This window comes from Bombus pascuorum, chromosome 10 (assembly GCF_905332965.1).
Source record: "Bombus pascuorum chromosome 10, iyBomPasc1.1, whole genome shotgun sequence".
NCBI lineage: Eukaryota > Metazoa > Arthropoda > Insecta > Hymenoptera > Apidae > Bombus > Bombus pascuorum.
This window is the reverse complement of record NC_083497.1, coordinates 6,610,786-6,899,143: the sequence shown is the minus strand read 5'-3', so window position 1 is coordinate 6,899,143 and position 288,358 is coordinate 6,610,786. Positions and strand designations below refer to the sequence as shown.

Here is a 288,358-nt window from a genome sequence, read left to right as displayed (position 1 = left end):
TCTTGTCGAATTTTAAGAATGATATTTCCGAACAGTTTGTATATTGAAGATAGAGAACGGAAGAATATTGTAATAAAGGAATGAAATTGGCATTTAGTAGATATAGTATTATAATGTAATGTCTAGAGGAGTCTATAAAAGACATTTCGTATAGCGTCAATAGGTGACTGTATTTTTAAACTTGCCTTTTATGTAAATCACATAAAAATTAGAAACGTGAGGGGTTATTTTACTAATCCATGGGGACACGTCTGGGTGGAAAATAGAACAGAGTTTTCCGGAAGACAGGAAACATGCGGCGCTCGTTCCATTTCGTTGTCCTTGGAGGACCTATCCTCCTGCTATTTCTGAATTTCGATGAACTACGTGCTCGACGTCGGTGCCTTAAAGCGTCGTCGAAGGCAAACAACGTGTGTTGATGTTTTGTCGAAATTACCCGATTCGTCGCTAAAAGTTGAGGGAGGATCGTGACATCCTTACGAGGCCATTCGTAAAAGGGTGTCGATGGTTTCCCAAAAATAATTTCGAACATTCCAAATGTCACGAAAGTCGTTCTTCATCAATGACAGTCATAACGTGATCTTACGGAAAGAAATGCGCTGAGTAAAAATACGGTGCAGTATATTTTTTTCGAGAACATATTGGAAAAATAAATGAGACATGTGAAAAATATCAAACTGAGTTCAACGGAATAGAAATGTGATTCGCTTAAGTGCACTTTGGGAAGCCACTGCTGGGGTGAAAGAAGCCTCCCTTAATCAACGACCGAATGAGTCAACTTCGCCGGAACCCATGCGTTAAAAAACAGTTCTCGAAATTACCAGAAGAATCCAACTAATTTTTCATTCAACCTCCATTTCTTTACCATTCTCAACCTGACCCTCTCAAATCCTCCGCATCAGTCACCAACAGGAAGTGCCCTCACCCTCTACGTCACTCTTCTATGAACCAGCTGTATCACGCTTCCACGCATCGACTGCATTCTGCGAGACGAAAGAATCACGAGTTAAAAAAGAAGCTCGATGAAAAGGAGGTTGTAACTTCATCCAAACGATATTCGCACCGCCCATAATTCTTGACACACGTTTTACTGCGTCGCACAGTGATCGCGATGGCGTGATTGTTCGTCGAGGTCGACGAAGAAGAAGAAGAAGAGGAGAAGGAGGAGGAAGGGTGAGCAGACTGACGGGAGGAGAGGGTGTTTAGAATTTCATTTCCGGGCATTCGGAGGAGAAACGACGTCTCCAGGTTCACGAGAGACGGCCAGCAACTACAACCACGCATCTGTCCGCAGATGCGAAGCAGATGCACGCGCGCGCGCGATCAACGAGCTCGAGCAATGCGCGTGCGGTCTAATTGCAACCCTTCCACCAAAGGGTGAATTCGCATTGTCGCGAAACTTCATTCATGGCTTCGTTGTTGAACGAGTCAGGGGTTGACGGTCGAAGACCTTGCTCCCTCCGGAAGTGGCTGCCCCGTGGACGGAAGCAACAAGTAAAGAATCGGAGGAATGCGTGCCCCCTTCCTTAGGCCACTTTGAATCAGGCGTGCATTAATTATGCAGCTTGAATTCTTTTGTGAGAGAGTGTCTTTATGGAGCGTAGTTTCAGAAAGATTTTTAATTACAGAAATTTTCTGCTAGTTATATAGAAAAATTAGACTTCGATGATATGTAGGTCATTGATAGAAATCAAAGATGACGCTTCTACTATGGAAAGAAAAATATCTTTTAAAAATTATTATCTGAAAATAGACCAAAGTGTCATAGCGAATAGGTTCAAAATTTTATTCTACTTTCACGCAAGTGTCATAAATTTATATTTGTTTCTATTTTAATACAATTAAATACTTTACTAGGAGTTCTTGACTTCATTTCCAATTTCCGTTAGTAATTTTCCTTCCATGTGGAACATTTAAAAAAAAATATTCCCCAGACTTTGATATATTACGTTTGAGGATAAGATAATCCAGTACAAATGAAAGATTCATATAATCTACATGATATCACCGTTTAAAATATTTCTAACAAATTTCCAAAAAATTTCTTTCGGTTCTCGTACTATTCTAGCATGAACTACAGGGTCTGAAGAATCCAATACCCCAAGAATGAAACTCTCTGATGCAAGAGATCGCAAGAAGACGAGATTTTTCCAGTCGACGGGATCGATATTGCGGTTTTCCTTTCATTGTGGTGTTAGGCATCCCGTCAGAAGTAGGGAGAGGGAGAAAGCAAGATTGGTAGGAGCACGAAGGGGAGGATTCCTCTCGGGCACGCTTCTCGGAAACTAGGTCCTAAGATCAACCTACCGACAGATGCAAAAATTCATAAGAGAATCAATGCGCGGCTGCCTCACCTGTCCACACACTTCTTCTTCTTCTTCGTCGTCATCCTCTGGTTGCATGGACGAAAAAGAAGCTCAGGGACGCATTCTGCAGGTTCAAGATGCTGGATCAGTAACTTTACATGATCCACATCGGATCTGGAGATTGTGTGGTTCCTTTGGGATTCCAATCCGTACCTGTGTCACCTCGACTGCTAGACCCTCTGACAAAAGAAGTCCCGGACTCCTTTGTCGGTTCCTTTGCCCGGTTCTTTGTGAATTCCTCTCTATTCAAGGCCGTGGGCCATTCATGGTACGCGCGCCGTCTAAGAAGGAAACGCGGCAAGTGCGTTGTTGGCTTGCGTAAACGGTGCACAAGTGTAGAGAAAAGGACCAGCTACTGGCGAAAAGGACTTTTAAAGTCCTGCCATTCTGTCGGACTTTAAACTCAACTTATTTCGGCTAACCGTATTATTTCGTAATAATCGTAATAATCATAACGAATATAATCTTCCTAAACCGTAACTTTATTGTCTGGAAATTTGGTATTAACCGTTTTACGTTTCGATGAAGGTTCTTTCGATAAAAATAATTATGACATTTACATATTGGTATTATTCTGCTGATGAGAGTCGTAATCTCCAATTTGGCAATTTTTTGGAATTTATTAAACATTAATACTTGTTTACTTCTTAATCTCCAATTGTGCAATTTTCTAGAGTTCATTAAAATTTACTTATTATTTACATAACTCTGTATATAATAGATTAACGAAGTTCTTACGTTAATCTATTATTGTGTTTAATTAGAATATTGTAAAAATGTATATTGTAATTAAATATATGGAAATAATGCACGACGCGGAGGAAAGGTTTAAGAGGTATTTACATTTGGAGCACCCATTCGACAAGCACGAAAGATACTTCCTACTCGATGTTTAGAGACAGACCCTTCGCTTAGATGGGACCTAATTTCATTGGGCCCTTAAAAGAAAATACTACTCCCCCCTGCGTGGCGAGAAGGGGCTAGGAACGCAAGGGGCAAGCGAGGGCCACGTGTCTCAGCGCGTGCCGGAAGTGACCAACCGGATGCAGATATTCTGAAACGGTCCTTCTCGTTCCGTCCAATCGAGTACACGCCTTCAGCCAGCTTTGTTCTTCCATGGATTATGCTGATCTCCCTTTCACAACGAGTCTCTTGCGTCTCGAAAAAGAAGGGTTGCTAAATGCCAGATCTGCCTCTTGATAAAGAAACATCTGTTTTTTTGCATTGTCACAGGAAAAGAACAATTAGAAGCGGAGGAATTGTCGAAGGACTTAACAAACGACAGTTTAATAAACTATAATTTCTATTTTATTGATCAAATTAAATATAAAGTTGGGATAATTTAGTTTTTGAGAGTTGGAAAAAATGGATATATTTCGTACACTTGTGCGAGGGAAATTCGGCTGAAGAGGCGAATGCCGAGTCACGTCACGTGCAACCTGAACGAATCTTGAGAAAAGGCAGAAAGGAAGAAACAAGGTTGTTTAAAAAGGCGAGAGTGGCGCTCTTCAACTTTTCAACGGAGATGTAACACGATCCTGGCCTCCGCTGCTTCGCTTTCGGCGAACGCTTATTAGCAAAGTGCTCGAGGGCGGCTGCACTTGACCGCAGGAAGCGGCCATTTTTTGTTTTTCTTCTCTGGACAAACAAGTCTGCACCGTCTGCGATCTTGATTGCCAAAGAAACCTCAAAAAATCTCCAAAGACAGTGAGAAATAAGAACAACATACGAATCCTTCTAAAAAGAATCATTAATTAAATTATCTCAATTATCGAGAATTAATTATGAAATTTTTATTTTGATTGAAATAACAAAATAGAACTATTTCACAAACATTTCCATATTTGGAATTCGATACTTTAAGAAGGGCTTTAATCCAAAGATTAATTTAACACCAGCAGTCGACAATTAAAGCGTCAAGGGAAGCTGAATAAATGTGAGAACGAGCCAGAAGCAAAGATAACAATGAGCCCTTTGAACTCCGACGCAAGCTGCCCGCCGAAGAAGCGAAACCTTTCACAGCTCGACTATTTTCGTCTGAATTCAACCCTTGTGCATATCGTTGCCCCTCGGTGTTTCGCTCGGTCCAGCCGACTTTCACCGATGGCACGCGTCCGTTTTCAAACCCTGGCTGAAAGGGGGTGAACGCACACGCCCCGCGGAAATGCACAAACGTCTCTTACCCTTATTATTGTCACGCACATGCTCCCATCCCTCTTCTGTTGCACGGTGACCGTTGAGCTTCTCCGATTCGCGACGTCCCACCAGGAAATCGATGTTTATCACCATTGTACTCGTGTGCTCTTGAAGACCATCGGTTTCTCCCTATTTTCTCCCTTGTTCTTTAACGAACTTTTCTGTAGCTTCTCATTTCAAAGAATGACGCCCACGTGACGCAAGCTGAAAGAAAATTGATATCATTTAGCTTTCTACGAGGAGTTTATCGATTCACGTTTTATAATCTGGCAGACCTACTTCCGAAAGTATAAGAAGAAATTTTTCAATGGTTCTGATGGAAACATCGTCACCCTTCGTTTCTAATATACTCCTTTGGTTGTGTCTTTTAGAAACCACGTCTACGTGGTATTGAGTAAAAGAAACATGATATCCAACATCCTTCAGAATTACAAATAGATATCAAAGATAAACTCTTCGACGTTTATTCTTCACCCTCGAGAGTAAGAAGTCTCTCCAACGGTTTTCAAGTCACGACAGCTTTGATTCGCAAAGAAACTCGATTCCCTTCACCCTCCTTCAAAGAAACAATCTACCTTCTCTATCTTCAACTGTCACCGCCAGAAGTAAGAAGTCTCTCCAACGGTTCTGTCTTCGACACCTTTGATTCTATTCGCCCAGAAACAACGCCCACAGTTCATAAAAATAGAAGAAACTCGATCTGCACGAACTTCCTCCCAATCGAAAAGGATATATCACCAACGATCTTCTGTCTCCGAAACGATCAACCCCCGAGAAGCAAGAAGTCTACGACGTGCTCATTCATAGTCGGTAATCGGACGCAAGTCCCGCACGTGACCTTAACCGAAGGTTTTCCGGTGTGCGCATGAACGAGGGGTCGTGCTCGTGCACAGCGAGGCTGCGCGTCTCAAGACGTTCTCCTTGGCGGAGGAAATAATGGAACGCGCGAAGGGAGGATGGTCTCGAGTCGAGGGAGAGAGAAAGAAGTACCCCGCCCCCGCTCGTGTGGGGCACGCGCCCGCTACGAATTGAGGGGAGTGCACACCTGCCCCTGCGACTCATTGTGCGCCAGAAAAGCCGGCAGCCAACCCCTCCTAGACGAAACTAGACCCCCGTGTAGGGGCTGCGAGCCAGCCATCCAGCATCTGCTGGAATCTGCGACGAGGGATGCGACGAGGGCGATAGGTTATTATTGGCATTGTGCCTCGCGTGTATACGTGCACAAAGCAGACACGCATTGGGGGTTGACGTGTGTGCACACACGTCCGCAGAAACGCGCGTTACGTACGTGTACCTGGAAGCACATGTGTCGCAGGCTGCCGATGGACCCGGCAGACTAAAAGGTGCACATGCATCTGTCCGCATTTTGCGCGCATCGGCACCCAGCGGACCTCCCCTCCATCGTCGTGTAAAAGCCACCCTCTTCGCACGGGTGTCCGTCGATGAGTTCTCTGCGTCGTGTGTATCGGCTTTTAACGGTCCCGTTCCTGAGCTTTTAGGGATGTTTGGGTTGGAAGGTGGATGCGTAGGGGCTGGATTTTTTCAACGGTACGCGTTGACAAATCGTGGAATCTGTTGGGATGCTTTTTTTGTTTCGTTCCAGGGGATTAGGAAGCTGTGAATTTCTTGGAAGTAGATTTTACTTGCATCAATGATTCGAGTATAGTTGGACCTTTCATCTGCCAAGGTATTTTTCGAGCCTTCCCTTACCCTTGAAATGCAGTTGATCCTTTGAGTGTTAAGTTCAGGATACGTATTGCGAGTTCGTTTTCTCTTTAGATTGCTTCTAAATATTTCATGAGAATTCCATTTAAACTTTCCACTTTTTTTATCCTGTAATTACTTCAAAGTGCTATTCAAGCGTCATATATATGAGCCGAGTGGAAGGAAGGAAGAACGATGAGAAAAAACGGTTATGAGTTCGAAACTATCGAATAATGAGCTACCCCTACAGCGATCTCGAGTCGCGTAATTCAATTCTACGATTCGATTCTCACGGTTGGAAGAGGCTGGAGTAGCCCCGCTCGTGAAACTCTTTCATCCCTTGCCACGGTGTAACGACGACAGGTAACGCGTATACGAAACTATCAAGAAGAAGAAAGAAGAGAAGAAAAAAGGAACTCTTATTAGACGACGGACGATGATTGGCGTGAGTGAGCACTCGACGAACGATTCTTCCGCCAGAAGGAGACCTCCGCCTCATCTCGCTTCTCGTAGAATTGAAATTATTGCCCTCTTCTTCTTTGCATGACGAGAGAAGAAATAATAAAATAAAAAAGAGGTACACATACGGCCCGTATGTGTATATAAACCGCGCCGGAACTCTAAAGTATCTAGATCATCGCCCGGTAACGTGGACTCGCCATTATTCAACGTGCACCTGGACACTCGAGAGCACCATAAAGATTTGCAATCACCTCCGTTTACACTGGTGCCACCTTTTGTGACTACCCTTCCTTCGAGGTCAGCAAAGGAATCGAGATTTCCGTTGCGGACTCGCTAATCTTCCGATCCCTTTCGCATTGTTTCACCTGACTGACGGAAGAACGGACGTGGAAGCTGTCAGCTTCTGACCGTTTCTTCTCAAATTAAGAAAGTGGCCGAAATCAAGCTTGAAATATTTCAGCACTCAGATCTCTTGTTTGAGGATTTGAGTGTTTCGTGGTGACTTTGGTATTTCAATCGATCTGTCGAGAGGTTGTATTTCTCTGCTTTTAGAGATACTCCAAGGTAAGTATTTCAAAGTAAAGATAGTTGTTTAATATTTTCTTAAGATTGACTATTTCAATTTTTCTGTTTTATCAGAAGAATAATATTTCAAAATATTTTTGTTCAGATTTCATTCGCAGTTCTTTGGTTCGTTGAATTTATATATTTTAGTCTAGTTCTAATATCAATTTCTTCATATGAAAACTTACAGTTGGTTTCAGGGAAGATTCTAAAACATATGACAAACTAATGCATTCGAATCATCCTAAATTCTTCCACCATGAAATGTTTAAACGTTCCACGACTTTCTTATCCGGACTATCGCTTTTCTTATCCGGACTGCGTACAGATACTTGATTTCGCGTTATGCAACTAGCGAACGTGCTCCCGTTTCGTAGGTGTGCGTGCGCATGATTGATAGCCGCAAAGCGTATTAGGTCAGCCCACGTGTCGCGTCCGGGAACTTTCTTCCCAGAATGTCGCACAGCGTTCTGTCCGTGTTCAGAGCATCGGCGAAACGCCGTTAACTGCGACACCGGGATAATTAAGTACCGGCCACGGGATAATCATTTTTACACGTTGTTATCGTGCGTACAACGCCAGTCGACTGGTCCACCGCCAGTCTTCTAACCGTCGCCTCGATTGAATTGTTCCTCTTATCCAGATCTACGCCGCCGAATGTATAACCATGCTTTGTCGACGTTATGCAAGAAACTCGTGGTCGTCGGTACTCTAACGCGTATGATTGATAGCCGGGAAGCGTATTAGGTCAACACGAGCTACCACAGTAGCCCTTTCGTGAACAGTCGGCAAGAATCACCAGCGCTACAAGAGAAAGCAAATATCCGCGAATCTGGGACCAGTTACTTTGTTTCACGTTGACGCGTTGATTACCACGACGGTCATCGGTCACCTCTGTTACTAAATTATTTTACAATGATTGAAGGTAAGAGAAATTTATTTCATGGACTAACGAATTTCCAACAATTTGAATGACATTATTAGGATAAACAAATACAGCATAAAATATTTAGATAATATCAAATATAATATTAAATATAGCATACGAAACAGCTGTACATACAATATAACATTGTGCAAAAATTGAATATTATGGTCTCATATGTATCAATCGATTGCAGCTGCTGAAATATATAAAATTCGGATGGCAGTTACCGCGCATACGTGTTCGATTCTATCGAATGATTGGCCTCTTAGACCGTACAACAGTGGACAGTATCACAGAGTAGGAAGAAAGCAACGCTGATGTTGTTAGCATTGGTACATGAGTAGTTGGTCCGTGTAACCGCTGCTGTTAGCCAGATATGCGTTTCCACCAAGTTTAGCACGGCCCCAGTAGACTGGTGGATTTATAACGTCATTGGTGTTTAGATCGCAGATAGATCGTTTTGATCGTTCTCGGACCAGGAGGTTCGTACGAGGTTTGCGGTTTACTGAATCTCGATGTGGAAAGTAATTTGTTCGCCACATGTTGACATGGGCCGAGGTGAACTGGTTGTGGGAGGCAGTTCCAACGCTCGTGCCGGTGATTTTCGTTACATCTGAACGGAAGCAGCAATTTTGCTACGGTAGTTAAGTTATTAAAAGTCCTAGTATAGGATTTAAAAATCTATTGAAGTATTTCTATCAATTTTCTTCGTCAATGCCTATCTAACGAAAAAGTCCTGAATAAATTACGATATACAAAAACGATAATTAAATGCTGTACAAATTTCTGATGGAGATATTCACTTGAAACGAACAGAACTCTTGAAGCACATGATCATCTTCTGCATTCGTGAAAAAATATTTTCGAAACAGCGATTAAATGCGTACTAGCCTTTTCTAAACGTGCATCCAAAGATTCTGATGTTTCAATTTTAAACGATTTCTCGCCAAAGCACAAATCAAGTTCTATAATAAAAAATTAGAAGAAATTTTCCCTCGTCAATAATTCTCATCATAATCAGAGAACCAGACTTTTTTGATCGCTTAGAGTACTGAAATCTATTTGCATCGGTTCTTTCTAAAAATAGACTCAAAGATCCTGACCACTCGTCTCAGAACACACGCGACCACTGCACGAAGCATCATAACTAGTCTCTCTATTCTACTTCGAACAGCAGAACATGTATACATCCATCCAGACATCCTAAGTCATCCGTCACCAGAGCAGAGGTAAAAATCCTCGCGTTCAACCTCCAACGATTCTCACCGTGTTCCCAACACCTAACCTGCCAAAGAAACAGCACTGGTCGATCGCGAAAACACCGCGAATCTGTGCTACCTGCACGTAAATGTGTTCGTAGCTGTACGCAGGGAGATGCACGGAGTTTAGTTGTGCGCTTCCATTTATGGGGGAACCTTAAGGCGGTTTGTCAGCTAGACGTAGGTATGCGATCGTAGAACAGGCTGCTAGGTCGGTGAGGAACGAGCTCGGGCCCACGCCGCAACAGCAAGCCGCGAAGCAATTGTCCTTAGCGGCTGGCTGACTGCCTGTCTGGCTATTACGCCGGCGCTGATAGGAGGATTGTCTTACCCGGTGTTGTCTAGGTGTTTAAGACCGCGCTATTATGTTTCTCGCGAACGAGAAACGGCCAGACCGAGAGCGGAGGAAGGTGGAGAAGCTGGAGGGAGACAGTGGAGTGCGTGATAGAGGAACAGAATCGCACAGGGAGAAAGGTGGACGGATAGAGGCGAAGCAAAGAGAGCAGAGAACGGGACACCATGGGCGGCGTGGTAAGGGTATAGTGAGTTACGAGCGCAGCGGGAAGAAGAAAGACAACAGCCTTCGTTAATGAGGAGTCAGCTAACTTGGACTGAGAATTCTTCCGCTGCACCGGAAACCGCAGCGTTCTACACCTAATTCGATGTTTTATCAGGATATCGAATTGTTTGGAATGTTTGTTGCATTTTTGATAATAGATACTTTTCTATTAATTGGGTATTTTATGAGGTCAGTACTTTGTAAAGTAAATAAAATAAAATAAATAATAATTGAATTTAAATATTAAATTAACGGAAATTAAAGGAAAGGTTAAAGGTCTGGAATTGGTCAATAGATGAGAAGTTGATAAATTCAAAGAGATAAATAAGTTGGACTATAAAATATTTATAAAAAACAAATGAAAATTTCTGGACTTTAGGTAGAATGTCCAGTTTTTTATATAATACAATTCTATGATTCATACTATAACTTGTGATTCATTGACTCAGGTTTCACAAAAGATCTCGTTAATTAACAAGACTATTTTAGAAACTTGTAAAAATTACCTGAACTCATTACCTATATTTATAGCTTCAAATTTTAATATGACGACATTAAACCAGAAAAATCAAAATACTATTTATCTTAATTTATTTTAAGCAGCAGAAATGAACGAATTTGAAAGCTATTTTATCAGCAACCCTTTGTCTTAGAATTCCTACATTATAACGCAGCATTACAACAAAGGCTCCATAAATCTCACAAGATATTATCACAGGAATGCTTGCACAGGAATTTAGATTCGCATAGACCAGGCTTTAATTAACCATAAAAACATCATCTATAATCAAAATTAACAGATCAAATCATCATTCATCAACTTCCTCTTCAAACAAAAAAAATCCAATGTTACAAAAATTTGGAATTTCACAAAATCAATTGCAATCAACATTGTCATATCAAATCATTTTCTTCCAGCTTCCTCTTGAAACGAAAATAGAGAAGACGCTTCTATAGAGCGAGAGAAACTTCCTGTTCCGTGAAAAGTTCGACATCTACGGTATTATCTAAAGAATGAAGCTAAAATCGGAGCAGGTAGACTGGAAGACTTTCCAGTCTCGGACGACCGCAAGAACCGGAACCGCGTCGCGAAGTGGTCGAAGCGGCTGAGCATAAGCTCACGCGAGAAGAACGTAATCTCATTGGCCACGCCAGGATGGCGGTCTCAGTGATCCGCGCGTTGATCGCGGCGCTTCCGACTCGGGTCTTATTGTCCACGAGCGCAGATTTACTGCGTTTTTTCGGATTTATGATTTTCGTCCTGCGTACGAAGGATCGTAACTCGTCGCCACCCCCGTGTCCTTTTTCTTGTTTCTTTTTCATATTCAAGCGACTCTCTAGAGCTTTCGTTTCACCATGTTTAATTCGTGTTCCGCTCCGGATACGAGAAACTGGGATTTATCGTGGGTAGAACAGGCGACACGCTTTGAAACAGGGTCACGTGGAACAATCGAATATTTATGGTCGAACAGAAGAGAAGAGCCAAGACGATGGTTCGATTGTAAAATTAGATGTTCTGCTTTGATGAAGGTGCAGTTGAAGGGCGATCAGTCTGATGTGGTTTAAGGTTATGTTGGAAGGAGGTTTTGTGAGTTTTTGTTTGGATGTTCGGTTTTTGGAAGGCACTGTTACTGACCGGAACCGTTGTATGCGGTTTCATTGTACCCGCGCGCCTCCTCCGCTTCAGCTGCGGTCCAGCGGTGACTGCTGATGGCACGTGCTCTCTGCACAGCTATCGATACCAAGTGGGGGAAGTACTTTTGCACACTGCAGAACGTGGTGCAATGGTGCAATACTGGGATATGCCGCGAGTTCGTGGTGGTTCTCAATCTACTGTGCACGCTTTGTAGTTTAAAACCTACAACCGGTAGTTGCGTATCGATAAAAGAAATTCTACTTCCAACTTTCGAGAAACCTCGGCTCTTTCTATGTGCTTCGTACTTTACGAAGAAACGTTATGCTCAGTCTTAGAATACTTCGAACTTGGCAAAATCTTTTATTTTTTTAGCTAGAAAATTCCTCAAACGTATCATCGATATTTTGTTGCAGCTTCGCAAAGACAGAAATGTATAGAGAACTTGTCTCGCTAACTCCAATTTTCAAGTTTCATCTGCCTCTATACTCCTTTAAATTTTGAAACAATTTTCAGTAGAATTCATCCCTATTTCATAAAACGAGGTTAAAAAGGCGAATCCACGGGCAAGAAATATTTCTAAATCCTCTGTTTGTGTAAATTAGAATAAATTCGACCCTAATGAAAATTCAAACACCTCGAAGACACTCAGTTTCTCAGTTACCCTTGATTTTTATCGACTGTAATACTCGTAAATCTCGATCCTCGCGATGAGAACCGCGGCGAAGAGTCGCGTGGTGCGGACCGTTCTCATCACCTGCCTTTTCCGCGTACAATAGAGCGAGAGTACACTCGTTGGACTAGGTGAGCCGAGGTACGGCATCCCTATTGCCATCCCGAGAGGCCAGCACCCCTCTTTTGCCATATACATCCTCATTATGTGTTAGCTGCACCCTCTGAAGCCCCGTGGCTCTTTCGCTATGTATGTGACACATACACATAAGCATTTGTCGCTGTCGACAGCCAGGAACCCTTCGTCGGGACACGGAAACACGATCACACACGCAGCCAGGCAAGCAGCCACGAGGTACAGAAAGGCAGAGATTGACAATGCAGGGGGCCCACCTGCCCCCTACCCCAATCTAGACACGCGCCCCGCGCTAGCACCTGGTTCTTCTCGTAGGGATCCTGTGCTACCGGGGATATCCGTTTTCGCCGATACCTCTGTTTCTTCACCGATTTCCCGCTATTTCATTCACATTTCACGGGCATGAAGCATCTATAGACAGAAGAATTTGTTGGATATTTTGGGATTTTTGCTTAATAGGAATGCCATTTTTGTAGAACAATTCTTTAATTTTATTAAATTCTAATTAAATCCACCACGTATTTTACCCAAAACATAGTTTATTCATTAATATATTCGCTCCCATGCTGATTTTAAATACCTTGCCCTGGAAGCCGCACTAAGTTCAATTATATTGTACCACATCATGATATTTAATTTTTGAAAAATACTATGTTTGCATTCGCGCGCTTTATTCCGACAATGTTATGAAATAGACACATTCCGTTTCTGTTTTATCGCTGTACTCAATTTCATTGTTAGATTGCTCGTTCTTTATCATTTATGAGGAATCTGAAACTGCATAAATGCATAGAACGCACATAATATGCAAAGATGAATAAAATATCTAAAACAGAGTACTTGTTCTAATGCTTAGAGGGCGAAATTTTCTGCTTAAGTTCGAATTTGAAATTCATGAAAATATGATTTTATACAAAAATCCGCATTCTATTAATGAGATTGGCTAAAGTAATAAAATGGAGGAGTCTATTTGTATGTTTTATAGCGTTGTCAGAAAAAATTGCGCAAATATAATATCATACTTTGTAGAATCCAGATGTTATGCTATTGTACGTTTCAACCTATCGCGGCTTCGTTATACTTACATATCAATTGGATGAGGTCAATCTCCGCTAGACTGCAAGCAAGTACAAGAGAATCAACGTCGAACGCATCTTCGCGTGCTCTCGTGGCGCTGTTCCATGATCGTTCGTAAAACCGCACCGGTATCAGGTTGCCGAGGCCGACACACGGGCGGCCTTCTCTTCTTCTCGGTCGTCTTCTTCCTGTTCGCTCTTTGCATGAACGTCAGCTCGCGACAGGAGCGGCGAGCGCCATGACGCTAATACTATCGTGATGTCCATCAGGATTATCAATCTGCAGCAACGAAGACGAAGAACCTCTAGACGGGACGTTGCCACGAGGCAAGGAACGAGAAAGAAAATCGATGCGCCGCAAGCGATACTTCTTCTCTTTTTCACGTCGATCGATCCGAGTCATTGTTCGTCGTCGACGATAAACGCGATCGAGAATAGGCACGATTGATCCGGTCCTGTTTCCGAGAAGAACGCGCCTTCTTCAGGTATGCAAATTAATTTGTAACACGGTGCAAACATCTGCAGGTAGTCATTGCTAATATATTCGATATTAAGATAATTGGTTATTGAGAAATTTTGTGGAAAAAGATTAATCGATTGATTGAGTGATTGAATTAGTAATTTTTGGAATAATTTTGTGATGAATATTGGTTTTTTTTTGGGGGGGGGGGACAGATATGATTGGATAATAGAAATAGTTTCGTGTTAAGTATACGGCTGGATAATTTTATATCATCAATTCTGAGAATTAATTACCAGTGAATTTAAAATATTAAATACAATTAAGGGTTTGGTTCAGAATTTTGACTACAGAATAGAAAACAATTAATTTAATATCGTCGATGATCTAACGCTATTTTAACTTTTTATAACCATACTTTTATATTTTCAAATGGCGATAAACTCTGATCCAAAAAGCATGTTTTCAATCTGCAGTTGCAATCTTCAATCTCCCTAAATATTCAACCCTTTCTTTACAAATGCTTATCTCGTGCTTCTAAAACTTTTACATAAATTTTAATTAGCTAAGCAGTATATCTTTCTCCTATCCATGTAGATTTCAATATTCCACGACATATTCACTGTGACAACTTTGTTAAGCAATAATGTAACTTAAATTTATAGGAAAATTATACCACGAAGAATCAATAATCAGGAGGTTCATAAAAATCATGCTCGTTTACGATCGTTGCCTGTCAATCCAATCGTGTGTGCTCCAATTGCATAACTGTGAAAATGCGTTAGCGATCAGCGAGCGACGCATTCCTTTCTGGACCACCTTGATCTTTGTCATGGGACGAGAAGGGAGGAGGTTCAGGGTCGACCTGCATTCTTCACGTCGGTTACTCCCATTATGCGGAGATCGCGACCTCGCACCGATATCAGCCGTCATCGTTCGTGTACAGGTACACGTGTCGGATAATTACGATTCTTCCTGCACGACGTACTTACTGCATGACCTCGCTGCCTCCCCTGCAAACCTTAGGATTTAACGGGCTTTCTTCGTACATATACTCGAGCGTAAATTCCCCTTTGTTCACCTTCTTTCTGATTCATCATTGATGAGTACCTGTATTTAGCTGCAAGTCTTGCAAGTAATTTTAGTGGCAAGACTTTTATTATATGGATTCGCGTTCTCAGAGAAAAATGCCTGTAATTCCACCGTGGTCTTTGAATTTTTATTCGCAAAGTTTATTCATTCTCATTTCAGCAGAAGAATGTTTAATACCTTCGCAAAATGTCTAGTATTGATAAAGTTGAGAAGAGAAATCATAATAATAACAGTTCGTTCATAATTTCGTGTAGAATTTTCCTTAATAAATGTTTACCGATTGCAAAAGAAAATAACATTTTCGAGTGAAAAGTGACACAAAGTACGTAAAGTTTAGTAAAACCTCCTCAAAATGTCAATCTCATTTATTATAAGTTATATAATGAGCGAATCTTCACTATACTATACTTACTTATATACTATACTTCACATAGTTAGGCAATTACGTACAACTTTGCTTCGATGCCAATTAATAGCAGAAAGACAAACAGAGTAGCAAAGTGAAGTTTCTAGAAATTGAAATTAAGAAATTCACCAATACCGAAACTTCTACAAATTTCTCTTGGAAACAAAAGTTTCATTTCGAACAAAGCTTTCAAAACAAAGAATAACAGTACATTTAATCCTACAAGTTTCTCTACCACGACGCATCAGGTTCGTTTGCCCATCAGGTTTTCCTAGGTATAAACGACATCGTATCTATCAGGGTATGAAGTTCATTGAATACGGGTCCGATGTACCGTTTCTGGATCCTCATTTTATTGCATGCCCCAAGGTGCGACCTTTGGGGGATGGAGGATGAAGCCCCCGTGTTCCATGTTCGAACCAGCTGTTCGCAGCAGAAAAAAGATGGCAAAACTTAAGAGAGAAAGAGAAAGATAGAAACGAGATCCAGTGTTTGTTCAGATTTGGTTAATGTCGGCACATACGACGTTTTACCTTCGTCATCGGGGCCATGGTAGCGAGACTTATTATGGGCTGCGCCTCACGTGTACGTACGAGTTTCCGGCTAGGTCGATCCTTCACCCCTTTTTTCTATCGCGTGCCCTGCACCATTGACTCCAGTCGGAACCCAAAGGGATTAGGCGGTTACGTATGGCTGTGGCGCGAGGACCGTTCTTCTTTCATCCGTTCTCGCCACGCCACTTTTCAAACCGTTTGGAAAGTGTTTGATGTGCGGGAAAGTTTGATTTACGCTGCTTTGAAAGGTGGTTCGAGTAATTGATAACAGTTGAGGAAGAATTATGTTTGCGTGTTTCACAATTTTCTTCCGCGCGTCGCAAGGCAATTTTCTGTACAGTTTGTTATTGACGTTTTAAATTCATGTAGAAATTAGGTAAGAGGAGAGACGTTGAGAATTAACAAATAAAAGTAAAAGATTATGTAGTTAATATACTAATCTCGTTTTCATCTCGCGAAATAAAAAAGATATATATCTTTTAATGTATTAAAACAACTTTGTTTATGACAACGAATCTTCCATATTTTCTTCCAAGTTAAAGAATTCTTCGGTTCAAACATAACCCAAAATTAGGAGAAGATTTTATCAACAAATTTATATATTGTTAAATATTCTTCAAACTTGTAGAATCATTCTCAAATACTTATGCATATCAGAAACATTTTCGATGACATAAATGAGTCAAGTATCGACAATTAACGAGAAATAAATTCCGCAAGGTTCGACAGTTATCCGATTTCCGGAGAAGTTTTAAAACGGCCGGATACCTGGCTATGTCGCGAGCGAAATCATTCGGGACCGTGTCAGAGCCGGATAAATGACAAAATTCGCCAAGGTGCATGGGTAAGGAGAAAAATCAAAAGTCTTCTTGCGCAGGTGTCCACAGGCTGAAAGGTATATACACGAACGGCAGGTACCTTTCGGCTCGGCTGGCTTCATTGTGCTTGCGGCACACAAAGTGCCTACACGAGGAACGATCCTGAATGGATCGAGTTAAGGCCCACGAGGTTGCGTCTTTGCGTTTTCCTATGCCCCGTAGCTACCCCGAAGGAACACGAACATCCATACGCAAGCGTACCGGCTGCTTTTAAAGTTTGAGAGGAACGAGACGACCGTTCCCGCCGAGATTTTCATCGCATCCACGACAGTTGACTGTTTTTCTTGTCCATGAAAGCGATGTACCTGAGTTGAGATCGGTTCTGATGAAATTGCGGTGTACTTTATTCGTCTTGCATACTGGTATAGATCCAGAATAGTATAGTTTTAGAAGTTTGATGAAAACTAAGTCAATTTTGAGTTATGCTTTATGGTTTGTCTTTGTGGTTTATTTCTAGATTATATTTACGTATTATTATTTTATCAAACTATATTATTCGGCGCTTAGTTTTATCTTTATCTTTATAATATAAGTTTCTATTCGATGCTGATAATCTGCAATAGAGATGAACAAGTTTTGTCGTTGTTTTAATTGTGTCGAAAGAAGAAGCAGAATGATTTATTTCCATCTTTAAAGTGCTATTATTCTAGATTATGATATTAAATTTACAATACATATTCTTCGACAGAAGGTTAATTAACATTTATTTTAGAGTTTTATTATTTACCTTGACTACTTGGTATCTGACATGAAATAAAAATTAAATTTTAAAAATCTAGCAGAATATTATTAATCGAGAAATATTCATGATTGAAAGAAACAAAATTAATTTCTTCAAGGAGAAGGGAACTTTTACATAGTTTAATTTAGTGATGGTTGTACGTGGTTCTATACATTGGGAAAAATTCTTGATTCTGTGTCCTTGGACGATCGCGAGCGAATCTCGATTCAGGTGCAGGAATCACATGTCGCGTTACGTTTATCCTACCTCGTAGGATCGCAACACAAAGGGCTTGACACATAAAGACCTCCCTTCCGATCCCTGAGAGCTGGTTGCTCTGGAAAGCGTGCCATTCCCCGTCAGCTGCTACCCTCCAATCACGGGATACGTTGAAAACAACGTTCCCGGAAGCAGGTATATCGACGTGTATCGAATGCCAAATGAATGTCCCCAAGTCGAGAGTCAAGAATCTAAAGGATGCACGTTTTAACGTTCGTTGAGTATCGATTTTCGTATAAAAAACGATCTAAAACTGTCATTATATCAGCGGAGAAACTTTAGATTCTATTAAAATTCGACGCAACACCTTGCGTATGAAATTGTTTTTTTTTAAAAAGCACATGTGCGTTGTGATATAACATTTTTTTCATTTCTGATCCCCCGAATTTTGAAATTTTTAAAGTTTCCAAATTTTAAAATTTCCGAGTTTCAAAGTTTCATAGTTTCAAACATTCAAAGCTACAAAGTTCCAAAGCTTGAGAGTCTTAAAAAATAAAATGTCCAAATCTTCGAAGTTTCCAAACTACAAAAGTTCAAATTTTCAATATACTGTATTTCTACTTTGGCGCAATGATGTCCCTCGCGACCAAATACTGTTTTTCTTCAATCACATAGACCGTGTCCACACGCAAGACAATTCTTAAGTTATAGCTACTTGATTTCTCGTAACTCGAGCATCGGAATGTTACTAAAAAGAATCGTTGCTGAAGGCAAGACGGTTGACACAGATGAGAGAGAAGATCTTGAACCGCGTAGAATCGCAGCGTTTTTACGATCATGCTCCCCTATATGAAAGCTCCATCGGAGACATCGCGGAGACATTGGGGTGAATTTATAGCGGGACTTTTACGAGCGACCTATTTCAACCGCGTGCTACGGACCCGTTCCACCGAATATGAAACCAACGGACGGAAACATTGTGCCGCATTTTGTATCTCATACGACTCCATTGTCAGTCGCATCTCTTTGCTATGCATCCTGAGCCAGATCGTAAAATTTTGTATTAATGTTTCTGTCCTTCGAACACGGATTACTCGCTCTAGCTACCTTGAGAATTAAACTTGCCAGTCAGTCTCCTCTGTTGAATGTGGCGAATATATATACTGGGTGTACCGAAAGGAGTGTGTAAAACTTTTAAGTCAAATTGCATTCGCGTCATTTATATCAAAGCAAGGATATTTAGGCGTCTTCTTTTCTTTCAACCTTTAACACAGAAAATATTCCCATAATCATTCAAAAATAATGAAAAGTTGCATCTATTGCAGCAACCATAATAACAATGCTTTTATTATTATGTTAATGTTAAAATATAATGTTATGGTAAAATAAAATATAGTGTTATGATAATGGTAAAATATTAATAGTTATTGCACCTAGCAACCAACATAAATATCCTTACACTTCACCTGTGATCAAAATACACAACTACTTTTTAAACTTAACTACTTACGTCTATTTTGCTCGTCTCACAGCCAAGCCAGAAGCACAGCTTCTCTCCAATTCATAGGAAATATACTCAGGAACTTGCGAAACTAATCAAGAACTTCAGTATACGATGCAATAAAATGTACCAGCCGTCAGCAGCCTGTCCTATTCGACGTGTATGTGAATCATTTCTCAAAATGGCAGTCAATTAATTTCCTGTAGCATCGTGGCTCGATGGAGTACGATCGGGTATCCTTCCACGCGAACACGTAGACGCGTCAGGCCGCATTCTCCGCGAAGGGAAGTGCGGACGCGGACGTATTAGAAGCATCTATAAATCGCGGCGATCCGAACGAAGCCAGGAGAGTGTCAGCGCCGGTATCGTGGCATTAGAATAATTCGAAGGCGAGAGTCAGGAGTAGCAGCACGCGCGAGGCCCCCGGCACCTCGGTAGCCTCCATTAATACCGTTCCGTTGAGAGCCACGGGAAAATAATTGACTTGGGTGGACGGTGCCGAGACCCAGCTGGAAATCGGATTGTTGTTTGGCCATGTAAACGCGCAACGGTGCCCTGTAACCACCGATAAGATCTGTAATCCGCGCCACCAAATGGTCCTCCCCTTCCTCTTTTAACTTTCGACGCTCCCTTCGCGCCGAGATTTCGGTGGCCCAATATAGTAGACATCCAGTTTCAAGCTTCTACGCTACCTTGCAGCCACCAAACGATTATCAGATTACACTGTAGAACTGGGAACCTTCCGTTGGTTGATTGGTTTTAGTTAACAAGTTCTGTCTAGTGCCTCTTGTTTTCATTTCTTAAGATACTTTTCACTTTTTAAAATATAGTCACGAAAGTATTCCAACACTTGTAGATAACATTTTACAGGAATTATTGTTAAATCTTAAATTTTATCGTCATTACGTTGGTAAATGTTGAAAGAAGTTTGAAAATGTATGTAGAAACTACAGGATGCTTAACGTAGGTACGTCGAAACATTTGAAGTACTCCGTGATTTTTATTTTTTTAAGTAGAGTTAGAAAGCCTAGACTGTACACTATACTAACCCCTTACACAGTTTATCTAATGGCTAATATAGTAATAAAATAATAACAGTGGTATGGCAGCCAAGATAATACTAACGTAACATACAGAGTGTTTCTAATAAAACGAAAACATTTTCCTTCGTAGAATAACACGTTATTCTATTTATAGACCTCTGTACCTACGAATTACCATCAAGATGTTGACTGAGAAAAATACAGAATAGCAATTTAGCGGTACGATGTTGTACGATGTTACGTTGAACGTTACCAAAAAAGCAAAAACTCTTTTTGCATACGTAATATGTGCCTCGTATCTGACCGGAAATAGCGGAAATAGGTGTCGAGGGGTTAATCGGCCTGCCTCCCCTTCCTCCAGATCGCAATCACCGACGAAGAAGTTCGCTCATTTATCATAATTTATGTAGAACACTTTGGATTCTCCTCAACAGATAGGATCGGCAGCGTCACTCTTAATTAACCGCTTATTTTCATGCTGCATTACGGACAGTAATCATAAGTGCGGCTAAAATAGATTGCCAGACAAAATTAAAATTCCGTTAGTCGACGGAGCTGATAATACTCGGTGAACGGGGCAACCAGTTCCACTCTGATACGATCGAATAAAATCTTCCTTCGTTCCCTTTCTTTTCGTCTCTGTGTAACAATTAATTGATACGTCATGGACATTCGTTCGTTTTTTCGATCCAAGATCGATCAGAATCAAGGATGTTTGGAATTTCGAGTTCTACTCGAGACACTCGGCTGAACGCGTGAAACTAGCTCGGCCGCGCCGGTGTGAAAAATAAGAGGAAAAAGAGGAGATTCGAGCGTCGACGAAAACACCGGGGCCAGGATCTCCCGGCAGTGGAGATGAACGCGCCGATTATCGGCCGGTAATGTTCTCGGAAGCATGAAGCGGCGATGCTTCTGGGCCTGTTCAGTGTCGCCTTAGGCGTTCCTCACACAAGCCTAATCATTCTTACGTGAACGATGGAGAATCCGGCAATATCGTCGCCAATGTCCACAGCTTGATTATCGATTAATCAGACGCTCGACCAACGATTAATCAGCGTCGGTGGATAAAAAAAAAACATTTTTGTGTCTTGAACGTGGTACGAGGATGATTGGAACTGGCTAGTAGGATCTTTATCGAGATTTTTGGACTGGAAGATGCAGTGTCACAGGAAATTAATTATAAAGCCATTTGTGAAAAATGGCGCGAGGATTTTAGCGTAAATTCTTGACATTGCATGAAAATACTATAAGAAAAACCGTAGAAAATTAGAGATTTTCGATTCTAAAAAATCCTAAAATTAGTTCTCGATAGATCTGTCTAAATATTCACAGAGAAACTAAAAACTCAGTAGAAATCAATTCGCGTTCGTCAAATAAATATTCCCAGTAACTCTTCGTTATACCTGCAACGTTTAATGCAATACAATTTGCATACGCTTCCATGCAACGTGCAATTTTCTTCTTCTTCGTCAACTTTCCGTATCTGAATACACGTTGAAGAATCACACCACGTTATTACGGAGCAATTCGTATGGACATAGTCTCGACGGTCATTTAACTAAATGGATACGAGGCATCGAAGAAACGATCGAGCCACTTATTCTAACGATCGTCGAAGATGGTTTTCGGTGTGAAGCCGGGTTAACGGTGCTCAGCATTCGCCGAGTCGGGTTAAGTCCGGTCCAGGTGCCGCCTGCTATGCCAGCCGGTGAGATGTTGCTCCTGGTGGACCTGATCGAGCTCGCTCGTGCCATTGACCGCCATTGACTCCCCCACATACGACACATTGCTCGACGTGTCCGCCATGCCGGCGTGTTCCTCGAGTCACTTCTACCCGTATGGATTCGACGAGGAAAGTGAGCATTTTCGAGAGGATCTACGCTGAATCAATTCGATCGATTGAACGAGCTTCGATCGCCTGGCTAAAATCTATTGCACCGTTGTTATGGGGTTGAACTCAAGAACCGAAGTCATTGAAAATCTATAGAGTTACATACGAGTATAATTTGGAATTTTAAGAGATGATAATGAGTTGCTCAAGTTCATCGTTCTTTGCGTACGTAAAGGAATTCCTTAAATTCTTTATTTGCTATAGAATTTTTACTCGGGCGGAAGATTTACAGATCTATGGAGGTTTGTAAAATGGCCGATGTCAAGCTTTCGAATTTAATTAATGCTTAGATTCGAATACTTGAAATTTTTAGAATTTCTCTGATTTAGATACTTCAACGTCTCGGATATCGTTTCACAATTTCTAATTTTTCTGTTAATTGTTCAAACGTCGAATGACATCTGCGTAAGTTTACCATATAAGTTAAAATAGTAGTTTAATCAAATGCTTAGGTTTCAATATTAAGAATCATTCGAATACATTAATTTAGATAGTTCAACGTCTATATTGTCACAATCTCTAATTTTTCCCTTAATTCTTCGAGCATTATAATTCCCAACTATTAAGCATATATATCTAAAAGCCTTGTCGATAGATTATTTATTTTTCTGTAATAAATTCGCGAATAATACAACATAGACAATACTTATGTGCTGAGTATAGAAAATGGTAACGCGGAACGGCCACGAATAACGGAGATGGTAAACGAAATTAATGAATCTATGGTGCACGCGGATGGAATTATGGACTCTTAATAACTCCGGGAGACCCCATTACGGACACCTCGAGATCGACGGATCATTCGTCATTGCTCAATCGTCCGATCGATCCAATTACGGTCTGTGTAGCGCCCGATGATCCCGCCGATTCGATCCGTTGATCTATGACGATCATATATTGTAATCGACTAATCGAGAGACGCGCACGATGACGTCCGCGAATGATGAGAGCGAGAGAGAAAGACAGGAAAAGAAAAAAGGAGGATCAGTGAGTATTTTTCTTCACGAATGATCACGCACAATGCTTAGTTTAAGCGATTACGTATGTAGATCCTCTACGCGCATCATTTCGAGACACGAAAACGGTGTCGAGTTAAACCTTCGTTACGTGAATTGTCTTGCAACAATGCGTTAATTATCGCCAGTGAAAGAATCGCTTCACTTCCTCCTTTCGATGATTTTTGTCTTTCTGCCGAATCTTCTTCTTTTTTGACGTATATCGAAGCGTGTTATAGAAAGTCTAATTCATCCTTTTTAACGAGCAGTGGTTTTAAGATTCCAGATGACCGATTTTAATGAAACTTTTTGGGACAGGTATTTATGCGTACGAGTTCTTTCTTGAGTGACGTCTTCCTTCCACGAGTGAAACTTTAGGAGCTTGGAAGTTTAGAACGTTCGATATTGCGATTACTCGAAGTTTCAAATTTTCGAGTTTCCCAACGTTCAAATGTTCAAGTATTGAAGTTTGTATATTTTCAGATTTCTACATTCCTGTATTGTCAAATATTCAAATGTTGTATATATCGAAATCATTGAATTCTTCTATACGCGTGTCTTCTAAATTCGAATTTCCAAATTTCCAAATATTCAGGTATTGAAATATTCAAATTTCTAGATTCTTTCCGAAGTGCATTTAAAATTCAGTAAATTTAAATCGCCAATCTTGATTGCTAATACAGCGCTACAGTTTCCGTTATGAAACACTTATTAAGAACAAAATTATATTTCTGTACTTTTATAATTTAACTTAGACAAAACGTTTGATACTATATCGTACATTTCCAAGTGTACGAATGACAAAAGAATCATCTTTGAAGTCAAAGCAGTCTAAAGATTGCGTACGAATCTGAAAACAGAAGTATGATTTCGTGGATCCGGAAACGATGAAAGATTCCGCGCAAAGTTTCGGCTATTTTGCTAGGAAACATGACACTTCCGGAAACCGAGACGGTCGACGAAGTCGTCTTTCACGGCGTTGGTTCGCCGCGTGGGCGTACCGAAAGTTCAGTACGACCATATCGCAAGGGACGCCTTAAATATATGTTGCCGCATAAACCGTAAACCTGCTCGGCCGTGCCGGTAAGCCGAATCCACCAAAACAAAACAGAACCTGCTCTTTCTTCGACGCTCTCCCGGAAACTGGCTTCGACTCGTATTGCTGGCGCGAACTCAACTCGCAGAATCGCGATCGGTGGGCGTCGAAAGTGAAACGCGGACCCGATTCTCCGCGAATCCTCGCCATTTCAATTTTCCCGGTGATAAATTGTTTTCAAGTAGCCATAGATTTTCTTCCAGTGTTCTTTTAAAAACCATAGAATCGTGGATGCTGATTTACATTGGCATGACTGGAAAGTTGAACTTTTGCTTTTTTTATTCCTTTAAATAACGAAATTTTCATGGATTGAGTATTGAGTGGATCGTATATAAGTTGAATTACGCGAAGATTGAAACTAACAAGTTTCAAAGAATTCTCTACTTTTGTTGTATTATGTTTTACATATACGTTTGAAATTAAACGACTATCAAGGAGCAATTAAATAGAAATGGAGCATATTAAGGAGGAATTAAACAAAAATAATTTTCTTTAAAAGAATATTCCACTTATAAAAATGTCCGAAATCTTTTATAACTCATCGTCAAACAAATTGAACGAAACACCGAATCACGTTCAGTCTTCTTACTCACCAATTCTTCTTCCCTATTTACTATAGTTTGCAAGCTACATAATTTATGCTACCATAAACTCGGCAATTCAAAGAGTTCGCCGAGCGGAAGACGATTTTATTTGAAACGCATAAGTGCTGAATGTACAGCTTTATTAAAGGAAAGCGGAAAGGTCTAAAGGAGACTTCCCATGCGCAATCGCGGTGCGGCACGATTGGCCGTGGTTCGCCGTCGTCCAAATTTGGAGGATTTCTATCGTTCGAAACGAGGCTGCACGCGGCCGCCTCCACTGCTGATTTATCGGTAATTTACCCGGGGCACCACAAGGCAAACATAAATCCTGTATCAGCGGTTTACATCGGTTGGCGCGCGACGCGTGTCGCAAGAGAACGTTTTCTTCGGTGGCGCTGGATATGGAGCAGGTTCTAGGCCGACCTCGACGATGGCATCTCGCGATTTCGTCCAATAATATCACAGTGTTTTCGACGTTCACGCCGCTAAATTGACTTTCTAGGGAGACTTAACCTGGCGGCTGTAAAGGAAAGCCATCGTAGCTAATTGGCGGGATGGAGAAGAAAAAGAAGGGAAGAGAAAAAGATTGGATATGATCTCACGACCTGAACCGATCGAACCCCGGTGAAAAGAGAGCGGAAAGGTGGCTGGTAATGAGATTTTCTAACCGTGGAAACCGTACGGTAACGACGACCACGAGAGAGGACGAAGAAGAGGGCGTGTGCACGAGCGGTTTTATTAAGGTCCCCATGGTCACGAGGCGACCGATCCCCTCCCGCTCGCTACCAGTAGATCGGATCGACGACTTTCGGGCCCGATGGCTTGCCTACCGCACCACCGCGCGCCGTGCTGAGCTCATTAATTCAAATAAATCGTTTTATGCATCGCCGCGATCTCGAAAGACCCGGAGAAAAGAAACCAACAGTTCCCGGCGCTCAGCCTGACCAAGACGAATGGAATAGCTCTCGCGTGGTTCCTTCTTATCTCCGATGCATTCCTCTCGAACCTTGCCCTCACGGTTACCGCCTTCCGCGCGAGGTATCGGCCGCGTTATTCTTTCCACGTTCGACGATCGGCTGAGTTGAGAAAGTTGATGAGACGATTGCTTGATCACTTTCCAATTGGCTCGTTTAGGTCATGATTAATATCAGTATTGGAAGTTGAATAATTTCTTTATATATTTGACGTATTTCCACATGTATTTACAATAATCTCCCATTATCTATCTTTAGTTATTCCCAGTTATCCTGCAACAACTGGGAACTAAACAAATTCACGTACACCTGTTAAGCTTTGAAACTCGATTTTGTGAAAAATGAGGTTCCTATGCAGTTTTGATATTGCCGATTTTCGTGTTACTTTGAGCCATAAAATCTTCCTTAGCTCTGATTCCATTTGTACCACGAATTACGGATTACCGTGTGTATAGTTTCGTAGAAATAAAAAATTTTCGAATTAATGTTTTTGTAAGAAAAATAGTCTTTTAAAGTTTATTTATTTATCACAATTTATTTTTAAATATGTTGGTATTCATTTTAAAGATTCACGTTTTATGGGGATATCCTTAATTTCGATTTCTAATTTTTCAACGACTCACCTTCTAAATTCGTGATAGTTGGTTTTCCACGTATCCGAACGACAGATCGTGCAGCACATAAATTTTATTAACGACCGTTTCGCGGCTGCTTCTGCTAACTAACGAGCGTAATCGAGTCGGTGGACTGGAGCTAGCAGCAATAAGACGAAATCTTTCGGTTGCATGTGAGCAAAGTCGGCCTGCAATCTGGCATCTCGAGTCTGCGGGGGCGTGTGCGGCGCAACCGCGTGCGCGTGTACGCACGATACACATCTTGTGCAGCATTTCGAGACGCGGTGAAGCGTCTTCCAAGCCGCTTCACTTTCAATGAAAACGTCCGCCAGATCTTCTATTCGATAGACGTAGAAGAGAGAGTCTTCGATCGAATGAAGAAAACGAACAACACCAACGTTGAATAGAAAAGAAAATCGTGGAAATCTTGTAGCATTTCATTCTTTTTCTTCGGTCAGTGCGTGCTTTGTGAACAGTGAAGCTTTTTCAATTCTTCGTGGACGAGTGAAATGTTTCTCTTCAGTTTCTTCTTCCCTGAATTCTTACTTTTATTGAAAAAAGTTTCAAGTGTTCGACTTAATGGACAACTGTATGATATAATTGGTACATTGATATGTATCTTAATATTTCCGCAAATTTTTTGGAAGTCCAGAATACCAAAGAAATATGTTCAAACATAAAGAACACAATCAGTATATAAGGATTGATATCGAAGATGAGATTAAAAAAAAACGTTCTGAACGATGTTATTATCTTAAAGTAGCACTGGATAATTTCCATTCTGTAGCTTTGCTTACGAGCTTTAAAATCCCTCAAAAGTATATCCAGTATCCAGGTGTTCTCGAATCCACAAAGCAATATCAATTAACAAGAATCTCTCTCTTACAATCATTTTTTCTCCATCCATGTTGCAGGAGTCTCATTAAAACCTCCCTACCATTCCAGTGCGAGGTATACATAAATCCTTCGTCTTTTCCTTCTCTCTCGTTTTCATTTCTTCGGCCTGAGGGCGGTGTGCGCTCGCGCGCGTTCAGCAGCCGCCTGTAACCGACTCTATTCCGCAAGGACATCGCTCGCGGGGTGGCTCGCGACTTATTTAAATAACATCTCCGTTATGGTAATGGAGCATGGTAATAATGGTAATAACCGAGTTGTAACAGCCACGAAAATGGGCCACTGTGGCTGCCTCGTCGTTTCACGACACGGTATCCTCTTTATCGTGAGCTGTGCCGCTCTCTGCTCGTACCGCGAAACCAGCCTGTAATACGTGTCTCGAACCGCTCGTGCGCGCTTACACGCCTCGTACACGGACCCACTATTCATCGGGGCTGGACGTTGGCCAGCTTGTAAAAGCACTCGCAGCCTTGTCGCGAACGTTTGTCAAAGAGATCTCGAGGAAAACGTGCCTAATTGCGGGTGGATTCTTCTAGGGGTTGAATTTCTGCGTTTGTAGATTTTCGATTGTCAAAAGCGTATTATATGTATAAAGTATACAGAGGTTCGTCCCATTGGTATTATCTTCTTTATGACAAGAATATGAATGTGTCTTTCACTGTTTCGGTAAAAAATTGAGAATTTTTATAATTTATTGAATCATACTGGTAAAAGGGATGATACGTTGTACCTTTGTCGAGGAGCCTATTTATTTCAAGGCGAGAACATATAATATCGATAGCTTAAAAATATTTAGTAAATTAAATAAATTATCAAGAGTGGTTTCATTGGTGAATTTCTTATTAAATTATGCCAAATATGACCCGGAGAAACGTGATTTTAAGTAGTCTTACATTTATTGATGTCTGTTAGAAATAATAAAATTCTCATAGAGATTACAGAGACATTCGCGAATATTCTGTCTAATCTATTCAATGACAGATTATATTGTGAAGTTTTTCGACATATTTACTGAATCGTGTACCAATTTTTAAGAGATTATGGAGCTGATAAGGATTAAAAAGTGAAATTACTAGCTGTGGAATTTTTGTTATTCAGAACATTCGATCAGAAAAATCATTTGCTCCACTCAAGTTGCAGAGAGTTTAATGAATGAAACGATCTGTTCTTCGGATGACTAACGGCCACGGGTATTCGATTACGAGGGATCTGTGCTAGACACAGTCTAATAGAAACTTGCGAAACGCAATGAACGTTGACACATAGCTTCGTCTGCGACCTGCTCACGCCTATGCACTCGCTAGTGCATAGATGCAATGCACGGGTAGCGTACATTGTTGCCCACTCGCGAGCCAACATTCTCAAAGTTTTACAATATCCTCAGCAAAGTTGCTCCAACGATCTAACGAACCAGCAAGATATTTAGAAGTATAAAAGTCACTAATAATTTCAACATTCGAAATATCCTCGTGATTACCTAATCGCGATAAGTTGCGAATTACAACCTTAAATCATTCAATTTTTTAAAATTCCATGTATGTAACGTGTTTCACTCGTTATGTAATCGCACAAGAAACTTCTCATCCTTTCGTTTACCCTGAAATTACCGGCACACTTGCACCTCCCATGCCCGTTAGAAGCAGTGAACATTGGCGGACAAACCCGCTCACTATAGTGAAACCTAGTACGCTGAAACAACGTTACCGGTAACGCTGTCAGCGGTACGGGGCCGTTCAGCAGACAGGAAACAAAGTGGGCGCATCTTAATGGATTACACTTGTAGGCATCGCCTACTGCGTGTCCGCGGGCCCCTTATATCGCCAATTATAGTGTACGTTCGATGTATAAACACGCTATTTTATTAGCGGGGCCAACGAGCTTCGACGCGTATACACGCGCTCATTTATGCGTACGCGAATTCTTTAACCTTCTCCAGAGCAGCAAAAACGAAATTCCTGTCTGATCTCGTGGCCGATAAAAATTATGTTTACGAAAAATCGCGTTTATATCGGCCGATGTTATTGTGTTTAACCATTCGTAACCATCGCCAGTATTGCAGATAGTTTAAGAGTGGTCGTTTCTTATTAATTTGATCCTTAGCGTATAACGCTTCCAAGTGCTTTTAACGCTGAATTCTTTTTAACTTGTCGGAGAAAAAATATTAATCTGTGCTGGAAATTCGTAGCAAGAGTAACAACTTTTAGAGATGGGCTTTTATTTAACTTTTTATCTAAGCTTTTTTAAAGGCCACGATCAATGAGACGTTTGTAATAGTTTAGATGATTCGAATAACCTCGCGTTACTATACGCCAATGGGTTAAAAATCTTTTTACGGATGGAGTGGCGCAAATAAATTGAAGACGGTCAGATTAACCCAAGGTGATCCGGTTAATACGTTACCGCGTGTTTTACGCGTCCGAATGGTGGCATATCGATAGAAAAAAGGCGGCGAGAGCAGCCGGGAGCGGTTTCCAGGCGACTTGAACGCCTGCACAAGCGCTATCGGCGCCCGGCGACGCGCGGCTCGTTCTCAATGGCCCATTGTGTCGTCCGATCGGCGCGAATTTTTCACCGATCCCGTGGCGGACTCGCGTGGCCGCCCTCGATAGGCAGCTACGGGAATAAATTAACGTGGCAGTTAAACGTATCCGCGCGACGACCGTGCGTATAATCGCGCGCGTGTCGTAACGCGTCCATTGTGCGCGAGAACCGGCTTCGAGACTTCGAGCGCGTCCCGCGACCGGCCAATCGAGTACCGCCTCGTATTTTTGTCCAGTCTGTCGATGCTCTGTCCTTTTTCTTTTTCGATGAACATCGATTTTCAGTCTCCGAGGAAGATACTGTTAAGCGATTACGTGCACGTTTTCGACGTTGTTGTTTGGGGAACCCGATAACCGGATGGAGACTTGGAAAGTATGCAAATAGAAATTATGTTTGGGATATGAGTATTTCTTCTTGTGATGTAGTTTATCAATAATACATATATGTGATTTAAATCCATAAGTAAAAGGTTAGGTAATAAAGAATTGCATTAGAATGATTAAATTGTACCAATGGAGTGAATCTGACGTGCATTGGAATGAATTTGAAGTAATTTTCATAGTATTCAGGATCTTGTGAACAGGTAATAGAATACCAAATTGCACAAGATGATTGTGTTATACACATAGAAGCAGAGATAACATAGCTACTTATAAATAAGCCGTTTAAACGCCAGAATGATCAACTTCATAAATTGCAAGGCAGAGAACAATGAGATTACAAAGTCTGTTTTTTAAAATTGTCTTAAAATTTTCCATTATTTATGCCTTGTGTATTACATTTACTTGTGTATTATTTTGCAATAAACGAACTTATCGAAACATGTACATCATTTGTTCCTAGAACATCTTAATATTAATTGACGAGAAGTCGGATCGATGAGGTATCTAATGGATTATGTGACTTCTTGATACTTCGTAGTAGGAAGGTTCACAGTTTTTAGTATTTAAAAAAGTCAACGAACTGTCAAACAAAATATCTCGAACTGACCGAAGATACAACTAGCATTTAGTTTCAAGGACCAACGAATGAAAATCATCCAAAAATCCCAAAGTCCAACTCGAACGCATAACAACGCGTGTACCTATCTGGAACATGCTCCTTGTGACTTAATTCCCTAAAATCGCACCTACCATCTCCCATCCGACCAGTCAATTAATAAACCAGCCGTGATATCGATCCGGTTCTCTCGAAACTGGCGACCAATAACTTTTTTCCTGCGGACACGCCTTGCACGCGCGACGGCGCGTACGAATCTCGTATCTGAGGAGGCCTCGTATCGCAAATCTCGCTCGGAGAAGGAGCCCTGGCAGGCGGGCGGTAGTCGCGGTAGAATGGAAGTGGCGAGATAGAAGACGGAAACGCTATCGTTGCGTTCGGGTGACTAAGGGTGCCCCTGACTCCCCCTCGTTCCCCAACGATCGTTCGAATCTCGAATCTCGATACGCGGCGCGAGTATGTCCCGGCTGCTGGCGGCGCGGTTTCGCGCCCGATAAGTTATTCGCCACGGTTTGCTGGCCGGTGATAGGCGGGCGCCAAGACCACCGACCGTCTGGGAATGTGTCCCCCATGAAATCGGGCCTCCGCGGCGCGATTTAAGCGGCACTGCATTATCGAACAATGCGTTCGAGACGGCCGCCGCGCGATAGACCGCGAACTCTGTTGTCCGGATCGAACTCTCTCTGCCTCGCCCGGGAAAAGGATCTTTGTCGGTAGGCTGACAATTCGATCGCTATTTTCCAGTTTGTATTTATAGATCGGACGTCCTCGATTTTCACAGGTGGAAGTGAGATGGGGATTGAGAGAAAACGAGGGTAGAAACGTTCTATTCTTGAGGATGGAACAGATTTTCTTTATTCCGTAGGAATGTTGCATTGCAGGCAGAAGTAGAATCGAAGGATGGATATTGCGATATTTGTATCTTTTTAATGGGATGGAGCAGATTTTGCGAACTTTTTGTTTATTTCATAGAAATATTAGATTGTAGGCGGAAGTAGATTTCGGGTTGTTTCTTGTAAACTTTGGATGATCACGCACTCTTCGATCACATGATAACCCGAAGCATTCGATTCTAACACTCTTCTAATATCTGTTATTTCGATCCAGATTCTTGATTCATCCCACGTACGTAAAGTAGATACTGCGATAACTAGGCAAATTGTAATTAGTTGTAATTGGAGTTTATTAATCATCAAGTTGGGAAAAATTGTAATTGGATGTAATTGGAGATTATTAATCGTTGAGTTTGGAGGATATATAACCCACGCCTTCCTTTACGTTACATTAATATTCATGTGATCAGGAATACAAATTATAATGCAATCATGTGGTCTATTCATATATTTTGCAGAAATTAAATAGGAGCTGTTTTACTCGTAGACTCGTAGAAACACCTATTACTTGTTCTAAGCTCATGTAAATCGAACGAAAGTACATGCAAATGAACTCATAATCTTCCACTACTGTGCAACAGATTTCTACGAAATCCAATAAATCTGCACCTTATAAAACAGTAATGAGCATGCTAATCCTAATTTACTAACGAACAACTTCCACCGTAGCAATAACTTCATCTTTATAGAATACAAATTGGTCTGACCAATCTTAATCTCCTGGAATCGACGACGCTTATTTTCAAGTGTCTTCCAATTTAATTATATTCCATCCAGATATGATATCTCCTTAACAACATGTTAAACCTATCGTTTAATACGTTCACTGTCACGGCGGTTATCCATGACCTACGTTTCATTAAATTCTTTTTGGAATTTTAGAATTCTAGTATCACGGACTAAATAAGTTTCACCACTGTGAAAAATTTACATAACATCGTCAAAAAATAGCGTCGTATATTTCGATCTATTATGTGCCAAGCAACGCGTTAAAAGAGCAGTTCAACGTTTCTCGTATGTAAAATCTCTGATCTATCGTGTGATCGTTGGTCGTGTGGTAATTCGGTTTTTAATTACATGATGGAACAGGAAAGCGGAGCGAAACGGGACGATAAGACGGTTGTAGAGGCCACGAGGCTGGCGGTGCTCGCAGCATTTTTCAACGTAGCAGGCTTACACACCGGGTCAGCGAAGAAGTGGCTTTTTAAGGAGCGTTTTATTTTCGTAACTGGACGCGACCACCGTTAATCCCGACCTTCTTGCCACGCCGATGATCCGTCCGATAAATTCCGCGGAGTCTCGCGCCCAAACGACCGGTACCGTCCTTTTCTCGACCATTATACCGACCTGTCGGGCATTTATTTTCACCGATAACAACAACGTAACGCAGTATCTACTTGCGGGCCAGAGAACGCGGTCGATCGAAAGTCCACAAACGTTTGTAACCTGGAGAACTGGAAGCTCGTGATCCGAAACGAAACTGCTGAATTGAAACATATATCGTGAACCAGTGTACGTACCACTTCGATGTCGAAGGCGAAATTGGAAAGAATTGGAAAGATGTAGAACAAAGCTTTTTATGTAAAGAGGTATACGTATGTTGAAACGTGTAATGAGTTTTATACGATTGTGTTCGATCGTTAGGATTAGAAACGGATGGTGGGAAAGAGTGTGATTGCCGAGTGCGAACTACAGAGAACACGAGCAATAGCATTAGGGGGGTTAAACATAATTGCTACGGATTTTTATATCGATCTACTTTGCCACGCTGTTGCGTCGAGATTGAGTGCTCGTGTGATTGAAAGCCCGAGAGATAAATGAAGGCAGAAATTAGATAGCTGTGGCTGGTGTGTGTGAGAGCTAATTGAAGGATTCCATTTTTTCTGTCATTTGCATGAGAAATGCGATGGAAACAAGTCGGATCATTTAGCAAGCCAGATCTTTAGAAAATTATGATCACCATTAAGATGTGAAAAATAAAGCGTGATATTATTTTCTACGTATTTGGTGTGAGATTGAATTATCGGCCGATTGAAAGACTATTAAATAAATGAATACATTGCGTTGCATGTATAACGTAATATTATTACGTCATTATATGCGTCCGTAAGAAATACACGCAAGGTAAATGCGTGAATGAGTATTGTATTTTTTGTGAATCATCTTCTCGGTACAATCTAGGTGAAGAATGTGAAGCATTCAGATAGACAGTATAACACAATCTGCTGGAAGCAGTTTCATCGTTAACTCTAGAACTGCAGACTTCTAAAGTATAAAACTTGTTTCAGAGAAATCAAAAATATGAAAAAATACATGTAGCGAGGAAATAAAAAATCGCTGTATCTACATACTTTAACAAAATTTATTGAAATTCTCAAAGATTCACTTTTACAAATCTATATATTTATATGAAAAATTATAAATAAATTAATAATTATAAAATATTTGTTAAAAAATTATAAAAATAAAATATAAATTATTTTGTCCACTGTAGTAGTTCTGGTAGTAAATATAGGAAAAAGACGCATAAGAAAAATCGGAAGAAAAGTTGTGTCACATATTTTCTACGTGTCTGACTTTTATACGACTGAAAAAAAGAAGTGACAAAGAAGGATGTGATCCAAGTGAAAAATATTAGGTATAAATGAATTAGAAAGTTGTATTTAAATGATTTTCAAGGCTCCTGGCAGCGAGTACCGGCAGGCTCGTGCTCTGAGAGGTAAAAAGTATCAGGATAATCGACACCGTGGCCGGCTCGTTCGGCTTATAATCGACGCGGCTTCGTTAAACGGTGCGCGACGTGCATGGTAATTAAGCGGCGTGGCGTAATCCGCTTTAAAATCACGATAAATCCAGCCCCACCCCCTCGTGTCAACGCTCCTTAAGAACCGTACAATCACTCGCAACAATTATTTCGTATCGGTCGAAAATAACGGCGACTCGATGTCGCTAAATGTCCGTTCGAGTCGAGCAGTTTCAGAATATTTTTTCAGAGATAAACGCTTCCAAATCGAATCGAATCGAAATGCGTGGAAATCGCGAACCAGTTGCTAATTCTATGCACTCGACCGCGTTCCTCATATTTTTAAGTGCGATGTCGGTGATATTTTTGCTTCGATGCGATAGGAAGAATTTGTGGATCTCGTTCGAGATATATAGGCTGAAATTAATGCGTTAAGTTTGTGCATAAAATACTATGTAATGCACTGAACTTCATAAGTGTCGACTAAGGTTTCTATCAATATTCCTGCATTATTAAACGATAAAATACAAAACATCCCTAATGCGCTACGAACCAACATTGCATTGCTGCAACATTACATTTGCAATTTTTGTTAACCAATTTAGATCATTCAATTCTATTTTTCAAAGGATGCAAATATTAAAAAAGATTCCAAGGATTTGCCGAATATTTCTTTCGTCCCTATCTTTTTTCACATAGATCTTACAACTTTATAAAGCTTGAAGAAGCCGAAGTAATGTAATATGTAGCATGGTGATAAAGTAATTATTCTGTGTACCTAATGGCCTTCTGTAAAATATTATTCAAAAAAATGATTATGCTTTTTGATAATTCCATTTGATCGTTAATAGGTTGATCTTTATCCCTAAATCATAACATTATTAAATAGCAAAAGAAAACCATAAAAATTTATTAAGCTTCCAAGTCATACTTAAACAGTCTTACTTCGATTAAAAAAGTTCTCTTTTAATTCACTTTTAATTCTTTCGCTAATTACATAAGTTTACGGACGATGCAGCCAATATTTTAGCGAGGGTTCGCGAAGAACAATAGCCTCCGCATCGATCGATGCATCCCGATTTCCTAGTTCGTTCTAAGGATCACACCGTGTAACGGTTCCTATCGCGGCAGATTCTATTTCATCGGCGTGTATCGCTTCTGGTCGATCGGTCGCCTCCGGTGCTTCGACAGCAGCGTTAAAGATCGACGAACACGATATCTGCCATACAAGGAGCTCATAATCCGGCTAACCAGAGTCGAACAGAGCCACAAAGAACCGTCACAGTCGTCGTATCCGCGTGTCTCTGCCCTTGATTCTTGCAATTTATCAATTATTCAATTTTTCAATGATTAATCGTCGCCTCGGTGATCTGTGCTAAGAGACGATGTCGATTTAAATCGAGAATCTCGACTCAGAGAGGCAAAAGATGGATAGAAAGACGTCGAAAGACGTGGTCTGACGGCTACATTCGTTCTACAGTCAGTCGCGCGCGTTGGATGTTGAGCGACGAGCGGATATCCACGATCGGACGTAAGTATGTGCGATCTATTCCCGTGCTTCGACATCCGGCACGATGGTTTCGCCGTGGAAACGAATAACGCGCCGCGATTAAATCTATGGGCCTGCCCGTCCACGACTTCCTCTCGATGTTCTCTAGACTTTGGTTTCTTTCTGCAAGATCGACTCAAGAAAATGCGAAACGGAAGAGTTAAATGGACCAAGTGATAAGTGATAGAGTAATCTACATATGTAGATTCTTTTATTCCGAAACGCGATCGTTTGGAAGATATGTTTTGCCAGAGAATATGGAATTTGGAATGTGGCAATAAAGACTTTTATAGCAAATTTCTGTAACAGTTTATTTATTGATGCTTGAGATGAATATTTGGTAGCTTATTGTGATTACCTAACGGATATTTATTAATAATTCTTTTTAATGAAAAATAGTTCGTTCATTTTTCTTACGAATATAATATAAATATGTATATATAAATAGCAATGTTTTAATGGTTAGAAGAATATTTAGAATAGAAACTTCTCTGCTAGAATTTAATTCTATCTACAGTTTCCACGGTTTAAAAATTCTGCTATTCCTACCATTTTATCTCTGAATACTTCAATTACTTTTCTTCTTCAACCGAATGGTGAGTAATTAATCAGCGATACCTGCTTAATAGAATTCCATCGGAGTTATAAAAACAACTGTATCGAGAGTGACACCAAATTTCTTATGAATCCAAAGATAACGAATCCTAGGACTGAAAGCATAATCGATCAACAGATAAAATTGCTATTAGAAAAGAGAAAGCGATTTTAGAGGAATGTTAGGTGTCCCGAATATGCGGTGCACTTACTTATCGATTTCACGTTTTCACAATCGCCATAAACTATCCTAAACCAAACCTATGCCGGTGATAATAACAGGCTGTCGGATAAGTTTGTACGAAAGATGATGGACAGAGGATAGATTTGCAAGTTCCTCCAGATTTATACGCAACGTTTTATAGTTAGAAAGTATCAATTTGGTCCGTGTAGTTCGAAGTAAACGTTTAAACTCTTGACTTTCTCTCCCGTGGATCTAATGAGCGCCATGTGACGAGTTCATTTCGAGTTACACGTTTGTTCTCTCGGGAAGTCGAGATCTTAATGCGGACAAACGGAGACAGAAAATGCGAAAGAGAGAGAAATTGAGGAAAGGAGACTGATCAATTTCAAGGACTAGCGAAAACGAATAATGTATCGGTCGTTTAACACAAGATCTGATACAGGCCGTGTTCGAAGGTGGTATATGAACCTGCCACGCTCTCCTGATACCAAGACTTTCGGATTATGTAAATTATTTCGCACCGTTACAGCCCCTCGTGCTTGGAAACGAAACGCGCTTAAAAATTCGGCAGATTTTTATCATTTGGATCATGCGTACGACAGATTTACCTGCAACCTGAAGATCATGTTAGTAGACTGAGAAAACAGATTGCAAAAATAGATTGTAAAATATGCACTTCGGTGGTATCTGGGTTGCCGGTAACATTTTTAGTCGACGATTTAGAAAAATCTTCGAGTTCTACGAATTCGTAGTTCCGTGCATTCCATGTGCTCGAAGCAATTGCTTAATTATCGCTTTCACGAAGAAACACGTTCAGGGCGAACTAATTCTAGCGACCGCAGATGACAAGATAGCGTATGTTATATTTACGTAAATAGAAATTTTCCTTATAATTTGATATAATGCTATAACACAGTCACATGCTACCATCAGAGAATCGATGAAACTTGGTTTGAACTGAGAAAACCACCGATTGGTTTCGTCCAAATACGCATATCAAATCTTTCATCATGAAAAATGCTTCAACTTCTTACAAAAAAAGTTACATTAACCAGAAATATCGTATGGAAAAGATAATTTAAATCAGTTCGTATAGACACTAAATGGAAGTAAATTAGAATCCAATCAGGAAGCTGTGTAGACAATCATTAAAATATCGAGAGACTTATCTGATTGAACTATCATAAAAAATCATAGTACCAATTTATTTTCAGCAAACTTTCAAATTTCCTCCGCCGAATAATAAATTTATAATCTTAGAAATAATGAAAACAATTATCCCAGCATAATCGAACACGTCATTGATTAAATCGCAGCTCGATGCAACATCACACATGCACGCGGAAATGAGGAATACGTGTGTTCGGTTGAGTTGAGTGCTAGAGCACTGGAGGCAGCGTGTTCCACTGAAATTATTATAGCACCACGGCCACGATATCTCGACGTAGACGATACATACGTGGCAATACGCCACGATTCCTCGGCGTTGCGTGTGGGTGACCGGAGCGGGCACGAGCGAGCCACGCACACGCGCGACCTGCCGCAGTCTGCGTGAGCGTTAACGCGCCGAGAGGGCACACCCGCGCCCGAGGCACGCGCGCTCCGTGTACACGCAATCCACGCTGCACGACAGCGATCGAGGAAACCGTATGGTTGCTCTTGAGATCCGGCGGAAAAGATCAGGTGGTTGATGAGTAACTGAAGCAACGTATAAAAGGATTCTACAGTTTTTAAGCGGAAAATTGTTTCGTATTTTATTTCTGTAGATACTCGAAAGAGAAAATTTCTATTACTACGAAATTTCGATTCACTATATATACACATAGAAAAACACATAGAAATGGTGACAAACATCTGTTTGGAAATTTCAAAATTTCACACAGTTTCCAAGAATCGTGAAATATTCCCGTTGCTAATAAGACTAGAATAAAGCCTCATTCGAGTCACAGATAAATGTGGAGATTGTAAAGAATCGTGCAATATTTCTGTTATTAATAAAATTTACATAAAATTAATATAAAATCACCGTCATATCATACATGTAATTTTTACTATGACAAAGGGGGTTGACAATCCTCGATTTACTATATTTACAGATAAAAATCTACTAGAGGCAAAAATTCGTGTACACTTTAAAATCAGAAATCACCAGATTTCCAAGAATCGTATTTTTGTCGTAGCCGAAAACGCGGACACGACAGAGCCAGCTCGTGGTCACGGATTATCGGAGCGCGAAACCTTTCCGGAGCCACTTCCCCGGCTGGCGGCAAGCATTTCGCGGTGCTCGCACGAGGTCGCTCGCGCGCTCACAATGCACGCGCGAGCGCGTAATTTATACCGTACGATTTCTATGATTTAGTGCGGCAGCTCGGGCCTTTCTTAAGTACCTTGTGCCTGACGTGTAACCATTTGTTACGTTCCTAAAAGTGCCTGTAGAGCGTTGCACCGCGTCGTTGCGCGTATTTATTAAAATAGCAGGTAGACGCAGGTAGAAGCGTGGATGGAAGAACAACAAAGAAACCATAGGCAACCGGATAGAAGCGGGAGCAGGATGGAAATTGAAAGGAAAAGGGGGGGACGGCGAATAGACGAGGGTGGGAAAAGAGGAAGGGAAGTAAAGGAGAAAGAAAGGTGGAAGATACGGCGTAGAGTAAAGTTTCTTCCTGCTCTCTGTCTGTCTCTCCCTCGATGCTGAGTTTATACTGGTAGTACTAGTCCCATTAGTCGGTCCAGGGATCTGCTGGCGCTCATAAGTTAGCAACGAGCTGCCGCTGTTGACTTGCTCTTTGAGTAAGTACTACTCGACTACTCCCCCGCGAGATAGCGGGCCTCGTGTTCTTCCAGCCTGTCGTTCCCTCTTCTCCCCACGATCGTTTCGTCTCCCTTTCACTACTGTTCGATATCCAGGTTTCCATCTCGTTTTCAGTATCCACCGGTGGCTAGATGTCCTTCGTCTCGTCGCGAGGATATCGCTGGAATAGGATAGGGGGCTCTTTTATTTTTATCCACTCTTTTCTTCTTCCTTTTTTTCTTCTTTCTTTTTAATGCTTTAGCTATGTTACTCTGTCGTGGTTGGTTGTTCGTGTTCGATATTTTGTTTTTCGGTAATTCTGAGGTAGCATCTCTTTGGTGTGTGTACATGTATGTGTGTAGGATCGAAGGAACGTGCATTAACGTCTTACCAAGGAATTTATTAGATTCCTCCGATATTCCAGCACGGTGATTTCTAAATATAGGTGCGCGGGCGAAAAGCACCGCTCGAGGAGATCCTGATCGCCGAGGACGACCGGCTATGCTGACGATAACGAGGACGATCGGGCTAGTTTGTTGTCACTTGTTTCCTCGTTACGACGCGACGGCTGGATTGCCGGTGAATTGGCCTTAAGTGGATTAGATCGCGTTTCTGACACGATCGATTAAGCTGACGTGAGGTCTGATCAGTATGCAGGTGTTCGATCCATGGAAATTATTTTTAAGTAGGTAAAAGTACCAGTGGAGCATCTATCGGCTGACGTCTCGATATGTTAGAGCTTAAAGTACAGTAGTTCGGATTAAATTCTATTATTTCTTAAATCCAAGATATTTTTTAAAGATTGCAAATTTTTTAAAGCTTCAATTTTAAAAATTCTAAAAATTGGAGGCTCCAAATTCTGCATAAAAGAAGATAAGTGTTCTATGTTTTTCTTTTTAATAATAACAGTAATTCTTCAGCATTTGTTCTTTAAGGTATAACAAAGCAGTATACTTAATACAAATAGCGAGGAAAAGAAGCCAATATTAATATATATCGCATCTATTAATATCATTTAGCAAAGGCGAAGATATTTTGTACGTCACTTCCAATATTTCTTTTATCCTTTTTTTTAAAAAGCAACGCATGAAGTCCATTTAATTCCCAATTTATTATACATTAATATGGCAAGTTGGAGCGTTAAAACGCATCCTTTCCTCTCGTGACTATCGGTAGATCGATAAATCATGAGGCAGGCCACTTGACACACGTTTCTCCGGCCCCCTCGTTCGGGATCGGCCGATCGATCGTTCGCGTTCGGTAATTACATCGATTACATTCCAATTACGTGGTTGGTCGGGCGCCACCGATCGCGCGAAGAAAAACCTCGCCACTCCCGTGACCACAACTTAGGACGTGTTAATCTTCGAAGCTCCCACGTGTTCGAACGTTATACGATTATTATTTGTTCAGAGAAAAGAAAAAGAATTGACGTCTTGTTTAAAGTCGAAAGCGAGCCGTTCGCGAGAGAATATTTCTAATTGAATGTCAAGTGGTTACGCATCAAGCGTACAATGAAGCATTGTAACTGCGTAGAGAATTGTGAAACTTTTGACTTGCATGACACGAGTTGTACGCTGAACGATTTACGAGATACTAGGCAACGAATATCGTGTTTTCTATGCTTATTCGTGAAATATTCGCGCCTCGGTAACGCAAAGATATTAGCACGTCAGTCATAAAATGTTAATAGCTCCATTTCTTCTTGTTATTCGATTCTATTGAAATACGACTACGGCCCTTTCTAATATTATTTTTATCTGAAAGTTCTCTACTTTAATAATAGAAATATGTATTTTGATACGTTTCTTGTTCCTTTAATTTGCTTCTTCGTTTAATTTCTTCTTTGGTTTTATTACCCCAAACGCACAAAGTCGAAAAAACGATACTTAGAATTTGATGCGCCAGATTTCGTCGGTAGCGGTGAATGTATATAACTATTTCACGCATAATCAGCGAGTTCACACTTCTTCTCGTACCATACGTTCTTTCCTCTCAAACAGCTTTTTCTCCCCATTTAATTTCCGACTTACATTCAATCAACTTATTTGAAAGCGAGCATTTCTCTCATTAGTCTCATCTTGCCTACGAAAGATTATCCCGGAACCACGCCTACTAATAAGTATCTCTTTTAAACGTTACTTAACGCATCAACGAGACACCATTACACACGTACGATGAAACAAAATCGATATATTATTTTTGCCTGTTGACTGGTTCAATTAAATGCAATAGCGACGACATGGCGCTGGATTCATTTCCAACTGGATAAACCGAATAGAAAAATCTCATTGACACCTGTAATTATCGCGCAAGCAATTATCCGCGGTGATATGGGCGTTTCACGTAAGATCAGAGAGGAACGGGTTCATGCCGATTCTTATCGATGATCTTCGTACCTTATCGGCCAACTCATTTTCTTAGATACGCCAACGCTGACTGTATTTAATTACCAACCAATGAGTCGGTGGCTTATTACCCCCGCGGCCGTTGCATAGTGTTAGAATTGAAATCAATCTTGCTGGAGATCGATTAAACGCGATCGCGGGTTGGTCACGGGTGTCCGGCGGAATCGATTTTGTTTTTCGATTTGGCCGCGGCGGGGAAACTGGCTGGTACGATTATTAGGTTCTCCGATAAAAATATTAAGCGGGAAATTATCGACTGCATAAAATGTGCGTGATTAAAACAGGGTGGGGGATCACCAGTGGGGTGAAATCGAGATCGTATCGAGCCATCGATAATTAAACCGCTGATTTATGCGATCGTATCCGACGTTGTCTTGGTCCAAGTTTGAATTCACAGTAAAACGTACTTTTGTACGAATCGTGTATAAAGAGAGAAGGATGTTGAATCTGAAATACGATATTCCAGGGAGGAAAGTAACGTTGCAGTGAATTGAAGCGAAGTGTTAGAAAAATTAATCCTCAATGTATGTATCACAATTTCTTATTCTGATTTGAAAACGAAGAACCAATAATTGCAGTACACAGATTACTCTATCTAAAGTTCATTTTAAAATATATGAATAGGATATCTATAATCGAAGTTATAAAGTGTTAGTTTTAAGACTATCGCGTATCTTAGTTGTTTGAAGATGTTAAAATCCTTTAGAATTCTTCTTGAGGCGTAACGCGTAGAAAAGAATTTTTTCATCGAAAATCGGAATACAATTTCCAAAACATCGATAATAAATAGATTATATGTAACTTGTATTTCTTCTATAACTAGCTTACGAACGATAATATTACATATTTCTATGAGTTCCTTGTAATATATAATGTATTTTCTTGATTGCCTTCTAAACCATACCTGCACGATTGCTTTATAATTTATGACGTATTTATAGCCTTTTATTAGATTTTTATACAAGCTGTACATAATTACATCGCAGCATTTTTTTCATATTACGAATCACGCTTATTCAGAATCGTTCCGCGTACGGGTTTCTGGAAACACCTTCTACAGTAATGAACGATTGGCGAGTTAACAGTGTCGATAAACCGACGATCTTAATGTTCGATCGCTCTCCGAACACCAAACGTCGCAGTGAACGCTTTCAGCGGATAAAGTGGTTCAATTAATAGCGCAATAAATCCAAAGATCGACTGGTTTCGCGAACGGAGGAGTCTCATAACCATACAGGTACCCATATTAAATACTCTAGTGGATATAAACATGGAACAAAGCATGGCTCGAGTGAACTCAAAGACACGAGAGTACCTGCACGCGCCACAATTCACAATGGAAAACGCGGTATCTCGAACGAGGCTAAATGGTATTCGTGGCACCGATGCTAATAGATAGATATCTGAAATAATATAAGGGCGCAGGCGTTGCCAATCAATGAATTTAGAAATATGAAATAATATAAATTATATCATAAGATTATATTAATCGATTCTTTGCGATAATGCTATATAGAAATTCTAAAAATCATTATTCCTTTGCAGTTCCGGTTACCTACACTAATCTTTTCTAGAGGATGGGATATTAACACTAGAACTACCACACCAGTCAAATTGACTAGTCTTACAATTTTATTTTAATATTCCCACTTCATGTTATATTTTTTCCACAATGATGTAATGACTTTTGCAACGATAACTAAAAGAATAATATAATGAATTTTATTTTGTTTTTTATGTATTCAAACTCTAAATAATTTTGTATCAAGGCTACTTATACCAACACCAGTCAAAATGGATGGTACTTCTCAAAATGTAAAAGGGTCTTGCAATCTGTTTATCAAACCCCAATTAATTTTCTACATCTTATCACACGTTTTTACAATTTTTACTGCGTATCATTCAATATGATGATATCAGATATCAGGAAAATTCCGATCGATCGATAGACCGTTAGATGCTAACGTTAGAAATAGCATACCAGTCAAAACGACTGTTCCTACAATTTTATAAATTTGTCAAGCCTCGTTTAGGGATCATGGTCCCAGATGGATTAATAACACCAAAAATGTACTACATAACATGAAATTCGTTCTGTAAGAAAGTAATAAATCAATAAATATAAAAATATTCTATTATTATTACGTATTTTTTAAAGACCAGTCATTTTGGTAGAAATAGCTTCGTGTTAAAATCTCATTCAGTTGCAACATATTATAAACAGCCTAGTGCGTTCGCGTTACAGTTTGATATCAATTAATTATGAAAATGTACAAACACGACTAAGATATGGGCTTTCAACAGTATCCAATCGAATAAACCAGCAGAAGTAGGACGAATCGTACAGGAACGTAAAAATTGGAACTAGTTAAATTAGTAGTATCTAACATCTTTGAAATATTATCAAAAAATATCAAATGGATAGTCTCTCTGCACAGTAAACATTTGCAACCCTCTTAACGGGACGCCATTAAAATCTGCGCGTCAATCTACAAGGTCCATTAAAATATCGGCAGAATCGCCGATCGAATACGGAAAACTCGTACGCTCTATCAGCATATATAAGTACAAGGGTGTGCATATCGTGGCGCGGAAGGTAGCGTCGAGCGTCATCAGGCAGGCAAGCAGGCAAGGCGAGCTCAAAGAGGCTCGTGCTATCAATGAGAAGTGTTTTACAATGTAGAACCAGTAATGGCGCGTCGAGCAGGGCACCGCACTGCGGGCGATATGCAACAAAACAATTACTAAATCCGCTTCGTTAGCCACCGCCGACTCTCTGGTTGCCTGGCGTTTCTCCGTTGCACGCCACCATAAGTTAACCGGCGACGGGGACTCTCGCGGCCGGCTCGCTCTAACGTTCTCTGTTGCGTTGTTACTTTGTTACCGGTATCGAAGCTGCTCCAGGACTCGCGGAGCTAATAGGCTGCCTGTAATTTTAATTAGATCAACACCCGACACTGTATCCCCTTTCGAACCGTGTACGAAGATTTTTGTCGGACCAACAATTTTTATTCTTCGATCTTGAACGTGTTCATGGCTATCCTTCTATTTATACCGAGGCTGGATCGCTTGGAAATTAACGATACACTCCGTGGATGAGTATTGTACAAGTTTGCAATGTTATATGATATAACGTGAAGGATAAACTAGCGAGAAAGAATAGCGATGGAGTTTACGGAGATTTCAACGTAACGCCCGCATAGGAAAGATGTTGAAAGTTGGAATGTAGGATAGTTTACTTAGCAAAATATGTACAATCTTTTAACAAAATGAGATGTGTTAACTCGAATTGTCAATTTCTTGGACATGATAATTCCTTTATTTCAGTCATTTCATCTCTCTTGAAGATAAATCACATACGTATTTATATTTGTATTTGTGACAGGCTAAAACCTAACTAATAGAAATTGATCTATACTTACCAACTTTAAGTTCCGCGGTTACCAAAATTCCTGCCTAAGGGATGATCCGAATAATAAGTCAACGAACGTGAAAAAAGATATTCGCGAAGAAGAAGAAGAGCGTCAGTTTCGATCTTCCTTTTGTTTCAACCAAGAAAAGGAGTTAATATTGCAAGCAACTATTCAGCATAGCATTGATCCGAGTAACTAAAAAAATATTGTAACGATAGAGAGATACGATTGGGTCAAAAATCGTTAAAGGAGCGCAACAGGGTTAACCTGAATTTTCTTCGAAAGCAGGAAATCAAGACTGCTTACACAACCAGAGAGTGTTAACCTGTAGAAATCGCCTTAATTACCCAATTCCTACCAAACAGTCGTTAACACCGTCAATGTTATCATAGCGGTGTATCTCTAAATCATTGCCCGCTCCAATTCATCCGTCAGAGGAACGTTTCATTTAGCGGGGAGCCGCTTGCATCGGCGTTTCCGTGTACGAATAAACGTACGACGATTTATTTCCATAGAATGGCGGAGAGTTTGAGAGGCTGATTGGCGCGAAATCACGGCCGGCCGCAGAGAGCGCGCGGCGCACACGTGGACATGGGAAGAAAATCGCAGTGGCTGGAACACTTGGGGGGAGAAGCAGGCCGCGTATGGGGTTTTGTGCGGACCGCCGATTACCGATACCGCGTAATTTATTGCTCCTTATTCGCGAAACGTGACGCCGGGCTCTCCGTCTCGTAAAGTGCTTCCAGTTCTGAGTCACGGGGCCCGGCTTCGGATTTTTGTCCAATCGGGAATGTCGATAGCTCTGTGGCGCGCGCGGCCGCCGCGGCACCGTTCAACTCGAACGAGCTACGGCCACAGCACCACCGATCTGTAAACGCGTCTATATACGAATACAGACACGCGTACCAGCCTAACACGGCCGATCGTCAAAGATAAAGACACAATAACTTTCTAATATTCGCCTAGGAACACTCTGATTCTCAAGCGATCTCTACTATTTCCATCGTTGTTCCGATGTTTTTGATCGAATGGCGGTGGAGCGGTTGAAAAATAGAGATAATTGTCTCGTAGTTAGATATATGCACTTGGGGATTTAGGAACACGGAATTTATGAAAGGCAATTTCTATTCATTCGCCGCTTTAGAATCGAAAACGAAACGAAAATTTCACGAGGTACGACTGTCGTTAATGAGCGGCAATGTCTATTGTGTTGATAATGATGTTGAATTTAACTTTATCTTTTTCTTCGCCTTTAGAGAAAATGCTTTATGCGAATTTTCCCGGATTTACAGGGTTAAAGCGAGCATGGGCTCTTCGTTGTCATAAAAATTCATGCGTTAGGGAACAAATAATTCATGTAACTATTTATGATAATGATGATGACGAGTTGGAATAAGTGGAACCAACAGTACTGTATTTAATCGGATACTAACTATATAAATGGAGTTCTACTAATGTCGAAAACTTCATCCTCTCAAACCGCGCAATCTTAAACCCTCTCACCTCAAAATTTCAAAAAAAAAAAAATTCATATTTCCAGTCAATCGAAATTTCAGTACTTACACTTAAACCAAACTCTTGATCGTTACATTTAAACGCTTTATCCAATAAATGAATTACCCAAAATAACCCGCCTCTTCCTTTGCAAAAAAGCTACTTCTAAAGCGTATTTCCTCCATACCATAAACTGATCGACGCGCAGGTTTTACGTAAGCAGTAGATCGCGGAATACGTACATCCACGGCACGTCGATGAGAGAGGAATAAGGCAGCAACACGTGACTGCCAAGAAGCGGCATGCGAAATCCCCTCCTTGGAAGCGTGTACGTGTACGCGAGAGGGACGGTAGACGATCGGTAGGCATTGCTATTTGTCGAGATAGTATCTGGATGGGTGTAGCGAGTTATTACAGTCAGAAGAGCGGTCTCTGGCCGTCGATGGAAGACCCTGAACCCCGTAAAACCTCTTCTTCTTCCTCCTTCACCTTCTCATCTCTACTTCTCCTCGTCTTTATCCGCTCGCTTGGTCGACGCGCAAGAAACGGGAAAGCAAAGTTATCGATGGCGAAAGCTCGACGAAATCCGTCGCGCGGCTATCGATTATCGATCCTACTGGCACGCACGAGACCCCCCACGCCATAAACTTATACTTCGTCATGCTGGTCTGCATACTACTTCGTATAGTTTCTCCTGTTCTTTCTTGATCCGCAAACTTCTTGCCCGCGACAGGTCGACCGTGATTCACTGACTTTAGATAGAACGATTCCTGATCGAGTTGTAACATGTGTCGCAAGTCTACAACTATGCTCGATCTCGATTTGCTATTGGTCATTGTTGATAGATTGATTTGTGGATCTTTCGTGAGGAATCGCGGGCTGTTCGTTAGAATTCTTGTGACAGCAGGATTTAAATAGTTTATGGGGCAAGTTTCGTGCTACAAAGTGCAGTAGTAATTGCGTTATACTCTAATAGAACTGCTATATATAATTTTAGGGTCCGTGTTCGAATTGCAACTGTCAAGCTTCCCTTTGATAAAGTACCATGCTCTAAATCATTATGATTTTTAATTCCATATAAAACGTTAAATGTTAATGGAGCACTGCGTTCGTCGTTCAGTTTTCTTTTAGTTGTTTCTAAGTAATACAGTTTTGCCATTTATCCTTGAGGACGGTTATGACAATAAAATTTTAACAATAAATGTTACCCGATCATCTAAATTCTATTTCACTAATTTGTCAGTTTCTCAATAGTACTAATTGGAAATTCCCTTGAAGCCCTGTATCGAATCGTTTGCAAACTTTGTCGTTCGAGGAACTTACAGGCTCACTACAAAATTCTGTAATACATTCTCCATCAAACGCTTCTATAAAAACATCTCAACAGGATTAGTAAAAGGCGTCTTTTCCAACTCATGGAATCATTCCACGCAGCTAAATAATCTCCAATCAATGTTGCGCGAAGAATTCTCAATTCTACTTTCTACGCGCGGCCACAATTCTGCTTGAAACAGCGTCGGGCGTATTGTCAGGATAAAAGGCAATACATACTTTGTGAGTTATCGCGGCTGAAAGGGGCCAGGGAAATGGCGCCTATGCGTTTACGCAGCCACGTGTGGGCCCTCGCTGTTGGCGCCACGTTGACCATCGATCCACCGCAAAACCAATAATTTACTGTTGCGTGAGAATAATAATATAGACAATAATATCGCGTCGTAATGTTCGCATATCATGGTGAACCCATTGTGAGGGCCCGTGGCAAACTCCAGTCTCTCGATCCATGACGGTTATCGATAAACGTTGCTGCTAACCTCGAGCACGACGCTCGATGTCGAACGAGAAACGCGTCGAGACGCCTGACAGCCACTGTGGAAAGTGAGTTTATGCTGATTTATCAGCTCGTACGTCGTCGAGAAACACCGCAGGGAGATTGAAAAGCTTCCGTTTCGATCTCGCTCAGGCAAATGACGGTAAAACTATTCTCCAATGGCCGATATTTGTCAACGTTTGATAGCGGTTCGTTGGTAAAACTTACTTTACTGATCCTACACGTGGGTGCTTTACGATGTTTGCTGATTTAGTAAACGGATTTCAATGATTCAAGACTTTTGCTCGTTAGGGGGTGAACTTTAGAATAGTGTTATTTTCATTTATTGGCATTTATTGATCTACCTGTCGTCTATTCTAGCTTCTATAGTATCGTTGATACTATACGTGTCAGCTGACGATTATGGCATACCGAGTATGCTTTCTTGGTAGAAATTTAAATTGTAAGACTTTCGATACTTATCCTTTGTTCTAATTTTGTTTCACTACTTTAACGTTTTCTGGTATATATATTTATTAATTGTTTATTACATTAGACAATTCTTTGCTAAATTGAGCGTTTGAAATTTTTTTCATTAAGAATAAAAAATTTCAAATAACAAATTTAGGAATGAAATTTCGCTAGAATCGTGGATACTTCTATTTACTTATGGAGGATTAATAGCAACAAATTGAAATCTACACGTTTTTATTTGAATCGGGTAAAGAACAGGATTCACATCCGCGTTTGCTTCTCGAGATTTCTGTATTTCTTGAAGAAAGTAAGGGCAACCGAGGGAAGAAATACAAGGCAAGAGGCTTGATTTAGTGACTTTGTCGAGTGACTCGTGTAACGAGGCACAGAAATGATTAATTTCATGGTAATTACCGGTTAGTTGGTTAAAATTACTCGGCCGGCTCGGAAACCTTCCGCTCTCCGTCCGAGATTTGTGCGTCTGCACGATGCGACGTATAATTCAACGGTCCCGGAGCTAGGTCGTTTCTAACGTCCAGGCGGAGACAGACGAAAAAAATTACAGATCGTCTCGTTAATAACCCGACAAACTCTCGGTGTATTCTATTTTCAGCAAATTACGATGACCATTCGTTAATTAAATGACGTCAGACTGTGTCATCTCTACTTTGAGCAAGAAATCTACGACAAAATAGATCTAAAACCTATGGTGTATAGAACGGAAAAATAATCTTGAAATTTCATCTTGTTCGTTTCTATCCAAAGCACAAAACTCTGCTCTAGAATCAATCGTCTTACAAGTTTCGACGAATTACATTTGTCTCTGTAAGAGTCTCAAAAGAGAAATTTCTAACGTGTAACGCTCCAAACTAAACTTCGTAACCTCGTTTTATCCACTTAATTTAATATATCAAATTTTTAGTAGAGGAGGGAAGAGGAGAAAATAAGAAGAAAACTCTACCTATATCAATAACAATTGCAAATAGAAAAACAACCAACATCCGAAGAAATCTTAAAAATTCATCAAAAAAGATTCGTCTAACGTAGCTCGAAATTCTACTATCACAGCGATCAGTCTCAATCTTCCTGATTTTAAGGTACGTAATCGCAAACTAGGAAGAAAAACGAGGAAAACCGCAAACTTGACCAAGTGGGTAGCGCGAAGTTGTGGACAGAGGTTGGCAAGAGTGGGCAGCCCAAGTATCAGACGAGTGGGTGCGATTCATCACGAGACCGCAAACACGGTAACGCGTTATAAGTCTCTCTTCGCAATGACATCCATCACGAGGAGCCACTCTGTCTGTTCATTTTTCATCCTCCCGCTCCTACCTGTTATTTATGCAAATGAGGCGAAGAAAATGAGCGCGTAGAGAGATGATCACAGCGTCGTCGCCGATTGTTCTGTAGAATTTTTCACGCCTCGAGTCAACTCTCTACGTCATCACCATGAAACATTCTCGACACGTAGTAAGGCAGGTGTGTGTTCTCTCCATGATCGAACGATCGTCGTGGGAGTCCTGCATCTTGGAAACGTTCACGATTCATTCAGCTTGGGGATTTTCCAAGTTCCACGCTTTATTGTTCAACGAGACATCGCGAAAATCGACGGTGACCTTTCCCACAATGTACTAGGAATCTGGACAAGAGTTCAGTATTTCCCACAGGTGAGTCTACGTGAATCGTCCCCACGTTCGCTCCCCCATGGATCAACAACATATGCTACCCTCGAAACCAAACTTCACCCCTCTGATTCTCACAAATGGAAAATCGACTTTTCATCGGTTTTATCGTGTTCTCGATGCGTATGCTGGTATTTGTTCATCGAAACTTGAAGTATATGCCCATTACCAGATTCAATTTTTCTGGGTGCAATGGGGCACGTATAATTTTCCTCCTCTCGAAGACACGTGATGGAGCAATTTGCGGGCAGGTAGTGCGCTCCATAAGACCATGGATAGATACGAATCTTTCGCGCGATAACGTGTCATTACATTTTGTTACAACTCACACGTTGTAATAAATAACGCGCATTTTATTGAATTCAGAACAATATAATTATGCAGCTCGATTACGGGCTCGAGTAGGATAGAAGGTATGTTTAACGGGTTTTAAGCTGAGTTTCGTAATCACCTAAGACGAGCGCGAGAAGGCGAATATATTGTCTTTGCGCGTTTGCTTGGCGAGAGATAATTGAATATGAGTTAACGATGCACGTAATATGTTATTAAGCGTACTTTATTATCACGCTCGTATAGAGTGAGATGTTTTGAATATGTTACAAATAATTCTTATGAAATATCACGAGCTTTATTTCATGAGAATTTGGTTTGGTAACTATTGCCAGGTCAAAGGAAATATTTTATTTCGCCCGATTCTTTTCAGATTTAATACGTACCATTTATCTACTCTCTTCCATGTTGTAATCTAATTTGATAGAAATATGTAAATGTCGAGATAGTCTTCTATTCTCATAGAATTCAGACACTTCACGGTTATACTCTTATGAAGTAGCTTTCGTCTTTTAAATATATAGTTGCACCGACTAACGAGAATCCAGAGAAGCGTCCGAAGAGACAATCAAGGAGCTCTCGCTGATCTCATGGCGGCCGATTGGCGCTGATTTGCAGACAATAGTTGTGGAAAAGGGTATGACTGGTCTCGTGCCGCGACAATAGACACGTGGCTATCGCGTGCTGCGGATGGCAGTTGACTCCACGTGACACGTGACAGGACAAACGAGGATCGAGCAGCGCGGAGCTTTCTCGAACGCAAATTATATCTATGGAAACGTCAGAAACAGCAACGTTTGCGAGGATGTATCGCTTGCACGATCGTAGAAAAGAGATTTCTGTTTGCGATACTTATGCGATTGTGAGATTTATGCAACCTACAATTGAAAGAATGGTCGTACTGACCATTAGAATATGAGAATAGATCGAACTATCGAAAAAGCTGTCAACTTCTAATGATTTTATTCGTTCAAAAATTGGAAATGTAAAATAATTTCACGCACAACAACCTTACTAATTACCATAAAAACGCGGAACATTTCTCTAATGCTATCGCAAATCTCTTCAAATTTATTTTCCGACGTCCTCCGTTGCGCTCGATGCAGCACAACGAGCTCAGATTGTATCTATCTCGTGCAACAAGCGTGACTTTCGAATTTTCCCGTAAATAGCCTAATTTGATTTACGACGCTATAAAGATCTGCCGGATCGTTACTATAAATTATCGGAGAGCAAACGCGCGGCGCCATAACGGTTTCGCTTCCGATGGAAAGAGTGGCACCGATTGATCCTCGGCGCGAAAAACCTTCTCTGCATCTTATCGCGAGGAATCGTCGTACGGAGGAGGAACACGGCTGGTGTCAGCCATTAAGATGTCGTTTTACAACGTGTCCCTCGAGCGTTCCAACACGTCGCCTGGCGTTTTTAATTAATACGGCTTCATTAGCGCCTCGACGATATACCGGTGACACTAGCGCCACGTTGTCTTACAACGCGTTGCACCGGTTAATGGTATCACCGCGAGATTTCACGATCGAATATCGATACTCCATTAGCCGGTCGTTATGAGATCGCTCGCGTAACCGGCTTTAATTAATCCCGAGATATGACCTAGTTCCTGTGGGCGCACAATCGAGCTCGACCACTCGTACTGTTACGCTCAGAGATCGTGGGCTCTTTGTGCGGACACCTTGTTTAATTTAATTGAAAATTCTGAGTTAAGTGTTTCTGTGATTTATTTGTAGGATAATTTTGAGCAGGTTGAAGCAACTTGTAACAACAAAGACACTTGTGAAATTAAAAAAATTTTTTAAATAATTTTTTTATTATTCAGAAGTGAGATTTAAAACATGGTGGAATTGTGCAATGTGAAAATAGAATGGAAGAATTGAAAATTCTTTTAAATTTACAGAAAATTTAAAAATCTAAGAATTTGAAATTTAAATAACCAGGCCACAGTTGCTTATCAAATATTTGAAACACCAGGTCTATTTCAGTTATGCCACATATCGAAAAAATAAAAATATTTGTAAAAATCGGCAAAGAACATAAAAGTTATGGGTCTATGCGCGAGTACGTTAATCTACTTATTCCTACTGTTTTATGAAATTGTATTTGATGGTGTTGTAATTTATGAACAAAATACCAGACAGAAATGAGCGTAAAAAACTTGAAAAACCTTGTTTTACATATTACCGTAATGTTATCTCGCACTTAGCCGTAATTTTTACACGATTATATTGCTATGCAACAATGTTTCAATTTTTCTTCATTCAGGTTTTCTAATTAACTCGACTTGATCGACACACAAGTACCAGGGTCGCATTCTATGCTCTCCGATCAACGCTGTCTGCCGGCGAACTTTCCGATCGCGTATCAATACGTGTTGCACGGCGATCGTTCTAAGATCGATCGTAGCGCACACGTAATCCGGGCTAATTAACCCGATAATATGACCCAGTTAGTTACCGGCCCTTTTCCAACATGTTGTGCGGCGCCTCGGCCAACGCGTTCACTCTACTGCATAAAACCGCGTCTACACTTACGAACTCGTGTACAAATTTGCATACGATTGATAACCAAATTTTTCCTCCAAATGATCTCTTTCTATCATTTCTTCTGCAATAAAAAATTTTGTATTTTATTACTGTCGTATTATTATTATTGTTGTTGTTGTTGTTGTTATTGTTGTTGTTCCTAGCATTATATTGTATTATTATTGCGTTATTTTAATTTCATTGGAATGTTGATTGTAGAAAATTTTCTGCTTTGATGAAAATTAATGACGCCATGAAAGATAAGATGTAATTATTGGTATTTATTAATTAGAATTCCTCGTATATCTAATTTATCGTTTAGTAATATATTCATTTATTATGTAGCTGTATGTTCAAGAAAAAATTCTTGATTCATAAATTGTTATATATATTGTAGTATGTAAAATACGCTCGAACGTTGAATGATAAAATTGAGGTAATTTGATGGAACTATAATGTAAGCGTATATGGGGCTTTATATGTGCACCGAGAGCCTGGATCGTTTCGTAGAGGTCCATCAACGATGGTAACGCGCACATAGAAACTGGCAGTGAAGCCGGACAGCCACTAACGAGCTGAATTAATTTATATTCATTGAATTCTCTTCTGGCAGAACCGCTTTTCGAGTAGTCATAATAAGAGCACCGCGGGGCATTTCGATTATTTAATGTCTGCTTCGCGTCTCCTTCTCTTGTCTTTTTCCTTCATTTGTTTTCGCCTCTTGTACGCCAATCGATAGTAGAGAAGAAAGGCTTCGATCCGAAGCTCTAGAATTCCAAACATTCTGCGAAAATACGTGGGCACCGTAGCGTAAATGATACCAAAAATAAAATTTAGCCAATGTAGATGATACTAAATCTCATGACGTCTTTTTTCTTAAAACTTAAAAGCGAATACAGAAAAATACAAAGGTACTACTTGTAAGGAAACAAAAACTCTGAAGTTTCCAAAAACATTTCGAAAACCAATTACACGCGCCCTAAATTTCAAGAAACAACCTTTACTAACCTCTTTAACAAATATTTTTCCACGATTCAAAAATTGTTGTTCTGCGCCTACATCTAAAAATTTCAATTTCCGAGGAAAGGGCGCCCCAAGTTCCACTTTCCCACTTTCGATACCACTTAATAAAAACATGTGTCAATTCGATTCGTGTCAAGGATGGTAGTAGCATCGAGCCCATCGGGACACTTCGGTTCCCACAGGTCCGTTCGCATAAATTGTCTGTCTATAGAACGCGAAGCATATTGCCGTTGTTGACAAAGGCCATAGGGGGTCCGATGGGCCCGTATCATCCCCACGCTAAAGAGCAATCACCCACCGACAGCATCATCGGGTGCATTCCCGTCGTCCACCTTCGCAGGCTGGGAAACCGTGACCACCATCTCATTACCGGTTCCCATGGGTACGCGTGCGTGCATGGGGTAGCGTGTGCCACAGGTCCTCGATGCTCCAAGGGTGCATCGAATTATGTAATTGTGACGTGGCTACGTTGCCTGGTGACCGAGCAGAGAGCACAGCTTCTGATTCTTGCGTGTGAACGATTTTCGATGGTCTCTTGTTTCAGGGGTGTCTCGTAATTGGGATTCGAAGGAAAGATGTGGTAATGAGCAGTTAGACTCGTTGTTCTCGATTGAAAGGTAATTCTCAAGCATTGTTATGGCACACGAAATTCATGCTTTATGATCTGTGCAGTGTGGTGTGAGTCATGAAGTTGCCAGTTTTTAGGCGAGATTTTAAAACTTTGAAGATTCTGGAAATTACTTAATTGTGTATGAAGAGGTAATTTCTTTCACGTGATGAAATTTCTTATGTAGAATTTTCGTTGATGTAGGGACATAAAAGTACAGATATTATATAAGGAAGAATGTCCGATTTGTATTTTATTACGGAAAAGATGAAAATATGATTTCAAAAGCTGTTAAGAAAGGCGAAAGTAGGGGGAAAAATATTTAAAAATCCGATATATTAAAAAATAAAAAAATACTAACGCATTCGGCGGAAGATTGGAAAAAAGTAGAAAAATTTTACAAAAATTAATAAAACGTTTCTCCCTGACGAATAAATATTCCTGTCTCAAATTGAATGAACAATCTGTACTGCACAAGCGTAGAAAATGAAGAGCGTACGCATCACTGGGGGTGTTGCACGCGTTTCGTTTCGTTCAGCTTCCTCGATTCGACAAAGGGTGTTTCTTATCTTTATCCCATTGTTTGCTGCTAGATCATAGGCTAGTAGGAACCACGCGCACGTCGGCACGTGGCAAGAAGTGGCTGGATTCGCTATAATTCAATTCTGACCGCGCATCACGTGAACACAAGTAGAAAGAATGCAGGCAAATGAGAAGATCCCTCTGAGAACCATATTTCGACGTTATTGTTTGCCTTTATCGCGCCGGAACGTGGCTTGGAGAAAAATCACGGAAACGACCCGTACATCCGCTATCGAAAGACACGCGACCATTCTGCACGTGCATCCGTGCGATGCATCCGGCCATTTTTGCGAATATCATTCTGAAGCGCATATCGTACCATTCAGAAAGATTTATGTCACAAGCTCTCTGCTATTTGTGGTCAACTTAATTCTATCAAGAGAGTTAAAGATTGATGAAACGTACTCTTTTTAAGATAAATGATTTGAAGGCCTCAAATAGAAAAAACATTGTTCTTCTATTAAAATTTCACTTCACTTCCAGCTTTCTCAAATTGAAGATTTTGTCACTGTCTGAGTACTTCTCTCCTGAACCTCTTGTTTAAAAATAGATATTTTCCAAGAAATCCAAGAATGTATTGATCAATAATTATAACAAGACGCATTTCTTTATATTTATTCTTTGTAACAAAATACTACTTCTAATTTAATTGTCTTCTTACAAAAAGCTTTTTAGCAGCCAGTATATTGAAATACTCGATGTTACGCCACCAAAGTTTCTCAAAAACACAAATCACCTATACATCAGCATCAAAAAACCCTCCCCTATTTCCAAACTGGTTAAAGATTCTCTCGGTCAACAGATTACCGCAGTCCAAACTGTATCAAAGCATCGCCTCGCTATTCCTCGCATTACAATAATAAACAGACTCCTCTTGAAACCAGTTTCTTGACTTCTGTCGGTGCGTTCGCACCCAGAATGAATTATACCCGGCCGCCGATCTTCGAGGTTCATCGTGTACACAGAAGGACCGCCACGTCCGCCATGAAATTTCGATTCTCCGGAGCAAGGGGATAGGGAACAGGTTCCCTTGACTCATCTCCGTAGGAGCCACCACGATGAGATCCCTCGATCAGCCGTGAGCTATTTGAGGAAGACGAGAACCGTGATGCGGTTGCAACTCCCCCGTAACACGAGCTATCCTCTGGCTAATAAAGTTTGACAGTCGGTCAAACTAACGCCCCACGGGAACACCGTGTATACCTTTCCCACACGCGACCACGGTTTTCCGCGCTCATTATTGCTTTTAAGGTTCACAATGAGTACAACCGACCGCATATGCCGCGCGACACTCTCCTCTCTGCAAACTGCCCCTGAAATCGAATCCAAACCAGGCCCTTGGGGGACGTTCTTTTAATCTCTAGGCTGCTGTTCCTACGATAACGACCGATGTTCCTAGTAAAAAAAAGGTGGTCGCCATCGACACGCGCTCTAATTGAACGTTCCTACGTCTCGTAGAAGGCAATTTGATATTCCGTAGCTGATATTTGATGATTTCAGTTGTGAGTAGTTCTCGGGGCTCGTTCCCAATGGGCTTAATTGTGGAAGAAGCTGGGAGGTTCATGTGTAATGTTGGCTGAAATTTAAGAATGCGTTCAGAGGTGTATCATGTGGTAAGATCAATTGGATACCATAGGCTGATTTCTGCTTTGCGGGAGAAACAATTTGATAAAAAGTGGATAACTCCTTAGTTGGAATCGTTCTTAGTTTGGAATTTTTAATATACAGTGCCTCGTGACTAATAGAATTACAATGTGATAATTGAAATATAATTTTTGCGGAAGTGTGATGAAGTAATCTTGTGGTTTACGAAAGACACGAAAAAAGGGTAATTTTTATAAATTTGTTTTAGGGATCATGGATGGAGTAACTGAAGGAAATCTTCCATGCAATGATACGATTTTTAGAAAGTAGATTGAGATTTTATCTTAGAGAGACGATAAACAAAAAGTACGTATCTAAATAAATATTCCATAAGATATTGTTATATGGATTAACTGATTTCTCACATAGAGATGAACAACTTACAACCTAAATTCCTGCGAAAATATAAAGTCGACCTAGTTCAATACACACTGGCAGCCGTATTGAAACGAATCAATTGCACAACACCTAAAATCGATTCGTTCATCATCCTACACATCCTTTCTCTAGTACAAAAATCAAAACGGTGTCTGGCAAATGAGGCGGGATAAATTCTCGTAGGAAAAGGGCGAGGCTGTCGTGGAACAGGCACTTAGTTCAATCGTCTAGAAATCCTCTATGACGCACATCCGCCGGTGAATCAGATGACAGCGTGCCTCTCATACGAATCTACGCGAATCTTTCTCTCTGTTTCTCTTTGATCGAACGTGAGAGAGAACCAGAGGCCGTAAAAGAAGAAGAGAGCCAGCCACTCGTACCAATCGGAAGCTGGTTGTTCTGCGCCTCACCCCCGGCTCTCCCTTTCCCTCCAGGCTCAGTCTGGACTGCAGGGTGGCTGATAGATTAACTGCGATTCACTTTGCAGGCTCGCACGTACGCGCGTACGGCTCGCGATCACACGCCGGAAGTCGATATTGGTGAGGTCGTTTCATTCAATTCCTTTGATGCGATGGACCTTTCCCGGTAGCCACCCACTGGGCTGCTTAATAAACGTTTTGTTGCATACCTTTTGTACGATACGCGGCTACGAGTGGCACTCACAGTTATAAATTATTGTACGATTGCGTTACGTCGAACGGGCCGTACAGTTTTTTCTTCGGAGGATGCAACCGGGTTCAGTCGGTTCGATGTTTCGTAGAAAGTACGCTTGGTCGATAAAATATTTAGAGGTATTTAAGGTGGTAAAAATTTAGATAAGACGGTTAAAATTTCCAACAAGTTACATGAAATGCAATTAATGTAACTGAAATTTTTTTTGTAGTTCTCCGTATTTTATGAAAATATTAATTATAAGTATACATAGGAATTTATTAAGGATTCATAATAATAAGTAAAGATATTAGTTAGTCAAAAATACTAATAGAAATTGAATGATCAAATTCCAGAATAAAATTATAGTCCCTGGTTAGAGTACTCAGAATAAAATACATCGATCAGAGTTTCGAAGAAGTTGCACAAAAGCACTTTCGTAGCTTTTCATTTTTACTACTGTTGAATGTTAGAAGAGTGTTAGGCCTTAACGAAAATTCCATTATTAACAAACAATAACAGCTAACAATTATCTAACAAAAGAATATAAGACGGTCAAATTTCTAAAGAAGATACTCAAAATAAAATAAATAACAATTGAGATTGCAATAAAACTTGAATAAGTATTGAATCCACAAACGAAATTTTAATAAATCTTATTACTACGATCGACGATTAACGTTTCCCAAGAGCCAGCATTAAAAATGTTTTTGCCAGTCGTAGAAACAAACGCGTACAATGGCGAATAACTGGGGAGATCTAAACGGCGGTGTTCTATTATGTCATCAGTCGAACAAAGCGGCATTAGAACCGGTTGCAAATAGGGGTGCAATAAATCTCGCCGAATGAAGGGGTGACTGGTGGTGCAAAGAGGGATGCTGGAGTCGGTGGAAACGGTTTTTCGTAAAATCACACGGACTGGTGCACGATGCAGGTCCCTGAAAGTGGCACGTGACCTTACGAGCGTGGGACTAGTGCATCATCGTGCATGGTCGTTAAGGTCCACCGTGAGAGGGAGGCGACCGATAATATTGGCACGAGGCATATTGCACAAGATCTCCCCCTTTTTTTGCCCCCGTTGATGTTTCCACCCTGATGGCGACGGGGAGGGTGGTAGGTTTTCACCAAAACCGGTCCACAAGTATTATCGAGTCGCGTTTTACTCGGCATTCGCATGGGAAAGATCGAGGGGTCAAACGCTCGTGAATATTTTTCGAAAACACTCATCCATCTTCGTGTGACGTGATCGTTGAGTTGTTTGGAGAGATGCCTCGAATGGCCGGTAAAATATGTCTATATTATTTTCTATAGACAGATTTTCTGTCATGATTCTCAATATTCGTACATTATATCCATAGAAAAATTAATGAAAATTTACAACCTTAAAATAATGGATAAATCAGAAACGATTATGCATTTATGGGAAATTTAAAAATATAAACATATTAATATAATAATTAAAATAATTCAAATATATATACATATATAAAATGTTCAGAATACTCGTTACAATGTTTGACAGGTGAGACAAATCTCTATTTAATTACTTCTATAAATTTGCATAAACATAGATCGATATTCTTCTGCTTCTTTCAGTAAATCTCTAGTTAAAATGCATAAAAATCTGTTCACGGTATCTTCGAATAAGGTGAAGATTAATCTTCAGAATAGACGAAATGAGGTTTAAAAAATACCTTACAAGACTACCTGCATATTTACCTGAGCTTAGCATCGGTAAACGAGTTAATTCGCTCTCGAGTTCATGTGAATGGAAATGGCCCGCATACGTCCAGGTGTGATCCACAGACGCGGTTTAAGTCGATATTGAACGACAGATTAGAAGATAACGATCGATGTAGACCCGTATCGTTTGATTGGATGAAATTGACCGAAACGCTTCACTAATATAGGTGAATGAAGTGGGCGAGCAATTATGTGGGAGATAAGGTAGCTTCCAGGAACGCAACTAACCGCAATTGATATTAATGGGCAATCGAGGAATTTTAAGTTCTTTCTTTGGCGGGACACCGTTTGAATTTCATGGAATTTAAGAACCAGCCACGTTTTTGTCCCATTAGAATGTCTGACCATTCCGTTTTCAGATCTTACATTGGATATCTCGAAGATTCCATAAAACGTAGATTACGTTGAAAATATGTTGATTATAGTAATTAAAGAATTTCATGTTCTAATGATTGTATTAATCAAAGGTACCCGCTTTGGTATTCAAGAATCAACTGTTTCAGAGAGATTTATATCTTCATATAAATTTCTGAATGCAACAAAGACAGTACTTCTCACTAGTAGAATTTTTTCTAGTTAAACGCACCTATATCGATAATCAATCAGGATTGAAATTACATTTGTTTTTCAATATTTGCCTCGCGAAAATTCATTAGAATACGACTTAAGGCCATTCGAAACGGCGATTCATGTAACAAGGAAAAAGTTCTTTGTGTAATGAACCCGGTTGATGAGAGTAAAAATGTGCACGATGGTATCTTGACGTACGACAATTAATTAGAACGAACAGCCGCGGTGCACTAATGACGCGTGAATGATTCGGACCAATCAGTAGTTCAGAATCGCATCCGCGATGGTCGATGATTAATAGTTCGCGATGCGGAAATCGTGGCTCGAGGAGTTTGCGAAAGAATCCCATCTGCGAAACAGTATAGTTTATATCCTGGCGTTTCATCACTTCCTTCGGCATGGTGAGTGAAACGCTATGTAACAAGGTAATCGAAGGAATTAGTTGACCAGGATCATTTCGAGGATCATCTCTTCCGAAGTTAAACGCGAGATGAAGCCAGAGGTATTAAAAATGATCGGAGATCATCTAGAGGTCAGAGATCAGAGATCTCCATCTCTGGAAAATGTCCATCGAATCGAGCTTGCCTACTAATTACTGCTATTGTCGTTTAGATCACCTGTAGATCTATTTTTTGCATATTTAAAAATGAAGTAGAATTAGAAATTAAATAGATGCCAATTATTTTGAATAGATCAGATATTTGTTAGTTACTTAATCTAATCTGGTAACCAGGTCAGCTTTTAATTAGAAACTTTTGTGGAATTGGAAGTCAATAAAGAAAGATTAATTTTAATTAGATCGATTTTAGTCCCTGTAAATGTAAATATGATATAATTTATTCGTAGCAAAAATGTATCAACATATTTGAAACTAGATGCATACTGTAAAAAATTGGAAATTTGAGAACTCACAGGACGAATTAATTTGAATTTTCCTCTTAACAAATTAATAAAGGAATGGAAGGATTGCAAACCAATAAATACCATTCTTTAACTATCTGAGATTTAAAGATAAGTACTACCCACGCACAGGATCATCCTGGAAATCTTATGTTTAAAAAAATCGAATAAAGATTGATAGATCCATCCTTCTTCGGTAGAACGTTCGAAAGTGACAGCCAGTATGAATACAGCTTCACTCTCTTCTTCTTTGATCTTGCGTCAGCGGCTGCTAATGCGAATAAGCTCTTTTAAATTCGATTAAACAAGTCGGAGCCCCGACGTTAAAGAAACGAACGATCGGCCGAGAAAAATCGCCGTAACGAGGAGCCATTTATCCCATTCATCAGGACACCTTTTGACTTTCATTAAGCTCTACCCCTTTAGAAAATAAACGCGCAATTGAACAAAAATTAACAACAATTAATTGCGGCCGCGTTTAGCGCAGCTGTTTCATGCCGATTGTTGTCGACGGTTTAATTTAGTGGTTCGTAACATTCCCGAGTAAATTTCCTCTGACATCGCACTCTGTAATTTATTGCAGCTTTTATTCATTCCGTTTCAAAGAATTTAATCGATAAACGCAGCACATCCCACCCGTATGTTAATCGTGGAATTTTCCACCTGACGACGTTACTACGATGACTCGTGTTATCTTGCAATCGTGTGAAAAAAAGAAAAGAAAAAAAAAGATGAACCGTAACGTGTATCCAGGATGCACGCAGTATTTTCTAATGTAACACTCCCACGCACGAAACGCGTGCATCTCGAGCGGGGTGCATTCGATTCATCATTGTCGGTAGCAGACGAGCGTTTCACATCGTTCCTGCTCCAGGCTTCTCTAAACGCGATGACGCCGCGACGAATTCGTTCGAAACGGTTCATTCGACATCACGGTGTAGTTACGCCGTTGCTCGATTGTCAAACCAGGAAAGAGTTCACCTTATATACATACGTAAGATAGGGAAGAACGTGCAGCGATTATTTTGACGTTTGATGGAGATGTTTGATGGCTGCGGTTTGGGCTTGATTAATTGGACGCTTGATGGAGATGAATCTTATCTTGTATGAAGATTTTTATTCAGACTGGTATTTTATTTTTTCTGAAGCTTTTAGCGCACTATGAGCTTATTGTATCCTCCGTTTCGTACCACTTTTATATTGCTTTGTGAAAAACTTTTTATTAAGTTTCGATGGCTTTCATCATATACATCCAAAGTGTCTTTTTTTTGTGATTTTAGTAAAGAATGGGATGAATCAAAATATTCTCTCCTTGCTATATATATTAAAATGTTCTCTTGCGCTCGCAATTCGCCACAGTTAAGCTTCAACATTCTGAACGCCTTATCGTAATTGTTTTCATGAATTTCAAGAGATAATCGTTGATTCACTTTGTAAGGTAGAAAGTTAGATTCACTGCACTAGTCTACGATAGAAAAAGCTATATGTATTCCGCGGAGAAGCTGGCAATTTTTCTGTCGCAATATTAACGTGGTGAACGCGTGGCTATTGTATCATCGCGTATGTATGTACTAGCACGATGCACAATAGCGTCCAGAGTACCCTAATAAGTTGGCGGCGCAGACCGCGCGACTGGCAGGCCACCATATTCGCGCGAGTTCTTAATTACGTGTTTCAACACCGGCCTATGGCCGGTTGATATACGGCCGCGGCGTCGTGCACAGTAATATCGGAAGAAAAATATCGTTGGAAGCGGCGGTAAAACATGTAGGTACGACCGCCGGTTCACCTGAAATACTTAATTGCAACGATAATTATTGGGACCGGTAGAACGTTACCAACGTGTTCATGAACGAACGAAGATTGGACCAGACGAAGGGAAAAAAATACATCACTTAAGAGGACAGTGGAAGACACGTGTATTATTAAAGATAAAATTCTTTTGTCATCGATTTAACGATTGTCAGATGTAACGGTACAATCGTACAATACGACCAGCTAATAATAACGACGATATTGTCTTTATTATTGCTCGTGAGCATATGAAAGAACGGCAAGAATAAAATGTGTCTCGGTATCAATCATGATCTGTAATTATTTTTTAACGAAGGACGACCCAGTATACATGTGCAGAATTCTTTGTAACCATGTGTCCCCTTCCTCTTTTTCTTCGTATTCTTCTTTCATTTTGTCTTATTTGGTGCCGGTTGAAAGAACCATAAGGGATCGATTGTTTTCTGATCGAGTCGATACACATGTAGCGTAAAAAGAATGATTGTTTGAATCTTACAAGCCGTGCAAGAGTTATGTATGTTCCAAGCTTTCGTAGATCAGCTACTCGTAATGAATACAGTTCATTATGTATTATTATCGACATTAATGTCGTTAATTGATAATATTTATGGAGATAAGAGGATGTCTTAAGAATTTTAATCTGCTCTTTCTTATTTGAAAGTTAAATAATTGATCAAGGATCATTGAAATGATCAAAGTCCGTCATATAAGTCACCGACTATCTGTACGTGGAGCTTCCTCTCCATAAATTTCAAACCTAACCACGAATATAATTAATAATCGGCATACTTCGTTCTTCGATACAGTGACAGTAGATTAATTCTGGGATTAGAAATGCCGTAAAAAGATTTTTATCTTCGTCCGTGTCTCACTGTAGAAAGCTACGAAAAGGAAATCGAAGATTACATGGAATTCATTGTTAAATTCCAGGATGTGAAATGGAAACATTGGAAGAACAATTCTACCGTAATTCCAAGCAATCTTAACCTACATCACGAAACTTCTATGTAAGTCACGTACTTCTACGTTCTAATCGAAGTTGCGGAGGTGTGGAATGAAATTTATCGTCCGATTCTAGGACGTAAAATAAAAACATAGGAAAAATATTTTTACTATGATTCCAAGCAATCTTAACCTAAATCACGAAATTTCTATGTAAAGCAACTTGTCGTTGAATTCCAAGATATAAAACGAAACCATTAAAAAGTAATTCTATTACGATTCTAAGCAGTCTTCGTTTAGATCAGGAAATTTATATACAATTAAACTAGAAGCTATGAAATGGAATTTAGAATTAACGATACGAAACGAGAACATTACAGAAATTTTCCAATTTTTAATACAATCTGGGATTCTATGGAAGATGTGCCAGAAATGCCAAGATGGTAGGCGCTTTAACATACAAAGTGCATGTGACCTACATAGACGTTCGATAGTACGCTCAATTTTCTATCGAACACAACGAGCACAGGTGGAACAAAGGAATAATAGCCGCATTCTCAAGGCCAAGTACGATTATCTTTCGATATGGGTATCGATTTCAGATGACTACCGAGCTGTGTCCGAGCTAGTCCTCCTTTAATAGGATTAACGGTACTTACGGTGTCACTTGTCGGCTCCCCATAAACGAGTTCGCTGTACGTTCAGAAGATATACGATGGCTATTCGTTACGAGGGGACTGAGCGTCAAAATTAACGATTTGAAAAGTCAAGCTTAGCGCCGCTTCTGTTGCAATTCCATAACTCATGCGCGGCGGTCGTATGCGCGCCCGTCAAACAAAGCTTTCAGCGTTTGTCAGCCACATCTCGATAAATTAATGACAAGACATTGATAATCGCCAGCGTTGGTCACGACAACGAGCGACGAAGATGCTTGCAAAATGGAAATTTTCACGAGAAAGTAGTAAGACTCGACGTAGACTGTGTTCAGTAGAAATGGATGCGGTGGTCGGACATACGCAAACGCGACTATAACGATGAAAGGTACTGAAATTTTTAGGGTCTTCGATGATTAAGAATTTGAAAGACAATAATAATAAAATGACAGAGGATGTAAATACTACTTTTATCGTGATTTTTATCCTGACTTTGAAAAATTGAGATCTCCAGAGTGCAAAGGTGATAAATGGCAAAATTGAGTGCCACCTTTTCTTAGATGAAGAAACAGATCTTCGTTTACAGATAAGAGACTGAGATTTATAGGAATGGGTTTCCTCTTCTCCAACATTTGAGCAGATTACAAAATAAAAGTATTTGAAAGGATAGAAGGATTGTAAGATTATCTTCATTTACAGTGGCTTCTATAAAAAGTACTGGTACATTGTGTTTATTCTACTGCAAGTATATTAAATTTCATATCATTTAACAGTAAAATCTGATCAAAAAATGCTTCGTTGTAAAATAACGATATGTGCCAATATTTTCCGTAGCCAGTGTAGAATAAGCAGTAAATAAGAATTTATCTCATAATAGACTAATAAAATCCAAATCTCCTGATTGAAGTGTCAAAAATTTGATACTCTGGTCTACATTTGAAGCAGATAAGAAACCTCGTTCATTTGTCACTTGCAAGAATTAGTATCTGCTTCCATTGACAAAATTTCTAGAGTCAGTATGTCACAGTAGCACGATCGTTATTCTTCTCACGCGAAATAGGTTTGTTGGTTCGTTATCTGGTTGAGATAAGTGGCCAGTACTTAGCAAGTAACGATCTTTATTATCGGCTCTGTTGGAGAGGCAGGCACGAAATTAGAGGACAGTTCGACAGGCCTGTTGGTGGTACTTAATTAACGGCGTGGTAATCGGCTGCACGGCTTAATTGATTTACAAACGTCGTCGGCACCGTGCCGTCACGATCACGATCTCGATCGCTCGGCCGACGGGATCGTGCGCCGACAATTTGTCTTGCTCCTCTCATGACCGGAATCCCTTAACAACGATAGGCGCCTCGTATGCAAAACAAATGCTTGCCAAAGGTTCATCATAAACCAGATCGACAGTGCTTCAACTATTAGAATCTAAATTTCTAGTAAAGCAAATTAAAATCTAAATTTCCATAATTTTCTAAACATCGATAATCCAGTCTTTACTCCGAGATCTTTTTCGGAATTTCGATATTTGGATTTATTAAGAGTTCATGAATTCTTCGTCAAAATTCCCACTTCCTTTCGATTCAATTCAACGAGCCAATTTTATTCGTTAATTATCATCGATTAATTTAAAACGGAAAAGATTTTGTTCGAGTGCAAGTCGACTACACGCCTGCTATCTGACGAATACTCAATCTCGATTTTCTCGAAAACGGAGCTTAGTAGAAACTTTGTTTTCTATTTTTGAGTTATTTGTGCATGAGCAATCGCCTCCTCTTCTTTTTTACCACGGTTTTGGAAACACGTTCAGGGAATATTGAATGTGGGATGTTAGTAGTTATTATAAGAGCGTAACATATAAGGAAGAACGGCTAAGTGCATTTCTATCAGCGCTCATTACTTTCTCAGAGGAGTGTCAGATCGCGAGTTGAGTACGATAAGCGAGCAATGCATGTCCTATCCTTTTCCTTTCCTCGCGTGGCTTCGAATCGGTACACCAATCTTGCCGACACACGCAGGTTGTCTCGGTCCTCGTTCCACGCGACGATCGTCGGTGATCCTTTGTCGCTCTCGTTGGCCTCCGATCGGCGACGTGTAAACGGCGCCACGGTTAAGGGTCGGTTACACAAGGAGTACTAGAGTTACACTTGGAAATCGAGCGTCTAGCGGCACGCTCGCGCCGCGCGCGTGGGCGTGGATCGCGCGATCTTTGCGCTAGAAAGTCGCGTTTCTTGAGAAGTCTTCGCGTGCGGGGGTGTAGAGCGTTTCTTTGAAGGAAATCGTGGTGGTAGAAATTCTCGAAAATTGCCTGTTACAGGTTTTAGGGTAAATTGGAATTTTTAAAGCGATCGTTAGAAATTATTCTTTTATAGGGTCAATGAGAATAAAATTTGTTATTTGTAGGAAAGAAATTATTAAATTCTTTTTTACGACACTGCAATTTCTAAATTGTGTGTTGGATAGAAATTTTCCAAGCAGTCCTTTGAAATCGGATTGATTTTTTTTTGCGATGTTCGTTGAAACTTTGCACTTTTCTGATAGGAATCGTCGAAACTCTTCGACTGTACGAAAGAATTCCACAAAAAGGGAAAGTTAAAAATTTGGCACAGTTAATCGCTAAACTTAAAGGATGCAAAGGATTCCTTTTACCTTGAAACACGTAGCATCGGAGCAATCGGTTAACTTACCACTCGTAGAAGCATCAACGTCGAGACGCTCGTCGGTGAATGGTCCCTCTCTTTCTCTCTAGAGAAACAGAGTAGAATAGAGGAGGTAATAAGTTAATGGGCAAGTTTCACAGGGTGTATCTTGAGGTGAATGAGGAGGAAATTAGCGGCTCGCCTCGAACGAGTCAAAATGACTTATAAGACGTTCGTGGAATAGACAACGCGCGCGCCTAACGTTGCACCGGGTCCCATTTAGGTTGAAAAGAGATGGAAAGAAGCGATGCCACGAGTGCATCGACGACACGTGGTGGGCGTCGAGAAGATTCAGTGCCGGACGAACGCGCCAAGCCCAAACGGCATTTCATTCGATTCCTACCGCCGCCGGCGGACATTAAACTCAACCTGTTTCAGTTCGATCTTAGCCATGTTACAACCAAGATACTTCCTCTCTTATACGCGGTCTTTACCAAGAAAAAGATTGTCGATCTCTCAATTACTTCGTTATTCAAAGTATTATATATTAAATGTAGCATGATATGTGAGCAACAATAGAAGTATTATATGTTAAACGCATGACTTTTCGTGTGTTGAAGCTTCGAGAATCTTGTAATATGGAAATTTTGTAACCTTTGGAATGAATGGTGGAGGGGTCTAAAGAAAGTCATGATTATATTTGTTCGTCCATTTCACGTTAAATGGTGCATTAAATGGCATTAAAGGTAATTCAATGACTGTCATAGTTTAAAATGGCAAGAGTGTACCGGGGTTTTGTTTGTTGAAGTTTTGAATGTAATAGATATTGCATAGAATAAATGTTACGGGATCGAAGAAAGTCCTGATTGTATTTCATCGCGCAAACCATTCTCGTCGATTACGCTGGCGATGGCTTAATGGCTTAAAATTGCGAAACTTTATTTTCATTTGTTAAAGTCCTCTCTATATATAAATATAATATTATATTATATAAGTTTGTAGAATCCTTTGGAATAAATATAGGAAGATTAAAGAAAGTGGTGATTATGTTTGTTCGCTGGTACCATGCTAAATGCTCGATTAAGGATGATTCAATGGCTGCTACGATTTAAAACAGCATAACTATGGAGACTTCGTTTACTGAAATTATACAATCTTATAAATTATAATCTTATAGATTGCAATCTTATAAGACGCAAAGTAGGATTATAGGCTTTCGAATAAATGTTGGGAGATTAGGAAAAATTGATTATTCTGTTTGTTCATCCATTCCATGTACAATGGTCGATCCAACGACTACTTTGGTTTAGAATGACACGATTCTATCGAGACTTCGTCTATTGGAGTTTCGAACGTAATCTTATGTTAAATGGCTGATTCAAAAGCTACGCTGGTTTAGTATAACAGGATTTTATCGAGACTTAGATTGTTGAAATTTCAAACGTAATCTTATTGGATTGAAATTTACAGAAATGTAAATTTGTACCTTCGAGGTAGATACATATAAAAGGATCAACGGAGGTTGTGATTCTCTTTGTTTCCTTACTGCAAGAATGCGATAAAAAGTAAGAAAATTTGCACTTGAATAGAGTCAGAACGTACGGAAGCCGTAAAATGTCACTGTAGCGTGCGAAACAAGAGAACTTTGCAGTTTAACGTTGCTACTGCACTAAATTTTGTTCGATCCTATCTCGTCCCTGTATCTTCCACTTACAACAACTAACAACTTCACAACCTGATTGAAATTCTCATCGTCTTCTTCGAATTAAATCGAATACATGTTCATAGGTAGTTACTTTCTTGCTGTATAAAAATTTGCAAAATTTAGAAAAATCCACATTCTAACAAAACACACTATTTTTATTCAGGGACCTCAGTTTATTTGATTGTATAGTTCTATAGTAGTCGATAATCGGAATAAAAATTTCTTGTCGTATCTGTGCGAAACATTCAAAATTTAGAACTGTCTATAATTCAACAAATCACTTTGCTCGTGAACGTCAATTATAAATACAAAATGACTCACGACGTCAAATTTTTAATAACGTACAGCCATAGAAAAAATGCAGAAACGAGTGATTTCATTGGCGCAACAATGGGTAAAGGGCCTCGTGTAAACAGAAAAGGTTTCCCCACAACGCTGGATATCATTAGCCGTATCCGCGAGCGCGGCAATTTATTCGATAGCCGATCGACTTTTCAGATAGTCGATACTACCGAGCGAACGTGATTTACACGTGATAGAAATAAGAGCGTTACCTGGCGTACTCACACCCAACCATATACAAACACACGTACAGATACTCAATTTGACACAATCTGTTAAGCGGTACGCTAAAGAATTGTGATTTGCTGTTAGCCGTTGTTGTTTAACGGGTGCACGAGCAGAAAGTTTATCCATCTAGCTATTTCGGAATTTTACCACGATGTCCGAATGAGCAATTATTTACGTAGAATTCTGTACCACACTGTAGAGGATTATGAGAACTGTGACACGGGTTTATAAGTTACGAGTGAATATGTTGCTCAACGATCATTCGTGGAAAATTATCCTGCATTGTGGAAAGGGCACGTTGCTTGCAGACTGTACACGTTTCTTGCGTGATATTTTAATTATTTATTATGTAAGCTAACGCATTGGCAGTATCGCATATTAATTCTATTCGATTAGCTTCTCTAAATTGGATGATATAAAACTGTAAATTAATCACGATTATATCTACGTAAGCATATTAATGAGGATATTAAGGCAGATATAACAGGATTCCTACAATTAGAATTAGAGTGGAAAAATAATGGTTTCCAGAAGTTTCTAATCAATTTATTGTATTGTCAAAATATAAAAAAAGAAAATAAAGGCACAGTTTGATCGGAAATTTTTGACAGCCACCATGTGAAGATTAGATATTATTCCTTAGGAAAAATAGATTTAGAAGAAATACCCAAAGTACAGGGTATTTCAAAATTACTTTAATAGACAGCTAATTATTTATCCATTATCGACGCACAATAGAAATTGATCAGAGATAGCATCAAAGGCTCTAAGTAAAATATTTCTCCACCTGTATGTAAGTGTTATTATTACAGGTAATTGCCAAAACAATTTAAAGTTTATTTCCAAAGTAGTTTCTTTCCGCTACTGACAGTGCATCAGGCGTATGAAGATTTGAAACACTTTCATACCAACACTTTCCCTCGACATCACCCTTCTCAAACTTCAATCTAAAATATCCGAGCATACTTGAATCGCAAATTTCACGCACCACGTGATATTATCCTACGATCGTCATCTACGAGGTACAAGAGCACATAGTATATTTCTAGCGGCACGTAAGCAACGTTAAAAAAGGAAGAAAAGAAGAAGAAAAAATGATCGAACGCCTGTGGCGCGTGCATTGTACGTTAGCAGGCCGACGATGGTTTTTTAATTCGAACGATCAAGGTTCGGTCCGAGGGGCTCGATCATTTTTCGAATTCACTTACCGTGAAACACGGCATTACTGTTCCGCTCTCGGGCCTCGCTGCGCGCAACGTATTACCGGTGTTCTCCCCTGGCGAAGATAAATCAGTCGCAATTCCCTCCGTAACTATCGCGCCGCGCGGCTTGATTGTTTCATAATATTTTTCATCGAGGACACGCGGCCCTCTCCGGCCGTCTATTCTAACGGGTATATACAGAGAACACGTGTAGACGATCGAGCATAAAACACTTTGTTCCGTTACCATTTTCCTCCCTGTTTCTCCCCCCGATCAAATTAATTTATTCTACTCGCGGCTACTCGCGTGTCCATTAAAGCTTCACGTTCACGATACTACCAATCGATCGTCGATAAATCGTCGTCTGTTATCTTTGTTTACATCTGCTTTATACGAGCCTTTCGCGGAAGCTGACTGGATCCCGGAGGATCGATGATCGACCGAGCTGGATCGATCGATTCTATTCAGAAACGATCGCTTTTATCGTTCCGCTGCTTGCGATAAGAGACGCAACGATGCGTTCATGGGGACTATCCACGCCTACGAGCTGCCACGAGGCAATTCGTCATGCGCGAGTAACGGCGATCTTTCGAACGCTGAAATTATCTTGATAAGGAAGAGGGTGGTGGTTTGCGTGGCCATTGGGGACGTAAAATGTCGAGAAAGACGTTGAGAGATTTTGTTTAGATGGTTTAAGCTATTATAGGAATTAATAATTATCTTTGGATGAAATCTTATTTCTTAGAGTGGAGGATAGGTATAATTGTATTAATATAATATAATTTCAGGCAAATCGGGAGATCTATTTTAAAGAGACTAAGATTTCATAGAAGATATTTGAGAGAAATTTTCTCCTTACGATACAGAATATACAATAATACACTAATATGCGTATAATATAAATAGAGAGTTTAAGGAGCCTGAGATTTGTTAGAGAAAAAGCAGAGACAAATATTCTTGAGAAAAGTTTTATCCTTCGGATTAAGCAGAGATTATAGGGAATATTAGACACGAAAGTGAATTTTATACAAAAACGTGCAACTTGTATCGGATAAAATGTGAAATTGCATATTGAAAATTCTCTTCTTAAAATGTTTTCGCTAACAAATTAGAAATTCCTCTTATTATATGAGCTGGAAGAAGATTCACATTTCAAGTTACATTCCCTAAATTTCTTTCAATCAAGAATAATTATATATTCACCAATCTCTCTAGACACACCGATCCCAACATCGTATACCCAAAATTCGCTATTAAAAACACTTTGCACAAAGTTCTTCGGAACCGTTAAGTATAAATCCCTCGCGTCGTATGATTCGTCAAAGTCACGTCGATGAAAAATCAGGGGACGTAGGAAGCAAGCACGCGGTCGATTGTCCACGAACAGCCACGCTTCAACATCGATACGATATAAATTTAATTACCGGACCCGTTCATGCTCGAGGGAGCAGACCCCGGTGGCCCGAGCCAAACAATCACTTTACGTGAAAGTATGAAAATAATTCCAGGACGGAGGAAGCGGACCGGTAGGCGGTATCCCCGGCGTGTGTGCACGTATACGATTTCTCTCTTTCTCTCTCTTTCTCTTTCCCCGTGTGTTTCACCGGCGGCGATCCAACGTGCACGCGTGCCTATTGCAAAGATCGTGGAACGATCCTCCTCTCTCGAGACTCAGGTGTCTCTTTCACCTGTTCCAAATTCCAGCGATGCAATTTCACGGCGATCGTGCACGCCATTGTGCCGCTCGTATCCGCCATTGACCATTACGTGCTTACGTGTCGCGGATATTTCTATTATTAAATTAATTACACGATCCAGCCGCGGAGTCAAGGATAACGTGGTTGCCCCGCGAACGTGTCTACCGCGGAAGAAATCGTTCCTACGATTACAACGCGCGAATTTTCGATAATGTAAATTCTGTATCTGCCGATCTCATTGGTAAAATACTATTTTTTAGGGGAATAAGTACACGATTTAGAATCAGCAATGGAATAACGTGTTACGAAGAACGTTAATAGGTATTAAGCGTACTAGAAAAGATTTTCCATGATTTAACACTAGAACTACCGATAGTTGGCACGCTATTTCTACCAAAACCAGTCAAAATGTCTGGTCTTTAAAAAATACGTGATGATAGAACATTTTTATATTTATTTATTTATTACTTTCTTACAGAAGCAATTCCATGTTATGTAGTACATTTTTGGTATTATTAATCCATCTGGAACCATTATTCCTAAACGAGAGTTAACACATTTATAAAATTGTCAAAACAGTCGTTTTGACTGGTACGGTATTTCTAGTGTTGACATCTAGCGATCTAGAGATCGATCCGGAATTTTTCTGATATCTGATATCATCATATCGAATGATACGCAATAAAAATTGTAAAAAAGTGTGGGAAGTTGTAGAAAACGAGGAAACTGGTTAATCGGGGTTCGATAAACAGATTGCAAGACCCTTTTACGTTTTGAGAAGTACCATCCATTTTGACTGGTGTTGGTATAAGTAGCCTTGATACAAAAAATTATTTAGAGTTTGAATACATAAAAAACAAAATAAAATTCATTACATTATTCTTCTAGTTATTATTGCGAAAGACATTACATCATTGCGGGGAAAAAACTATAACATGAAGTAGGAATTTGAAAATAAAATTATAAGACCAGTCAATTTGGCTGGTAGTTCTAGTGTTAAAAGAACGATTATTTATCATAGTACTATAATTATTTCAAGTTCTTTAAACTTTACTAAATAATTGGATTTGGAGAAAATAATGACGATAAAGGTATTAAACTAATCCTTGGAATTCCCTATTATACCAAAAATGATGGAAAAAGATTCAATAAAATAAATTAATTGGAAAATGATTATTAAAAGAATGTTACGATAACGACTATTAATGAATTAAATTAGAAATCTATTTATAAAATTCGTGTGAAAGAGTGCTTCGAAAAATTTTAATAATTAGCACGGGCGCGAAAGGGTTAATGAAACTGTTATCCAATGGCCCTTAATGAGGCGCTGGAACGAGCAGCTCGATAAAAAAAAAATCGTCTCCAATTTCGTCCACATAATATTGAACCGATACACGAATATCGCCAGCTCATTAAGAATCGGCCAGCCGATATCCCGCAATGATTTACCGGCCAGTACGATGGTAGTATTTCACGCGTTAAATTGATAATCCTCGCACGGGCCGAAGATTACCGGTATCCACCGGCATACTAATTAATTGCGGTTCAATCATTATACCCGGCACTTAATTTTACACGTGGCTCACTCGAATCGAATGCCTGCACTCGATAAACACTCAGGATCGTAAAATATATTACAAATAAAAAATAGAAAAATAAAAGAAGCAATGAAAAGGAAATAGTACGATGTAAATAGAATTTTCTGCTTTTTCCTTTAGCTCGAAGCGGGTTTAGCGGTGGTGGATTTGAATTTACAGGCCAGATATATGCGAGCTACTCTTCCTGGATTTTCCTGGCAACGTTAGGCAAGCGTTAAGGTTTATAGAGGATTCTTGGCTTAGCGCTATCTCATTGGTTAATTGCGACTGTCAACCGGGCTTCGTGATTTACGAGACCGTGAGCAACGATATCGTTTCGTCCTTCTCCGGCCACGGCCATCCTAGATTATCGATTCTTCTCGTAGAACCAGTTGGTTAACATGGCCACGAACGCTCCAGCACCGCGATCCCCGTGTCGGGGCTATTTCGCCAACGTAACAAATGTGTAATAATGATTCATATTCGTAGCTCTTGGAAGTCGTGTCACATTATTTCTACTTACTATTATGCGTCGCGGATTTTTGGCGTGCTATGGTCAGCTTAAAGGTTAGAGAAAATGACATTCTATGAATAGGACAGGTAGTAGAAGAGGTAAGAATCAGAAGACAGATATCGTGGATGTGTGAAATAAAAGTAAAATTTTATTCGCGTTCAAAGAAAAAATACGTGAATTCTAATTCGATTATCCGTTCTCTAAATTAATAATATCTCCCTTGAATCTTCGAAACTTGTGTCAATTAGTCTCCGACCGTAAATGGTATCATTGATATTGAGAAAAAGAAGAAAGAATTATAACTCGATATAAATGGAAAATGTTTGACACGAGGAAGGCTTATGACAAATAGCTACGACTTTCCAATAGAAGGTACTAATATCTCCATTTATTTTAAATTTTAAATTGTCCCTTCTCATTGACGGTGAACATCCTTAGCTTAGCTACAAGTGTCTAAGGATTATACTACGTTTAAAATTCCGTCAGTGGATGAGCTTTGAAACGACTGTCCAATAAAATACACGAAATTAATTAATGGAAATACGTATGAAATGGAAGAATTATGCAAATGGAAGTAGTATAATCGGGAATTACGAGGCGGTCTAATATTTCTCAAGGACGATTGTCCGGGCCAAACGAAACTCTTTCGTTTCGTGTTCCGAGACACGAAATAACATAATGGACGTAATATCTCGTGGTGATTGTACGCGTCTGCGGCTCGTACGTCCGTTAAGATGATCGCGTATTACCGGTGAACCCCCGTGGAGTGAAATGGGTCCATTCAAGGGGCATTCTGGAACGGCGATACTGGCAAGGGACTTTCGAGTATCAAAGAGCGCTGTGTTCTTGCATAGTATTCTCATCGGGGTGCATAGACGCTACATAACGAGCCTGTTCAACGAATCCAATGCCTGCCTTTCGACGTATCCCGCTAAACAAATGTTCCACATCGTCGTAATAAAATCGTTTATGCGCCCGCTATTGATCGCGCCGTTTGCCAACGTGTTACGAATCGTGTTCGCGGTTTAACTTCTTTTATTATCTACGTTTTATCGATTCTGTACTTGTAGGATATTGACTCCTTTAATTTAAAAGATAATGGAAAATTAAATTAACGGAAAATTAATTAATAAAGGGAACACTGAGAATTTTTTATCTTATTTGCTGAACTAATTCTCAATAAAGATGCAATACGTTTCACTACGAAACTGCGATTATAGGAATTATTACATAATAGGTGTTACATCTCCAAAATTTATTCGATTTATCTGATGCGTTGTACAGTGACATTTATCACCATCTATGAATATCGTCGCAATTTCCTACACGCTTAAGATTCTTTAACATTTTACTTAGAAATTAAAAATTCTTCGCAGTATCTACAGATCAATTAAAAAGTAAAAGTTCTATGTTAGCTCGTCTACACATCGAGGAGCAAGGACAGGATAATTGGAGCGTCTATGACTACTACGTGCGGTCAGAACGTAACGCAACAGAATTTGCACGTTTCATTGGGAGGGGGGGGGCGGCGGCGGCGGCACTTAAACCGCGGGTGGGCCCATGTTTCTCATTGTCCGCATGTCGTTCGTAAGAGGCAGAATAATGGGCGCTATCTGCAGCAGCAGTACACCGGCGTTGCAGCATAGTAAAAAAATATAAGGTCCCGGGCCAGATACCACACACTGAGCACTGTCAAACTTTTTTCTCTTATTTTCGCCGCCCCCGCCCCCTCCACTCACTCGTTCCCCTCTCTTTACCCTCGTTTTTGCCCCCTCGTTGTAGCGAAAGAACGTATTACCGGATACCGATCGGAGTAAGATATTGCAGGACAATCGCGGATTGCTTCTTTCATTCGTCCTCCTCCGGGCAATATTTCTCTCGAAATGAAATTTAATAAAGGGCCAGATCAGGCTGGACGATCTGCTACGCGTACCAACGGACGCTCTTTCTCGTTTATTCCTCTCTTTTTCTCATTTATTCCTCTCTTTTTCTCGTTTATTCCTCTCTTCCTCTGCATTGCTCCGGCCAGTTGCTTCCCTTCGACCGGCAGAATATGTTTTTGGCTGTTCCTTGACTCATCTCCTTTAGCCGGTTGCTACAGGCGACAGCCGTTTGGGATGTTACACTTAAGAGGATGGAATATCCGTCAACGTACTTGGATAACTTAATTTCTCAGGAACTGGAGTTATTCCAGAAGCAAGTCTTGAAATCTCGATTGGCAATCAAGTAGATTTGTAGATTAGAAATTTAAGAAAAATCTATAGACACTTCCTCAAGGATGAAGAATTCTCTAAAGATGATTAAGCAGAGAATTTCAAAAAACTGTTCAATTTATTTTTTGAATAATTGTATTAATCATGATTTTACGTATTGATCAATGTGCCTTCTGAATCTTTCTCCTCCTCGTTTTTTCCCTTATTCACATAAACGGTAACAAAACAATCTTTTATTAGCCACGTCTATTAGCAAGAAATTCTAAGTGTTTGGAAAATCTCGTCCCAATGAAATTCTTCTCTTCGTTCATCATTCTTCACGTATCAAACACTTTCTGATCAAGTTATCCTTATTTGTCTCTATTTCTAATTCACAACGAACACACTAGCTACTTCTAACAAAACACAAACTCATCAAGTTCTCTTCTAAGAAGACTATTTCCTCCTCCCTCTCCGCATGCCATCTTTTCTTTTAACTCTTCTTAACCGGCAAACATAAGTATCAGAGGAAACGGTTTTGCCACGTAATCCGCGTATCGTGTCGTAACGGATAGAGAATAATGGTCCCTATCTGCCGGCAGTGAGTGTACTTTAATATGACGAGAAAATATAAGCTTGCCGGTCTCGATATGATACCGCACGCTGAGTAAGACCAGCGCTTTTTTCACCGTGCACCCATACATCTCGGTTCCTGTCCATGGTGCACCCGTATTGTGGCCCGACAAAAATCCCTGATTACCCTCTTTGTAGTCCGGGCGAAATTAACAGAGATAAGCTTACAGGGTTTATTTATCGTTATTGTATCACTATTTTACTTTCACACTTCGGTGGCGAGCCGCCGCCGTCGCAACTGTGACCAGTGGATACCGATTAACCCAGATACCCACATAAGAAAATATTTCCTCCTCGAGAGTGGTCCAAGTTTCTTTTTGAAGTATTATTCCTTTATTCCTACTGTTCTAGCTCGCCGCTGATATTGATACCGCTTTGATCGTTTGTTGCCAATTGTCGGAAAATTGTAAGAGGCTTTGCGAATCGACACGGAGGGTTTTGAATGCACAGAAACGTAATTTTGTAATTTCCAGAGTATCGTGAAGGATCGTAAAGAAAATTAAAAGACACGATTATGTTTGAAAAATACTATGGAATATTGTACAATATCGTTATAGTAGAACATCTTAGAATTCTAAATTCGTTCTAATTTCACAACTTTTATTAGCCTCTATACGATACAGAGAAAGTGGGATTTCATTAAGTGCAATTTCTTTTCTCAGAGTTTCTGTTCTCATCGGAAAACGATGTAAGAATCTGATTAAACGAACGATTGTATAATGCAACAGAGACGTTGACAAGTGTCCGAAAATTATAAATTTCAGAAGAATGTTTTAGAATATTTTAGAAGCCTAGAGTAATAAGAAAAGGTTGCACTTAAGCGTAAACGACTCATTTAATCAATGAATTGTGAAGAAATATGTTTGTGCCAAATGATTAAGCAAGAATTTTGTAAAAGTCGAGAGAATCGAATAAAGTTCCTATGATTGAAGATGAAAGCTGTAATCGGAGTAACTTACGGTATGCAAAACAGAAACCTCGACAACAAATTATAGCTGCAGGTGCATTCACGCATCACACCAAAGAACTCAACCGCCTCGAGGTATCGCACATCGATTACGAAGGCTTTTCCGCCTGCAGCTCTTAAAAGTTGCCTTCTCGATACCTCCCTCTCACCTCGGATATTAACTTTCCAACTTAGTATTTTTATCGCCACCTGTTTAGCATATAAGTGGCAAGTGGTGTCTATTATCATCGACTAGGCCAGGATTGGCATCTTAACGGTGCCAGAAAATCACTGGTAACGCGGCGCACAGCAGAAAATTCCTCTGTTTTACTATGTTACGACGATAAGTCGCGCCGATAGAGACATTAGGTAGATTACAATGCGAAATCCGTGGCTGGTTCGGTCGATTATTTTTCTCGGGTTCAACAGTCCGCCCAGGGTATCTTTCAGCGATATCTCGCACGCACGAGGTGTCGCAAGAGATGAATAATAACGATCATAATATTGAGAGCGGGTCGTTGGATTTCGACTATGCCTCTAGCATACGCCATATAAGAGATCGGGAATGGGGTAATTCATTACGAGTCGTATTAATTGGAAAAGCTTTGAACTGGTCTAATAAAAGAGACCATGTTCAGATTTTATTTCCTTTCAGGTTTATCTGTAGATAATTTTATTAAAATTATTTGACAGACATATTGTATCTGCAGCTTTAGGGAGTGATTTGCTATTAGAGGTTAACGAAATGAGAATAAGTAGGGCTATTTTGCTTAAGAATTAATTAGGCAGAGTGACGTTGTAACTTAAAAATTGGCTATTTATAATTGATACTATTTAGAATCTCAAATCGAAAAATAATTTCGACATAAAACAGTGTCGAATGCAGTGCATTGCAGCGAAGAAAATTTCCAAGTCATATATATTAAAATTTTCTATTAAACTGTATTTACAGCTACTTTATTACACAAATGAGCACACAAGAGAGCAAAACCTCCGCCGATTAAACTGAAACTTTGAACGCTGTTAGATTTCGTCGTTCTATTATTATATAGGATCAAATACGTAAAGTTTTCCTGACAATAATGACAGCAATGATTATAAGAATCTGAGACACTGATCGCCTCATTAATTTAGAGAAGATTAAAAATTTTCTAAATTGTAACTACAGACTGTCAATGACATGTAATTTGCGACTTGTAAATTTTCACTTGCAATATTAAAATTATTATATCAATTATGCGACGGAACACAGGAAAGAAAAATTATAACAACTCTTGTGAAATAGTGTCGCGTCAATCCCAAAAGCGTTGAAACATCGATCTTGAAAATCGCTCGCGATATTATTATTATATTTTGATATCGCTTATCTTTGACGACTTTGATATAATATCAACTTTGATCGATTTCCCAGCAAGCAGTCTAGTTCGATAGTGCGTCTGTTCGACTGGCTGGCATTTCAACCGCATTTTTTTTTTGTTTCCCCCCTCCTTGGAAAGGTCTCTCACGGTACGACCACGCGTTCGTCTCGCGATTCTTGGAATATCGGACGTCGATTAACCGGGCCGAGCTTGGCGAGTCTCATAAATCGTGGTACGCACGACGCAATGCGTTTACGCAAGAAAGCGCAACGCGCGCGCCATGGCACACGCAGAAAACGTGCACTACGCGTCGGCGTTGCAACTGCGGGCATTGAAACGGGCCAGCTCGACAAATCGGCCGATAATACGATTAGACCGATAATTAATCTGATCGCGATTTTCGATCGATATCGAAAACCGCCCACGCTCGGCCTCGGGGCAAAATCGAGTCGCGTGACGAAACGCCGATGATGCGATAATCATTGTAATCCGCCCAGTTATCTTCGTCATCGGGAAATTATGTCAGGCGCCGATATTAACTGTGACGCGATCTTGATTATTCCGTTAAATGTTGTTTGCACAAGGAACTAAAGTACTACGAAATACGATACCTTTTGTTCAAAGACACCTTGAAGAATATGTTAGAATCGAAATTTGAAAATTACTTCGTCTGTTGCAATTATAAGTGATGTAAAATGTGGTTGTAAGTTTGAAAGGCAGAATATAAGTCATACAATCCGACAATGTTCTTTGTTTTATTTCCATAGAGCTGGTTTAATAAGGAATTTAAGAAAATTGATCACCACTCAACATAAAATCTTAACTTTATGAAACAGATATCGGAGCATATTTTCATGTATAGATACTATTTTCTTGAAAGATGTAATTTCTAAATTTAAGCTTTCAACAACTGGCGTTTAAAATCTCGTATACCTGTAAAAATAATAAATTTATAATGTAAGAACCTTATGTAAATCTAATTTAAATCTATATATCTCTTTACGAGGAGCTTTCTCTAGATTGTAAAGCAAAATTTCTATCCTCTTTTATATTCCACAAAAGATACAAATCAACGAATCTTTCCTCTAGCCGATGTAAATGTTATCTTTCGTTGCAATTTAGCTGCGCACGTCAAATAAATTTTGCAAAGGTTACCGGCAATAGAAAAGAAACACTTAAAATACGCCGCCCGTTAAATGTCTTCATCAAAGACCCCTTCGCAGACAGGTTTAGCGAGAAATTCCACGCACGCGGAACAATCTCGCTTGGAAATCCAACGACAGTGGAACAAACGTTAAGTAGCAATGACATTCGAACAACTCGTGAGCTGCATCGAGTCTGATTCGACGGTTGGGCCGACTTTCTATGTCTGCCAGCTCTGTTATAATTGATTTGTCACGGGTCGCTCGTCTATTGGTTAAAAGTTAATCGACAACGAAAAGTCGAGGTGCGTTTGATACCCGGCGTTTCGATTATTTTCGAAACGATACCGAGAGAGTTAGTACACGCAACGGATGTGTATACCACGACCAGAGTCCAGTGCAGCGTGGACGTTATTATTGCTCGTGTTTCGCAAAAGATCGATCTGCGTGCACGCGTGCGTGTGTGGGTTAATCTGAGGAACCCGTTTCGCCAGAAGGCGATATTTTCCGCCTCCGCATGGCGCCTCCCTCTCTGTCTCTGTCTGTCTCTGTTGCTTTTCTGTTCGCTCGCGTGTATACCATTCCTGCCGCCTGTCCCCGTGGAAAACCGATCGCTGTACACAGTTACCGCGATCCTAGAAAATTAATTAAACCCCGCTAGAGATAATCAACCGTTCCCCTCTGCGCTGATAATCGATCAACATTCTGCAAATCTGTGGCTACGCGTCGTAGAACACGCGGCGGTCACGTGTTGTTATTTGCATGGGTCATAAACGATCCGTTTTTCGACCGGAGTCGGCAAAATTTCGTATGAAAATTACAGGACGCCGGGACGGTTATTAAGTAGGGAGAGTGGAGAGATCGATGGCGGCGATTAGAAGGTGAATTAGCCCTTAATTGCCGGCAACGGTCTTCTGGGTCACGTAGTTGATTTTTGTGTTCTCGTTACGATTTCTCAGAAATCACGTTTTAGTGGGGAAAGTGGAACCTTGTAAATGATCTTGTTAATTCGAAAATTTGCCGGTTTTATCGGCGGATAAATTGTCGATAAGAGAAGGATTCAGAATAAAAATTACAATCTATATAATAGTTATTAGTAAGGTTAGAAATTATGATATCATAGCAGGAAATTTAGAAAAGTAACTCTTTTTAATCGACGAATGTTTTTTAGGAAAACAATTTTAATAATAGCAACACACTTTTCAGATTTTTCTATTAGAATACATCGAAACTAGAACCAGACACTTTTTCCTAAAATAAATACAGTGTTTGTCGTTTAATTCGTTGGTAGCTTGTTGAAACAGGTACATATAATGTTACATGTACGCCGAGCATGAAAGGATTATAAAATAAAGAAATCAGACTACAATTACGCAACGTAATCTCCGGTTATCTATTTCAGTCCGTAATAATCAGTTGCAAATTATTATTACACTGCGAAAATATCTCGAGTAAATTACCCGAACAATCACTATTACTAACAAATGCGAACAATTCACCTGTCTCAGAAACTGAACGGCATTCCACCGATTATCCCATAAAATACAATACGTGTTGGTATTCAATTTTTAAGTTCCCATGATACCCTTCGATCAAAATCAACGCGATCACAATCATGAGTGTGTCTATTTCAGATTCCATCATTTCGTTGGCTATTATCATTGGATTGCAAATAAGCAAATTGACTTAGACTTAGAACCGATATTAGATCCACTTAGCAATAGAGATCGTATCGGTCGAAGGGGTGGCGAAATTTCTTGGCCGCGAAATCAAACGAATCGTAGCTGTACATTCCTGTGAGATAGAATTTTTATATCTTATTTTACTATTCGATTGTAAATCTCATTTATCGAAAAGTCAATCAAAGCATCTAATCTACTTCGAAGTTTCTTATGAATTTTTACATACCGAAGCAATTCAATTTTTCAATCGATAGAACCAAGTATTACATTTTTCCATTTCTAATGTGCCTACAGAAAAAATAGATTTAGGTTAATCTAGTTTTCGTAAGTGCAGAATTACACTGCATAGCTAATTATTATAAAAAGATATATCTTTAATTATTCACATTTTCTTTCAACTAGCTAACTTAAAGTTGGGTAATATTTTTTAGAACAACCTAGTAATTATACAAGAAACAGAAGGAAAATTATATCTAAAATATTTCTAACACGACTTAACAGCAATTACAAAAAGAAGGCAAAGAAGATTCTAAAATATACTATCAAAATAACAAAATAGAAATAGAAAGAAGTTAACAAAATTGTATCGAAACAATGGCGAAAAGGCTATGATTTAGCAAAGAATTTCACTGCTATTAAATCCAATCCCATAGTCTTTATTATTATTGCGGAACGATCGGGGCACACACCGTCACGCGCTTTTCACGCCACATAAAGGCGATCGTTACACGCGCACCGCGTACCTAACGAACAGGCCGGCTGCCAATGATAAAAGTAATCCCCGATCTAGATTACGAGCACAATGGAGACCTCCGGGCGTCTTTCCACGCCGTACGCGTTCGAGCGTGCGCGACCACCGCTTCGTATTGTAACCACAGCGAAGAAACGCGATGGAGACGAGCACGAGCAAATGAAACCAGCGAAAGAGTAGTTGAATCATTTCTAAAGAGATTTCGAAGCTTCCTATGTCGAGATTTCTACGATTAAACGAGAAGAACCGATTTCGTAGCGACCGAAGGGCTGCATCAAAAATAGAAATTTCAACGCCTCAAGGCCTGCGCAAACGGTGTTCTCTCACGTTGCGTAAGGTTCTACTATGCACAACATCGGAAAACAAAGTGATGGAAAGTTGGTGATAATGAATTACATGTTCGATAAAATTTAATTTATGCAAGTAGGATGTTGAATTTTTATTTAAACGGGTCTTTAAAAGTGTGTAGCGCAAAACAAGGTGTAATTTATTTAGGAATCCTTTGTTCATATTTCATACTGATCTATTTGTTTCGTATATGAGCTGCTCAGAAGCTGATAATTTATCAGTGTTTTTATAAATTGACGAATGGATAGAAAGTGACGATGTTTAAGTTTATTTTGAAATTTATAATTATTTAGACATATCGTCATTTTGTTATGAACAAACTTATACAAATAAGTTAGTTGTCTTTGAAAAGTTGAACACTAATCACGTACTCGAATGATAAAATTGAAAAATTTACAAGATATGGAGCAGATCAGCTCTTTTTCAGAGAATTTATCTCGAAATCTATAATTATTTATTTTATCTCCTTGCAACGATCAAACTTGTGCTGTGTAAGTTATTTGTCTTAGAAGTTGAACATTAATCACATACTCGAATGATAAAATTGAAAAATTTGCAAGATGTGGAGCAGATCAGCCTGACTTCCGAGAAATTCACCTGCTGACAAAATAAACATATTTTAATTCACTTACAGGAAACAAACTGATAAGATACGCTTCGAATGATTAATAAACATTAAGAAACTCCTCTCTGCTTTCACACAAAGTAACAAGAATCCGTCTCTACCAAGGAAACGAATAATAATTTTTTGCAACAATTCTTCTACGAATCCATCATAACGCATATAATTAACGACATCACGCATTGCAGAACTAGATATCCTTTTCAACGTATACGTACATTCATGATCGCGTTATCGCGGCTGGAAATCGACTGGCTGCAACTTGTCCATCCGATTGCCGGTTATATCGTTTCGGTGCATCGATCGTTAGTCGAACTTTTTGCCATTCGAGCAGCGGACTGTCGTCGATTTCCGTGGTCCGGTTGAAGTGCAGCGTGTTTACTTCCTACGTGCGCGCACCGGCTACCTTTTTCCCGGCACAACAGGATCGTGTACAGGTCGCTCGTGCGGAACGACGCTGAAACACCATCGTGGAACACGGGATTACGAACGTAGGAGTTTCCAACAACGCTCGATCCACCGTTGTCGCCGCTACGGGAGAATTAGAAATCCAGGGGGATCTGCTCGGTGCACCGTGTTGAATCGATGATGTATTGATATCTCGTTATCCGTGCAGCGTCGATTTCTTTTTTTTTTTTTTTCCTCTTCTCCGCGAACGGTGAAGCGTGGATTTCGTGGCCGGACGCCTGGACGCGATTCTGAAATGGCCATTGTGCGACTCTTCACGGTTTTTCACGGAACGACTAGAGTGACGAACGGTTTCACGAATCGTTTGTTCGAGCGAAGGTGGCAGTGTTCTCAAAGTCGATTCCTTTGCTGCACGTTTCTTGATTGGGCTGTCTATCGAGGTGGATTCGTCAGGCTCATTGTACGATATTGAAGAAGAAGGGTACTTTTGTACAGCGTAATGGCATCGGTGTTTCAAACGTTTCGATCGATACCTATTTTCATGGAAACCTTATAAATTTAGCGCCAAAGATTGAGCACCGTAAATTACGATTCGTGAAATATTAGCTCTGTTAGACCTTGTCTGATTTATTTTTTGTTAGACATATGAATCGTAGGGAGAATGATATACTCTGTATAAGATAAGATCCAACCGGATGTTTTGATTGAAACCTGTTCTTTAATTAAATTTAGCGTCGAAGCTTGAGCATTGCAAATTGTAGTTCGCAAGATATTGATTTTCTTCTTGTTGAGATTATGAGTCATAGAGAATAAGATCGGAGGTCTCTTCAAGGTAGTTAGAAATCAATCTCCATTTTTTTCAGTAGTCACTGTGTAATGATTAGCCCCTGACCCTTTAATTATTGCGTGGGTGGTTCGTTTGTTACGCTTCAGTGGAAATTGGTCCACGTTTCTTTCCTCAAGTTGCGATTGTTTTCCTTTCGAGAAGAACTCCTGTCTATTCGAGAGTACCAGAAGCGGGTTAAGCAAACGTTGCTCGGAACATAATGGAAACCTAATGACTTGATAAGCACTCTCGGACAGCCCATTGCAATAATCGTGCAGAAAGTTAAGCTTCACTGTCTCTTAAAAATACTCTAACATATTGTAGGATCTTTACTACAATTAGTTTATTTACAATAAATGAATTAAACAGATGTTGATTAAACAGGAAACGATGGTTGTTTAATGTGAACTAATCACAATAACGTGTTATAATTAAGACAACTAGATGGTTAATTTGCAACTCTCGTCACTATGGGTCCAACGCTCTCTCTCACGCAGACCACACTTTCTCGACAACGCAATTCGCACTCCCTGACTTCTCGATTTACACTCTCTGACTTCTCAACTAACACTAACTGTTAATTCGTTTATCGTCCCTTAGCAAACCCTTGTCTTTTGTCTTAGCCTCACGTCTTTTGTCTTAGCACCACCACGCACATGTTCCGCAACCGCTTGTTTATAATTCGCCCGACACCCACCAGGCCCCTCGTCCACGATACTGCAATATTGTATTCGAAGAGGGATCTTTCTTACAAATTGTTGAGGTTATTAGAGGTATGTGAATACAAAGGAACGCGTGGATAAATTGTAAGGTAGAAAATATATATTTTAAATACTGAAGTGTAAATACAAAGTTCGGAACATAATATGAGCGATCCACATCCGCACGCTAGCAGTGTTACCCTATGACTGACAACCCTGAAGGCAACGTCGCCTATCTACTGTTTATGGTTTGCCTTCGACGCAGTTTTTTGTCTATACGCTGTCGATGGCTTCAGTGCTTGAGAAAACTAAAGACCAGATGTAGACTTTTCTTAAAAGTGATGACCACTTCAACACAAATTAAAGTCGAAATCCAAAATTAAGCAGCGATCAATGTGCATAACCAATTAAAAAAAAATTTTAGAAATAATAAGCAGAAAGGAATCAATCTATGTACTTTCAAATAGAAGAAGGAAAAAAGTGTATAATATTAATGTGAGGCCATTAAAATTGAAATAACTCACAAATTGAGACGTAGCCAGGATTGCACAAGAAAAGGAAAGGAACAAGTAGAACACCGAAATATCGGCCACAAGCGAGTGGCTTGACTCCACTTGCTGGATCGTGGCTATTGCTTCTATATGATTAACTAATTCAATAAACACCGTAACAGTGACAGCGGTGCTTGTACGCAACCGCTCAACCTGTCATTACACGGACGATTATGTCGTTAGGGCATGGAAGATTTTAAACGTGCAATTAGCGAATATCACCCGGACGACATCGTAAGGCCAGCTTCAAAGACAGTAATAAAAATGTCGCTTGAAGGGTTAGTGATTATCGGGCGAACATCTACTCGAAAGATAAATTCTCGGATAACTTCGTAAAGATTGAAATTTTTCTTTCATCTCTCTGTGATTTTATAAATTTTTGCAACACTGTATCTTGTAAAATTTTATCAGAGAACAATATCTGCTCAAAGCATAAACTCTTAGGACAAACTTCATGGAAGTGGACAATTTTCTCTCCTTTCTCTATTATTTCATAAATCAACTACATTGTATGTAAAATGTTTTCGAAAAACCCGTTTCAAGTAAATAAAAATTGGATATCTTTGTGAAGTTCGATTTTATTAATTGCAGGGTTGAATAGCCAGAGAGTGAGAACCGTAAAATAAAGTTCTTTGCGAAGTTTCATCCCACTTGACAGGAGGATTGAGTTATATCAGTTGAAGGAAAATTACAAGGTAGAGAATCGCTCATGTGAACTGATGCCAGGTGGCAAAAATGCGACTGCACTTTAGAGACCAATTAGGAAGCCGCATCTACGCCCGAAGCTTCAACTTCTTTTTAGACTCGTCTTCTATAGTGTTAAGTGTTAATTAGTGCTAACTTCTTAACCTATGTTACATCCTTTTTTCTGTCTTTCGTGCTGTCTTTAACGTTACAATTTTATCTTCTCTTTTTCATTGTTGACGCTTAAATTAAACTCGTGGACGTAGTGTTCGTCGAAACGAGGCCTCATTAAATATAGGCTGAAAAATCGGCCGTTGCAAAATTACAAGGTGTTCACACGTCGCTGCAGGCATCGAGTGTTATTTCTAGAATACTCGTTCACGCTCCACGAACTAAAGAAGTAGCGATCAGGAAAGTCCTGTCGACAAATGAAGCTCTAAAGCGGCCTTCTAGATAACAGCTCGTAAAAATAACAAGATCACTCTACGTCTACCCTACATTCCTTATATGTACTCCTTATGTATGTACAAACGCACACTCATATAAAACCAATAAAACGCTCTTTCCATGTACAATGACAAAGCAACGTAAAAGTATCTGAACTCTGAATCGGTTTCCTTTTATAGCATCGTATCTATTTTCATGAATTTATTTATCCCAAGGAGGTGATATAAAAAATCTCAGAAAGTAATATTTTTAATCGCCGTTTTTCTCTGCATTTCAATTTTTTTTTTTTTTTGGAGTCGAACAGAAGGACCTCTGAGAGGCTCGTAAATTGCTAGTAACAAACATGTTAAAATATCAAGATTTCTGTAAGCAACGGCATAATCGTCATGCTTTTAGCGTGATACAGTTTCATTTGTGCCCTGAACAAGCGAACTATAATGTCTACGTTGACGCGGAAGTGCAGCTCATCGCACGATTTCCCGAAAAACTAAACGCGTGACGTTCATCGATCATCATGACAGCTTAACATCTAAAATAACGCAATTAGGTCATTTTCATCTTAGAAGCTTTATTGAAACCCGCCAATTCCATCGAACTTTCCAACAATTAATATTAATAAAAATATTTATTCGGCCTTTTATCAGAATTCCTTTCATTTTCAACACCTGTGCTCACATCGTCCATCATCGTCGGAAGGTCCGCAAAGTCCGACGCGGTAAAAGCGGAATCCCGAAGCGGTGATTTATCTGCGGCGAGTGAAATCGTTCCAGCGGGGTTTCGTCACTTTCGCGGCGCAAAGTGAAACGGTACCGGCCGCGTCCCGGGCAAAACAAATTGAAAGGCACGGCCGGCAAATAATAATTAATACTTTCGTCGTCGATGGTTATCGGCGAGGGCCGCGTTCCGGCCATGGCCGACCGCTGATCGACAGTTCGACCGCGGAATGGATCGTCCATAGATCCTCCTCGCGCCGCGATCCAGTGATTTATCGCGCCACCGCCCGCCATCTATCATGCCTGATAGAGCACCGATAACAGACCTCTAGCCAGACCTTGTAAAGCTAGGACTTTTCCCATCGGCGCCGACTGCTAGGGACTCTGCCCTTTATTGTTTTAATAAAACGGAATGGAAGCGAACATTTGAAAATTTATGATAAAGAAAATAGACAGAAAGTTCTTAACTCTAATTCTCAGGTATTCTCTTCTTTGTCGCTTTGGTAAAATAGAAAATTTGATAGAATGGAAATTCTGTAAATTGGAAAATTTATGACAGAGTAAGATACGTAGGAAAGTGCTAATCCAATTTTTGGGGGTTTGCCTCTTATTGTCTTAGCAAGGCGTACTGGAAACCTGTAAATTTACAATAAAATAAAATAGAAACGTATTAGGTCTATTCCTTGTTGATTAGAAGAGACGGTTTTTGTTCGAAGAAGTTCAAAATTGATTTAACAATGAAGATTTTTGATATTACTGGAGTGGTAGACATTGTGAGAACAAAAGTATGTTTGAGATGCTGTGAAAATACTTATCTCAAGTTCAATTTACTGTTTTTGGTAGATGAATTGGAAGATTAAGAAAGTTGTGTTTTTACACGAAGAAATTATATTGCCGCCTATGTATGATAGAAGCACAATGCTGGTGTGCTCTTATTACCACTCATGCCGATAATCGCAAGCCCATAACGCGCCAAGGTTAAGGACTCTAGGGCATTGCGGTACTGCAGAGATACATGATCGCGATACGTAACTTATTATCTTTTATACGATGTGTCCTCTTTCTATACAGACATTCGCTGGCTATGCGCAAGCACGAAGAAAAATATGTTGAATTAAATCTCTGTCTCCGATTAAACTATAAAAATGTCCATGTCACTTGAGATATAAAGAGTTTCTTCTAACATTTAAATTCTCAAGTATCGAAAGTTTTCACTGCCCAAATTCTTCGTTAGATCTTTGCATCTTCAAATCTTCGTATCCTTAATTCTAAATCTAAGATATCGTACAAACTATCCGCTTATTCGACTTTGGCCAATTATTTAAGAATATCTCGCTATATACTCTACAATCAACTTCTCAGCAACAAAGCATCGAAATTAAGTCACCACCAACGGTAAACGACTGGGCAGACCCAACAATCGTCCCACGCGTTCTGTTCATTCAGAGAGACGATATCTACGATAGAGAAACACAGAGAATACATCGTGTCTCTTGATCGCCGGTATTCTTTTTAAAAGGCATCTCGTGGTGTCTGGGCGGTCAACTTTTGCGCCGGCATATATTATCATCGTTCGCGAGTTACCTTTCCAAAGCGCCATAGCTTCGTGACCCCAGGTGTCTCCTCGTGTGCAACACACACTCGCAACAACGTAGCATGCTACAATGTAGTATATCCGAGGTGGAATTACCGTGCGTGAAACGTGCGTGTTCACCGTTTTACTCCCACCTATTACCGCGATGCATGTAACGTGGCGCCAGAGAATTGAACTTTTCCACGAGATGCCTATCGAACCGATCGATGACTTTCTCGATCACACCTGCGACCTGAGCGAAGCGAGGGAATGCTGTGCAAATAAATCTGCGAAACGATCGCCGTTTTGACCTGCCAACTATCCCGATGATTGGATAATGTGATAATTAATAGGGAATTCTACGCGCGTTATTCGCGATTATTATCATCGTTCGAAGTTCTTGAATGAAATCGATAACTATAATAGAAAGTGCAATTATCTATCTCATCTATTTGAACGTTTAAGCAGTTCTTGTTTTTATTATTCTGATATTTAGAATTTAGAAGCTTCCAGCTCTAATAACATTTCCTTTTTTTTTCAATTATCCTTGAACACCTTTGGGTAGTTGATTTTCGAATATTCGAAACTTTTAACATTCTTCTGAAATCGATAATCATCTTGTTTCATTAAATACATCACGGATTCTGTCTTTGTATGTCTGGCGAAGTTATTTGGAAGATGATTGATCTTCAAAATTTCTCTGGAATGAACTCGATTATATAAGTTTAATTATTTTAGTCGTCCAACGCTCTGTGTTCATAAGATATGCCATAACGGATACAAACTCGTCGCAAAATAAATTCATTGGGCTATCTAATAATTTACAAAAATCATGTTTGCAAAGATCTGTTCAGATGATTTGTTTCTTGATCTGTTAACTGTAGACGACACAACTCGTCGCTTAGACTGTCAATTTCTTCAGCATAAACATTTCTTTATTGGAATATCGTTCGTCGTTTTATTTCTTTTAAAAATGAGTCGCATCACGTTTGCAAAGACCGACAGTGATTTAACTGAAATTGATACGTCTCTATGAACCTTTAATTCCGTGATAGAAATTTCTACTTAAGAAGACACTTAGCGTACATAATGCGTGGTTAATACGATGTGCAACCCTCTATCAGTTTACCCTGTTGTTTATTTTAATTGTATATGACTAGGCAAAATAACTGACAGCACGCAATTGACTTCCATCGTAGACTTTACGAGGCAGAACGAACAGATAGAGGCGTTACGGAGTGAACGGTGTACGAAACGCTTTTCCTCGCTTCGCGGCAAACGCTTAAGCCAGCGATTTGCCGGTAATTTATTCGCCGGTGCGAAAGGTGAAGCTTTCAAAACGCGTGCATGGTGTTCCACCAGTGGGGAACAAAGCGAAATATCAGCAGTGTCCCAGGAATCTTCGTTTCTTTCGATAGACGACCCCTTGTGGCGGAACGAACTGGACGTTGGCTTATTAAAAAGAAGGTAATCATAGGATTTTCCACACTGTAACTTGCTGAATAGATTGCGAAAGGTGTATATTCAGCGTCGTTTCCGGTTATTAAGATTATATGAGGTATATACAATCATATTTGAAAGAATAACGAAACTTCTAAGAACATTGTTCAATTCAAACTATGTTCGATTTGAATCTGAAGTCGTTCTGAGCTAAGTTTCTATTTACCAAAATTAAAATTTATTGGTTTTGTAAAATAATCCTAGTTAATACAATCCTAACTTATTTACTTTTAAAGTATTGTCTAAGCTCTTTAATTTATAAAAACTAGTATATGGCTTTAAAAAATGATTCTAACTTATTTGCAAAATAGTCCCAGCTAATTTAATTCTAACTTAATTCCAAAGTACTTTCTAGATATTATCCTACGAATCTAAAGCTATTCCGTTTTCTCTTCGAAATACCCTTAGGCCTCAGAATCTTGAACGAACAGCTTTGCATTCATACGGTTCATTCAGTGAAATTTCATTCTTGTTTTCCTCCACTCTCTTTGGCGAGAAGAGACGAGAGAGGAAAAGAACTATCGCGAACGATCGATCTACGAGCATCCGAGGTATCGACTAGCAACACGGTGCAAAAGATCATGGGTGTTGCACCATGCACGCAGCAAGGTCCACCATAACTTAATCCACGTAAGTCGCCTACACGCCGATGTTGGCGATGCCTGACCCGCGGATCGTTTATTTCGCATATCCACGAGCACGATGGTGCAGCGTGTATTACGAGGCTGTCTCGTTTATTCAAACTCGCTTTCTGCCTCGATTTATCGAACCACGACAGATAAGCCCTGGCTCTGGAAACGCATCAGACGATGCCTTGCGCTGCGATTTACCTTGCTCCAGATCAATGAATCTCAAAAATTAAATAATAAAATCCTAATGGAATATTTGTAGCATTTCTGGTTTTTTTCATTTTCACATAGCGTTCCTTATATTAGACTATATTTTAAAACTTGGTTCTTATTAAAATACATATACACGTGTATGATTGATTTTGTACAAAACTTGGTAGATTTATCATCAATCGTTACATTTTATATAGATTTTATTATATTCTATTACATATTCTTTTATATAAGTTCGCATCAACCATAATTGATATGAAAATTAGAAAATCAACAGATATGGACTTATCATATTTCAGTATTCCCTTCTGTGGTATTAAATTGCCTTACATTCTAATATATCCAATAAGACAAATTTCAATTTTTCAAGGATTAAGATTGACTGAAATTTACACAACTCCATCTCCAATCTATCATATTCCAATTTTCTACCTTCCACCTTAATTTACCACCTTCCTTCCCGAACTTCTTCCCAATTCCAAGTACTTGTGAAAACAAGTCTCATATTAACACTTCGTTGTATATTGAAATCGCGTTTGTATTAAATTGCTCAAGGGGACACCGTTATCAAAGAAAAGGTGAACCGGAAGGAAGGCGGTAGTTTCGAAACGAGAGTCACGTGACGTTGTAAGAGCTACGAGTCCCGTATTATGCGACATCGCATCGCAGATAGTTTTAGCCCACGCGGTGATCGCGCGACATAGCTGCGAGTGTGAGGTCCTCTCGTGAGCATGGTAATGACGTGACATACACGCACGCGACGAGAAGAAAATGCGTACGTATTAAACGCAGGCACGTTGAGAGGGCACCGCGATGTCACCTGTACATTATGCAATAACTATGGTTGACCCGATCGGGGGCCGGATTAAATGTCGCTCTGCTAAATGCATGCCGCGAATAACTGTACGTGGGACGTTCATTTCGTAAGAGGAAATCACCCACATTCGTGATTCACGGTGTATCGTAAGGACGAAAGTATAACGAACAAGTTGAATTTCTATCGAAGTCTGAGAGTCTGTGATTCTTGGAAAACGGAACTACGATTGAAATCTCTTTCTGTAATTGTGAGAAGATGAAGCTTCTTTTGAAATCTCTTTAATGGAACAGAACGCGGATCATCTGTTTGTTGAAGAACTTGAATGCGTTAAAAGTTTCAGAAATGGCAGTTGAAGTATTCTGAATTGAGATGAGAAATGTTCAATTTTTAAATAGAAGCAAGAGTTTGTATTGGAACATTCATTAGTATTTTTAAATTTTTATCTGGAAGTCTGTAAGAAGATCCAAGTATAATACGTATGTTGCACACCTGACACAGGGATGGTTGATGTTGGACTAGTACTAAACACTCCTGACTTGAAATTGATATAGTTGTGTTACAATAATTACACAAACGTAAAATACTTGTTTTCAACGTCTTCAAAAGTAAAACCATCTCTAAGGGACAAAAACGAACCACAGAGCAAGACACGATCGCGCAACATCTAAAGCACGTTCAATTCCCGGTGCGACTTTAATTAACTGAAAGCCCACAAACGACTGAAAAATGAAAGAGCCGCAAAAATTTTATTAGCCTTTAGTCGGGGGCGCGGGAAACTTTAAAGTCTTGGCCCGGCACGATGGCGGAAGAGACGAACGATCGCTTTTTCTTGGCTGCGTGCGATCAGGCAACGAGATTTCGTTCGGTCGATCCCGTAATGCGGTAGCTGGATTCATGGCGCTCCGTGCCGGCGTAATTGCGTGTTTGCCGAGAGGCAAGCGGCGTGCCGGTGTTATTAGTTTCACCTTTGCGGCGCACGCAATCCTCCGGTTCTTTGCCAGGGCCTCTGTGACCACGGCCATGCCAGGAAGATCCTCCCGTGAAACAATAAGGAAACGAAGGGAAGGTGGAGCTGACAGGGAACCGAGATACCAATCCGCTTACCGGTAGGTGTAACGGCTCTTCGACTTTTTATCGATTTCGTACGGACCGAACGGGTCTTTTACAGTGAACCGTTCGAACGTACCTACCGTCGCGACTCATCGCCAAGGTTCATGAGTTGAATTAGGCTTGCTGTTGTTGATCCAGGAATTTGTGATACGGTGTTTGGATTACGAAAGATAAATTTAGAATAATTTAAAGAATATCGAAGAAGATAGTTAGTATGTATTATAAGTGAAACATTGTCAAGTTTTTTTACAGTGACGATGAAATTACCTATGTAAATTGAAAACATTCTAAAATCGTGGAGTAAATGTTATGATCCAAGTACTATCAAAGTACGAAGTTTGTGATATGACGTTAAATTGGAAGTGGCACATCTAATTTTACGGTGATATAAATGTTAGAAAACACGTATTTTAAACATCTAGGATTTTCTGAGATACAATGATGAAAAATAGATTCGATATATGAAATATTCGGTGTATACAAAATATATCACAAAATCACACACAATGTATATATCGAGCAAAATACAGATCTGTTAAACTAATTTAACATCTTTTCCATATTTGTTGAGAAGATCTGCCACGATAATTCCGTACAACAACCCACGAACACAGCCTTTCGCGATGATATTAATCACGTGTCTAACGACACGATGATGAACGGTTGAATTAACATGCAAATCATTTCGCTGTTAGAACGTGAAAGAAATCCTGGAACCGACGATTTCCTCCGGTTGTCGTCGTGAAAAAATCCAACAAAGAACGGCCGATCGAAGATGCACCTGCGCGAGTCCCACGCAACATCGGCGGGCGACGAGTCATCGCGGAAAAATCCGCTTCACCGCACGTGCACACGTGTGCACGCGGTGGTTATCCCGGAGAAAGGTAAAACGCAGGCGTAACGATCCCACAGTTTTAATTACGCCAACGTGGCCCAGGGACGCGCCCCTGTGGTTCGACACGAAAGCATCCGTCGAATATTTTCCAATTATTTCGCGGCTTAATTAAATATCATTCCTAATGATGCACGTGTCGCGGACCCAGAAAACTAATGGACTCCGCTCGGCGAGCGGCTAATGAAGACGTGGGTCGAACAGACGAAGGTGTTGCGCTTATTAATGACGGTGGCTATCCTTTTTCCTGCCTCGAGATTTTGTCGTCGATTCGCTGCAGAAGGGGGAAAGATAAGAATAATAGACGAGGAAGTCGTAAAGCTTTACTGTTTGCGATTAAATATTGGATAGAAAGTTCTGCCTAAGGTGTGATTATTCTATCTGTACAATTAAGTGGAGATTATATCACCGAAAGTGATTAATAACTGTATTTGTCTAATATCTTTTGAGCTGAGAGAATTTATTGAATGTATTAGTATCGTTTACTTCTAGAGATCCTTTGTTTGTTTCTCAAATTTATTTGTTTATATTCTGAGTTCATTTTGTCTATGTTTCGCGTTTGTTTGTTTACGCTTCGAGCTTCTTTACCTATTTTCTGAATTTTTCTCGCAATACATAAACTTGTAATGAAGACTTGACTGAAGATAAGGAAATAATAGGGTTCTTGATGGCAAACCTCATCTAACTTAAACACCTAGTGCTTAAAAACAGCTAAATTTCTACATACTGCACTCTGAAATCAATTACGATCACGTGTACTATTTGAAAAATTACTCTGTACATCGCTATATACTTACATCTTCGGTAAAAAGTTTCATAGAACGAAAAGAAAAGAAAAGAAAAAACGTAAGATTGAACTGCTCGATAATGAAAACGTTCGAACCTTCCTCGACGGTTGAGACATACACGTACACTACGAGGCTATTTCCTTCGACAGACGCGTCTTAACCACCGTTCTCTTAAGTCTTAACCATCGTTAATAATTATCGGTGTCGGATGCAACGTGGCCTTCTTCTCGAAGATCCAAATTCGAAAGGGGTTGGCGGCGCGAAGCCGCGTTCGAGTTATCGGCGCATCTGTCCCGTAAATGGGCTCAGAATTTATGGTCTGGCCTACACGCGCCCGAAATCATTACCTCGACTCGGGCCAGGATATTTATATGTACGACCTTGCCAGCTCTCCACACCCTGTCATTACCTACGCATGTTCAAAAGTTGCCGAGATGCACGCGTTAGTTTTCGTGGTTCTGTTCTGTCTCGGACTTGTCTTTTTAAGAATTTTTTTAGATAAATCTCTTAAAAACAGAAATAGTCGACAGATTGTTTAGTAACAGCAAATGTGCATATTTTCAAAGTAAATTTGATTATCATTCATTAAGATATGATATTGATCTTCAATCTTGATTTTATTGAGGTTTTTCATTTAAACGCATTTCATGTTATTTTATCATAATACACTTTTGTTCCATCTCTCTTTTTAAATCTCGGTTTCGATGATTATGAATATAATTAAATGGATGTTAAAAATTTGTATTGGATTTTAAATATAATAAAACGAAAAATGAAAAGGAATCGTGAGAGAATTAATAAGCTAACGAATGAGCGGATGAATATAAAATTCCACTATTTCTTGTAGCCAACAGGTTACACGCGTGTCATTGATTGAATGAATGAATAAAGGAACAACATAATGCTACATCACATCCCAATGAAAGACGTAGTAGTTATTGTTCTCGGGAAACAATGAATATCAATAGTTTATTACTGCAACGAGGAAATTAATTTTGTAATACATACTCACAATATACCGTTTTTCGTCTCGATGTCAATTTTCTGAAATATTCCTCAACCATCCTGAACCATTGAAAACCATACTCAAATTAATACTCTAGTCCTCCCAGAAGTGTTTCAAATTCCGCAGATACCACGAATTCGCGTGTACATTCTGTGGTAGACGGTGAGACGTTTTGTTGGTTAAATTAATAACGAAATGAGTTGATTTCGTTAACTATAGTTGCTCGCTAGACTGATTCGTTATCGCTCGACTGATGATCTCGATGATTCGATACTGATATTGATTGCGCGACTGACTATGTCTGGAGAACATGGTCGTCTATTTATACGACGAGGTCGAGGGGAGGGGGTTAACCGGAAGGTTTGAACTTGTCGCCGGTTGTTGGTTACACGTAGCAGCGAAATTGCTTTGTCCAGAGTTTGTTTATTACATTATGTGCGTCGTATAGTGTTAATCCTCTGTGGCAAAACAACTACGCGAGGTATTTTCGAATCTAAACGTTCTAAGGCGCATATGCCGCTACAATTCTAATCCAATCCTGCTCCTACTTTATTATTTCTCCTTTCGGAATAGAGAAGCGAGAATATCGAAGATGTATCCGGGTAGACAACCCCTTAGGATGAATAATAGCCGCCATAATGCGGCGTGCGATCTTGGACAAAGCGCGGCCAACAAGTGTAACGCGTCTTCTGAATACCCCATAAGGTCCGTCTGTCCATCTTTCTCGTGCCTGGCTCTGCTAGAAGCAGCCGTACAGTGACTGTTCGAAAAAAAGTAGTCGCAGTTCTCTGAACAGCGTATAATAGTCGGTTAATGATCATCGTTGAATACACATGCCGTGAATCGCCGTGTGATCATCGTCTCTCGCGAAAGAGAAGGAACGATTTCACTCCTTTTCTCCACGTTACGCTCCAAGAATCTCTCTCTCTCTCTTTCTCTCTCGTTCTTTCTCCTCTTTGCTCCGCGTAACCTGATCATCGCGTTTCTTCCTTGTCCGTGTTCTGCAGGCCTCCTACGGTTCTCCAGTTCTTTTTTTTTTCTTCTCCTTTTTTACCTGGTCTTCTGCTTTAAAAACCGTGTGATTTATTATCGGGCGCCAGACAGGTGGACCGTTCCTATCCGGTCGCGTAAGCACGCGCATAATGGACACCTTGAAGAGGATGAAACGCGAGAGATTCCACTCATCTTAGAGCCGCTAATCGGTCGACAATCAGCTCACCACGGAAGACCACTCGACCGTGCGAATAATCGGCTAGTGTAATCGATGTTCCTTCCATTGGATCATCGCGTAATCTCCGGACAGAGAGGAGAGTTTGATAGACCCGAGGATGTAGATCTGTCTGGAGGAGCGATTTAAAAGGAAAAGAACGGCTTGTTTCGTGAAATTAATAGTAGCTTACTCATTGGACAAATCACCTGGCGTGGCTCGATGTCTTTGTACTCTCGCATGTTCCGATCATTTTTCAAGCTTTCTTAAGGATTAAGGATTTTTTGTGTTATTTGTAACTTTGATTGTGTTAAGTATGCGATCGCATTATTCAAATTTCGAATGTTTAACAAATGGCAATTAAAATATAAAGCAGTGGAATTTTAATTACATATAAGTGGAAGTGGCATTGGAATTTTAATTATAATTATATTCATTTCATTCGTATGAAATAGGGTTATAATTAAAATATAAACCATGTGCATATGTTTGTTTAAAATATAAAAATAACTAGGATGAACATTTTGTCTTCCATGTTCTTTATTTTAAATATATTTCCAATGGATACGAATGGGTATGTACGGAGCGTTTGTCATTTGTGAAACAAGAGATATTAAAATTCCTGAGAAAGATCGGTCGACGTCGACGCCAGACCAATGTCTCAATCATCAAAACCAGTCGTACCGACGTTCCTTCCTCTTTTTCTCTCGCCGATCCTCCGCGTTTTCTTCAACTTTGTAATAATTACAACCTGTGTCGGGCACGATGATGTCGTGAGCGGCACGAACAAAGAGGCCTCGCGGCCGACACGTAAGAAATGCCTCTCATTACGGAGAACCACCGACCCTACGCGTCGTTCCATTAAATAGCACGCGTGCACGTGCTCGTAATTAACTCGTTACTAGCGCCACGGAACCGCTAAACTTTAGAATTACCATCGAATTAGCATAGCCACATAGCTCACAATAGAATTGAATAGAATGACAAAATTGATAATTGAAAGATAAGCACATCAGAATGATAAAATAATTTACTAAATGCTTTACGTAAACAGAAATTATAAATTGTATACGGGGTTGATTAAAAAGAAAAGAAAGAAAAATTAGTAAATTTCCTATTTTTAAAAAGTTCAATAGACGTAAAAATCTATTATAATTGTTCCCTTCTATGTTAAGAAATTTTTCTTAAAATTCTATAGTTAGAAGAAATCATACGTTTCAATATCTTCACATGCCAAATACCCACATTGCATGCAGTTACGATAATTAATTTCCACCCTCAAAAATGAAGTATTATAATCCCGAATCTTTCCTAAATAATTTTAGAATTTGGATGCAATAATTTTTAATTTCAGATAATATTAAAAAGTTGCGATTTCGAATGATACTATTTTTACTAAAGATCACAGACGCTTTGAGAGAGAATTTTTATTCGAGCGCGAGATCTCCCGAGGGCGATTTTATTGAAAATCATTGGTACCCTTCTCTTATCCTATGGGGTCATCGGTCGGCGCGAATCCCTTGGCAGTTAATTCACGATTTACGCAATCCGCTTTCGTAACGGTGCCCCGTACATCTGCCACCCACACGCCTTGGGACAGAAATTATCCTAATGACGGTCGAGGGCTGTTTATAACCGCGTAAATTGATTCCAGCGCCTTGTGGTTTCGGCCCGCTTACACCTTCGAGCAGTCAATCACTATGTCGACTTCCCTTGAAAATCCCACCTCCCAGTTACCGCAAAACACCGACCAGTACCATAACTCCCTTCGGATACACCTCTAGTCGCGGCTAGGAAGGGTAAACGAATTGCAATTCCGACTAGTAGAATTTCCGCTACTGCCTCTTCAGCTTTACTTTTATAGCAATCACCTCCAGGTGGTTGAAGCATGATAGAATATTTAAAAAATATTCCAATAAAAATCTATGTCTATTTCTACAACACTTGATCATGGAATTAAAATCATATGTAAAAATTTCGTTCCTGTAATTACAATACTATTAATACTATGTCAGATGAATGAATTGTTATTAAATACGTAGGCAGACATACATATGTAGAAATTATTTAATTGAAAAATATTCCCATGGTCAAGAAACTCTATGCCTTAAAAGATACCTGCAGCTGGATCATATCATCTGATCATATCCATTCTCGATCGCTACTTATAAGACTTGTAGAACTTATTAACAAGAAAAATGCTTAATAGCGAGAATCAAATTACAGAGATGCTAGAAAACTACTTTTCTAGCAAAATGCAATCACAAATAATAATGCATATTAACCAGTAACAACAATTTCAGTTGAAGCGATTCATTTCTTTCTTCGCAAGCGACGAGAACAACACATCTTTCCCTTACATCTTTCTCTATTTGAATTTCTATAAAAACCTAAGCCGAAAAATTCAAATCCAGCAACAGTAATATCAGGAAATTTGAAAGATCGGGATCGATATCACGCGAAGGAATATTAAACGGTTCAACTGACAGAACAATAGGTCGGACAGCGAAACAGATCCGGCTTCAAAACCAGAAACCTTTTCTCCGTTATAACGCAACATTGTTTCATAATTAAGACGCCAAGCCGGTATCTCCAAATCCGTGTACCCCCAGGTACCCCCCGGTTTCTTACGCTGGAAAATTTCGCAACGCGGTGTGTTACGATCGCGAGGCGATCGACTTTCCATGAAACCCGCGGAAAAGAAAATCGAACGGGGAACAACTGTGACCTTTTTGGTGGTAGCACGTCGACAAGCAAGGCTGGATAATTAAATCGCGTACACCAATGTGCGAGACGGTATCGGGCACCGGTATCTCCAATGCCAATACGCTCGGGTTAAGTGGACCGTTCAACGTGGCAACAATTGCCGCGAGACACGCGCGTTGCCTCGGCCTGTGCGTTTCAATCGTTGCTCTCGATCGTTCGGTAGATCCGTTGGCGATCGATACCCGGCGAGACCACGATCGATCAACTTCACCGGTGGCGATTGAAAATTCAAACACATACAACGTGTGTGTTCAACCCTGTACGGTTCGACTAAATCGATCCGAGCATCGATTAACCCTCCGCAGATTTATCGCGGGTAGGGAGAAGTTAGAAAGTGTTTAGAATGTTTCATTAACGTCGATGGTAATAATTTCGTATTCCATGGCAAGCGCTGATTTCTTTTGCGGGTTTTACGATTTTTATCTTTTGCGGAAAAGATATGTTTGTTTATGTTTTTGTAGGCAAATTAAGTAGTTCTTTTTACCATTTTCTGTTCTTAGAAATTTTTGGCGATAGAAAGACAGGTAGCTTCTTGTCGTGTAATTTCATCTTCTTATTACATCAATTTGAGAATCAGAAAGTGTGGTTGCAAATTTATTTTTATTAATATGCAGTCTTGGTAACAGTTATAATATCATAGAAAGTTAAATAAAAATTGGCACGCGTGCTCGCACATAGATCCGGGCTAAATGGAGCGTTCAGAGAGCTGCCTCTCTCGAGTCTCGACTCGGTGGCTAAGCGAACTCGTGCGCGAGATGTCGAATGATCGATCAATTCTATGGCGCCGTACCTGTTTCTGCCGTACAAAGAAAAGCCGGCTTATCGCCACGACACGACACAATGACCCGGTGACAGCGGCCGATTTTAGCTGAACACTATTTATACTGTAGTACTGTATCTGATATCATTTCCCTTTCTTCCTAGTCTTCGTCAAACGAATATAGCAACCTTCTCTTTATAGACCGTTGTGTGTTTCCATCTTTTTGCTAGGACGTTTCAGTGAGAAATTATCTTATTGTGTGTACAGTAAATTGAGGTGAAATCCAAATTTCTGGAATAAATGGCCATGCGTGATATATAAGACTTGAAATTTTAGTTGATGAATATTTTATACATTAGAATTTTGTTCGGTGGAATATTTCGCAAATTTGAAATTTATTCGTTGGGATGTTATGCAAAGTTTTAATTTTATTTCATAGAATATTTTGTTAAATTGCAATTTTGTTGACATATATTTTTCTTTGGTAGGATGTTTTGCAAAGTAACAAGTTTCCTCCTTTACGAATACAACTTGCAAACTTACTCTTTACAATAATTAATTTCATACAACGATCCAAAAATGATTAATTATCCTTCTTAATTTATTTCTCGGGAAAACAACGCTTCCAATAAAAGGACCCTTGAAAACGACAAAACCAACACGACGATATTATTATCGTGTCGTTTGCTCACCATACGAATTACTTGCCGGAGCATTCACGGTACAGCATAAAACACGCGACTCGCATAAACGCTTCCACTCGGTCCACGTCGTATCGATACGCAGAGATATCGAAAAAGATATTCGAATATGTGTATGATATATTGCACGGTTGTCGCGGCTGTACACGGGCCTTGTATTCAGATAAATAAGACACGTTTAACCGGCTGAGACGAGTTGACTCGTGTTTCGCGCGTGTGATGTCTGTAGTTTCGCCAGACTGCTGTTTCAACGAGCCGTCGTTGATGGGTTCATTTGCAATTCTCCGACTTTTTCGACCCAGATCAGGGTGGTGCTGTTTTATCCCGTGGACACGGGTACAACTTGTGTACGACTTTACGAAGTATTTTACTTTTATGTTAAGACGTTTCTTTTTCTGCTTTCGGACTGGTTCAGACTAGCGAAAGACCATTGCTGCTTATGCAGAACTGTGTTACGACTGTTATCGATTTAACATGACCCATGGAGTTCGACGCGGCAGTAACAGATAATAAGGTTAAAGTAACTATTTTATATGGCACAATATATTATGTGTTAAGTATTAGATCTGATTTGGGCAACATATTACATTTGGAGCTTAAGGAAAAAGTAGTATTGTGCAAGTAACAGTCTCTAATTTAAGGAAACAAGGTTGTACGATTTCGAACATTGAATAATGTTACTACATACAATCAATAAAATGATTGAAAATTCGTTAAAAAAATTGTATTTTCTAATCAGTTCGCTTTTGGACAAAAATGCACGTGTAGCACTTTTCCACCCATCCCGTTATTTAACTTTGCTGCGACCGAATTTTTCTATCCCAATCTCATTCTTATTTTGATAAACCACTTCTACTGTTCGAAAAAAATCTTTCAGCTCAACATTTGTATTAAAGTTAGTACACATTGAAATGCAAAATCATTCATATTAGCAAGGATTCTTCCACATTTCTCTTCAACTTAAGAAACTTTTAATTATAGAAAAACACGAATATTTCGAAAATAATCCAAACAATATTATTCGCTGTCTAATTTCTTTATTATTCACTTGCTTGAAGAAGTCTCTATGGAAATTTATAGCGCGTTTATCCTGACCTAGTTTTTCTATTTTTCTCCAAGACAGGAAGCCCATCATCCCGTAAGGAGTACCGCTAAGGAGCACATCCGGCCTGCAAAAAGATCCTACGTTTAGTTTGTATTCCGTAAAACTTGGTCAAATTCAAGGTACGTTATACGAGGGGAAGAAATATTAATAAAAATGGTGTGGGACGAGCTTCCTGGGTGCTTAAATGCAGGATATCGACAGTTATGGGTGGAGCGAACCGTTAACCATCGATGTCAATAATTGACATCTAAGATTTGATCGCCCTTTATGGTATTATACGCTTCCACAAAAAGGTGGCCTTATTCCTTTCGAGCATACGTTAGATTCTCATCTCGTATCCGGTTTAATATTTACAAATCTCTGAAAAACCTCTGTCTTCCATGCACAAACGTATTACAAAAATTTCAAGCAATTAGAACTACTGAATTGTTCGGATAGTTCATGACGCTTTTTTTTTCTTATTAACGATTAATGTATTCGAATTGAAAGAAATTAATTTTACTATCGATTTCAATTTCAAACATTATAAATTTCATCAAAAGTATTAGCCAAGTATCAACAAATTTTATTGTTAATTAGGTAATTAGGCTAAAGAAAATTCAGAAGAATCTTTTGGAATTGTAGTGCAACGATATAATTCCAAAGGATTAATGGAATAATATTTCTGTAACTTTTGATTGTAGAGACAATTTCGTTCGAAAGCTTCTAAATACGATCTTTAAAATATTACGAAAACAGGGGCGATAGATATAATTTTCTTTTGATTATTTTCTACTCCGAATTCCAACACGATCAATCGTATAACAAATCCACCCACGACCAGCCGATTCCAGATTTCAATATCCATGCAGCTATAAATACCAACATTTCCATCGACATTTTGCCAAACTCTTAACCATCAAACGAAACAAAATTTCTACGGCCATTTCAACGTTTTAGTACCCCAATATTAACGCACGTAAGAATACTTATCATAGTGTCTGAAGGAAGTTTGAATAAAAACAATTTGAATATACAATCCGCCGAATATACAAACGACGTTGCAAGATTACGATCCCGTTGTTACTGCGCAGCTCGTTGAATACATCATGGATTATTATGCGCGATATACAACCGCTCATGTTATGCACCTTGTGCAATGACGCTCGACGATAACGGTTCGAGCAACATTTCTAAAATCACCGTATGAATCAGCAAGGAGGACGACTTCCCTTGAAATCTCCTCGTTATACACTTGCTATTGTGTTTGTATTTTTCTTTTTTACTTCACGTTACTTTAAAATAATGTAAATTTTGAAGGAAATGCTCTTGTTTTATGACGGAATTTCGCTGAGAAGTTTTAATAATTGGCTGAATAAATTGTCCTGGCCGGTCGGTTTATCCCGTTTCATGCAACGCTATAGTAAGATTCCACGAATTTCATGGTTTCGTTGACACTTGCAGAGGACTCTTTTATCTCTTCAATTTTGCCATTATGGAAAATTCAGATAAATTTAGATACATGGATATGAAATTCTATCAGCAATTAATGCGTTAATAATTAACAACCATCTTGATATAATTTCATAATTCACTCTTCAACATTTCCATTGCTTAATCGATATTAATTCTCCTTCGCCAACCAAGAATTCAGAAACTTACCACATATCATGCTATCAAAATTATCCCATACACGAACCGACCATTAAATATGTTTGCACTTATTCATCGCAATTATCGCAAAACTCAAATGAACCTTACTTTATTTATTACTTTACGTTACAAGGTGCACACGATACGAATGAATTAACAGATCTATAACAGGATAATTAAAAAATAAAAGCAATAGGAAGCAATTAATCGAAGTTTAACATCAACCAAGTGTCCAAACACTTATGGCCACCAGTGTAGATATATCTGCAGATAACCTAAGTTAACAAAGCCATCGAGAAAGCTGGTGCAAAACCAACTTGTTCTCAGCACGCAGGGCACGCCAATTACTCCGAAACGAAAACTACTTATCTCGTACGACTGCCCCATGGACACCATTCTAACCAGGCAATGATCTATCGAGCGAGGCATTTCGTTTTCCCTTCGTCGAGATTCCTCGGGTGTACGGTTTCTCGGTAGCCAGCCACTCGCCGCGCCGGGTCCTGGCGACGTTATAAATCGATAAAGTTCAGATCGGTGCGACGTATCTCGACCGGTTCGAGCCATTGGAGCGCCTCGATTGGTCGGCGCGAAATCCCGCAGACCGGATAGCCGTCCGGGGACAGGTTTCACGCGATGGGTGACACACCGGGCTAATTTATCGCACCTGGATAATTATCTCGCTGTCTACCGGCTCTGGTGCACCCTGGCTAACCAATCAGCAACCGAGCAAGCACCGTTCGCTCCTCCCAGCTGTCGCGGGTCACCAGAGAGCCCGACCGACAAGAATGTGCACCGACGAAGACTCTCGTCTCGCGATTGCGACACCTTACCCAACCCCGTAAATCGCTCGCCCCCGTGTGGTTACGTTTCAAATTGATGTATCGATCCAACGCTACGGGATTAAGCGATTCGTGACGATTAATCGATCGAGATCCCCGCGGATCTACCGCTGGCACGCAAGTCACCAACGCGTGCCGCGGCGATTTCGCAGGTGAACCGGAGGACAGCGTGATGTGGATTGGATCGGCGAGGTGAAAGGGAATTTGGTGACCTTCGAGCGGGTGTTTTGAATTTTTTCTTAATTTTTTGCTCTCTTTGTGGTCTTATTGGTTTACAGTTGGAATTGACGAGGTTTGAGAACTTTTCTATGGTGCACCTAGGCTACAATTAGAGCTAGTAAGGTATCATTAGATTTTTTTAGAATCTCGTGAATCATTTGATAGATTTCAAAAGAACGTTTGAGGAATTCCTTAAAAATCTTTCTTAGTAATGGAAAATTATTGTTTAACTAGTAATTTGCTGTTTTTGCAATTACGATTAAATTTCAGCAGTATTAAATATCATTATATTAACAACATTCCAACACTTATATAGAGTAAACAAAACATAGCTAGTAATTTAAAAACGTTATCACAAAACTTTAGGTAAAATCGATAATAAATTTTCGAAATTTATTTAGGCCACTATATTACATACGAAAAAGAGCAAACTTCTATTGTTTCTTCTTATTCTCATAAATTCGCCTCTTACAAAAGAATTTACCTATTTAACTTCTATCGCGTAAGCGTTAATTCTCATTTACTGTTAAGTCCATTAAGAATTAGTAATAAAATTCTATCGTAATATTCTGTTCAGACAAGAAGATACTTTTGCAAACGTGAAAATTCCTCCTATGCAAATTACATTGTATTATCTCAATAGATGAATAATTCACGATAAAAGCATCGGATATAAATTCTTGTTCGCGGATCGACCGGATCGACGATAAAAATATCGACGTTCCTCCTGAACGTTTATCTGCATGGTGAAATTAACTCGATTCTCCTGTTAACCAGAGGAGCATTATAATGCATTATACTGCAATGAGGTCCTATCTGGTCGCGGACAGGGAACGTCGATGGTTTAATGTCACAATAGGAATTTCGAGTCACCGGCTTATGCCTCAGACGTCGCCAGCTATGACATAACCAGTACTTTTCTATTAACATCTAAACGAGCTATTCACACGAGCGAACTTCGAGATTCTCGCGACAGAGGAATCGGTTTTATGTTCAGGACAAGATTACGAGGGAGAATTCTCGCTGCTCAGGGCCGGTTTCATCGTCTTTCACGTTTCTTCAAACTCTTCTTACCGTATCTTATTAGATTATTTACGAAATCACAGAAAACTAAATTTTTAATATTCCTAACATGAATATTACATTTTAATCTTCTTAGTTTAACGATTTTTGATTGTCAGATTTAATTCGAACGCTATTTTTAATATCAAAATGATGGTCGTTGTTATTAAGAGAAAATAGAATTCTTTCCACTGTCAAAAATACGATGTACATTCTCGTCAAATTAGAATTTCTCCAAAATTCTGTCTAGGATGTACGTCTACATTATCGAAATCTTTCCCCAATTTTACCTTATTACCAAATCTTCAACTGTAACTTTATCATTTCTTCAAAACTAATACCAATAGACGGAAATACCAATAGACGTTTTCTTTGCTTTGACAGATCTTTGACTAAAGACTTCCCCAAGATATCAGAGTTCCAAATACACTGTTTCTGAAAACTCATAGATTCTACAAAACACATAGCGATTCCAAATCCTAAACTAGACCATCGGCGGCATATCTCCTTATCCTTATCAACCCGAGACCTAAACCAACTAACTTAACAAAGCATCGCAAACATTCGCTGCCAAACATAAGCTACATTTACCCTAAGAAACAGCCATTCCAAGAGCCACATGTTAACAATAAACAGCCACGAAATTTACTCTAGGAAGATACTCGAAAACTCGTAGATTCCCCAAGGAAGATTGGAGGACCGTCCCTGTTCCCTATCCCTGTGCTCGTAGCGCTCGTTCTCGATAGCGAATCTAGTATGTAAATATCCGCGAGGCTCGGCTTTTCGCCTGCTCGTGTCGTCCGATCGACCGGCCGAATGGTAAATGTTAGGCTACACGTAAACTCGGGTTGGCTTGTGCGCGAGACCGCACGAGAGCGTTCATATGGCGCGGATCTATGCAAATAACGACACGTGGGCGGGCGGCGTACGAGCTTGAATGAACCCTTGCGCCACGCGGAGTGAATGGATTTGCGTGGCGTTTAACGACCGCGACGAGTTTCGCTTGTATCGTTTGCCGCCACTACCGGAAGTCTTCCGTCTCTCCGCGTGTACAGGTGTGGCTGTCGGTCGTTAAGTGACGGACGAGGGTGGCCTGTGTGTGTCGCCGGTGAGAACGTTCGTAGCGAACTCGGTAGGAACCTCGACCTGTGTTTCTTATTAGCCATAGCATGGCTTTACGACCGTATCTGTGAAATTGAATCGGCCCAAGCAATTTTCAGTCATGAGTACATAGAATCTTCTCGGTTTAGAGAAGATGACTTAACGGCGATGGATTTTGGAAGAAGAGCTGGCAAGAGATTACGAGGGATACTTGGAAAAATTAATTTTTTTCTTGATTTTACATCGGTGCGAATTTTCTTTCAGTATTATTAACCCTTAATGGTGTCATAATTTTATTTAGGGATTCTGGGGATTTATGAATATTCACATGTTTTGTGGAGAAATTGAATTGAAATGGATAAATAGATATCAGTCGTTAAAGAGAAGATTCATGTATTATGCATTATTAAATGATGCATTTACTTCCACCTACCTGATTACAGAATTTGTTAAAGACGCGTTACAGACTGAAGAGCTGGAATACAACGAGAAAACACTTAGGAATAATTTAAACTGAAAATTCAAAGTATAAGAGGATACTAGAGGGAAACATTTTCAAACGCAAATTTGATTGAACTACAAAAGAATTGCACAAATTTAAATTGAATACATATCGCGCTAATAATTTCCGATATCTCTTCGTTCTACAAAATAGGAAGCTAATAACATAAGAAGCTGCATCATCCGTCTAATCCGACCTATTCACTACCAATTGACCATACCAAATAACCCAACCGATTTAAAAAAAGAAAACTACCCTCTTGCCTCTTCCTCTCAGATCACACTCATCACGGTGAATTAATCCGACGCTAAAGAGACGAGCAGCGGTCAAAATATGCCCCACGAAACAGGTAGCCCTGAAGGCTTTCACGCGTCGCGACTTCATTCTTGACGCGATAGCGGCGAGGATTAAAAGTATAAGGCCGGCCAATCGGTTCGGTTCACCGGTTTCGAACCGGTGCTAATCAGTGTCCCTTCACCAACCAAAGGGATATATACCTGCTGCCGTGGTATTCACCGATCGTGACTTTGAACATTTTTCACCTATGCTCGTCTTGGTCACTGGCACCTGCCACGTCGACTCGAGGAGGATCGTCTCGTTGCACGCGATCGGGATTGAAAGAGGATGATCGAGGCTCGAGCGAGTACAATGGCAACGGTGAATCGACGGATCGATCCTCGATCGTACCTTGGAAAGGACAAGGATGTAAAGAGCGCGAAGAGATAGAAGAGAAACGAGGAGATCCGCGGAGGGAGGAGAGACGCGTGGGCGACGGCTTTTGTAACGGTAAATTACCGCACGAAAAGGTGGTAAAAAGAGGACGTATAGTGGCGGGAAGGAAAGGACAGGGTGGAGGAGGCGCTGATTTGAATATCGACGTTGAAGAACAGTGAAGGATCACGAGGCGTGGGCAAGCACGCTGCGCTATATGGCTGCACCTTACGATCTGTCTTCCTTCTCCTACCCTCCTTGTACAGACTCCATGGGCTCGCGCGACCGCGAGATTTAATGCAGTCACACGTGCTTTCGTAACGGTAAATCCCAGCGCACGCCGCCTGGAAAACGATACCGGAGCCGGAGAATGTCCGTCCGCGCTGTCGGCGGACAAGAAAAAGCCGGATAATACGGGAGGTAATTTGCGATGAGGGAACACGGTGGACAATATTAAAACCGCGCGGTGAAACGGCCTTTCTACGGGGCCGTAAAACCTGTATACACGTTACTTCTCCCTCGCTCTAAACGCGAGAGGCTCCCGGTTTAATTAATTGATCAATAATTTCATTATTTATCGCTGGCTCCGAGCTTCCGCCGTTCGAGGAAATTGCTTCATTCACCGTATCCCAAGGGCTGTATAGTAACCTCCTCGATGGCTACTTGCCGCTTTACTTCAAGCTTCACAAAAACACGAGTAAACTAATGGTTTATCACGGGAAATAAGGTGCTTCCGCGAACTGTGATTGCCTCGCTGCAGTTTCTATGCGGGAAATCAATTTCTAATCGTTATCTACGTCCCCCTTGTTCAACGGTCGTGATAACTTTAGATAAGGATATTAATACGATGTTCCGGGCTTAAATTGCTTGTTGCGAGTATATTACGAAGTAATAATTTTCCCTGCATACTAGAAAAATCCACTAATTCTCGGTTTCAATTAACGGTATCAAATCAATTAATAGCATCAGAGTATCAGCATGAATCATAAGGGAATTTTTCAAGAATCTAACAGAAACAGCATGACTGAAAATACAACTATTAAAACCAAATTCAGAAAAATTTGACTCAATCCTCGATCCTCGAATTAAACAACAATTAATAACAATAGTAAGTAACTTTTCCTTAAAAACTTCCGGATATTTACATAAATATTTCCGTTCGTAGAAAAATTTGGGAACGATTCGGCAAACGAAACATGTGGCATCGCGATAAATTCAATAGCCAGCTGATTGTCGTTCGATCAGGTGTTAACAGCGCTTACTTATGAGTATGGAATCCACGATATCCAACGTTTACATACTGGAGAGTGTAGGATTCGCCTGCGACGGAACCAGCCACGCGAGATATTCCGCGCGCACCGCGTGCTCGCATCTGAATGCAAGCAACCAGTAAGCGCGCATACATTAGAAGGCGCGTTGGTAGGCAGAGAAAGAGGAACAGAGAGACACACGAAGAGTGACTAACAACGTTGGTGTTTCCTACGACGGTAATCTAATCTATATATTACGAATTGACCACGATGCTCTCCGCCTTCGAAACGTAGGTATTACTCATAAAACAGCGTAAAAGATGAAAACGAAGCGCGTCGAAAGTTCGAGATTAGGAGATCCCTTTTTGAAACAATGCCTTTGAACAATAGCGTGTAAAATTCTCTACATAACTGCAACAACACTTACCGCTTTATTGTTTGATAATAATTATTATACTGATCGATAAGCACGAATTTGGCTGGAGAGAGTCGTTACACAGATTTATATAAAGTCGTACTATGATGATGAACATGTTATAAGAAAAGCTTTTAGAGTTTTTTTATAGCATGAACGTAGATGTTCTCTTCTCGGCAGAAGAATCTTAGATTTGAAAAGGTGCTAGCTTGATTCAAAATTTAATATATCCAAAGTTTCTTATCTGGATTAATTATCAGTGACCAAAATCACTTAATCTTCCCACTTCTCGGCAGATATCCACATTCTACATCGATTCCAAAATTTGTTAGAAGCCACGTTTTAAATCTGTAGTCGTCCTAACAACGAGTAACAATTATCGAACCTACGAAATAAACTAAAAATACACCTCAACACGTAACAAAGAATATTTCAGCCGCAAACGTTAAGAGAAATTAAAGGAACTTGGAGAATCCGATCGGTACATGAATCACTAAAAATCACCGTATCCATGCATCGACATATCCATGGGTTTATCCGAATTTCACGCGGCACGTAGCGACGGAATACGAATGAACAAGGGAGAAAGCTGATCAACGCATAGATCAGCATAAATTCGAATGATAATGCGCGCTTCCACCGATACACAGGGTAGATAAGCTGGTGGTGTGCATACGTGTTAAATGCGCGATGGCTACGGGTCCAGGTCCAGGTCCAGGTGTCATTCGAGCCGGTATTCGTCGGTGTCCGCGGGACCATCCTCTCTCTCACCTTCCTCTCTCCGCCATCTGCCTTTTTTCTCTTTCTACTGCACTGTGTTTACAACGGCGACGACACCTCTGGTTTGCGCCTTGGTGCATCGTCTCGGGTTACGTTCGCGCGTGCTCCAGCCCGCGAAATATTCGCGACACGTGCAGATTATCGCCACCTTCCTGGCACCGTTTTTCCCTCCAGCGGGAATGTATCCGACGAGGCATTGAAGATTGGATCGAATGTCCTCGACGAAGCATTCTCGGTACGCGCGATTCCCGCTCCTCTTATCTGGAGCTCTTTCTACCTGCAGTCCAGGGCTGGATCGGTGCATTTCAGATGCATTTATGCGCGCATGCACCGCGTCCACCGATCCACCCGCCACTCTGACAGGACTAGATCGTTATATCGGATCAATTACAATGTACACCGTTCGAGAACATGCATCGCTATTCGTTCGATGCGTGTATCCTATCCGGGCAGCTTTGGTTCAATTATCTCTCGGAAGGAAAAGCATAATGGACGTGGGACTCGAACGAAGAACGGGGCTGAACGGTCGCGTGTCTGTCGCACGGTGCAAGATTTTGAAACTAGATCGTTAGATGCGGGATATTTGAGATAAAGTTGAGACAACGTTCCTTTAGATGTTGCATGCTACACGATGGTTATCTCACGACAGGGATAGAATTAAGGCAACGTTGTAGGAAGTCTCAGTTCGAATATCGTTACGGTGCTTGAGATTCGATCCAAATCAACTTTAAGGAAGTACGAAGTATTTGACGAACGTTTGAACTTCATTGGGATAGGTTCATTGTTAGTGAAATTTGAGCTGCGTTTGAACCAAATTATGATACCAGTTTGAATCAAGGCGCGAGCCAAGTTTCCTTAAGTCTGAATCAGGATATTAGTTTGAACCAGAATATGAACCAGGATTCTACAAATGGCACGTTTTGTATCAAGTTTGGAATTGATTTAAAATTATGAGCCGAATATCGTTATAAAGTACGAACGGAGATACTTATTCTGCTCGTTCAGAATAATATTCTAAATGTTACTACTATGTATCCTTCTAATCTATCTTTCGCATTCCTCTTTCTTTTTGCATCTTACCTTAACGAAATGAGACGGATACTACGATGCAATCACGAGAATATGCAACCAGCTCTGCGTGCAACTTTGCAAGTTTGCATATCGTCGAGACGGCGACGATGACGTCGAGAACGCCGTGAAATCGAGAAGGGATCGCCCGAGCACGTACTTACGCATATCAGCAGATTAAATTCCTCGGGAATCTTCAACGTTGCTGGACATCAGTTTCAGGGGATCGTTCCAGTGACGTTCTTCGTCTCTGACTAATATCCTGATAGACTGTTGGCTTACGACAAACAACACGTATCGTTCATCATTCACCTGCACAGTCCGAATAGCCTAATCGATCATCCGATACTTGACATAAGTCTCAAGCGATCCTTAATCATAATCGTACAAAGTAGAAACTTCTAAGCTTCGTAATTTTAAACAAAATATAAGATTCAGATCAATTCTTATTTTATGAAAGATTTTGAGCAAAACTTGAAGAAGATAAATAAATATGTCAAACTATGGATCCAAACTTCTCAAATATACCTAATTGTCTTTGAAATCTGAAATAAGGGAGAAACTGAATAAATAATTTAGTCTATGAACCTTAGAAAATCAGAAGCCAGAAAGCTCGCCAATCGAGATGGTCTTACGAAACCACAGCTGATAACGATCCTATGCAGCGAATTATATACGATAATATCATAATAGGAAACGGTATCGGTAACACGGCGATCGCTACTCGTTACCGGCTGTTTTTACGAACAAATTTACGACACCGGTAAAAAGAAGAATTTCGAAAGTTCCGAGCCGGGTGACCGGGTTCGACAACGCATTTAAATCGGCTCACAGCCGAAGAAAAGACCGGCGCGTGAAGCATAAATCGCACTCTTCATTGCGCCTTAGTTTATTAGAAATTCAATTTCATCCAGGTTGAATTGGTCGATCGTGTAAAACGATCGGTCGACACATGGGCGCGCGTATCAACCGCGTTTATATAGCTTCTGGAACCACACTCAACGCCTGATTTCTATGCAACGATCGATAGATAACAAAACGATGTAATAACAGCCATATTGTCGGGATCGTTCGACCGTATCCTTCGCATTCTTTTCTCTGTTGCGACCGCGTGTGTAACTACGTAGCACGTGGAAAATTATGATCGATCTCTTCAAAGCTGTTTCAAAGCAATATTATCGTCGTCCAATCGAAAACAATAGTATAGTTACGACAATGGTGACGGCGCGTTTAAAACGCGTTGCTCCCTTTAAAAAGATACGGTGGAATCGGGTCTGGGTCAACGGTGCTTCAATCCCTTCCTGTTTTCGTGCCTTATCGGACCGGAGTCAAGGCTGACACGCTACCCGGAAACCCGAACCCGAACCGCACACGATCGGCAAGATATCGCGGTCGTCGTATTTCGTATTATTGGTGCGACGGGCACTACCTGCAGGACAAGGTCCTCTGCTCCAAAAATAGCGTTTCACTTATGTACTGACTCCAAAATTTTTAATCAGGTCCTTTTGGAAGGTTCTTCTTAAAATTTTTAATTTCAATTATTAGGTGCAGAGAACTTTTGCTCTAATATTGATTGAAAAATTTGACGATTTGTTTGCTACCATTTTGAAAAGTATTCTTTCTCCTTTTTCTTTCTTTTCTTGCGGATATAATTGAGAAAAATTACGGCGATCTCATAAGTTATTAGATTGTACGAAACACAATTTTCTTACGTAAAATTTTAGTTACATTTAATTTCTTTGAAATATCACATGATATTTATCACGTATCTAGCTAAAATAATCTTTACATGAACATGTGTAGATTGTTTCCACATAAAATTAACTAACTTCGTTATCTTCAAGTTTATAGAAATATTTACTTTTAAAATTCAAGGATTCACGATCTCCTAAGTTATTAGATTGTATGAAACACAATTTTCTTACGTAAAATTTTAGTTACATTTAATTTCTTTGAAATATCACATGATACTTATCACGTATCTAGCTAAAATAATCTTTACATGAACACGTGTAGATTGTTTCCACATAAAATTAACTAACTTCGTTATCTTCAAGTTTATAGAAATATTTACTTTTAAAATTCAAGGATTCACGATCTCCTAAGTTATTAGATTGTATGAAACACAATTTTCTTACGTAAAATTTTAGTTACATTTAATTTCTTTGAAATATCACATGATATTTATCACGTATCTAGCTAAAATAATCTTTACATGAACACGTGTAGATTGTTTCCAAATAAAATTAACTAACTTCGTTATCTTCAAGTTTATAGAAATATTTACTTTTAAAATTCAAGGATTCACGATCTCATAAGTTATTAGATTGTATGAAACACAATTTTCTTGCATAAAATTTTAGTTACATTTAATTTCTTTGAAATATCACATGATATTTATCACGTATCTAGCTAAAATAATCTTTACATGAACACGTGTAAATTGTTTTCACATAAAATTAACTAACTTCGTTATCTTCAAGTTTATAGAAATATTTACTTTGAAAATTCAAAGATTCAAATTCCACAGAAACAAAATTTCATATGCATCAATCTGATAGTTTCTTGAGAATTTTCTCAAATGTGAAAATTTATAAAGAAGAGGTACAGTGTTCTATCAAGGATCTACGCTTGGAGACCTTGGACAGGCTCGAACGCAATGCTGCGACTCTGTTATTATTATCACACAATTGTTGCGTCTGAACAAAAGCTAACTAGCGATTGTGAAACAAGTTTGCAAGTCGAGGGTCGAGACATAAAGGTTGCTCTATCATCTCGACGAGGAACTTGAATTTCACGTAAAAACGAACCTTGAAATCGGTTATCCTTTGCAACAGGATGAGAAGATCGGTCCTTGACAGAAGGATTTCACGCATGTCTCGTCGGTCCTGCGGGATAACCTACCACATCTTCGAGATCATGAAACAGGAAGGAAATGAATGCGCAGTTCACGCGTGACTCGTCGAAATTATCAATTTCCAGCTTCTAAACCCTGTCGTGTAACAAATTAGTTGGAGCAACAAGCAAAAACAATGCTGCAGCCATGAGCTAACAAGATTTCTTGCTGGCGATGATTCTCCTTCTTAATTTCTTTGGAGAAAGAAATTAAGAAGTTTATAAAACATCAATGGCGTTCAGAGAAAAAATCTTTATTGCAATAAGATTCCTTTCAAGATACTTCTATACATTCTTCTTCAGAAAGTTTCTTCGTGATCCTTGAATTTAGTTTAGTATCTAAATCTTACATCATTGAATTAACAAGATTTTTTATTACTAATAATTTCTCTCTAGAGTTCTCCAACTTTCTTTAATTTTTCTTTAAAAAAGCTACACAAATTTAATCTTTGGTACAGAAAATTTAAAATTCTTATAAAATATGACATTGGAAAGAAAATTCTTTTTTCTTTGAAGAGACATATCTTCTTCTTCAGATATTCTTTATAGTCTTCCAATTTAACGTTAGTATTTAAAAAATAGATTTAAGAAGTCAAAAGTAAATATTTAGTGATATCATCATCACCATCATCATCATCATGGAGGCCTTCTCCAGTAGTCAAAGAGCAGCTAGACAGTCGCTAGCCTCTTTGTATATAAAATCGGTGTTGTGTTCAACGAATGAATGCATCATGGCGCATAATGGGCGAGGCTCGCGTGCTATTGCCATAAACCATGATCGTCCTACACGTCCCCACCTGTCGAGGAGACCCAGTGCCGAGGGCGATCGAAGATCAGTTGCAAAATAGCCGGCCCTGAAGTCCGACAAAAATTGAAAACGAAAGGCGAGCGAGGCAAGGCTTTCTTCTACGGATACCAGCGCGCCACGTTCTAAGGTTTCTTCGTTACACCTGAATCATTTGCCTTTTTTCCATCGTTCTCGCGCTCTAGCATAACGGATACGAGTACAGTTAAGAGCGAAAAGTCAACGAGCTCGTTAATTTAATTTACTTCGACGTTTGACTATTCCATCACCGTTCTAAATTGGAATAATTTACACGTCTTATAGTTATTTTATTGCAGCTGTTAATGCTTGTGCGAGTTTCGAAAGAGCGCTGCTTAAGACCGATTAGCTTTTTCATGGGAGAATTTTTACATAATTGAAATTTGATTGCTAGAAACGATTTGAGTCGCTTCTAAGAAAATCTTTAATCGTGACATCCACTTCACTAGCATCACTGCAATAATATTGGTAGCGTGAAAATTGTTTCTTGTATCGTTTTCACAAATAAAAATGGGAAAGGGGGTTACTATTCAATTATAAATATTCATTAAAATTTTCAGAATTTATCTGCGAAAGAATTTAAAGAAATAATTAAAGTTTACTTTCAGAGGAGCCTTTAAAAATAATTAAAACATCAATTGAACATGCAAAACACTAAGAATCCTGAAAGGTGGTCCTGTCAGAGTGACAATTCGAAACCCACGGCCAATCATTCTGACCTTATAAAACGCCGTGAGGAAGCTTTACACCTCTGTCACATTTTCCACCATACGACCATAAATCTGTGGTCCAGGTTCTTGAAATTCTAATGGACCGGCGAATTTTTGCCACTCGCTGCGCCTCGAAGAAGCCCATTAGTCTTTCAATTATTTTCACTGCCCACTTCCACCGAAGCAACGTTATGCAATTTAATTCGAATTCTTTCTCTCTCTCTGCCTCTCCTCTCTCGTTCTTCGCACATACGTTGAACCACCGACTATCGACGAGCGCACACGTTCCATCAACATATTCAATGGTCTATTAGCTGCGCGCGAAAGACAGACGAACCGAGGTCACGGTTCGAGTATAGAGGCCAAAGAAGACGGGGCACCCACACTCCATTATCGATATATCGATAAGCGTATAACCTGCAGAGACGACGGGGCGCCGGAGCCGGTCGACTCGCAAAAACAATAGCCCTGGAAATCGGCCGCAAAGTCATCTTCCGAAATTGGCAGGTGCCTCCAAGCGTCTTCTCTCTTCAGGATCCCGCTGTTACCCTTCCCCTCTTCGCTTCCCCTTGGATTCCACTGTTCTAGCTAAAATCAATATTTAATCGGGCTTCCAGCCAGCTCATACCTGTCAGCCAGGTGCGAAAATCACCGAGCATTGTTTTAACCGATACGATGGATATAATGATCCTCCGCCATGGGGTATCTTACTCTTCTTTTGTTCCGTCTTTTTACGTTGGATATTCTTAGGATCGAGTTGGATAACGATCACGTTGGAAGAACGTGGAAACAGGTAATTGGCTGTGTATCTTCCGGGGATCTAGAACACGTTGACTTCCTGAAATTCAGCGCCTCCCTTTTTTCGCACCCTTAAGATACTCTCCCGTAATTAAGGTGGATCTTTGGGAGTTGATAGAATTTTTATGCGCAGAATCTAGAAAGATTATTGTCACACTATAGCCTTTTTGACGTATTATTCGCTGTATATTTTTATCTTTAAACGAACGCACAGGGAATGGTTAAAACACTGAATTTAGGCTAGTCTTAACTTTGGAGATTTAACACTTTTTCCGAGATGTTATTGTAAATGGGACATATTCGAATGTTCTTCTAACGTTCTTCAAAATAATCCATTGATTTTCTAAAAGATGATCATCTTTCCAAGATGATATCGGAACATTATAGAAGTATTTGAAAACATTAGAGGCATATTTAGGTAACTTAAATCATCATCCAATATAAATTCCATGAACAAACAACAATAAATAGATAACTTATTGATCCATCGCTGCAAGTTTCTATTCAAGAATTCCAATTTCAAATTATCATAATCCAACTTACCAACATCTTCGAATTCTCTACTCAAATTTCTCATCTGCGACATCGGCTTCCGTGCTACCCTCTCGAGCCAATCAGCATAACAAAAGTATCTTCATACCGTTAGACACGTCTCACAGAACGTAATTAGAAGTCGCGTCTCGCGTACGTGTCCCATAAATATGTTAATCATTCATTAAACAAAGTTGATGAATTCTTGCTTTGGTCGGTGGCCATGCAATTTCGTTCGACTCGATATTGCGTCCCCAAAAGGATCTCTGCTTTAATTGGTCAACGAAGAGGCGCCGCTCTTAACCAGAAATCGTGTTGGCGAAAATTAATAAAAAAAAAGACTGAGGGTGCCACGGTAGCCGTACGCGGTATTGCAGCGGCGTACACTTAGCTGCACATTAGTCAAACAATTAAGAGTTTATAATGACACGTCACATAAATAACGCGGTGCAACGGAGCTAGGGAGGCGAGGGATGCGTTTGGATCGCGTTAATGGAATACACGCGTACTCCGTGCCCATACATATATGTATGTACACGAATTCGCAATGTAGCACGCGTTCATGGAGTTCAATTCACGGGGCGACCGTGCTAATATCGCGTGGGCGTTCCCATTTCCGTCCACCAGGACGCTTTCCAATCACACCGACCGTGACAGTGGCTCACAGTAATCGTCCTGCGTGTCCGTTCTTCCTTTTCGTTCGAAAATTTAACGTAGAGTAAGGTTCTAGCAGATTTAGTGCAGGCTTATTCGAGTCAGTAGAATATCTAAGTCAAAGTAACATACGTAATTTGTTTCATAATTCGCTAAAATCGATTATGGATAATTTTCCAGATATATTTGAAAACAAATTAATTAACTCGATATTAGTGAGAAACAGTGAAATATATCGTACATCGACACCTTCATGGTTATATTTCTCCACGAGAATATAACTTCTACTTGTCAAAAGAAAAGAAATTCTTTAATTAACGTGCAATATTCTCAATTGCAAATATCGTAAATTAACAACGCTTGTATATTACTCAAATTCTACAAGTTATTCTATTAGTCGAAATATATACAATCCTAAGAATTTGTATGTACATATATCGGATTGCTTTCTCGAGTTTGACAGAACACGCAATCACCGTAACTTAAAAATTCTTCACAGAATAAGCTACTTCAAATCAACACCTACCTCTAAGTTTGACTTCCTAAAGAAAATTCCCAGAATAAACCACAGGTTTCTGCAGAATGAGCTACACGCCCAATCAAACAACACGCAACACTCAAACGTCTCGCGTGAAATCTACGATACACGTTTCAGATAAAAAGAACCATAGCATACCTCGTCTGTGAATCAGTCGAATACCGGGAACGCTCAGCAGTCGTTGTTAAAACAATTTCGAGATAAACGGTGTCCGAAAAGAGCAATTGGTGGCGGGAGAGAAGTAGGAAGTCTCGTTGGCTGGATTCCATCCGCGTTGGCTCGCGGGCCCCATTTCATCAGGGTTCGTTGACCCTCGGTGCGCGCTTGCCTTCCAAAAAACCGGTAATCACAGAGATTATAGGGGCTCTCGTTTCATCCCGTGATCGTGATCGATGAATTACGATTTTCGATGATTCCCAGTAATCCGTGCACGGGTTCGTCATCATCCTTTCGGAATTTTAACCCGGAATTCTTTCAGACGGGGGAAGCAACCTTTTCTTTCGACGATCACGAGACAACCCCTCTCGAATAATTATGTACGTCGGCTAGTGTGTGTAACAACGACAATTATCACGCGCGCGTTCCAATCGTGTGTCCACGATATAAATTGTCAGCGGGAGTAATTAGTGTCCGGGCCTGTTGCGCCCTTGAGTAATTAGCAATTAAGCGGCGCGTAATTGCCTAATTCCTGCCCGTCATCCGACCACGGGCCCGTCGTCGATAAGATCGCCGACCAGCCTCCTCCGGGCAATCGTTAAATGTGTATATGTATATCTGGCTGGTCGATTTCACCGCCCCCCTCCCCTCTGTGGGGCTACTACCTACTTCAGCAGGTAGCTGAGTTTTATTTTTTGAAACACCACCGACCGAGTGATGGTTGGTCGATATCGTCCCTCATGCTGTTTATTGGTCTTTGAAGAAGATTAGTTTTTGAGATATATTTATCTTGTTCTTCAGGAACAATATACGTACATGTAAGCATCTCAGATGATAAACCGATTAACTTTATTCTTATGGATTTTGCAATTTTTGTTACGCGGAAATGTCACAGTTCAACTTCATGATTATAGAATTTTCTGATCAGAGAATGATCCGGTTAACAGGCTGATGAAATTCTACATGAAATTTATCAAAGATACTTATTTGTTTTTAATTATTAAGAAATACAGGAGATTTTAGAGTAGTAGTGTTAAACGAATCTTCTTATTATTTTTCCCAGATAAAATTTAACATTATATTAGCTTAGTCTTCGTATAAAAAAGGTAGTATATAAGAAACAACATGTGAGATTAGTTGACACATTTGTTGTATTCATCGATCTGATAAATTTTCCTGTCTCCTCTTGATGACTTTATGTAGTCTATTTATTTATAGCGACGTTCATTAGCGGACAGGATAGGTTATAATTCTTACCATACAACTGTTCCTCGCATAATGACCAGTACAGGTTATTTATCGAATTATGCAGATCTCGGCGTCATTCGCGATAGAAAATCACAGCTACACAAATAGAGACTTTATAATCAAGAATAGTAAGAAAATGCCCTATCATACATACTTAAGCCTACTCCACTTGTCTCAAGCATTTTTTTCCAATATCATTCCTTTTCATCCGCGACTCAATTATTACCTACCACTCGATCATGTCAATATCTAATCAATCAGCAAGCACACCTGATAGTCCCTTAACCACTAGTACAAACGCTATCATTAGTATTCCCGCTAATAGCAACGCAACACACCTAACACTGTCATTACTATCGCCACTAATATACGGTACACTCGATAACGCTTTAATCGTGGCGATTTACAAGGAACAGCTATCGTGAAAAACAGTCGAGAGTGGGATTAGGTAAACAGGGAATCACGAACGAAACCATACACACCCCCATGTATAATCCATGTGTAACAAGCCCGGCACGGAGAGTCTCGGAACACCGTCGCGGATAATTAGCTCGCGATCGTTCGCGAACCGTGCGTGACAATGAGCCATGAATCAATTTGGTCACGTCACATCAAAGTTGCTCGACCGCTTTGGTGCCGTAGATATCGACCGGTTGGCATTTCGCCTGCCACGATACCGTGGTTGTCGCTTGCAGCGATCGACTATCACGATTAAGGAGTCGTCGAACGCGTTCGCCGGGGAATCGAACGGATTTAATAACCGATAATCGCGTCGATAAGTCGTAGGGTCCAAACGAATAGCCAATATCGAATTTGTATTCGCATATGGGATAAGAAGAAATAACTTTGGAATTGAATAACGAAAAGATCGACCAGCCGGTGAAATATTTGAACACGACGAAATTTATTGAGAGAATTATTAACAAGCTTCGATGTAGGTACGCCGAGGTGGATTAATGAGCGACAACGGAGGCGTACTGTTAAAGTGTGTGCAAATTAATCAACGATCCTCGCCAGGATCGCTGGCCATACGTACACTGTCGCTCGTAAGTATGTAGACAATTTGGTCGATTTGTATTAACACGAATGTTAGTAAAATATATGAATTGGTAATAAAGCGATGATTAAAAGTACTATTCATATCAGTCTCTCAGAAAAGGAAATCAACAAATCCATATACATATTATACGAAATTTAAATTGTTTATTTAGAATCTTTTCAGGGGTATATCAAAATAAACGATTCGTCGAAGCATTAACTAGTTTTAAATATTATTACTAGGATTAATCACGAATTATTTCTCAATCGATTTAAAGGAACCTCTACGCTATATCGTAATTGGTAACATTCATACTAAAAATTTGTACCATCCTGGTTGACACTCGACTATCCTGTGCCATGTATTATATTTATTCGTTGTTCTTACTAGAAATAAATCCATTTTGTAAAGTTATCATATCTTTTCATGCTTCTTATTTTATAAACTTTCTTCTATCCACCACTGTAGCTTGAGAACGAAACAAGCTGCGAATCAGTGTCTTTAAATAATAAAATGATTTCACAACGCTTGACATTTATAAATATCTTTTTATCGCATAATAACTTTTAAAAATAAATTTTATCTTGGCTCAATATTGTACGGCAGCTATAATGAAAAATAAAGTCGCCCTGGGTCTTTCTAAATTACATTCTGTCAAAAATAAGCAAGTGTGCGTATTCTTTCGAAGAGTAGCGTAAATACGCGTGCACGCGACTGAGCTCAGGACCTCATTGTATGGTGCGTAGGCACGTTGAAACAGACGCACTCCATTCACTTGGCGCCACATTCATTCATGGCTAGAGCAACCGTGGATATCGTTCGACGAACTGGCCGCGACATTACGTCGTCGACGTAATGATCGTCGATTGACAATGCGTATGTATGTATATGTCACGATCGCTACCGGAATTGCGGGCTTTATTCTTGTCTCTGATAGCTGATTGCGTAGCAGCGGTGAGTACTTGCCGCGATTCAACGCCTGGCTAATGCAACATGCTCTCCCACTTAGTTGGAACAGGGACACTTAATCATAACACTGTGCAAGTATTTAATTATCTAACATCGCAGCTTGTAGAAATTTGTGTCGTTAAAATGTAGCGACAAGGTGTTAAGTAAGGGTAAGTAAATGTTAGAGATATGAGATACTATTAATATTATTAGTATCGTACCCAAGGTAACATTGCAATACATATTTGATAATTTGTACAATTGCTAACTTTATTCTACAACATTATACTATAATATAATTTATAAGTTTACTAATTGTTTCCTTGGATACTATCCTTTTTTCTGTTTATAGAGGTATGCAGATGAAAAAGTATGTTGCAAGTCCATTTATCCAAATTCATCGAGAAACAAACAGTTCATAGAACTATCAGGAGTTCTATTGATTATAACTTTTCGTCTACATAAGGGAATTTTACGTCCAAATAAATGAATTCGATCGGGAATTACAATTTTCCAATAAAATGAAATTCCGATAAATGGAATTCTAGTGTAGGGTTATCGTATCGAGCACTTCTATTTATACAATTGTCATTTTATGTACTGTATAGTGTTTTTATATTATAACATCCTGCTTTATAATACTATATATCATTATCTTTTTCTTCTACTTCCGAGCTACTTAGCTCAGTCTCTAAAAAAAAGCGTGTAAAGTCAAGAGAAAAAGACCAACGTGAGTCACTTTATCCTACAATCCGCGGCTTGATATCGTCCGTATAATTCCATTAAACTCCTCCGTCTCGCGTAACTCGTACATCAAGCTTAGAGGTCTATTTCAATAGCCTTATCCGGCTGGCATTATCAATTAACCGAGCCGGGAGCTCGCATAATGCTTGAAATGCTTCAGGTATGACCAGTCTAATTCCTTATCACGCAGAAGTTGACGCCTGTAAAACGGAGCCTGCTGAACGCGTTACCCAGCGCCGTCTCCCTTTCCCTGTCGGTGAATTAAGCAAATTATGTCACCTCGATTTATATGCATCCTTGCACCCCGGTGCAGCGCGACGATCCGGTTGCTCGTGTGTATTATTACACGTTTACCCGGGCCACGGTCGCATGAAACGCAAGTGGGTGTCAACCGTCTCCGTTTCTTTCTGCGTCACTTTCTCCTCTCTTTTCCACTAACGTCCTTAGAGGCGACATATCCCTGTTTTCCTCGCAGTTTTATCCTCCTTTTCTACTGGATCAGTGCTCGCAAGGGAATTCAGAACGCCAGTGCGCCCGATCCATGGCACGGATAACCTCGCGCACCCGGACACTAACGGCTATCGACGACCTTTCCTTTCGAGATCCTTATTATTTGAACGCAGGTGCTTTGTTCGCCGGATGGTACCGCGGTGATAGGAATATTCCGCAGTACAATGAGGCCCAAGGGCAAGTTCCCTCTAACGAATCGAATTCGAGATTTCGTTCGATTAGTCCCGGGGTTTTCAGCAAATTGGTCGTGTCTTGTTAACCGAGATTTGGTTGCAGATTAAGAAGCTTTGGGTAATTGATTGCGCTTTAATGCTCCTCTGTATACGAGATGTTGTTAACCACGTACTACTTTTCGAACGATGTGCTTGATAATAATTTCGGATGACGCAGCATGCATTTTAAAGTTTAAGGAAAAGAACAGCAAATATTTTCAATTTGCAGCTCTTTAAGCGATTGCAACAAAAACTACATGAACCTCAAAGAAAAAAAAAAAAAAGAAACTATCTTCACTAAAAAATTTTAAATTTACCCTCACAGTCCAACAGAAATTGAAATATTCAGCCTCTCAAATTAATCACGATAAAAACTACGCAAATATCCAAAAACCTACATTTACCCTCATCACGTTTCAAATTATTCTCAATAATTCTAACGTGGTGAAAAAAAAAAGCAAATCCAGTCGTCAAAACGAAGAACCATAGTTTAATTAAGCACTTCGCCTATTCGATCGTCAGTCGCCAGTCAGTTAAACGCAGCACTCATTAATTAATTACCAGGATGTCGTCGAGCGTGAATCGAACCAGCCCACTTGTTGCGTTCGGCGCCGAGGGACAAAACGCGTGGAATAAATCGCGGCTGGCTCACGCATCGATGCCGTTGCGTGTCACCTACGTGGATACCTATAATTTAACGTTATAATAACTAGTTGCCGGGGCGCCGCGTGATGCACGTGCATTGTGCACCGCGACGGAGAGGCGAGGGCAAAGCGGCCAGGTAGGTGAGCCACGGAGAAAGACGGAATAGAAGAGAGAAACTCTCGTGGCCGAGCCAACCGATGATTCACACTTCTCCAGTCGAGGAAGGTGTCACTGCTTGTATGCATAAGCGCGATTCATTATTGCGGCCTCACCGTGGCCCACGTGCCACCTCGAACGCAAAATGCAAATCGAGAAAGTCGAGAGCGTCTTTTTCTGCCTTGTGCTTCTCCACTTTGCCCTTATCGACCTCGAAATCGTCGGAAACGACGAAGGGGGTCAAATGTCTTGTCGAGAAACGAGAAATGCAGTTCTGTAAATTTATTTCTAGTGAGTAGATTGTTTGGGGTATTCTATTTGCAGAGTTTAGGAACTCCTCTTGAAATTTTGATTAGTGATTCGGAGAATAGTCATTTGATAGTAAATGATTCTTTTCAATTTTCATGTTTGGGTAAATACATGTAACTTTGATGGAAAATAATTTCTAGAAATGAATTCAACTCAACTCTTTCAGATGCAGAGTAAATGTTCGACGACAATAGATACTTTACTCAAGAACAATTTCCATGAATAAAATTTTGTAAAGATAAATTTTGAAGTGTATTAGTTTCGTTTTAGGAGGTGTTATGAAAATGTACAAATGATTGGATGCCATCGTTGATGATTGGACGAAAAGCACATGCCCATAACCAACATACGTGGTTCCAAGTCGAATCAGATGATTTGATATAGTTTTGTTCTATCGACAATTTTGGCATAGTTTTTTTGAATTTCAAAATAATCATAGCGAACAATTCAAACAGAAAATCTTCACCTTTTCTCAATATAAAGTAGACTGTTTGAAATTTAGTCAAGTGAACGAAAGAAACAGAAATACTATCGAATAAATCTATCATGAAATCGCTAATATAATCGTCATGGTATGTCATGGATCGGCGTGTAAATCGGTCGGAGATCGGTAGAAATTCATGACTCGACTGGCTCGAGATTTGCGAAGGTGGCGGGAGTCACACCGTAAACCGTACTCCGTAAACTACTCATCATAGTTACTCTGTGTAGGTTGTTGAGCCATTGTCATTATGAAAATGACGGCGTGGTCCGGAGTCAAAGAGTGGTAGTCCCGCACGAACACCTTACCAGATATACTTCAGCGTACAGCCATAGAATCAACGTGCCAACGATCTCACACGAATTTTCCTGAACAATGATCCGTGAAGAGATCACGACTCAACGTCTAATTCTGTATAATTAAAAATGATTCACTCTGACGTTGATATAATTTTTCTAACAGAGTTCTCGATATAACGAAGATTAGTAAGAAAAGAAACTTAGCAATGCATTAAGAAATTCCCTCGTTCATTGGTCACAAAAACTAAATTTGATTTCGAAGGCAAAAGTTTCGTGGTTCTTAAAAATTAGAATTACCCAATTTTCAAAGACTAAATTATATTGTCAATTATCTCTTGATATACACGTATGTATATACTATCATTGTAAAGCTGAATAGAAAAATCGAAGTTAAACGAAACAAAGCTAAATTAAACAAAATTTCTTTCTTTCAACCTTTCAAGAGAAATTGCTAAAACGAAAACCTGATTCAATTCGCGAATAAATCAGATACAAACTAAATATAATCTACTGAACCTTTGAGAAGAATCCACAAAAAATTGATCGAAGATGAAAAAAAGCGACTTCTACGATCCTATGATCAGACAGTGGTTAATGAGAATGACATTTCGAGATTATCGTCGTAAAGATCACCGAATTACAACGTCTAGCAGAGCATACACGTGGGAAATGTCAGACGTCAATGTTACTCATCAACATTAAAGTCTATTCGCCGGATTGTATATATTAATAAGGAGTTATGGCCAAGCCGCCGTGGAGCACAATTGCGGATCGTGATTCGATACTAGACATATACTTATCACTATTGTTATCCCCCATGGAGGATGTCATCAGGGTCTATCTACGGTATCACGATCGGTAGCTATACGTGTATCGCGAATAAACGATTACGATAACTCGGGATCGATAACGATCTCGTTTATGAGCGACTCCCGGACAGGATCGGCTTATGCGATCCGATCGAGCTTATACAATCGAGGCAAAAGTCGTGGATCCCCGTGGAAATAAAGGTATTTCACGATCGTGAACCGCCTGGATCGGCGAGCTCGCAATCTAATCTCTTCGAACTAACGGCGGGGACAATCGTTTCGCGTTCTCGAATCGTTCCGCGGGACACTTGTCGCGATCGATGCTCATGAAGATCGGTAATCTTAATGGGAACACCCACGTTCGTGTATACGAAGGACCAAGGATCCTGTCTTCGCGAAGAAATTTAGAATGTATATACCATACGATCCGATAGGGCAGGATCGGATTCGCTAATTGCAAATTTACGACTGACTTCGCCAAATTCAATGGTAAAACTGGCACGTTATCAGAGATAAGCTGTGCTTTATTCGTCTCTGGTACGCTATTTCACGAGTTTTCTTTGAGCCGCTCTGCTCGTCCGGCTCTCGGTTTATCGTTTATTTTAATCTTTTTGAATTTGTAATTCACGGAGAAGTAAGTCTTGTGACTTGTCTTTACAGGAATATTAGCACCGTATTATTGTATTTTTTTTTTATTATTATTTGAATATACGGTAGGAATATCATTCTTGAATATTTTCTTGAAATTTTAGTTGATGATTCGAACGAAGGATAGTTATTTCACATGAATTCCAGCTTCGTTAGACAAATAAAGATATAATTACTGTAAATATACATATATGTGCGTAATACATTTGTGTGACGTTTACTGCACTGCATTTATTAAATCGATTTGCAAATAAATATATTTAAAACGTTTAAGATTATTTCCATTCGTGCTTTCTCTTTATTTTCTGTTCCCTTTGTCCATTTTTCTTTTCCCATCTTGATTAGATCGAAAGGAAGATCAGTGTAAATCACCCAGAATGCGATCTCCATTGGATCGAAGAAACTGTCAGCGATCTAAGACAACGCGATCAATAATAACGTGTAAGTAGTAAGTACTTAGAATGCCGGTATAAAAGGAGAGGTGGCAATGTCGACAGTGTGGCGTATGTCTACCACCGCGGAGGTGGTTTCAAACGTGAAATAATCACGCGTGGTCGAGCAAGAGAAGTCGAATGAGTCACGCCTTGCAATACTGTAAGCGAGTCGCGCGCGCATTTTGTCATCGTGAGGACTGTTAACAGGGAAAAGAACGGTTGATTGCGGAGGAAAAGCAAAATTAATCGATCAAACGAGATACGACAGTATCGTAAGCTATATGGTATGCCATTATCGTGACGTTTGAATCGTTGATTAACATTTTTAGTATCACGACATCGTCGTGTCCGCATACATAATTTAATACGAAAAGCGATATCCTCCGTGACATACAATATATCTCAATTTTAAGTTCTTTCGCTAATAATTTTGGTCACAATTCTTCCTAAAATGTAATAAAATGTGATATTTCCTAAAATTTAGATTTTCGTTTGTTAAGAAGCAAAAAGAGAAATTACTGATAGGATAGAAAAAGAGAAATTCTACTTTAACATATGGGAAAATTCTCATCTATAAAAGGATTATGCTGATGATCCAATTAAAGAAACCAGAGACAATTTCCATTGTCGATAATAGTTACGGGCAACTGAAAAGCTTTTATCCGTTTGTAATGGTTACTCCTGATCAAAATTATTTAAATCAATTTATTAATTCTCATACTGTCACTTTTTTTAATTTGCTCTTCATCTCTGGGATCATCTAGACGCAAAATACCAAAGAAATCAGTTTCAAGCTGTAAGACTTCTCACAATCTAATTAAAGAGATAAAACATCTTCTTAAAAATATCCATTCGCAACGCGAGTTCATCTGCCAGAAAACGTTCGTTGAGTGATGATGGATGCCCCATTTAGGAACAACAGAGCTATCACGTAGAATTGAATCGTTCACCTAGGAATTCGTAAATCAAGAAGCAAAACATAGAAAAGTCCGGTTTTACTGCTTCCTGGCGCCTCAGTTAGTCCAGACAATGCGTCACACACTTGCAACTGCTGAACAAACGTCGAACAATGCTCCGCGCGTTAAAACAATGCGTCGTTAATGCTTCCCTTGTGTTCGTGACAAGATTTTTCGCTGGTATCTACCGGTAAAACCGGGATTCAAACGAAGACGATGGCGAACCCGAGTTTCTAGGCCGCTGCTTGTCTCGATCTTCTGTGGAAAGGAAAAATCTCGAGATTCTTTGCACAGGAGGAGCACTTCCGTAATTGTGTCGTATAATTAGGAAGCTTAATGAGCTACTTGCCTCTTCGTGAACTTGTCGAGCGATTGATAGACATTTACACGCGGTAAAACGAAGTGTTTCGTCGATCAGTGATTTGCAGTTTGAAAGAAAACTTATGCTAATGGTAAAGAATTTCAAGAGGATTAAGAAATTTTTTATTTTAAAAGCTTGAAATCACGCTGAAAATATAAAAATTAGAATACAAGATGCGATTCTCATTATTTATTTCCTGAATAGAAATCATTTTTAACAAAATCGACCACTTACACATATCTGTTGTGACTTAATCTGTATATTCGATGTTTTATTTAAATTGATCTAGCGTATTGTTCGAACTGGACTATGTTGTAATCCATACAAAAATAGGAGAAGTCACCACTTTGCTAGTTTCGAAATAAAAGTTGCCAGTCTTTGCTGATCTACCTACAAACCTTGTAATCTACACCTTCCTCTGAAATATTTGATTAGAGTTGCAAACCACGAATTCACAACCAATCTCAGGTTTCAGAATCTCCGTTTTGACTACGAATCAAAATTTTCTTGCCAGTTGTTCAACATCAGCAATGTATGAAATTGAACGCTACTTTGAAGTCGCACGAAAACGAGATATTCTCAAAGAAAAATTTTCAATAAATCACGCCGATAATCCAACCAATTGCAACCTTGTCCCAGCGATAAAAGTCTTTCAATTATTTCAGGATATATTCATCGCGTCGAAAACTACCCCTTTGTTGCCAGTTCAGTCAACGACCACGACATGACAGAAAAAACGAAAACTAAAATTCGAAGACGTAGTGTCGCATAAAAATTCGCGTGTACGTTGCTGTCGATCGATTGCAGCGATGGAGCATAGGTCTGGAGAGGAAGAGAGAATTATTCGTCGCTCCTGGATACGAGATTTCTCGATATCCCGAAGAAGCACAGACTTCTTGCCTCCATGATTTCACCTCTCCTCCCTCTACTTCCCTTTTCCCTTCAGTTGTTTCTTCCCTTGGTTGGCTCCTCATGGCGTGCCACAATACACGGAGAGGGTAACCAGGAGAACAGCCATAAAGCAAACGATAGAGAGACAATATTCTCTGCTGTGCAAACAATGGCTAACTTACGGCGATCGTAAACAATCCCCTTATCCGCAGGTCGTTAACGCTGCACAATAATTTTCACCAACTCCCACCGTGTCACTAAACATTATTTCGCGAGGGATCAATCGGGAACAACGATCGACATACTCGCTCGACAATCGTTAAAATCTAATCGTCCAATTTGATTACATTGTGATGAGTGAAGTGATAATAGCTACATCGCTTTTCATATTCTGTCTAAGGGTTCTTCTTGTTAGAATCGGGATTTTTATTAATTTTTAATAAATTTCTTATACGTGCTGAGCCTTTTGACTGAACTCTACACTAATATTATTAATGAAACGCTAGGAATAATGGATAACAAATTGCCAATAAATGAATACTTCTAAATTTTCTCACATGTACATTAGAATTTCTAGGATAAGAAAATCGTAACCATAATTGAAATAAAATTTTGAATTCAAGATATAAAGCGTTAGATTAGCTTTCTACGTTTACCTCGGTTTGATTTCGCAACAGAGTAACAGATAAATCTCAGTGTCTCGACAAATTATCTATCCTGTGCAGAATTAATAACTCGTAATCGTACTCTAATAACCAATTCGCTTCGTTTCATTCCATAAGCACGGACAATTATATCGATCGAATCGTATCAATGCTCGTTGCGATTTAATTGGAGCAGTTTGCTCGGGCTCCGATACGTCAAGGATAACGTCAGGCTCTCGAGCCATTGAAATTCATCGAGCGGACGAGCGACGAATAAGTTAATTAGTCTGTTTTATTAGCAAATCCTTCACTCGGTATAATAACTCGTTCGTGCGTGTGGCAAATGATTGTTCGATCGAAACGAACCGAAAAATAGAACGAAACGAGAAAAACGACTGACAAGACAACGTTTCCACAGGATATCTATAATGAGATCGGTGGCATTGATTCGAGACAAAGTTGAAAATCACTTTGGCCAAACGTTCGAGTCGGAAGGTACGCCTACAGGCTTAGAACAGGCGCGAGTGATCTATTTACGATCAGGTGTGATCTATCGGCGATCGACGGCCGTGGGTGGCGGACATTCGATCCACGGTACTGGATCTCGACGCCGCGCCACGCCGGTGAGAGGTCATTCTGACTCATTTGAGCCACCAACGTGACGTATTGTCCTGCGACAACGTTAACGTTGCACTCGAGATTATGTAAGCGTACATCGTAACGATATGAACATGGATATAAGAAAGTAACGTGTATATGGCAGAAGAATATTGAAAAGTTTGGATTTGAATGGAACGAAGGTAGGAAAGTAGATACATTCGTTTAAGATGAAACATTTTCCGAAGGAAAGAATTACGATAGGAGGTAATTTTAATCCTGCAACATCTTTCGAGTAATTTCCTATTTAACTATGTTTCTTCATCGTACGAGGTTTTGTTAATTTTGTGGCAAGCATATTCGATTTCTTGTTTTTCAACGTTTCTTAAAATATTCAGTTTCTTTGAAGTTCAGAATCTTTCGATATTCGAGAACCAAAAATAAAATGAACAGAAATAGAAAGTAGAGCAGAACTGTTCTAAATCTAAATTATCGTAATAGAACGTCTGCTATAAAAAAAAATGACATTCACGTTTAAAATATTTGTTGCAATTGTAATTGCATTTGATATTTGATGCTGCACGTCTCGCTATGTTTCGCTGACTGTGTTTCGTCAAGAACCACTACTCCCAGAACGGATAGTCAGCAACATACATCGTCGTCTCGCATATCAAAATATAAACATGTAACCATTTATGAAACTAATGATCTGTTTCTTGATTCAACAAATTCACACGGTACGCGATAAATAATAATCATCGTTGTCGATACTCATTACGTATTTTACGACATTTCACAGTAAATCGACTAGCAAAATAAACGTCACAACAGAAACGTTTCGACACGTGTGATTTACGAGTGAAACCACTAAAACTAAAAGGTCCGTGCAGTTAATACAAGACATAGTGCAAAATCGAAACTCGTTCCTTGCATTGTTTAATGAATCATTTAGCAACGTTCATCGAGTTCACCTACGTGGACCTTTTATCCGTTGTTTTAATAAGCTTCGTGTATAATGTATCCACGTGGTTTGGGTACAGAGGAAAAGAAGAACGAAAGAAAAGGATTTGCACGAGTGTATGCGTGTACGTGTGTACTGGCCGTGTGGCACAAAAGGAGCCTGCAGCGATACATGGCTCGACGTGGAGCAATATATATCGATCGGGAGACCGATTGCGTAATTGCAATTAAAGCGATCTTGTAATCGTAAGCCGGGTATAATTAATGAACTGAATCGTGCTGACGCTCCGAGTGTTGTCTATCGCGGCGCACGATCGTGCTGCGGGGCCGTGAGTAAGCGCAATTTGCCATATTGTCTCTAATAATCCTGGCTAATTAGTTTTGTCTCCCGTTTATATCGGTCGCCACGACGGCGCACCGTGCACACCCGTGAGCCTCTTCTGCCGAGAGCGTTCTACAAACGGAAGAGAAAGCATCGACGCCCACGCGTCCACACGATCACAACGCTGAAAAATTTGGAAAAATTCCCAGGATGAAAGCAAGTGGGGAGGGGGGGAGGCGCTCTGCACGTTCGTTCTTCTTCCTTTTCATGCAGCGACAATCGTGAGTGGTTAAACGGACACTTGGCTGTTTTGAGGGATTGAGCAACGCGAAACTTTTATCAGCGTTCGTTGCACTTGTGGAATAATTAAATTAGAAGCGCGGAGAAATATTTATTAAGACGAACCGTTTGACAAGTATAGAGCATTCGGTGAAATAAATACGTACGAGGATGAGATATTTTATTTACGACATAGATAGATTAAAGCGATAGATTAAAAGTTTCTCAAAATATTTAGCAATATGAAAAAAATATCGTTGATCGTATAAATTGTTGTATTTATCTGTTTATGCGAATATTTCTGGAAGAATTTGCAAAGAACCGTACATTGTTGAAATCCATTTTATCAGTTTATACGTAATAACTATAGGAGAAAATCATGTTTCACCTTTAGAACGAATTATAACACATTTATGAACATACTTAACTAGATATTAAGCAGGTAGATTACATTGTTTGCCAAATAGTCGAATAATAAATACACGCTAATAAATTGTTAATGATAATTTCAACTTCATAAAAAACACGATATTATGACAATTACATAATCGATGCTGAAAGTAAAAAATTCGATGTTGGATTACTTGAAGAATTTACGAAACCCTGTTTCTTAGTTTCCTAATCGGAGATATCGAACGAGAGCATAGACGAAGAAGCTAAATTGAAACGTAAAGGCGAACTAGGAAATAATCAAGGGATCTTCTATCTATGCGCTTCTTCTACAAACAGGGCATAAAACCCGGCCGGTCATAAATCCGCGACCTCCGGTCGCTCGCCTTGCTCTCTTTGCTCTTCGTTCACCTCGTCTCTTTACGTTGCATTATCTTTGCCTTACGTGCAGAACTAATTCCACATCTTCTAATAGACCGTGTCTGTTCCTCTATTTTCCCTCACTCTGCCTCCTTTCTTTTCCTTCCAACGCGAACATTCGCAAGGAGATAAAGATAATTCGAAGAAACTAGAAAATTGGAAATTACGCGTGGAGAATTTTGAGGGCGCGTTATTCGCTCCCAACGATTCTTGAATTCGTCACGACTACGTTAAATCGAACACGATGTTTTATTTAATTTCGTCTGTCCCAATTTTTATACAATGCCTATATCTTTTTTATACTAAGAGTATATTTGAATATAAGAGAATATAGGCGAATTAAAAGTATTTTCAGAAATAGTTGACGAGAAGGAAATAAAAAGAAATAAAAGGAAAGGCTGGAGAAAACCCGAACCCTGATTATGAAAGAAAACACGTTTAAGATCGCTGATAACAAAGTCATTTATTCGATTGTACCTTACAACCCGTTGATACCGATATTGCAATCATAATTCCTCCAACAAAGGCCATGCACCGAAATCAACAATTCACTGACACGGTTCTGAGTGAAAGATCCTTTTATGCGAAGGCTGTAATAAAGTACGACGTTGGTTTAATTACACATACCGTGGTGGTCACTATGTACGTTTCTGTCGCAACATGAGCCAATAAAGCCTGGGGAAATCTTTGTTAAGGGATCGCCGCGAACCAAATAAATCTCAATACAAAGTCAATTATAGGTGGCAGCTATGGTCACGAGCGTGGGCGTGAATAGGTCGCGCGACGCGTTTACCTCACACGCACCAGACACTTCGTGTTGATTTACAAATTCTAGGGAAGCAAGGTTGGGAAATCTCCATCGTTGACTAACGCGTCCACTGGCAGACACAATCGCGTCGTTTTCCCTTCCCTAACTGCGAGATAAACAAAATTTATTCGGCATAAACAGCTCGAAAACGGACGAATGAATTTCATTGAGCTGAAATTACGAGGCTCTCGTTGCCAGATTCCAAAATTTTTGCGAAACGAAAAACACAGCTGCATTAGCAAGATGCATTTTCAGCTAATGGACACGTCCTGACTAGACAATTCGAGAATATTTATCGTTCATAAAGCCGACAGATCTACGAGCCGGTTCCTAGTTTCGTTGCAACTGGACCTGACTCAAACGTGCGATGGCAGGCGTTGGCAAAAACAGATTATTCGTCAGAATAATATATTACGCGAATGAAATTCGTTACGTGAGTTCCAATCTCCGGAATCATATGTTGCTACGCGATAACGTGAAATTTTCATGTATGAAGAATCATTTTCATGGATCTTTATGTGCAGGAGTTTGTATATTTTAGTCTTTAACACACCTAGGTGAAGTCACATAATAAGCCTCATTAATTAGAGATAACTCTCACAATTCTTACGTTTATGACAAAAATAAGATAATACAAATTGAAAGAAAACACAACAATATAAATATAATACAAAATAAATAGAAACAAATAGTTTTGTATCCTTCGAAGAAAATGCTCGCATTATTTACAAGTGACAAAATGTCTGTTTGCCACGAAAACACGTACCTGAATATTAACCAATGAATAAATTAAACGGGATTAAACTAAATAGTTGTACCAATATTTCTGTCAGAGTGGCATTAAAGAATATTTGTATTCTACCACGAAGAAGCGTCTTTTGTAAAATCCATCTTTCAAACTTACAACGCGACAAATTAATTATTTAAACAATAAAATTCGGTAAAATATTCGTATGCAGATGTAGAAACAAACAAATGACAAACAGGTCGATTTATTCGTTGGAAATTCGTCGTAAAGACATGCCAAATCCGAGTTGGCACTTGGAACGCAGCACGCAAACAGATCGCGAGGTATTCGAGACGGTGCGGCGCGAGAAGATTTATAACGTGGCGCAAGTGCAAGAACCGCCGCGACTTTCTGTTATTAATTTTATATGTTGCGCAATGCGAACTTCGACTACGGAGGCGTCGCGTTCGCGTGACGATATTAAATAGCTTGACTTTTAGCCGGGATAATTAACTCGAGACGAACGTGGAATGTTGGGGCCTTCGTTTTATGAAGATACGAGTGAAACGGTCGACGATACACAGTGAAAAGAAAATGGAGAGAAAAAAGGTTTCGTGGCACCCCTTTTGCGCAATTACAGAGATTCCTCCTCCTGATTGTTTCTTTTCGTTTCCTCTTCTTTTTCTTTTTTTCCTTCTTTCACTCCCTTCCATGTCACGTCGTAATGACGGTCGCATAACTCTCGTGAAACGACTTCTGACCAGGTCCACCAAGACAATCAGATAACTGCGAACACCCGTGTGATCTTATGTAACCGTGCACGCGTTACAACGTGCGTGTGACTCGCTACGAATTGTGATTGTGTGGGTATTACACGTTTTTGATTCCGCTGCCGAGGTTTTGAGTTTCTCTTTGACAGCTTTGAAGACCGCGATAGAGAGACGATGAACGCAGAATATAAAAAACATAAAAGAATATGATGTAGAGTATATGGATTTTCTCTTTTTATTTCTTTAATATTCTATTATTATTCTATTCTTGTATTTATTTATCGTTATTCTTCTCTTTATTCTATCCTATTATTATTTTATATCTCATGTATTTTATTCTTTTTACGCGTGCATATTCTAAAAGTTCAGACGAATGCAGAATATAAAAAATATTTTGAGAATTTCTCTGAATTTCACAGGATCCTACAAGTAATTCATAGCAACGTAGACGTTTCGTATATCTGAGAAATAAAAAATTAATTCTTAGGATACTTCCTCTCCCGAAATTTCGGCAAACTATAGAATATAAAAAACCCTCAATAAATATGTAATAATTTCGAATGTCTACAATCTTTCAACTAAAACCAAAATACAAAAGAAATAAGAAAACCTTTGTTTTAACATTGAAAAGGTACAAAAGTTTTTGCCAATTTTAACGGAATAAAATTTCAAATAAACGATTATCACGGCTTAAGGCCCATTGAATTTCGCAGTGACAAAATGTCATCGGATTAAGAGATTATCACGACGTGACAATCGAGAACGCGGGGGTAATTGCCGCTTGGTCGTGACACAATGATCACGAGCGATAATGGCATGCTTAGGCCTTGCTAGACACTGGACGACAACGTGTGTCGCGATCGACTTGCGTCACGCACGCACGTTGAATAATTAATGATATCCACCGCATTGAAAGAAATAAATGTCGGCCCTCGCGGAATCGGGTAAACATACAGTGTGGAATTAATTTTGGCGTGTCGCGGCACCGAGAACCTGCTTAATCGATCGTGGAACACGCCCCTTCAAATGTAATTATTCGAGCAATGTAAACCTTCGGCGATAGGGAAAGCGCAACTCTCGCACAGAGCACGATATTATCTCATCGAATAACTACAGGTATGAAGATAATTTAACGTGCATGTATCGCCGAGTTACCACGTCCGATATCTTCCTTTCCTCGGTGTTTGATTACCAAAGTATCGATGTTTGGTTTAATCGAGTGACACTTGCAAGGGAATTCTAAGAGTGCACGCGGTGCAAGGTGTTTAGATAATACACAGTAAGAGAAGATTAATTAAAAGCACTTACATCACCGACTTGCAGCGTGAATACCAATGTAATCTTGGTTAAGAGATAATTACTTCCAATCAGTTTCGTATTAAACGCTACACATAATCAGGAATTCTTGCGAGAACGTAACGCTTATCACCCAAGATTATAGCCTCTATCCGTCAGAAACTCGCAATAATTGCTACTTGAATATGTTAAACTACCGCTTTACCTAACCAAATTAAGAGCAAAGATATCAAACTGAAAGCGACCAATTCTTCAAACCTACCTAACACGTCAAGAAACTTACGAAACAAATCGATAATCGAACGAGGGAGCACGTTGTGCAAGAAACGCGCGCGTGGAGAAGTGTCCACGCTGGACAACGAGCCTCCGTTCGAATAAAACATTGGAGTGATCGAAGAGAAAAAGAAAAAAGATAGAATTTCTGCTCCACTTATAGACAGAACTGTATCTGGCAGCTGCTACGAGCATCGATCGCTCGATCCTCTCCCGAATCGTTTAACATTATAATGACGAGAGGCCCCCGAGAACACTCGTAACAGGTAGGAACATACCACGAGACCTGTTGCGAGAGAACGGACCCCCCGCAGCTTGCGTTCGCCGACATCAGATGTTATCTTCATCTATCCGGGACCTAGAGAAGCGGGCCGCTAGATCGACTTTTCTTCTCCTCCTGTTCGTGGTCGGGCGAAAATATCGCGAGCCGACTGCGCCGCTTTTATCGCCACGATCTTTGGAGGCATCGTGGCCACGGCGAAAAAGGAAACCCGCATGTGCGTCCTTGTATCCAGCGTTTTTTGGAGAAATTAATGGCCCCTCTGCTGGTGGACATTCTGTTTTTTTGCTTCTCTTACACGGACACTCTGGAATTCTTGTACCTTATGCAATTTTGCGGTACCTTTAAGACACTTTTTTCCCTTTTTCCTTCGTTTTCGGTTTACTTTGGATTTCTAGATGGGGGAGAGGCTATTTGATGAATTAAGACGATGGTTTTCGGTCCGTTTGTTGTATATCGAACCGTCAGTATAGCGCGCAGTGCACTCAGATCTGAGCGCTAACAGTGGACGTTTCATTTAATTTCGATGGTCCTGTGGGGATTTTATTGTGGAAATTCTATGGAAAGAGTTTAAGGATTACAGCGAATTCAAAGAAATTTTGTTTAGTGTGAGGAAATAGGAAGATCTTATGATTTGTCCAACTATCTTTTAATTATATTGATGGCTGATGATGGAATCGAATCGATGACTGAAGGAATCAAAATAATCGTCGGAGGATATTGTACGGGGGAAATATTTTCCATTAACTTTAAAAAAAAGTGTTATTTCTAAATGAAAGTAACGTTTTTCATAGTGTTGGTTCCATGATTGATTATTTATTAGTTTTATTGAACGATTCATAGAAATGTCTTAGTGGCGCGACCTACCGGAAACTGTATGAACTAACATCATGAAACTTTACATGGCGTCCTGTAATACCGACGACCTCGACAAAATCGAAGTGTTTCCCACGCCCTCTATGATTAACATCGACGGCGAACATAAGAATTGCATTCAAGCAACATCTTTCAATGGGCAACAGGAATAACTTTACAATACCTGATCCTAGAATTAAACAGAATTAAATGTAGAATTTAATATGTATAATACAAAATTACCGAAAGTGAGAAACATTTAACATAAAAGGTAGTGATTAAAGCAGAATATAACGAAAATTAATTTAACACGTTGGTCACCCAGCGTACCTCGGCTACGTCTTCCACGGGGCCCAAATCCGATCGTCGGTAACTTTCCGGCCAGAGTATTCCGAGGGATCTCATGGCAGATATCCCAGAGATCTTTCATTTAGTCGAGACGCATACTACTTCTTGTGAGACGCACATCAATGATTTTTTCATCCCCAAAATGTTCAGTAGACAGCGTGAAAATATTTGAAAGTGAGGTGAGTAGTATACAATAATAAAAAAACTGGTATCGACAGAAGTGACCGGATGGTGGAAATTCGCACTACATTTACTCTTAGAAACAACTATAGTAAATGCTCATATTGGGCACCAAACAGCCTCAAACAAAAAACACAGATAAGAACATTTCGGAAAATTTTCGTTTCCGAATAGTCCGATGTGTCCTCAGAAAATATTGTACTCGACAACCATCGGAAGAAAACGAAGGAAGTGACCCGCCATTTGGAGGTTCGTAAGAATCAGCAGGGTAAGCCTATGAGAAGGATGTGCACCCTACGTTACGAGAAGAAGAGGCAAATTGTCGCACGCCAAGAAGCGAGAGACAACGTAAAAAAAAAACAAAAACATATTGTTCGAAATGTCCAAAATCACCCCAAATGTGTTTGGAATGTTTTAACAAATACCATGCGACATAGCATAATGTGTTTTTAGTACTTTTATGTTGTATATCCTATATATAATATTCTATATTTAATGAACTCGAACAAAAAGAGCGTCATCCATATTTGGTACACATCCGAACCAGCTGGCAACGGAAACGAACACAACAAAGATCACAAGAAGACTAAAAAGGAAACACCCAATAGATCTCATAAAAGATATAACCTAGCAAACACGAAGATGGTACCCCGCTGGGGGTAGCCACGCACATGCTATATTTTATTTTTATTTTTTTTTTATTCTTTATTCACTAAGATATAATAATTTACCAAATGTCCTTCTAGACAAATTGTAAAAATCAAATAAATAAACTAGAAAAAAAAAAACTGACGTTTTGACTATTATAACGACGAAGACGAAGTGATTTAAGGGTAGAACCCGTTACAGACTTGTTGACTGTTCTAACGACGAAGACGAAGTGATTTAAGGATAGAACTCGTTACAGACTTGTTAAATGTTCTAACGGCGAAGACGAAGTGATTTAAGGGTAGAACCCGTTATAGACTTGTTGACTGTTCTAACGACGAAGACGAAGTGATTTAAGGATAGAACTCGTTACAGACTTGTTAAATGTTCTAACGACGAAAACGAACTGCCATGAAAGTCACGATGCTGTGTCGGAGGAGAGCTAGAGAAGGGTGTGTCTAGCGCACGGGACCATCGTTTGATGCTCCGATTCAGCATGCTCGTTGCTGTTCGAATGGTAGCCGTCCGTATGATGCCGTCTGCGTTAGGTTGAACCTTGATGACTCTGCCCAATGGCCGTTGCATTGGGGGAACGTTGTCTTCTCTGAGAACGACGATGCTACCTTCTCGTATGCCGTGATTGCCCTTGCTCCATTTGTTTCGGATGTTTAACTCGTTTAAATACTCTGGATGCCAGCGGCGCCAGAAATGCTGCTTGATCTTTTGAATATGTTGCCAGCTGGAGAGACGGTTGAATGGAGTATCTCTGAAATCTCGTAAACCTGTTAGTGAGTCTCCGATGAGGAAATGACCAGGGGTAAGGACAAGGAGATCGTTTGGATCTGTAGATATCGGCGTCAGAGGACGGGAATTGAGGGTCGATTCGATTTCGATAATGAGCGTATTTAGATTTTCGAATGTCAGAATCTCATTACCTGCGACACGTCTGAGATGTCGTTTGAAGGACTTGTATTACAAGTCGGTAATGTTCCTCGCGTTGTCTTTCCGCCTCTGAAATGTATGAAGTGGACGGTCCTTCGTCGATTTCCCAAAAACGGGCGAGGTCCGCCTGTAGAGTCGTTGTGGAGGCGTGAAATGTGTGAGCTGATGATTGCGAGGTTGGGCTCCTCTCCGAATCGCGTTTTTTGCAGGCGCAAGTCGGGCCCGTTTGAGTGACTGATATCAAGTTAATCAACGCAGAGTGATGCTAGTGTTGGTCCAGCGCTTAATAGGATATCGATCGGAACAGGTATATGAAATCTAGGATTTCTTGAAATTTTTTAATGAAAGATTTTTGGATGAAATCGTGGCTAGTTGGAGATTCCTAGGTAACTATATCGTTGAGCGATCTACGGGTTGATCTGGGACCCAAGTCGATATGGTTGGTATTATTAGGAACGTCAGTGTATGTTCGTATATGCCGCTGTCACGTCGGAGACACAAAAGATCGCCGGTGATCTCCTCGCGTTGCGGTTCGAACGAAATGATTCTTTCAAGAATAGGGTGAAGAAAATATAACTTCGTATGCGACAATGAGATTTATTGCAGAAATCTGACAGTAACGGTTACAAGAGCGTGGTTCGGAATGTTAGGACAGACTGACTTGAAATGCTACAACGGACTGTTTTAGCGCTGGTTTAGGAAGGTCTTTCTACCGGGGGTCTAGTCGCTTTGGAGGGGCCTTTTTAGTTATTGTTTCAACAGATGTGGCATGCAGGGTGTTCAGTCTATCTGGTTACTGAGCGGATAGTTTCCTTGAATGTGTGACACCGTCGATCGAGGTAATCGTAGCCGTGATATAACGTTTCAATGTCGTCGATAACGTGTTGAGGGCTCCGATTGGGACCGAACATTTCCGTTGGTTGAGCTTCAGTGCGTTGACGAGTTTTTCGGTGACAAGGTTCATACTAGAGCCGGTGTTTAGTAGAGCTCTACAACGGAATGGTTGAGTTTTATTGTTCAAGATGTTAACCTGCGCTGTCACTAACAGATCGTGGTGCAATGGTTCAGGCGGAAGCGAGGTCAGTGAATCCGTTTTTTGTGCGTCGAGCCCCATTAGAGTCGTCTGCGGCAGTTATTGTTTTCCTTGTTTAGGACTATGCGAAAAAAGTCTATTTGGTTACCTTTGGTTGTGATGACCGAGATTCACGTTTAGGAGTCGATCGGGTATGGTCGGATCGTCTCGAACGATGTGACGGACGAAGTGTCGGTGAACTTGTTGGTGATCGTCCGTTATACGATCGGTCGCTCGACGATTGTTCGCTTGAAGATCGGTCGGTCGACGATTGTTCTCGATGTAAATACGTGTGGTGTCGTTGTTTGCATATACGACATGAACCGGCATGGCACTGAGTAAAGGAGTGTCCTTTTCTCAAACAATTGATACAGAGCGAAGCCCCTTTGACGATTTCGAAGCGCCTTTTGACCGACTTTGCCTTGAAGACATCGCAATTCCATATATTGTGTCGTCCCTGGCAGGTTGGACACACCAACGTTTGGCTTCGCGGCGCGGCTTGTCGCTGACGGTTACGTTGGTCAGACGTCCTTTTTACCACGGTTGATGTGGAGCTAATGCTGTCGCCGTTCGTCCGTGTTTTTAGGAAGTCCATCAAATGCATGTATAACGGCATTTGTTTGTTCGGTAACGTGCATTGCCATTCACAAATTGTGTCTGGCGGTAACTTCGAGGTTAATAGATTGATAAGCACGACGTTTGAAGTGACCGGTTCACCTAGTTTTTCTAAAGCATGTAGATTTAGCTTCACCGTATCGAGGAGATCATCTACAGCTTCGGGGGTCTCCGTGGTTATTTTTGGATAGTTGACAAGAAGCTCCCAGTGGCGCATACAAATTTGACGATGACAGTCGAATTTGTCCTTAAGCATGTCTATAGCGATTGAATAATTAGAAGCGATCACGTCTAATGATTGAATGCTTCTCGCGGCCTGTCCAGTCAGGCATGATCGAAGGTAGTGGAACTTCCGTATCGTTGTTAATTGCTCATCCCGATCTATTATAAACGAGAAGGTGTCGTAAAAGTGATGCCAATTCTCGAAAGAGCCATCAAAAATAGGCAAATGAATCGTTAGTAATGTATCTGGGGTCGGCTTGCAAGTAATAGTTGGTTCGCCGGTTGTCGGCATCGACGGCGAAGTTAGTTGTGCGCCTTTTAGGACCTGTTTTATCCGTCGACTTATATCAAAATTCCGTTCCAACATCTTGACGCCGCGTTCGTATTCCTCTTTGCTTGGCACCTCTGCCAGCTCCTGTTCGATGGCGCATAAATCATCTTCGTATTTATACAACTGTTTCTTGAAGAATACTAATTCGGACTCATCATGACGACCGGATTGTTCGTACTCATCCATATAGCGTTCCACTTGTTTTGATATGAATGTGATTTTGCGGTCATAATGGTTTAGTTTCCGATTAAAGTAGTTAGCGATTGCCATTGTTATAGCGGATAGCGAATCGGCAATGCAATGAATAAGCTTATCCTATCGCTATAAATATCGTTACTGACTTGACGATTGCCTAGCTGCGGCGTGAGACTGCGTAGTTACGTCCTTCAACCACCGGGTTTTGCCTCTTCAATTGATAGTCCCTAGCGATACCGACTTCGCTGGAGTGACAACGCTTTTGCTGCTGGTTATGTTAGCTTCACGTGGCACTGTATGGTAGTGGGTATCACTGATGTACACTTTTCATTTGCCACTGAATCTGGCTCGAAGGACCAAAATGTTGCGACAGTTGGTGGAGAGACGCAATCGCAAGGAGGCACGTTAACAGGAGTCGTAAATTCCCGTTACGATTAAACAATCGACGCCACGAACTGATCGACCCCTTGTTTCTATTACGATAATAGGGGTGGTTAGGTTGAGTTCATACTGTGTTAATATGTATATAATATCGTTTATTCCAGCAGCCTTGAAAAGATGACTAGTTACACTGATGCGTCGGTGCGCCTTTACATGAGTAAGAAATCCGTCACAGACGTTTTGACTATTATAACGACAAAGACGAAGTGATTTAAGGGTAGAACCCGTTCCAGACTTGTTGACTGTTCTAGCGACGAAGACGAACTGCCACGAAAGTGACGATGCTGTGTCGGAGGAGAGCTAGAGAAGGGTGTGTCTAGCGCACGGGACCATCGGATTTGTTAATGACATTTTCTGGGCGGGAAAGTGAGGGTAATAGACATTGTTTCTGATTGGTTATTAAGACTGTTGGTGGACTAGGAAGGGTCTCCGCCCTCGATAGAAAGTTGGTAGTAGAAAGCATTGTATGTGTGAAAAACTAATTTTCCCGTATTTTCCCCGAAACAAACCATAAATCTTAGAAAACCCCTTCGTAAAAGGATCTTTGTTCGATCTGGAAAACTTTAGCTAAAATTTTCTGAGATTTATGGTTGGTCCTTGAGAATCTTAAGGGTACGCAATAAGGATGTGCGGATATCTGGCTGCCATCCTGCCCGCGGTATGTAGCCTGATCTAGGTAGAGGTCATACCATGAAGGACGACGTACTGACGGTCTCACGCGACTTAACAAAGACTTTAACACTTTATTTATTTTAGTAGAAAAATAACCTTAGAAGAGTCTAACCATCCAAAATTTCAATCAAACAAAAAAAAAAAAAAAAAAAAAAAATAGTTCAAAGAAAAATATACAGAATAGACATAATTGAAGTACGATATGTAAAGATACTTACATTCTTGGTTTCTGAGCCACTGTTAAAACATTCCCAAAGAAGATGAAGAAGCTGAAAAAGTGATATGTCTATAATAAAACAAACATAACAACCAATAGCAATAATAAAGACCGAAATTCTAATAAACTCTAGTAAGTATGTAAATTTAAACTCTAATATAAAAGTTTGAAATCAAATCATCAGTGATTTTTTATATGCATCAGAAAGCCTTATTGTAATTGAATTTTAACACTTTCAAACTTTATATTAATTAAAAAAGACATTTATAGCTTTCTAAATTATCAACCATTTTTATTTCATGATTAACAATAATTTAAACAAAATACAAAAAATTGAACAAATTGAAATACAATATATAAAAGTACTTACATTCTTCAGCTCTTGGAGAGACTTTATCCTCTTGAGAGATACACTGGCTTGTTGAACCATTCGCGGGAAGACGCGATTGCCAAGAAGCCCGCCAACGAGAATCGTAAATTCCCGTTACGATTTCATAATCGATGCCACGAATTGGTCAATCTCCTATATCAGTTAAAATAATAGAGATGGTTAAACTGATTATAGCACTGAAGTAACAGGTTATAATATACACTTCATTCTAACAACTTTATAGTAACAAGTTAAATTGATGACTGGTCAATGAACAGAAAATCAGTCAAGAAGTGGTGACTAATCCAAGGATGAAAAACCAGTGAAATTTGGTGATGTCGCAGAAGAAAGCTCTTGGGTGCGTCTAGCGTTGGTGAGTAAGAACAGGTGCTGATTGCCCCCAATCAAAGATCATCCATGGGTGGCATTGTACATGGGAAAACTGCTTTCCGGCGTTTCCTCGAAAGGGACAATAAATCTAAAAAATAATTCAATTCAATTAAAAAGATACCTATTAGGTCTGAACGAAATTAACTATGAAAATGCTAGGATTTATGGCGGGTCATGGAGATTATTCAGGGTCTGCAATAAGGATATGTAAACATCTGGCAGCCATCTTGCCCAAGGTATGGAGTCCGGTTTGTGTAGGGAGTCACCTGACGTAACAGACTCTAATACCCAAACTCAATGTTCGAAAAATATATTTATATATATATAAAAAGAAAAATAAAAGACTACGTTACCGTGACCGCTTAAATTATGATCGGCGAACAAGAACTCTAATATCGCGTACAAACTTGTTTGATAAAATTTGATTATTTTCGCGTGTAATTATTTAATTGAATTTGATCAAAACTATCGTGATTTGAAAATATCGAAAAAGGCACTAAAGCGTAGTTAACACTGACTCACAAACTAACTGAGAAACCTCGCATTGCGCGTAGTCACAAATATTCTCTGGAAATAAAGTTCTGTAATGGCGGGCGGAGGGGAAAGAAAAAGAAAGAAAGGAAATATCGTTTCGATATTTTTCTTGTTTCCTATCGAACGTTTATTTAGAAGATACAGCTAGTTTTTTACACTTAAAAGATTATTATTAAGAAATTGGAATAAGTATAAAAAATATTAGTTGAAAATTATGTTGCGACCGTTCGCGGAGAGACGCGGTCGCGAGGAAACGCGTCAGCGAGAGTCGTAAATTCTCGCTACGATTCGGCTAATCGACGCCGCGAAATGGTCGCTCCCCGCGTTTCGTTTAGGATAACCGGGGTGATTTACTGAATGCAACTTATTCTACGATTGTAGAATAAATATATATTTGTATCACAATAACACTTACAGTTTATATAAGGTGTCGGTTTAAATAGTATCGGAAGTTACCACTAGAATGTTCGAGTTATATCTTATACAATGTGACTGATTTGGACGCGACCGTACAGAGAGTTTTCGACTGCGACTGATCGGTTAGAATGTTAGATTGCGACTTTACGATGCTTCTCAGTAAGTTCGTTGGACTGAACGATCGTGGTAGACGTGTTGATTGAATTTACGACGAAGACGAACTGACTTGATAGTGACGATGCTGTGTCGGAGGTGAGCTAAGGATGGGTGTGTCTAACGCACGGAATCATCTGATTTGTTGATGACAGTTTTTGGTTGGAGAAGTGAGGGTAATAGAAATTGTTTCTATTGGTTAGTAAGACTATCGATGGACTAGGAAGGGTATTAGCCACCCTCGATGGAAAGTTGGGAGTAGGAGGCATCGCACGTGTGAACACTTAGCGCTCACGTGTTTTCCAGACGCTAACCAGAAACCTTAGAAAACGCTTTCGTGGAAAAGCCCTTGTTTGCAATGAATGACTTTCGCCAGAGTTTTCTGAGATTTATAGTCAGGCTGTGAGTGTTTTCAAGAGTACGCGATAAGGATGTGCGGACATCTGGCTGCCATCCGTCCGCGATGTGAGGTCCGGCTCAGGTAGAGAGTCGGCCGACGTAACAAATTATAAAAAATTTCTCGATATCGAACAAATGCTTATGAATACTGTGAATGCAATGCAATCATTCGCAAGAATTATATTGTGAATGTTCGTTATTAAAATACGAAATATACACTCCACTATTACGCTATATTCGCGTGTTATAGATATTCGAAAATATTTGCAAGAATTCAAAAATTCACAACTAAATATCCTTAGAGAGTACTACATAAACGCGCGCGAAACGTTCCTTTGAAGTATTTGGATCTAACTGCGCGCCATCTCTGTGAGAAACGTACAAGTTACAAAATTGCAAGTATACGACGTTAACTGTAGCAAATTCACATAATATAGCAAAAAAATTTGAATTTGATAAGTGAATGTTACGATAGCTATCGAAATTAGTTCAAGCTATTAAGATTTCTATTATTGTTGTTTTTTATTATTGTTTACTATTTATTTATACTATTATACTATTATTATTATTGTTTACTATTATACTATTATAGTATTATTATTATTATACTATTATTATTTACTATTATTATTTACTATTATTATTTCTATTATTGTTATTAAGATTTCTAAGTTTCAAACTCTGTCTACACGAAGCTATCGTTAAATTATCAAGAATTATTATCTATATCGCGAATTACCTTGAAACGATAATTCGTTAAAAATTCGTTTGAAATAAGAGAATGATTTCCTATATATTGAAATATTTCATAAATATAAATTGTATGTCAAATATTACCCATGCTCGAATAGGAAGACAATAGAATTGTTCATACATAGCTATCTTAGTTAAAATATTATTATTAAAATGAAACATTACCTAATTTCCATGAAGATTCATCGGATTGATGACTAATTAATTGTCGTTGCGTCCATATATTAATATTCCTTTTCTATATTATCCCTGCTATCGATCAATAACTGCGCAAAAAATAACGAAGTTAAAACAAGTGTATAAAATAATTAAATGAAAATACAATCAAACTTAAATTTTATTACAAAAACTTACGATAGAAACTACCGGTAACAGTATCATTTGGTAAATAGACGCTGTAGAAAAATTGAAATAAGAAATTTCAGGAAACCACTTAATTTCATTACCTTAATGTTAGATGAATCGTTACATAAACGCGTATTAATTAAACGGTATTAATAACGAGATATAAACGATACCAAAAAGGTAATGAAGAAACGATACCACCGAAAACACACCACCAATAGGTTAGAAACATTACACAAGTGACTCAACAAAAACCACGTTATCGGCATAAAATAAGACAACTGAATGACTCCTCGCACCTTAGTCTTGCTGCGTAACTTGCAAAATGGTGGGGGGTCACACAAGCCGATACGGAAAGCGATCTACAAAAAAAAAACTTAAACATTACCTACGCAGTAAACAAAACATTCGTCATTCACGCAACGCTTACACGAATGTTTCCAAATTTTAAACAAAGCATATGTACATCGCGCAATATTTATATATTACAGAATGATTTTTGAATAAACATCGATTTTTATAAACATCGTACAATAATTCGTAGCCCTACTGGCAGCATTGAGTATTAAAAACACATTTGTCTAACTTGGAACGAGAGAAAGAAAATAAAGCTATTGACACTGTATATACAATTTCGTCTCTTGCAAAAGGGACATACGAGACGTACTAAACTGTTCATTCTATTTTCGCAACACTAAATTTTAAAAACATCATAAAATTATAAATTCTAACATGAATGCAATAGGCTTTCCTTAAAAATGGGTTAATAAAGGAAATCTCGATCAATCAAACCATGAAAGAAAAATCGTGGCACACCCGGAACGAACAAGATCACGATCTCTCGCAGAACTAACAAACCTACACGACACACCCCGTGCACGAGATAACCTTAAATTTCAGCGGAAAGCCCAAGGATTGACCGTCACTCGATTCCTGTTTCACCGTTCGAATTGCAGCTACTTAGCTCTTATTTGCCATTATTATGTTATAATTATATTACTAATTATACCAGTTATAAGATTAATTGCTTTGCTGTATACTGGGCTGCCGCCTATGTGTCGTTCGATTTGAGGATCACGATACGCTTCGTTGCATAGGATGAGCCTCTTTCGCTTTTGTAAGGAAGGTTGCTTGCGTGCAGGGATATTTTGGACGACTTTTAATTGTCAATAACTAAAAAACAAAGCCGAAAAGGCAATTTTTTATTCTTGATTTTCATCTTATTTCGTCTTCACGAATCACCCCTTAAATTTTCTGACATAGCCGAACACCCTGTATATTATTCAATGTTTATTTAACGATTCATTGAACATTAAGATAACGAAACTAAGTAATTCTTCGAAATTTTTTCTGTCACTTTTTCTTCGAACGTATATTTTACTGCTAGTATTACCGACAGCAATTACGTTCTTGTATAGAACGTATAATTAGAAGATTTGTTAGGACATTAGCTAAATTTTCACTCTTGAAATATCTTATCTGAGAGAGAGAGGGTGGAGAGAGAGGATCGAAATAACACGAAAGAAATAAACACCAAAATAGAGAATCGAATTGATTTCGCTGATCGAATCTCAGGGATTTTACGAATTGTTTTAGGACGCTCAGGAATATATAGGTAAGAAAATAGAAATTGTAAAATCATTTTCTATATAATTTAATTCAAGAAGGCATAATAAATATTTTCTCAAGGAATAACAGCATCTGTACAGAATAGTACTTTCATCATTTGCAACAAATATAAAATTACGACTATACAATTCGAGAATAAATAACATCGTGATAATTTTATTATAGTAAACAATTTCTCTTGTGTAAAGCTATTTAGGAAGGATTGCACTTTCCAAACCCGAGGCACTTGCTTCGTGTATACGGACTGAAAAGTTTGCAGTTTCTATTTTGTTCTTCTACTATGCTCTATGACGTAGAACAAAAGCCCTGCAACTTCCGTCAAAACGAGCGTTCCGTTATAATAATTATATAATCGTCTAATCTATGCCCGATATAAAAAAAGAGAAAAGAATAGAAGAGAAATTTATCACCACTAAGTACTATGATAAGCGTGTTCGACGTGATGTAACGATGTAATATGCAACGTGATTGATTCTTTTTTCCTTTTTCCGTCAACGTTTTGACACAGGCAAAAACTGGATATACGAACGAATAATCGATAATTTCGTGCGTAGTATAATCTTATGGCTCGATAAAATGGACGATACGAAGCAGCTAAAAATTGGAATTAGAGTGAAAGATTAAAAATACTTTGTGTGTTGATTTCTTCAGTCATTTCTGGTAACAGAATTCAACTTGATAATATAGTAATGATTTATAACATTTATGTACTATCGCATGATGTCTGGATTTTAGTCGAATTTAAGCGTTAGGAACATATTCTTTGGATATGTAAGAAAGCAAAAATGCTGTTAAAAAGTGGTCGATATCAAAACTAAAAATTATAGTATGATCCTTCGACTAATCGAAGAACGAATATGATGACGAACTTTCTAATAAATACAAAAATAAATATAATATTTCGTTAATAAAGAAATATCCTACACACCGTGGTGTAACAACGTGTAACAAAGGATAATATCATTTTTGGTCGCACTTTATTAAAATTCAAGCAACCTGTATACGTCTGTGCACGTTAGGATGATCAATAAGATATTTTTAAGAATATTCGATTAAAATTTCTCTTGAAAATTGCGACGAAGTTTTAGAGAATTCTTATGACATCTCAGTGTCAATTGTTTTACGTTTTTGTTAAAACTTTCGTCTTTCATTTGTCAACCATACGCGTAATCGATCGTATCAATATAATATTAACATATATTTCTAACAACTTGTTTCTACAAGACGTTTAATGTTATTGCATCTAAATAACAGGAAATTTCACCCGTCTCGAGCTACGTTATCTTATAACGCTAATCGCGTTAAACACTAAAATAAATTGCTTCGACAAGATGAAGCACGCGGTCAGAGGAATTCAATATATGTATATATGAAATACATTTTACAAAAAATGAAGTCTCGATCAAAGTATCTTGGCTTAAATCAATAAATAGTTTTACTAATTGTAATACCATATAGAATAATAGTAACTATTTCACTTGCTTTCCTAGCGAGGATCGAGTGTTATTCATAGCATCGAGTAATTATACTGCAGTCACTTTTCTCGACTCAAATCGACAAATATATTGCATAAAAGATAGGTCAAAAAATATATATGTATACATGGAACGCAAAGGGAAATACCGGACCCTTTCCCTCGTTTTCTTCTTTTAATTTCATATTATTCTTTTTACGAACTTCTGTCTTCTCGAACGTGTTCGCATAAAGAAGAAAAAATACGTTTTTCTTTTTATATAAATGTCATGGTTGCATGCGTGAACGCTTAATGTTCCATCGTGTAAAATATTGCTCTGTTTTTCTTCGGTTTTGTCCTCCAAAAATGCGCCAACTTCACCACGAAGTATTTAAACGTCGACACGATTGCTTGGAAAGATATGCAGTCTGTTTCGAAGGAAATCGTACAAAGTCCTACATACTTCGAGTATCGAGAATGTTTGGACAGGGAAATGCTGCTTGCGAAACACTTTACGTAAATACGACACTGTATCCGTTTATCAGTCGTTCTCCTTTCGATTATTATTAAATACAACGTATCTAACCGAAGCAGCCTTTTGCTTTTTTCGTTTATTTCTTACTCGGCGCGAAAACAATGGAAATTTCTACTACCAATAATGAAATACTCCGCTCGATATTATATTCGATTATTAAAATATCTTTAATATGGAAGCAAATAGAGATAATCTAGGAGTTTACTTTCAATTTTGTACGAATCTATGTGCGAATGTTTCGTTCTTTTCAGAAATCTTCGGGATTGTCACGTTAACTGTTCGGTAACTTAATTTTTCTATTACATCAGTCTCAAATGTAGATTGAGCGAAAATAGTTGTCCACCAAAGGATCATACCGTTATTTTCGCTCGCTGCAACTGATCGTTTCTCGTCTTCGTAACTGGAACCTACGGTAGATTTCATACATCATAACTAAATCGGCAGGATTTTAATCTCCAGTGAATCAAACGACCTATACAATTGCGCATCTCTCCAACTCTAAAATAAGGTTCGAATAAACCACACATTTACCATCGCGAAAACCATACTATTCGTTCGGAAGCACACGCCTGTTTCGATTCAAACAATAATGGCTACGAACCGATTTACACACTCGTTTTCCTATACGATATTTTCGCATATTTTCCGAGTACGCCTTCGGCGCGTCTATAGAAGTGCATCATCGATTTCTGTCGTGAAATCGCGTGCTTCTTTTCCTGTCAAAGAATCGACACGTGCTCTGATTTCCTATTCTCTGACAGCATAGCTATCCTCTCCTCCGTTTGAATATTGCCGCCGTTTTTATGATCGAGACTGTTCGACATTCCTGGCTGAATGTTGACGTACCTGTGCGCCAGTTCGTCCTTTCGTTTGAAATTTTGTAAAACCATCGGCGGACCCGACGAACACTCGTCGGAATTCGACAACAGAGGCCTGCTACTCTCTACATCAGAGAGTCCAGTGCCTAATAACGAGTCTTGAGTTTGTTTGTCGTCGTGACCATTGATGTCCAACAAAGGAGGACTGGATATAGCCACGGGAGTGGATGTCGACGTGGATGATCGAGTCGTCAAGTTTTCAGGTGACCAGGATAACGAAAACTTTCTGATGTTCTCGTTTAATTGTATCTCCAGTTGTCCAGTGTGCTCAATTTGCACGCTGGCCAAAGGAACGTCTAAACACGGTGATAGAATTCGAGGATTCGTTGCTAGAAAGTCAACGATCTCTGGAGCTGTTGGCCTCTTTGTGTGGTCCGTTCTCCAGCAAGAGTACATCAAATTTTCTCTGTGAAATAGAAAAATAGTTTGAGTGTTTAATTATTAAAATTCGATAAAAGCTGAGTATGGCGCGGCTAAAGGATGAATAGATTGATCTTACAATTGTAATTTGACTCCTTTCGGAACTCTCAATGAGTTCCCCTTCTTGATGTGAGTAAGTACCTCGTTGTTGCTCATCCCTTGGAAGGGGAAGCTACCAAACGTGATGATTTCGTAAAGGAGGACGCCATAGGACCAAACGTCCGAAGATGGGGTGAAGATTCCAAGGCCCAGGGATTCTGGTGCCATCCATCTTACTGGCAGCATGCCTAAAACGAGAATCGTTCGTTTGTTAATCAGCATTCGCGAAATTTAAACCAGTGAATTTTTCTGGTAGATCATAATAAAATCGATATAGTTATACCTCTTCGATTAAATTTGTAATAGTCGTTCTCGTACATAGGTCTCGTCATGCCGAAATCACCAAGTTTGACGATGCGTTGAGCATTTACCAGACAATTACGAGAGGCAATGTCTCTGAAAAAATAAAATTAACCTGTGACATCAAGGCAAGGATAATTATCGTATCATTATATTTTATTTTCAGTAGGTATGCGTGCGTTGTGAATATAAAATCATTAGTTGTTAGTAGCGCGAATGTGAAAAAGATATGCGTTTATATAAGTGAATATTAAAAAAGATAGAATCATATATGAAAGAAATAATTCTGAAATTTAAAATGATACATCTACAGAGATAAAAATGTTTATCGAAAAGAGAGATTTAGAAAATTGATACAACAAAGTCGACCATTTTATATATTATCCAGTTATTAAGACTGTTTACAGTTTTTAGTAGATGATATTTTGCTTATTTTAATCGTTTATCTTAGAAAGTTAAAGTTTTCAACGTACCTGTGAACATACTTCAATTGAGCCAAATAACTGAGAGCCCTACCCACGTCCAATGCCATCGCAGTTAGTTTTTTGTTAGAAATCTCATCCGAGTCTTCGTAATTCTGATCGTTCACGAGGTGTCTTCTAGCGAGAAGATACGTCTTTAGATCGCCATAAAGCATGAACTCCATAACGGTTAAAACTGGCTCACTCTTAATGCATACGCCCAACAGTTTGATTATGTTCTTATGTTCGAATCTTTTCATTACTTCCACCTCGCTGAGGAAGTCTAACTTCTCTTCAGTAGAGCTTCCGATTTTTAGAGTTTTCACAGCCACAGCCAGCCAACCTTTCTCTGGGAATAACGCCTCACCACCATAAACCATTCCAAACGCACCCTCGCCCAATTTTCGATTGATAACCACCCTGTCCCGAGGTATCTCCCATTTATCTAAATCGGACGTGTCCGCGTGAGCAAAGTCTAAACCTAGAGATTGGATGTATTTTTCGTGCAGACGCACTTTCTCTTCGTACCTGTTAAAAAGGAGATTAGGATAAATGGATGCATAAAAATTCACAGTCTAGATTACGTATATTATAATATGTGAAATTTGTTGATTGCTTACTTTCTCTTGATGAAAATGAAACCAATGATCACCAGTATCCCCAGTAAACCAAATCCAAAGAAATTGACGATCACAAACGCGACTTCGCACGATACGTTGACGAAATCTGCAAGGCCCGCGATAACGCATCGTTGAGGTGGTTCCGAGCCATCATCTGGCATACTATTTGATAACCAAACCAGAGCTGAGACGTTTAAGTCCAATGTACCACCCACGACTTCGTGCTTTGTCTCCGATACGTTAGGGTAGAAGTTACCAACTAGATTAGTTTTATTATTGACGAACTGAACGATATTGATGACAGAATATCTCGAAGGACCACCGAAGAATTTGATTCTTCCAGACACCTAAACGGTAATTTAATGGTAAACTAATGGTAATTAATTTTCTGATATAATATATGAAGAAAATAATATTTTCGTAATTGAAATATTGACAGGACATTCTTGAATAGTTATTATTAGTGGAATTCTCGGAAGATATGGATTATCGGCATCTTTTGCATAATAGTAACTGAATTAGTAATACAAAAAAAGACATAATGCAAGGCAATTTTGCAAATTACGGGCCAGTTTATTTCCCTGTTTTGCGTAAAAGGAAATACTATAAAATTACGACTTATCAATTTGTTAACATTATTACTCGGTAAATATTTTATTTTCTTTCATTTTCCCTTTAAATCCCTGCTCTTGCAAAATATTACCTTAGCGTCGCAACGGAAACCTGATAAAGTCGAAAATTAATTTCAGCTGATCCGATTTTAAATGAGACGACGCATGAAAAAGTAGCTACTTCCTAAATGCCGATACTGTTATATTTGAAAGATTAGCAATACGATCGATGTACTCTCTCTCAACTGTTACAATTATTTTCTACGTACTCCATAGAAATCCGTTTCACCGATGATATCCGTCATCCGATTAATAGTCTGCTCGCTGTGGAGGTCAAAGACGTAACTTTGATTTTCGCGGAGAAGTCGATCCATTGCGTAAGCATACGTCCACATGGCATCGTACGCGAAACCAGCGTAATTCGATGGTGGTTGTTGTTGATTAAAACAAGACTTCTCGTAATTATCGCGCCATTGACGCACCGTTATTCCTTCCTGCATAATTTCATTGTCAGGGGCAAAATATGCATGAGAGAGACCAAGATAGCCGTTTATCGCTTTAAACATTTGTGCCGAGGTACAAGGCACTTGTTCTTCGTTCTCGTTATTGAATCGGTCCGTATCGTACCATTCTGGTCGAAGCCACAGAGGCAGAAACCACACGTAACCCTTCAATCCCAAAATATCGAGTTAGAATTATGGAATTGATATTTTTTTGATGATTCGATCATTTTCATAGACACTCATCAGAAGGTAAGATATTATAGCCTTTGAATATTTTATAAAGTGAAACGAGTTGATTTCGATGGATTGTTTCCGATTTCGATGGATTGTTTCTTATTTCGAATGTGCCGTAGCTTGCCATAATTTAGACTGTATATTTAGATTGAAAAATTTCTAGAAATTTCATATGATTTGATCATATCTCTTTCATTCGGAACGAGAATAGGAATGGAATTTGGAAATTTTACAAAATGACACGTGTCACGGTCACACAAGTAAAGTAAAAGGTAAAGTTTGTGACTGATAGAAAAGAGCTTAAGGAGAGATATAACGCGTCAATTTATTGAAATTGTCGTTTTCTATAATCGTCTCTAACGGTAAAATCGTTGTCGTTTCACGATTTACGTTGCAATATTTCATGATAATACAAATTGTTCAATAGGTTGAGCTTGAAATCTGTCTATTTGCTATGCATAGAGATTGACGAGAAACCAATTATAGATACGAAATACGTGTATGTGTTTAGAACGGCTATTTTTTGTGATTAATTATTAACATGAAAAAACTGTCGAATTTGTGTGTATGTGATTTTGATAAAATTCTTGCATTAACTTTATGCTACTATTATCAAAACGCTGTTTCAATAAACAAAGTCAGATAGAAGGAACAAAAATACATATCTACAAAACTAACGATAAATATACCACGAACTACAAACTACCTTACAGCATAAAGTGTATACGAAACTGATGGAATATATGACAAATATTTTAAAATTATGTTAAACAATTTTTAGTTACGACTTTTCATAAAATTACCTGGACAGCTGTCATCTCTAATCTGTACGCTTCGCACATTACTTGTCTGGCCACTTGATCATAAACATCGGCGATGATGATCTTTGCCTTCTTCTGCTTCAGATCTTGCAAATACTGCGAAATGATAACATTCTTAATAACTCTATCAAACTTAATTTATTGCCTATCATATAAACAGTATACTAATTAATGATTTTTATCTTAAAAAAAACCAGACTCCTCTCCTTGAATATATCTAGCGAATGATAAGAACTAGATTATAACTGTACTAATGTTCGGCCATTAAATTTTTGCTATTCTGTCCGTCATTAATGTCATCGATGCTTATTAAAATTCGTTTTCGATAAGAAAACCAAGGACAAAAGACAAAAAAAATTATCGTCTCAATAAATTTACAAGTGTTGCCCAATGTCCTCTAAGGCTAACCTTCTATCTTAATCGTACGAATAGATAATTTTACTCATCATTATCATAATAGCATATGAATATGCATGCACAGTTATTTTCCATAAGTTCTATACGTGTAATCCTTTACTATATGCCATATCATTGTGGTTTATTCGTTAAAATGTGTAATTAATTATATAAATAATCGATAATAATACTTTATTTTATAGCGATATAACAACAACCTTCGTGATTGAAGGATTTCAAATTGAAAAAGGAAAGAATGGTTACCTTAGTCATCACAACTGCCTCTCGTTCCCTTGGAAACTTTGCATTCGCCACAAATGCAATTCCATTGTCCCTAAGTATATCTTGCATATAAGATATATACTCCGTATACTTCTGTCCATCCTCCGTCAACGCAGCTACTCTCTTCCAGCCCAGTTTCTTCAACAGTTGCAAATAAACGTGCTTATACTGCTTGTTCTCGCCGATAGTCCGAAAGAAGTAAGGATATTTGGTACGATCGTTAAAGCTCGATCCTTCGGCGCTATAACTGATGATCGCTGTTCTGTAATGCTTCGAGACACCAACCAAAGGTTCAACCGTTTCCGAACAAGCGGGTCCCAAAACACCAATCAGCTTATCATACTGATTGAGCACTATGTAATCGATGAACGATCTCATTACCATATCCGACTTACATTGACCATCGCTAGCTAACATTTTAAAATCATAATTTGTAAGGACCGTATTGTTCATATTGATCGCCTCCTTCGCCATTCTGGCTGCGATTAATATCGATTTCCCTGAATAGAAAGCTTCGTTCATAGGAAATATCCCACCAACGTATAGAATATTCTTGTCGGCGGTAATCGGCATCCATTCTTTGAGAGTATAATTCAAATTGTCCTTCAACCAGTCACACGCGATTTGTTCTTCGTGGACGGTTTCAGAAAAATTATTGTGTCGATAAATCAGATCTTCGTACATTTCCCGTGTGAATTTCGCGTGACTAATTGCTTCGAATGCCAATTTCGCAGCGTACTCGAGTTTACTCCAGACTAGCTTGGTTAATCTGTTGGATTCGTATTTGCATTCGATTTCTAATTTCGTCGTGCCACAACGGCCGAATTCGACAGTGACAAAGTCCCTCTCGTTTGGTACCACGCTGCTTGGCGTCCAATGTAAAAAGACCAGAGATCTGAAAGATGAGAATACGCCTTCTTGTATGCGATCAAATACGAAACAAGACGTAAAATGGAGACGCGTGTTTTTCGAGACGATCAAATAAAAGCAGGACGACGATGTCTACAACGGTTGGTCGATAATAAAAGAAACGTAAAATGTTTGCGCGTACAGAATGTTTTCGGCGTCTGATTCTATTTTGAGGCGACGTTTATTGCGCGACACGGTCATCGAGGAAATAATATTGACCTTGAGTAAACACGAATTTTCGATCAGCCGAGCGTTTCGTTTGACAACGATAACGAAAGGAGCTCGATATAATTTTCCTTGTGTAGGAAATTAAATATACACGAACATCGCATATCGTGAAAGAATTATGGAAATTCAAGGTGTTACAGGTTTTTTTTTTCTCACAATCGTCTCGGCACGAACAAAAGTAAAAAAAGAAGTCTTGTACGAATGAAAACCGATAATCGGTTAGTTAAGAAAGTATGATTTTTCGTTCAATAAAACGTAAAAACGCATTTTGCGCATTGTACAAACGAATATGTATGACTAGTCCGTCTTGAAAGTATTACACGTTTTTATATATACAATACATATATGTATATTCTTGTCTGATAAAGTTTTTAATTTATAATAAAACCGCAAATAAAAAGCTCGATATCTGACGATCTTGAGGCTAAAGAATTAATTTTCCTCGATTTGTTCATCGTTGTTAATGTTCGTTTAACGTTTATTTCGGACAAAAGATCAATTCGATATTATTTCGTATCTTTATTGCAACTTTTCAATAAAACATTGTATTTATATTATATCTTTTCCTCATCGTTAGTCGTAGAACGCAAAATCTTATGCAAAATACCTGTGTTGTGCTTCGGATACAGTGTTACGCAATGGTCTCAGGTCATCAACGTTATAATAGAAATTAAGTATACTTTTAAAAAATGTTTCTAGGTAGTATTATATGGTAATAAAGATTTGCATACCACCTCTCTACTATTTCTCACTTATTAACGTTGGAAACGTTACAATAAATAGATCATTGATTCAAACTAACTCAAGTGTGATAAACCGTGTGTGAGATCACTTAAAACGTATATCAATTAGAAGAGCAAAGAAAGTTAAAAACGAAATTAAGCTTTTATAATATCGAAAATAGAATGACCGAAGATACGGAATTTATTACGTTATTCGGCATCAAAATAGAAATCATTAATAGTAGTAATTATTTGAAATTAGTCTCGAGATAAATAATTCATCTATGTCTGTAAGGTAATGTCGAATTGAAAATAATATCAAGCACTTTCCAGTTATTCGTAAGAACAAAATGTTTCTGTTCGATAGTCCAAGACCTTTGCGCGACACTGCATGTCCGTAAAAATAAAAGTTTCGACTGAGACCAGCCGCAACGTTCATTCATTGAGAAATAAATGCCAAATAAATACCTATCATGGGTAAAATTTCGTATAAGCAACAGCTCCTTGGTCAAAGTTTCAGTCACGTATTTCAAGTTCGGCCCTACCCAGGCCACTTTGACGTATAACTTCAACTGGTCGATGTGATCCTTGACAAAGTCAGTAATGTTGCCGTAACTGGTCAATAATAGAGCGCATGGTTTCCCCTGACACCACTCGGGAATGTACAATCCATCTTGACAAAACGATTGCTGGCAGTAGTCAGCCTTGGTGGCTGGATTTATAGTGAAATTTCGAATGTTATCCAACGTGAATTCGTCCACATCGAAACGTGCGGCTGTCTCACGTTTAGTGAAAATTATCCAACTGTCGCCAGGTCTCGATAACGCAACGGGAACGAACCAACCGAAATGACCTGGCGGAGCAATGGATCCGCATTCCTTCACGTCGAGTGAATTTTGCAACGACATCGTGTCCAGATGTGCCGGAATCCAGACCTCCATATTCACCATTGGAACTCTGTTCGAAGAAATTAATGATTTGTCAATGTCAGACTGTTTCTCTTTGAACCTCTCTTGGGATTGGAATTCGAATGTCTCGAAACTTCCTTGTAAAATTATAGTTGCTCATGAAAGCATTCCAACACTTATCTCAAATTTTAAACTTTCTCTATATTTATCAGATGACATATGTAGTGGTTCTTCAGTTTTCGATCGTATTTTTGATAATTGCGCTTTGTTCCGACGTTTCATGACCGTTTCAGTTCACTTCTTCAGGGAAGAAAGTGTGTCAGCGAAACTGAAGAAGCGATATGGAATCTCCTCAAGGAAGAAACTTTTAGCGAAGTTGAAAGACTATACTGGAATGCCCTCGAAAAGTCGAAGCAAAGTGCACCTATCAAAGACAAGATGGAAACACGAAGAATCACAGATATGTCAACTTCTTGAAATCTTTTATGAATATATTATATTCATATATATGTATTGTAGGAAATATTTTCCGCTGTAACGAGCTTTAATTTATTATTTAATTTAATAGTAAATATTAATTTAAAATAACGAAATTTTAATTTAAATGTAAATAAATCTTCGTTTTAAAGATAAGTATGTATAGTACAAGAGTAAACAGTATATCTTACTGTTCCGGATTATTGAACGTTATTTCGCCAGACAATCTATCGAAAGTGTCGTTCGGCATGAATTTGTCTTCCACTTCAAAGATAGACACTCCTGAATAACCAAGCACCTCGGTCAAGAATATTTTCATGATTATGGTGGCCAACCTATGGGTGACTCTTTCAGATACTTCGAAGTTAAGATTCAATGGTTGTCCATCCATGTGAATCAATCTCTTTGGATTGACTTCTGTCAAAACAGTAATCCTCTAATTAATGTCTCATAGCGGTTATAAGTCGGTCGTGAAGCGCGATCAAGGAGAAAAGGTTCGTAAGTGGTCAGACGAAACGTTTAGGCTAAAATTTACCTTCGCGCGTTACCAAACAACGATTCGAGACGACGATCTTCATGATGGTCATGAAGACCAGCATGGTCAGTAGAGATCCAATCCTCAACATTATGATTTTCTTCTCCTGTAACAAACAAATAATCCACTGTTATCAATCTAGGAAAGTTTTCAATTGCACAAAATAATTTAAAAGGTAGAAATAATTAATTATCGGGAAAATTAATTTTATTCGCTATGAAACATCCGCTTCTTCATAATTGTTTTATTTTTGTAGAAGTTCGATGTTGTTCAAGACAGTCTTTCCATAATATGACTAACAATTATGCCAATGGCAGTGTTACGACCGTTCGCGGAGAGACGCGGTCTTGAAGGAAAGCGTCAGCGAGAGGCGTAAATTCTCGCTACGATTCGGCTAATCGACGCAGTGAACTGGTCGCTCCCCGTGTTTCGATTAGGATAACAGGGGTGATTCAATGAATGCAACTTATTCTACAGTTGTAGAATATATATATATATATATTTGTATCAGATTAACACTTATAACTTATACAGAAAGTATTGGTTCTAATCGTGTTTGAAGTTACGGATAGAATGTTCTAGCGAGATCTTGTGAAATACGACTGATTTGTATGACTGTTCGAATGCTACTGATGAGTTTGACTGTTCGAATGCGACTGACAAGTTTGACTGTTCGAATGCTACTGATTAGTTTGAAAGTTTGATGGAGAAAAAACTGTCTTGGACCGATTCCTTTGTCTTTCGAGGAGACAACCTCCACCACCCTAGGATCACGCCACCGCACGCGCCGATGAACACGTAAAATCAAACAAATCCGAATCGAAGTTTCTGGAACTCGCAGCCAGACGGCAACCATACGCTCGTCGATGCATTGTATTGATATACACCGGATCACATACCGCGGGCCGCTGGCGACGGTTAAAAACACGACATTGAAGGCACGCCGTGACAATGTATGGACTTCTACTTGCCAGCCTGCCCGCGGCACGCGATCCGGTGGAGGAGAGTGTTACTCGACGTAACAGGCAGTGTATCACCTCCCACATTAATCACGAAAATAAAGAAACAACATAAATATAAATAAATATACGTATAACCAAAGATTCGCAGACGTCCTGACGCCTAAAGCTTTTACGAAACGTACCATCAACACACACGTATGTATACACATTACATATATTAAAGACAAATCGCGTTAATACAAAGGTCAGTCTATCTAAATCGCTCCTTATCGATGATTCTTGAGTAAGTGTGGTGGAGTTTCCCGCAATCCGGTTAGCAAAAAGAGTCACCGACTCTGGACTTTCCGAACATTCACTCAATCATCGTGCCGAGGTCTATATCGAGGTCTCCACCTAGCCATAAATACGTCGCAGAATTTTATGTATTTCTGTTTTTATGAACATAAATAAAGAAATATAATTTGAATAAAAATTTGTTTCATTTATCAAACGTTATAGTAGATACTCTACTCTGGATATTTTATGTCTTTTTGCATATTATATGCAAGGTGTGCGTTTTTGCATCATAAATGCATAAAAATTCGCAATCTAGTCATAAATTATAGTAAGACTAAATATCAGTGAGCTATCTGCCGTCGCATCGTCTCGGAAATGCGACACCGCTAACATATTCCCTTCAAATCACGTATATTTGATATCAAGAAATGTAATCGAAATCAACCCGAAGCCATAAATATGCATTTCTATAATCAAAAGATACATGTTTGTGTATATTTATACGTGTGTATTTTCCTTCAGTCGCGGGGAGACGCGATCGCGAGGAAGCGCGTCAACAGGAGTCGTAAATTCCCGTTACGATTGTAATAATCGACACCACGAACAGGTCGATACCCTTATTTCTTGTGGGCTAATAAGGGTGGTTGATTTGGTATAAAACAGTAATTAACAGTTTATAATAATTATATTTTTCAATAACTTAATACTCGTAGACTTGATTCCGGATTCGTAGAAGCAGAGAGTTGATTGAACTGACATCGTGTAAACCAGATGACTACCTTAAGGTTGTAGGAACAGTTGAGATGACTGCACTAATGTTATAAGAACAGTTGAGATGACTGCACTAATGTTATAAGAACAGTTGAGATGACTGCACTAATGTTATAAGAACAGTTGAGATGACTGCACTAATGTTATAAGAACAGTTGAGATGACTGCACTAATGTTATAAGAACAGTTGAGATGACTGCACTAGTGTTGTAAGAACACTGAAGTTTATTCTCGTGTTATTACGGAGGAAAGCTCGGTATGGATGTGCCTTTTTAAACTAAGAATGCGGATTCGTCGTTCACACTTTTCGATAGAAAAGTGAGGGTAACGATCCACGATGCCCATTGGTTATAGCCAATGTTAATAAATGAAAATATGAAAAGGTGACTCATGCCAAAGTGACTCATGGGTGTCCTTTTTTATGGGAAAAACCTGCTTTTCTCTTAGACAAATATCCGCTTTCTCCGTAATTTGTACTGGTTTAAGGACTGCTTTAAGGACCATCCATAAACCGAAAATATTTGCAGGATTAGAGATTAAGTTAAACGGATTCGGTTTATGGTGGTTCCTTAGGTTTACTGAGGCCAGACCACGAGGGACATCGCACAGACCATCTTACGCGACGTAACAACATGCATACATGTAATAGAATTGTGTTGATTTTTCGGTTTTGTACATGGATATTTATTAATACATTACATATATATGTCCAAATATAACAGAATAAATTAAATGTTCTAATCAAACCTACGTAAGACAACGACAAAAATATCTGCCATACCAAGGTAGACAAGAATTTGACAAAGTATGACGCACATTCCGCCATTCAATGGACGTTATCTAGTAGGATATAATAAGATTCAGACTGAGTCTCGTAGGTTACAGTCCAGTTAACAATGCAATGGCTTGAGTATAAATAGCAACGACGTACAGTGGCAGTGATCCTACGTCAACCGAGGAACACACTCCCGTTCATAAGTATTAAGACACCTGCTGACTTCATGTTGTGTCAATTCATCTAACGTACCACAGCAACATTTAATCTATCGGAATTCTGTATTCATGCAAAGTTACGACGTATCATATACATAGGAAAAATTTGCTAAAGGTGTTTGCAAGGCTTAATATAGCAAGTTATAATAACTAAAATACGTTGGCTTCTCTTCTACAGTTTTCCAAATCCTATCGAATAATAATACGAATACTAAAATTGATGAAAATAGTAATACACGACACATATAAATAAGAAAAGATTCGATTTAATACTAAATTTACGAGCTTGTTGTTGTAATATCGTTTAACGTTCCAGATAAAATATTAATTCTTGGAGGTTTTGATCATTTCCTAATACTTCTTCGAGTTACTTAAATAGTCGAATGTTCATAAATGTAGAATTGAATCATCGCAAGTAATTATAATATCGAATACGAATAGGAAATTTTGGTAAACTCTGCTTATAACAAACTTTATAGTTCACTTTACAGAAATTAACTTTTGCGTGTATAATCTGGAAGAGTAGAGATAAGCGTCCTTCGCTATTAGAAACCTAATCGTATAATTGTAAAGTTTTGTGCTTATAGCAAACTTTATAGTCCACTTTACAGAAATTAACTTTTGCGTGTATAATCAGGAAGAGTAGAGATAAGCGTTCTTCCCTATTAGAAACCTAATCGTATAATTATGAAGTTTCGTCTCTTCGGACTCTTTCATGACCGCGTTTGTTTACAATGATGAGCTTAGCAGAAACGCGCGCGTCGCGTCGCCAAGCATCGACGAAGGTGACAAGAAGCAATGATCGCCACATGCTATTCTTAGCCATCGCTCGGGCGCTTTGACTTTTCAACTCGTGGGCGAATGAACTGCGCCGTTTCTTCTTCTGATCGTCACACGCCATTCTTGATTTCCACCTCGGTCACTTTTATTTTCGATTCGAACTTCTTCGAAGAACTAGGTCGACTGCATAGCTTTCCGTGGAAAACCATGTTCCGTGACTAACTTGTTGTTCAAGCCATACATATATATCGTTGAAACTGTTCGGTGAAATGTAGTTATTCCTGGAACACAATGAGTTATAGCTCCGTTCGAGTATTGATCACCGATCGTTGATTATTGATTGATTTGTGTATCGAGTAAGCGCAGGTTTGATTCGACGGAATTCGTCGTCGTCTTTAAGATATCAACGATCGTGGATTTGTCAGATTGGTTCGTAGATATCTGAAAAATTCTTTTCTTCTGCACAACTCTTTTGATGTACAATTTATTTATCGGTGATACTTTTAATGTATAAAATTGATATCCAATTATTATACTTGTTAACGGTATCGTCAGTTATGTATGTTCTAAAGACAAGAATTTGAAACATTTACTGTAGGATTTTTTTTTTTTGTATTTTATGTGGAATTCTTGGCATTTTCCCAATCTTTCTTTTATAGATTATTCTTCAATTGCCTTTGGACTTTTATTCGGCACGTCCCTCAGCCAAATATGTTCTCTTACAAGTTCAATATTTAGATCTCTGTATAGCAAATAGGATAATTTTATCTGAATAGGATAGCTGTTTCTTAAGTACACTACTGAACTATTGATTCTACTGCCACATATAGTATAGTATTGTAAAAAATTACCATATATAGAACTTTGTCGCATATTACATTCCAAGTCACTCGTTTTCTTATATATGCATAAATAAACGTTGTACATAAAAAGAACACATCGATTTTTACATAGAATTAGAACGAAACTTTATAAAAAGCTTTATAACAGCTTCTCTCTTTACAACTAATTAAATTAAGATCGCTTTAAACGATGATTTTATCAAAATATTAAAAAGTATAATTAGATTAAGGATAAGATCTATCTGAAACGGATAAGAGTGATTTAAATACACGAGTCTTTAAGACTCGGCACAAGCTGCGGCAAATTAGAAGAAGTAGGAATTTTTCAGCGACTCTTGACTGACGTTAGACTTCGCAAATTGTTAGTACAATATTTAAATATTCAATGTGTCGTAGCACAATCAATTCACGAACAGAGACGACGCTGGTTCTTCTACTTTGTGCATCATGCAACATGCATCATGAAATAGGCAAATTCGTCAGTGGCCTAAACGCTTACGGTGTTCGTGCAAATATTTATATTCGTTAACTTTTTTCGAAAATCGCTCGACCATAAGCCAACTATAGAATTCAAATGTACGAAATGTTCGATCGACGAAGGAATATTAGCAGATCTTTCTTCGATATCTTTCATTAGATTAATCAATAAAATACTCGAGATTAAATATCCGTACGTGATTGTAAAAATAATTCGTATTCGTTTGTATAACCTACACGACTCAGTGAATAATCCTCGTAAATCTTAGAATCGATAAATCAAGCTGGATCATGTTTACTATTAATTACATGAATAATTTGCAATGTGCTTCTGGTTTCTTTTATTGCATAGAAGCAATTCACGTACAATACTAATTGCACACATCTACCGATCTACGATAATAAATCATATGCAACTACATCTGGTATTTCTGTCCTTCTATCCTAGTTTTAACTGCGTACGTTTATCGATTTTTAGTTATTATTAGTAAACGAGACCCTGAATTGTGCGTGACGTAAAACAATTTCACCTTGTTCAGAGAAACCTGAGAACCCCACAATAGTGCGAGCTGCTATTAATTGACAAAAGGCAATCAAAAAATAAAACCTCAGGGACAAGATGAATGCATTTAGTATCAGCTAAAACAAAATATCGAGTTTTCCATTTACATCTTTAATAATTTATGCCGTGCTTCTTCGCAGAAATCCTTTAGAAATTATGATTCAGGACTCCCCATGATGTTATGCTAATCGGTCGAATGACATCATTATTTAAATTTTCTGTAATTTACCCTAAAAATAAAAGTATTATCCTTTTTTGTTGAAATCTGGAAATTATAATTCAACACATCCAACGAATCGTTTAATAAATAATCGAGGGACGTCATCATTTATATTTCGAGTAATTTACATTCCAAACTAGTTCCTTCATAGAAATCCTTCCGAAGTTGTGATTCAGAGTACCCAACAATTCGCTGGGCTATTCTAGTAGATCGAATATTGTAAAAATTTATATTTCCTGTAAATTATTCCAAGAGTTAAAGCGGTACCATGCTTCTTCAACGAGATTCTATGACAATTATCCTTCACGACCATCACGACCATCACGATCGAGTGATACCATATAAAATTTGCATTTCATGTAATTTAATCCAAAAACGAAGGTAGTTAATATACTTCTTCATTGAAATGGGAAGAATTTTGAAAATTACGATTCACGATATCCAAATATTCTCTGCATCGATCAATCAAGTGCGCCACCATTTACTATATAGGTATTTACTATACCTAATTTAGGAATTAGTATACCTTTTTATCAAAATATCTTGGAAATTATAATTGAAGATATAACTAGCTCTACTAATCGATCATATACATTTTTCATAATTTATTTCAAAAACAAAAGTAGTATGAAAGTTTTTAAAAAAGTAGTAGTAAAGATTCGCTATACTGCACTATGCGTGCCACCATTTACATGGCCAGGTAACACGCACTAGAAATGAAAATAGTATACATGCTTCTTTGGAGATTGCGATTTAGCACGTTCAATGATTTGCCACGTTAGTCATCAGAATTTCACCATCCAGAATAGCTTATACACCCTCGATAACTAGGCTGAACCACGTATATATGTACTTGACAACGATACCACAATTTATCGGAACTAGCGCAGATATTTTCATCATCGTTACGTCACTCTTGTAGCCTATTATGAAGCAATGAAGAAGGAGAATACCAGTGTATCGACGCGGCATTTCAAAGTGGGCGATAAATGACGCAGGAGACGACGTTTCACACGTAGCGAACCTTGCCCGCAATTTACTGCCTTGAGAGAATTAATCCGGACCCGATCTATGACCCGTATGTATCGTCGATGAATAAAACATTATGAGAGACTGATCTGACGATGGAAATAATTCGATTAATTTCTTTATATTTTGTCCTGTCAACCAACCCTCTTGTTCGTCGTATTCTCCATACGTGATATAGCGTAAAACAGCTGAAACGAGTAAGCCACTCGGATACGTACGTAGTATCGTCTACGTTCCACGACTCGTGATATATATTGAAGGTAAACATAATAACATTTGCTCTAGATTTTCCCATTAAAACGAACGCGTAGGAATAAGAGGCAAACGAACTCCGTTTGGTTGCGGAATTCAGTACTTGGACGAGACTCAAGAAGAATCGATAGCATTGATAATATTATATAGAATTGATAATATTCGTATTACAAGGAAATTTTGTCTTAGAAAAGAAAATTAGAGCGAAACATTGCGGTTTCCGGGGGTTATTTCTTTTTGCTTTTCTCGTTTCTCATAGCGTAAAATTTACCGCCATGTATTATAAAATATAGTATAACGTTTTTGCAAATTTCGTTGGTTGTGGAATGGTGCAAGAGGTATTAATAGAAAATTAATAAAACACTACAGTTTCTGAGAATACTGTTTGTTTTCTTTTCTCTAATCCCTTTTACAGCACAGTTCCATGAAATGTCACAGAATTCAATATTTTTGTAAACGTTAAAGAGCAACACTGTTTTACACGAGTAAACATATCGTATTCTCGATCGATCAGTGTTTTGGTTTCGTTTAGTTAGAAATTTTTCTTTAGTTTTTACTATTGAAACTATATAGGTACTTGTGACAAAATTAATGTTGCCTTTTACTGAGGTGAATACCGCTTTAATTTTAGCTGTCTATGTAGCGTTAAAAGACCATTAAATTTTGTCAGGCGTAAAAATGGTAAAAGCTCGTAAACCGATATTAAGGGAAACGCCATATAGAAATCAAAACGGGAGAAAGACAATTGTATATTTAAATTCTGGAATTGTAAATTGCGACTCATTTACTCCTACAGTAAAATCTCGAATAAAAAGAGAAGATTCTTTGACGCCACTGGTCGTGCGAGGATACGTAAATACGTACGCAAACAAATAGATAAATGCGTTCATTAAGATTAGTATACAACCGCGCGATATGTGGAGTTAATTGAACGTGTGAAAGAGAGAACGAAAGGAGAAAAAGATGGAAACACCATTTCACTCTTCTTCGTATTTCGCTGTAAATCAACGAAAAATACGAAAGATAAAAGCCGAGCGAAAAGAGGAGAATATTAAATGGGATTGTTTTCGACAACTATGAATTTCTCAAGCTCTAAAAACAACTCCAACAAATAGCCAGAACTTTTAACGTACATCCGTGTCATCGAGACTAGCGCATTTTACGAGTTTAACTGTTCCCAGAAACGTCGTGCACGTCACCCCTAGTATTGTATCAAGAAACATCAACTGAAAAACTGTTATAACGCAATAAATCACGCTGAATGTTTATCGCGAAGCTGAGAAATTTCACGGAAAGCCTCGAGAAACGTGGGGGGATTCTGAACTGTTGACCTTCTACTTTTTGATGGTGCGACGTCAACAATCGACTAGAGCGTTCGTTTAGCCTTGTTGCCACGCTGATAACATAGAAAAGCACATCCATGTAAAAAAGAAACACCAATGCATGCGAATGAATTCACAGGTGGCTAATATACATGTTGGATAGAACATGATCTCATTGTTTGACAAATTTCGGTTTGATAGGCAAAGCAAAATTGAAACGATAACCAGTTCCTACAGTAGATCTGGTGAATAAATCAGTCCAGACCTCTTCGTTTTTGTTCTTTTCTTTTCATAGGAATCCATTCCGAAATATAAATTCTTTAACGTGTTATATTATTATATTATATTATATATTATTTATGCATATATGTAAAATAATATGTGATATTAAAAATATTCTTAATCGATTGTCGTTACTATTACAATATGGAAATTCTATCTAGCAAGGATTAAATTTTAAATGATTAAATTTTTCTTTATGACATAATTTCCGAAAGATAAATTAAATTACAAATAGCATATTTAACTTAATAAAAATAGTTATTAAGTCTGGCTTCAGGGGCATCGTATTATAGTTAGAATTTGGGAACTAATAGTAATTTAATTTAAAATTCAAGTGTCTTGGATGTAGTTAACACGTAAATCATGTTGTCATTCCGTTTAGCGACGAAAAAATCTCTGGCAATGAAACGTAATGATTTTCATTTACTTTATGAATATTGAGTAACTTCTCTTTATACGTATGTACATCATCTGCAACTTTCATTGAATTTTTTCAAGAGCGTAATGCGTTATTCATTAACGTCACCTCACGTTATTTTGCCAATTATGATTTTTAAATTGAGCGAAATCACTGGATCATTGATGTAAGATATATATTTAGTTAGACAAAATACACGATGCACCTTGTTCTTCAAATGATATCAAACCGACTCTGTCAATTACGTAGATTGTTCAAGAAACTTAATCAACTTAATTAAGATCGATATATCTATTAAAAATCCCCTCAAAATGGTATAATTCGATAATTTCGTCGGCGTTTTAACGTGTTATATACGCAGTATTTTAACTTCTTAATTAATACTTCATAAAAACAAGAACACGAGTACATCTACGCTCCAAACGAATTGTATCCCAGTTTCTTTAAGAAATAGAAAATTGATAAATTCTATTTAAGATTAAAAATCCCTCTTGATAGAATAGAAAAGTGAAACCGTAGAATAAACTAGAATATAAACCGTAGAATATTTATCTGTTATATTTTGTATCTAGCACAGCGAGAAGTTAAAAAGTGCTATCATTCGTTTATTGAGTTAAAATAATCATTCTTCTGCATTTTATCTGCCCAGCCTACGAATTTTAAATACGTACATATGTACTCCAATGAAAAACAGAAGTTTCGAAAGCTACTGCGGAAACTAATCGCGCAATGACGTCATTCATCAAATACCGTGTATGGCATCAGTTGAACGGTTTGATAAAGAGACGCGAGAGGCCAAGGGAGAGGAAAGTGAAAACAAGACAACCTTCTTATCAATGTTTTTCCTAACGGAAATGCAACGCCTCACTCGTATTTATTACAACTGATAAACAACGTGAGCAATTAATATACGCGATGACGAAATTATTTTCGTGCATCAACATTCTCGTCACAAATGCGATTCTGATTGCGAGTAGCTGCCGAACGTTTCCTATCGGGGGTAGTGTCGAAAACGTTTTTGGAGAACCGCTCCGATCTTTGTTGTTGACGCTCACTGATACTGACATGGACACGATGACACGATAATGGCAATCTCTTCCATGAAAACAAGCGTCTGTCGATTCAATTGCTAATCCTATTACCGAGTCATCGATGCGAGTTGGCATGCGTCACGGTTAGTGATTGCGCGTTACTCGCATGCTGAACTATGGAAATCATAGAATGGATGGATCGTCGTCGTTCGTCGGAATCTACTTGAAATATTTTACCAGCCTCGGGATTCAAGCTATGCAAATTTCTATCTCTGCCTATAGTCAAGTATAATAAATAATAATTAATTAGCGAACAGATAAACGGATGACTGCTCTCGTCGTCGAGGGAGGCCGTTAGCGAGAAGTATTTTCCCGGCCCGGAAAAACCCCTCGAGGGCCTGCTGCAAATTTAGCGATGAATGATACGGTATTGGGATCACCGGATCCGCGACACATGGCCCCTTTTACTACGTTTAATACCTTTTAGTAATAAACACATTGAGGTTCTTTAAGCGACAGATCAAATTTCTCTTACATACGGATAAATGGAACAAGGTTCTTAAAAAAAAAAATTAGAGATTCAATGACAAAATCTCATAGAACATAACAGATTGCATAAGTGACAAAGCAGTGTGGAAGAAGAATAGTTACGAAAAATCAACAGAGTGACATCATATATTATACGTATCTTATTATTATATAAGAAGAAAGCTTTCCTCGAGCACTATTTAATTTACGTAATTTTGCAATGACTAATCAGATAATAAATTAACCAACGAATACATGAATATATATTAAGAAGAATCAATTCTTTACTGTCAAGTGGATCTTTTTTCAAGTAACAATTACATACAATCAAGATCGAAAATCGTATGACGATCGATAGGATCGAACAGTAAGAAACGTTTTATAATCTACTTACGATCAATGAACGAAAGGAAGTCAACGAACCGGATACAGTTTACCATTATCGAGCAACAATACCTCATAAGATCGAACTCATGTACACTGTTAAAATTTGTCGTAATGACACGTAATTATTCCTAAATGCAATTCCTAAATGCATAATACTTGCACGTGTGCGTATTTTCGTGTTATGTAGATAAACATTTAATCATATCCATGAAAGTACGCACGAAACAGCCCCACCGTCGTTGTTACTTGCTGTTGATTGACGTCATAATGACACTTGTTTGCTTTAACAGCCCGGTATAAGTACGTGTATGTGTACGCTAATCGATAACGATAAATAGCGGCACGGGCTGCCTGAAAATAGTCCCGGCGATTTCTCAATGAAGAGAGGCAATGAGCACATGTTTGATCGATGATCGACCACACGTATGTACATAATGTAGGGACCATAATTGGGAGAGGAACCAGATAAGTGTTTCTCAGACCATCTGTCAAATGCGCGATGTGTTGCCTTTGTTGATGCCTCTGTAATCGACAGCGAATTTTATATTATACTTCTTCAAAATTTTTGTGAACTTTGGACCATATTTTTACAAGCTTTCTGCGAATTTTTAAACTATACTTTTACGAGTATCTCTGCGAATTTTACATTACGTAATTTTTAGAAAATTTTGGTATTTTAATTTCCGACGGGAATAAGAAATAATTTGCTTGCGCAATTGCGAAAATTACATATTGTCACTCTATTGCTTGAAGAGATACATAGTTACGCTGTTCTCAGGAGATAAATTGTAATCCTAATCATATCACGGAGAGAAGCCGATTTAGCAAAACAACGTAACTTCAATGAAAATTATCATACAGCAAAAAGGAAAGATAGACGACGATCCGATATTTTATTTACTTATTTCTACAGCTGTTTAGAAAGATATTATTATATGTTATCATAACAATTATACGTTCTAAAGAAGATAGTTCGCTGAACGAATTGTGATATTCAGTACGTACATACTTTTAAAATATTTAAGCAAAGAGAAATGTTGTTTAACGACAAGTTCCATCTCTCCTATGATTAGCCTACTTACATAGATACCTCATAAATCCATTACGTTTCTATCACTAAACTTGCGTTCTGTCAATTACAACTGACCCGATTTGCGTCAATCGATTCGACCCAGAACCCGATGCCGGTACCAGTAAATACACGCGCGCACAAATTTGCTTAGTCAGTTTTCGACTAAACGACACGAGAACACTGTCAATAATCCCGGCATTTCTCGCGATCACGCGCTACCAGCTCTCCTATCCTCTCTACGCGAGAACGCGACGTCGAATGGCCAAGGTTAAGACCGATAAATCGATTCGACTCCGACAGGCGACACAAAGTCAAGTAAACGGCCGGCTTTTTATTCACAGACGATGATAATGACAAAGGCTGTTACTGAAATCACCTGGGAGGTGAAGCGCCAATTTGGATTGCGAAAATCACAGTGCAATTCGTTGATTTAAAACCAGAGGCAGAGGGGGACAGAGAAAGTTTATTATTATTTAATACACAGTTTAATTCATAGGGTTATTGTTTTAGTATTGGAGCTAGGAGAACGATCAAAATGGTCAATTTGTAATTTTTCTGTAGAAATTTTAGATATTTACAACGAGGAGTATCTTGTTTAATAAAGTTTGAGTTTAGTTAAAGTATAGAGTTTAATAGAATTATTATTTAATATTAGAACTAGCAAGGGTTTTCTATGATATTTTGTAAAGTATAGATAAAGATGCAAACATTATCTATATACATGCGTATATAGATAACAATTTTAGAAGTACTTTAACGTTTCTTTGTTCGAATGCAATATATAAAAACTCAATTTATGCGAAAACATTCGCATTCAATTTCCGTTTCTCATTGATTGTTTAGGATAATTATTGCCTGAATTTTTCGTATTTTTATCTTTCTCGTATTCCATGTTCCAATTCTAATCGCAAAAATATGAAAAATTTGAAATAATACTAAGTTCTTAGCGAAAATGAAAAGCGAATATTTATATTTTTATGATAACGATGCCTTAACATAATTAATGTTCGATTTAATTGTCTGATAGTACATATTCATTCCAGCGATAATAACCAGGGATATCGTGCGCATATTTAACGTGTGTTCCTCGAAAAATTGACAACCAGTGTTTACAACTTGTTTATAGCGTTTATAATTCATATTGTGGCACTGAACGTTCGATATTATGCCAATTGGAATTATTTCAAACTTCTTACATACTTAATTTACGATTAATTTCCGTGAATGTGAAACGACTAATACATATTATATTATATATATTATATATATATTATATATATTATATATATAATACATACATATATATATATATATATATATATATATGTAATTATATTTCATTTCGTAGATTTGATTTAGGAAATTCTAGTAGGATACAGAGTTGCTCATATACTCGTACCAATTAACCTTATTCTCTTCCATGAATCTGAAAAGACAGTGGGAGTAATGGGGTGACTCGAAAATCTTGGCCGATGATCGTGAAAAACAGTCGAAGGCCTGTCCGTCTGTCTCGACATATTCTCTCGCCTGTTTCTCGAATAGCAATCAACGTTTTGGCTCTAGAGGATCGACGTAATCGTCTCTCAACTGTTTTTACACCACAAAGCCGATAAACAAGTTTTTGTGGGTGCAATCGAAATCATACGATATTTAAACATAAATTAACACCTTTTTACCGTTGACCACCGGTGTTTGCGAGAGACGTGATTTTGATAGTCATGAAAGTTCACGTTTTGGAATTGTCGACGTTCGATCGCGAATTTTTTCAGCAAAAAATATATCAACGTACAGCACAAAGAAAAGCTAGGAGAATTCTTGCCAAGTTGTACATTAATATGTATTTATTTTTTGCGGAAGGAACAAAAACAAATACCTAAAGATGCGATGCGTGGTTGTTAAGACCTGGGAATTTCGGAGTATGTATTTTTCCTAATAAGTCAATATTCGTTATTTTGTTTATTGAAGCTGTTAAAATCATTCCATGAATTTCGTGGTCGATAAACTTTAGTAATCTGAATTTCACTAATCGGTAAACTTTGGTAATTAAATTATTGAAAACTGTTGTTGATGCGGTGGATTCAGAAATTTGAATTACAATCCGCTGAACTGCAAGACTTAAATTTAAAAATATTAAGTAAATTAAATATCAATCTAATTTAAATATAAATAATTAGATATTAACTAAGTTGGAAAATCTTCCATTCGAACAAGTGATAATTAAAATTCTTGAGTCCAAGGTGACAGTAATTCCTTATAATATAACATTTTGCACCGAAAGAAACCGGCTTTCCAAATTATTCGTGACTAAAGAAACAATATCGTTCCAGACGTATCTCTTTTCGTCCCAAGTGTTCTCAGACGTCTGAAACGTGCCTGTTGTATCCACAGATAAATGTTCGCAGGGGAACACGTTGCGTTTCGATTTATTGATTTGGGCCTTCGGCGCGACCAGATAACGCGAATAAAGATGAGATAAAATTGATGTTTTTGCACTATTACTAGCATCTCTATCACACTTTTCGGTAAATCATTAGTATACCCTTATTAACCTTTTTATTATTAACCTCCTTTCGCCGTGCGTTCTTTTCCCTCTGACGCACCAATGCTAGAAGGCAGTGAGCGCTTACGAATGCGATTTGCATTATGACAAACATTTCGGAATGTTGGATCGAAGTACGTAAATGGATCGCGGATATTTATGCAAATTCTGATGTTTCTGATTACAAATAAGGAAATGAAATTCAGTTGTCTCATTCATTATATTATCCCGCCTTAGTTATTTCTACATTTCTGCAACTTTAAATTTTCTATAAATGCATAAACGATTTTTTAACGAATCGAGAATTTCATTGAAACACATTGGTCTGTATTTGCTCGCGGTCGATATTTAGTCTGCGCTATCAGAATTTCATTCGTTCTTTGTGAACCGGCAGCGAAGTTATTTAAGTATTCAATGTCGAAATTCTACTTTTACGAGTCCTTCTGATTTTCTATTTTAGAAAAAGTGTAGAAGTGTTGAAGATCTTACTGGAAAACTTTGCTCTTCTTCTTAATACATTAGAGAATTTGTGTGTGCATATACTTAATTTGAAACATTCTTTTTAGCATTATTTATAAGATAGTAAACGATTCTGCAACTTAAACTGCAATGCATCATAAAATACACGAGGAGGATACGTTCGAGTGGAATTTCGACACAAAAGGAAACAACGATTGACTTAATATGTTATTGCATTCCACTGTACGAAACTATTTAGCAACATGTTGACGAAAAGGGAAGCACAAAAATTCAAAACAATAATAAATTCCTATCACGTTACTTCTTTCAGCATATTAAGTCTCGAAGACTGGAAAGAATCAGAAACTTCCATGTATCCTGTGTTCAAAAATCAAATGAAAACTATTCGACCGATAAAAATGTTTTAGTCGAAAATTTCCACAAATCGCAGATAGTTACAAAATTTGATCATTAATCGTCAGGTAGAAAAATTTGTAATAAAGGCAACTACGTCTTTTTTAAATAGATCACCAGTTTATTTACACCTTTATAAAACGTTTTTCTAAAAATGTTCGATACTGAGAAACAGGCTATCTATACGCTGGAGGAATATTTTAATAACAAGAATGAAAAATTCAACAGCGACGGAATAAGCGAATTGTGAAACATGCAAAACACAATTATAAATAACAACGAATATTACGTTATTAAAGAAAATAATTAATAAAAATTCTTCTTTCTTCCTTGCAAAGAAAATATCTCAAATCATTCGCGTTTCATGTACGCTAACGTTGCAAAGAAATTATTTCTCCTTTTGATTCATCGAATCGATAACGAACATGTCACGCAGGAAAACAGACTTGAAAAAATTTATTATTAATTAATGAGCATATTTGTCAACTGTAATCACGACCCTCGGGCGAAAAAGATTGTCGCGCATGCATTAACCAAGGCCCTCTGAATAACAGCAACTGATTCCACGGAATTGCAGCGGCGAGTATAACTCTCTGTTGTAAACAAGTTTTATATTCATACCAGCATCACGTGTTTCTATACTCTATACTAACGTACTATATTCATCGGGTGTATGTCGCTTAATTTCCTACGTTCTACACAATTGCCAGGAAACCGATAAATAAATACGTTAGTTTCTATTGTAACAACCGACCCTTCAATTGTGGATCGTTGAAATTTCTGAATGTTCAAGGAAGGATGCGTCAACGTTTACACACCATAGGTGTTACGGTGATGCGTAGTAGAGATATTTTCGGTAGTTTACGAAAAGTATCCTTGAATCCGGCCAACTCACCCAGCCGCTAATTTCAACCGTGTAAATATAATTAGAAATACTACTGCGAAGTGGTGGCTTCGATCCGACCTAGAAGACATTGTCTATTCGTTTCTGCTGGTAAAAATGTTAGGATAATACGGTACTTGGATGTTACCAATGAAAAAGTTATAGTTTCTCGTTCGAGGGTAACGGTTAAGTGACTTGCAAAATTTCAGAGGTGGAGTACAATCGAGTTTGAAACCGGTAATCATTGGTACTTCATTGGTTTTTATGGGTATTCGATGAAAATATTGTCCAATTATTTATCAAAGACAACGTTTCTAGAGAAAGTTTTAAAAAATAGGTGAACGAAAGGTAATAGTTTCTCTTTGGATGCCTTCTCTCAAAACATCGAAAATGTACTGAATAAATAGCGGGGTTTCGAAAGTGTCCTAGAATTTACTACTTTATTACTGTCCTAGAATTGTAGTTTAAAATTGTTAATCATTGGTACTTTGTTAATTTACCCAAATTATTTAATCGATAAACATGTTAAATTGTGCATCGGAAGATAAGAAGGACAACATGGTATCTACGTGTTATTTTAGAGACAGATAGACAAAATTTCAAAACCCGTTCCATTCGATATACAATTAGATTGAATTATACGGAAATATGTATATTCAAGATTATTAACAGCTATTTACGACAGGATCTAGTAAAAAGACGTTAATAAAAAATACTTGTTTACGATAGTTTTACAGCTAATTATCATAAAACAGCTGTTTATTTGTATCGGAGAGATAGGAATAGCGATATTTATAGCTACAAACTTCGCAAACATTCTCGTTAAATTCCTCTACAAACTAAGAATATTTAATTAGTTTAAAAAAGAAACGCTTCCAATTGCATTTTTAAACAATTCTCTATTCTTACGATGAACAAAATTCTCACAAAAATTTAATCACTTGTTTTTCAAATATCTTGTATAACAAATTTACTTCACCTGAATACCTTGCGCCTTATTACGATTTATCAACGAATAACGTTAATAAACAGGCAAACTACAAATTATAGATCATGGGTAATCCAGATTTCTGTTGTTCAAATAATTCTATAGACATTCATTTTATTAGTTACATATGAGAATTTACTAGTATCGATAATTTTTAAACTATACCTACAGTGTTCTTAAATTAAAGGTATTGTCACATGCAGCAGCTTTCCTCTAAACTCCTGAATTATGCAAAATGTTCCTAGAAGACGTTTCAACCGCTACGACTCCGCTTCAAAAACTTTCTGATTTTTCGGACAAACCTGTTATTTCTTCCTACGCAACTCCATTTTATTCCATCCACTCGAATTCCCTTGGAAAATAATTGAAGTGACAGAAAAAAAAAAAAATAGTTGGAAAGAGCGCGTGCATAGTTGAGGACTGATGACCACGTATACACGCGTGCCAGGCGAGTTGACCGATCGTGAGGGTGTCAAGGCTAAGTACGGACAATGCAGTTCTTGCAGAACAGGTGGACGGACGGAGGTCATTAACCTAGTTTGTGCATACGTGTACAAGGCCTCCGCTCGCGCGCGGCGTGTATCAGCTCGCGCAAGAGGAAAGACGACGCTTTCGATCGACGAATGACAAACCAGTGAGGTAAACGTCCGTTGTGACGCTAACGTGCTCGATTATGAGCATGTGCAGTTGTGCACTCTTGAAACAGCGTGCGTGACGCAACCTACGAGAGAAATATTTGGCACGCGATGCGGAAATCTCGGCACGTGGCACAGCCACGGAGGGATAAATAGATGAAGAAGATACGCAGCACGACGACAGCCCTCCTGCTACGGCAGTGTACGTACAGACGAGCATTTGCGTCGAAATTGAACGAAGGACGCGAACCATTGCTACTCGTTTGTAATTTAGGTCAAAAGAGAAATTTTTGGTAATTATTTAGAACAGACACTTCACCGATTTTGATAAGCTCGAAATATGTTATCAAGGTTAACGTACTGAATAATTTTTCTCTGTATATATAACTGCTACTCGGTCTTAGTTTCCGAATTACACTCAAAAGTGTAATTCATAAAGAATGGAGTTGAATTTTTCAGAGGCTCGATTGAAGGACACGTAACAAAAACGACCTTTGTCCATGTTTATCTTTTTGCAAGAAAGCAATGAAATACCGTGGTATCTTTAATCTTTGGTTAACATATTTCAACTTTATTTAGCAGAATATTCAACGTATTATTGTAATTACACAATCGTTGTAAGTATATCTGTAATTATGTCACGGAAATTATGAAGTTATGAACTTAATGATAAAGACTGTTTTTATAGAACCGATTAATTTTCATTCGACAGTAAATCAAAACGTAGATCAGTTTTTGTAACATCCATCCCATTATACCGTAAAGTTCACTTCTGATTAATTTGACAAGGGTCGAGAGTTTGATACGAGTCCTCCGATCGATTGATGATTTAATGAATAAAACTCCAGAAATCGAAAAGCAGAGAAAAGTGATGATATAAGTGAAAAACAATATTTATTTCTTTCTATTTATTTCAGAATTTACAATTAGTTTCCAAGAACGAACAAGTTGAGCGTTAATTATGTACACTGATAATGATATTGAGAAATTTACAAGAACTGGAGGTGATTAGTTTTTGCCAGTATTGCAGCTAGCTGTGACATTCATTAGGATATCATCCGACCTTTGAATATAACCTCGTAATTATAAAAGCAGATGGTGAAATGCCAGAATGTTTTCCAAAAGGACACGGATTGTATCCGGAAGCCTTGGCTTTTATAACTGTGTCAAATTCCTGCCCTTGATAAGCATCTCTTGGCGAAGTGAAAAAATAAATATGTTGAAGGAAAACTTATCTGTCTGGGGACTACTCGTTCTGCCTCTGTCGAACTTATCAAGTTTATATCGATAATGACGTATCTAGATCCTGAACAATAAACTTTGTTAGAGCTATTTACGCGTAGTACAATGCTTTTGTACTCAACTTCAGCCAAGAAAAGTACAAATTGCTCAATTCTTGATACTTATGAAATGTATCGTACAAGTATGGGAAGAGGCGCGATTAGATTCTGAACAAATTGCATGAAAAACAATGAATCGTAAGATTTCTATCTTGTTCTTCTATTCTTACGGTATACTAGAATCATTGGGAAAGAATACAATTAAATGTTTAACAAAGTTCGAGACTGTTACATTTGTATTCCGAGGAAGACGATAAATTAGAAAATCTGTATTTCATCTCGAGGAAAACAACCAATTGCAAAATCTATAACATATTTAGCCAATTAAACTGTATATTAGAATCGTTATAAATGCAACGCAATAAAATGTTGAACAGGTTGCAAGATTATTCTGAGAAAAGTGGCAAGTTTCAAGATCTCTAGTTTGTCCTGAGAAAAACAACGAATTATAAAATCTTTAATGTGTTTATCCTCTTAAATTCTAGATTAGTATCGTCGTAACAACGGTGCAATTTAATTTTAAACACGTTGCGAGATTATTCTGAGAAACTTCTACTTTTATTTGCAGAAAAAAAGGAACAAATTATATGATATTTACCGTGGAACTTCAAGATTCCTATTCGAGATTCTAAGAAAAACGACAGATTTCAAGTACTTCGTTGATCCTCGCCGAATCTAAACTAGAGTCGCCACAAAAGAAACACAACCGAACTATGAAAACAAATTTCAATATCTTTATCTTTTACCGAGGAAAATAATCGAAATCTCCACTTTGTTCTACGACAAATAGCAAATTGCACGACCTTTACTTTATTCACAAGAATTTCAAGATTCCTATTTGATTCTGCGAAAAACAATAACGGTCTAAGATTTCTACATAACGAGATCTCCGCAAACTGACAAGTATAATAATACTCGATATTTTAGAAATACGTGAATCTGAGAAATCTTTTCAAGACAAAGATCCATCTCTCCCAAACTTAGCCTACTTACATAAATACCCCATATGTCCTTTATGTTCCTCCCATTAAATTTGCATTTTGTTATTGAACTTCTTGACATACACTGAATCCAAACTAGATGCGTCGTTGTTTATATACATCAGACACCCTCGTCGTCAGTTGTCACCAGACGAAGAATCGTTCCGTAAGGTTCCTTGGTAATTAACCGCAAAACCAATCGTCAAGCGACACGATAATTGCGGTTGTCTCGGTGTCAATTTAACTATCATCGGCGTGATCACGTTAGTGAATACTCTAACCAATCTCCGCAATAACTATAGTAACGATACGTGGCTATAAAAAGTACGCTTCTTCAGCGTCGTAATCAGCCAAGGGAAACGTGCGCGTCGTCCCTGACATGCGTCTCACGTACGCCTTCGACCATCCACAATCAAACCATTTTACGTATACATACTGTGTATTTATACATATATATATGTATGAATGTACATACATTACACACGTATATGTAAATCGGATCTATGACCTGCAACTCGGACAGTTGCACCATCGAAGCGCAGCTTGCGCTTTCGTCGTTTCTAAACGACGTGAGCACCAGTTAATGTACGTCACGACGTCATCTTCATCGGTCACGATGTTTGTGTCGGAGTTTAGGGGTTAAAAGAAATCACTTACGATCGCCACACTTTTATATGATGCAAACTGCCAACCGTTCTTTGCAAGACTCATGGTCTAGTCGTGCTATAATCTAATCTACTGTTTTAGTACATTTTTTTATATTAACTTCTCAACTGTTATGTACGTCATTATGAGTGACGACGGTGTATTTAAGCTTCATAAATTTGTTTTCATCGAGGTAAATACCTTTTCGTGTGAATGCGCAATATGAAGCATCGAGCAAATTTTAGAAGCATCCGCTGCGCCATTGGTTATATTAATTGGTATTACATACACATGAGAGGTCAGTGATCTTCAATTCGTTAATTCTGTAATTATAATATGCTTTCATAGGAAGACTACGCGTATTTCGAAAGGTCAGATATATCTGTACTACGTATACATCCAACATATTTGGATCGGCGCAATTTATTTCTTATTGAAATAACATAATTTTGGACGTGTTATTGATACAGGTACCATTCATCCGCATGCAATGATTCAGAAATACGTTACATTGCGCGTAAAATGTGATGAAACATTTAACTTTTCTATTATGTATATGTTAGCGACTGAGTTACAAATTCTATACACAAATGTCTTTAATAAAAAAAATTACAACGTTAAGACAGAAATTTGAAGGTTTGTTTTTACACGATTTAGGATCACGGATAGGATAACATGATAAATCACATTTTCCATGTTTTATAGTAGAGGTTTTTCTAGATTCAATATATTGTCAATCAATTCCATGCAAAGGTATTATATTAAATACGTGTTTTTATCACCGTTCTGAAAATTTAAAGAACATTAATAACATTAGCTATGCAGATCGCTGTTAATTAAGTTAAACGTGACAACTAAATTAATGTTATTCGTTTCTTACAAAACATTTTTAATTTACCACCTACTTCGAATATGATTACTCTCTCTTTTAACTATTTCATATTAAAATTCTTTTTTTCAGTCAGCGAATGATATAAAAACCAGAAGGTCGAAAGAAATGAGTTCATCGTATCTTCCCTATATGGATTTCAATATCAAACTATTTCTTTGTAATTTTATAAAACGATGAGCTACAAAAATGGTCGAATGTGGAAAAAAGATAGCGTAATTTAGGCCTACAGATAGCAAGAAACTGCGTTTGACGATGACGCACCTCTTTCTACTAGTTTCGTCAGCCACCGTGATCCACTCTCTATCAAGAGCAATTCGTTCGTGTCTCAATTGTCTATTTCACGCGTTCTTTCATAGCTCTGTCAGATTGTTTACGCATGTAATAAAAACTTTTAGCTTTGACATATCGATCGCTGGAAGTAGTTTTCTTGGAAACGCTCTGAAAAATGTGACTTGCACTTTTCCTTGCCGCTCTCTTTGCTAATCCAGATAAAAAGCACGCATACTGGCAATGTTCTATTTATCTATGCACGCCAACTAGCAAGCCATAACAGCCACTTCATAAATTTTCCGACTATCATTGCTCAACCATTACGAGGAATTAACGTAGTCTCGATCGCGGTTCGAAACGCGTTGCTTCTATATTTCAATGGCTTCGAAAACGTTTTCGGATCAGTGAAAGCGTGGAATAAATTCGCCGCTTACGTAATCAGTTACGCGTTCCACAATGGAACGTCATCTATTTTTTTGCGACTCTTCGCAAGTCCGATGCGAGGTTGCTCCAATCCATCTTTTGCAGATTTGTTAATTTTTATCAACATACGTAGGTATTTAATTTAATTTCTATTTAGTTTCTCGATTAATCCCAACAGAGAATCTATCGCTCTACAATGGAATTCCAGGAGTTAAAATTTCACAGATAGCAGAAAGATACTATAATTATATGAACTATTTGTCACGCGACTCTCGTTCAAATAAAGTTCTTATCATACTACGAATTATACTTTCATATTTTATATTTTCGATTCTCACAATGTAGGATTCTTCGCTAAGGCTCTTTTGATCGAAATCTACTTTATCGTAATGAATATAGCTAGTTCCGAATCCAACTAAATACGTATTCCAATAAATAGATGTTATTTCAATATGTATGACGGTTCGCTGTTCATCTTTTCTCTATAATTCTGTGGTTTCGGGGAAATCTATCCAAGTCCATACATAATTGCACAATATCATTCCAGAAAATGAGATTCCACTGTAATGCATAAAACAAGAAAATTCCTCTTCGTGAACTACCTACGATGCCAATTCATCGTTTCTCAGAAAACCTATCCATTTAGAATTCGATCGTAAGACGTACATTGCCTTGGCGCCTCTAAGTAATCACGTAAAATATTCTCGATTCATATCCGGTCACGGAAGCTGTCGCTCTTTCCTTGTCGCTCTTCCTTGGCTAGGAACAGCATCCACGTCAAAAAATAGCATCGTCATAGTTAGCGTCATCGTCATCGGCTGGTGAGTCATTGAACGTCGCGAAAGAGGGCACAGTGGATAACTCGTTCGAGAAAGTCGTCATCTCGAGTCGCTTACAAAAATAGCAACGAACCTCCTACACTGAGCGAACACAAGTCGAACGTAATAACCGATCTACCGACATAGAAGCTGGATGATTTTTATATAGACCTGGATCATGGACCTGTATCATCTAAACAGGCGGCAATTGACGTAATATTCGAATCTCTTGCACGTGGAAAGATTCGTTGCCGCATGAATCGCGCAACAAACGAGATAACAGATGACAAGGCGGTCGTGGATCGAGGAATCTATGTAAATGCACGTAGAAACAAGGAGCTCCCTGGAAAATCCAATTGTGACGTAACGGCCATTCGATCGATGGAACATGGAGATAAATAAAGCAACCGGTTTCCTACTGGGGCGGAATTTTCACGAAGCAATTAGGCCTCTAGAAAGGAGAAGACACTTCAGTTTTGTCTTTTTCAGATAGCGCAGATTCCACGCACTCGATCTTATATTCGCGATGCGATACTACGAAGATCATGACATTTTGCACTTGGAAAGCTACAAGTTTCTTACAGAAATAAATATTTGGAATTTCGTAGAAAGCTCTCATGAATAATATATCATGTGTCTTGTAAATATTTTTATATTATAACTTTTTATTACATATATTTTTATCGTAGCTTATCGATAAAGCTTTAAATGACTTATGTTCACATAATATTCTTTGCTTGATTATACCCATAGGATACAAAGTTCAACTGTGAAACTCTGGGACAGCTTTTACAAGTGAAACAGTTGCTTGTTTATTATTCAGGGAGGAATGTCGTTTTGTTCGTCGTAATATTGTATATAGTTCCCCTGAAATCGCTAGTCGATGTACATTCGTTTTCGTAAAACGGATTTTAAAAGGAAAAAGAGTCGTGGAAATCCCCCTTTCCTCGATAGAGTTAAGAATATCTAATTTTTCTGAAAACTAGGTGCCTATAGGAAAATGTACGATTTTCACAATCAAGACTATTAGTTGTAGGATAAACATAAACTATGTTCTTTTGAAAAATGATTCATCAAAGATCCAAGAACAGACTGATATCGTAATCAGTACCCCGTGTTGCAACACCTCTCGGCAATATGAAAACACGCTGATACTACGCCCAGCAAAACTACATTGTACAACATAGTTACCAAAGATTATTATCAAAACAAAACACTTGAACATGATTTCATAAGGATTTACGTCGATGATTCGAAAGGATTTTCATTTGTTTCGATTGTGCAATAACAACATCGATGTTTGATAAGAAAATTATCCAAAACATGGTAAAATATAAGGATCACGTTTCACGACAGTACGAAACACGCTCGTGACACGACTCTTACAATCGCGTTTGTAAATATTACGAAGTTTGTTACATAACTCGAGTTAAATATCGTTAGAACAAATCTTACCTAACCAGTCTCCGCGATATTGGGTTAACTGGTCGAATGAACGAGAAACAATAACTAGCAAACTTTTCCCAAGATCCACGAGTAGTGAAAATGATTTTTCAGTTTCTGTGATAAAGATTTTAGTAGGATAGTTGACGATAGTTTCGAGAGTCAAAACAAGTAATTCACACCATTTTGGATTAACTTTTATCAATACGATAATCGTTATTACACATATATTATAACGAAAACGACAAATTTAGTAATTCTTCATAGTGATAGATTGAGGTGGCGCATTTTTGCGATTTGAACAATCTTTTATCACATGTGTATATATATATATATATATGTATGTATTATTATATATGTATATATATATATGTATATATATTATATATGTATATATTATATATGTATATATATTATTATATATATATATATATATATATATATATATATATGTATTATTATATACATTATAAAATACATATACATTATATAACATTATACATTATACATTATAAAACAATATCATACATATCATATATATATATATATGGATAAAGATTTGTTTTGCCTGATTTAATAATTTTCTTGTAGCATGGGGTTTTTATTACCATACTTGTTATAGAAGAAAATTGATTAGTAGGTATTCATAATTTGCACGTTTCGTTAACAATTGTTAATTAACGAGACACTAGTATATAATAAATAAGACAACGCAAAGTAGGCCTGATCGTGATTCTAAGGGGTTAAAACTCTGATAAAATATTGTGTCCTATGTTGGAGATAAACTGTGCCTGTTCAATGCTAGTATGTTAGAAATAAACAAATAGGTGAATAACAAAGTTAAGAGGCCACCGAAATAAACAATCAGATTAAGAGATCTCTAATCTCTCGCAGATAGAACAGTATTCGTTTAACATTCTTGCTGTTCTTATGCTTTTAAAACTTGTTGTTGTTATGATTTAAATATTTTTTCGATAGAACATAGATAGCAATCGAGAAAATGTGTCTTATGAAATAATTCGTCGTTATAGGTCCTTCTAATAAAGCAAGTGACAATATGAATCACAACGCTGTATTAATATCAAAATCATCATAACAGCTATAAGCTGCAACTTTTTCTATGCATCAAAACTTCACAAATATGGTATGTGATATATGTATAGTACAGATTACATCTAATTGCGTCGTTTGCTAATAACATTAAAAATTGTAACTAAGCAAGAAGAACGTCCGACACAGTAAGAATTGAGCCCATCCTAAAATTTCATTACTTATTGGAAAATACAATTTTTAAAATTTGACGAATTATAACGTTTGCCATCCTACATAGGAAATATTAATAAGCATATATTTTCTTGTTTGCACGTAGTATAGATGCGAAATTAGTCGTTACATAATAATTACAAGTCTTACACGTGGTATAGGCTATGTTATTAAAACATTACTTTAAATTATATTACGATAGATGTAAAACATATTCCAATAGCACATGCAAATATATACGTTTTTATAGATAAGTGTCCGCTGATGACAAACTAATATTACTAGATTGAACTTCAACTTGATGGATTTAGAAACCGTACGGTAGACGTACTAATTGGACTTGCACGTTCCGCCTTCGACTTTTGACCCGCTAGAATCGCGGGGACATGGCGAACTATGTGTCTAGCTGCCACGAGTAAACAAGTTTTTTGCAAATCATTCACCGCACTGTTGCAAAAGTTTTCTCGTATCTAATAGAGCACCGTGACAATGACTATCGTAGGCAAGGTCGGCCGATTCTAACCGGAGAGACGGCCAAGAAATGTGGGAAAGAGAGAGGGGACATAGTCATGGCAAGGCCATAATAGAAGGCGAGAAAAAGTAAGTGATTTTCAGACGAAGAGAGTATTAAATTTTATTCACAACACGGCGAGACCGCATTCCCCGCCAGGAAATTGCGAACCAACGATTCGAATCCGGATTATTTTTACGGTTAGTCGTGGTCAGCGAACGCCACGTGAAAGTGTAACCGTGAAACGATCTTCCACGCTCTATGCTATAGTTCTTTCCTCTTTTCTCCTTCCTCTTCGGTTAGTTAGTTATTTGACATTCCAAAGTTCTCACGTTCTTTTTACTTGTTCTTTTTCTACGCATGGTTTCGTGAGAAACGGAAACTTCATTGTGTTTTTCTCATAGACGATATGAATTTAGATGAGAATTCGGCTTAAGCTTTGTTCAGATTATTTAATTTACTTGTACTCGAGTATTTCAATTTCAAATTTAACTTTACCGAATTCAAGTGGATGCAAAATCACATCGAAGATAAATGCGTGAAATTTTATATTAATTAATCCACGGATTTTTATGCATTTATGGAAAATTTAAAGATAGGAAAATATGTGAAGTGTCTAAACTACAATACCTCTTATAATGTTTAGTAAGTAAACGAATTTTTTATCTATCTTCCACTTACTGTACTATCTTCATAAAAATGTGGATTTGAAAAAGTATTCGCAACTTAATTTTTATGTTAATTAGAAATTTAGCAAAATATTGTGCGAGGTATAATTGATAATTTAGAACAATCAATAAGTAAAAAAACTAAAGATAACGTTACATTGCTTATCAATCATTGTCTCTTTCAATTTAAGAAACAATTGGAATAAGCTCAACTTTGTTTGTAACTTGAAAACATATTTCAAGTACACTAACAGATTCATGTAAGCAAAGTATTTCAAATTGCTCGTTGTTGAGTGATGTGACTCATGAAGACTTCATGTCGGAATTTGTAATAATTAAGAACGGTGAATAGTATCAAGTTCACGTTGGTAAAAAAAAGTTCCAAATTAATTGAATTCAGGTAACGTAACTAATCTGAACGAAGCTGGAGTTCCATCGAATGTATGTACAGGTAGGGCAACGAGGAAAGGAAGGAACGGTTGGGAACATTGATATATTCCGTGAATACTACGCGTAACGGCTATCGAACGAAAATATTTGCTCTCGAGATACAGACGACACACAGACTAACTTGGAAAACATTTTTGTCTGAACCATGGAACAAATAAGCCGCCATGCATTGTTAATCGGCGTTGTTGACGCGAAATCTTATCGATCATCTGCGAAACGAGGGCAATTTATGACTCGATAACGTATTGTTTTGCAATCTACCGGACCTGAACTTGCTCTGTTTATGAATCAACAGATGCATAGGAGAGCGGATGCAATTACTACGACACGTATTCTTTGCGTAACTATAACGTACGTCAAACGTGGATGAAACTGAACGAAGAGAATCGTTTGATAACTAAGCACAGTCTGTCTGTCTGTCTAATAGTCTAATCTTCGAGGGCCATAAATTCTTGCTAACTCTTCCCAGTTCGAACAGCGAGTCCAAAGTGTTGTTCTATAAATACAAAATCGTTTTTCATTCGCTGAAATCTATTGTCGCGTATTCTGTTTCCCATACGAAACTTGTCTATGGCGCCGATAATTTCCCGTGTACGATAACGCGTCAAACGCCGTTGTATGTTAAGCGAATCAAATCGTAAAATGTGTGCTACTTACTTCATCACGTAGAAACGGAGCTAGTATAATTCCTTCGCTCGTCCTCGACTTATTCTCGCCCGAGGAAACCCATCAAGCAGCTAAGAACACATCGTACCGTATAAAGGCGCGCGGAATACCGCTATATACATATAGTCGCATACACCTATAGCTTTATTCGCAGCGTGCAAACAGAACGCATCGTCGAATGTATAACGTATCACGTATCAATGAAACGTCGAATTTTCAACTGTCAGTGTCTCATGGAATTTTATACACCACCGTGTTGCAGCTTTTCTGCTTGTGTTTTATCTAATCGCTTTAGCGTTCGATGCCAGTCACTATTTTTTTCTAGCTCAACACTTATTATATAAAACTCTCCTCACTCTCTGTCGTCTTCGACCGATGTCCTTCCATCCAAATTTCATTCAAATTTTTTCCTCGAAAAATTACGATACACACGAAAGAACTCGATCGTCGGGCAACAACCCTTAAAACGCGTAATCCGATATATAACAATGAAGTTTTTGTCGAATCGCGTCGATCTTGTCACTTGTCCGGTTAACTGATAGAAAGAGCAAGACTCGATATATCGATCAGACCAACAACACCTTACACGTACATTTACCGCGCGGCTGTTGGCGCAACACTGAACAACTGCGTATCGGTCACATAGTAATAACTAACAACGCTACGGCGTCTGGGAGCGCGCGATGTCTCGCGCAGTCGCGTGATCGCCTACACGACAAATCGGCCGCCTGTTTACCGCCAGAATTAGACAAAACAAAGTAGCTCCACCGATTAAAAGTCTGATTGGCTTAACAGGGGTTCAACTCCGCGGAGTCGCGCCGCCCTTCCCCGATATCTTATTCTCATCAACTTTATTTCCGAGAAAGCACGATGATGACACGTGAGTTTCGAAAATATTGTTAACAATGATATTGAATTTTGAATTACAAACTGTAATTTCTCTGAAATTTATATTTCAATCAATACAATTTATTTGGTCTTGTTTTCTTGTTAATGATTGACTATATTAAAAGAAAAAGACATTTGGTTTTGAATCGTGTATGTGTATCGAGTATTAAACAGATCTATAACGAAAATATCAAAAGCTCGTTATTGGCAACAGTTGATTATCGATAACAATCGATAATCAGGATATTCGTATCGTTCTTTGCGTGAGCTTAAATTTGGAAAATCTGCCATGAATTTAATGAAAATCTAAATTTAGTATTTGGCGTTATTCCACTTAGGAAATGTTTTAACGCTAAACTTAAATCAACTGTTTTAAAAAGGAACTGTATTTAAATTCTAGAAACGATAATTCTGATAAATGCAGAATAATGAAGCTCGTTGGGAAGTCCGTTGTTGAATCATATGGAAATTACTTTGATTGCATATACAATATGACGTTTTGAAGAAACTATTTTCGGCTATATTTTTATTTAAAGAAACGATATTTCATATACAATCTAAAGCGTCAGAGAAATTAAATTGTTATCTTACTAGGAAGCAATTGGCAAAAAGCATCGAACAGTTATCAATGGGTAAAAATGTTCACTTTGCCTAGTACAATATTTCTCGTTCTGATCAAAGAAAGTAAATAATAAATGACGAGAAAGTTCTTTTTTTGCACTTCTCCTTTGCAATGTGTGAAATGGAATGGTAGATTTGAAAGTCGTCGCAGATTGTTGACGCAGCTTTTGTTGTTCAGTCTGAGTGAAAGGGTAGAGACAGCGTTGTTCCAAATGAAAATTAATTCTTCGTTTTTGCGATAAGTATCTGTTTCACCATTAAAAAGATAAAAAGTGTCTAATACAAGTAAGTATTTAATAATTTGTTGGAAAATATAATATCGTATTAAATCTTCTTATACAGGTCCATAATTTATCTCTTTGCTAGAAATCCTGTGCTTCTCGTAATACAACAAATGTGTAAGATATCGATGTTAAAAAAATAAGGATCAACGACTTATTAGGACTATTGAACTAAGTTGTTTATGAACAATTTTCTGTTAAGACCATTAAGTTTGTATTTTTCAATATGATTAATATGTTTTAGTACGAAAGCATGTGTCTTTTGTTATTGCATCTCGTAGTGAGCGCTAAAATTACTTTAAAATAACCTTCAGTATAAAAAAGCGTACGACTATACCGTAATTCCATAGTTTTAAGCTTCCGTTACTATGTATCAAATATTTGTTACATCGTTAAAAGCAAAGAAGACTTCTAGATATTTGAATCGTGACCAGACCATATATCGTGGTGTGCATATTACAAAAGAAAAATCTCTAATCTTACGATAAGAAGTAATACAAATATCAGTCGTTGGTAGATTTAATATTATTTTACGTATCGAATGACGAAATAGACGCATGAATTCATATAACTAAATATTCAAACTTCTCTCTATTGCAATAACAATATCAATGAAATTGTCATCGTTCGAATATTTCACGATATGAATATCATACGTGATAGTATTTAGTTGAAAGTATCTCTTACTGCCTCCGCGTATTATCTCTTGTCGCAACATTAACCTTGAAGAGAATAGACTGACTCGACTCCACCCCATAATGTATCCAATGAAACTGACATTTCTACTTCGAGTGATCGCGTCTGACACTCGCGCTTTACTTTTCTAACGATCAAAATTGTTGATTATTATCACAATTCATTACCATGAACCTCAGCTACGTAAACAAGATATTTCACCATATATGCAAAGTAAAAAGCAACTAAACATATACGTAGTTTACATGTAATTTATTTCCATGACAAGCTAAAAGGACAGAAGATAAAAGAAAAACGGTCGCAATTCCCACAAGCTATATGATCGTTTATCGTAAACTTCTTACTTCTATTAATTCTATTGCTGCGATAATAAACGAGTTTAAAGTCGATAAATTACGTCGTAACGAAAGACCAACAAGGTTTGTATTCGCGATCCTGTTTATCCATAGAACAATATCAATCATCGCCGTTAAACAGTTCATTGTCAACAGCGTGTCGACGAAGATAAATCCAGAAACGTTTAAATTGAGTGCGGTATTTATCCCTTAAGCTAGTAGTATCGTTGGTGTTTTAATACATATGCCTAGGACGTTTTTATCGTCTCCACGGTGATTACGCACCGCATTTCCATTCTTCAGACTCGTTGAGATCGAGTTTGGGAATAAATAACGATGCTTCTATCACAATAGGATTATCTATCTAGCATATATCCATCGTAACATTGAAATTATATCGTTTTAGAATACATAAAGGAAGAACCTGAAAAACGTGTAAAACAAAATTTCTTATTTTTTAAATTAAGTATTACTGAATGAGAAATCCGAAAAAATTAAAAGAAAATAGTATAGAATTTTTTATTTATTTAGAAATATTAGAAATTAGGGTTTCCAATTATTTCTATCCTATATGATAAGTTTATTGATCGATAGATCTATTTACAATGGATTAAACAGGAAACGATGGTCATTTAACGTGAACTAAGTACAGTAATGTGCTATAACTAAGACAACTAAATGTTAATTCACAACTCACAACTAATAGTTTACAACTCATAGTAACTCGGCAACTCAACTCTCGACTCCTCACAACTCTTCCCAACTCGACTCTCAACTCACAACTTGTCTCCTTACAACTCAACCCTTCAGACGACTCCCCGGTAACGATAACGTAGGCCTTCTTCCAGCGTAACTATTCGACTGAAGGATCGACAGCACAATAATGGGTCGCTTGGCCCATTGAAGTTTCCAGACCCTTTTGACCTAACCGCACTTAGGCTTTCTCGCAATATTGTTTATGGTTCACCTGATATTTCATAGACCATTTGTCCACGATACTACAATAGTATGTTAAAAACATATTTGTACTTATTTGATAATTATTGCAACTAAATTATAATTCCCTTTCACATAAATTTGGATATGTGACTATGTTACATAATTCTGTTACATTAAACCAGAGGAAATATATTTTCAAAATTTGTTAAGTGTTAACTGTGGTAACTGACGCACATAGAAAGTATCTATGATATTAAGCTATCGAGTCACTTTCATAAAAATTTTCATCAAATCTCTAGACATTGAAATTTCAGTGTTACCATATGACGATACCATTCAGTATTAAGAGTAGAATACCCTATTATCATAAATTAAAAGAAAGCGTTGCAAGATTATCTCGCGATATTGTAATTACTGAGCTCGCTTAAATCCCGTCATTTAGTGATCACACTTATACACACGCTTTACCATTTATAAATAACCAAGCGAATGCAGAATCATTACAGGTGTCCGCGCATGGAAACAGCGTATGGTCTCACAGAAGACAGCCAAAGAATCAATAAAGAACACATGCGCCTACAGAATCACGTCACTTCAAAGATCTCGCTTTCATTACATCTGACGACTGCACACAACGTAGTTTAATAAAAATTGAAACAGGATCAAGATGTACATTATGATACCCCCGACGATCTACAAAAGTACACATTACTGTTAGAGAATTAAAATCTTAACGTTGTCAAATTAACTCTTTCGAGAACGAGTTGACACGCCCGAGATGGAATATCTTTGAGCTTCCGCAAAAAAAATTTCTTCTACCACTAATTATATTGTATCTAATTATTTTTTATCACTCGTTATTACTGGAAGAAATTTCTAGTAATAATAATAATACATATTCTCTGATGGTTTCATAAAAGAAGACAAAATGTACTAAAATCAGAACCAGCTTCACCCAAAGCAAATGTCGTTTTAATGGATAATGGTTAAAGTAACTGCAGAACCGAACTCGAAAAAATTAATAAATAAACCGACTACAGAAACTTCCTGAATAATGTTCGAATTACCTTTGCCAAAAATGATGAATTCATGTCGAATGTCTTTGCTGTGAATATGTTTGCCGTGTGCATTATTTGCAAAGAAAAAAGTTCCACCTGCAATTTCATAATTAATGTAACATTGAAACGTATTTCATATTCATACATACGTATTTTTCCGAAGATCACGTAGCGATCTCATTCGGATCGTAATAACTACAATAATTAGACTGTAAATTTATACCTTTTTAAATATAATTAATGAAATAGGATGTACATATTCTATTGATTATATTTTGATAAGTTTATATATATCCGTACACTACACATTTACATTCTGAACATTTTTGCACCTTTGAATTTTCGCAGTTTAATAATAATAGTATTACTATAGTTAAATTGTTACCTCGCGTTTCACCAATGGATCGTTTGTAGTGCTGAAAACATCCCAAAGTGTCGTCCTCATTTTTCTCGCTCGATTCGTCGCTGTTTCGCACGCCCAAATCATCATCCAAAACTTGATAAAATAGAAAACGGCTGGCACGACATACGGTTTGTACCAGTACTTGTTGTTTGCAGGAAATTTACTGTGTGAATAAATTATATAGAAATATATATCGAAAGTGACCACGATGAACGTCGTAATAGCTGCGACTGTAATACGTATCATAAACGTGTTGTTCAGCAATTCCACCCCATCGCTGATTTCCAAGTGTTTTTCCTCTAAATTCTTGAGCTTCATCACCACCAACGTATTTAGCTGCTCATGATGCATAAACGTCTGCGTCGACATATTATTATTGATTCGGAGCTTTTTCAGTTGTCGTATAGATTCATCCATTTTCTTAAAGCAATCTTTCAAAATGCACACGCAATTTATGTAGAATATGTCCATGGAAAAGTTGGCCATCATTATGTATATGTTGGTAAGATTCCGTACTGTCACGAAAATGCTGTGCTTAAAGCAGTTTGGTAGGTGGATGGCCAGAAATAAAAAACTTAAAATGTCCTTCGCGTGAACCATTTTAGATAAATCTTTGAAATCCTTTGTAGACAATATGCAGCTGGTTCTTGATAGATTTTCGATCACCGATAATCGAGCGTCAGTTAACAAATACATCATCACCACGATCACGAGCCCATCTAAGAACACGTATATGTTCGCGTGAATTAACTCTGTTATGCCGTAGTTCATCCTCGTGCCAATGTTGATTTCGTAGATTATGAAAAGCAACAAGAATACGAAGATGAACATCATAGACGTAGAAAAAGCGAAACGAGCCTTCGAAAGTGAGTGTACTTGATGTTCGTACTTATAAGGAAAATATCCGAGTAGCCAGCAGATGCAAAAGCAAGGATACATCAACGATTCGAAATCTGTTGCTCTTAATAACTTCCATTTTCTATGTTTCTTTAGTTCCTCGATTATTCCCGTACCTTTTAACATCATTAAATAGTGGACAAATTCACAATTAATAAAAGACCTTAGTCGTGAATCTACGTAGACGACAATTTCTCACAAACGACTATCGTTTTTAAGACGAAGACACTTTGGCTAATGAAACTCACCCATTACAGCATGAAAAAATGCAGTTCGATAATGAAATGTGTGTGTAAATAAATAATGTGGATTGCTATTTCATCGTGCAATGAAAATACTTTTAACTTGATTAAATATGTGACTTTATTGCGAAAGAAGTAAGACAGAAGTTTCACTAATTGAAGCTTTTCATTAACAAGACTCAACGAGTAAGAACTGCACTAATATCAACAAAAATGTGGTAATGTCGCACGCCATCTGTAAAAAGTATTGATAAAAATACTTCATTCTTTTTGATCCAATTTCCTATTACCTTTGTCAAAAGGGTTGCATCTATTACGAGTCCTTTCATCACAAACGCGTTACCCTTTTGTAGCACTTGCAACGAGAACAACTCCAACTAGAATCACGTACATCGATTACAATTTCAATATATTTCTTCCATATTTCCAACATAAATCATCAATAGTAAAATAAGCGTCTCATCTTACCTCCGTCGTTACCTGATCGTCGGAAGTATGTACAAGAATTCGATGAACGTTGAGGCCAATTTTCTGCATTTGATCCCTGGTAATTTCAACGATCGAAACTGTGATAATTATATGTAAGCTATAATAAATCGCGAAGCCAAGAATAAGAGTTAGCGATGTCATCTCGACCATTTCTTTGTGCAGAGATAAATAACTGTATATGGTGAATATAATGTAGATAAACATTATTGTTAACATAGCTTCGATTTGTATGCTACACGTGCTATTCAGTAGCTGAACGACTTCGCACATCTCTAGATGTTGCTTTTTAAGAGTCCTCAACTTAGACAATAATATAGGATTCTTCTGCATATGATAGACTCTTCTGAGAAGATGAGGCTCATCATTGACTAGAAGTTCCTTCACTTTCACTAGAGAATCGTTTATGTATTTAAAACATGCATTTAGCACGTATACGTTGTTCGTGTACAAGCTAGTTAATGCTATAACACCGATGAAAGTATACCAACAAGTGTAACAAAAAATATAAGGTACGTAGAGCAAGTTGTATGGAATGCAGAACATTGGTGGTAACAGGATTAAGATGTCTTTTATAAAAATCTTTTTAACCACTTTACGATAAGTTTCTGATGACAGTATACGAGAAACGTTCGAGATACCATCGATCGCTCGGATCATTGATTGATTTTTGGCATAAGCCGAGATGAAAATCACAGGCCCACAAAGAAATATGAGTGTAAATTGCAATTTATATACAGCTTCAGTAAATCTTGTAAGAGAAACGTTGATTTGGTACAGAGAAACAATTATGCAGATCAAATAAATAATGATGGAAATTGTAGAGAAAACAAAATATGATTTCGAATATACAAATTTCGACGATTCGAGTTTGTATGGTAAAAATCCCATTAAACGATTCATGGAGGCACTGGAAGTTATTAAAGAAGTGTAACTCCCGAAATATGATTTAAGTTTTTGATTTGTCCTTTGTTCAAGTTTCTGCGGTCGATTAAACATTTTAAAAACCTGAATTAGAACAATGTAGTTTTCAGTAATTTTTTACATACGATTTAGTCCTCATGAAATAAATGAAACGTTATTTTTCGTACGAAGGCTAAATTCACCTTTGAGACTGTGCTTTGTACTGTCACACGAAGAAGCACATCTCTCACTGTAAAAGGTCTGTATGTTAGGGTTTGTCGAAGAGCAATGAACATTAATCATTTCTACGCGAATCTATTTCGAGCATCTAAAGTAAAGGAATAGTGCAATACATTAACGGAAAGAGTTTAATAATATTAAAGACTTACGGGGAATATAGAAGTAACAACATTATCTTAATTGAAACTGATCGATACGACCAGATGATATTAGTTCTACATGTACTATTTATTGATTTTATCTCTTACTTTTTTTTATTGAAAATACTAGACCGAAATTAACGATATCTTCAAACAGTAATTTTATTAGGATATTTAGTAGCAAATAAATTATTTTGGTCATTGTCTGATTTCTATAGTCTTTGCATAATTTCGATGATGATAATTAGTACTGACGTCATTGTAACATATTGAGTTAAATTGTCACAATAACATATGTACCATTTTCAAAAGACACGACGAAAGTGGGAACATTCGCGTCAGAGTTATACACTACAATATGTTTCTCACTTCATTCAACGTATTGTTTGACGTCATTGCCGTATGCGTCGATTATTTTATCAGTTTCCTGTACTCAGTGTTGCTCGTAGATATAGTGCTCTATTATCTCATCATAGTTTGCCTTTCAGAACGCTAGTAAAGAATCAATAAAGAACACATGTGTCCCACAGAATCACGTCACTTAAAGGATCTCGCTCTCATTGAGAACGAAAAATGCATACAACGTAGTATAATAAAAATTGAAACAGAGTCAACACGAATATTGTGATACCTTCGATGACTTAGAAAAATACACATTACAGTCACAATAGTGCTAAATTAACACTTTCAGGGACGATTTAACTTTTTCCGGATTGAATTTTCTTGTGGATGGGGAAAAAATTCTTTTTTCTCAGTTATTAGTAGCAGAAATACTTATTTTCTGATGATTTTATAAACGAGACAAAAAGTACTAAAATCAGAACCAGTTTACCCAAAGCAGTAGCCGTTTTCATAGGTAATGCTTAAAGTAAACAGTATCGAACGCGAAAAAGTTAATAAATTAACCGACAATAGAAATTAAAAAATTTCCATCTTACCTTTGGCAAAACTGATGAATTCATGTCGAATATTTCCACTGAAGATATGATTGTGCTGTGCACGATTTGCAGAGAAAAAAGCATCACCTGCAATTTCATGATTAATGTAACAATCAGAAAATATTTAACACGTATTTTTCTTTTAATATCTTGTAACGATTCTTTAACGATACGATTGCAATGGATTCTAATAACTGCAATAATTAGATTATAAATTCATACTTTTAGAAACACAATTAATTATATTAATTATATTTTGATAAGTTTATATATATCTATGCATTCACGCCTACATTCTGAATATTTTTGCACCTTGAAATTTTTGCAATTTAATCATAATAATATTACTATTGTTAAATTGTTACCTCGCGTTTCACGAATGGATCGTTTGTAGCACTGAAAACATTCCAAAGTGTCGTCCTCATTTTTCTCGCTCGATACGTCGCTGTTTCGCACGCTCAAATCATCATTCAAAACTTGATAAAATAGAAAACGGCTGGCATGATATACACTTTGTACCAGAACTTGATGTTCACAGGAAATTCATCCTATGAATAAACTATATAGAAATATATAACGAAAGTGTCCACGGTGAACGTGGTGATAGTTGTGACTGTAACATTTATCACAAACTTATGGTTAAACAATTCCACCCCGTCGCTAATTTCCAAGTGTTTCTACTCCAAATTCTTCAGTTTCATCACCAATAATGGATTTAGCTGTTTATGACGCATAAACGTGTGCATCTGTGTATCATCATTCAGTGAAAGCTGTTTCACTTGTTGTATACATCCGACGATTTTAATAAAGCAAGCTTTCAAAATGCACACGCAGTTTATGTAAAACGTGTCCATCGAAGAATTGACCATCATTATGTACATGTTGATAAAATTCCGCAGAGTCAGGAAAATAATGTGTTTAGAACAGTCTGGTATATGGATGGCGAATAATTAGAAACATAAAACGTTCTTCGCCTGAATCGCTTTAATCTCGCTTAATAAATCTCTGAAATCCTTTGTAGACAATATCGGGCTGGTCTTCGGTCGATTTTCGATCAACGATATTCGAGCGCCAATTAACAGATACATCACCACGATCACGAGCCCATCTAAGAACACGTACATGATCGCGTGAATCAACTCTGGTATGCAGTAGTTTATTCTCCTGCCAATATTTATTTCGTAGATTATGAAAAGCAACAAGAATACGAAGATGAACATCATAGACGTAGAGAAGGCAAAACGTTGCTTCGAAAGTGAGTATACGGGAGGTTTGAACATGTAAGAAAAATGTCCGAGCAGTCAGCAAATGTAAAAGTAAGGCTACACCAACGATTCAAATTCTGTTGCTCTCAATAATATCCATGTTCTACGTTTCTTCAGTTCCTTAACTTCTGCCACATTTTTTGACATCACTAAATGGTAGTCTCGAAGAAATTCGACGTCAGTAAAAGAACTTAGGAATGAATGTAGATAGACTATTGTCCTTCGTAAACGACTATTGTTTTTAAGGCGGAGAGATTTTGGATAATGAAAATCATTCATCACAACACGAAAAAGCGCAATTCGATAATGAAACATATAAATAAATAATACGGAGTTTCATCGCGATTAAAAATGCCACTAATAAACTAATTTTCCCCACTTTTACAAGCAAATTATATTTTAAATACATTTCAGCCATTAATACAGAAGTATCACTAATTGAAGCTTCTCATCAACAAGACTCGACAAGTAAGAACTGCACTAATATTAAAAAAAAAGTGGTAATGCTGCACGCCATCTGTAAAAAGTGTTGATAAAAATACTTCATTCTTTCTAATCCAATTTCCTATTACCTTTGTCAAAAGGGTTGCATCTATTACGAGTCCCTTCATGACGAACGTGTTACCTTTTTCCAGCACTTGCAACGAGAACAACTCCAACTAGAATCACATACATCGATTACAATTTCAATATATTTCTTCCATATTTCCAACATTAATTATTGATAGTAAAATAAGCGTCTCAACTTACCTCCGTCGTTACCTGCTCGTCGGAAGTATGTACAAGAATTCGATGAACGCTGCAGCCAATTTTTGTCATTTGGTTCCTGGTAATTTCAACGATCGAAACGGTGAGAAGTATATGTACGATGTAATAAATCGCGAAGCTAACAATAAGAATTAGCGATTTCACCTCGCCTACTTCTTCGTGCACTGTTAAATAATTATACATATTGAATGTAATGTCAATGAACATTATTGTTAACATAGCTTCGATTTGCACGCTACACGTGCTATTCAGTAGCTGAACGACTTCGCACATCTCTAGATGTTGCTTTTTAAGAGTCCTCAACTTCGACAATAATATAGGATTCTTCTGCATATGATAGACTCTTCTGAGAAGATGAGGCTCATCATTGACTAGAATTTCCTTCACTTTCACTAAGGAATCGTTTATGTATTTAAAACAAGCATTTAGCACGTATACGTTGTTCATGTACAAGCTCATCTGTACGCTGACGCCGAAAAAAGTATACCAACAGGTATAACCAAAAATAAAATTTATGTAGAAGATGGTGCTTGTAATGTAGTACATTGGTGGTATCAGGATTAAGATATCTTTTATTAGAATTCTTGTAGCCACTTTACGACAAGTTTCTGATGACGGTATACGAGAAACGTTCCAGATACCATCGATCGTTTGGATCATTGATTGATTTTTGGCATAAGCCGAGATGAAAATCACAGGCCCACAAAGCAATATGAGAGTAATATGTAACTTAATTGCAAATTTTTCAAAACGCACAGAAGAAATGTTGATTTGGTACAGAGAATAAATAATGCAGACGGAATAAATAATCATGGAAATTGTAGAGAAAACAAAGTATGATTTCGAATATACAAATTTCGACGATTCGAGTTTGTATGGTAAAAATCCCATTAAACGATTCATGGAGGCACTAGGACTTATTAAAGACGTGTAACTCCCGAAATATGATTTAAATTTTTGATTTGTCCTTTGTTCAATATTCTGCGATCGATTAAACATTTTAAAGACCTGAATTAGGACAATGTAGTTTTCAGTAATTTTTTACGTACGATTTAGTCCTCATGAAATAAATGAAACGTTACTTTTCGTACGAAGGCTAAGTTCACCTTTGAGACTGTGCTTTGTACTGTCACACGAAGAAGCACAACTCACACTGTAAAAGGTCTGTATGTTAGGGTTTGTCGAAGAGTAATGAAATTTAATCATTTCTACGCGAATCTAATTCGAGCATCTAAAACAAGAGAATAAAGCAACTCATTAATGAAAGGAGTTTCGTAATATTAAAGTCTTACAGAGAATATAAAAGTAACACCATTATCTTGATTGAAATTAATCGATGAAACCAGGTGAATCTACAATAATTCATAATGCACTATCTATCTTACTGCTCACTTCGTGAATTTCTCAGCTGTGTACCATTATAACAAATGCATTATTTAAAATAACAATATTTAAAAAAAAAGTTTGATTAGAATATTTGGAATTGTTATTTTGGTATATGTCTGATTTTTATATTCGTTGTACAACTTAGATGACGATACATAATTAGTACCGACGAGAAAGTGAGTTGTAATAATATATGTATGTATCCTTTATCAAAAACTCGAAGGTAGTCGAAAGAAGCGCGCTGATGTTACACATTATCGTTAATTTCCCTACTTAGAACGTATCTTCTGACGTCACTGCACTATGCGGCGATTGTGTTATCAACTTCCAGTACTTAATATTCTCTCACTTGTTTTACCTCCATTATAGTTTACCGATCCAAAAGCTCCCAAAGAATTAATAAAGGACGCCTACAGAATCACGTCACTTCAAAGATCTTGCATTCATTACATATGAAGAGTGCACGCAAGGTAGTTTAAGAAAAATTGAAACAGGATCAAGATGTACATTATGATACCTCCGACGATCTACAAAAATACACATTATAGTTAGAGAATTAAAATCTTAACAATATCAAATTAATTCTTTCGAGAACGAGTTGACACGCCCGAGATAGACTATATCTGGGCTTTTACAAAAAACAATTTCTTCTACCACTAATTATCTTGTATCTAATTATTTTTTATCACTCGTTATTACTGGTAGAAATTTCTAGTAATAATAATAATACATTCTCTGATGGTTTCATAAAAGAAGACAAAATGTACTAAAATCAGAACCAGCTTCACCCAAAGCAAATGTCGTTTTAATGGATAATGGTTAAAGTAACTGCAGCACCGAACGCGAAAAAATTAATAAATAAACCGACTATAGAAACTTCCTGAATAGTGTTCGTATTACCTTTGCCAAAAATGATGAATTCATGTCGAATGTCTTTGCTGTGAATTTGTTTGCCGTGTGCATTATTTGAAGAGAAAAAATCTCCACCTGCAATTTCATAATTAATGTAACAATCAGAAAATATTTAACACGTATTTTTCTTTTAATAACTTGTAACGATTCTTTAACGGTACGATTGCAATGGATTCTAATAACTGCAATAATTAGATTATAAATTCACACTTTTAAAAATACAATTAATTATATTAATTATATTTTGATAAGTTTATATATATATCTATGCATTCACGCCTACATTCTGAATATTTCTGCACCTTAAAATTTTTGCAACTTAATCATAATAATATTACTATTGTTAAGTTGTTACCTCGCGTTTCACGAATGGATCGTTTGTAGTACTGAAAACATCCCAAATTGTCGTCCTCATTTTTCTCGCTCGATTCGTCGCTGTTTCGCACGCCCAAATCATTATCCAAAACTTGATAAAATAGAAAACGGCTGGCACGACATACGCTTTGTACCAGAACTTGTGGTTTGCAGGAAATTCAGTGTATGAATAAACTATATAGAAATATATATCGAAAGTGACCACGACGAACGTCGTAATAGCTGCGACTGTAATACGTATCATAAACGTATTGTTCAGCAATTCCACCCCATCGCTGATTTCCAAGTGTTTTTCTTCTAAATTCTTTAGCTTCGTCACCACCAATGTATTTAGCTGCTCATGATGCATAAACATATTATCATTGATTCGGAGCTTTTTCAGTTGTCGTATAGATTCATCCATTTTCTTGAAGCAATCTTTCAAAATGCACACGCAATTTATGTAGAATATGTCCATGGAAAAGGTAGCCATCATTATGTATATATTGGTGAGATTCTGTACTGTCACGAAAATGTTGTGCTTAAAACAGTTTGGTAGATGGATGGCCAGAAATAAAAAACTTAAAATGTCCTTCGTATGAATCATTTTAGATAAATCTTTGAAATCCTTCGTAGACAATATGCAGCTGGTTCTTGACAGATTTTCGATCACCGATAATCGAGCGTCAGTTAACAAATACATCACCACGATCACGAGCCCATCTAAGAACACGTACATGTTCGCGTGAATCAACTCTGGTATGCAGTAGTTTATTCTCGTGCCAATGTTTATTTCGTAGATTAAGAAAAGCAACAAGAATACGAAGATGAACATCATAGACGTAGAGAAGGCAAAACGTTGCTTCGAAAGTGAGTATACTGGAGGTTGATACTTGTAAGGAAAATATCCGAGTATCCAGCAGATGCAAAAGCAAGGGTACATCAACGATTCGAAGTCTGTTGCCCTAAATAACTCCCATGTCCTACGATTCTTCACTTTTACACATTCCTTGACTTTTGCCGTTAACATTATTAGATGTTAGTCATTAGATATTAAGCAGTCTCGAAAAAATTCAATGTTACCAAAGAAACTTAGCCATTAATTTAGGTAGACTACTATAATCCACAAAACAGACGATCGTTTTTAAGCCGAATACACTATGTATAATGAAGCTCATTTATCAAGGCGTGAAGACGTGCAGTTCGATAATGAAACGTACGTGTAAATAAATAATTGGAATAGCTAAGTAACTATGAAGCGTCGTGCTATGAAGATGCTTTTAACGTGATTAAACATGTCACTTCATTGCGAAGGAAGTACATTTATTATGAATTAATTTTATCAATTTTTCCAAGCAAATTATTTCTTAAATATATTTCATCCGTTAACCCAGAAGTTTTTATTCAACAAGACTCGACGAGTAAGAACTGCACTAATATCAACAAGAAAGTGGTAATGCCGCACGCCATCTGTAAAAGGTGCTGATAAAAATACTTTATTCCTTTTGAACAATTTCCTATTACCTTTGTCAAAAGGGTTGCATCTATTGCGAGCCCCTTCATCACGAACGCGTTACCCTTTTGTAGCACTTGCAACGAGAACAACTCCAACTAGAATCACGTACATCGATTACAATTTCAATATATTTCATCCATATTTCCAACATAAATTATTGATAGTAAAATAAGCGTCTCAACTTACCTCCGTCGTTACCTGCTCGTCGGAAGTATGTACAAGAATTCGATGAACGCTGCAGCCAATTTTTGTCATTTGGTTCCTGGTAATTTCAACGATCGAAACGGTGATAATTATATGTATGCTGTAATAAATCGCGAAGCCAAGGATAAGAGTTAGCGATGTCATCTCGGCCATTTCTTTGTGCAGAGATAAATAATTGTATATGGTGAATATAATGTAGATAAACATTATTGTTAACATAGCTTCGATTTGTATGCTACACGTGCTATTCAGTAGCTGAACGATTTCGCTCATCTCTAGATGTTGCTTTTTAAGAGTCCTCAACTTCGACAACAATATAGGATTCTTCTGCATATGATAGACTCTTCTGAGTAGATGAGACTCATCATTGACTAGAAGTTCCTTCACTTTCACTAGAGAATCGTTTATGTATTTAAAACATGCATTTAGCACGTATACGTTGTTCGTGTACAAGCTAGTTAATGCTATAACACCGATGAAAGTATACCAACAAGTGTAACAAAAAATATAAGGTACGTAGAGCAAGTTGTATGGAATGCAGAACATTAGTGGTAACAGGATTAAGATGTCTTTTATAAAAATCTTTTTAACCACTTTACGATAAGTTTCTGATGACAGTATACGAGAAACGTTCGAGATACCATCGATCGCTCGGATCATAGATTGATTTTTGGCATAAGCCGAGATGAAAATCACAGGCCCACAAAGAAATATGAGTGTAAATTGCAATTTATATACAACTTCAGTAAATCTTATAAGAGAAACGTTGATTTGGTACAGAGAAACAATTATGCAGATCAAATAAATAATAATGGAAATTGTAGAGAAAACAAAATATGATTTCGAATATACAAATTTCGACGATTCGAGTTTGTATGGTAAAAATCCCATTAAACGATTCATGGAGGCACTGGAAGTTATTAAAGATGTGTAACTCCCGAAATATGATTTAAGCTTTTGATTTGTCCTTTGATCAAGTTTCTGTGGTCGATTAAACATTTTAAAGACCTGAATTAGAACAATGTAGTTTTCAGTAATTTTTTACGTACGATTTAGACCTCATGAAATAAATGAAACGTTATTTTTCGTACGAAGGCTAAGTTCACCTTTGTGAATGTGCTTTGTACTGTCACACGAAGAAGCACATCTCTCACTGTAAGAAGTCTGTAAGTTAAGGTTTGTCGAAGAGCAATGAACATTAATCATTTCTACGCGAATCTATTTCGAGCATCTAAAGTAAAGGAATAGTGCAATCCATTAACGGAAAGAGTTTAATAATATTAAAGACTTACGGGGAATATAGAAGTAACAACATTATCTTAATTGAAACTGATCGATACGACCAGGTGATATTAGTTCTACATGTACTATTTATTGATTTTACCTCTTACTTTTTTTTATTGAAAATACTAGACCGAAATTAACGATATCTTCAAACAGTAATTTTATTAGGATATTTAGTAGCAAATAAATTATTTTGGTCATTGTCTGATTTCTATAGTCTTTGCATATCTTCGATGCTGATAATTAGTACTGACGTCATTGTAACATATTGAGTCAAATTGTCACAATAACATATGTACCATTTTCAAAAGACACGACGAAAGTGGGAACATTCGCTTCAGAGTTATACACTACAATATGTTTCTCACTTCATTCAACGTATTGCTTGACGTCATTGCCGAATGCGTCGATTATTTTATCAGTTTCCTGTACTCAGTGTTGCTCCTAGATATAGTGCTCTATTATCTCATCATAGTTTGCCTTTCAGAACGCTAGTAAAGAATCAATAAAGAACACATGTGTCCCACAGAATCACGTCACTTAAAGGATCTCGCTCTCATTGAGAACGAAAAATGCATACAACGTACTATAATAAAAATTGAAACAGAGTCAACACGAATATTGTGATACCTTCGATGACTTATAAAAATACACATTACAGTCACAATAGTGCTAAATTAACACTTTCAGGGACGATTTAACTTTTTCCGGATTGAATTTTCTTGTGGATGGGGAAAAAATTCTTTTTTCTCAGTTATTAGTAGCAGAAATACTTATTTTCTGATGATTTTATAAACGAGACAAAAAGTACTAAAATCAGAACCAGTTTACCCAAAGCAGTAGCCGTTTTCATAGGTAATGCTTAAAGTAAACAGTATCGAACGCGAAAAAGTTAATAAATTAACCGACAATAGAAATTAAAAAATTTCCATCTTACCTTTGGCAAAACTGATGAATTCATGTCGAATATTTCCGCTGAAGATATGATTGTGCTGTGCACGATTTGCAGAGAAAAAAGCATCACCTGCAATTTCATGATTAATGTAACAATCAGAAAACATTTAACACGTATTTTTCTTTTAATAACTTGTAACGATTCTTTAACGATACGATTGCAATGGATTCTAATAACTGCAATAATTAGATTATAAATTCATACCTTTAGAAACACAATTAATTATATTAATTATATTTTGATAAGTTTATATATATCTATGCATTCACGCCTACATTCTGAATATTTTTGCACCTTGCAATTTTTGCAATTTAATCATAATAATATTACTATTGTTAAGTTGTTACCTCGCGTTTCACGAATGGATCGTTTGTAGCACTGAAAACATTCCAAAGCGTCGTCCTCATTTTTCTCGCTCGATTCGTCGCTGTTTCGCACGCCCAAATCATCATCCAAAACTTGATAAAATAGAAAACGGCTGGCACGACATACGGTTTGTACCAGTACTTGTTGTTTGCAGGAAATTTACTGTATGAATAAATTATATAGAAATATATATCGAAAGTGACCACGATGAACGTCGTAATAGCTGCGACTGTAATACGTATCATAAACGTGTTGTTCAGCAATTCCACCCCATCGCTGATTTCCAAGTGTTTTTCCTCTAAATTCTTGAGCTTCATCACCACCAACGTATTTAGCTGCTCATGATGCATAAACGTCTGCGTCGACATATTATTATTGATTCGGAGCTGTTTCACTTGTTGTATACATCCGTCGATTTTATTAAAGCAAGCTTTCAAAATGCACACGCAGTTTATGTAGAACGTATCCATCGAAGAATTGACCATCATTATGTACATGTTGAAAAAATTCCGCAGAGTCAGGAAAATAATGTGTTTAGAACAGTCTGGTATATGGATGGCGAAAAATTAGAAACATAAAACGTTCTTCGCCTGAATTGCTTTAAATAAATCTCTGAAATCCTTTGTAGACAATATCGAGCTGGTCTTCGGCCGATTTTCGATCAACGATATTCGAGCGCCAATTAACAGATACATTATCAGGATCACTACCCCATCTAAGAACGCGTACATGTTCCCGTGAATCGAGTCTAGTACGCTGTAGTTTATTCTCGCGCCAATGTTAATTTCGTAGATTGTGAAGAATAATGAGAATACGAAAATGAACATCATATGTAGAAAAAGCGGAACAGCCCTTCGAATGCGAATATCCTGAAGGTTCGAACATGTAAGAAAAATATCCGAGCAGTCAGCAAATGCAAAAGTAAGGGTACACCAACTATTCAAAGTCTGTTGCTCTCAATAATATCCATGTTCTACGTTTCTTCAGTTCCTTAACTTCTGCCACATTTTTTGACATCATTAAATGGTAGTCTCGAAGAAATTTGACGTCAGTAAAAGAACTTAGGAATGAATGTAGATAGACTATTGTCCTTCGTAAACGACTATCGTTTTTAAGGCGGAGAGATTTTGGATAATGAAAATCATTCATCACAACACGAAAAAGTGCAATTCGATAATGAAACATATAAATAAATAATACGGAGTTTCATCGCGATTAAACATGCCACTTTATTACGAAAAAAAATTGACCCAGTATAAACTAATTTTCCCCACTTTTTCAAGCAAATTATTTTTTAAATACATTTCAGCCATTAATACAGAAGTATCACTAATTGAAGCTTCTCATCAACAAGACTCGACGAGTAAGAACTGCACTAGTATTAAAAAAAATGTGGTAATGCTGCACGCCATCTGTAAAAAGTGTTGATAAAAATACTTCATTCCTTCTAGTCCAATTTTCCTATTACCTTTGTCAAAAGGGTTGCATCTAATACGAGTCCTTTCATCACAAACGCGTTACCCTTTTGTAGCACTTGCAACGAGAATAACTCCAACTAGAATCACGTACATCGATTACAATTTCAATATATTTCTTCCATATTTCGAACACAAATCATCCATAGCAAAATAAGCGTCTCATCTTACCTCCGTCGTCACCTGCTCGTCCGAAGTATGTACAAGAATTCGATGAACGTTGCGTCCAGTTTTATGCATTTGATCCCGGGTAATTTCAACGATCGAAACTGTGATAATTATATGTATGGTGTAATAAATCGCGAAGCTAACAATAAGAATTAGCGATTTTACCTCGCCTACTTCTTCGTGCACTGTTAAATAATTATACATATTGAATGTAATGTCAATGAACATTATTGTTAACATAGCTTCGATTTGGATGCTACACGTGCTATTCAGTAGCTGAACGACTTCGCACATCTTTAGATGTTGCTTTTTAAGAGTCCTCAACTTCGACAATAATATAGGATTCTTCTGCATATGATAGACTCTTCTGAGTAGATGAGGCTCATCATTGACTAGAGTTTCCTTCACTTTCACTAAGGAATCGTTTATGTATTTAAAACAGGCATTTAGCACGTATACGTTGTTCGTGTACAAGTTCATCTGTACGCTGACGCAGAAAAAAGTATACCAACAGGTATAACCAAAAATAAAATTTACGTATAAGATGGTGGTTGAAATGTAGTACATTGGTGCTATAAGGATTAAGATATCTTTTATAAGAATTCTTGTAGCCACTTTACGACAAGTTTCTGATGACAGTATACGAGAAACGTTCCAGATACCATCGATCGTTTGGATCATTGATTGATTTTTGGCATAAGCCGAGATGAAAATCACAGGCCCACAAAGCAATATGAGAGTAACATGTAACTTAATTGCAAATTTTTCAAAACGCACAGAAGAAATGTTGATTTGGTACAGAGAATAAATAATGCAGATGGAATAAATAATCATAGAAATTGTAGAGAAAACAAAGTATGATCTCGAATATACAAATTTCGACGATTCGAGTTTGTATGGTAAAAATCCCATTAAACGATTCATGGAGGCACTAGGACTTATTAAAGACGTGTAACTCCCGAAATATGATTTAAATTTTTGATTTGTCCTTTGTTCAATATTCTGCGGTCGATTAAACATTTTAAAGACCTGAATTAGAACATTGTAGTTTTCATTAATTTTTTACGTACGATTTAGTCCTCATGAAATAAATGAAACGTTATTTTTCGTACGAAGGCTAAGTTCACCTTTGAGACTGTGCTTTGTACTGTCACACAGAGAAGCACAACTCACACTGTAAAAGGTCTGTGTGTAGGGTTTGTCGAACAGTAATGAAATTTAATCATTTCTACGCGAATCTAATTCAAGCATCTAAAACCAGAGAATAAGGCAACTCATTAATGAAAGGAGTTCCGTAATATTAAAGTCTTACAGAGAATATAAAAGTAACACCATTATCTTGATTGAAATTAATCGATGAAACCAGGTGAATCTACAATAATTCATAATGCACTATCTATCTTACTGCTCACTTCGTGAATTTCTCAGCTGTGTACCATTATAACAAATGCATTATTTAAAATAACAATATTTAAAAAAAAAGTTTGATTAGAATATTTGGAATTGTTATTTTGGTAAATGTCTGATTTTTATATTCGTTGTACAACTTAGATGACGATACATAATTAGTACCGACGAGAAAGTGAGTTGTAATAATATATGTATGTATCCTTTATCAAAAACTCGAAGGTAGTCGAAAGAAGCGCGCTGATGTTACACATTATCGTTAATTTCTCTACTTAGAATGTATCTTTTGACGTTACTGCTCTATGCGGCGATTATGTTATCAACTTCCAGTACTTAATATTCTCTCACTTGTTTTACCTCCATTATAGTTTACCGATCCAAAAGCTCCCAAAGAATTGATAAAGAACGCCTACGGAATCACGTCACTTCAAAGATCTTGCTTTCATTTCATGTGAAGACTGCACACAACGTAGTTTAATAAAAATTGAAACAGGATCAAGATGTACATTATGATACCCCCGACGATCTACAAAAGTACACATTACTGTTAGAGAATTAAAATCTTAACATTATCAAATTAACTCTTTCGAGAACGAGTTGACACGCCCGAGATGGAATATCTTTGAGCTTCCGCAAAAAAAATTTCTTCTACCACTAATTATCTTGTATCTAATTATTTTTTATCACTCGTTATTACTGGAAGAAATTTCTAGTAATAATAATAATACATATTCTCTGATGGTTTCATAAAAGAAGACAAAATGTACTAAAATCAGAACCAGCCTCTCCCAAAGCAAATGTCGTTTTAATGGATAAAGGTTAAAGTAACTGCAGAACCGAACGTGAAAAAGTTAATAAATCAACCGATTGTAGAAACTTCCTCAATAGAGTTCGTATTACCTTTGCCAAAAATGATGAATTCATGTCGAATGTCTTTGCTGTGAATATGTTTGCCGTGTGCATTATTTGCAAAGAAAAAAGTTCCACCTGCAATTTCATAATTAATGTAACATTGAAACGTATTTCATATTCATACATACATATTTTTTCCGAAGATCACGTAGCGATCTTATTCGGACCATAATAACTACAATAATTAGACTGTAAATTTATACCTTTTTAAATATAATTAATGAAATAGGATGTACATATTCTATTGATTATATTTTGATAAGTTTATATATATCCGTACACTACACATCTACATTCTGAACATTTTTGCACCTTTGAATTTTCGCAGTTTAATAATAATAGTATTACTATAGTTAAATTGTTACCTCGCGTTTCACTAATGAATCGTTTGTAATACTGAAAACATCCCAAAGTGCCGTCCTCATTTTTCTCGCTCGATTCGTCGCTGTTTCGCACGCCCAAATCATCATCCAAAACTTGATAAAATAGAAAACGGCTGGCACGACATACGGTTTGTACCAGTACTTGTTGTTTGCAGGAAATTGACTGTTTGAATAAAGTATATAGAAATATATATCGAAAGTGACGACGATGAACGTCGTAATAGCTGCGACTGTAATACGTATCATAAACGTATTGTTCAGCAATTCCACCCCATCGCTGATTTCCAAGTGTTTTTGCTCTAATTTCTTGAGCTTCATCACCACCAACGTATTTAACTGCTCATGATGCATAAACGTCTGCGTCGACATATTATCATTGATTCGGAGCTTTTTCAGTTGTCGTATAGATTCATCCATTTTCTTGAAGCAATCTTTCAAAATGCACACGCAATTTATGTAGAATATGTCCATGGAAAAGTTGGCCATCATTATGTATATGTTGGTAAGATTCCGTACTGTCACGAAAATGCTGTGCTTAAAGCAGTTTGGTAGGTGGATGGCCAGAAATAAAAAACTTAAAATGTCCTTCGTGTGAATCATTTTAGATAAATCTTTGAAATCCCTTGTAGACAATATGCAGCTGATTCTTGACAGATTTTCGATCACCGATAATCGAGCGTCAGTTAACAAATACATCACCACGATCACGAGCCCATCTAAGAACACGTATATGTTCGCGTGAATTAACTCTGTTATGCCGTAGTTCATCCTCGTGCCAATGTTGATTTCGTAGATTATGAAAAGCAACAAGAATACAAAGATGAGCATCATAGACGTGGAGAAGGCAAAACGTTGTCTCGAAAGTGAGTATACTGGAGGTTGATACTTGTAAGGAAAATATCCGAGTAGCCAGCAGATGCAAAAGCAAGGGTACATCAACGATTCGAAATCTGTTGCCCTAAATAACTCCCATGTCCTACGTGTCTTCACTTTTCCACATTCCTTGACTTTTGCCGTTAACATTATTAGATGTTAGTCATCAGATTTTAAGCAGTCTCGAAAAAATTCAATGTTACCGAAGAAACTTAGCCATAAATGTAGGTAGACTACTATAATCCATAAAACAGACTATCGTTTTTAAGCCGAATACACTATGTATAATGAAACTCATTTATCAAGGCGTGAAGACGTGCAGTTCGATATTGAAACGTACGTGTTAATAAATAATTGGAATAGCTAAGTAACTATGAAGCGTCGTGCTATGAATATGCTTTTAACGTGATTAAACATGCCACTTTATTGCGAAGGAAGTACATTTATTATGAATTAATTTTATCAATTTTTCCAAGCAAATTATTTCTTAAACATATTTCATCCATTAACCCAGAAGTGTTCCTTCAACAAGACTCAACGAGTAAGAACTGCACTAATATTAACAAAAAAGTGGTAATGCCGCACGCCATCTGTAAAAAGTGTTGATAAAAATGCTTCATTCCTTCTGATCCTTTCCTATTACCTATTACCTTTGTCAAAAGGGTTGCATCTAGTACGAGCCCCTTCATCACGAACGTGTTACCTTTTTGCAGCACTTGCAACGAGAACAACTCCAACTAGAATCACGTACATTGATTACAATTTCAATATATTTTTTCCATATTTCCAACATAAATCATCGGTGTCAAAATAATCGTTTCATCTTACCTCCGTCGTCACCTTATCGTCGAAAGTATGTACAAGAATTCGATGGACGCTGGAGCCAATTTTTGTTATTTGGCTTCTGGTAATTTCAACTATCGAAACTGTTATAATTATGTGTACGATGTAAAGAATTACGAAGATAAGAGAAAAAGAGAACAATCTCATCTTGCGTACTTCGTTGAACAAGATTAAATAGTTGTACATATTGAATGTAATGTCAATGAACATTATTGTTAACATGGCTTCGATTTGTATGCTACACGTGCTATTCAGTAGCTGAACGATTTCGCTCATCTCTAGATGTTGCTTTTTAAGAGTCCTCAGTTTCGTCAACAACATAGTATTCTTCTGCATATGATAAACTCTTCTGAGTAGATGAGGCTCATCATTTAGTAGAGTTTCCTTCACCTTCACTAAAGAATCATTTATATATTTAAAACAGGCATTTAGCACATATACGTTGTTCGTGTACAAGTTAGTCTGTACGATGACACCGAAAAAAGTATACCAACTGGTATAACCAAAAATATAATTTCTGTAGAAGTAGATGATGTGTGGGATGTAGCTCATTAGTGGCATCAGGAACAGAGTATCTTTTATCAGAATTCTTGTAGCCACTTCACAAAAGATTTCTGAAGGCAGTATACGAGAAACGTCCGAAACGCGATTCATCACTCGGATCATTGACCTACTTTTAACATAATTCGTAATGAAAATCATGGAACCGCAGCATAATATTAAATTACAATGCAATTTAGATGTCAGTGTCAACAAATTCTCTGAAACAACGTTTATTTCGTACAGAGCAAAAGATGCGCAAGTCAAATAAATAATGATGGAGATTATAGAGAAAACGGAGTATGATTTCGAGTATACGAGTTTCGATGATTCGAGTTTGCATGGTAAAAATCCCATGAAACGATTGATGAAAGCAGTAGAGCTTATTAACGATATGTAACTACCGAAGTACGACGACCATGATTTACACTTTTTAACTGATCTTCTCTCGAATTTCGTTGATCGATTATACATTTTAAGAACTTGAGTTAAAACAATATGGTTTTCAGTAACTTTTTATGTAGATATTTAGGTTCTCCACGAAACAAGCGAAACTGTATTTTTTATACGAAAGTTAAGTTCGCCTTTGAAATCGTTTTATACTGTCCTGAAGGAAAAATATCTCTTACCGTAAAAAGTGTAAATGTTATCGTTTGTTGAATAATAATGAAATTTAATCCATTCTACTCGAATCTAATTCAATCATCTGATGCAAAAGAATAATACAACCCACTAACGGAAGGTGCTTCGTAACATAAAAGGCTTGCAGGAAATATGGTAGTAATAGCGTTATCGCGATTAAAATTGATCGATAAAGCGAAATGAAAGTAATTCATGATGCACTATTTATCAATTTTATTCCTTACTTCGTGTTTTTATCAGCTGTGAAATGTTTTTTATTGAAAATATTTTAGAAGATGACAATATCTTTAAAGAGGAGCTTCATTAGAATATTTAGAATCGTTATTTTGGTTATTATCTGATTTTTATATTCATTATAAACCTAGAATTAGTATTAACGATAAGTTGAGTCATAATAACATATGTATGTATGTTTCGTTTATGAAAAGTACTACGATAGTGGAAACATTCGCGTTAAAGTTACTCACTAGAATAAGTTTATCAATTCAAATTATATCTTTTGACGTCATTACTTTGTGCGTAGTTTATGTGTCAGTTTCCTGTAGTTAATATTGTGACTAAATATAGTGGTCTGTTATTTGCATTATAGTTTGATAAAAAAAATCATTTTCTATTGTTAAAAAGAATATACAGTTTTGAGTTGGAAGAGAGAGGAGTTCAGACAAGTTTAAATAAGTTTGTCATTTTTTATCGCTTATACATACGCTATAACCATTCTATTACAATTACACATGATTTAATTATTTTGTTACATATAATCAACATAAATTAATAGTAAAATTTTAATTTCGCAAATTTTAATAAATAAATCTGTAATTTCTTAACAAATTGTACAATATTAATAATATTATATAGGGAACTGTAAGTACTAATCATAGAAATATGTATTATTCGTATATAATTTTAAAAAGAAATTATATTATTATGCTTTATATTATTATTTTAAATAAATATGTTTGCATAATTTACATATATTTATATAATTCGCATAATGTTTACAATAATCGTTTACTACATGTTTAAACTGGTTCAAACATAAACAACTACAAGTTGACCTACAACTGTTGGCAACTGCAACCTATGAATAGTTACATTTTTCGGAACCGAATGCATTTGTTTTGTATAGGTTATGTTTACTTGGCAGTGAAAGTTTAATTGGCATGTGCAATTTGAACTATAAGTAAATAATTAGTAGAATTCTTTGAATTAATTTTAATAAGATATAGTAATTGCTATTTCTTATGTTCTTATCATGAAACATCATATAATAGTCGCTTAAATAGTAATTTCTCGATAATGAATTCATGTAATTTATTTAAAGATTTGTACAAAGAAACATCATGAGTAATAACGATATTAATAAAGGAATAATTACTTATATTTATTTAGAAAATTTTGTGTGAGTACTAATTAAACATTTTTTTTTAATACTTATAAAGAAATAACAGTTTAAATATGTATAAAATTTTCTTTTATTACAGGACTTATGATAAAGTTTGTGTAAAACCTGGTAGGAACTTAAATGTTATTATTGGCCCTAATGGCACTGGCAAATCGACAATTGTTTGTGCGATTGTGCTTGGATTGGGAGGTAAAACTACCACCATTGGTCGAGCCACTCATGTCGCGGATTATATAAAAAGAGGATGTGAAGAAGCAAAGATTGAAATTCATCTTAAAAATGGAAAAAGCAACGATATTGTTATTCGAAGAATATTTAACAAATGCGGGAAATCTTCCTGGTTCCTTGATAATAGACAAACGGGTATTAAAGAAATACAGGAACTAACAGCAAGTTTTAACATACAGGTATGTTTATATAAGAAATATTCATTTAAATAAAAATTATTTTCACTTCTTTTTAATTTTCAGGTAGATAATCTTTGCCAATTTCTCCCACAAGATAAAGTACAAGATTTTTCAAAGATGAATGCACAAGAATTGTTAGAAAATACAGAGAGATCTGTTTGTAGTCCCATTATAGTCGAACGTCACAAAAACTTGATACAATATAGGATAGACTATAAGAATTTAGAGAAAGAAATTGAAAGTAAGAAAAAGTTGCTAGAATCGAAAACTCAGATTTACGATAGTTTAAAAGAAAGTGTCAGTAGTATAAAAGAAAAGAAATTAATAAAGGAGAAAATTTTACATTTGAAACAGAAGAAAGCATGGATACTATATGAACAAAAACGTAAAGAACTAGTTAAGGTAGGAATACAAAATTATAAAAGTAATGATTACGTGATCGTTACATGATTATTTGGATCTATACTTTTATGATTCAATCATTACTCCATATACGTAATTATTTTATAATTGCTAATGTTTGCAGTTAAAAGACACGAAGGATGCTGCACAAGCTGAAGTGGCACATTTAGAAGCTGAAATAAAGCCTGTTAATGACATAATAACAGAAATGAAGTTAGAAATTCAATCGCTTCAAACTTGTCTTTTAGACCATGTAAGATCACATAGTTTGAACAACAAAAAGATAATATATATTTTATGTTTTTTACAATTTTAGAAAAATAAAATCAAGATCAAAGATATGAAACTGAAGAAAATGATAGACAATATTGTAGAATATGAAAATAATGTTAAAGATTGCGAAAATTCATGCAAGCAAAGAATTCAAATAGAAGAGGCTCGAGATCACGACATTGATATTGCGCAGAAACAAAAAAAAAAACTTGATAACGATTTATTACTAATGTTAAAAGATATTGAATCTGGTTTGTTCTATTTTAATTATGCTATATTTTGGGATAATATATTTTAAGACAATATAAAACTTTCAGAATATACTATATTTTACAGAGGAAATTTTAATGAAACAGCGCACAGAAATAATATCCGCCATAGAAAAGAAAAGGAATATCATTAATATGTTAGTAAGCCAAGCTTCAGAATCGAAACAAAAAGAAGACCAGCTAAACCTTGAAATTGCATGTAAATTTTATTTAAATTGTTTTATTTTATTAAAATTACTTTTGTTGCTTTTAAATATAATAAAATACAATTTTCAGCTCAAGAAGCAGAACTACAAGCTCTTAATATTGAAGCAAAACGATTACAATTATTAAGAGAGAGAAGTGTTGATACATATAAAGCAGTGCAGTGGCTGAGGGAAAATCGTAACAAATTTTCAAATATGATACATGAACCTATATTACTTAACATAAACGTGAAGGAAGCTTCTTACGCGAAGTATTTGGAAAATATCATTCCATTTCGGGACATGATAGCATTTGTTTGTGAAGATAAACAAGACATGAACATGTTGTTGCATTACTTAAGGGACGAGCAGAATTTACAAGTAAATGTTGTACATTCCGATCCTGCGAGAGATGTTTCTATGAATCCAATTGTTCCATTGCAATACATTAAACAATTTGGCTTTACTCATTACTTAGTATCGCTGATTGAAGCTCCGAGCACGATTATGAAATATTTAGTGTCTATGTATAATTTAAACAATATACCCATAGGAAAAAGTCAAGTTGATGATAACATCGATCGTATACCTAACGATATACGTTGTTACTTTAGTCGTAAGTAAATTGATATACGTTAGTATATTGCAATGAGTAGAATTGAGATCATTATTTCTTAATTTTATTTCTTAGAAAATAATGTATATATGGTAAATAGATCTAAGTACACTGGAGAAAAGTCTATCGGAATGCAACCAGTATCGGGTACAGGAATGTTATCTATTGTGTTAGATAGATCAAGAATGTTAAACATTGAAGAAAAGTTTGTTGATATTTTTATTTGATAAAGTTATAATATTTTAAATAAGTTATAATTAAAATATTCTTCCAGATTGAAAGCATTACGAGAGAAGAAAAACAAGGAAAGTAATAAAGTTAAACAGCTTGATGAGCAAGTACATGAACAAAATAAAATGTTAGATAAAATAAAAGCTATCAGAAACAAATATCAGCAAGATCTTCAACAAGTACAAACTCTGAGATCTAAAATACATATAGTGGAGAAAAAAGTTGTAGATTTACAAAATGGGCGAACCACTGTTGAAGAAATAAAAAAATCTTCTACTAAAGAAATAAAGGTTCTATTAAAGATTAAATAATTTTTTGTATTATTAAAAAAAAAAACAATACATATATATGTGTGTGTATTTATAAATTCCACAGAAAATTATGGAGAAGCAAATAAAAATGTATAAGGCATACAATACTGAATTAGTAGAGTCTGTTAAATGCATTATGGACAGTGAGACAACCGACTATGTATTAACATTGCGTAATCGATCTTTAAGAGTGAAAATAAACAATTCTCATGATTTAAGAGAGCGACTCAAGGGAGCAGAAGATAAAGTGAAGCAATTATGCCAGGAATTACAACCTCTGAAGTACGAAGTACAAAGAATATTTAATCAAGCATTGCAAACTACCAATGGTATCAGTGCCTCGGATAGTGCGTTTGCACCCATAAGAAAGATATTCAATAAATTGCCACCGACCATAGAGGAAATTAATAATGAATTGAATATCGCGCAAGCAAAAATGTTTTGTATGGGAAATAATATAGACGGAGAAAATGTGAGCTTCAAAAGATTACAGTTAAATATGAGTTTGACAAATAAAAGATGAATTGATTATCTCCTTTAATTTCAGATATTACAAGAATATGAGCAAGTAGAACAAAATATAAACCAATTAAAAGATTTTATTCAGAGTAAAACACAAGAATTACAAAAAACTACACAAAATATAGAATCATTACGAAAAGAGTGGTTAACGTCTTTATCACAAACCATTGAAAAAATTAATTCTAATTTCAGTATGTATTTCTCAGCAATGGATTGTGCTGGTGAGGTTGTATTGGCACAACCGGAAAATCATGTGAGTTACCATTAAATAAAATAGATGATATACTTATTATTTGAGAACTTAGAAAGATCTCAATGCTTACAGATGGAATTTGATCAGTATGGTCTCAAGATTAGGGTAAAATTCAGAAATACCGACCAATTACAAGAATTAACAAGATATCATCAAAGTGGTGGAGAAAGAGCTGTAACTACTGCTATTTATATGATTGCACTTCAGGAATTGTCAACAGTACCATTTCGCTGTGTTGATGAAATTAATCAGGTATTTTTATTGAATTTTATACAATTAGCGTTTTATTCTAACATTTCTGTTTCATCACAGGGCATGGATGCTGTGAATGAAAGAAGAGTATTTAATTTGCTTGTGAAAATGACTGGACGAGCAAATAGTTCTCAGTATTTTTTACTCACACCAAAGGTAGCGTATATTAATCATTTTCTATACAATTATACAAATAATTGACCTAATAACGATATTAAATTTATTTTTATCTAGTTACTACCGGATTTACAATATTCAGAGACAGTGACAGTCCATTGTGTGTTCAATGGAGCGTTCATGATCAATCATACAGAATTTGATACAGAAAAGTATTGTGAGTTCATTGTTAGGGCAATAGAAAGAGAATATACGGATGACGATTAACGATTAAAATGTTTTCTTATGTTTAAATACTACATGTACTATAATGTTTATGTCGAAAATGTAGTTACACAGAATATTACAGATATATTTTTCTGAATATTTGAAATGAGAGTGAATTCTATGACAAAAATATTGATATCTTATTGATATCTTATCATACAAGTATCTAGTCATTTTAGGTGATTATTATTCACTTCCTCCCCTTCTTCTTCTTCTTCTTCTTCTTTTGTGCTTCAGGCCAAGGGAATCCTCTACACTTCAATACATCCATAATATTATGGCAAGTATAATAAGCATTTTCCATGACCTCTTCATTAAAGATATCCATAGTAAATTTTGCCCTTCCTCCGCTCTTTCTTGATCTTTTTGTTCCCTTATTTTTACCACCATTGTTGTTCTTGCTGTGCTTGCCGTTTCTACCCTTCTTTTCATTCTTGCCATTATTTTTGGCCATTTTCTTTTTACTCTTTCCTCGCATCTTATCCTTCAGTTGGATGAATTAATACAAGTAGTTTTGTAAAAGATGATTCAAATTACAACATAAAATTCTATATCATTTCTAAGCATCTTAGTGACGAGAAACATCGCCGAATTGTTATATCATCCTATATGTAAATCGTTACTAGATACGCGGTTATTTCAATAATGGTTGCTATGACACAGACACATATACACACATCGATAATTTCAACTCTTTTGCAACGATGTATTTCAAATATCTGAGAATTACGACGTAAAAAAGTACATGCGATCGTTTATCAGTTATATCGCATAATATTTCTGTTGGAAGCAAATTACAATTCAAAGTATTGTTTTTTCAATGAATTTTTCAATTATGGGAGTGTCATGTACTCGTTTTAAACTACCTCAAGTATCACTTGATACTTGTTAATCATCAATCTTCATTCATTTTTTCAAAAACATTTGATATATCATATATAAAAGATACGCTTATGAACAGTTAAAGAAATTGAAGTAACAAATTATTCACGTTTTATTATATTTGGTAAACTGATTAAAATAAGATAACTTTCATAGGCTAAAATATTTTCAAAGATGTGAATGATTTAAATGACATTATCAAAAGAAATCAGCAAATATAATATAATATTTTGCAAAAATTAAATGTTATAGTATATCTCAATCTATCGTGGCTCCCAGGGTAAGATACATACATAAAACTTGCGTGGCAATCACTGCGTTAATAATTATTAAAAATATTTTAAGATACGAAGCTGCAAAACCAATCACTCCGCACAACGCGATTTTTAAAACTGTGCAACAATCGCATTTTGTGACATCGACCCGTAAAATAGAAATCGTTTCCGCATCGACTAATTATCGAAGTATCGATCCAGCTAATGGACCAAACAACCTTGACTTTAACCTTAATTATGGTCCAAGAATTCCTATAGTGTTCTCAAATAATATAACGGGTCAGTGACACGATATTTCGCGATTACCTTCGTAAATCGTTCGCAGCCTCGAAAAAGATTCGACCGTGCTCCGAAAACGCGAATAGAATCGTTTTGCCGTAAGGGGACAATGTACGGACGTCCTTATCAAAGTATAGTCGCTTTCCATTATTCATGTGTGAGAAATATAAAAATTTAATTATATAGTAATTGTGGAAACATTCATTTATTTATTCGTTACAGTGAGATATTTTAAAGTGAAAACTATAAGATAAGGTAAATATCATCAGATACAGAATGATGTAGTTAGATACACACACTCAATTAATAAAAATAATAAAACAAAATTGCTTCTTTCAAAGAGAAAGATTGTACTATAAAATTTTTTCACCACTTATGTATAGTAATTTTAATTTCAACATAACATAATTCAGTAAATTATATTTGTAACAATTTTTGTTGGCATTGAATTATAGAATTGAAGTGGCAAATGATGGAAGTGAAGATTCTCAATGTAAATAAAAAATATTGGTTTAAAGTTGATATATAGTGACTATAAAAAGTATTCGCACATACCCTTATTTTCCAATAAAACGATAAATTATCAGGTTCCATATCTCATTTTCATAGCATCAAATTTTTAAAATCCTATAAAAGTACTACTAAATGATACAAAATTTAATATACTTGAGCCTAACTAATTAGTATGTAAATACTATATTACAAATATAATGATGTGCAAATACTTTTTTTTGGATACTGTATATGATTTTAGTTCCTAACAATAACCCTAGGTACTAAATTCACTTATTCTAGCACTTACAATAATTTACATTCTTTTCCATGAAGAAAGATATTTTTTACTCTCTGGATACTTGACATCATTTTCTGTTTAAACTCTTCAATTATAACCAACATTAAAATTTATGGGTAAATATTATATGCAAAAATTCAAAGCCAATTGCTACCTTGTATCTGTACATTTAACAATATAGTTTAAAAAATTATTACGCGTAACTTTTTGAGAGGAGAAAAGAAAGGGAGGAAAGTAGTGCTATAACGCTAGTAAGATTCTAAATAACAGCGAATGCGAACTAACGCCACGAACCAGCTGCGATTCGCGGCATTCGAGACACAACTCTCTGACCGTGTACATATGTACATATATATAAGCAGCCATCTGAAAATTTAACTTGTGTTTTGGAATCGTCTATATAGCTGGGTCTGATTTTTTGCTCTGTCTCCCATAATCCGAATCGAAGTTTCGACCGACGCGAACAGATGGAGGTTCCGTGAACTTAACTATGTGTACATATGTATATTGATAGGCACGCGCAAATCGACCGTCAAGTGCCGGTAAAACAAACGCGGAATACAGTTGCAAACAGTCTTCGCGGCGAGTATCACGTATTTTGTGCATCGCCGACTCAGTAGCGACCGAAGGTCCTTCGTATTCCTCCAGCATACATACATATACATATATCATTGCACAAGGGAGCAACCAATCAACCTAAACATTCCTTTTCGTACGTCAATATCCACTCGGTATTGGCGTGGAACGTAAAAAGGAAGAAATCGAATTTTTGTGGCGTAAGCAACGGAGAACCATGTCCACGGCGCTGTTAGCCGTGTTCGCCGTGATCCTGTGTATCCTGTTCAGGATATTAAACGTAAACAGTGCACCGCAGAAGCCATTGATCGTCTGTCAAGATCAGTCATTCCTAACGACGATCCTTAAAATCGCTCCTGTCATCACAGAACCGTAAGTTTTCCAACGATCTTTCTTTTTTTATTTCATTAATTATTTCACTACCAGCAAAACTCCAGATTCTGAATCTCGCTGCATAATGTTCATGGGAGAAAGTGAGGTTAGGTTAGCTCGGTACGCCGGATATTTTTCTTGCGTGCATACAAATGTAACCACACGTGACAAATTTTACACAATGGACCTTTTATTTTTTAATCAGATTTATGCTTGATAAATTCTCGATAACGAAATGTCTCGAATACGATTTATCGACAGATAAGCCCGAAAATTCGCGAAACTTGCCAGGCACGATTGAATGGTATGTTTTATTTTAATCGTTTAGCACGGGCCTGATCTAGTTTTCACTAATAGACAATGACCCTCTCAATTTACTTAATTACATCACTTAATACGCGTTATAGAAAACTTAATGTCAACCCCGTTGTACCACGGTCACATTCCTCTGATAATATCTATATTTTATATATTTTGTAATATATATAATATAGATAGTAAACCAGTACGTGTCTCTCGTACAGTTCGTCATTCATTATTTTATTAGAAAACTGCAAATATTTATGTATTTTTTCCATCTAACTTCCATCTTGTAAATTAAATTTACAAAAATACGAATGTGCATAAATATCCTTAATCTAATTATTAATAATAAACACCTGTAAGAAAAGCATAAATAAGTTTTAGTAACCTTATATTGTTAAATACACCTCCTGAACATAAAATATGTTCTCATTTACAAAAATGGAAATACAAGAAAAAAGTTTAGTAATTTGCTTCAATTTCTTTGTGCAAGTCTGTATTATCTTTAACCAGTTCCTTCAAAGTAGTATGCGTTTTAAAAATATTCTTCCGCGATAAAATAATTGCTTATACATCATATACATTTGTGTCGCTATAATCAGTGATTCAAAATTACTGTAACATTAATCCGGAGAAGTATCTCACCTTGTTAGATATCTACAAATCAAAATACATGTAAAATTAAAATTTTATCGTGAATAAATCTCATTGAAATTTTGGACAAAATTGTCGTGAGAAAAGGTAAAGTAGATAAATCAAATCGAGATGATATAATTTGGAAAAGGATACAGACAGTATAATCGTTAGCATTGTTCTATCATTTTTAGTATTGCATAATGTCTTGTTCTGCTCTTGGCTATGACCTCACTGGATAAATGGTTTAAGTATGTTTGCATCACATTTATCAGAACATTGCAACGAACGCTACACATTGTTGTTGAGAGCTTATCTGAAATTAAAGCAAATCGAACTTAAAGCGTCGTTTTATTAATACAAATGTCTTTGGAATTACACAGACAAAGAGTGGAATAATCCAACGGCCGTATCTGTAAAGAAAATAACAAATTACGGTTCATATCGAAATTTTCAAGGAACCGATAATTCATTGATCATGTTCTGAATTAAAATAAAGAAGGCGTATGCAAGTTGAACTGGTCATTTGTATATCCAAACATGAGCTCGCTGGGAAAATGTAGCAGTTCTTTTCTGAAAGAAAATGACTCACCGAAACGAACGTATTAAAGCAAGTTGAACGTTCAATGAGTTATCATTGCATGAGATTTATGCATTTGATCGTATAACTTTCTACGTATTTTACCGTAAATCGATTTTATATATTAAAGAAATCTTGAAAATATTTATATCAGGACGCTTTTTAAATATAAATATTTCTGAAAGAAGATTACGTGTAATAAACAGGAGATAATTACAACAGTGAAAGATCTCTTAAATAGTTCAGTTCAAGAAACTGAAAAAAAAGAACGATTCTTCTGTTCTATTTTATTATTAGTAGAATCGTATTGTTATATACGTTAGGAGACTTATTTCTTATGTTCTACGAAAGACTTAAACCATAGATTATAGCGTGCAAGAGAAAACGTAATTTTTCATGTAATCGCGACCTCATTAATTCCAAGAAGAAAAAAAATTCATATATTTACATATGTATTTTTAGAACTTTGTGATATGATACTCGTCAAAGACTGCATTGGTTTCATATTTTTCTGATTGCGGATGCAAATGCTTTCCATGATATCTTCGATTCCAGAAAAGCCGACGTTGACTAATAACCAGCTATTCAACCGACGCATTTCCACAGAGAGACTTCCTTCACTTTATCGAGTGATCGCGTTTCTTAACAATCTCGTTGTATTCGCTTTTACTTTTGTAGGACGAAATCCCTTTTCGTAATGCTATGCATTTACATACTATGGAATCATCTTCAATGGCAGAGTTTCACATCATGACGATCGAAAGTTGTTCCAGTGACCGAACCCTGATTGAACGAGTTAATTTCCAAAAGATAGACCGGAAATTGATAATTACCTCGATCCTCTCAGCCCCTTCCCTCTCCTGCAAACCGAATCGTGTACACACTGAATTCTCAATTACTATTGCACAATTTGTTTCTGGTTATGTGGATTTAACGACTATTATTACACTCCAATTTCAATAAAATCCTTGTACGTATAAGTTATAAATATTGTGGATAATCGTCAGCTTTCTGCGTTGGATATTTAAACATCTGCACTCGGGGAAGCTATTTCCTTTAATTAAAAAATTGTGACAAATTCTTTGTCTTATCTCTTTCTTATAATTTTTAGATGAACCTCCCTCGATGAAAAATGATGGCGTAACGTCAGAAAGAAATTTTAGTTGGTAGAAAAGGATGTTCACCTTTTGACCATCCTAAATCGAAAAGAAATTTTCCAAAACGATAAGGTGTCGTTTTCGTGATACGTTTTCCCGCGAATAAACAGTCGTCTACATTTATCGCTCGATTTTGATACGTAACAACCTGTCGCACGAATCGTTATCGTAACACATAAAAAAATAAAAAAGCGAACTTAATACCCGCCTTTGATCGATTATACGCTGGCCGTGACTGCAAGCAGCAGCAAATGTTGTAAAACGTAGGTAACTTCTTTACATACGAGTACGAAGAGAAGATTGATAGCGAGAAACGTATAATTCCTTCTATTAACGGCCGTCCAGCTTTTAATTAAAAATTTAACGACCTGTCTTATTAATTACATTCGTGTGACTCGTAAAAGCCCTCTCTGTCATCGTGATTGTTTGCGACCACTTGCTAAAAAGAATTCTTATAGTAAAGAAAAATATATCTCAAGAGCAATCTCGTTAAATCGTAAATACATAATTCTATTTATTTAATCGCAGGAGACTTGAAACATTTCACGAATGCATATTCATACTTTAAAAGGGACGAAGAGAATTTCACCTTTTTTTTCGATTAATCTGTGCGCGACAGCGAAATTTTACTCTGTTGCGTGACATTCTGAATTTCATTTGCCTCAACACGCAACAGAAAGTCGCGATACTTTAATCGTAGAGCGATTTTTGCTCATTGTATCTTTGATTTGTCAACAATGATTATCTTTATAAGTAATGCTACTTTCCAGCGCTATTATTATCATGCTTCTAATTAAATGATAGGAAATTTTAAACTACACTAACTCGTAAAGATAGAAGAAAAATACTTGATGTATTTACTGTTGGTTGAAGAGATACGACGAGATTGTAAATTAATACGTTACATGATGACACACGTTGATCTAGTCGCACGTATATGTACGTAGTTAGTAGCTGGAATCTCGGTCTGCAGAAGTCATTTATATGATTGGCATATGAGATTTCTTTGTAATATATGTGCATCACGTGAAAAGTAGAAAATCGCGTATTTCTAAAATCCCAATTTACCAAACTGTATACTGTAAACAATTTTTTCAAGTATATTGCAAAGAAAGGAAGAATCCTGAATTTAATGATACAATTCTAGAAAATATCCTTTACTCAGTATATTCCGTTATATGTCACCGATGGCTATTTCGGTTGTTGAATCATACAAGCAAACTTTGATGATTTCATCATAAGCATTATACATATCTCTTCCACCGACGGCCACATACTTATGACGTGTTGATATCGAAGAATGCTTCGCACGTATCTTATTAGCGAAGAAATAATTAAAAAGGAATGTCGAGCCTGTAAAATTTTCCTTACGTTCGCAGCAATTGGGCGTTCACAAAGAACGTGACCTTTATCTTTGCTCAAAAGGATAGCACATTACCCACTGAAGTAAGTTGAAATCGATATAAAATTTTACACCTGATCTACTTTGGTTCGTAAGGTCGTAAATAATTCCTCCGAAAAAGTCATTGTCCTCGTTTGAATAGTACAGTTTATTTAATATCTAGGTGAAAAACGTAGGCATTCTTGGATCAGGTTACGATGCCCCTAAGGAAACCTTTCCACAGGAAAATAATAACCGCGATCTTCTTTGCCGTGCCAGTAACGGGCCAGGGTATATTTTCCACGAGTACTGACTGCTTGATGCCAGTAATTTTTACGGCTTCGTATATGCTCCACTGATCTACTAGCGATTCTTTCTTTGTACGTTGCAACGAAGAAGTTTAATGTTTCGCTGTCACGTTTAACTTCGCTTTTACTTCTGGTAAAAATTGCGTAGAATTGCTACGAAAGAAGAGAAACACACTTTCACGTGCGTTGAATGGTTGTTTCCTGGCCTGGTAGAATTGAAGAATGAATTAACCACGAGCCTGCGTGCACATAGTATACCATAGATCCAGATCAATGAGTCGAAAAAGAAATTGAGTTGCACGAGTTAGTAAGTCAGAGATGTACAAAGTGTGAAAGAAATTTTACGCTTGGTTATTAGCCGCATATACTTATCCCTAAAATAGTTTATGACTGCTTTCGAATTACCACCGTGACCTGTTTTCCATCTTTTGCTACAGTGATTAGTAGTTTTCTCAGTTTTACTTTTTCTTACGATTGTTCACCTTTCAAAAACTGCTTAAATTCTTAAGACATAAAAGCTGCTTAAGTTTCTTGATACTGCAGGGAAGTAGTGGTTTATGATTAGACTGCCCATCCATGCGACAATGTACATTTTACAATATACATGTAGAGATCTACTCTGCGTGTTTTGCTTTTACTTATTACGTGATTTTTAAATATTCTCTATTTCCTCGTGATACTACGAAGTATAAACTGGTAAACTGCAAATTTAGAAGAGACAAATTATATGTAAATATCGGATAATATCATTACACAGTAACAAGGGAAATGAAGTGCTCTGTGTACGTTTGTAACTTCATCGGAAGTAGCTTTGAGATGTAAATCGTTTGTTAACTCGCTACTTATGAATTTCGATTATATTCCAAGCGCCTTCGAGATGTAAATCGTATCGCGAAATTGAAAATGCATCTCTTGTGTAAGATTTGTTTGCTTGGAAACTAGGTGAAGTTGCCGTTCGTGATATGTTTCAATGATAAAAATATTACATCACGCTCGTTTATGTATTTCAGGTACAAACCAACAAGGCTATGGGGTTTCAGTGGCCATGTACAGACCATCGTCCACAGTATTATTGGTCGCGTCCGTTGCCCTTGGCCGATTGGAGAACGAGTGTACATAGGACTTCCGGATGAGACCACTCTCACTTACGATCTTTATCAACCACTAACTAACGACTACGAAGGTCTGCTTCACTGAAAATTTTAAATCATAAGAAGATACTATGAAAAATTCATATTGAAGTTCTATTGGTTGCAACTGAAAGAAACTGTACAATTTGCTAGTTCTCTTCGCTTATCTTATGTTGAATATGGATTTATGCATCCGTAGAGTGATGTAATAGAGCAGTAGAATACAGTTGGACTATTTGTTTTAATGATTCAGTTTTAACTAACATAACTTCGACTTTGACTTTCTTTGATCATTCAACTCTCACACTTGCAGCTAAAAGTTTAATAAAGATTAAAGATTGAAAGCGCTATGTCTGAAACAAAGGATAGCCTACGAATCAATACAGTCCCCTGTATAGGAATGCAAATCATTTTGACTCTATCGTACCAATTGAAGATTAAAGAAACCTTGACCAGATAGTTTGCTGTAACACGGTATAGATTAAATAGTTTTCGCGATTTTGAAGCGTGTTATAACTGATAAATAATTGCTATATAATTCAAGTTAACGTTTCTTGGTAAAAAGATAAGGAGGCTTAATAAAACTAATAAAGTCTAATGGTCGAGTGAAGCAATCTATACGTATATCTATACGAGATATATATATATATATCCAATCATAGATAGGTGATATTCTACATCATGGTATTCTTTAAATATAATTGCAATGAATGATGTCAATATTTAGCATACATATTAAGCTTATGAAGAGATATCTGTTGGTATAACAATATCGACATGTTAATGAGTCATTTGAAGAGTCTTTGGCTTGCATCCAAAGGAAGGAAAATATTAATTTGTTTTAGGAATAAGAATGTACTCTATACTCTGCATGTATATCAATTCGATAAAATATTTTATATTTTATTTTACTACAGATGATGTAACAATTGCCATCTGTCCTGGGATTTGTAATAGTTCTGAAAGTGTTTATATCAGAACTTTCGTACATTTTGCACAGTGCCATGGGTACCGATGTGCAGTACTTAATCACGTTGGAGTCCTTTCTAGTGTCAAGATCACTGCACCGCGAATTTTTACGTACGGTACGTGTATATACGCAATAGCATATTATTATGGAAATACTAGTACGTTTACAATATTACCGAGCTAAATTAACGACTTTACACTCTAATCATTATTTACGTGCATTTCGACCTTGCAATATTTTTTATGTTGACTTTTATTTGTGTTCAGTTTTGTTATTTTTTCTATTTATTGTTATCTTTATTACTGAAGAAAGAATCAATTGTAACTTATTTGATTTGTATTTTCATACTTATCATTGTTAATTATGAATTATATTGTATTATTGATCTGTTGATTGATGAAAATATTACAGAAAAAGAGAACGATGCAGAGAATTTTTTTCTATCTTCCGAAGAAGTTGTTTGGTATAACTTCCAGTAATTTCTAGAAGAACACTATTTTTGCGTGGTTGTCTTGAATGATATATATTAATAGAGCTTACTTTGTGAGAGGCTGAAGGATTTCGAGAGGTTTAATCGAGATAGTGTTAATTGAATTCGTGATTGACATTTAGCTCGATCTGCGTATTACAGGTCACACCGATGATTATCATATGATGTTACAAAGTTTGATGGAGAAGCATCCGAATACAAAAATAATTTGCATTGGCTTTAGCTTGGGCGGTAACCTTGTGACCAAGTACTTAGGAGAACGAAGATCAAATAAGTTATCCAATATAATCGGTGGCATATCTATTTGCCAAGGATATAATGCCATTGAGTAAGTACATATCATTTTTTCATAAATAAATTTCTTATGAAAAATGATGACTGTGAAAAATGACTTATTCATAAACTTTTTGCTTTCTGTTCAATTTATGTATAGAGGTACAAAGTTCCTACTTAACTGGCAGAATTTTCGACGTTTCTACCTGTATATAATGACAGAATCTGTGAAGAATATTATACTTAAACATAAAAATATCTTGTTATCTGAGGAAGTTAAACAAAAGTATAATCTAAACGAATGGGATATCATATCTGCTGCAACTTTACCGGAACTTGATGAAGCATACACTAGAAAAGTAAAATATTTCTTAACATAGTATAAATATTATTAGATACCAATTTATGTTTCAGTTATATTAATTTGTATATTAATTATTGTGCAGCTCCACAACTTTAGATCCGTGAAAGAAATGTACAAGTGGAGCAGCTCTTTGTTCTATTTAGATAACATTACGACACCTATGGTATTCATCAACGCATTGGATGATCCCATTGTACCTGAGATGTTACTGGAACCTATCAAGGAACATGCCAGTGTGTACTAGCAATCATTATGCATTTATAACTCATTACAGTTTTATAAACATTTTGTATCATTTTTCTGTTTCAGGAACTCGCCCAAACACGTTGTACGTGGAACTGGCTCACGGCGGACATTTGGGATTTTATGAAGGTGGTCTCCTATATCCAAATCCCATAACATGGCTAGACCGTACACTGGTCTCTCTCGTAGGGTCTCTCACATTAGCACAAGCAGATAAATTATTGAAAGCCTCTTAACGTAATTTAATTTCACTGTCATCATTACTTTGTGAGTAATGCATTCTTAGCTGTGAAGCAGCAACAACTCGTATTTGTGATCTTATTTAAAGATTTTAAATTCGAACTTAATTCGAGCATCAAGGAATTACAACAGATACACGTTAAGCGTGAAATCAAGTATGCAGGATTTCAAGATACTTGGGATCCTGTTCATTGCAAGCACGAATTCGAGCAAGCGAATTGAGTTTAAATTATATTTCTTAAGATCGTCTTGAAAAAGTATACATAGTTTCGATAACATGATCCAAGAGAATTGATAAGAAAGTTTCTACAATAGTAGCACAACGTTTCGACGTCAATTTATATTTTTTCGATAGCTTGGCTATTAACGCTTCATACTCAGGGATCTTTGATAAGTCAGCTTGATAAAAGGATGTCATTATAAAATTGTACACTGAAGACGGTTGGATTTGGAGGCGCGTTAGAGATTAATAAAAGCTCGATTGACTGAAAATAGGGATTCGGATTAAATTTTTAAAAGTTATAAAAAAAGAAAAGGAATGAATCAATTTCTGTGTAGATTTGGGAAAGCCAACAATTCTATCAAAGATACTGAGCACGACACTTCTAAAATATGCATAATAAAGAAAGCTTTGTTCCCTCAATAATGGAATCACTTGAATTAATAAACTGCAGGATTTATTTGTGCGTTATACTATAAGTATATGGATCGTTTCACATGATATACACATCTGAGATAATTCTATTACTATATATAAATATTCGTTGTTTGTTTATAACAGTAACAGACGTGCTACTTTGCATAAACATATCTAACGTATATTTTTTATACATTTATCCAGCATCTTCGAAGCAACATGATGAATTTTCGGATCCAATTTATAAATCTATATTCTTCTTGTGGTAAAACATCGACAATTATTACATATCCTAATAGGCAACCGGTTGAATAATTCTTAAGAAACATTATCTTCTCATTTTTTATAACACGATATTTTTGTTATACAATTGAAAATTCTTTCTTAATTGGTATTTTAGATGCTGCAGCAATCTATAATCTTTCTCTATGTCTACATAATGAGTGTCATGTATAATTTCCATGAAGTTTTATCCTAGCGACTAATAAAGATGCTCAAACATAAACCAGAATAATATTTCTTGAATGATATATCTCGTGTTAGAGGAAATGTTCATTTTTAATGTTCGTATTACTAATTCATGTGATTCCATATACATTGGGCGAGTAAATTCGATATTTGAGCAAATATTACTACTTTCTATTTCACTGAGTGATTCAGATATATTTTGCAAATGTTCTACAATGAATTCTTCAAAATTTTCAGTTAATGATACAAAAAAATATTAGACATTCTTCTATATCATTAACAAAAATATAGAACATAAATAACTCAAATGAGATGTCCTATATATTACAACAAAAAATATGATAATTGCATGGGACGGAGTAAATTCATTGAATGCTTACGTGACGTAAGAATAATGAAAAAAAAAAAAAAAATTAAAAACAAGGGCTATCGAACTTTAACCCAAAAACATTATATTTACATATCTTCTTTCAATAAAGTGGGGCAGATATTAACCCATTGGGGATAACGTCTGTACACTGTACGGAGTATGGACTTCCGTTTCGTTCCCTGCAGCCAAAGTCCGTACTGATCACAGCGCTATGCGGGCATTTTATACATCGCTTCACTTTACGTATATTGCTGACACGGTATATTTTTATCCTAATTGTGATTTCGGATTTTGTCTAGAAAAATATATCACACTGTACTAGATTATTAAGATGACAAACCAACTGAGGAACTTTATGTCGTTAACTAATTTCGCAAACCAGATGTGTTTCAAAAATGTACAAAAACTTGATTCATTCTTAATTCATTTTAGAAATGTAAGTATATATTGCAAAATATCGATCACATGAAAATAAATCGCGAATCTTGCGGTATCTTTGATGGGTTAATTTAGACATAATTTATCACAAAGACAGCATACTAAGCACTATTAGCATGAAACACATACATTAAAGAATATATTTTTTCTATAACTATTGTATAAGTTCATCATCTTTTTGTCAATTATTTATATCATATGCATTTTCATACTAATGAAATTTATGAATTTGTATATCATAAATTGCATTTAAAATAAAACGCAAAAGAGCTTTGCGTTTTACCGAATATTAATACTTTTCTCCTGTTTTTTGTTTTTCTGACAAAGTAACTAACACAGTAAGAAGTTATGCTCTACAAGTATATGATTGATTATAATTAAACTATATTATTTTGCATAAAAAAGACACTCAAAATAAAATTACTGGCACTTTCAAATATAAAAATCTATAATCTTAATTTCAGTTCTTTATATTCGGGACAAAAAAATACAAAAGATGTTGGTTCAATTATAATATCCTTCACAAACTTAAACGTTAATAATATTAAGGTAAATCATCGAAATATCGGTCTGGAACAATTGAATGTATTCTAACTTTCTACGAATATGATTTGCGATCGTCTATGAGCATTTTCATGAAATAACACAAGACAATAATGTTACTGATGCAGGTTCGTGCAGTGAAGAATCTAGGTGTAGAATTACTTATATATCACGATCACGACTTTAAGTTATTTATTTCTAGAACTTCAGCGTTGGTGCAATTATAGTCGTTAGATATTTAATAATCATCGTTTTGTTATTATTAATATATTTTTCAATCATAATAATATATTTAACCTTGTATATATTGGTACTAAGAAAACTACGAGGGTTTATACCACATTGGTATACAACATGCATGCGTCGTAGTTTTTCAGCTATTTATAATATACGATCTATCGAGAAAATGGAAGCAAATAAATTATTGTAAATAACCATAAAATTCATTACTATACGCGCACATTGATTTCGCAAAATTTTGGCAATTCTTTTTAATAACGTCCCATTTGCAATACAACAATCGTTCCATAGCAAATTGATTTAACAACTCCTTATAAATAAGAGTAAATAATAAATGTGAAACTATTACGTATATTTTAGAATGTGATTGACAGCTGAGTAAACACGATGTGCTTACAATAGAGAGTGCCTTAAATTATGTTCTGCTATCATGATTCTTTGATCACCTGAACGAGGTTTCCTCATAATAAAAATTCATAATAATTTTTAGTGAATTCTATGAAACACTAATTTTTGTTTATATATGCTCAGTGTAACTCGTTAATATATTAGTAAGATAATAAGAGAGGGAATCTTAAACGAAGCTAAATGATCTTGCGAGGTTGCTGCGAACAGTTTGTACTTTCGCTTGGCGAATTAAGCATTTACAATCTGTCGATTGCAGTTTGTAACGAAATAAGTTGTCTGCACTTTAAATAAATCATTTCCACGGATAGGTATACGCTTAATAATTTGTGTGGCAAATTCTCGTGTTAGCATTTTATGTGTAGCTTTGAAACTGTTGGATTGTGAGAAATTGAGTTTATCATTTGTATAGTATTAGCTATACATGGTGCAATAATTAATGTATTTCTTAAACATGTACTTACATATATTGCACATGTATATTGAACAATATTTTGCATACAAGAATACTTTTCTACGTGATGTTTATAACGAGAAGAATAATTATCTATTTTAAAGTCATTGCCCTGCGTGTAATTTAATTCAAGGATACACACGATATAGTGTTATCTAATGATTATTAAAAGAGCAATAAACATACTTTTTGCTTCATTAATTACAGTGAAACAGTATGTAAACAAATTCCTCGCCCCGTCCAAAAGAAATATCCAATTTTTGGACTAATTGATAAATTATATCGTAAAATTTATCTCAAGAAGAAAAAAAAAGTTTTAAGTCTCTCGATTATCTCAACGCTTTTAATTATAATTAAGCCCCAAATATTCCTACGCTACAAATTTAAATTTATGCGACGTTAATTAGGAGAACATAAAAAGCAAACAGAGTCGTTTCATACCAAAATCTAAAATGGTAAAACAAGTCCGAAGCGCTGTGATTGGAACGTTGATAGTTGAACAAACATTAGTCATATATATTCAACGAATCTATGAAAGTTATTACCAATGGTAGGAACCGTCTTGGTAGAAAAGATCAACCAGTAGAGTGCAAACAGTCGAGGCGATCGGATCGCCGGTTCTAGCTTTCCTGTGCAACTGAGCAGAGCAGCATACGTGGGATATAGATCAACGATCATGAAGGAATTCATTTTTCCATTCATAATATTGCTTGCCTACGCAGCTGTGAATGTCGCCTTTCCACGTGTTAATTACACAATCCTTCGGAACGAAATATTGAAGCACGAAGAACGACTGATGATAGGCGCCAATTTGACTCTAAACGACGATGAAAAGGCCGCCAACAAAATTCTAATGAAAGCGAAGGAAGAAGAATTGAATGCTGGTTTGTTTGCTATTTAAAACGTTCTTAATGTCTCGAAACATTTATGCTTCGATTGATAGATTATGCGACGAGATAAAAACCTCAATTCTATTCAGTTTTGCGCGTTTAATTTATAGATAAACAATATGATATCGGTAATCATTGGAATCTTGTTATTCAACGATTTTTACGAATCGACGAACTGTTTATCTCTCCTGGACAATGAAAATCGTCTGCTGATCCATTTTTCTTTGTTTTCATTCTTACTTTCATTGTCTTCGCGGGGAAAGTCACGCGGATTGAAATGATCTTTTATCGCCTCATATTTTTTTATCTCCATTGTTTTATAGATCTATTAAATTCTCGCAGGTTTCAAGGATCCTAGTCGGTATGCCCCTGCACGGAACTTCCTCGAAGCGAAGAAGGACATCGAGAGATCGAAGGTCTTCCAACTGCTTCGTCGCATGCCTAAAGGAGCGGTGCTCCATGCACACGACACTTCTCTCGTTAACGTCGATTACTTGTATCATAACATCACATTCCGCGACAATTTGTACGTCTGCCTCGACAAAGGAGCCGTTAGATTGCACTTCTTCCGAGTACCTGACAAATCATGCGACTGGCAGCTCCTGAAGAAGGTACGCGAAGACCCTAAACTAGGGCACCAGGTGAACGATATGATCAGGAGCAGGATGACGATGGAGTGTGACAATCCTGCGTTTGCCTATCCAAACATCAACAAGGCGTGGCAGAAGTTTAAGAGTATATTCTCATTCATCAACCCCTTACTAACATACAAACCTGTTTACGAGGAACATTTCCTCCAAGGTTTGGAAGAGCTATACGAAGATAACATAATGTATCTTGAGCTTAGATCCACCTTGCCAGATTTGTACGATTTCGATGGCACGCAGTACCAACCAGAAGATTTGGTCGGTATCTATGAGAATCTTACTCAAAGGTACTTTATTTTTCTTTCTATTCATAGAAAACGTAGCAGCGATCATACTGTTGATGTTCTCTATCGTGTGTTTATTTTGATTAAATCGAGAAATCAAAATTATGTGGGAAACATTCAAAAAACGCAAACGCTTTGATAAAATTTAAGTAAACAGAGAATGAGATCGTGACTAATTACCAATAAATTACTTTACTACCTGCAGATTCAAGGAGAAGCATCCGGACTTCATCGGAGCCAAATTGATCTATGCCCCAGTGCGATCTGCTGATTATAAAACAGCGGAATATTATATAAAAACTTTGAAAAGATTAAAAATGCTGTATCCTAATTTTGTGGCTGGATTTGATCTAGTCGGACAGGAAGATTTGGGGCACACGCTTGAGTATTTCGTAGATTTATTGAAAACCGTTGAAGAACATAATATTACTTTCTTCTTCCATGCAGGTGAAACAAATTGGTTGGGAGCTTCTACCGACGAAAACCTCGTTGATGCTATTTTACTAAATACCAAACGTATTGGTCACGGGTAAGAAAAGTTTATATTATGCGAAATTTTATAATTGCTATTAATGAATAACTATATATTAGCAAGGCAATTAGACTTCTTAGTATCTAAAGATATATACTATGATCTTTTCATATAATAAATCGTTTCGTATTGATTAGGATATCTATAAAGATTAAACAAATATCGATGAAATCGCGATAAGAATTATATATCTTGAGATATATCTGAAGAATTTGAGAGTTCTTTCCCTATTGAAGAAGACCAATTTAATAATAAATATCGCTTATCTTATCATTTTATCCAGTTTGTAGAGAAAAGCGAAAGGTTACAAATATAAAAGAGAAAATTTTCAAACATTGACAATCTATAGCATAACTTTCAGAAATTCTTATTTCCATTTTGTATAATTTTTATCTAGATACGCGCTGACCTCTCATCCCTTCCTCTTGGAACTGGTCAGAAAAATGAATATCGCTATCGAAGTAAATCCGATCTCCAATCAAATTCTAAAACTTGTCGATGACCTCCGAAATCACGCTGCTAAACCGCTGTTCTCTGGTGGATATCCAGTGGTGATATCCAACGATGACCCTGGATTATGGGGTGCAAAGGGTCTCAGCTACGATTTTTACGAAGGCTTTATGGCACTCATGTCGATGCACGCTGATCTCAGAAGCCTCAAACAATTGGCATGGAACTCACTTGTCTATAGTACTCTGCATGACTCTGAGATACAGAAAGCGATACATATCTGGGAAGGAAAATGGCAGACATTCATCAAGGACATAGTATCTGAAAATTATTAAAACCACAAATGAATAAACGAAGAATGACAAGAATTTGATTAATTATTTATAAATAATTAAACAAAAAACAACACTAGTTTTTTTCAATAAAATTTGTAAAAAATAGATAACCCTTCTTGTTGCTGAAATGCAATTTAAACGATTCTGTGATTGGTTAACGGCTCGCAATTATTATCACGCGTACAATCGTACGTCCGTTAATTCATGTTTCACGCATGACCGTCTCGAGCATTGCTTAACGCCAACTGATGTTGAATTGTTGATAAAACCAGTTCCCTGCATAATATCTTTCATCCAAAGATAAAGCAACGCGATTTACGCGCCACGAACGTTTCTGTGAGTTCTTTACGCTGATACGCGATTTAATTTCATTTAAAATCCCTTTTCTTTTGCTCGCGCGACCGTATAATTAAGTTGACGCTCCGCACTACCGAATTGAAAGCGGAGCTGTCGCACAGTGTCTTTTTCTTTTTTGCTGTTGTCTGGAAAAAAATAATGAATAGAATTACGCTTAATGACGCGACCTGAACGTACGTGGAAATTACCCAGCAGTAAAAAAGGCGCGATTCGCGCTGTTTGCTGAGTACGACTATCGAATACAAACATTATCTTTCGCTTTCGGATTGTTAACCGAAAATTCAAGGGGATCAAAAGTCACGTGGCGAGGCGAAAACCTATTGACTTTAAAGTATGTATACTAGTACAATGGCATATAATAATTATTCTCTCTTATATAACTGATCTTTATCAAGGACGATCATCAAACACTTAATAAGAATTAATAAAAATATAATCAATAAGTTTTTAAAACATATATCAGAGTGCGTTATCTATAAGTAAACAAACAAAGATTATAGGACTATATAAATAGTTATGCGACACGAGTATATAATAATACAGAAATATCTATCTTAACTGATTTAATTAAAAGAAATTAATGCGAAAGAAAATATAATATAAATTCGAAAGTTTATTACATATGTTATTAAATTTTTGACGTCTGTTTACTTTAGTTCCTCTGTCTCAATAAATTAATTAGTGAACTTATAATATTATTTGACTTAAATTCTTCCATGATGTATGATATCAACTATTAAATAAATAAATGAAAAGAACAGATATAAATATGATTTTGATGAATAAGGTATATTTGAATATCCCAATAGTAACTTAAATTTTGATTAGAATAAAGATTATAGATTTCTACTACAGACTACTGCTAGCTACGTAGAAACGATTACGCCCCTAAATTGAATTTTCACAAAAATATATATAAGTAACAAATTGTAAACTTTGCAGAATTTATTTTTTTCACGAATATCTGGTGTCAATGGGAAAATGCAATTTTTTTTTGTTGTAATATTCATATGCATAGCACTACAATTTTTATTCTACTCAAAATTCAGATACAACTTTGAAAACAGTAACGTTACGCATATTGGATTTCGGAATCCTTCGCCATCTTCGACAATGGTGCAGTAATGCCATCTGACGATCAAGCCAGCGAATAGCTGAAATGGTGTAAAAATGAGGCTGGAGATTGTCTTTCTATCTTCGTTCGTTTCCAATCTTCGAACGGAGAGTGGAGTCGAGTGTCGGGCCGACTGCCGCGACTGTGTGTAATGTCGACAAGAATGTTGACGTTCAATTCAACTCGTCGGAAGCAACGAATACGCGTCGTGCGAGTTTCGTGAATAATGTCAACGAATTCCTTATAACTTACTACACGCAGCCGTAATAATGTTACGTACCGTGGAGTTCACGTAAACCTGTAATATTCATGAACGAACGATCATCGTACGCGCGAGGGCTTTGGCTCGAACTGTGACGCGCCATATTGGTTTTAAGAGAATTGTTCATATTAGTGGGCTTTGGGTGAATCTGTTTTACTGCAAATGCACGTAGTATAATAAAGTTGAGACGATGGAAGAGACTAAAATCATATATCACATTGACGACGAGGAAACCCCCTACCTGGTGAAGCTTACCATCTCACCGGAAAGGGTCACTCTTGCCGACTTCAAAAATGTCTTGAATCGGCCGAATTATAAGTATTTCTTCAAATCAATGGACGATGATTTTGGGTGAGTGTCACACCGATACGCATGTCCATCGAATGTTACGCATCTATTCGTGTCGTAGTACGGATTAACGATTGTTACAGTGGCGAGGCATTATCTTTCATCTTTGACTCGAGTCAATGCCCTTCGATTTAAACAGTATCCGCTTTGGAATAGACTCACATTTTGACAATGTTATTTTTTCGTTTTCCGTTTGATTGTGACAGCTAATTCGTAGCAATTTTCTGAAAATTGTTTGTATTCGATATCGAATCGGTATATCATATTTTTATAGCAAATAATACATCGTAAATAATGCTTAATTATATTTTTTAATTCTTACTTTATTTTGGAATTTACCACTTGGTAAATTTTCATATTTATTATATTTTTATCAAAATTATCATATTTCTTTTGTTATTTTCTGTATTCACTTCAGATGGCTACTTTTCAAATTTGTATAATTGTTTCGTATTTATTATTATGACTTTGTTTTTTTCATAAAACAAATAATTGGGATATGTTGTTTCCTCAATAGTGTGGTGAAAGAAGAAATTGTAGATGATGATGCCCATCTTCCCTGTTTTAATGGACGAGTTGTTTCCTGGGTAAGATTCTCAAGTAAATTCTATGATTAGTAAAATTTGTTTATTTATGATAAGCATGGATCTATTTTATGTATTTTATAACAAAAAATTTATTTTTAACGTATGTTAAAATACAGAAATATTTCAGTTCTGAACATTAATTTCTTAAGTTATCAATAAAAATTATTAATATTTGTTTTGTGTGGTTATTTCTGTGTCAGCAAAACATAAAAAAATTTTTTAGTTAAAGAGCATGTAAATTTTACTTCATTTAGTTCGCTATAAAACTGGAGAAGCATATATAGGATTGTAGCAATATGGAACTTTCTATTCCATAAAAATTTCTCATAAAATATGAATAAAAATTCAATGGAGCATAGAAAGTTTTTAATGAAAAAAACATCAATCTATTTATTGATAGTTGGTGTCTGCTGAAGGCAGCAATGTATCGGATGGTGCATCACAGTGCACAGATTCAGTGGCACATAGTGAGGCAAAACATGATCGTGTTGACCATGTGACACCTGGTCACACAAATCGTGGTCCACCCCCATTGTCACATGATGACACTCTAACTGAAACAGAAAGTATTACAAGTAGTCGACAAGGGCATCATTTGCACAAAAGTTCAAGACACCATTCAGATAAATATGAGAAATACAATAAATACAATGGTATGCTATTAGTTCTGTGTGAATCATTCTTTAATTTCTAATTGCTCTAAGTATTACCTTTGTTAGAAATGGCAAAGATTCACACATTATCATTATTTTTTATAAATTCAGGACTTCGTATAAATGGTCATTCGAAACACAGATCGGGCCATGGTTATGAGACTGCTTCTATTTTAAGTTCAGATTTAGAGACAACAACATTTTTAGAGTCAGATGATGATGCTAGTAGCCGTATAACATCAACTACAGGCAGACATACCAATATGAGTAGTACAGTTGACAGAGCAACTTTAGGTAATTATATTTTATAAGGAAAGGAAGGAAAATAAATCTGAAGATTTAGACCAGGAACTGAATTTTATGTATTTGGATGTTAGAGCGGCGTAGACCACAGAGGAGGAGGCGTCATAGATTGCCACCTATGTCTAGAACATCATCCTTTAGCAGTATCACAGACAGTACAATGTCTTTGAACATCATAACAGTTTCGTTGAATATGGATACTGTTAATTTCCTTGGGATTAGCATTGTTGGTCAAAGTAACAAAGGTGGAGATGGTGGAATCTATGTTGGTTCAATAATGAAAGGGTATGTGTTAAACTGCAGTGAATTTTAAATTATATTATACATAGAGCTGCTCTGTACACTGAATTGTTAGAACAGAGTGTTCAGCAAAATAAAGTCAATATTTTTATAACAGCAGCTCTTTCATTTAATTAATTTTAAATGTACAGGGGAGCAGTTGCTTTAGATGGCAGAATAGAACCTGGTGACATGATTCTTCAAGTAAATGACATTAATTTTGAAAATATGTCTAATGACGAGGCAGTTAAAGTACTACGTGAAGTAGTTCAGAAACCAGGGTATGTTTGTTTAATATAGCAATGCATTAAAATTTCAATAAACGAATTACAAGATTATAACACGATTACAAATGTAATTTTTAGACCAATCAAATTAGTTGTTGCAAAGTGCTGGGATCCAAACCCAAAGGGTTATTTCACAATACCACGTACAGAACCTGTACGGCCTATAGATCCCGGTGCTTGGGTGGCACATACAGCTGCTATAAGGGGTGAAGGTTTTCCTCCACGCCCGCCAAGCGCCACAACAATAACTTCAACATCGAGCAGTCTTGCAAGCACACTGCCAGATACAGAAAGTGAGTTAAATAAATATTAGATTTAAATCGATTTAAAGAGACGGATGTTTCGTAAAAAAATACATTTTGATTAGGACCATTGGAAGAACTTCATCTTACGGTGAATACCGATATGCCAACAGTAGTACGAGCGATGGCTCGGCCTGACTCAGGGTTGGAAATTCGTGATCGTATGTGGCTTAAAATAGTAATACCAAGTGCATTTATTGGAGCAGATGTTGTGGATTGGCTTAATACTCACGTAGAAGGATTTATTGATCGACGCGATGCAAGAAAATACGCATCTCTTATGCTAAAGGCTGGATTTATTAGGCATACAGTGAACAAGATAACATTTTCTGAACAATGTTATTATATATTCGGTGACCTGTGTTCATCTATGAGTAGCATGAAACTAGATTGCGATACAGTCGGACCATTACCTCCGCCGAATGCCTGGGACATGCCTTATTCAGGGACATATGCACCTCATTCTGCAACTGGTTACAGTCCAATGCCATTTAACTTCACTAACGAACCAACTGTATATGGTTATCACCGAGAAGAAAGTGTTCATAGCGGTTCAGGTGAGGATCGCATTTTATATCGCGATTAGCGTAATGGTTATTCAGTATGTGTTTCAAAGTATTATATTTTATCAGGCGGCAGTAGCGCAGGTAGTGAACATATTTGCAAAGAACCTATTCACGATTTGAAGTCCTGTTCTTCAGCATCTGAATCTGAATTGCATATTCCATCAGTGCCAACTATGCCAAGTAAAAATTCTGGCAATGGAAATGGTTCGAATGGAAAGAGGTCTAACGGCAGTCGCAGTCGTTCCAGTGGTTCTGAACAATCTGTGCAGACAGGAACTGGTTCAGGAAATCAACAAAACCAACAAGACTTATCTGGTAGTAGACAGTCATTTCGCATTGCGATGGGAAATCCTTGTGAATTCTTTGTTGATGTTATGTAGATGCCGGTGTTGTAAATAGACGAGTTATAAATTTAGAGAAAAGAGCAACATATAATTGAATATTTTCGAATGAATACTTTGACACATTTATCTGACAGATTAAATAAGATCTTATAAATTGGCGTTAGGTGTATTCTCTTTATCCTTTTAACATTAATAGAAATCATATAAATAGATAACATATATTTACAGTGAATCTTAAATGGTATTTCAAAGTATTTATTCGCTGCCCTATTCAATTTATTTCCAGGTTTATATAATTCGTATTTGATGTTTTAACGATTTGTTCATACGTGTCGTTTCAACTTTGCATTCCACTTTATGTTATATACTTGACAGTAATAATATTTTTGGAAGTTCGTCTCTATTAAATGTATTTTATATTCATTAAAATATTTGCATGTAATATGTAAATGTACATACTAATGTGGTTCAAAGAAGTTGCATCAGAATGTAAGATTTAAATTCAACAAAGAGTAAAACAGGTATTTTTTATGCCATAATAATAATAAAATTTCAAATCATTTTTAGAATATTGATTTTATTAGCTATAGTAGCTGTTGATTATAACTCATTTACTATTCCTTTTATTTTCATTATTTGATTAGTATGAATTTGAAAATTTACATATATACTAAAGTATATATACGAGATAAAACTAAAATTGTATTATTATTATTAAGCTTTGCTGAAAGAAAAAAAACAAGTACATTTTCAATGTTGTGCATGAAATATGCAACTGTTGTGTTGAAGTTTAGCATACATATAGCAATAACGAGCCTAGTACAACTATTATGTACGAGAAACTCAGTATTTAATATCGATAATTCATTATTATTATACATACACTATACTGCACGCTTTACTATAAATATATTACGGTGTATTTGTTGATGTAAAGCACGATCGCACATGAAGTAGAGCACAAGCATGGTCATGTAAATAACACGGTTTATGTCGATAAATATACGTAATGAACATTGCAATAATTCGCTATGTAATGCATGTAAATTATAATTATTTTATAAAAAAAAAGGTACGTATTTTTTTATTAATATTTTTCCATTGCTTGCGTTCTAGGATTGTCTACGACAATGGGGCAGCTATTTCTTTAAAATCGAGAGGATATTATTTCGAAATGTTAAAAGGTTCACTAATTATTGCTTTGCAAACACATTCTTTAAGACTAATCCGCTTTAAATAAAAAGAAGGAGGAAAAACGAAAAAAAGCATATATATATGCATGTACAAAGAAAATATGCAATACGATTGTTATTGTATATTGGGCAATTATTGGTGAATCATTTAAATTGAGATTGTCCATGCGTAAAGGACAAATTTTTATTGTATTCCTATTGATTCCAGTTATTTGGTGATGAACAAAAAGAAATTGTTTAAAATTATGTTGTGTGGTATTGCATCACAAAGTTCGACAATATGTAAATAGATCGAATTATGCTCATATTAAATGTGCCATCTTATCAGTGTTAGAAAGTACTGAAAAGGGAACTGCGACATATAATTTATATATACAAGCTTCCCAGGTGTATGCATTTCTTTACTGTTTATGTTCATTGATGTCATCTTATCTAATGAATTATTACGAATTCTTACGAATTATCTTCTGCATCTCATACACACACACACACACACACACACAAGCTTATTTAATTTCAACAAACGTTCATTACATTTAATTGCGTCTTGCCGTTGCGTTATTATTATATAAATTTTTATTTAGCATATCACGTTGTATTTAAATAACGTTCTTTTTATAAAATGCCGCTAGAAAATACTTGCATTCGATGCACATAAATGCATTGGCGTCGTAACACTATAAGAGTAATTTCAAATATGGTGTGATGTTTATTCTTACCAAACATTTCACGTTAAAATGAAAAAAAAAAAAAAAATCAGTAGCGATTTTTACGTTTCTTTTTCTATCGATTTTAATACTTTTTATATTTACACGAACTATTTACATTGCTTCCTTAATATTTATAAAACGTATATCATAGAAAATACTACCTACGTCTTTTTATATAACATGCAACCATGTTTGAAAATTTCGTTGTCTAATCGTGCAATTTTCCAAAATAACGACTGAAACCTCTTTTCATTTCCCCCTTTTCTTCGGCATCTTATAATTATCGATAAATAGGCACTTTTTTATACTGTCCCCTGTAGAGAATAATATAACGGTATTGTAAGAAATTTTTTACCGATTTGATATGCATATAATGCATAGATTATATAGGAAAGATTTTGTTGGAAAATTGCGCACTGGCATTTAATCGTTAATTTCAATGGACATATTTTCATTTCACTGCAAATGATTATGTAATTCGATATTTAAGAAGGTAGTTTACACGAAATGGTTTATCGATATCATTATGGTACCAATCATTATATATTATTCTGTAAAATATATACATATTTTATGTTGCAGACAGGTTGTACAGTATGTTTGAGAAAGGCAAAATGTGTATTTACAATGTATTGTTACAAATTAATATTTACAAAGCAAGATCCATTTATTATTTGAATAAAAAATGATACCGAGGATGAAAAGGAGTGAAAATACAAATTTTGCGACTCACAGACATACTCCGAACTTGGTTTATTTTATTTTCTATTTATTGCGCCGCTCTAAAAGGACGTGCTGCTTTCTGTCTAACAAACGACTCAATTCCCCTTTGCAACTTACGTTGTGCGCATGTGGATTACATCATGTCAAAGACGTAATCGAGTCATTTTTGTGCCTTGTGCTGCGCTGACGATTGATGCAGAGCGGCGTATGCACGAGGAAACTCGTACACTGACTAGCGGTTTGGACAACAATAGCAGAGACAATATCTGTGAGTGTATTTTATTTTGTCACGTCGAGGGACTCACGCTGATTCCTTTCTTTCCGTATATCTCTGTCTTTTCAAATTTCAAAGATTAGTGAGTAACCTGTATCTGAAAGTAATTTTTTATTTACCTAACTTTTATCATTATGTTTCTTTTCTCTTGCTTCGTTCCGTTCCGTTCCGTTCCGTTTCGTTTCGTTTGTTTTCCCTTGAAAGTTTTCTCTTATTTTAAGTTCCGTTACAGAAACTATTTGTCTACTGTTTTACGATAAAACTTAACACGATGACCGTGCATCTTCGATCTTGTCTTGATCATTCTTGCACTCCAATTGCTTGTTTGAATATATTTAGCATCGTACGAGCATTTATAATAAAAATCTACGAATGCGTTTATCACGAGCTATTTAGTAGTGGAACACTTGTTACGTGTGTATTGTCGATAGTTTGCAGTTACTCTTGCATATAAATGATACATTCAAGGAAAATACTAATAACTTCTTGTACCAGCATACATCGTACATTTCCTTTATTTCGATCGTTTTTTCGTTACATCATCGTCTAAGTAGTCCCAAATACGCCTATAGTATGTCCTTTTAGTGCAGCTGAATGATGGCCATCCTTAAAACTTATAACATAAGACACACATTTCTATTTTACAGATGAAGAAGACATTTTGGAGTACCAGTTTCTGCATAAGTGAAGATATTTGTTAATGCAATACGTATACGTAATGGTGGTACTATAGGAGTTGAAAAAAAGGAAATTAAGGTATATTTCCACTTGACCTTGAATTGGGTGGACGGAAGTAGCAAACATGAGACATATATATATTTATACATATATATATATATATATATAACAGACGAATTTTGATTAAGCGTCATAGAAAATAAAGAATCTAAACTATATATAATTTGTAATGGCTATACATAAAAGAAGGAAATAGGATTAAGGCCATCAAATTTCCATGTGGTATTTAATATCATTCGAAAACGTGATCTATATAGATTTCGACAAGAAAACAAGAAATGATGGCGAAAAAGCGTGCTTTTTTAACGCAGGGTGTATGTAGATTGAGAAAAAAGAATTCTCGTTAATTCCATATATGTGTTTTATCGATACTTCATGTTCTACCTTTGTTTTTTTATTTTGAAATAATCGCGATAATTATGTATCATTTTCGATTGTATATCTTTTCACATCGTTCGTAAGTTTAAACAATAATGGATATTTTTAGTTGGGCTTAAAGTTTTTCATTTTTGATCTTAAAAATTTTTGAAAGTAAAAAAATTCTTTTTTTTTAACTGTTTCATTTGTTCTTTTTTTCAAATATTAATTATCATGTTATAATATGGCTGTATTTTTAATTATACGGGTATATGAACATCAAATTTACGAAATGCAAAGTGGAAACTAAGATTTTGGTACTGAGGATGGAACTGAGGTAAAGGAGCAAAAAGTGTCAGTATAATACGAGATGATATTTGCAAAATTCCTGATTTATTAGTACAACTTATGACTGCAAATACGTCTGTAATGAAGTGTTAATTCATGCTATGAAAATTAATTAGTATGAAGCATATTATACAATTGTTGTGAGTATTATCGTTTCACCTGAATTTTACGCTTAAATGAAAAAGAAAAATTGAAACTTTTGTAACTATAAATAACACAGAACACTTTTTATCAATCTTTATATGAAAATATTCTATTGGAGTTTTCGCGTTAATTCAATCAAGCAGCTATAGAATATTTAAAACATAAGTGATGATAATTTCACCATTATTCTCCTAGTTTAAACAAACACCATGCGTCGTTGAATTTTCTTTATACTAAATAATTGAGAACTCGATGTATGTACGATTTTATTTTTCCATACTACTTTAACCGATTACTCGTTAAGGGAAGGCAATACGTAAATAAATTGTAAAGATAGGATTATATAATTGGTGAAACACTTTCTCCCCCGATTCTGTGTGTAAGTTTATACGAGTAAGTGTGATGATACTGCATTGTCATGTGCATGCACGAGTCTCCTCCCTCACTATTAGAATTACGAATAAAAATGGAAAAAAAAAAAAGAATGGAAGAATATGAAGTAAACCTCGACGAGTCAATATGAATCGAATGAAAGTTTACTCATTGAGACGCATTCGAACGCTATTCCGACTGAAGTATTTTAACGTCATTTAGAGTACCATAGTACAAGGCGACAAGATAGTCAATCGATATCGCATTTACAGACAGATAGTTCATTCCTTGTATTTTTTATCCCTTTGCGAGACAAATGTTTGCGGACTTTTTTATCAAGGCTACGACCGCGTACACGGTGTCGTCGATACTCTATTTGCGATGTTCAACGATTTTTACACTATTTATTATATATTATGCGAGACTAAGAGATTTGTAAAAAGAAGAAAAAAAAAGAGAAAACGCGAAGCTGAAGAAAAGAAAGAGTAAGGAAGAAAGTGGCGCATTCGTTAGACCGATGAAATAAACGACTTCTTCAATATGTGTGTTTCGTGGAAACATTGCGAGATGATATGACAGATTATGTATGTCGAGACGATCTTCTCTACCGCCTTTTTTCTGTCGTGAAACTGACTGCGAAAAAAAAAAAGGAAAACAAAATGTAATGCGAACGAGTTTATATCCATAGTATACACGATTACGTGGATGTAACGAATGATCACAATGGCTCAGATTATTCCGCAAGATCAGCTAAAGATCTACAGGAAGCGTAAGCTAAAATAGAACGACGAAAGAATTCAATACATGTAGTAGTGTGTGGATATACAGGGAAATAGATTGTAAAGATTTTTATGACTGTCTGAAATTATTATTGTCTTTGGTATTTGTCTTACAATTTCATTCTTAACACATCACTAAACAGCGCAGCTGTTTGAAACATCTACAAGATACTTCCCTTGTGCGATATACACTTGGATCATCAAGTCGTAGTATCACGCGGAAGCGATACTATTCCCTTATTTATTGTTACACAACCTATTTTGTTAGTACAGCTCGTATCCATGATCGATTACGTTGCATGCTCGTAAATCGTTAAACGAGAACTTACAATTGCTCTGGTTCATCGTTTCCTTCATCCTATTCTTGATTTCCTAGTAATTTCAGCATAAATTGTGTATACTCTACAGCATCGGCTATCATCGAAAGCATGGAACTATAGTTTCGTTAAAATCTTAACGCGAATCTGACAATAGTCTCTAGAACGTAAAGACTAATTTCAACGATTACACCTACACAGTTTAAACTTCGTTTGCTTCACACAATCGAGCAACGAACAATCTTCTTCTTTTTTTCTTGATCACGTAGCTCTGATTAATTTATTCGATCAACGATCGATGCGATGATGAGTTTGGCAGAAATAGATAAGCACACGATTGGTCACCAAACGGAGCATTTGTTAACTGGATTCATAGGTGCGCCCAGCGGGCAATAAAATACTTCTGCGAAATCCTCCGAATTCGATAAGGTGCCGATTACGCGAAACTTGCCAGGTGAATGAACGGCGGTCTTCAACTTATTCCTGGTAGCTTCCGGTCTCATCGAACCACACCACACCTGCGCGAAGTTCAGGAAGAACAATTGCTTTCCAGTCGCATTTATACCTGGCAGAGTTTCGTCAGCGTCACCGTTTGCGCGTAACCATCTTTCGTAAGCCTAAAAAAACACAAAAGGGTTTAAGGAGTTGTCATATAAAGATCATGAAAAAATTATTAATTATAATTGTTGAAACGATATATGACTTTTGAGAAATTTATTGATCAATAATTGACGGAAAAGAAAGAATTTTTAAAATGTTAAAAGAATGGAATACAAAAATCAGACAACCGTGACAGGGTTAAATACTATTAAAGAATTGAAGAAAAACTCAGAAAGAAGCTGTTAAAAAAACTAACAGAAGGAAATTGCTTACTCGAAAAGCTTGTTTAATACCGCCGTTATCCGCGATATTCTCGCCCTGGGTATTCATTCCATCAATCTGCATTCCAACTTCGCTCACGATATAGTGACTGTACTGGTCTGAAACATTTAACAGTTTTCGAGTTAGCGAGCAAAAGTTGGAAGGAAAGTTTAAGAGAATCGATGTTTCGTCGATTACCGATAAGGCATTGAGCTCGTTCGTGAAAGCCATAAATAGCCTCGTCTTTCCACCATCTATGTAGATTACCATCCTTATCGAATAATCGACCTTTATCGTCGAAGCCGTGGGTGATCTCATGGCCGATCACAACGCCGATCCCACCGTAATTTAAACTCCGTGGAAAATATCTGTGATAAAAGGGCGGCTGTAGTATTCCAGCTGGAAACACTGAGAGTGGAAAGTAATTTAATAATTAGTCGATATTCCTTTTTATCTTATGCAAAAGAAAAGAAAGATCGTAGTATAAAATTGTGGAAAGTTTGTAGACCTTTCCCTTTTTTTTTATTCGCGCAATATAAAAAGAATTATACTGACTTATCCTATTTTTACTGCGACTATAGTAAGCATTGACCACAGCGGGTGCAGTGTTCCACAGGGTCTTATTGACAGGGCTACCAAGTCGATCCTGTTCTACCCTGGTTAAATGTTGCAAGATGTTCAACGTATTCTCGAAGTACTTATCTGGACGGATCACGACCTGAAAATTACCCAGAAATTTAATTTTGTGGTGTGTCGCCACAGCGGTTCCCGGGTGCCACTCGATCACAATAGGGACGCTCATGGTGGAGGTTTTAGTCGGTTGGAGTCCGACACTACCACGCCGCTCTTCCCCCTAGAAGCGGCGGGTGTCCGTGCAGATTTCCTCCACGAAAAAAAAAAAAAAAAAAAAAAAAAGAAATTTAATTTTAAAATAATTGAAACAACGAATGTGTCCATTGTGTTCAAATCTCCAAAAAAACTAGCTTCGTGATTCTTACATCTTTGTAACGTTCGTTCAACAATTCAGGCTGTAAAATGAAATCAGGATAGCCGATCCTTAACAGCATTGCGTTTACTTTCTCGGTGGCCAGTTCTTTTGTTTCGTCATCGATCCAGGTAGTTTGATTTAGAAGTTCTCTGAAGGACCGTTGTATATCACGAGTCATGGCCAATGTCTACAGAAACAAGTATGAGAATAAAGAAAATGTCCAAGCTTAACTATGATGAATTATGAATACAGAAAGAAATTTTTACATTCTAATAAAGAGAAAGCATATTCATTTCATTATTATTATTAAATTTTTTCAAGATGCAATATAAAAGTGATATGGAAAGAAAGAGACAATAAATAAACTCATAATTAGTCAAAAAAATAAATTTACAAAATTAGTGAATGTTCACTAATGAAAATAGGAAGAGTTCTTACATCGTTTTTGCTTTTTTCGTCGAAATATTTTTTCACGAACATGGAGCCCACAGCCATGCCCATGTTAGAGTTCACTTGTGCCACACAATTTTTCCATCTGGACGGTGCTTGTTCCCTTCCAAACAGAATATAATAAAATTTTTGCTTAGCTTCTTGAAACCGATCGTCCAGGTTGTTTACTCTGTGTCTAACGAATCGCCATAGAAGATAATTCGCGATAGTCCTGCAAAGAAAAGGTACTAAAAAATAAGAAATTTCAAAATTTCCAAACTTCTCAAACATTTCCTCAAAAATTAAATTTATGAAATAATGTCTACTTTTTACTATTGTATTTCACATGAAAGATTGTACCGTGGACTAGTTTTCGAGAGCAAATTCACCAAATCTTGAATATACTGCAACGCATAGACAACGACTGGCTCGGAAACATTCGTTGGTCGTGCCAGAACGATCGTTAAATATCGATGCCAATTAATTTGTGGCACCAGTGTCCTTAATTCTCCGATGCTCATTCTTTGATACAACTCTGAAACGTTTCTTCTCTCGTCGGGAGAAGACGTGATCTGTGAAACCCGAAATCGTTCAATAGTGGACATAATTGAAATAAGTCAGAAAATTATAGAAATTACAATTGGCTTACCTTGGCGAGCTTAGTTTCGAATTCTATTAATTCGTCAGCGTCTATAGTAGCGTTTTGCAAAGATGCGCCCAGGAGAGTGGAAATTTTTATTAAATAATTCTTGTAAGCTTTTAAGTAAATGGTATTCGATGGCTGGAGAAAGTAGTCTCTCGTAGGTAGACCCAATGATGTCTGATCGAACTGCAATTAAACTTTTCTTAAATTTGATACTTTTGCTGCTCCATTATGTGGAAGTCAAAGAGAAGTATTTTTTAATAGCATTCACTATGAAAATGGTTTTCGCAAGGAACCGTGTAAAATTATTAAAAGATTCGATATATTATATTAATTTCATGAAACATTCGGTGAGCCACAAGATTTTTTTTTTTATTTTATTTTGGTTTTTTACAATTTATCCTTATGGACATTTGGTAAAGTGTTATATCTTATTGGTGAAAAAAAAAATAAAATAAAAATAAATATAGCATGTGGGTGGCTACCCCCAGCGGGGTGCCAGCTTCGTTTTTTCTAAGTTATATCTTTTATGAGCCACAAGATGAAGTAAAATTTTTATCTCGAAGTTGTCCAAAAATTCCGAGTTTCTACCTGTATAACGTACTGGTCGCTGTTTTTAATGTCCGGCGCCACCCATTCCGAAATGAGAATGTCATTATTATAAAGCCTCAATTGTGCAACCAAAAGGAGCCAGTCGAACTTTTCCGGATCCCAATTTGGTCTCAATATGGGCCATCCACCGAGTTCATCTAGAAGCTGTATAAGCGGCCGTTCCATGCGTTGCTCCAAGATCTCTAGCCACATGTATCGTGTTAAAATTGACAACCACTTATAGAAATCTCTGAAGAAACCCAATCGAAAAACAATTTACCGTAGTTCATGCAACTGCGATACAAATATTTAGCCTTGAGCGTCGCGTCATCCGTGTACAATTGCAATCCTTTCGGTATAGGATCTTCGAGAAGCTCTTTCAACACAGAATCCAATGATTCTCTGATCATTTCGAAGGTATCGTAAGCAGCTTTGTCTTTAGGGATAGGATTATGTTTCGCCCAATTGCCACAAGCAAACTGGTAAAAGTCCTCGCAAGGATCAGCGCTCCTGTCCATGTACTTCAGCATGATTTTTGCTGCGGCGAATATCTGTTTCTTAAAAAGCGTATGAGCAGCAATTATGCAGAGTAATTAGAGAAACTACGTCACAAGTGTACCTTGAGCTTCTCTGATGGCCCACGCGTTTCCCTCGCCTTTCCAAAACGCGTGGAAATCCGTGCCAGTGTCGTCGTCGTTTTGATCGTCGACGATTGGCAGACTGGTGTCCGAATCGTCGACGGAAATCGAGTGTCTACCACCTTGTTCACCCTCGTCTGATTCGTCCTGAGAACGCTCTTCGATATTGTCGTACGTGAAGAACTTGGAGCGCAGTTCTTCGTCCTTACGCGCGTCGTGCGTATGCTCGCCATACCTGAAGAAGATAATTTCTGAAGAGAGCTGATTGCTGGCGTTATAGGTTCGAAGACGTATCACCGGTGAAATTTTTGATATAGCAAAACTCTATTTATTTGATTTATTTGAACGAAATTTTAATTTGTGTCCGATAGAATGAAGTTCTGCCGATCGAATTCATTTATTCGAACGTAAATTTTTATTATAGACGAAAAATCATAAGATCCTCATAGAAAGTATCGCTAGGTACGAGCTTCGATCATATAAAACATTTGTCCTCCGATAGGTTCGTGTAAACGAAATTCAACTATAATTTAAGTAGTAACATTAAATGGAATTTGATTAATAGACTGCGGATATTTATGTAAATCTATATTTTTACGAATATAATTACAGTAGTGGAGCTTCATCTACTAAACATATATTGCTATAATGAACATTGTACTTTAGATGTTATATATATATTTGCATATTCTGCGAATCTTTGCGTCTTTAAATTTCCCATTAATGCATAAATATTCCGCAGTCTATCGAGTAGTATTTGGGTAATTACTCTCGATAGTCGTTGCTTTGTATTTCAGAGTTCTCCTTGACCTCGTCGGCGTCCACCTCGGTGTAATAATCATCCAGGAAGTTGTAGATGTCTTCGTCGGAATTTTGATCGTCTGCTTTCTCAACGTTGTAGTCTATCGGTTGATCCTGTATCGAATATTCGTACAAAAATGATATTTTTACGGTGCTTTTTAAAAGAGAAAATTGAGTAGTCGGAAGGTGAATCGATATCTGTGTATGTAGCGTAGGTATCGTGTCTTTATATCTCAGAGTCGTTTCGGTCATGAAGTAAAAGACATGTCGAATTTAATTGACCTTGTACGAAACGAGATGATTGGCAGTGAGACGATCGATATTTATACTGTTCACCAGTAACGCTAATTTAATGTTGATTAACTCTAATTAACGTCGCTGCGCACGACACGTTATCCAAAGTGGCTCGTCTTCTTCTCAGACATTGCCGCTTAACTTATTATCGAAGACACCTTTGTGAACTCTTTATAAGGCTGTCAGAAATTTCATAATTCGATAGATTGATACGAAACACAGATACAATCGTATGACTATTAATTCTCATTAGCAACTTCCACTTTACTCTACTGCGTCCTTTTGCAATGGAACGTCAACCCTCTGCAATCTTCTTTCGCTTCGCATACGTCTACCCCGTTACAAAAATATTCGACTATAAAAGAATTACGCTTGTAAGATTGCAAAGGATTGAACAGCGCGAATCCGCTCGTCTAGAACGAGCGAAAGAATACGAAAGAAAACCATTGTTATTTCTTGAAGAGACTCGGATCATTGTTCACAAGTGTCTAACGTCTCGCGATTCTCGATATCGATATCAGATCTGGACGTTATCAGGTCGTTGCCCGTTTACTAATCTGCTTATCCTCGTATCGCGCCGATTCGAATATAAAATTCCGAAGAACGCAACGTTGAATAGCTCGAGCGAGGAGGATGCTCGAAAATCCTGACGTCCTTCGTTCTTTCTTCGGGACTATTTGTCGTCAATCGATCGATATTATACTGCGCGTTCGTAGCTGATGATCGTAGATTGTTGTATATTTTTTATTTTCACGTGTGTTTTTTTAAAGAAAATGGAAAATCACAAAGAAGAAATAAATAAGACGAAGAAGAGAAGTGGTATTGGTTAGAGTCGCTTTGAATTTGATTTGCTTTGGATAAAGTACCGCGTCTAGGTCTCTCTTGTGTCGTTGTAGCTGCCTTGACGAAAGTAGAGTCTCCACTGGCACGTAGCTAGTTTTCATTCCAGGTGATAGGATTCTGTCCTCTTCCTCTTCTTCACCGGCCCGCTCTGTCTCGCTGCGGCTGGTCGCTGCTAACAGTTTCTATAAATAATATACTTTTCCTTTCTTCTATGTCGCTTTATATTTACATTTGAAACTTTTATAACATTTCTAAAAAGATCCTTTTTCTTTCTATTAGATATAATTTCTATCATGGAGATTGTACAATTTTAAAGTAAAAGTCGAATCATCTGCCTGCCCGTGACCTATATTCAACGTCGTCTCCTGTGACGAGAGTTCATTACCAATATACCTATGTAATCTTAGAACGGATTACATGTGCAACATGGTAGGACAGGAAAACGATTAAACTCGAATATTCTTCCTGCGAGAACAGCCTTGGGACAACTTACTCTAACGACTTGTAAGAAGCCTCAAGAACAATTTCAACTATACCGACCCCCCATCCCAAGATCCGTTTGAATTATTTTCTTCTGACAACAATCGATAAATCACGCCACACATCTCGCACTCTATTTCGCTATTCAGATGTACACGAGTAACCAACAGACCGGACGTCGTTAATATCGAGTGCATTTTGCGAGCGTGTCGTTATGTGTACCATGGCAATAGACTTACGCGGAAAACTCTCCTCGGTCCTCTCGTCCTGCCTCCTTGTCTGGACCAAATACGTACGATGATAAGGAGCCTTGCCGATCACTTGCGACCGCGATAGAGCGATGAAGATTATAGTGATCGGCAGCAACACGGCTGGAATCAAGAGCATCAGTTTCACTCGGAAGCGCCAAGTGTCGTTTCCGCCCATGCACCACCTGTAGTTTCAAATATCATGTTCCCCAATTGCCGATTCTAACTAATCGATCGATACTTTTGATAGTCATTAGCTAATTTTGGACATCTTACGAACTTTAGTCGACCAGTCTCCTTGTTAATGGCTAACCGACAAGAAGGACAAGGGCCACCGCTGAAGAAGTCATCGTCGTTATACTGATCCAAACTACTCGCGCTCCTCATCTTGTCTGAAAGCAAGTCGACCCCTTCTTCTCAGTCCAGTTGATCTACCTATTCTACTTCATCGTAACACATTGCGCAGTCATAAATCGCATTCGCGTATCGCGCGTTTCACCGCGCAAGATCGAATCTTTGCCCTTAACTCACTGTACCCCTAGTTTCCCTGCGATTTTACATTTCTTTTATTTTATACATTATACTTTGCCAAATCGAAAGACACCCGAATCGACATCTGTTTGGGGACACTCGCGTTTTATTTAAGGTAAAGGTGATCGAGAAGAAACTTTCAAACAAATTTTCGATCGAAACGGAGATAGAAACCGTTTTCAGGATGGTGGCACCGTGCGTCCGTGAAGAAGAGGACCGACTGAAGCTAGTGCGAAGCTTCGATCTCGACACGAATGTTAATGTAACGTTGCGCGTACGGTCAAATTAGTCTTAGCGACATTCGTACGGGAGTAATTTCCATATGTAACGTCGGCGGTCAACGCCAATAGCGAGGGCAACAACAATCGAGGCGGAGCTCTGTACGTGCACGCACACCGCGAGAGGCATTTTACGCGCTCCTTACGTCCAGTTACTCGTCAATCGACCCTAATAACTTGCAGTTATCGTTCAATAACGCGTCGCGCTGTTTTACATTCTACACGTGACCTGGCCGTTATTAAGTTTTTTCTCATCGCCAACACTGATTGCCATTTTAAGATGAACGTAGGAACTTCAAAAGACGAATGGGACAATCGGTAGTTCCGATTTTTCTTCCGTTACGCATCGCACCAATTGTCACTACCATATAAAACGCGTTTTCAAGTCCTTGTCCGTGAAGATACCAGAGATATCACTATTTGTTCAAATATGGTGAAATTGCAGGTGGACAACATTGAGTCGTCATGGGATAAAAAGCAAAATTTTGATGGAAATATTACAAGTTGATTGACTATTACGTTGTAAAATTTTCGTTACTTTTTGTTACTTTGTCCTTCTCTTTCTTATCCAATTTTAATTTTGTCCGTGACGAGTAAAACGTTCGAAGTATTACAAAGGTAACCACGATCTATATTGATCATTTCGTAAAATTTAAACTATACATTTTTTTTTGCTACAATTTACAAATTAACTCACTATAGATTTGTGATTTTCTTCTATTAATACAGTCTTCATGGTTAGATAAGAAATTCCAGTATACTATGTTGCAGCCGTAAATTTCGTTTTCTTCGGCGGTCATTATCGTGGTTGCTTGCCAGCTTTGATGAACGTACGAAGCTTAAAAAAGAAGATACGATTGATAAAGTCTGTAGTTGAATCACTAGAATGATATTATTTCATCATTTTTTCGATAACGAGACGGATTAACCAAAGATTCCGAGTAGAAGTGAGAAAAACATTCTTTTATTTCTAATTTCAGCTTGCTTCTTTCAACTAATCTTTCTTTGTTTGATGATTGCACAGAAAATGATTTCGTTTTACGTATATTAGTGAATTTAGCAAAGATGAAAATCGAGATCGATCAATTATCGAGACTTATCGATCAATATAAAGGAGAAAAAAATCTTTAAAGAGATTTTGTACAATGTTTATTTTATATTCAATCAATAAAAACTATATTAAAATGTCCAAATATAATTTCCTTTTTTGTTAATAAATTATTGTGTACAATATTACATGCTCGCGTCCGCGATCTGTTCTTGTGTCTCGTTGTTTCCTCGATAATGTTCCATTTTTACTTCTTGGTTTAAATTATAGTACGATGGACCACAATATGAGATTACAGCGCTACCTAGACACTCCATTCCTTTATATAAGGTGATAAACTGAAATAAATACGATAAATGTTAAATATTATTGAACACTATTATACGATAATTCAAAAAGGGTCATGTATAAGAAGCTCTACCTGTCCCTCTGTAAGTGCTCTTAATGGTTGACTAAGCTGTATTATTAACTGATTCTTTAAATTTTTATGAACTGTGCAAGGTACCAAGGGATCTACATGTTGAAAGCGGAAATCACAATTTAATAGTCTAGAGAAACTATTAAATTCTGGCTCTGATGATATCCAGTACGGAGTTCCTGTTATTACAAATTCTGAATATAACGCTGAATTGTGTGTTCCTTTTACCTATTGATATTAATATATACATCAACATTTAATCCAAGTAAATATGGACAAAAAATATAATTGACACATAACATTTTTTCTACATACTACAATGATGTTATTTGTATTAATATCTTTCTTATACACATAGTATGCAGCTGGTAAACCACTAATTCTTATATTTTGCCCTATGGTCCAATGATGAAAGCCCATATGCTTTCCCACTACCCGACCATTATCCAAGTCTACAAAGTCTCCAGGTTTGTCAGATATGTACTATAAATATTATTTAGTTGTTAATAGAAAAATGGAATAATAGCATACATTAAATTTATCATGCTATACCTCGGATATGAAATTTTGAAAATTTCGTTTTCCCACAAAACATATCCCTGTGCTTTCCTTTTTTAAAGCAATTTTATCCAATCCAGCTTTCTGAGCAATTTGTTTAACGTCTTTCTTCAAATATTCTCCAAGGGGAAACATGGAGTATCTTAATGCTTGTTGAGGTACTTGGGACAAGAAAAATGTTTGATCTTTTCTTGCATCTCGAGCTTGAAGTAAGCTGACATCTAGTAAAATAGTTAAACTAATAGGATTTCATTATATGATTAAAGCAAACGTTTAAGAATAGCAATAAGAAAATTCTATTTACTTGTATCTGGCTTAAAATGTTCAAGATAAGAACCAAAACTAGTTCTGACATAGTGTCCAGTTGCAATAGCATCAGCCTGAAGTTTAATACGTGCAAAGTTGAAGAAATGATCAAATTTGATGTACTTGTTACACAAAATATCAGGATTTGGTGTATATCCATTTTCATATTGTTCTGTTAAATAGCTATAAAAATTAATAAAGACAAAATATTAATTAGTAAAAACATGTACAAATATGCATATACATACGAAAAGATATTATTCCAATATTCTTTTACAAAATTGACTTCAACAAAAGGAATATCTAATTTTTTGCACACCCATTGTGCATCTTCATAATCCTCCTCAGTCTGACAAAATCCAGTCTCATTTTTGATGTCCCAATTTTTCATGAATACACCGGTGACATTGAATCCTTTAACAGTGCTAATTTTAATACTTTCATGGTACTAAATTATCATTCGATACTAGATATTTTTATTCTCTTGAATTACCTTTATTCTTTAGAAGCAATGCTGATACAGCACTATCAACCCCACCAGATATACCCACAATTACTTTTTTAAACATTTTCTAAGTATCTTAAACTTTGTTTTATTACATATTAAACTTTTAGTATCCTAAACCTTTTTTTTTCTCCTCAGTTTTATATTATTCCATCTTTATTCATATGTACCGTTAAGGAACCTATTAAATTGGCACATAAAACATTACATGTAAGACATTTTTAAAAGTAATTCTTTTAAATTTACTTAAATAGATATTGAAAATAAATACATGTGTTAATTTTTCTCAGTACTATATTACAACAATACAAATATTTTCAAACCAACAACATGCAGAAAATTATTGAAAAAAAATTCTAAACAATTACAAAAGTAAATTACAATAAATTACAAAAGAAATATATAAAGAATATGATAAGAAATAGCTTTTAAACATAGAACTATGCTCAATCGGTTTAATGTGTTGAAAACACGTTGTAAGATCAAGATTGTACATTTAAAATAACTCAATGTTCGAATTTATCCTAACTCAAATATTCATTTAACATTAATCACATGTGTATCGATTACTACGTTTGCACGGCCATGATAGTACATTATTCGGCAAAGAATTTGGAAATTTACAAATAATAAAGGTTAAAGAAGTACCGAATCAATCACGTGGTACATGTATACGTATTGAACAGATTGCGTTTTGCGTGTGCAACGAATGAGCGGCTGTGCTCAGCGTCTAACGCGTTTAAACAATATCGAATAATTTGACGAAGAGATAATCAATCAGACTGAATTTGTAATAAAACACAGAACGTGATTTTTCCACGTGCACGTTGTGTATATTGGAGGAATATCGTTTAGACGCTTCCTGTGTGATTAGCAGATTTCGAGGCTCGCGCGTAGGTCGATGCCCGAAAATCGTCGGCCAATCGACGCACGGCTCTCTCGTCGGGAACCAGTCAAGCACGTTGACAGATATGCAACGGCTGGTCGCAGGAGCTTGCATATTTCGAATGGCATTTTATTGTGTGGATAGCAACGTACCGCGTGCTAGTTCAGTCTATTGGATTAGACGAAATTCTCGAGACGATAGACCAGTTTTCGAAGAAATGCGCGATTTCGGTGCAAGTGCAACCCATTTTGCGCAGTTTCCATGACCCAGATTACGATGGGGAGTTCGCTCGCCTTTCGGAACAGCTGTTGGCCGCGCGAAGATGTCGGCCGCGGGGAAACGCTTGGATATTTCGTGGACTGCGCGCGCCTCTTGGCGGCTTCGCCGCCACAATTTTCAGGGCTGTATCTACTCACAACAGATTAGGCACCTAGCGATTCTTCAATTTCATCGGGACGCGACACAACTTTTCTCTCAATAAGCATCTTTTTCGAAACTTTCCTGCGTAATTTTCTCGTGACAGGTGAATCCTGGCGTAATGAAAGAATTTAATAACCGGAAACCAAAGAAATGAATTATTACGAAAAGCATGTTAAAAATGTAATGTGTACGAAATTTTGTGTATATCATCCTATCTGGCTGCTATGTTTTTTTTTATGTAGTATATTATCCGCATAAAATACTTCGTGTTGTTATTCTAGTTTATAAAAAGTTACGAGAATTCCGTCGATTTTGTGCTAAATCGTCATACACGGTGTAATTAAAATTCCATATGCTTTAAAAATCAGAATAGTATTCGAACAAACGGAAGTTTGAATGTGCGAAGTTTCTATCGCTGTTAACGTTTCGGTAATTTATTAATGTGACTTACAAGAAGTTGATATCGTGAAGTGCTCGAATGAAACTTTGGCGGTATGTTGTTCGAGAGTATTCGTGTACTCTCTTTTCCAGTGTATTTATATCTATAGATATTAGCTGTTTTGTAAGAAACACGTTGTATCTTAAATATTAATATATTACGCGTAACTCACTCCAATTATTGTGAGAGTATTGTCATAAAAATAACATCGATAATGTAAACCGATATAAAAGCTCGAAACAAGAACTGAAATTGGAAGTTATTTGGATTGGCCGAAATTCTATGAAACTTAAACTATCAATAAACAACTAGAAAGTGTAGTTGAAACGATAACCGTAGGAAAATACGATTTCAAGAAATTGTACGATTAGTAATTGTCATTGTTAATTACGACTGAGAAAGACTATTATTTCGTAGCGATTACATTCCATGTGATTCTATACCGATATGTTAAAGTAAATTGCAAGTGCGTGGCAATATCTTTGTCGTGGAAAACAGTGGAGAAAAGTAGTCGAAGAATAATCGATGCACAATTAATGAAAGTTGGAAGAGAAGTCTCGCAAGGCCTGCGACACACGTATGCTTTGCAGGAGGTACCCGAGTGGTTGGTAACAGAGACGCTTAGTGGATGAATACGGTCCTGCGCGATCCCCTCCACCTTCCTCATCCCGCTATACGACCAGTCAGTTCCTTGTTTGCCATACAAAATCCAATAGTTTGCCTTGTACCTCGAGAGAGTGCGAGTATGTCTTTTGCATTTGGGTATTTTTTTAAAAAGTGCGGTAATTCGTCCGTGTACTCGCGAAAATGTGCATTTTACTGAGTTTCTTCACACATACGACAAGATTTCGATGGTTCTGAGAGGGAGATCCGAGAAAGCATAGTGAATTCCTGTCTGAGAGACCAGACCGACCGGCCCGTTCAGGCTTCGTCGATTTTTTGGTCGTGAAAAAACAACGGGGCCGAAGCTTTTGTGCGGAAAGTCAGTTTCGACGGCTGGAAAAAGGACCGATATATCGACAAGAAAATCCAGTGTACTGAAAAGTGCTTATACCCGACACTCGAGGTGACTCCTTTGTAAAAGGAGCACCGCAGGACGAATATTTTTCCACTGGAGCTCTCGGGAAAATGTGTTATGTATTTACGTGGAATATTGCGTAACGTCGAGGGCCGGGAAGTGTTTGGAAACGTGCAACACTGACAAACCTCGCTTCGACGACTTCGCAGCACGGGCTGTACGCGTCCGTGCAGCTGGCTTTACCGGCTCTATTTCGTCTCCTCTGTGTCCCAGCGAAATTCCCCGACCGAGGCTCGATATCGCGGATCGAAATTCTGTCCAACGAAGAAACTCCACCGACGCTCGTCTCTCCTCGTGGAAGTGCACAAACTTTCCTACCGATCAAAACTTCGTTTCAATCAACGACCACTTGCTTCACTGGATAACTTCTCTCGAAATTCATTTTGGTGCAAGGACGTTCAACTTCTTTTCAAATGGAAATTGGTATGTATTATCTTTTCCACGAGATTTTTACCGTATTTTAAGTCACTGACATTTCTATATCCATGCAAGGTCATCATAAACTACTATGTGGATGTAGACTGTGTTCTATAGAAGCACTAGGTTATAATTATTTTTATAACACACTTTTGTGTTTCAGTGCAACTTTCTTCCGATCAGGAAAATTTACATCTTATTTTGTAACCCGATGTCAGTAGGATTAGACCGATATTACAGTCTTTTACTTTATTATACCAGGGAAATTTACACTAATATGTTTTATAATATGTTACATTAGTGAATGTATGAATTAAAATTGTCTTGTTTCCTTGTTGGTTTCTACGCTCATTCTCTTGCTTTTATTGTAGAAAGATGTAGAACGTAAGAAGAAAGAAATTTGTTAGTTTTGACAAATGAGAATAAAATAATGTGCGAAGAAACGCAGTTGTGCTTCTAGAACTGCAAATATCAAAGCTTATACGAAGAGGACATAAATCCTTTATAGCTACATTTTGTTATTGATAAAAAACTAGTTATAGATTCGAGTGATATATAATAGCACAACGAAATATTTTTGTGTAGCTATGAATAATCTTGTAGGGATATTTTTTTAGCACATACAAAGTACATTCATAAAATATTTTATCTATTCCTATTTTTATAATTTACTTTTATTCCTTGAATGTCTACATTGACCAAGAAGTATAAAGTACAAAGGATATACATGACAGCGTGCCAGGTTAAAATATATAATAGTAATAAATGATTATTAAACCAATAAATAAAACAATAGATTACAAAGGATAGTAGTTCTTAATAGTAAATACAATATCCATCTGAAGAAAAATTCCTTTCACCCCAAATTTATTAGTGGCTTTAAGCCTAACAAATTTATTGCATTTTTGTGTGAGGTTATATTACCTAAATATATCTTGGAATAGATTTCAGAAAGAGTATACTCATATTTAACGTATGATTTATTTTCTACTATTGTCATAAATATAATAATATAATGGAAATGCAAACCACGTGTGTCTTAATTATTTTATATTATGCAATATATATATAACAGTTACGAGTATGAGTAATTCAATTATTTTTAACTGTAAATCGAGCAAGAAAATGTACAGTAATTTTGAATATTCAAAAATCAATTAGAAAATTGAGTGAAACATTTTTAACGGCTTTCTTATATTATTGTGGAGAAATAATTTCGAACATATTCATATTGAGATCGACGTATTAAAAATCAACATAAATACCAATGAAATTTTCTTAATTTATCATTACATATTCATTCCTTTCACTGAAATGATGACAAAATTTTCACCTTTTCCATTATACTATTATTTTAGGAGTGAAAAAGTTTGATGTTGTTCGAAGTTATGGGAAAGTGCTCGCGCTGTTTTAGATTCCTCGGAAGCTCTGTCATACGGTGATCGAGCGCGCGGTGCTTTCAAAATTCCGAACATCGTCGTGTAAATTGAAATCGATCTAGAAAGGAAACATCAAATTTATCGAATGTTTTTCCTACACGGCAGTACTACGTATTTATATACTTACGACGTTAGCCAACGGTAGTGCGGATGCATCGTCGATCACGTCATTTTATCACCTTAAACGAAACAATACCATCACCGAACACTTTCGAACTCTACTACACCTTTTCTGTCTTCTGCTCATGGCGCGCTAAACGCCACGATACCCGCGAAAGAGTTGCTGCGTCGTGTTTTATCGCAGCTTTGAGGATAAATACAATGGTTGTATATCGCATAGGTTCGATGTTAACCCTTGAAGGCTATCATAAGCGAAATCTCACTGTCATTATTTTTGAGAATATAATTAAAAATATATCAAGTTGTAAAAATTCACAGAAATGTATACTATGCTAACATATATGAAGTATCCAAAATCTTATCTATTAATAAGTAAAACAATTTTCTAAATTTCATTTTTTAATTACATTCATAAAAATATGAAGACGCATAGTTATTAGTTATAATTAATTAATAGATTGCCGGTTTTTATGCAGATTAATATTTTTGAGAATATAATTTAGAAAATAGGATCTAGATAGAAAATTGTTTTATCTACCAAATATTATAGAAAACACTATACTTTTGATATTTGACAAATTTTCTCGTATTATGCATTCTTCAAATTTTCCATAAATACAAAAAAATCCACAGTGTACCTATAATAATATCGCCGTAATATTATTTATAACCACAGGGAACAACAACTTTTTATCCAATATGGAATAGTAATAAAATATTTAATTGCTTTTCTTAAGTTTTCTATTGATATTTATAATTAAGAGGAAATTAAATTTCACTTATGATACGTGGTTTAAATGACAAATCGTATAAAATTAATGCAGTACGAAATGCGTTAGTGTGATTTCCTTTGATAGTAGCTTTTTAGGATTAAACAAGATATGATTAATATCGGGATGAAAAGAATATCTCCAAACAAGATCTTTCTCAATCTGTAGCATTTCCAATGTGATCTGCGATGAAACGTGTTCGCGGGCTGGACGAGGTAGCATCACCAGCAGCAGCAACATTAAAGCACTCGTCAGTGAGTGCAGGAAGTGGCGGAGGAGGTAGTTTGGAGTACCATTCAAGCAGTGGAATAGGCGTTGTTGTACCTGGCCAAGCAGTTCGATCAGTTGCTTCGAAAGAAATGCCGGGCAGCATACAATTTGGAACTGCCCAAGCTCAACAGCAATATACTGGAGCAATTGTAGTGCCGACCGCGGCCCCGTCCCCCATTAAGGTGCGTGTTATCTACATTGTAATAACAACAGTAACGAGTAGCAAAACAACTACATCGTTTTTTTCATTTTTCTATGCTTTTTACCATTTTTTAATTGCTTTGTATAATTTCAATCTTTTTTTATAGCTTCTTTGTTAGAACGAAATTGTATATTTTAATATTTTTTCTTTCTTGTAATGTTATTATTCATAAGTCTTTCAGGTATTACTGGTATATAATAAAGCAGAGTGATGCCGGGGCGAATGAAATTAATCGGCTTAAAAGCGGTCTATCGAATTGAACGTTCTCCTATTACGTTTTTAAAAATTTTTTAACTGTCACGTTAATAAATCTCTACCTATCCCTATCTACTATGGAGTACCTTTATTTGTAAAATAAATATACAACATTATTGTTATTGTTTGATAACATCGCTTAATTTTTATGTGTATATGTGATGAAAATATAATTAAGAAATTTTATTTAATTTTTTGTTCAAATAAGATTTGTATAATTAATTGTTTCACCTTGTATTAATAATAAGATTGGATAATCAGAGAATAATAACAGCACTATACTTCTATATGTACATTTTTTTTCCAATTTGTATGTACAGGAATATAATCAAACTTGTAAAGATTAGATTTATAGATTGTGCAATTATTATCAATTGTATGTGCAGGGAAGTGGATCTGCAGGACTCACTTCTACATGTAGCAGTAGCAGTGTAAATACTGGTGGAGGTTTACACGGTGGAATAGGTGGTGGGAGTAACCATAGTATGGGTTCCCAACAGCCTACACCAGGAACACAAAGTCAGGTTCATAGTCAACAGCAACCAACAATAAGGCATAAGGTTTATATCCAACAATGTATATAAGTTGAAATAAATCACAGATATCAAGATTTATTGAAAATAATAGCTGTATAATTATGTAAAAGCATGGGTCTGTCTTGTATTTTGGATAAAACATTGAAAATCAGAGTTCTTATTAAAATATGATACTTTTAATTAACAAGAGATTTTATATAAAAATGTTTTTATACCTCTTATAGGTTCATTCTGGCAATGTAACACCATTAGCTTCTACTCCACCAGGCACAAGCCTAGGTGGCGGCAGTGGTTCCCAACAATTTCAGAGATTGAAAGTAGAAGATGCGTTATCTTATTTAGATCAAGTAAAGTACAAATTCAGTGATCAGCCTCAGGTAGATCTATCATTATTAACATTATCTGAGTTACAATAATCATATTTTATTTTATAATCATGTTTAATTTTAGGTGTATAATGATTTCTTGGATATTATGAAAGAATTTAAGTCTCAAAGCATAGATACACCAGGAGTAATAACAAGAGTAAGCCATTTATTTAAAGGGCACCCTGAACTTATTGTTGGTTTCAATACCTTTCTTCCACCTGGGTATAAAATAGAGGTGCAAGCAAATGAGCAAGGATACGCATTTCAAGTGTCAGTTAGTATGCCAAGTCCAACAGCAACACACACTTGCGCTAGCTTATCACAGCATCATTGCACTGTGAATGTTGGTTCACCTCCTGTTGCAAGTCCACCAACACAACCAGCGAAAGCTCCTCCAGTATTGCAGATAATGCAAGGGTAGGATATTATCAATATTTTATATATTAATTTTTACTGTTTCTGCGGAATAAATCGATAATTTGTATTTTACATTCTATTTGAAATTAGGGGCACAAACATGCACCACTCTCTGGCAAATAATATTTCGAATAATAGCTTGACAGTACATGCACCTTCGCCACCACCGGTACAGGCATACAATAATTCACATGTTAGTGCAGCTCAAGCGCAGGCTGTGAGTCAAGCATTAAGTCAAGCACAAGATGGTATACCCACCAGTGGACAAACTCAACAAAGCCAACCAGTTGAGTTTAATCATGCGATTAATTACGTTAACAAAATTAAGGTTTGTATTCAATTACAGAATGCGATAAGAAATGTAAGATATTCACTTAATTTGTTTATAATTTCAGAATCGATTCCAAGGTCAACCAGACAAGTATAAAAGATTTTTAGAAATTCTGCATACTTATCAGAAAGAGCAGCGAAATTTAAAAGAATCTGGACACATGGGTGGTACAAGTGGATCTGGTGCATCTGGTGGGGCAAAACATTTAACGGAAGCAGAAGTTTATAGCCAGGTTGCCAAGTTATTTGAAAATCAAGAAGATTTGCTGGCTGAGTTTGGACAATTTTTGCCAGATGCTACTAATCAACAGAGTTCGTTGGTAAGATGGGTATTATAAAATTATTATAAAACAAAATTTTACTTTAAAAAATTGTTTTTATTAATGTTTTGATGACAATATTTTAGAGTAACAAGACTGCTACAGTTAACGATCACACAACAATTGTCAAGAAACCATTGGGACCTAAAGCACCTTATAATAATTCGGGAAATATTTCAAGAGACCTTCGTGAATCGGGTGGTACTGGTACAATAGAACGCGAAAATCGCGATCATAGAGATCGTGACCGAGAGCGAGATAGATCTGGTATACGAGATATTAATAGCGTACAAAAATTTGGTCACAATACGGGACAATTGAAAAGAAGTCCATCGTTTTCACCTTCGGTAACAGCCGGAAACTCTCACCATATACAGCATGGTCCACCTTTGAAAAAGCCTAAAGTATCGTCTATGCGTGAATGTGTTACTATAGCTGAAGCTGGAAAATATGGCAGTCTCAATGATTATGCTTTCTTCGATAAGGTTAGTACTTTCAATTTTTTATTTCTATACTATTAGAAAAGGAAAAATGAAATAAATGTGTAATAAAAAAAATATGTATTATTATATTCTTAGGTTCGTAAAGCATTGAGATCGCAAGAAGTATACGAAAATTTCCTTAGATGCTTGGTTTTGTTTAATCAAGAGATAGTTTCTAAATCTGAGTTGGTGCAGTTAGTGACGCCATTTCTTGGTCGTTTTCCTGAACTATTGCGGTGGTTTAAAGATTTCCTGGGCCACTTGCCCGAGTCTTCTAGTACCAACACAACAAATGCAAGTAGCAATTTAAATGTTGAAGCGCTACCAAATAATGTTGTACGAAGTCATCAAGAGAGACCACAAGGTGATCTGGCGATGGAAATTGACTACACGGCATGTAAGCGTCTAGGGGCATCATACTGTGCGTTACCAAAGTCTTACGTTCAACCAAAGTGTACAGGAAGAACGCAACTGTGTAAAGAAGTTCTCAATGATACATGGGTTTCATTCCCGACTTGGTCTGAAGATAGTACATTCGTAACATCCAGGTTCGTAATTTTTATATCTCTTTTATGTAATATTTATTGTTGAATAGTAGAATAATTTTTTATTGGGTTGGAATGTTTAGGAAAACTCAGTACGAGGAATTCATTTATCGTTGCGAAGATGAACGATTTGAGTTGGATGGTGTAATAGAAACTAATGCGTCAACGATCAGAGTTCTCGAGGGTGTCCATAAGAAAATGAGTAGAATGAGCCAAGAAGAACTTCAAAAATTCAAGCTCGACGATTGTCTCGGTGGTTGTTCGCCTACAATTCATCAGAGAGCCTTGAAGAGGATATACGGCGATAAGGCGGCTGACATTATAGATGGTCTTAAGAAAAATCCTGTAGTAGCTGTACCAGTAGTCCTTCGTCGATTAAAGAGTAAGGAAGAAGAATGGCGGGAAGCACAAAAAGGTTTCAATAAACTCTGGAGAGAACAAAACGAAAAATACTACTTGAAGTCCCTGGATCATCAAGGTATCAATTTCAAGCAGAACGATGTTAAGGCCCTAAGGTCCAAGAGCCTATTTAATGAAATTGAAACGTTATATGATGAGGTTTGTAGCTGTTTTTCCTCTAGGTAAGTCTATGCTTTTCACTATTAATTATAAACTATAATTTATTTTGCAGAGACACGAGCAGGTAGACGATGGTAGCGGGGATGGTCAAAATAATAGCGGTCCACACCTTGTATTACCTTACAAAGATAAGTCTGTCCTAGATGATGCAGCTAATCTTCTTATCCATCATGTAAAGCGTCAAACGGCCATCCACAAGGAAGACAAGCAACGAATAAAGCTTTTGTTGAAGCATTTTATACCTGATCTTTTCTTCCATCCACGCCAGGAACTAAGTGACGACGAAAGGGATGAAGACGGTAATGCATTAAATTTGATAAATTATTACTATTTTGTAGTCGAAGCAATTTATTTTATACAAGTATCGCTGTTACAGATGAGAAGGAAGATCTCAATGTAGCAGCATGTAGTAATTCTCAGTCGGTAACGATGAATACCTCTCCGTTGGGTGGTGGTGGCCTCCAAGCAAATAGGAATAAGGCGCCGGTATCTCCGATTCCGTCTTCCACGTCTATTAAAGTCGAACCTGATATCAAAGTACCGATCCATGCGATGTCGGATGATCCTGAAGAAGCGTACACGCTCTTCATGGGCAGCAACAATTGGTACCTTTTTTTAAGGTTACATCATATATTATGTGAAAGATTAACAAAAATGTACGACCGGGCTCTGGCTCTTGCTGAAGAGGAATCACGGTACAAACAGCAGCGTAAAGAGAGCACAGCTGTCGCGTTACGGTTAAAACCTAAAAGTAAGTGTAAAACGTAGTTTTGTTTGTACGAAAAAAATGTAGTTCGTTCTAATTTAATATTCTTAATATGTTTGATATAGATGAAATTGAAATTGAAGATTACTATCCAGCATTTTTGGATATGGTTAAGAATGTTCTAGACGGTAATATGGAAAGTACTGCATATGAGGATACCTTACGAGAAATGTTTGGTATTCACGCATATATCGCTTTTACGTTAGATAAGGTTGTAACATACGCTGTGAGACAAGTAAGTATATGCATATCAGATTTAAACATTTTTTAAATTACTATAATTTTATAATTATAGTAGGATTTTAAAACAAAAATATAAAATTTTTAGTTGCAGCATTTGGTCTCAGATCTTATATGCCAGCAGTGTATGGAATTATTTCAGCGAGAACAACGACAACCAAAAGAAAGTAGTGGTGCAGGTGGTTTATGTGCTACAGCGTACATGAGACTCGGTGCAGAAATGTCGTATCAGCGTAAAGCTGAAAAGGCTATGGCGGACGAAAATTGTTTTAAAATATACATTGTAAGTTTCGATTTTTCAGAAGAATTATTTGGCGAATGACAAAGCTATTGCTACCATTTATTTTAGAAGCTTATAATTCACTGTTATGTATGTTAAAAATACTAAAATATTCTATTGAACCTTTGATTCATGAACATTAACTATATGTTAATGTATGTCTTAATTACAGCTGATAATATCCTACGAATACGAAAAAATTATGAATAAAAAATACTTTTTCGTAAACTAAACGAAACGTGTTTTACATGTAAAACATTTTATTGTTGCAGTATAAGAAAGACTGTAAAATGACAATGGAATTGTTGGATACGGAAGGTGATGAAGCGATGGACAACAGTTGTAGGGAAAGAGAAAGGGAAGGAGTTACGGTATCTGAAAAGTGGTCTACATATGTTGAGAGGTTTTCTGCTCCAGCTGGTCAGACTAGCCCGAAAGACACCCCTACCTTAACAGACAATGAGCCAACAACCAATCATCCTGTGAGTAACGACCAGGCAGCAAGGGGGGGGAGGGGCAGAAAGCGCAAGAACACTGACATTAGCAAGAAGGTATAGGATCCACATCCCTTTTCATAATCATTGCCAACGTTGAAGTTTACATTCATTCGTATTTGATGTCTGTGATTGGAAGTTGTACTGTTGTCATTCAGTGTACAACTAGTGTCCCAAAGAACGAAAGCTTACTAAAAAAAAACTTTTTTCTAATTATTTCGTGTGATCGTACTATAAAATTATACTAGAGGTATTCGTGTGTGAAACGTTTGATCTTGCAGTCGGACGCCTTTCCAAAAAAACTCGGTCTTCAAGAGAATCATTGTTGACTTCTTTAAAGAAAGATATCAAAAAAGAAGTAGAAAATATTTTAGGAATGAACATCGCAGCATATAATATCGGTTGTTTGCTAATACGAGGAAGCTATGTAGCCATATACGATCTGCTATCACCAATGCTTTATCACGCGAATGGGGTCAGAACACTGGTTCATGCTTGTCATTATATAGAAGTTGCAGAACTTTGTATACACATAAGCAGAATGAACTAATATTCTTTTAAATGCTAAAAAAAAAAAAAAAAAGAAAAAAAATGGAAAGTCATATATTTATTTTCGTAACGTTTAAAGAGATAAGAGAGATATGATTTTCATCTGAGCGCGTCCATTGTGGTGCTGTAAATTAAGTAAAGAGAAAGATAAGAGAAAAATAGAAAAAGAGAATATAGTGCACTACGAATCCCCATTCTTTATTCTATATATTCGCACTATTAGTGCATTGCAATACCATTACATGTTACGCGAAAAACCACAAATTATAAATTATATTTCTATATTTTAAATATCGATTTATAGTAAAACAACGATATCTCAATAGCAATTTTTCCAAATTTTCAAACGCAAAGATTTATCGAAGGCATTTAGAAGTATACTGCTCCACACGAGCCACTGCTTTGCTTCCTCGTTTTTTACGGCGTAAATAAGTTTTGTCTATTCACACGAGTTTCTATGCAGGGGTTTATTCTTTCATCCAGTGATATCTTTTTTATCTTTATTTAGGGTCAAAAGGAAGTTTGTGCGTTCGATAAAAGGGAGGGAAGTGCGCGATATTTACATTTACGTATAAAAAAGATTCCAAGTTCGGTTGTTTTTAAATTTTTTTTATATTTTATTTAATAATGTGATTATCTAATAACTTCTTTTTAATTGTGTTTGTTGTTTTTGTTTGTTATATAAGAATAAAAATATTATAAATGATTGTATAAAGGTTGAAAAGCTTATAAAAGCTTATAAAAGAAATAAGAATACGTACTAAATTCACTAATTTGCTTTTATGTTGAAAACATGATTCTCCCGTGAATCTCTCACTTGAAAAGAATCGGTCAACGAAACAAACAAGGAAAATTTTCACATATACAATTAAATCGTACTATGCTTTATCGCACTGTCTCCGTAATTGTCTACTTCACGTTTCTTTAGAAAAGGAAAGATAAAATTAACTAGTTACAGCAGAACTATAGTTATGAGATGAATGATATTAACGAGCATTTAACTCATTTTGCAAATGTATAAAAATGATGAAAAGAAACATCAAGGGGACACGGCATACACAAATGAGGTCATCCGAGTAGTGCCATAAATGAATGTAAAATGTTAGCATAAAAGAAAAAAAGAACTTAACATTTGATATCGGTCAATTCTTAAAGTTTAGTTCATTTTCATCTTACTATTATTATAAACTAGATAAGATCATAATTTCTAGAATTTATTATCGAGATAGAATTTAAAAAGAAATATGTAAATATTTGATATAAATTTGTACATATGTTTTGATACGCAACTTGGTCGACTGGTAGAGATACTATGCATCTACTAACTTGTAAAATTTCACCATTTCGCTATCATACATTCGAACATTAGTGAAGCCTTTGGGAAGGAAACATGGATATTGACTCGTGAACACATTACTTCCACGCCACATCACATTATGCAGGGTAATCGTTGCTTTTTCTGTCTTCTGACCGCTCCAACTTTTAATTTATTACTACGAAACTTCTAATTATGGCAGAGTAACTATCAAGTTCACAAAGTAGATAAAGATAAAAGAAAAGATACGCATGCTGAGAGAAGATGCATTATATGATAAAATAACGTTTTGGACATTTAACAAATAACATTGGATTTCCAAAGGTTGCGTGTGTTATGATTCCTTTCGGATATTAACGAAAATATCTTGGGAAATTTCCGTACTATTAAATTAGGGTATGTTAACGAAGTATTAAAATTGTATATTTTTTAGGCATTAGGTTAGGGGATACCAGACTATTTAGAAGATTTTCAATTACGCGAACGTCACACAGTTCGACGTGTTATATTAATTCTTTGAATTAGATTCGTTTGATTCAAAAGGTGTAGTGTGATATGTAAGATCATAGTATGCATTGATTCTAGCTTGAACATTAAAAAAAGAAACTGGAAGTAGCATTATTATTGGCGTGGACCAAGTGTGTTCCTGGCTTAACTGTTGCGCCACTGTGAAATGCAGGTGTATGATAATTCTTTGCTATGTACATATTAATATATAAGTAGTGAAGCAAAGATTATATGGCATAGCATGTAGATAGAAAATCACTTTTCATTAATTCATAGCTCCAATTGAAAGGAACGTAACAGTATGAAGCGTTGATATCCCACGAACTAATTTCGAATATCTGCCAAAGGTTTCACAGTTTTAACTCTCTCGGTTTCTGCTGTTGCTTTTTGCATTGAGAAGGTCCATTACTTTTACCCCCTTTTTTTTTATTTGTTTGGTACTCTAGTGAACTTTCATTCTGTGTAATTACATTCTTCTCGTGGAAATGGTATAATTCTATCGAAGGTCTTTAAATAATTTTTTACAGTGCAGACTATAAAAATTGTTAGTTATTAAAAGTTAGCTCGCATCAAGCATTAAGTTTTAATGTCGGAAGAGTAATTTTTATCGAATCGTTCTTTGTTCCTTCGTAAGTTTCGACGAGTTAACCGATTTCATTATTAAAAAATGTGCTTTTAATGTTTTGTCGCGTTTAGGATTTCTTTTTTGAAATCAAACAACTATTAAGAAATACGTTGCTAATTTTATTATTATTATTGTTTGACGTCGAGATAAAAAAATCTACGTTTTGTATATTTTATGAAAAAACAGGTACTATTTCTTAGTTTTCTTTGCCATAGTATTCTGTACAGTTATATAAATACGTTTATGACGCAAAGTGGATTTTCAGATGCAGTGTTCGCAACGTTGTTTCCTCATTGAATGATATCTTCGTATTTTGTACAAAATGTAAAACATGCATTTCCTGACAAGGCTCTGCATCATGGAATTTTAAGCGCTATTATATATATAGAGAGAGAAAATCTACACGTATCATGTACGTGTACTTATATATTTTTCGTTTATTTAACAGTTCAATACGTTTTTATTAGATAACGTGGCACAAATTTAAATTAATTTAAACGATATATATACATATATATATATATATATACCTACACACACATATATATATGCGTGTGTGTATATATATATATACACACACACACATATATATGTAATTATTGCCACAAAGGATCTGATTTAAACGTTATTATGACATTTGTAATATAGTTTCATTGAGACTATGAGGTCGTATGTGCAGACAGATTTTATGTGATTGTTATAAGCTCATATCTCCGTTTTCACTTTATGCAGTGAATTTTAAACTCTATATATATATAAGACATATATATATATATATATACATATATATATTTTGTAACTGTAATCTGTATATGAAACGAATATACATATAATAATAGATAAACAATAATATTGTATAGAAGAGAGATATTGAAATACATGAACAATGCTTTTAAACATTATTGTCTAACATCATTTTGTACCACTAAATTTATTACTTTGATTCTCCAATGATATTAATTTTTTGTAACGTGACAAAGAATTCTTTGCCTGTGCTTTTGCACAATGAATGAAACGAGACAAAAAACAATGCAAAATGAATATTTCATAATACTATATTTAAATACTTAGTAATCATACAGAGAGATATTTAATTCCAGATGTTAAAAATTTTATGTTTGTCCTTATATGATTTTTATTTTACATATTTCTTTTCATTTAGCTTCGATTTGTTGTTCTGTTTTATTATTTCAATATTATATCATGTATGCTGAATATTAAATGGTGATAAATATACACACACATACACACACATATATATGTATATATACAATATATACGTATATATATGTATAGACATGTATATTAAGAGTAATATATCTCTTTTCTAACACATTTGTATTTTAAAATAGTAAAGCCGCCATATAAGTTAGAATTTCACTCGAATCATATCAATACCACGCCTTTTTTGTTATGCTTTCGATTGAAAAAGTTCACTCATCGTCTGTGAATGTACATGGATTGAAAATTGACCTGAAAATGTTACTTTAAGTTCATTTTCTTTCATTTCATCTCGTGTTCGTTTAATTGATTTCATTTTGCTTACACAAAATTATTGGACAAATTTGTTTTATTATTTTCAAGTATTATTGGTACTAAGACTCAATATAGTTGCTGTTACATATTGTTACTATATAATGATAAATTTATGAATGAATATTTCTAAACTACAATTAATGATTTCATTATAAAGTACTGTTAACACGTAAGAATTGTTACTTATTCCTAGTCATTTATACAGTATCAATAACATGTTAAAAAATAGTAAAACAACAGATTACAAGATATTTTGAATGTGGTTTATTTTCGCTTATTGCTCCTTTTCATGCATAAACCTCCGAAAACAGTTAAATGTTTTTGGTACGTTCTTTAAAGAACATCCTTTTATGTATCTATGTTTTCCCAAGTTAATTGTTAATAAATTTTATTTGTAGAATATAGTTATTTATTGATGCGTATGCAATTCAGTACGTGTCAGTGTATAATGACAATCACATAATGACATATAACTTACTTACAAAAAATGAAGATAGCATAAAAAGATTTAAATTCCTTTTGAACGAGTACCCTTAAGAAAATTTCGTTTTTCTTTTGTATATAGAAAATTGATTATTTTTATATATCTTTCATTTGTTTCTGTATTTTGCCATAGTTTATTATTTTTACTTAAAATATTTTATTACTTTTAGAAAGAGAGTAAGCTCTATACAAGAGGAATGTTTGTAATTTAATACAATGTGTAAAATATTGTAATAAATTATTTTGCAATTGTGCTGTAATAAGAGCTCTTAACTTAAGTATGTTAGACTTAGTACTAATTACTCATAATAATACAGTGAATGATATCATTAAAATTGTATGTATACATGTATTAAGCTGTACCTGTTAAAAAAGTTAACATGAAACGATTGTTGTAGATGGATGGAAATGGTTGGAGTTCTTTAGGCAGAATCTTGGCAGGACGTAAGCCTGTATTTCTTTACCGTAATATTAGACAGTGGAGGAAAAAAGCTGCAAGAATGATGTCAGCATCAGTGCCTAGCACCAATCAACCAGATAAAGCAGCAGGGTAAGTATCATTTAAATCTCTTTATAATTAAAATCATAACTCTGTTAATAAGATATAATATTTGAATGCCTTTCCTTTCTATCTTTCTTTAGATCAACTGACAAAGAAAAATCACTGGATTCTGTGGATGCGATCCTAAAGCGACCTCCTGGTTTAAGATTAGCAGATTCTGGGGATACATCTGACATTATCAATTCCGATGAAACCCAGTGTAGATTTAATCCTAATAGTTACCAAATGCTTTATATTGCTAGTAAGGAAGCATTCCTGTATAAACAAAATTCTTTCAGTCGTGCCAGGGAGGTATGTTCCACGATTAAAAACTTGTTTTATTTTTTTTTAAATTAACGATACTCATGATATTTATTAATTATTTGCTTTTTCAACAGTGTCATCCATCTGTTACAAAGCACTTGAATTCAAAGTTCCATCAATGGCTATCGGGTTGGGTATCCAAGAATGTCGCGGATGTTCAACACCGATTATGTCAGGATTGGTTGATGGGACGTTATGAAAATTTAATTCCTCATAAAACACGAGTGATCACGGACAATGATCAAACGAGAACGCCTTATCGACAATACAATCGTTATCGAGTGGAACGCTTGCAACCCGATTCTCTGACAGAACCAAGTGTATAATCATACGTCTGTTATCATTTCTTTACTATTCTCTGAGAGCATATTGATAATACTGAGACTCGTTTCGATAGTCTCATATTCATATTTTCTGTTACAAAAAGAAAATAATACTTAAGAGAGGGTTACATCGAAGGCAAAATCGAGACTGATTCTTGAACTATATCGCGCGTATGTACAACGAGAGAACGTCTTATTTTGCCAACGAAGTTTATCGCGAACGAAGAAGATGTAGAAGTGGTCGTTAAGAAAAGAAAGTATTGAAGATTACAAATGAATCGTCTATACATTGTGTACTAAACTTATTGCATACAATTTTTAACTAAATTTGATTCTTTAACTGTACAGGTATGGAAAATTTGATACAAATTGAAATATCGCTGACTTGTTGAAGTTGTTGTTTGTCTAAGGGTTTAGTGTTGAACGTTTCTTCAACATAAAGTACTAAATTAACTATTGAACCAAATGTTAAAAAAGATGATCAGTTATAATGAGCGATATTTCTAATTGTATTGAAGTTAAGCTTGTGATCAGGTAATATAAGATATTTAAACATATTGTTTCATTTCTGAAAATCGAGTACTTTTCGATAAAACTAGATATAGATTTTCCAGGTAAGATTTTACATAAGAGAGTAAAATAATGGTAAAACTTTTGATACTTTATGTAATATCTTAAATATTTAGGAAGACTATGATAATATAATTGTTGTTTATAAGCATATTGCAGATTCAGCCAATTTTATTTTATTAAGTATTTTATTTTTATAGACTTACACAATTGTCATTGAAACATTGAACATCGTTAGTGATTAAAAGAAGCTATTAAAATTTCGATTCGTAGTATGTTATATTATTTAATTCACGACTGTCTATTTATAACTGGAACGTAACGAAAGATTGGGTTATAAGAAAGCTGTATACTTTTTTTTGAATAATAACTTTATATACATGTATGTAAAATATCTTTCATTCGAAGTTTTTAATAACTTACTTCTCTTATTTTTCTTACGAATGTCGCGATCGAAGTTTCCGTTCTCTTGAATACGGTATACATAAAACTGTACGTATAAATACATGCTTGTACAGATGTATGTGCATGTATGTATGGATATGCGATAATTGAGTGCATATATATGTACATACATGCATATGTATGTATATATATGTATATATACATATGAAACGAAAAAGTACTAGGCCTTATTTTTTACCTGATCTTTAGGCTATTCGATAGAAAATGTATAATATTAAAGTATGATGGTGTTCCTGTACAGTGCAAAGCTGTTGACAACATTAGAATACGGCGTTTATCGAAAGACATTGAGAGGTATTGACTCACCACGCACGAGATACATATATGGCTATAGTTATTATTTTACGTTATTCTTAAGTATGTATCTTTTTTATTAATTCTTTTACTTGTATATTGATATACGAGACACACACGTATTGAACTTGTTGAAAATTTACAAATCATCTTTTATATTGTCGATATCAATCACGGCGTTAAATTTTCAATGTTTTAAACTTTCACAAGAAAGGAAGGAAGGATAATACAAAATTGAATGAAGAAAATCGTGCGCGGTGAAAGAAAAGAAGCACATAATACCTTTGCAAGGTTCAGACTGTTTATAATAATTGAAAAAGGCGAATTGGTTTCGTTCCAATCATTCAAACAAAAAAATGACGTTTAAAATATGACAGATAATAATGTGTGCATAAATTTTGGATTGAATACATTTTTATCTTAATTATACAGATTTAGTTGAAATCTTAGCGTCTCTGTTTTTCTGGATAATTTTGGAAAAATACCATTTTACATAGATTTACACAACCAACTATATAAACACAGACGCACTGTACTGTTCGGCGGTTATGCGTATATTACAGTTATATAGTAAACTGTGTATCTTATGAAAGATGAACAAAGAAAAGAAAGACCCGGTCTTCCGATGCTCGACTACTCGTGACTATTGATGATGAATGATACTGTATTTTATCGAGAAATTGCTAATTTTAAAAGTGTATGTCCATGTATCAAAAGTGAATGTACAGGCAATTTTATTACTCGAGATAATAATTTAATGTTGATATATTTTGCACAAATCATTATTAATATTAATAAATCATTAATATTATGGCTGTTTTATTTGACTTGCTATGCTATTTTCAGGTCATAATACAGAATTAACTTGCCCTTATTTCTTAACGACTAAGAATTGAGGTAAGTGATAATTCATGTGGGAAAAAGGATGGATATAAAATAATATTTCCAGCAACATTACTTATTTTTATTAAAAATGATAACATTGGTAATCGTCGTACAACTATAGATAATTTACTCTTCCTGTGTATTAAATATTAAGTGAAATACTGCATACGAATACATTGTCTGTATTATTTTCTACACGTTCTCTTGAAACAGTAAGAGTATTCGAAATTATTAATTCGTTCAAATAACTTTTAAGTATTTTCAGTATCAAGAAAACCAACATTTTCTAGATGATTTAGGCATTACATATAAAGGATCAAATTATCTAATTTTTCAACAAACTTACAATACGATTGATATTGTAAACGTGTAGACAAATTGTTCTATATAATTACTTTTCTATTTTATCCTTTCATGTATATCTATTCCGACACAATTGAAAACAAGAAACAAGATGATCTATCATCATCTCGGCTTTATTTCATCTCGATAATAATATTCAAGATTGTTGCAAAGCAATCACAAGACGGTGTAATCTATGAAATGTAAAAAGTCAATCAGATGGAAAATAATTGAAGTAAGAATCTCTTTGGTTTTTAAGTAAAAATTCGAATATGACGTTTATAATAATCGAACGATATAATTATAGTCGATGCAAGAAACATAACGAGATCGTAACCTAAACTGCTGCATTTCTTTCATCAACTATATGTTACTATTGCACGTTATAAATAGTCGATAATGATATACAAAAAAGATTCGAAATAATTTTTCCCTTTAAGTACAAAATTATGGATTATTCCTTATAGAAATACTGTAACCTATCCTTGCTAATTTTACACCACCTTGAGTACTTCTAAGGTGTTCGTTAACTTAAAAATAATTACATTATTTATTGTTAATGGCCGATTTGGTTCGGTAAAAAATAAATTCGTTCTTATTCGTAACTGGTATTTTGAAATTCGAATAGAAATCAGTACATCGAATCGCCAAGATTTGTATTCGATTATAAAAATCGATTCTCGACAACTTCATGGTTACCGATGAAAATATTAAAGTTTCGTATTCGTTTTATTCTTTTATGGATTAAATTATGATAAATGAAAGATATGTTTTCATAATAACCATGAGTACCGGATTGACGTAAATAAATACAATTTTACAGAAAGTAGACAAAGACAAGGCTTCCGAATACTTCAAAATTTCAAATAAAAGTTTACTTCTGGTAAGCATCGTGGCTTAAGAATAAAATTACGAATACGAAGTTTGGATCTTATTAAAGTTTGATACAAACTTGAATCTTCTTAGACCCGATCTTATCCATTTTTCAAAAAATTAAGTGGCTTTTTTACAAATCAGATATTTTTGTATAGATTAAAATTCATCGTTAATAGCTTATTTCCATAAGATCAATCAGGTCTGAAAAGATTTCATTACATACTTCCTACTATTTTATGCCAAGAAAGTATAATGAAACTTATTACTAAAAATCATAAAATATTGATGTATGTTAGTTATCGCTTGATTACCTTATGATGAATTTTCTATATGAGTAATTTGAAGAAAAACTGCGATTAACTTACGGCTTTGTGTTCCGTGCGTCTTGTCTATTTCGAACGATAGCAGTTCAATTTCCCCCTTTGTTATTTGTTTTACATCAAAATTACACAACACTTCTATATTCATCATTTTTGTTTTAAGGATTTGTAACGAAATTCAAATTTACAGTGTAGTAGAAGCTAAATGAATTTGAAAATGGCGCTACTGCGCGAGATCTTACTCATAGCGACAGGGAATATGCGCGCGCAGTCTACGGTTCCCAAGCGACGTTGGTGCGTTGTTCGAAGATTCGTTCCGTGTAATTAAGGTAAAATTACTAATTTTTAACAACGTTTCTTGCGAGAATTATCAAAATCTCGTAGATGATCACCTTAGGGAAACTTGTGCATAAAAATATCTTATAAATGTGTTAGTTTATAATTAAAATGTTATTTTATACTGAAAGTCTATTCTAACATTCACGCGCCGGTAAACCGATATTCCGTTTACTACATCTAATCAATCTTATCCGATTTTCATTTTATTTATCTATAAATACTACAAATTCGTTAAAAATCTTTAAATTAGATCGATACGATTATGTCGATTTATGTTTAGAGATTGAAAAATTGTTGAAAAACTTCTTATCTTAGCTTGTCGGTAATTTCGATTATCGAAATAATATCGCGGCCATATTTAATTTCAAATATCGAACCGGTATTTGATTTTCTTCCCGCTATATCTTATACACAAGCGGCGTCTCGTTAGACAGCGAGATGCCGATTTTTGATGTATACAATTATTTGACGCGAATATATTGTGACAGCGTGACGTTTTCTTTTGTAGATTTACGTATCCGTATGTAGTCCGTATGTAGCATTTAATTTGAGTGTCATACAGATGGTAATACAGTGACCAGAACGGTGACAACACCATAACAACGGTTGTTCGAAAAGGCGTTTGTCATTCAGGTATGTCTGCATCTTTCTTAACTAAGATAATCCATATCTTCAGACGTTTCGCCTTCAATATCGTCCGATGTCGTATTTTGACGACAGTGATATACGTACGCACTCATGGATACGTTTTCGCCTGTACGCACGCACCTGTACGTATCATCAGGACACTTACATCTAACAAAAGAACAAAAAATATTTTTATGTTGAGATACTTAAATAATATAATTCGTTTAATTTTGAAGTTTTTGTAATTATAAAACTTTTTCTATGAAATATTTTTAATATTTTTTTTCGTGTATTTATTCAATTTTAATTGAATTAAAATAAATTTAATGAAATTAAATAAAATGAAAGTAAATTTGTAACTGTAAAATTTTGTTTGTAAAATATTTTTAGTAATATTTTTATAATTATTAAATCTTTGTTGGATCTTTATTAATTTCATTTCGATAATTATTAAATAGCGTAAATAAGCAGTTTATGAGAGTAGTAATACTGAATTTTGTAACGTTTCATGAATGGTAAGAGTGCCCAATTACATACTTATAATTTGCATCTGAATTAATTGGAATAATAACTTTATGTGAAACGTCGATTACTCGTACAATAATAAAACTGTGAACGAGATTAAGCATTCATTGTGCACTGTTGATAGATGATAAAGAATGTTTGTTACTACTTTTTATCTTGCAGGGTTATTACATATTAGCATAGTTCATTCATAAAGACCCATTTTGAATACATTTCACTAATTCATGAGAAATAATATACATCGAATATTGATCGTTCGATTTTCTGTAATTAAGTTGCTGCTTGTTTTACGCTTTATAAATATTTCACGAATATGTTAATATATTAAATAAACAATTATATGAATAACTAAACGAACGAATATATTAATGAAAATTATACAATACAATAATACGATTCCTATATAATCGTACGTAATGATAGAACAAATCATCGAAGGGGAAAAAATTGCGATGTACAATTTTCGTAAAAATGTTTACTTGATAATTACGATATCAGTAATTATCTTGAGCATCATGCGTGTATAATTTTAACTTACGTATTCGGCATGAAAATCGTGCCTCGCCGAGTGACAGGATTGTATGTATTCCATCCGCAGGGTGTATCGTAACAATTCCGTTTCGGACGGTCGTCATTTCCGCTCTCGGTTGCTCTCTGTGTTCTTAGGTTATCGGGGTGCATTTCATGGACAATCCTGCGCAACTGTTCAGCGAATTCCTGTAAAATAATAACACATCAAATGTTACAAATTCCAGATTTTCTCGCACAAAATTTACGACAAATGTAGTAGAAATAATTGAAAAATTATTAATTCTATAAATTCGAATTTTAGAAAATTGTACGGTATTTAAAAAATCATATATACTATATACTACATGTAAGGAAAATACACGCGGGAAATTTTTTGATCTTCCATAGAATAATTTTAATATAGATTAATTTAAAATTACGGTTTACTTTTACACTTTCTTGTATATAATTTATATTAATAAATGTATTGGAAATAGTGGTATTAATAATAACTGTAAATATAATACATTATGTAATAGAATAATAGTAACAATAATAATTATGAATATATTATATAAAAGCAACATAAGAAATACTATAATCTGTGATAGATCAGAGTTTGTAGATCAACTTGGAGTAGTTCACGATTATTTATAAGAAATACGTAGAAAGATAGCGAAATTGCTTTGCGATTATCTTTTACGCGTTACGCATGAAATTATCGACGCAGTAAGGGTCAATGCTATCGATTTCACATTTCGAAAAGAAAAACATTGGAGTTGAGTCTTATACGCATTGCTTTATCATGCATTTAACGAAACACAATTACAATCTTACGATAATGTTCACACTTATGATTTACCTGTTCAAAAATGAAAAATTATCGATGGTGCCATTAAATTTGCTGTTCAACAGTTTTCGATAACGTTATGTGTGATCTTTTTTCGTTTTCAAATCAATGTTCAAAATCAAAATCTTGAAAATATTTCTTTCGATATTGAAAGATGGTACTTCTTTATTTCAAGAATTGTTTCATTGCAAATTATTTGAATTGAAATTGATCAGTATTAAATTACAACACCATTGTCTTCATTTTAGCTAGTTATTAAGACGCGTTCTTTTTTTCATAAGCTTTCTTTAAAGAACATAACTACATTAAAAGGAAATAGTTTCGAATATATTCCTATTTAGCTTTTCTGATAATTATTCATTCAAATCTAGTACGCACGAATTCACTTCGAATCTCGATAGCAGGTGTTCGAGTATCGGAAATTAGTAAAATTTCTCCAATGCAGTAGAAAATTCCATGCACAGATCGATAAGTAGAATGATCAATGATCAGAGTTCTCAGCATTTTCTATCTACTCCCTTGATCATCGATTTTCATTCCAACAGACCTGCTAATTAAAATATTATATACGTATATATCTTACCTCCGATCTGACTGCAGCACTATTGGAATAGTCGACGGTATACAGGACCGCCAGCAGAGTCACTAAGATTACTAGTTTCATCCTGTCGCGTAGACGAATTCTTCGAAATGTTGCAAAAGAGAAGATACGAAGGCTGTCGCCTGTCTGTCGAAACGATGAAGAACAGCAACGAGACGATTCCTCCTTGAAGAAAGCTTCCTCTCTATTGATTTATTCTCTTCGTTCTTCCAGGTGCAAATTTACAGAAGCTCTAATTATTTTCAATTCGAAAATAATTTCGACAAGTTGCAATTTTGGATGTTGGAAATTTGGAAAACGATGTTTGATGAATCTCTCGAGGCGGGATGGTCCCGCGCACTGACCCTGACCAGAACCTAGGCAGCAAAGGATCTCGGCTCTGGTAGCTCAAGAAACGCTTCGTGGTCCTCGTTCAAGCGATTTTTATTCGGTTTACCTAAGCGTTGTCCGCCTAGTGGATTCAAACAAATGCACGCGTGCTATCTCGCAGTTCGTTGTTGAATGATATTTTCCACGGTATTAACAATCCGTATACCACGATACTTCCGACTTTATACATAGACTGACGCCTCGTATAGAATGAAGAGACTTGCGAGATGCCGCGGGTTTATATAGGCTGAGCTAGTAGCTGGCGGAGCGCGGGTGGGGACATCTGCGTTTCTTCTGTTTCGTTGGTCGATTCGAAGATCGTTCATGGGGTTAATTTCGAACTACCAGTTGATAAAATTCGAGGAAAAAAAATACGCGATGTTTGTCTTTGGTGTTTGGACATGTTTCGGTGGGATTGATTATCGTCGAAGGTTCGTTCATTGGTACAGTTTGCAAATCTGTGAGTTTACGGTTTTCAGAGGATGAAATTAGCAGCATGATGTATCTCGTGGTCTTGAAGAATTTTTATAATTTGTATTTTCTAACGTTTGAATCAAACGAATGTCTTAGTCTTCGTTTTTTGGAAATGATAAATAATAGTTTGTTAATATATAGGTGTAATTAGGAACGCGATGTTTCTGTCATTTCAGGGAATTTTTGTTATTTATATTCTGGAGTGTTTGTGAAATTGAAAGTGTATTTTATTCCTCGTTTTTTGGAGATCAAAAATGGCGATGTTTGGAGAAACGTGAACTAGGAGCGCAATGTTTTCTTTTTCTTTCTTGTATTTTTAGAGAATATTTTTATTTATATCTTCGACTGTTCGGTAAATTGTATGACACGCTTTCTTCCACACTTTGGAAATCATCGTGTGATCGAATCGTAAAGTTTGATCATTGATAGTTCGAAGCTTTATAGATCTGCAATTAGGAGAATATTTTTCGTAGTTTTGTTCTAAATAAATGTAACATGTTTATTCATGAAAATCGCGTATTTTCGTCATTATCAAGTAAATAGCTTTTGTATGTCGAAACCTTGTTGTGATTATGTTGCATTACATATTGATCGCTGTATTGTTACGCATGTGGAATTATCGACTTATATTTACCGAACGTTACAATGGTTTAATCAGTGATTGAATGCTGCAAAAATATTTGCTTTTTCTTAGATTTCCAATATCGTTCGACTTGTATTATTTTCATAAAACCTATACTCGTCGATTC

At 37.0% G+C, this 288,358-nt stretch overlaps 14 protein-coding genes and 2 long non-coding RNA genes across 37 annotated transcripts; 5 read left to right on the top strand and 11 right to left on the bottom strand.

The window, feature by feature from the left end:
• Positions 1–140,313: 140,313 nt before the first annotated feature.
• LOC132911231 (uncharacterized) lies at positions 140,314–150,872 on the bottom strand. 7 transcript variants are annotated; one of them, XM_060967705.1, is made up of 6 exons: positions 150,618–150,872; positions 149,908–149,970; positions 149,618–149,658; positions 149,429–149,529; positions 146,618–147,095; positions 140,326–146,299 (listed from the first exon to the last, which is right to left on the bottom strand). In XM_060967705.1, exon 6 carries the CDS (start codon positions 144,990–144,992, stop codon positions 143,652–143,654), a length of 1,341 nt encoding a protein of 446 aa, XP_060823688.1. In that variant the 5' UTR covers positions 144,993–146,299; positions 146,618–147,095; positions 149,429–149,529; positions 149,618–149,658; positions 149,908–149,970; positions 150,618–150,872; the 3' UTR covers positions 140,326–143,651. The 7 variants fall into 7 exon arrangements, 5 of the variants coding, with proteins under 5 accessions (XP_060823688.1, XP_060823687.1, XP_060823690.1 ...); XR_009658947.1 differs by lacking the exon at positions 150,618–150,872 and having other exon boundaries at positions 140,314–142,764; positions 146,249–146,299; positions 149,618–150,579; XR_009658946.1 differs by lacking the exon at positions 150,618–150,872 and having other exon boundaries at positions 140,326–142,306; positions 142,476–146,299; positions 149,618–150,576.
• A 374-nt stretch (positions 150,873–151,246) lies between these two features.
• LOC132911230 (uncharacterized) lies at positions 151,247–194,690 on the bottom strand. The gene is made up of 12 exons (XM_060967702.1): positions 194,639–194,690; positions 162,630–162,735; positions 162,286–162,511; positions 161,178–161,666; positions 158,833–159,745; positions 158,155–158,268; positions 156,884–157,282; positions 156,004–156,350; positions 155,396–155,911; positions 154,906–155,018; positions 154,603–154,810; positions 151,247–154,509 (listed from the first exon to the last, which is right to left on the bottom strand). The coding sequence occupies exons 1-12, from the start codon at positions 194,657–194,659 to the stop codon at positions 153,945–153,947; spliced, it is 4,017 nt and encodes a 1,338-aa protein (XP_060823685.1). The 5' UTR covers positions 194,660–194,690; the 3' UTR covers positions 151,247–153,944.
• Positions 194,691–194,837: 147 nt separating this feature from the next.
• On the bottom strand, positions 194,838–197,112 carry LOC132911387 (uncharacterized). Its single transcript, XM_060968007.1, has 3 exons — positions 196,324–197,112; positions 195,948–196,034; positions 194,838–195,573 (listed from the first exon to the last, which is right to left on the bottom strand). Exons 1-3 carry the CDS (start codon positions 197,110–197,112, stop codon positions 195,493–195,495), a joined length of 957 nt encoding a protein of 318 aa, XP_060823990.1. The 3' UTR covers positions 194,838–195,492.
• A 4,791-nt stretch (positions 197,113–201,903) lies between these two features.
• On the bottom strand, positions 201,904–203,219 carry LOC132911386 (uncharacterized). Its single transcript, XM_060968006.1, has 3 exons — positions 202,203–203,219; positions 202,025–202,111; positions 201,904–201,969 (listed from the first exon to the last, which is right to left on the bottom strand). Exons 1-3 carry the CDS (start codon positions 203,217–203,219, stop codon positions 201,904–201,906), a joined length of 1,170 nt encoding a protein of 389 aa, XP_060823989.1.
• Positions 203,220–206,276: 3,057 nt separating this feature from the next.
• On the bottom strand, positions 206,277–207,145 carry LOC132911385 (uncharacterized). Its single transcript, XM_060968005.1, has 2 exons — positions 206,575–207,145; positions 206,277–206,483 (listed from the first exon to the last, which is right to left on the bottom strand). Exons 1-2 carry the CDS (start codon positions 207,136–207,138, stop codon positions 206,277–206,279), a joined length of 771 nt encoding a protein of 256 aa, XP_060823988.1. The 5' UTR covers positions 207,139–207,145.
• A 7,794-nt stretch (positions 207,146–214,939) lies between these two features.
• LOC132911383 (uncharacterized) lies at positions 214,940–216,357 on the bottom strand. The gene is made up of 2 exons (XM_060968004.1): positions 215,244–216,357; positions 214,940–215,152 (listed from the first exon to the last, which is right to left on the bottom strand). Exons 1-2 carry the CDS (start codon positions 216,270–216,272, stop codon positions 214,940–214,942), a joined length of 1,242 nt encoding a protein of 413 aa, XP_060823987.1. The 5' UTR covers positions 216,273–216,357.
• A 623-nt stretch (positions 216,358–216,980) lies between these two features.
• Positions 216,981–222,077, top strand: LOC132911308 (structural maintenance of chromosomes protein 5). Of its 2 annotated transcripts, XM_060967893.1 has the most exons (15): positions 216,981–217,301; positions 217,762–217,839; positions 217,922–218,249; positions 218,313–218,651; positions 218,776–218,904; positions 218,968–219,175; positions 219,261–219,392; positions 219,470–219,994; positions 220,070–220,199; positions 220,269–220,515; positions 220,601–221,008; positions 221,084–221,311; positions 221,384–221,563; positions 221,624–221,719; positions 221,798–222,077. In XM_060967893.1, exons 2-15 carry the CDS (start codon positions 217,781–217,783, stop codon positions 221,945–221,947), a joined length of 3,159 nt encoding a protein of 1,052 aa, XP_060823876.1. In that variant the 5' UTR covers positions 216,981–217,301; positions 217,762–217,780; the 3' UTR covers positions 221,948–222,077. The 2 variants fall into 2 exon arrangements, with proteins under 2 accessions (XP_060823876.1, XP_060823875.1); XM_060967892.1 differs by lacking the exon at positions 216,981–217,301 and having other exon boundaries at positions 217,592–217,839.
• A 2,332-nt stretch (positions 222,078–224,409) lies between these two features.
• On the top strand, positions 224,410–236,952 carry LOC132911333 (abhydrolase domain-containing protein 2). Its single transcript, XM_060967944.1, has 7 exons — positions 224,410–225,124; positions 230,497–230,669; positions 231,534–231,701; positions 232,218–232,404; positions 232,510–232,708; positions 232,796–232,946; positions 233,023–236,952. Exons 1-7 carry the CDS (start codon positions 224,970–224,972, stop codon positions 233,190–233,192), a joined length of 1,203 nt encoding a protein of 400 aa, XP_060823927.1. The 5' UTR covers positions 224,410–224,969; the 3' UTR covers positions 233,193–236,952.
• LOC132911348 (uncharacterized) lies at positions 227,124–229,306 on the bottom strand. The gene is made up of 2 exons (XR_009658977.1): positions 228,659–229,306; positions 227,124–228,586 (listed from the first exon to the last, which is right to left on the bottom strand). It is a non-coding gene; the product is annotated as an uncharacterized LOC132911348 (long non-coding RNA).
• Positions 236,953–237,103: 151 nt separating the features above from the next.
• Positions 237,104–239,999, top strand: LOC132911326 (adenosine deaminase 2-like). The gene is made up of 4 exons (XM_060967936.1): positions 237,104–237,635; positions 237,984–238,575; positions 238,778–239,101; positions 239,502–239,999. The coding sequence occupies exons 1-4, from the start codon at positions 237,428–237,430 to the stop codon at positions 239,887–239,889; spliced, it is 1,512 nt and encodes a 503-aa protein (XP_060823919.1). The 5' UTR covers positions 237,104–237,427; the 3' UTR covers positions 239,890–239,999.
• Positions 239,722–240,688, bottom strand: LOC132911349 (uncharacterized). The gene is made up of 2 exons (XR_009658978.1): positions 240,435–240,688; positions 239,722–240,371 (listed from the first exon to the last, which is right to left on the bottom strand). It is a non-coding gene; the product is annotated as an uncharacterized LOC132911349 (long non-coding RNA).
• Positions 240,689–241,318: 630 nt separating this feature from the next.
• LOC132911314 (segment polarity protein dishevelled homolog DVL-3) lies at positions 241,319–251,015 on the top strand. Of its 6 annotated transcripts, none has more exons than XM_060967908.1 (12): positions 241,319–241,973; positions 242,488–242,557; positions 242,958–243,210; positions 243,322–243,504; positions 243,588–243,798; positions 243,945–244,073; positions 244,158–244,372; positions 244,447–244,938; positions 245,014–245,028; positions 245,113–245,262; positions 248,117–248,273; positions 248,839–251,015. In XM_060967908.1, coding segments are annotated over exons 1-12 (2,037 nt in total). In that variant the 5' UTR covers positions 241,319–241,812; the 3' UTR covers positions 248,840–251,015. The 6 variants fall into 6 exon arrangements, 4 of the variants coding, with proteins under 4 accessions (XP_060823891.1, XP_060823889.1, XP_060823890.1 ...); XR_009658959.1 differs by having other exon boundaries at positions 241,323–241,973; positions 245,014–245,262; positions 248,839–249,774; positions 249,974–251,015; XM_060967906.1 differs by having other exon boundaries at positions 241,323–241,973; positions 245,014–245,262.
• On the bottom strand, positions 250,997–258,860 carry LOC132911310 (neprilysin-4-like). Of its 8 annotated transcripts, none has more exons than XM_060967897.1 (15): positions 258,339–258,860; positions 258,054–258,247; positions 257,358–257,506; positions 256,166–256,311; positions 255,378–255,631; positions 255,039–255,296; positions 254,759–254,961; positions 254,174–254,353; positions 253,885–254,096; positions 253,534–253,756; positions 253,106–253,282; positions 252,663–252,825; positions 252,306–252,515; positions 252,120–252,226; positions 250,997–251,863 (listed from the first exon to the last, which is right to left on the bottom strand). In XM_060967897.1, the coding sequence occupies exons 2-15, from the start codon at positions 258,238–258,240 to the stop codon at positions 251,588–251,590; spliced, it is 2,745 nt and encodes a 914-aa protein (XP_060823880.1). In that variant the 5' UTR covers positions 258,241–258,247; positions 258,339–258,860; the 3' UTR covers positions 250,997–251,587. The 8 variants fall into 8 exon arrangements, with proteins under 8 accessions (XP_060823880.1, XP_060823878.1, XP_060823879.1 ...); XM_060967895.1 differs by having other exon boundaries at positions 258,343–258,860; XM_060967896.1 differs by having other exon boundaries at positions 257,358–257,503; positions 258,343–258,859.
• Positions 258,861–260,003: 1,143 nt separating this feature from the next.
• LOC132911334 (mitochondrial tRNA-specific 2-thiouridylase 1) lies at positions 260,004–261,887 on the bottom strand. 2 transcript variants are annotated; one of them, XM_060967945.1, is made up of 7 exons: positions 261,695–261,887; positions 261,450–261,615; positions 261,200–261,384; positions 260,890–261,116; positions 260,653–260,820; positions 260,341–260,565; positions 260,004–260,257 (listed from the first exon to the last, which is right to left on the bottom strand). In XM_060967945.1, the coding sequence occupies exons 1-7, from the start codon at positions 261,768–261,770 to the stop codon at positions 260,105–260,107; spliced, it is 1,200 nt and encodes a 399-aa protein (XP_060823928.1). In that variant the 5' UTR covers positions 261,771–261,887; the 3' UTR covers positions 260,004–260,104. The 2 variants fall into 2 exon arrangements, with proteins under 2 accessions (XP_060823928.1, XP_060823929.1); XM_060967946.1 differs by having other exon boundaries at positions 261,521–261,615.
• Positions 261,888–262,396: 509 nt separating this feature from the next.
• On the top strand, positions 262,397–281,702 carry LOC132911306 (paired amphipathic helix protein Sin3b). 2 transcript variants are annotated; one of them, XM_060967890.1, is made up of 18 exons: positions 262,397–264,952; positions 267,444–267,727; positions 268,389–268,562; positions 268,763–268,915; positions 268,989–269,323; positions 269,414–269,651; positions 269,719–269,973; positions 270,060–270,458; positions 270,552–271,003; positions 271,084–271,558; positions 271,632–271,878; positions 271,956–272,330; positions 272,411–272,580; positions 272,674–272,868; positions 273,138–273,347; positions 278,773–278,924; positions 279,017–279,227; positions 279,314–281,702. In XM_060967890.1, exons 2-18 carry the CDS (start codon positions 267,464–267,466, stop codon positions 279,563–279,565), a joined length of 4,557 nt encoding a protein of 1,518 aa, XP_060823873.1. In that variant the 5' UTR covers positions 262,397–264,952; positions 267,444–267,463; the 3' UTR covers positions 279,566–281,702. The 2 variants fall into 2 exon arrangements, with proteins under 2 accessions (XP_060823873.1, XP_060823871.1); XM_060967888.1 differs by having other exon boundaries at positions 273,138–273,416.
• Positions 281,703–281,833: 131 nt separating this feature from the next.
• LOC132911346 (uncharacterized) lies at positions 281,834–287,346 on the bottom strand. Its single transcript, XM_060967967.1, has 3 exons — positions 286,749–287,346; positions 285,344–285,522; positions 281,834–284,448 (listed from the first exon to the last, which is right to left on the bottom strand). The coding sequence occupies exons 1-3, from the start codon at positions 286,827–286,829 to the stop codon at positions 284,304–284,306; spliced, it is 405 nt and encodes a 134-aa protein (XP_060823950.1). The 5' UTR covers positions 286,830–287,346; the 3' UTR covers positions 281,834–284,303.
• Between the last annotated feature and the right edge of the window lie 1,012 nt (positions 287,347–288,358).

Coding starts and splice junctions, on each gene's coding strand:
- LOC132911231 (XM_060967705.1), bottom strand. CDS start 144,992: ATGGCAATCGCTAACTACTTTAATCGGAAACTAAACCATTATGACCGC.
- LOC132911230 (XM_060967702.1), bottom strand. CDS start 194,659: ATGAGTTGTAAACTATTAGTT. Junction 162,736..194,638: donor TGAGTTGTAAACTATTAGTT/GTGAGTTGTGAA, acceptor TGTTTGTTACAG/GAGAAGAAAATCATAATGTT. Junction 161,667..162,285: donor ACGTTCAATAATCCGGAACA/GTAAGATATACT, acceptor TTCTTCGAACAG/AGTTCCAATGGTGAATATGG.
- LOC132911387 (XM_060968007.1), bottom strand. CDS start 197,112: ATGAACTACGGCATAACAGAGTTAATTCACGCGAACATATACGTGTTC. Junction 196,035..196,323: donor ATCCATTGGTGAAACGCGAG/GTAACAATTTAA, acceptor ATGAAATTGCAG/GTGGAACTTTTTTCTTTGCA. Junction 195,574..195,947: donor ATTCATCATTTTTGGCAAAG/GTAATTCGAACA, acceptor GTACTTTTGTAG/ATCGTCGGGGGTATCATAAT.
- LOC132911386 (XM_060968006.1), bottom strand. CDS start 203,219: ATGTTTAATCGATCGCAGAATATTGAACAAAGGACAAATCAAAAATTT. Junction 202,112..202,202: donor ACGAGCAGGTAACGACGGAG/GTAAGTTGAGAC, acceptor ATGTGATTCTAG/TTGGAGTTGTTCTCGTTGCA. Junction 201,970..202,024: donor ATGCAACCCTTTTGACAAAG/GTAATAGGAAAT, acceptor CACTTTTTACAG/ATGGCGTGCAGCATTACCAC.
- LOC132911385 (XM_060968005.1), bottom strand. CDS start 207,138: ATGTTCTGCATTCCATACAACTTGCTCTACGTACCTTATATTTTTTGT. Junction 206,484..206,574: donor ACGAGCAGGTAACGACGGAG/GTAAGTTGAGAC, acceptor ACGTGATTCTAG/TTGGAGTTGTTCTCGTTGCA.
- LOC132911383 (XM_060968004.1), bottom strand. CDS start 216,272: ATGTATAATCGATCAACGAAATTCGAGAGAAGATCAGTTAAAAAGTGT. Junction 215,153..215,243: donor ACGATAAGGTGACGACGGAG/GTAAGATGAAAC, acceptor ACGTGATTCTAG/TTGGAGTTGTTCTCGTTGCA.
- LOC132911308 (XM_060967893.1), top strand. CDS start 217,781: ATGAGTAATAACGATATTAATAAAGGAATAATTACTTATATTTATTTA. Junction 221,312..221,383: donor TGGCACAACCGGAAAATCAT/GTGAGTTACCAT, acceptor CAATGCTTACAG/ATGGAATTTGATCAGTATGG. Junction 221,720..221,797: donor ATTTTTTACTCACACCAAAG/GTAGCGTATATT, acceptor ATTTTTATCTAG/TTACTACCGGATTTACAATA.
- LOC132911333 (XM_060967944.1), top strand. CDS start 224,970: ATGTCCACGGCGCTGTTAGCCGTGTTCGCCGTGATCCTGTGTATCCTG. Junction 231,702..232,217: donor ACCGCGAATTTTTACGTACG/GTACGTGTATAT, acceptor TGCGTATTACAG/GTCACACCGATGATTATCAT. Junction 232,405..232,509: donor CAAGGATATAATGCCATTGA/GTAAGTACATAT, acceptor ATTTATGTATAG/AGGTACAAAGTTCCTACTTA.
- LOC132911326 (XM_060967936.1), top strand. CDS start 237,428: ATGAAGGAATTCATTTTTCCATTCATAATATTGCTTGCCTACGCAGCT. Junction 238,576..238,777: donor TATGAGAATCTTACTCAAAG/GTACTTTATTTT, acceptor TACTACCTGCAG/ATTCAAGGAGAAGCATCCGG. Junction 239,102..239,501: donor ACCAAACGTATTGGTCACGG/GTAAGAAAAGTT, acceptor ATTTTTATCTAG/ATACGCGCTGACCTCTCATC.
- LOC132911314 (XM_060967906.1), top strand. CDS start 241,813: ATGGAAGAGACTAAAATCATATATCACATTGACGACGAGGAAACCCCC. Junction 241,974..242,487: donor TCAATGGACGATGATTTTGG/GTGAGTGTCACA, acceptor TTTCCTCAATAG/TGTGGTGAAAGAAGAAATTG. Junction 244,074..244,157: donor GAAGTAGTTCAGAAACCAGG/GTATGTTTGTTT, acceptor TGTAATTTTTAG/ACCAATCAAATTAGTTGTTG.
- LOC132911310 (XM_060967895.1), bottom strand. CDS start 258,449: ATGAGGAGCGCGAGTAGTTTGGATCAGTATAACGACGATGACTTCTTC. Junction 256,312..257,357: donor ACAAGAGAGACCTAGACGCG/GTACTTTATCCA, acceptor TATTCGATACAG/GATCAACCGATAGACTACAA. Junction 252,227..252,305: donor ACGAGCTCAATGCCTTATCG/GTAATCGACGAA, acceptor TAAATGTTTCAG/ACCAGTACAGTCACTATATC.
- LOC132911334 (XM_060967945.1), bottom strand. CDS start 261,770: ATGTTTAAAAAAGTAATTGTGGGTATATCTGGTGGGGTTGATAGTGCT. Junction 261,385..261,449: donor TATTGGAATAATATCTTTTC/GTATGTATATGC, acceptor TAATTTTTATAG/CTATTTAACAGAACAATATG. Junction 260,258..260,340: donor GAGCACTTACAGAGGGACAG/GTAGAGCTTCTT, acceptor TATTTATTTCAG/TTTATCACCTTATATAAAGG.
- LOC132911306 (XM_060967888.1), top strand. CDS start 267,464: ATGAAACGTGTTCGCGGGCTGGACGAGGTAGCATCACCAGCAGCAGCA. Junction 271,879..271,955: donor CGACGAAAGGGATGAAGACG/GTAATGCATTAA, acceptor TCGCTGTTACAG/ATGAGAAGGAAGATCTCAAT. Junction 272,869..273,137: donor ATTGTTTTAAAATATACATT/GTAAGTTTCGAT, acceptor TTATTGTTGCAG/TATAAGAAAGACTGTAAAAT.
- LOC132911346 (XM_060967967.1), bottom strand. CDS start 286,829: ATGAAACTAGTAATCTTAGTGACTCTGCTGGCGGTCCTGTATACCGTC. Junction 285,523..286,748: donor GTGCTGCAGTCAGATCGGAG/GTAAGATATATA, acceptor ATTATTTTACAG/GAATTCGCTGAACAGTTGCG. Junction 284,449..285,343: donor ACGATTTTCATGCCGAATAC/GTAAGTTAAAAT, acceptor TTCTTTTGTTAG/ATGTAAGTGTCCTGATGATA.